This window comes from Pleurodeles waltl, chromosome 9 (assembly GCF_031143425.1).
Source record: "Pleurodeles waltl isolate 20211129_DDA chromosome 9, aPleWal1.hap1.20221129, whole genome shotgun sequence".
NCBI classification, from domain to species: domain Eukaryota; kingdom Metazoa; phylum Chordata; class Amphibia; order Caudata; family Salamandridae; genus Pleurodeles; species Pleurodeles waltl.
Window position 1 is genome coordinate 124,388,277 of NC_090448.1, and position 288,358 is coordinate 124,676,634.

Genomic DNA, 288,358 nt, shown 5'->3' on the forward strand with positions numbered 1-288,358 from the left:
CCTAAAACAAATTCCCCCCCCCCCCCAACCAGGGGAGCGACCCTTGACTAAGGGGTCGCTCCCCTCATGTGAAACTGACAAAATAAAAATCACTGGTGTCTAGTGGTTTCTGCCCCTAGATTGGCCTAATAAAAATAGGCCCAAGGGGGACAGAAATGGCCTAAAATTAATTCTGTCCCCAGGGGAGCAACCCTTGCCTAAGGGGTCGCTCCCCACATATAAAAAAAATAAAAGAAACAAAGAAAAATTATCCCTAGTGTCTAGCGGTTTCTGCTAGCAAATTATTCAAGCTAATCTCACCCCTTGTGTAGACCCTCTTGTGATAGGCAAGATGATGCCTTATGAGTTTATCCACTCTGATGTTGAGGAATGCTACCAGGGAGATCCCATAAAGTTCCAGTCACCGCTAATGCATCAGAGGTTCTAGAGTGCTCAATAATTTTAGGTCCAAAATTGGTCTCTGGTCCTAATCATTCTTAGGGACCAGTAAGGTCCCTGAATAGGAACCATGACTGCTTTCTGCCGAGGCTACAGTTTGATTACTCCCTAGAAACATCATCACTTATTTAGTAACTAGAATGTTGTGATCTGTGGAAGAAATGTGAGACTGATGCTATTAAAGTAAGGGTATAATCTTGTTGAACAATTTGAAAGACCTATTGGTTTGATGTAATAAAACACCAGTGGGGAGCACACCATGAAATGCAGAGCCTTAATTTTCCAAACTGTTGATGTAGGGAATATTAAGAAGACTTGGCAGCAGCTACCCTGGGTGTAGAGGTGGAGAAGAACTACTTTTGCTGCTGGTTTCCACTACCACTACCAATGCCGCTGGAGTGGAAAGAAGTTTCAACTGAATACTTGATGAACTGTAATGACCTTCTCTGGCAACAAGCAAAGACCGCAGATTATTCCAGACACTGACCATGTTATTGGCAATGAGGGGAAGCAGCCCTAAGGAACAAACTCTAGCTCTGCAACAGTTCTATGTCATCTTGCAAGGTTTAGACCAGTCAACCATAAGGGACACACCCAGGGCTTCATTAAATGGCAGTAAGGGCTTCAAAGTCAAAGACCTAAGCTGCAAGACTTCAATAAGGAGGTTGTGAATAGTCCCTGTTATAGGGAATGGCAAATTAAACAACTCCTTGAACCACCCCTACACTGGAAGTACTTTCTTCTGCTGGAGAAGGACTTAAGGGTGAATTCAGTTCAATCTAAAGTCACGAGTCGAAGCCACTGGCATTTTGGATATCAAGATACAAGCCAGTATCTGTACAAAGAGGACAGTGCAAGTGATCTGCATCCTTGTCTTTATCATGAAGAAGATGCTCAAGGTCTTGAAGAGCATCAGAATCACAGGCAAAATGGACACCCACCCTCCTGAAATAGTTCCTCCAATGCAAGGAAACAGAACAGCAGTCTTCCTTTTTTAAGTTTAAAGAGAATCTTTATTGATAATTAATACAATATTAAAAGGATATAAATACATTTGATGACATGAGTAAAATAATATAATAGCAGTTCAATTTCATGAAAATTGCTTAATTGAGTAAGCACAATAAATATATTAATACTTGGAAAAATATGTATATATATATATGCAAATATTAAATATACAAAAGAGAAGCAGGTATAAACAATATAATTAAGTACAGTAAAAATGCAAAGAAAAGCAAGGAAAGGTGGTTTAGAAACCTCCTCACTTCTAGGAAAATTATTACGTGAGGAATAAGCCAAAGAGTTTAGATAATTTGTAACAGGTAACCATAACATATCTCTTTTAATAGCAAGGGATACAGGGGAAACATGAGCCCTATCCAACCTATGATTATAACATATACCATACCACCAAGCTTGAAAGGATAATTTAGAGGAGTCCTTCCAATTTTTCGTAACTTGTTGAAAAGGAACAGCCAATAATAAATCCAAGATCAAGATATTACTTTTTGGATAACAGGACCAATCGTCTGCAAGACTGCCTAAAAAGATATTTGAAAAGGTTAAGGTAACCTTACTGTGAAAAATAGTGTTAATTTGATTCCATATTTTAACCCAAAATTGAAATGTATATGAACACTCAAAAAGCATATGTTTAAGGTCTGAGACCGGCCCATTACAAATCCAACAAGAAGACGGAAAGTTAGAGTTTATTATATGTAAAGATGAAGGTGTAATTAATAACCTATTATATATAAAAAATAAAGCTTGAATTGCATTAGCTGCTCTGGATGATTTTCATAATTTAATCCACACTTTATTCCATAAAGGAAGTGAAAGTGAAATATCTAAATCCTTCTCCCATTGTATTTCTATTGCCGATTTAGGACTATCATCAGGAAGAGCTGTACTTGTTTGATAAATGCAAGAGGCTGATGTCGACGGTAATAGCATATTCTTAATTGGAGAAGGACGGACCAGAGGTGTTTCCGGAACTGGAAAAAATTTATATGAACTATTAACAACATGCTTTAGAGCATCATATTTTTTATTAAAAGAGGTTGGAACCAAAAAAATAAGTTGTGCCTGTACAAAAGAAAGAGGGGAATCATTTTCAAACAATTGATGCACCCATCTCAAACCCTTCAAATGCCACGATTTCCAGTAGATGGTTCTATTATTTAACTTGTACCAAATTGACAAATTTTGAAATTGTAATCTATCTTTCTTGTATGAAGCAAAAATAGGCTGCAGAATTCTGCATGAATTGCTCAAAATCGGGACGGAGAAAGATGTTGGTTTATTTGACCGAGTTAATGTCTCCGGAAATGTAAAGGGAACAACAAATGACTTTTCAATAAAAGCAGAATCATCTTCCTTCAATAAACAAGAAGCTTGCTTAAGAGAAAAAGCCCTATGGTAAGAGCAGAGATTCGGAAAGTTAACCCCTCTGCAGCTTTTTGGCCTCATTAACTTTTGGAGGGACATTATGGGTCTCTTATTATTCCATAAGAATGTAGTTAAAATAGAGTTCAGCTTCTTGAAATAAAAACAGGGGGTATTAATTGTTATGTTTGATAAATAAAAGAGAATTACAGGAAGCAACATAATTTTAAGAGAATCTAATCTACCCCACCAGGATAAATAAAGGGTTCCATTTAGATATAAGAGAATCAAAAACAGAAAATAATTGCAAAAAATTACATGAAATTGTATCTTTAAAAGAAGGTTTAAACCAAAGACCTAGGTATTTAATTGTATCACTGTTCCAGTGAAAATCTGAAGATTTAAAATCTTTAGGAAAGCAGAATTTATTTAAAGGAAGTATTTTACACTTATCTTTATTTAACTTATACCCTGAAATAGAAGCAAAAATCTGTACTTCAAATAGAAAGGAAGGAAGTGAAGATTTCAGATTTGATGTAAAAGGTAAGATGTCATCAGCATAAGCCGAACATTTTCTCTGTCTTTCCCTATATTGGAACCAATATAAATTTGGATTAGCTCGAAGTTTCAATTAAAAGGGTTCCAAGGCAAGAACAAATAAAAGCGGTGACAACAGATATCCCTGATGGACTCCTCTATGGAGCAAGAACGAGGGAGAGATGAGACCATTTAGAAAAATAGCAGCCTTAGGAGAAGAGTATAATAATACAATTAGATTTATGAATTTGGTTCCAAAGCCAAACCATGAAAGTGTTGAAAAAATAAAGAGTCAATCAACACGATCAAAAGCTTTTTCAGTGTCTAGAGCAACTGCAGAAAGACAGTTCTTATAAGTCACAGATTTACTTAAAATATTGAAAAATAATCTTGTATTGTCAGATAATAGACGTCCTTTAATAAAACCAGACTGCTCATTACCAATTAATATAGGGAGAATCAGTTCCAAACACATAGCAATAATTTTAGCAAGGATTTTATAGTCTAAATTTACTAGAGGTATAGGTCTATAATTCTTACAAAGCTTTGGATCCTTGTTATCTTTTGGAATAAGAACTATCAATGCCTCTTGAAAAGAACCACCAGAGGTTTTTGTGTTGACAAAATAGGTAAAAAGTTGAAAGTCTTCCTTAAACTGAGGCTGAGTTTTGTTGATAATATAGTGTGACATATGATGGCCCCTTATCCAAAGCTGATTTCAAATTGTAGATTAGCGTCACAAGGAAACCCAGTACCAATACCTCTGGAGCCAGAGGCAGTGCCGATGAGGCAACAACCAAAGGAGCTTGTGGCAATAGAGCCATGCCTCAGCATTGCACTGGACTGATAGTGGGCTGTGTTAATCTGGGGTCAGTCAACCCAGGTGAAGAACCAGACAGAGCAAATCTGATTGGTGGAGTCAACATGTCCCTGGGCCCAAAGGCACACTAGAGGGATCTGAGAACATGTTAAAGATATGCAGCATGGACTCCTTGAAGGCTGCAGTTTGCTGCAGAATTGATAATGACCTGATGAAGGCGGGTTGAAACAACACCAAACCTGATCCCAGTCAGACAGTGAACAGAGAGCGCCTTTTGTACACAGACTGCAAGCTTTTTGCCCTGGAACCAGTGTGTGCATTTGCACTTCTTTTGTTCTCTCTTTGACTTGTTTCTTGGCTTCATTTTGGACTACTGTGAAAATGGCAACAATGACCACAAATTATTCTGGTAACTTGGAGCGAGACTGACTCAATTTCTTGTGTTGGACAACAGTTTATCTTTGTGCTTTTTGTTTGCCTTCTGGTGAATCAGGGAGCAAGTGCAGCAGGACTTGAAGTCATGCTTGGTGCCAAGGCACCAAAGACAGGCGCAGCATGCGTATAGGTAGCAGTCTGTAGCTTGGTTTGAACTCTAACAATTTGGAGGTAGGGTGATATCCTTCCACACTTTCATAAACATTTTTGGGAGAAAAAAGTTTGGAAAATAAACTGTAGTAGTGAAGGTCTGCATCAACGTCAAAGGGTATGAAATTAGGGAAACTGAAGTCAGCATGCAGGCTCTGTTTTGTCAGGTCCAGAGACAGGACAGAATTTAGACAGAGTGTGATGGGCCAGTGAGAGATTTGGTTTCCTGTCTGGCACCAGTGAAAATTCACAATGTGAAGAATGTGCCTTTAGAAGTATCCATCAACACTGATCTAAAGAAACAACTTCTTATGCAAGTTTGTAATTGCCCTGACAGGTGTAATTTGGAGAATTGGCGGATTTTTTTAATTGACTTTGGTAGTACTCACTAATAACAAGTTCCAACAGTTTAACGTGGCTCCAATAAAAGCTCTAATAATTTTAACTCTATCGTTCTTTTCAAACTGGTGACAAGTCCTCCTTAACAGTTTCAAATAATAGAGGTGGAAATTATGTTCTCATCATGGTTATACAGACAGGAATTGAAAATTATCACACTGGTTTTTTTCCACATCCTTTATTTCAATGTCTCTCTCACACATTTCCAATGAGTTATATGACATCCTTCCTTTTTTACCCTAGTAAATGTCCCAATAACAACAAACTCTTGTCTTTGCTTTAGTAACTTTGAGAAGTTTGGAGATGACCTCTTCTAGTCCATTTTGATACGTTGGTCAATTACAAAACCACACAGCTATTATTTACATTGTTTTGAAACTTAAAGTCAGCATCATTCAAAAGAAGGCCGATTGGTTGGGTGTAGAAGTTAAACAATAATGGAAAAAGACATGGCACCTGAGACCCCACACGTGATGGCCCTCTAGGGTGCCCTATCTTCACCAATAACCACATTTGTTTCCCTGCTGTATAAAAGGATTTTGCTAATATGCAGGTAATGCCAAGACACTCCTACAACTCCACATTCATTACTCAGCCAAGGAGCGTTGCGTGTTGAACGGTCTCAAATCCAGCAAAATAGGTCCCTGAATCAATGAAGTACAATAAGGAGGTCTGAATTTTGACATGCACAATCTCAGTTCAAATACTGAGAAGTAAGCTAGATTGTTTATTGGCCATAATTTCGTACTCCTGTGGCTGATCTGTAAATGTTCCTGCCTACTCCCACATTTTAAGGAGTAGGGGTATATTTAATATCAGGCAATAGTCCTTTTGACCAAGCAGATCCAACATTGTTTTAAAGTGTGATCCATGCTTGCCTTAGCTCAATATGCTTCTACTCTGTACTGAAACAGCAATTACTCATTCTCATAATAGAGGGAGTCTGTCAGGTTATTTTAAAAGTCCTAGGACCACTAGATGATATGTTGGAATAAAGCTTTTATTCTGAGATACCATTACTTCTAATACAATATCACAAAAAAGGGAAAATCTTACTGTTTAACTTCTCTCCATGCTCTAATGCCTCAACACTTGAATCATTGTCTCGAAGACAGCTTCTTTAATTTTCTCATCTTTATCTTTGAAATAATTCTGGATTGTCGTGCACCTGTAGATAACCTCACAATATTTCTCTTGTGATGTGTTTTCCAACTTCCATTAACCTATAAACAGACTTAACAGACCTTTGAGGTTTAATAGAGAAACAGTGTATTTGGATTGTAATATCACTTTCTTACCTTTAACCATTTACTCAACGTTGGATCTTTCCCATACATCATTCAGATTTGTTCACCTCACATCTCAGGAGCTTTAGCGCCTTTGAAAAGCATTCAATGGGCTCATTAAATTCTGTGACAGAGACTTATACGGCATGATATTAATATAGTCTCACAACCACGCATCTGTGAGCAACTAAAATATGCTCTGTACAGCAATTATTGCAGATTAATGTCCGAAAGGGTTGTTTGTGAGTGACGCAACACTTTTTCAGATAGTGACAGTGACAGTGATAATAAAACTGAGGCCCATAATTATACTTTTTAGCGCTGCATTTGCATCATTTTTTGACGCAAAAGTGGCGCAAACCTCCAAAATACAATTATATTTTGTAAGTTTGTGCCGCTTTTGCGTCAAAAAATGATGCAAATGCGGCGCTAAAAAAGTATAAATATGGCCCTGAGTGTTCTGTCTTCCAACATAATGAAGCAAGGTTGTTTATACCCAATTGGCTTATTTAACATACTAGCAAGGCCAAAGTAAGGTGCAGAGGAAAGTGCATCACTGGCTTAGATGCTAAAGATCACATGCGGCTGCAGTGCACATTTACACCACCTGTATGTAGGGCTGGAAAAGCATGACTTCAGACTCACCATTTTGGCCGGATGGCTGAAGCATGATACACTGTAGCGACATAAGTAGGAGGAACACGCTCTGTCTCGAAGCATATCTACTTTTATAAATTAGACAGCTCAATCCTGGGGGTTCTTCATGTATGAAGGGAAAACATACTAGAGATTTAAGAAAGGTGTGTCCCCCTACAGTGAAAGGCAACATAGTTCTGTTTTTCTGTGTAGGTGCCACGTTTTTACATTTAAACATTTACTCAACGTCAATCATTCAGATTTGTTTACCTCACAGCTCAGGAGCTCTAGAGCCTTTGAAAAGCATCTAATGGGCTCATATAATTCTGTGACAGACACTTATGCGACATGATATTAATATACTCTCCCTACCACGCATCTGTGAGCAACTGAGATTTGCTTTGTACAGCAATTATTGCCAGAAAGGGTTCTTTGTGGGTAAATAGGTACCTTTCTATTAAGGGGTCTGTCTGTGGTTAGAAGTCAACTTTTCAATGCGCCACTTAGAATTGGTGAAGAACAGGTGACCAGAGGACCCTGCCAAGGACTGAGCACTAAGGTGTGTTAAGTTGCCTTCTTGACTGCACAGGTAAAGGGTGACTCCTCCCAGTAGATATGGTGCCACCCTGCACAGAACAGTATTCATTAAAGGTGTAAAGTGTCTCCTCATAAGGATCACAGTTAGGAGGAAAACCCCACACAGGGGAAAAAAAGCCCTTGCAATCCTGTAGTCTTGATTCAAGATGACGTTTGAACTGAAGAGTAACAGCAAGGCACAAATTCCTTTTTGCATAAGGAAGGAGGAAGGGGTCAAGCAAAAAATCCAAACAAAGAATTCCAGAAGAATATCACAAAGCAAGAATCAGGAATTTAGAACAACAATAGAATCAGAGAGGCAAAGAACACTATGAAAAACAGACAATTAATTGTGATGCATCCAGCGCAAGCAAATGACTCCTTAGAGATGATACTGAAAGGAACTAGCATCACAGGAACGACTCAGCCTCATCTTAGATTGGTAATCTCTGTTAATAGGTCATGAACTAGCCACTATCTTGAAATGGCTGGTATGAGGAGCTTGTCCAGGTCTGCTTTCTGGAATCTAAGGCATTCACCAGACAAAGGCAATGCCCAAGTTTGACATCCTTCGACCTGCACAGCATTCTGTCGTCCTGGCCCAGTGCTCAAACTAGCTCACAGAACACTCCTCCAAGTATCCACAAGCATGGAGAGACCAGAGCAGGACATGTACTGTGATGATTCATCAATGCACTGGAGGCGACATCTGAAAACACAAAGTTCATCAAGACAAGCTATGCTTCCTCCTATTCAACCGCTGTGCATTCCTGTCTGGTGTCTTTTTAAGGTTACACGTCCCCTACTGTGGCCTGGCTTATAATATTTTGTCTTTTGCCATTTTAGTACATGGATTCTGCAGACAAGACAAACTGAAAGTGCTCCAAAAGTGGATGGCTTTTAGGCAAATTCTACAGGGACTGAGTCGGGAAAAATTCACCAATAGTTGATTGGTGAGTGCACTTGCTAAAAGTGACACCACAGCACCAGCACAATGTAACATTTTTGTACCAGGAAGACTCATCAAAAGTCAAGGGCGAATCCTGACTGAACTGTCTATGAGGAAGCATGAGATATTTTCTGCTATCCTTTTGAACCCAGTGACTACAACATACTGTGCATGGACTGGATGGTTGTCCTGCTGTGCTGCCTCTAGGACAAAAAAGTCTCCATCCTGCGTAGCCGAGTTGAGACTGAATTGCACTGGTCCCTAAGGAAGTCATGGCTGGAGAAAGACCTGGACACCAAAGCTGCCTGAGAAAGGCACAGTTTGACCAGTTAAGAATGTCAATATTTCCCACTCTGAACTTTTTCCTGTAAAGACTGAGGCAAACGTGGAACCGCTAAAAGGAGTATCCAACCTTGGTTCCACAGCACCAGTATAGGCTCCTACCCTGCTGGAAATTTCTGAGAACTGAAAAAAGAGACTAACCTGAAAGTACGATTTGGGACTGGGGTGAGGTGGCAATATCATTACAGTGGCAAAGAATGTTCATGGATACAAAATACACCTTTGTCCCTTTTTGAGTATTAGGTCCCAAAATAAAACGCTTCAGGAGGAGTCCAGACTCGGCTTACGTGACTTCAATGGCCTGTCATTGTCTTTGACATCTTGTCTTGCACTACTGGAGGAGTCTGACCTCCAAACAAAGACTATGCCCAAAGTAAAACTGACCAGTGTGATGTGAATGATTTCCTCCCTCCCCACTCGCAGTTGGCCTGAATGAAGGGCTAAATTCTTAGTCACCTGAGGCCATTAAATGTGATTGGCTCATTGATGTTTCTTGGTATTTTTTACCTTAAATCTTTAAAGTGCATATTTTCAGTTCCTTTAACTTTGGGAATTTTGCTGACTCTAATGTTATCATATAATGCTTGAGACAATTATCCATTTCTCTTTGGAAAAGCCTCCCTGATGCTTGTACTCTAGATATTAAGGGCTGTGTAGAGTTTTCTCAGTGAACTGTGTTGTAACCTAGCAAGACAGTGCCTTATGAGCTCCCTTCCTGCAGTTCATGGAAGTGATGATAAAATGACTTGCAGTGGAAATTGAAAGGTAATATTTGCCTTGATGAAACAACTTGCAAGATAGAAAGTAGTACTGTGTAGTTCAGAAATGGAGTTTGTTGGACCTGACCCTTTCTGCAGGGCTATACCCACAGTTTTTGCCATCCTCTTTACCTTTTTGCTAAATTTGTTTTTGTTGGCTTTAGGACTCTAGTCCCTTTATCACTGCTAACCTGTGCTACAGAGCATGAGCTCTCTGTTTACCACATGGTAATATTCGCTTATCCACATTTGGCCTATTTAATTTATTTATAAGTCCCTAGTAAAGTGCACTACATGTGTCCAGGGCCTGTAAATTAAATCCTACTGGTGGGCCTGCAGTACTGATTGTGCCACCCACTTCAGTAGCCCTTAAAACATGGCTCAGGTCTGCATTGCAGATCATATGGGTGCAGTTTTAAATTGCAATGTCGTCCTGGCAAGTTAGCCCTCTTGCCTGGCCCAAACATTCCTTTTTAATATATATGTCACCCTAAAGAGAGGCCACAGATAGCCCCAAGGGCAGGGTGCAGTGTATTTAAAAAGTTGGACATATGCTTTTAAGTTTCACATGTCCAGGCCAGGTAGTGAAAAGCTCTTAAGTTTGTTTTTCACTACTGCAAGGCATAGCTCTCCCATAGGTAAACATAAGCATTGCCTTATTACATATTTATGTGTAATTTCCAATTGGGACAAGGTAGATATTTCGAGTTTGGTGTCTCTGGACTCAAAATGTAAAATTACAACTCATGATGAAGTTAGATTTTAAGTTGCAAATCTGAAAATGCCACTTTGTTGGCATTTACTTACTTTAACCATTATGTGCCTCTGCATACACGTCTAGGTAGGTGACAGCTGGGCTCTTGTGCACTCCCTCTAGACAGCAACACACAAAGGGAGCTTAGGTGGGCCTGATGGGCCATCCACATCCTGATGGGCCAATAACATCTTGATGGGTCATCCTGGACAGGATGGAAGGGAGGAGCGGACACTTACATCTGAATAGGCTGGGTGCTGAACCCTCAGAAAAAGGGCTGCATAACCCCCTGTAGTGTGTCTGGAGCTAGGGAAGGAAGGATAAGGGTGTTGTGCACTTCAAATGCCTCTCTTTGAAGTCTCCCCCACTTCAAAGGCACAACTGAGTATAAGTATTGGACCCCAATCGCCATCAAATCAGTATACCTCTGGCTGTGAGGAAATTCTGCCAGGAACAAGGACTGCTGTGCTGCTGAAGGGACTGTCACTCTGCTGGCTTTGCTGGACTCCTGCTTTGTTGTGCCTGACACAGCAGGGGCTGCTGCCCTCCTTGCCAGGGCGTGAGAAGGACTGGACATGCAGTTCTACATCCCCAAAACCAAAGTGACTCCAAGGGCTTGCTAGCTTGCCTCTTGTTCTGAAGTCTTGAGGACTTCACTGTACTCAGCAACAGCTTCTGGACACTGCCAACTGTGAGTCCTGCCTTGTCAAATGATGCCAATTCAGTCCAGGGCCCTTGGAAGTGGGTTTTGCAGCTGTCTTCAACAGAAATTCATGCATCGTCGTCACTGCGCTGATTGGAACCACTGCATCTCTCCCGGCCACCTCGCCGCTGAGAATAAGGACATCGCAGCACCAACTGTGTGCCTTCGAATCAAGGCATTGGCCTGGGTCCCTATGCATCGCCTTCCTTGCAAAGGGTTCAACACTGCACCGATGACTGCACAGCACAACAATGACGCATCCCTGATTGCGAGGATCAGAACTGACACATCACCTTTGCATCAGCACCCGTACTCCTCGTATTGGATCTTCAACATCGTCGCAACCCTCCATACAAGGTACTCTTTCAGGGGGAAAAGGTTGGCCCATGCTCCATCAGGTTCAACCTGAAGTTTTGGATTTACCCTGGTCTAGTGCAACCAGATAGCCTGGCGCTTTAAGTTTCTAAGCACTATATTTTCAGATATGTCTTACTTATTGGATTTTTGTTGTTTAGATCTTGTTTTATTAATTAAATTAAGGTCTATTTTTCAAAGCTGGCGTGGACTATTTTTGAGTGGTATTTTCACTGTTGCACAAATACTTTACACATTCCTTCTGCTCTGTTCCAAGCTACCAGACGGAGAGCACAGGTTAATTTATGGTGTGTATCTGACTTACCCTAACTAGGATTGTGGTTCCTGCTTGGACAGGGTGCACACCTCTGCCAACCAGAAACCGAATTTCTAACAAAGTCTCTCAGATTTTTGGATCTGGTTTTACACGCACAGTAGATGGACCTCAAGGCTTTATCCTACGATCTGATGATTCTGAGACCGAGTTGCACTCTGTCTTGGGAGGGAATTCTGGTGACTGGATAGACTGCAGTGAGAAACGAGTTCACTGCTGTTGCAACTGCTGCATGCTATGATAAAGGACACTATTTCTGGAATCCATCTGAAGTTTTGCAACTAACATTTGCAGCTATTTAGAACTTGGTTCACACACAACAAGAGAAGAAATGCTGATAAATACATAAATTGCCAACATTGATAAAAGTATTCTTAGTATTGATAGGGTCACTTAAAACCAGGGTGTGTGAGACTGAGGAGGAAGAAGCTTATTCTCAAACCAGTTGATAATCCGCACTGAGCAATTCTTTCATAAATTGGGAGATTTAAGAATTTTGCAAGTCACAGATTTCTGTGTACCCTGGGTGTTACTGGGTGTTACAGAGAATGTGGAAGAGCCTGATGCCAAGCAATTCATGGTGGAACTCTTCCCACACATTCTTTGTCTTGCCCATCTCTCTCGGTGGGCCTTCTCTGTATTAGTGTTGAAACCATGCCAATATCCATTCCATCTTCCTTATGACAGTTTCAGCACAGTAAAACTGAGGAGTATTTTGGTCGCACTGATTTGCCAGGCTCCTATGCACGTGGAAGTTAACAGTAGTAGATCTTTGTTAATCTCTTTTCATGATGCATTCTATTTTTGAAATGATGTCACAATCAACAGCATTATTTCACATCCCTTTGAAGTTTATATCGACAGGAAAGAGCTAATAGATACTTCACTCAGACCTAAGATGTGATACCGCCGTGAGGATGTATTATTGGTCTCGCCCGGAGGTGCTCTGAGTACTTGCCCTTGGTTAGTAGAGATAGTGGCCATTAGCATGTTTTCCTTCTGACTGTATTTCGGTGGAGGAATTGTTGTGCTTCGGGTGTTCTTTCTGTTAGACTACATAGTTTTTGGTCCGGTGATTAATATTTTTTTTTTTTTAGCTGTATGTGTGCCCTTACCTAGTCTGTACTTCAGCTGAATGTGCTGGCTCGTGAATATCTTACATGGCTTGTGTAGTTTGGTCATAGTGTTTTTTTTTTACGTGTGGATGTCTATCACTTATTTTTCTTGTGTTTTAATTTGACTTTCTTCTTTATATTCCTGCTGCCAATAATATTAATAAAAAAATATATGTACTTTACTCTTCTGTTCCTCATTCGCAGAGCCCGGTGTTGTCGATCACCTATGTCCCCTGCGCTGCAATGAAACAATTAGTTATACTTAGATCTATACCACCTGCACTCTTTTCCAGCGCACACAATTCCTAAAATGTTTTACTCCCATCAACACCTCCACCTGTGCAGCCACCAGCAGGTATTTTGCCCACAATGGGCTGTTTGTCATATCGGAGAAAGCACACAAACCTCACCATCCTGTCTAAAACAATTTAACAGACAGTGTATTAACTGAAAGACAGGATGAAACTAGCAGAAGCTCGTACATCCACGCCCTCCGATGCTGAAAAGGTGCAAACTGGGGTGTACCAAGAAGCAGCGCAACTACATGGCACCTTCAAAGTACGGTTACGTGAGCTGTTAATTTCACATACACAGATAAAAATGACATTTTAACCTGATCTCCTAAATCGCAAAAGTTTATAAAAGCATCATGTAAAAGAGCAGATTTTAAGCATGCCAATAGCATTAAGATGCCCATTAAATTACACACTTCATTCTAACCACGCACCGGTATTTAAATGTTTTCTATCTACACAACAAGCAAAATAAAATCAGACGTGTTAAGGGCAAACATTCGAAGAAAGGCTTAAGAAGTGCAACAATGTGTCTCTGCTCACTAGCAAATGAGAGTCCTATTGACACAGTTGCCAATAATGAAAGAATAATACTCTTTATGTGCTTGTGCTAAAAGAGTTTCCTCTAAATGAGCAATGGGCAAATTGATGTGCGAAGAATGTTTCAGTTGAAAACAAATACCTATCCTTTGAAAAGTTCTGCAATCGCCTGATGCATGGGTTTTATTACACTTGAAACTGCATTAATCCAGGTGACGGCGCTGCTTGAAATGCAGAGTTTGTAGAACCCTGCATTAGAGAGAGAACTAAATGTGCGATCAACAAAAATGAGACAGCCGAAAGTTCATTGCTTGAATACAACTCATCTGTTTTTCAGAAGTGTCAAAATATGAAATTCAATAACCCTCTGGGAAAGTCGAGCAGGTGTGTGAGCCATTAACATTAAACATCAGTCGCTCCCCTGATGGGTGTGTAAATGGAGAAACTGAATTTATGACTGCAGATTGGACGCTTAAAGGGCACTGAACAAGGTGTGCAGGAAGCCTGAAATACATATGCAAGTCAGTAATGCATTAACAATAAAATGATGAGTTCGGTAAAGGCAATTGCTTATTTGTATATTTTGAGTTCACTAATTTATAAGATCCTCTTTAGTATTTTCTTTTGAAGGCTATTTTGGATTCTCTTTCTTCTGGAGGCTCCCAGTAACCTTCGATCCGCTCCAGACAGGAATCCTAAACTCTGATTCTTGTAGAGTAGGAAACAAAGCTGAAAATACGGGCGTTCGAAGGCGCATAGCTGTTTCGTTGAAACGAATGTGTCTTTCATCCCAAAATTAGGAAAACCCGTCTCGTTTAGCACATTCATTTAGTTACACTGTTGCTTTGTATATTCTTTACGATTATACATCCGACAAAGGTCATCTAAGAAATGTACTGCACGAGTTCTTTTAAGTCAGACTTTAAAATAAAATATTCCAATGTTGCTCTAAAGGTTTTATGTATCTAATTACAATTTTCATTACACCATGTAGTTATATACGTTTGAATAAACAAGATCAGATCTTCATTGTCATTCCTTGGTCTAGGAGAAACAGTTTTTCAGGAAACAATAATGAGTAGTTGCTTAAAGTGAACTGCAATGCCATCCACCTCTTCTTAAGTGAAAAAGAAGGAGAAGATCCACTGGCACATCAACACAACCAAGTCTGCTTTTCCTCTAAAATCCAGCCTTTTTCATGGAATCCATCAATGGTCATCCTTTCAAGCCCTGTCCTTCTCAGATCTCGCTGACACTCTTAAATCCGTCAAAGTCACTTGATGATGTCTTGTGTTTGTCCCTCATGAAAGCTCTCTCAGAGGGTGTTTCCCTCTCTCAAGACACCTTCCCAGAAAGTCTCAAGACAGGCTAAATCCTCTTACTTGTAAAGAAACCTACACTAGACCCAATGACTTTCTTAACTACAAGTCGGTCAGTCATCTACCAGTCATCTGTAAGCCCATTGAAAAAGCAGTCTATGTTTGACTCCATTATCACATTAATACAAACCATCGTCTGCACAACTAATAGTCTGGAAACAGATCATGCTGCAGCATACAGACCACTACCTCACATTACAAACAATACCCTCATGACCACGGATAAAGATAATACTTACCTTCTGGAACTGCTGGACCTCTTAGCTGCCTTTAACATATCCAGCCATCCCAACCTCATATGTACCCTGGATTCTTAAATGGGATTCACCAGCAATGTTCTTCATTTACTGGTTCTCCTTTTACCTTTCCAATTGACACCAGTTTGTTCACATAGATATCTCCAGGTCCCAAAAAATTCATATTAACTGCCAAGCCCCCAGGGTTATATTTTGTTGCCTGTCACCTTCAATCTCTACATAGAGCCCCTAGTGGCTCTACTCACAGATAACAGTATCAAAATTTACCCATATTCCAATGATGCGCAACTGTACTTGAAAGTCTCCTTCACTCCAGATATCCAGTGCCTCAAACACTGCCTGCACATTATCCAGACCTGGATGCCCTGCTACTACCTGGAGGTCAACCCCACAAAGAGAGAATTCCTGTTACTTGCCAAGAACAAGAAGGAATAAATAGTACAGGGCTTCGAGCCCCAACATTAACTGAATGTCAAGTCACTGCGATTCACCCTGAACACCAACCTCACCCTCAAGGACCGCAGTGCCAAAAAAACCTAAGACTACCTGGTTTAGAGTTTGGAACTACTGTTCAAGACTTTGCACTCTCGCATTGGCATGGTGTAACAACCTGCTTCATGGCCTGCTAGACTCCACACTGCCCCCATGCCTTCAAAGGTGTCGTAAACATGGCAGCATGTCTCATCTAGCGCCTAAAGAAATATGATCACCCTCATCCTGATGGAACCCCTTTGCCTCCTCTGTTCCACATCATCTTCAAACCAGCTGCATCATTTACAAAGCCATCACATTGAGTACCCCACTTATCTTGCAGAAAACCCAGAACACCATCAAACTACAACAAAGAATTGTAAAAAAAAATAGAAAACTAGGGAGCAGACCTTTTCTATCTATGCATCCAGAATCTAGAACAACATCCCAGTACCCATCAGGACCTTGCCAAAGGTGCTCCACTTTAGGAGAGAGTTGAAGCTGCATCTTTCAGAGAACATCACATCAGAGCACAGTAACAGTGACTTCTCCCAGAACCCAGCTAACTCTATCACCTGTTGAATTTATGCTTGATTTGACTTTGTACAGAGCACCGCAGTTGGCTAGGTTTGCCCATACAAATAGCACATACACACATAAATGTAATAATTTCTATCAACATTTCATTATATCGTACTAAAGTTGCTCATGTTTTAAACAAGCTCCTGGCAACATTTAAGATGTACTATGTTTAAGAAATGTACGGAGTTACAACACCAATTATTTCAAACAAATGTGCTATATTTCTGATATAAAATTGGAGAATTTAGATCAATGAAGAATGAAAGAGATTAGACCATCCATATTTTCTGACCAATGAAGTGTGGCAATGGACGTAGTGCTCAGAGTCAGATGGAATTACATCTTTGCCTAGACAGAGATTTAAGGGACTACGCCTAGAGCAGGAGAAATGTAGAATAGTGTAATTTTTAATCTAGAGTGTCATTACCGAAGTGTTAAGTACACCAGTTGTTTGTACTGCTTCAAAGCTGCATTCTTGGGAGTCAGTATTTCATGGTAAATCTTCAAAGGAAATCAACTTAAATGATTAATAGGTCACATAATGGTGAGATAGATTAAGAGATGCAAAGACAACTACCAAAATAAATTATACAATTTGAAGTGGCATGCAACTATTTTATGAGAAATAACAGGAGGCCCAGGCCTTCAGGTATCAGGAAGATCATAGGAAGTGGAAAGAAAAGGGGGAACACTACTTGCTCGGCAGGCCATATATGAGAAAATCCCATTATTAGATAAACTGCAAAGAAAACCTAAACTGCAAACATCAGGTTCAGGTAAATAAAAATAGCATCACTTTTTTCACCAGTTCTTGTCAGGTTAATACACCCAGAATCTTAACCCAACTCATGAACAAGTTCATCTTTTCTTCTAAAGATTGCCAATACCACATATTAACCCAGAACATTATCACCAATTAAAGGATCAAGATTGATCAAGCCATCAATGAGCTCCCTGTAGGTAAAGTATGAGGGCCAAATAGATTTGGCAATGAAGTCTATAAAACGTTCATCTGTGTCATAATACCTCATCTATATAGACTTTTTAATGACATCTGGAGGCATGATAAATGCAGCAAAACTTAAAAGGAAAAATGTCTACAGTTCGTCTTAAAACATCAACTGAATGTGATGTAGTGTGGCTCATACAGTCCCATCATATGTCTTAATGACAATTGTACATTTATAATGAAAATCTTCCTAAACAGTGTCAGTTTTGTGGTGGGCCTGGATCAAACTGGGTTTTTACCCAGGTGGAAACTTGCCACTCAGGCACATTTTTTGGCAGAGGCGGCATCCTGTCTTGTGGGTGATGAAAAGAAAAAACTCATCTTAATTTTTCAATGGTGAGAAAACTTTTGAGCCAGTGAACTGAGAATTCCTCTGGGCTAGTTCATGTAGAATGGGAATTCTGTCCCAATTCACCACGTCGTTCTCAAGATTATATATATTACGTGGACGTGACGAGACCCATTATTAGAGGCAATGTCGAAGATAAGACATTTAACTATTTAGTAGATGCCAAAAATGAAACTTTATGCTGATAACATAGGCTATCCATAGAAGCCAAGCAGATGAACCTAGTGAAAGCATTTAAGGTAATCAAGGACTTTTCCATGATTTGAAGGTATATCATAAGTCACCCCAAAGTAGAATGTAATCCCTCTAGGAATCCAGCGTTCAATTTGTTAAGTATTACTGTTTAGGAATATGCATGTGGACCAATATAACTAAACTATGGGAATTGCAGTATGACCCATTAAAGACACAAATCAAGAATCAATTTAAATCCTGGGGAGGCTTATTATTTGTGTTCGTAGGAAGAATCAAACTAATCAAAATGACCATTTAACTCAGTCTTTATTTGTGTTCCAATTCAATTTGTTACCTGGCTCAAAGATATGTTGGTGGTTTGATGGAATTTGCTGTAATTTATTGAGGGGGGTGGTGGTCATTAGTAGATTCTGAAAAATATTATGCTGCTGCAGATCTACAGTATTTGTGCTAGCTAATCAATCTACAATGGGCAGAGGTATGGGACAGATACTTATTGACTGCTGTGGTGGGGCACCATAGATTGGAGAGAGTTATGTTCAAATTTGGTCATCCAAAATATCTGAAGAAAATTTTGTTCAGAGTTTCAACTATCCTGATCAGAAGTTTTCACAATATTCTAAAACAGATGAAGATACCTAAACATCACAAACTCACACCGCTGTCTGATAATTCACAAATACTGATCAAAATAAGAGAACAGCAGAGTCTGGAAAGAAAGGGTGGTATCCACTTTAGAAGACCTTATAATTAAAGATTTTATTAAACCGTTCAATTAAACACAGGCAGCGTTTTCTATACCTTCAAAAGGTACCTTCTTTAGGTATTTAAAAATGTTGACCAATAAAGAAATGAATGGATTGACAATGAACTATTCTAGGTCCAGGGAACTCTGAAGCATGGAAAGTATATCTGCAATTTAACAAACCCTACTTCTTGATAACAATGGTAAAGGCTTGCCAGTGGCTTTATCAATGAAATGGGACATTCGGGTCTTGAAGTGATAAATGAGGAATTCTCACAAGCATTAGAAAAATACATCCTCTGTTTTGAACATACAACAAACATACAACATCCAGTGTTCACTTTTTTATACTATATACAACTCAAATTTCAGGAATAATTCCCAGGAGCCCATCCTATTTGTAACAAATTCAATATAAAAATTTGCACCTGGAAACATCCGTTTATATACTGTACAAAAGTGAAAACCCTGGAGCTAGATGCAATCCTGGCTGAGCCAATTTACCAGAAAAGAATTATACTAGCCAGCAACACTGTGCTTACTGTACTACCTGTGATAGATAATCATTCATTGTCCAGGGCAGATTATATAGTGTTTCTCAACATTTTAGCTGTTTGGAGAATCATCAATAAGAAATGGAAAGAAGAAAAGGCTTCCATCATTAAGGAGTGAATAAGGCAGATGAAGGGCACTGCCAGTTGAGAAATATGGTAGCTCATTAGGGCAGGTATATTGATTGAAATGAGTTCAATATGGGGCACATATCTTACTGAGATAGCATAATGGTGAAAGCTAGAATGATGTACCCCTTCATGGTGCCCACCACATAGCTCTGGATGGCCTGTGACAGTGCAAATCGAAGGATTGTTGATAGATGAGCATTCAAGGAATCCACATGATGTTCCGCACACCAGGCAACAAATCTTCTCCACCTTGCAGAGTAGACTGTCTTGGTGAAGGAATGAGGAGAGGATAAGAACCCACTAAACACCTCTGGAGGCAACTGTGCAGAGCTCAGGAGCACCTGCTCAATCCCCAGGCATGAAGTCAGAGTATCCGAAGATTGGGTTGCTGAACCTGTACCTGCAACTGAGAGAGGAGGCCCACCTTGCGAGGACGACTGAGAAAGAAACACGGGAAATCATACAGAAAGTCTGTGTACCATACCCTTCTCGTTCAATGAAAAGTACTTGGGCCCAGTCTTGGTGAATCTATTGCAAACGCTAGGAATCCAGAGTATGGGAGGAAACACGTAATAAAGAAGGAAGTTGCACCTCAGTCAAAACAGGTCACACAAGCCCATCTTCATCGGATACTGGAAGGCACAGAACAGTGGACAATTGGTGTTGCTGTAAGTTGGAAAGTGGTATAAACGTCTACCTGAGGAGAGCCCCAAAGGGAAATGTGTTTTGTACCACCTTCAGATGAAGCTGCCAAACACAGACCTTGCATGTTTCTGTTCCCAATCCCAGAGCCTCAAAACTTCAGCAGCCGCCTCAGCTTGTTTATGTACCATATTATGGTCCTACTGCCCCATCAAGATCTGGAGAAACTGACCACAAAGTGAAGGGAGGAAGGCCCAGAGTGCCACCTAAATTGCCTTAATTCAAGCAGCGTGATTAGATGAGCACCCAACCTGAGGGTGGATGCATCTGTCACCTCTGTGGCCACGGAATACAGAGAGTAGATGTCCCTTGCTGTAGGTGCTGCACCACAAACCACCAGGTCAAATCCACTGCAATGCACTCAGAGATCACAATAGTGCCTGCCAAATCTTCTGCATGGTAGAACCACTACATGTGTAGGTAGCAGTAGAGAGGTCATGTGCCAGTGTGGAGCACGAACAGGAGGATGCTGGAAGCCAGCAAACTAAGCAGGTGGAGAGCCATCCGGAGTGGAATCCAAGTTCCTCCCAAAGCATCAGGAACAGAACCCAAACCTCTTGGATCCTCTGGGGAGGCTGGAAAGCTTGAAGAGCAGTAACCAGTACTGCTCTAGAAGCTGAGAGGAGTCTAGGTGAAACTTGGGCACCTTGATGAAAAACCCAAATGAAAGAGTAGAGATGTTGTTACCTGCATGTGCTGCACACCTTCTTCTGTGAGCTGACTTTAAGCTACCAGTCATCCAGTGACAAAACCGACCTCCAAAGATTGGTCACAGCCACTGCCAATGGCAAATTTAAGTCCAAATAGAAGGATTGCAAACTGGCAGTGAGTGGACCCTAAGACAAAACTTATGTACCTCCTTTGTGACAGCATGATCAGGTATGTGTCTTCTTGTTACCGAAAAACCTGAGTGGGTACAGCATCTTGACATTTGCCCTGCAGAGGATAAAGTTCAAGAGCCTAAAATCTATAATAGGACGAAGCCCACTGTCTTTCTGGGTTCTAAGAAGTACAAGAAAAACACCTCTGCCCAATGTCGTACTCTGGAACCAACTCTGCTGCACCTTTCTGCAGCGCAGCTGGTATCTCCTGAAATAGCTTTCAAGGATGGTCTTCTAACTGATGGGACCGAGTGGTGGGGTGAGAGAATCTGGAGGGAGTCTGCTGGAAGTGTAGGCATAGCCCCTTCTACATTCTGAAGTACCCATTGTTCTGATGTTATGGTCTTTCAGACTAGGGAAGAAGAAGAGGAGGAGAACAGTTGGGTCTGAAAGCCTGTACTTTTGCCACTGCCCTATTTCTGCAAGAGGGGTGTTTTTTGTAGCTAGGGAGCCTGAGGTGGTTCGCACTGCTGAAATCCTTTAAAAAAACCTTTAAAATTTCAGGATTGCCCAGAGTCCCTTGTGGGTGACTGACTGCTCAAATATCACTCTGTAGCCATCCCAATCTTAACCTTTGGAGGGTGCTGTCTGCTTTATCATTTGAAGGGAGGCGATGAATGAGAGGGGGAACTCATTCTGGAGCAATATCGACCTCAAGTGAGACGGTCACTGCAGCTACAGGGTATAATAAACTTGTCCATGCATTTTTATAGTCTCCGATCATAGTGAGAAACTGCGTGCAAGACCTTGAGGCATGCCTACACCGGAGGCACGACAAGTAGACCTCATGGGGGAACAGTGCTAGACATGCCCATCACAATTGCGGCAGTGCTTAAACCCTTTCGAAGAGGTGAGATCTCCGAAGCAGTGCACAACAAAGACTTTGTGAGAAAAATCTCTGAAAAAAGCCCTAGCAAAATGACAAAAATGAATCAGTATAGCTTCACATCTGCATTGAAAGGTGCAGAAAAAAAGAGAACTGACATCAGTGCACCAAGTGGGCACTCTATTGCTCAAATGGCATCAATATGGTATTCTTTCTAGAGCCCAGATGGTGTAAACTCCCCCCAACGAAGCATGAGAGCTATGTCAAATGTTTCTAGATCATGTCTGGGGATAGTCAACAGGCAAGAATCTGCAGGAAGAAGTATCTATTGAAAAGATCTAGCAGAGGCATAGTCAGCTGTTCAAGGCTCTTAATGTGGCTGTACACACTACTATGGCTGAAGTGGTAGTAGGACCTTAAAGAACATTCCTGAGACCAGACCCTCACCCTCTCCTGGAAAGGAGGAAGTGTCTAGAGTAGTGTGGACCTTATCAAGCTGGGACTGGGACTTTATTGAGGGGTACCTACGGAAGGAAGCTTGCTTGATTCCCCCACTTACATCTCCATGTGAAAAAAGCATGACAGACCATGATCTATTGAAAAAGAGCGAGAGATGAGGAGTGCCTACATTGTTCGTGCAGTGCAATTGTGCTGTATCACTCAAGAAACACAGACGCAATCCCACAACAGCCAGAACTCTTGTGCTCAGACAGAAATCAATGTCTGAGGAGCTTTTGATGCATGAGTGTAAAAAGCATTGGCCTGTACATTGCCATTTGGGTTGACTAGCAATAATAATTACATATAGAGAAAAAGATGGCTGTGTGACACAATTGTTTCATCCTGCCATAGTTGTATATCTACTGTGTGGTAGTAAGAGTGGCCACCACATTGCAGGGTGGGGACCTTTGGATAAGGGCCTTACTTACTCTGGCTTCAGAGGTGATAGGCAACACATGCTTTTTAAAAGCCCCATTATTAACCTTTAGACTCTTGTTAATTCATAATCCAACTATTTTACCGACACATAATGGATTATTTTTTGAACTAGTGCTTCAACTATTGACTGCTTTTGCTACCAGAACACAACTTACAAAGAATGCCTTGAGAAAGCCCTGGCTTACGCGCCTATGGGGCGAAACACGAGTTGGCTGGCCTATCTTCTACACACATTTTTGGACCTATGACTGTCTACATCCTTACTGCAAGTTGTTTGCCCTTCTAAAAATTAAAATTCAATTTGGAGCAGCATTGACTTTGACTACAGCCTTGTTGATGAAAGCTACACTTTGAGACAATTTGATTTAGAAAAAAAACTGTATTTATTTAGTGGGACCTCACCTAATTTTGAGTAACGTATTTCGTATGGAGGACTAGGGTCCAAGGTGCTCTGGTGAAACTCCCACGCCCTGCTTTATCTAACAGGCATTTTCATACAGGAAGATTGTGGTTCTGGATTCCCCCCCCCCCCTTTTTTCTAGGAGTAACATATAGGGGGGTGAATTGCAAAGATAAGGAAGGTGCCTTAACACAGCCAAGAAGCTCATGGACAAGGTGGTGCCTTAAATGAAGGAGCATGTTGTGGGGCAATGTGCAATATGCAGAGATTGTGGGAGGGGGCTTCTGGCTTGGATTTCTGCATAGTCAAAGAAAGATGTCAATAACAAGAGCCACACAGGGACATTACCTGCACACACAGATAAAACGTGGCAAGAGTTTGAGAACACTCCAGGCACCTGAGAGCATCAAGTTCAGTCAGACTCTGGGACGGGAGAAATGAGGGACAGTGAACTTGGATGAACTGAGCGTAGAAAAGGGAAAAAAACTGTTGAAAAAGATTGTTCTTGTAAATGGAGAGAATAATGTCAGCCCATGGGGCGTGTGGAGAGGGTTCCTAGAACTATTCCAAGGATGCCCTGAAGAAAATTAAAAGTGAGAAGTCTGTTTCTCTGACCTTTAGGGAGGGAAAGTTATAGTGGTACCATTTCAGGAAACATTGGTCTTTCTTCAGACGCAGGTGTGTGGTAGGTCCTTTGGGGTTGGGTTTCTCCCAGGGGCTCCCAACAGAACTCTGAGCTGCATACATCTAGCCAGAGGCATGGGAGACATTTGCAGCTCCTTTCTACAGCGTTTTAGGGGCAAACAAAGATGAGGAACTGATGTAACAAGACTAACAAGCATGTCAGAAATAATCTATAATGTCTATTATTGAGAGGGGATGCATCGGTGAGTGTATCTGTGGAATGTGAGTGTTTAAGAGCGACTCTGTCTCTGATAGTAGCTTTCTGTGGTCTTGGACTGTATGTGTGTGATAGTTTGTGTGTACGTGTATCTGGAGGACTGCTAGTGTGTGTGTCAAAGAGATGAGGCATGGCATGTGTGTGTGTTTGAGAGACATATTTTGTTCCTCTAGGGATCTGTATTTGTTAGCACTTATTTATGAGGTGGATTGTGAGTGTCTGCGTCTGAGAAGATGGTGCCAATGAATGTGTAAGTATATGGGTCTCAAAGGGGGTGCTTCTATGTATGTTCGCATGTGTGTCGTAGAATGAGTACCTGTGAGTATTAGTGCATGTGTCTCAGACATATTACCACTGAATTTGTGCCTGTTATCGTGTCTGTGAAAGAAACTCTATAAGAATGTAATTTGCTAACAACAGGGACCATGCATGTGTTTCAGCACACAAACACATGTATCTATCCATGGGGATGATCTAAGGCAGAGATACTCACATCCAGGGAACAAGAAGTCCTAAGTGATCCACATAAAAAATCAATCCTCTAGTCCAAAAAGATCCACATACACAGATTAGCTAAGCCAAGAAATTATCACAAACACAGAATGGAAATGACTGGTAGTGCGGATCCTATTGATGTATGCAGCTTTTGTGCCCTGGGGTTCCTGCTGCGATGTGGCGAGGGGAAAGAAGGACAATCCTCATGCCAGCTCCCCCTGTGATAGGTCTCCTGTCCATTCTGCACACAGTCCGCTCACCGTTTATCACCCTTCCCCACCTGGCCTTTTGTTCCCTGTCTGCCTGATCTCTGCTCTCCTAACCTCTGCCTTGTCTTGCCATATTTCTTGACTTGTCTTATTTCTGCTTGTTCTGTTTTTGACTGCTATATGTGCCTCTGCTCTCCCCTGCCTTATCTCTGCTCTTTTAGCTTTTTCTGACCTGGGCAAAACCTTCTACCGTAATTCTGCTAATTTTGCCTTTTCTGACCGTTTCTTGCACTCTATGCCCTGTTTTGCCACATCTTGTCTTGTCCTATTTCTGCTCATTCTGCTTCTGATCTCTGAATGCTCCTGTGTTCTCCCATGCTGTATCTCTGCTCTTTCTGACATCTTTTTGCATTCCTATTCTCTCCTCTTCTGGCTTGGCTTGCAGAGCTCTCCCTGCCCACCCTTTTGCTGCCCACTTCCCACCTTTCCTCCCTCCTGCCTCCCAGCACCCCTCCCTCCCCACAGGATCTATTTAATGAGTGCCGCGGGGGGGAATGGAGCGGGCAAGCCCATCTGTACCTGTACTGCACCCAGCGCCAGGAAACCTGGCCCTCCGCCACCCACCGCTACACTGCCAGGGGGTTCCTGGCCCTGAACCCTAGATGCAGCAGCACCAACTGCTGCTCCTCCTCTCAAACAACCAAAGCACAGTTCACCTGCCTACACTGCTGCTTCTCCTGAAACACAACCTGCCCGCCCATACAGCAGACAGCACAACTTGCGACAGGAATACCTCTAACAACCCGGAACTACTTCAATGAATCCTGATCAATGCCCAATCCCTCTGCAAACACGCCATAGACATTTGAGACATTGCCAGACTCTTTCCTACAAAGTGGCATTCATCACCGAAATATGGCTCAACCCCTTTTCAAACCCTGATATCACCGTGGCAATGCCCACCGGTTACAGGATGCTACACCGTGACCACACCAATAAACACGGCGGAGGCATCGCCATTATCAATTAAACCATGCTATGCATCATATCCAATGTCGACCCCACACCACTCAGTGAACACCTCAACTTCAGACCAATGGGAAGACTACAGTAAGAGGCACACCCGTATACAGACCCCCAGGACAGTGCCCAGCCTTCTGCAATGCCATCTCCAACCTCATCGCCCCTCTAGCCATTGGCTCCAATCACTACATCCTAGTTGGCGACCACAATTTTCACCTTGACCTCAACGACGCAAACTCGACCCTGCTCCTGGAGAACATGAACATCGGCCTTACACAACTAGTCACCAAACCGACGCATAAAGCTGAACACATACTCAACCCCATCTTCACCTCCAGCAACAGAGTCAAATTTCACCACGTCCCAGAACTCACCTGATCAGACCACCCCATCGCCGCCTCACAACAGACCACCACCAAGCACCCCAGCTCCTCCCACTGCAGCTGAGGCAATGTAACAAAAACACAGTGGACTCAAGCCCTCAGCACCACCCAACCCAAAGAATCATCCAACCTCGAAGACGCCGTCCACAACTTCTCCACCTGGATCACCGAATGCGACGTACAGAGTCGCCCGGATGAAGCCAGCAAGAACCACCAATGCTGCAAGATGAGCCAACTGATAAACCCCTGCGCTCAGAACCACCAAGCACAATTGCTACCAACTCGAGAAATATTGGCATGCCATAAGGAATCCCTCTGAAAGAGGTGCTCACAGAGCAGCCCTCAGGAACTACCACCAGCTCATCAAGAAATCCAAGAGGGCAGCGTCACAGCCCCAATCGACACAGCAGCCAAGCACATGAAAGAGCTATTCAAGATAGTCGAAGAATATTCCAACCCGTCAGTCACGTTAAACATAGTCCACCCTTCCCAGGAACTCTGTGATACCCTCTCAGACTACTTTCACAGCAAGATCCCCACCATCTACAACAACCCCAATCCCCCACCCACAGTTCTCAACCTCAGCCAACCCATGCACACCACCCAATTGATCATAGAGTGGACCCTGCTCACCACACAGACCACCACGGCCATCGTGTCTTCTATCCACTCTGAGACACCTCCCCACCCATGCCCCAATTTCATCAATCTTGGAACCAATGAAATTGGCACAGAACTCACCAACATCCTCAAAACATCAATCACCACAGCATCCTTCCCGGACAGATGGAAACATACAGAGATCAGACCCCTCCTAAAGAAACCCTTGTTGGATCCCAGGGAACTTAAAGGTTATTGACTGATATCTCTGCTCCCTTTCCAAGCAAAAGTACTTTAGAAGGCCATCAACAAACAGCTCACCGAATATCTAGAACACCACAACCTGCTTGATGTCTCCCAATTAGGAATCCGAACCAACCACAGCATGGAGACTGCAATGATCGCAGCCACAGACTCCAGAACACTCCTAGATCACGGGGAGGCTGCAGCCCTGACCATCATCGATCTCTCAGCTGCATTCAGCACAGTATCCCACTACACCCTCATCAACAGACTCCACAGCATCGGCATAAAGGAGAACACCCTCCAGTAGATCGACTTCTTCCTCAGAGGGTGCGTGCAGAGCATCAGTCTGCCTTCTTTCACCTCCAAAACCAAGTACATCATCTGCGGTGTACCACAAGGATCGCCCATCAGCCCAACTTTGTTCAACACCTACATGTGCCCTCTCAGATCCCACATGCTCAATATCATATTGTACGCCTACAACAATCAACTCATCCTCTTGCTCACCGAAGATCCAGCATCACCAGAGTGAACTCCCGCCATGACTGATTTAACCAACTGGATGAGAGCCAGTTGCCTGAAACTCAACTCAGGCGAGACAGAAGTACTGATCAATGGAAGAAATACATCCATATGGAACTACAGTTAGCAGCCAACCGAAATCAGACCTACACCCTGACCGACAGACCATGCACGCAACCTCTGCATCATCCTAGACACTGAACTGAACATAAAACAACAGGTCAATGCAGTCGCCTCCTTCTGCTTCAATACCCTCTGCCTGCTCTGCAGGATTTTCAGATGGATAACCGTCAACACCAGGAAAAACGTTACCTAGGCCCTAGTTACCAGCTGCCTAGAATACGGCAACACACTCTACTCCGGCATTTCCACTTATCTCGTCAAAAGACTCCAGATCATACAGAACACCACAGTCAGACTCATCCTGGACCTCCCCAAACAAAGCCACATCAACCCCACTGCAGGAATCTCCTGTGGCTCCCGATCCACAAGAGATGCTAATTCAAGATCGCTATGCACACCTATCAGGCCTTACACAATGAGGGACCAGTCTATATCAATCACCAACTGAACTTCATCAACCAACAAGACACCTGCGCTCCTCATCACTAGTCTTCACAAACACCCTCGCATCTGCTGCAGCAGTGGCCACTCCTCCTACATCGCTGCCAACACCTGGAATGGTCTCCCCTTCTACCTCTGGACAACACCCTCCCTCTTGGGCTTCAAAAAAACTCAATACCTGGCTGTTGATTGAGACATCACACCCCAGCTCCCAGGCCAGAAACCCCCCCAAGGTGACAGTGCTGCGCTCTACAAATACGGATTGATTGATTGACTGGCAACATAGGTTAGAGGGGGGAGACAGGCCTGCAAGTGCAATCCTTTGCCTTTGTTGCTGCATTAACTTGTCATCTAGGGAGAGTGATATTTCTGATGGCAGCCTAATGGTTGAGGAGATATGTAAAGTAGTCCAAAACCATATTCCCCACATATATCACTCAGCATGGACTTCATACTCTATCCTGCATGCTGATTTTTATGTTTCATACTCTGTCCTGGTTACAGGATTTTAATGCAAATATTTTCCTACTGCAGTATTCACCAAACAGTGAAAGCACATCTCATGCTAAACATGGCGAGAATACGTACTGAAATTTGCACCCCATAAGGAATATGTGACTTTCCCCAGGCTTTTAGTGCCGCAATGGCTTTATTTCTGTATGTCAAAATAACTTACAGAACGATTTTTATGTGACCCTAACCAAGTTGTCACAAAACACCCACTGCATCTGAATTTGAACAATGTGTCTTCACATTGAAAGGGGCAAAAACATCTGAAGAATATGACCAATGATATTCAAACTCGACTAAATTCATTGGCTTTGCAGTCAATGCAAGAGATCTTTCAAATGATACCAGAATTCAACAAATGAAGAACTGAAAAGTTTATTTAAAAGGTCAGTGTGCAAACTTTCTACAAAAACAAAAAACATAGTGAGACGATTGCTCCAGGCACCTATTTTTATGTTTTGGTATGTAACATTTAGGAATTCTGTAGGGACCATGTACAAAAAGTTACATCCACCCACTGTCTCTTGTAGGTTTCAGTCTCTCGCGTTGCTTAGGAAGAATTCCGGCCAACTTCTTACAAAACTGCTTGATGTTTCAGGGCATTAATTGTTCCACAGCTCTCTCTAGGATCTACCAAGCCTTCCCAGTTTGTACGATAAGGCGGAAAGATTCTGAAATCCTGATATTTTTTCCAGCAATTCACACAAATACTTCTTGGTGTGTTTTGGATAACTGTCCTGTTGCATAATCCACTTTTAGCTTAAAGTTAGATGTTTGACAGATGGTCTCCAATTTTCACAATTGGTACAGAGAGAATTCTCGGTGTTCAATGTTTGTGAGGTACCCATGTCCTGAGGTTTTAAAGGAGGCCCAAAACATCATCCCCTGCAAAATCATCAGAGCTGAGCAAGATTCAGGTCACGAGCCAGGAGATCCACAAGAAAGCCGATTCATACTGCTTGAGGAAATGTGACAACAGCAAAAGGGCCTAAGCATTATACTAGATAAGAAAGAATAATTCCAAAAGAAGAATACAATTTGCTGAGAAAAATGTAAGCAGGGTGAAGAACAGCAAGGTGTGAAAAAGTCAGGCAACAAATGCATTACATGTCTTCTCCCTTTCAAAAGCTGTCTTTTACATGCCTAAACATGAACTCACCTCGCAGCAGGAGACATTGCCCCATCTTGGATTGGAAAGTTCCAATAACTCACAAAGTAGAGACCACCATCTTGAATTTGGAGCTTTATATAGTCAAACTCTGCCCTGGACTGGAAACTTCATGATGACATCTGTGATACCATGAAGAATAAATCCATGCAACATTCAGCACATCAAGTAGTTTTCTGAAGACCTGTCAACACCACCCCCAATACAAGCCACAGGAGATAACTCTCGGGCCCTGCAAAGGTATTGGATCAACTCAGATGATCAGACAGTTCTTCCGTTTACATGGCATGCCATGTGCAAATGGTATGAACATTAGTAGAACACAGAAAACTTATTTCCATTCCAAAACAAAATGAACATGGACTAGCTCCGATCTTTTGCTTACTTCTGGGCACGAACATGACACAAATGCAGCAATTTACTGATTCACACCTTGCTCATAATGTTGAGAAAGAACAGTGAGGACAAATGAATATATCAAATCATTGTTATTAACAGTGTTTTGGGGCCACTAGTTACCTTAAAGTTTCTCGTTCCCACTTGATTGCAACTGAAAAGGTTCAGGTACACTGTTGACAGCAGAAATGATTTTAGATGGACAACAGTGAAGTAAACACGAATGATGGTAGGAATGTAAGAAATGTTTGTAGACTCTCATCCCGGAATCATCTAATTACATTCTCAGTTAGAATGAAGAGAACTTGAACTGAGAGCTTAAAAAAAATATTGAATTATGAGGGTAACAAAGGGCTAGGGAAAAGGCATGTGAATAGTGTAACACCAGGTGAATGAGTGCATAGCCAATGAAAGATAAAGTGCATTAAGAAGCATACAGAGGAAAAGACATTTATTATAGAAAATATCAAGAAGAATTTTCCTCTCCTTTGCTTTTCTAACAGATTCCATCCAATTGACACTTAGGGCCTGATTTAGATCTTGGCGGAGGGAAATACTCTGTCACAAACGTGACGGATATTCAGTTAGCTGTATTACAATCCCATTATTTCCTATGGAGACCATAATACAGTGGACGAGATATTCATCACGTTTGTGACGGAGTAGTCCATCCACCAAAATCTAAATCAGGTCCTCAGTCTGTAGTATGACAGCTAGACAATGACAAATGGTTACAGCCTGTACAGAATGTCTATTTTTGTATGATCACTGCCACATTTGTTGCACTGATTCTGCTGGTTTCTGACCCCGAAGTGCACATGGCCCTGCTGATCAGGTGCTCTGGACCCTCAAACATACGCACAACTGGCTAATACCTGACTGGCATGTTCAACTTACATATCGGTCCATATAGTATCTGGTGCACCTAGGGCCTGCAAGTTAAATGTCACTAGTGGGCTGCAGTACTTATTGTGCCACCACTGCAGTGACAAAGGTTTGGCTGATAGAATGGTGATTTGAGGCTTGCATGTCGAACACAACAAAATTATGTACAGAAGTGAAGGACATTTAAGTGGAATTTTGTTGAACCAATAGAAACATTATAACCGATTCAAAAATAACCAAACTAGCTTTTTGGACAACATGTATAGAATATGACCTCTGAAAAAGCTTCTGGTGTATGGGAGAAATTAGTTGACTGTGTGGCTGTACTTTATGAAGAAAATTTGAAGAATAATAAAGGGGTACATTTTTATAACAAATTTCTTTCAAGACATCTGAATTATTAATTCTGGACTTCATGAATTAATTGTGGGACGTTGCCTTTCTATATTTAAATTGTGCACGTATTCAGGGTATTCGACCGCTGATCCACAGAGCTGGGTACCTTACCAGCTGAACAAGGGGGACTTACTAGACATGGTGGCTAAGTAGCCTTAGCTGTCACAGGGTCATTTCTGTTTAACTGCAGCAGTTGTTAACTGAGGCAGCTTGCTCTCTTCATGCCAGAAGGTGTAAATGGAGCAAGAAAAAGCCTGTTGGTGGGAGGAGGTCTGACCTCCTCCTGACAGGATGGGCAGAGGGCTGTGCCCGCAGATGGCTGTGCTACAAAGCATCAGCCACTTGTTGCAGGCAAATGTGAGTCATACTTTAGCCTGCCTTCTCCTTTGTTTAGGTAGACAGGCTGGCATCTCTTCCAGAGAGTGAAACACTGTTGCAGCACCAGTTTTCCAAGAGGAGTTACTCATTATACTGGACATTTCTCAGAGGTGTGTTCATAGCTCTGCCCCAGGGAAGAAAGGTTCTGACATTTTCTAAGTGAGTAGAGAGATGAACTGGGGCTGTTTAGAGGCAATCCCCCACAAAATGATGCAAAACTGGGTAGGGTTGCCCATGGTAATTTTATCTTTACTGGTGAGAGTCCCCCAAAACCACAAAGTCAAAACGGGCATAAAAGTGGCTCCCCTGACACTTACCTCAAAACACTATTGGACATGCAAAGAACAAAGTAGAATGCACCTTGTGAACCTGTGGACATCAGCAAGAAGGGCAGCAACAAGGAAGATGGCTCCTGCTGAACGAAAGACAGGACTTCAGAAAGAAGACTGCTCCTGCTGTTAAACCTGTGGAGAGACACTCCAAGGACTGGGCCTGCCCCCACTATTGCCAATCACCAGAGAATGGACTGTAAGGTCTAGTTCGCTAGCCCCTGTTAAGCTACAGGATCACAAAAGCTAAAGAAGTCCTGCACCTGCAAGTACCCACTAGACCAGTTACAACTGGATTTGCCTGCTGATGCGATGGAGTCCTAACCCTCCAAGAGGTGCCCACCACGTCCTGGATCCTTAGCTGATTCTGAAGCATACTCCTTCCCCGGAAGAAATACATCTTTTGAGCTTGGAGCTCACAGATAAAAAAAATTAAGAAACGAGAGGCTACCACAATACCGTTAATCAGCTCGTCGTTGATGCCTCTTTGGGCAGCCAACTTTAGATTTCACCTGCTGAGACATTTTGCAGGTTTGTGGTTAACCTCGAACTCCAGTCCAGAACCAAGGCTCCCACAGCACCTCTGGATGTAATCTGTCTGCTGACATCAACCCCAAAGCTGGATCCAAGCTGCAGGCGACCCCGCCACCAAGCCCTGTCTACCAAGACAAGTACCAGAAAAGTTTCTAAGTGGAAAGGCTTCACTAGGACCTACTATGCCCCTGTATCTGACAGATACTCCATCGTGGTTGATCAGAAACTTTGACTTTGGCGCAGACCCCAGACTTTGAGGCTCATAACCTACAGCTAGCAGTGAAAGACAATGATTTATGATCCTTTTTTGAGTGAATTGCAGTGATTTTTGAAAACCTTTGAAAAACCATAACTCGGGTTCCCTTCATCAGATTTTTGTTGTTTTGCCTCTATTTAAAGATAACAATATATACTATTTTTATAAATTGGAGTTGGATTTTTATTGTTTTGTGTATTCTACTTATTGACTGTTTTGGTAGTCATAAATGCTTTACACTTGTATTCTTTGAGTTAAGCCTGCCTGCTCTGTACCACTGCTAGGCAGACTGGGTTTAAGTTAATATAAATGGACCTGATACACAATAGTGACATTATAAATTGGTGAGGTCTCACAACCACCCCAATTCACAATCCACATTCTCACACAACCTAAAATACCTGTCTGTGTCTTCTAGTGATGCAATGAATACAAAATGTGAAATGCAGGTATTGTTACATGGTAAAAACCTGACTGAGCAGCGTTGGTTACCTGGGAAAAAGAGGGTTTTCTTTAAGAAAATTTGAGTTGTAAAATTCAAACTTCTGCTTAAACGCAATTGTGCAGTAATCAGAATTCTGAGACGTGAGGTCATTACCTCATCTCAGTACTTTTAACTTTGTGAATTTCAGCAAAGTTAAACCTAGCTAAATTTACTGGAGAAAAAGACATGGTAGCTTCTGGTACATACAGAATTTGGTGTAAAAACCCTAGCGTGGTTTCTTATTCCCAATAGTAAAACTCCGAATTAGAGATATTTACAGCACCTGATAAATACTGCGTCCTACAGTTTGAATTAGTAGGAAGGGGCGAGGTATGTTCCACAACTATTAAATACCTCACCCCATCCGGCCCACTGTTAATCAGGGCCTTTGTATAGTTCTCAATGCCCTAAGATTTGACAGACCTGCTTCCTCAGATAAACGTGTATGTCCTAGTTAGGTCCTTGCACTTTGTCTAATTGGTTCAGGCTCAGACTTAGACCTATACATTTAAAAAATAGAATGGGAGGCACAGAGTTTCACTTAGGCATCTAAGGCATGGAAGGGTCTCCTGCTTCATCTTCAGACAATTGTGCATTGCCTGGAAAGAAGATTATCTTAAAAACCTGATTATTTAGTCTTTAACAGTGTTAAGACTCTTATGAAGCACATTTTTCAGTTATGTGTATTATTGTGTGATTTGTCACTAAGAAGCTTTCTAGGGAGGATGCATGATTTAGGAAAAATCAACATAAAATAAGACCCCAGCAAAAAACTGGAAACAAACGGAAAACTGGATTTTCAGAACACAGAAACAATAACTCTAAAGAAAAATGCTGAAATATTTGAGTGGTATATTAACATCATGAAAGGCAAGTAATAGAAACCTTTACTTTGGTACACGTGGCACTGCCCTGGATTCCACTGGTCTCAGGGGCCATGTAGACAGAACCAGGAATAATAGATATAAACAGAGCTTAAGAAGCCATTTTTATTACTTTCTGTTGTTTCACTCGTTCCCCCTCATCTAACCACTAAGCAGCAAATATGAGGGTGTTGAGGGGCCAACTGATAGACAAGAAGACAACCATGATGTCATCAAGTGTCAAAAGGTGTGCAATGTTATTTTGTTACTCTTGAAATTTGGTCACATGATTAGTTTGATATTGTTTTAAATAATCTCTACGAAATTAAAGAAGCAGCACTATTGGGTAAAAATGCTGGTTTAAAACTCCTGAAAAGGGCTCGCGCTTCACAGATGCTGATGGAGAGCAGCTGCATAAAACAAAAAAAAACTCCACATTTTACAGTAAGTACAATGTTCTTGCTCCTGTGGCCACCTCCTTCAACTACTAGTCTCTGCTGGACATTCTCTTGATTTGCAGACCACTCTGGAACAATGAGGAATTAAACCGCTCTAGCTGTTGGTAGCAATCTTGGAACTGTCACAAACCTCTTCGTTTGCCAGGCAACTGCCACCTCGCACTGTCCGTTTGGCCACCATTTGTTCCCCTAGATCCCAAGTCTTCCTTGGTTCTCCTTCTTCACTCTCACATATGTTGTCTATTGCACATCTGATTTCCACAGTTTATGCCAAATGCAGGTAGTAACACCTTTGTTAAGTGTATTTCGGTACTATCTGTGTGTCTTTTGGCTTTAACTTACTTCAGTATTTCATACTTGTGTGCTCTTGTGGATAGTTTACTTTCCTTATCTTCTGGCTGCTTTGCTCCTATGCAGCCCGGGCGTGTGTTGCCTGACGTTGCCTTCACAGATGAAAAAGGCTTGTAACAAAGGATCAGGAACAGGCTGCTCTCATGCATGGTGTCTTGCAATGTGAGGTACAAAACAAGCAATTCATTTGTTTAGGTAACTTTCTGTTGAGAAAAGAGTTTAACTTTGAAATCCTGGTTTATAATGTTGGGATTATTAGGTAACCTGATGTCTATAGGTTCAACGTATGACGTTGATGAGGCAGTCTGTATGCTACTACAGCACTGTGTAATGACTGTTTACTGTACTGGACATTTTGTGCTAGTTCATTCTGTACTTTTCTTTCTGTATTGGAGTAAAAACTGAGTTCTTATAAAGTGAATCAGCTTAGTCTCCTTGAAGATAATTGCAATAAGACAAGCAGTGCAGCACAATGCTCCCACAGCAATGTGTATTAACCGTGGCAGCCAGCCTTTTTCACAGCAGAACAAAACCTAAAAGGCAAAAAAAAATAACATTAAAAAGTTAGAATTGAAATGTAGGCATGGAAAATTATTTAATTCTAATAGGACATATGCATACATTGCAATGGAACCACGTACGCTATGTGAAAACATTTCAAAGAGGCCTCTCTCACAGTAAGTAGAAACAGATTATACGGTATTGTAATCACATTCCCCAAACAATGCACCAAACCGCATTAGGAGTCAGGCAGCAAGTTACACACTAATGGTGCTTGGCAGAAAAAATGCTAAGTGGCATAGCTGCCTATCTGGGAATGTATTGGTTTTGTGCATGAAAATCTGAGTGGTGATCTGATCCTGACATTGCTCATTGCATTTAGACAAGTAATGGAGTGAAGAGGCAAGAAATGAATGAGCTTTAAATCAATTAGTTTTGTACATGTGTTTCGTTAGAGGAGTGTGGGGTATGGGCGCGGGAAGTACTTCTGGTGTGACATGGTAGCTCCAAGAGAGTACAGTCTTGAAGTGGAAAGAAGTAATAGACGTTACGAATCATAATGCTAGCACAGTAACACTTTGCTAGACACAATGGAGGCCAAGGGGAGTCTTCCCAATGAAATGCAAAGGTATGTACAGATGCTTTGTGACTAATGTAGCAGCTGCAATGCATGGAATGGTTAATGTCTGCCAAGAACAAGTGTTAACCATTTGCAAAGCATAAGCTGCAGATCTGAAAACGTACACTCTGACTGTGCAGGTTGCAGACAACTCAAGGTACAGAGTGTGTTCTCATGGACCGCTATGTGCACACTCCACAGTCAGAATCAATGTATATCTCTTGTGGCATTGTGAGACCTGCCCTTTTTTTTTAGGAGCAGGTATCAAAATGGTGGTATACTCTGATTTTGAATGCTGGTATAATAGTTTACTGTCCCATGTAGGTTTCCATCTCAGCAAATCAGAATGAGTCACAAGCTGAAGCCTGCCTCATTAAAATTACCATTATCAAAGTTGGCAGCTGGCAATTTTTTTGTTGACTATCCTTTTGTGTTGTGTTGGCTTTGAAATTCATTTGCACCTCAAAGGGAGAGGCAAACATTGTTCTGTGGCCGGTCTCTTTGAGACATCAGTCCAGGTGTGTTTAACTTAACAATATTCATCTGACCAGTACTTCAAACCACGGTTTCAGTCAAATGTATCACATACAAAACTATAAAGTACAGTATAAAGTACCCCCTGGGGAACAAGGAGGATTACATGTGCAAGCGGTCCTTCTAATTGGGCAATCCAATCATTTGAAACACCTGACTCACCTCTGAATAACTGGTGACAAGTCCACTGATAAAATATACCAGTAAGATGGTGGGGGATAATATCAAGCCCATCAAAGGCGTTTGTGTACTAACTCTGTAGTACTTGTAAATGTAGAGAACGCTGTGGGCTATTCGAAGTCCCATGTTGAAGCAGTTCGCCAGAATGAAACCCATACTTCCAAGCCACCAGGTCAAAAAGTAGGAGAAACATAAGAAGGTAAATGACAGCACCAACATGACAAAGTTATACCTAAAAGAAAATAAAGGACAACAGTAAGCAATGCATTTCCTTTAGTACTTATGCCAAGTGATCAAAGGTATTATGTTAACTTTGAAGGAACTGTCTGTTCATATGTTCCTCAATAACAAGTCCTCATTATGGTTTTGTGAACAACAAAAACAAAGAAAATCTTTATACAGCCAAGCATGCGATGCTCGAAGGTGATATCCAACAGGGAACAGAACATGTTTTGTAGTAAATACTAGTAGTTTTTCCTTTTAAACCTAGTTTTGCATGTTAAACCAAATGAGCTACAAAAATTGAACTTATAATTATTCACACGATGGAGCAACTATACTCATTCAGTAGTGACAGAAACCAAGGAAAATTCTGTAAACCATAAAGTAGCCAAAAAGTGAGCCTGACCTAGAGTAACCTTAGAAAAATGAGAAATGCGTCCATGTACCTGCTGTGTACATTCTTGAGATAAAAGTGAATGTTTACTGAGGCACAGGTTCAGTATCCTTGAACAAGTAGCATCTGACGAAGCAGGGGAGAATTCTTGAGAATAAGAGTCAAAAGGATTGACAGAAACTATATGTATTGTCCTGAAGATAAGAATGGTCTTTAAATATCTGGGCTCTGAAAAATACTTTATCCTTTCTATGGCTTTTAAGAAACAAAGAATGAATTTCCAAAGCTGTAAATTAAATTAATAAGCTTGATTTCGAAAACAAGCAGGCTGGTGTAATCCCTACTTTGCTCTTGATTCACAAACCAAGCCAGAAACAGATTACGATCCCACTGAGGAATGCAGACCCTTAGTAGCAAATGAAGATAGACTAAACAAATTTTATGGCAAGACCGGAGGCTCCTATTATACTTTAGTCTTTTCTTTATTTCTAAAAGCAGCTGCAGTCAAGAATAAAAACTACTGATCTCATAAGACAAACAAAAGTAGCCACTGGTGATCAAAAGGTAGTCCAAAGTAATGCACCAATCACTAACAATCTGCTCCAATACTACCTATCTTGACTGAGAACAGCCCTCTTTTCTTGCTGCTCGCAGTCAAGATAAGTATTATTTACCCTTCATATTCATTTTTTATTACTGGTTTTTATAACGTGTTTGGTGTTCGCACTGTTTTTTACTATTGGTATGCCATCATTGTTATGCCTGTACATATTTCTTATCTTGTTTAGTCGGCTTGTAGCCGCATTCTAACTTCGTGCCTCGCGTTGCGCACCCGTTTTCCCTAACTGCTGTTTGAAGCCGTTTCTTTTCTCAGCGCGCAGTAGCCATATTCTACCGCTCGCTGAGGGGGAATCCGCTCTTTTCAAGACGCTTACCGTTTCCCTCAGCTAACGCTTCTGGTGGCTATCTTTTTCCAACGCCGGACTCCTCGTTTCTAATTAGGGACTTCCTGGTATCATCTCTGCAAGTATTTTGTCCCACCCATAGGCGGAGCCTGTCTGTTTTTCTCACTTCTGTGGGAAATGTAACCCTTTCCTCCCTCTCATTTATTTTTTCCAACCATTTGCTGCCACCATGGACAGCTCTTCTGTTTCACACTTAACTCAGGAGGAGGAGGAAGACGTCCTTAAAGAAAATGTAAATGACTTTATCCAGTTGTCTGTTGATCAAGCTATTTCAGCTTCATGGCAACAATTGTCAAAAACGTTGGATAATTCAGTCGTCAATTTGGTGTCTAAAACCATGCTGGCCCAATCTGTGGGTGAAAGCAGAAAGCGTCCTATACCATCAAAAAATACGAAAACGACGCTATTGGTTAGTGACAATGTCTCACATAGGACAGAGGACATGGCTCCTCAAAGGCCTCCTTTTAAGGAGGGGTTAATATCTAAATCTTAAAAAGAAATCATGGTTAAATCGAAACATATATCCTCTCATATCACTATATCTAAGATATTAGACATGGACGACGAGATGCATGACCCTAATAGGGATTCGGACATTTCCGACAAGGACATTGGAGATATTTTCTCCCCTCCTCCTCACAAAAAACCCAAATCTGGGTCCCAAGATTTTTCAGGGCCTTGCACAATACTAGATGCACAAGGGGTTCCAATGTTCGACCCGAGCGACATCCAACATCCAAATTCTACAGAGTGGTTTCCCACTGATCATGTGGCAGATTACATAACAGCCAGATTACGCACCCCCTTGGACAAACAGGAACAGGCAAAACTCAAATCTGAATGCACCAGCCCTGCCCTTTCTTCCAAAATCACAGCAACTCCTACAATTGACTCATATCTAATCACTTTCTTCACTAAATACGGGAAAGACCCGCGTAAAGGAGTCGACAGAGCTTGGTCTACATGCCAAGATAAACTTTTAGATATCGTGGGACCTCTAGCCAGCATTTTCGATTTGGCCGAAACAGCCCGGCTAGAACATGCTTCCATTGATCCTGTGGAACTATCCTTGTGGGCCCAACGTGCTGTTTGTTTACTTGGAAATGCAAATTCTTCAATCACACATGATTGCAGGAAGGGTCTCCTGCTTAAACTTGATCCCAAATTGGTCAACTTAGCCGGATCAGATCCCGGTGTAAAGGCAGAAGGTTTGCTATTTGGAGACTCTTTTATTAAAGAGTTGAGCAAGTACGTTGCAACATTCTCCTCCCTCGACAAAGCACAACAATCCCTGAAAAAGATGTTTTCAGCACAGGTTTTTACCAGGGCCGGCAAGGGCAGGAACCGCTTTGCCAGCCGTTCCTATGCCAACCAAGGCTCCCACTGTTTCTACAATAATAACACATTCCAGGACTACAGACCGCAATTCTTCCCCCAAAGAAACAGGGGCTTGAGAAACAAAGGAAACCATAACTCCAGATTCTCTGCTCAATTTGGTAAGTCAAAATTTCCGTTCACCAATTGTAGGGGGTCGTATTTCTCTGTGCCTGTCAAAATGGAGGGAACTCACAGTAGATCCCTGGTTTCTAAATACAGTTCAGGGTTATGTCATAGAGCTCTTTTCAGAGCCTTTTCAATCAAGTTTTCCTTCCCCTTCTCAGTTTTCTCTTCAAATGACAGAATTAATTTCTTTAGAAATTCAATCTCTTCTAAAAAAAAAAAAAAACAGGCAATAGCTCCTTGTTCACTAGATCCTTCAGGTTTTCTCAGCTCAGTATTTCTAGTCCAGAAAAAGAACAAAAAGATGCATCCGGTTATCAATCTAAAACAGTTCAATCAATTTGTACTATATCGTCACTTCAAAATGGAAACTATTCTACATCTCAGAGATACATTGCCCCAGGGAGATTGGATGGTAAAGCTAGACCTACACGACGCATATCTTACAGTTCCTATCCCCCCGGACTCTCAGAAATGTCTTCAATTCCAATGGGCCGGTCAGACTTTCCATTTCACTTCCCTTCCTTTTGGCCTGTCTTCCGCTCCATGGTGCTTCACAAAACTAATGAAACCAGTAGCGGCCTTTCTCAGAGCTCGAGGCACCAGATTAATCATCTACTTGGACGATATTCTGATCATGAATCAGAATCGCACTTTCCTTCTGTCCCAGGTTCATCTTACTTGCACTCTTCTTAGAGATCTAGGCTTTATTATAAATTACGAAAAATCTTCCTTGGATTCGACCCAAATCATCGAGTTCCTAGGTCTCCAGGTAGACTCTGTTTCGGCTACTCTTCTTCTTCCGTCATCAAAGATCAAGTCCATAAAGTCAGAAATTCTACAGATTTTACGCAGTTCTCGGCTATCCCTCAGATCCCTGGAAAGGATCGTAGGCCTCCTCTCTTCTTCAATCCAAGCTATCTTTCCAGGTCTGTTACATTACAGTGCATTGCAGAGACTAAAACTTCATCACCTTCAAAAAGGTCTAGCTTATACAGATTCCATAGTTTTAGACCAAGATCCTCGTTCGGAACTTCAATGTTGAATAGACCATTTAGACGCCTGGAACGGCAGGACTAACTTCGCATCAGCCCCAGAACTTGTATTAGAATCAGATGCAAGTCTGTTGGGTTGGGGAGCCCAGTGTGGTCCAATCTCGACCGGAGGATCATGGTCTCTACAGGAGTCAAACTTGCACATAAACTGTTTAGAGATGTTTGCTGGCTCCTTTGCAATCAGGAGCCCCGCAAGAGACAGAGTTTCCTGTTCGGTTCTTCTCAGAATGGACAACATTTCCGCGGTTCATTACATCAGCCACTTGGGAGGCACAAAATCCAAACCTTTAGCGGAATTAGCAAAAGGGTTTTGGGAGTTCTGTCTTCAAAACAGAATCTCGGTCCAAGCAGAGTATCTACCTGGCAACCTCAATTTTGTAGTGGATTGGTATTCTCGCCGCTTCTGGGACTCCAGCGACTGGATGCTCATTGCGCAGGTTTTCAACAACATTCTCTGCAAATGGGGGTCCTTCCACATAGACCTTTTTGTATCCCGTCTCAATGCACAACTTCCACAATTCTTCAGTTGGCACCCGGATCCACTAGCCCTTGCCTTCGATGTGTTTTCTCAGGATGGGCATCCTCCCTAAATTATGCTTTTCCTCCCTTCATTTTGATTTCCAGAGTGCTGGCGCAGGGCAGACGTCAGCAAGCCTCTCTAGTTCTCATAGTCCCTTTCTGGCATTCCCAGGTGTGGTTCCCTACTCTACGTTCTCAGATCTCTTGACCAGCCATCACGGCCTCCGCCACAGTCTGATACTCCAGAATGTCCTTACCCTTTCGGCTTGGAAAATATCGGGGAATCCCAACCTAGCATACCTATTTCGGCAGAAGCTTCAAACTTCATTGACATAGCAAGAGCTCCAGGAACAAAGAAAACATATAGATCAGCTTGGTCTCTCTGGCATAGCTGGTGTGTGGGAAAACACGTTGATCCCTTTACAACAGATGTAACTCTGATTATCAACTTCCTGGCGGCGGAAGCCAGCAAAAGGTAAGTCCTTTTGCACTATCAACCTGTATAGATCTGCAATCGCTTCTTCACACTCTTACATCCAGGGAAAACTGGTTGGAGAGCATCCTTTGGTGTGCCGGCTTCTGAAGGGAGTAAAATTTTACAATCCTCCGAAACCTAAATACAGTTTGTTATGGGATGTTAATGCTGTTTTGAATCTGTTTGTTTCCTGGCCAGACAATTCATTGTTCTCGTTAAAACAGCTTTCTGCTAAGCTCACCATGCTTTTATGCCTCGTTTCTTTCAAACGTTTATCTGATGTTAGAGCTCTAGATGTTACAGCTCGTCATTTTACAACCTCAGGTGTTATGTTTAATATGTTTAGGCATACTAAGACTAATCTCTCTTCAGTTTTTTAACCATTTTTTCTTGATCACCCTAAGCTATGTGTAGGCCAATGCTTAAAAGTTTATGAACCACAGAGAGCCGGTTTGAGAAATTCCTCCTCTACCCAACTCCTTATTTCTTTCAGAAAGCCTTTTAATCCTGTGTCCTCTCCAACCTTGGCTTGCTGGGTTAGTTGGATTATGTCCCTTGCTGGCATTGATACCTCCTCCTTTGGTGCCCATTCGGCTAGAGAAGCCATGGCATCCAAAGCCTCTTGGTCGGTTCTCGCCTTGAGGATATTCTCAGATCGGCTGACTGGTCTAATGACAATGTTTTTAGAGTTTTCTACTGTAAACCAATTCAACATGCCTCTCTAAATGTGATCAATACGCTTTAAAATAGCATAATAGGAGCCTCAGGTCTTGCCATAAAATGTAGATTTTCCTAGTAATTTATGAAGGAAAGTCTTAATTTTATTAAAGATACGGAGGCGAGTACTATCCTGCCTCTACAAATGCTAACGCTCTTGTTTTTTACCCTCTCTTCCAGCATCTACATCGACACAACAGACCTCTTCTTAGAGATCCTTCCTCCATTTCTTCGTCTACAAGGTCTTCTACTCCACCTGCCTTCGGGAACATTCAGTTGCTAGATCAGCGCACGTTTCCGGATTTTGTTCAGAGACTTTTGTTCATTCTACAATAAATTCTATCGTTTAGCATGGCTACTTGTATTTGTTGTTCTATTATTCCGTTATTTGTTACTTATTAACCTCGCACAAGAAAAGAGGGCTGTTCTCAGTTAAGATAGGTATTATTAGAGCGGATTGTTAGTGATTGGTGCATTACTTTGGGCTACTTTTGTTCGCCTTATGGGATCGGTAGTTTTTATTCTTGACTGCAGCTGCTATTAGAAATAAAGAAAAGACTAAAGCACAATACTCACCTCTGTGTCTTTAATAAAATTAAGACTTTCCTTCATAAATTACTCGGAAAATCTACATTGTTTAATGTCAGGGTTCTCCAATGAAATGGCCGGGGAAAGAGAAACCCTGCAGACCCTGATTACGGAAAGGTAATCCTGGAAACAGTCCACATGAGTGTTTGAATAGACCAGTTATCCCTGGGAAAAGAATAGACCTCATTAACATCTTGGAGCACTAACCTAGTGAAATTGCAATCAACATGCGCTTCCCAACAGGTTATACGCTTTTGAGGTCTGACTGTGGTGTGAATTTGTTTAGCTGGAGCCATGTACTGTAAAGCTTTGAATCACAGAAAGATTGAAACTTCAGTTTTAATAAATATGACAGAACACCTTCTCTGAAAACATTGCACATCTAGATTTGTGCATTATTATAGCTATGTATTTATTGCTGTAATGAGTAACGATGGTACTTTGAATCAGCTAAAATTCAATTTTAAATCCTATCTATTCTTGATTCGCCCACTATATTGTTACTGTACATACTGGATGTTTCCAAATCAATGTATGCACAACTCATTGACAGTGATGGTATAAAATTGAAATCCGGTAAATAGGATTTCAGCCTATCAAGCTGTTTAGTCCAATGTGTGGTCCGATTATTGCTGGTCAGCGATAATGATTCCGAAGTCGTCACAGTACTAAAGGTGCCCTTCTCCTTTTAAGAGAATAAACTGATTATTTGATGTTTATCCTTGACACAGAAACAACACGTATCTTACTGTAAAACACCATGCAGAAATATCCATTACTGGCAGTTCTACATTTGAAACAAAGATCTGATTGATGCGGAATCATAATGAGCCCATTTTTGAAACCGTAATAGGTGTGTTCAAGGTTGATTGATCTACTGAGTAGCAGCAACTTTGGAGAGGCTAACTTACTATCCTTCCCAATAATAACATTACACAAACAACTGACAGAGAAACACTCTCATCAGAGATGGATAGGCTGTTGTGTTATACGTATGTATGTTTATTGTATTTCTATAATGCTATATTTCTTTAGCGCAAACCTCAACAAAAGACAACAAAGCGTTGTACATGGTCAAAGACAAGCATAAAGTCAGTGAGTAAGAGGAGAAGAAGCCCAGTTAAAAATGGTTAATACACTGTGAGGTAGTGTCTTTAAAGCTAGTCTTTAACTTGGTCCTGATACAGGGATGTTGTTCCAGTTCCTGTAACTGGGTGCATAAACAGAAAAGGCATGCTGTCTTGTTGTGTCCTTTTTACACTTAGTCTACAGTCTGATGTTCTCCTTGCTGCAGGTGTGTCAAAATCCACCAGAGTTGGCAAGCTTGTCGGCAAGACAAGCAGGAGTGCTGGATGTGATGACTTTGTAAAGGATACTGCTGGTTTTGAAGATGGTGCAGGCCAGCAAGAGGAACCAACTGAGTTCTATCAAGATGGGGCTGACGTTATCATATTAATTCAGGCTCTGGATGTGACCTGCTGCAGTGTGGGGAATGCACCAATGGGGTGCCAGTGTGGAGCCTTGGAGACCATGGAGTAGAGCATTACCACCATCCAGATGCAAGAGTACATGGGCTTGAGCAGCACTTTGGCAGTAGCTTTCTGAAAAAGTTGATTGACTTTCTGTCAAAGTCGAGCTGGTACCAGGGCAATTTTGCCTTTTTGGCAGTGTGTTCCTTGAGGGTGAAGTGAGGACCAGGGTGAATCCAAGTGACTTGGTAAATTCTCTCCTGGTTGGGTTTAGCTTCAGGTAAGAGCTAGCCATCAATTGGTCCTTTCATTTCAGGATGCAAAATGTCAAGTTGTCTTCAGTTGTGTGACCAGGTAGGGGAAAAGATGCAACATAGATTGGCTCCTATTTCAGAAGTGGTGTTTTGAGCAAACAGAAACTACAGACTTGATTTCATTTTAAGGTCTCTCTTGTGACAGTGCATGCATTTTTCCTTGCAAGAGAGGTTGTTTACTTTAAGGCGCTTGAAGCCCACCCATTGCTTACCATTCATTGTGACTCATTAAGTGCCGTCAAAATCTTTTGTCTGGAGCATGGTCCAAGGAATGATTGCTACATTTTAATTAGGGTTCTTCCACTGCTGGTGCTGTGATTAAGGCACTATTTTTCATATTATATTATCTTCCCCTACGTTTCTTGCTGCTTCTTCCCTCCCATCTCTCAACCCTCTTGTCCGTGCTGCCTCTTCCCTATCTCCACCCACCCTCCCTTCTGTTCTCTGTGTTGCCCCCACTTACCCGCCAGAGAAAACAAATAAGCGTTATGATGCAGTCATATCACTTTTTTAAATATTTCTATTTGTGCCTCGAAGCTCTTTCTTTGTTTTTTTCTTTTTTACTTTTAGCTATGCTCACAGCAGCCACACTGATCTACAACATGGCTAAAAGGCATAAGCAAAATCAATGGTTCTCCCATAGGCATATTGGCTTTGCCAATGCTTGTTTTATTTTAACATTTGGCCTTGTAAGAAGGAATTGGTGACTGTTTGTAGTATTTCAGGGCATTAGGAACAATGGACAAAGCAGAATTTAAACAAAAACACATAAGGGACATAGAGCAGGCATTTAACAAAACATTTGGGGCAAGGGTTCCAACTCTTTAAGGGCGAACGGGAATTGGGAACATCAAAATGGGGCACCAGGGCCATGTGGGAGCAGAGTGCCAGGTGCAAGTCTCGAGTAGGTCTGAGTGTGATCCAAAGTATTGCTGGAGGGGTTAAAGGTGAAAAGTTAAGAAATGTATTTGGAGAATCTGGCCCATTGTTAGCACCACAAAACTCTAAGTAATTCTCCTGCATTACTATATATGCTTCTTCTGCCCTTCGGTGCTTTGAAGCTAAATAGATGGCCTACTGTGCTCTTTAAACACCCTCTCTTGCTCAGTGCTAACACAACTCAATCCTGATTATTAGAAATTGGGTCTCTAGTTGGCAGAGGTATGCACCCTGTCCAAGTAGGGACCACAATCCTAGTCAGAATAAGTAACAACACAAATTAAATTATCCTGTGCTCATCCTCGGGCAGCTTGGCACTGAGCAGGCAGGCTTAACTAAGAAGGCAATGTGTAAACTATTTGTGCAATAAGTCATACAGTAACACAGTGAAAAAGTACTCCACACCAGTTTAGAACAATGGATAGTATTTATCTGAATAAAATAAGACCAAAATTACAAGAATCCAATATGCACAAGCTGAGATATTTTGTTTTTCAGAAGTTTAGGTAAATCTTAATCCATAGGAAACAATAGTTGTATCTTTTTAGCACAAAGTACCTGGGATGTGTCAAAACTAGTGACACAGAGGGCTGCAGAGGAGGTGATGCATCAGAAAGTAAAGCAATGCGTCAATTTTTCTGGTGTGGCAGAGGTGATGCATTGATTCTTTCCTCGCGGCAAGGTGATGCACCGATTGTGCAGTGCAGGAATATTTTGACGCCCAGGGATGATGCTTGGAAAATCCAAAACATGCTGCGATGATGAAAGAGACGATTTGAGAGGACCTGCAGTGATTTTCAGCTGCGAGACAAGCACTGTGTCGATTCTGCAGACGATGCATTGATTTTTGCAGGTATTGCGTCGATTTTCTGGCGCAGTGGATTTTCTCCCTTTGGTGAAGTCTTTCATGCCCCTGCGTCCTCTTAACAGGAGGAAAGCTCAGTCCAAGCCCTCGGAGATCACTCGTGGGGGAAGGCAAAGTCCTCCTAGCACAGTCAGGGAGCAGAAGGCATGAGGGCAACAAGCAGGAGAGCAGTCTTTCCAGAAAAGCAGCAAGGCAGTCCTTCTAACAGAGTCAAGTTGTTGGTTCAGAAGTGTCTGGTTTTAGGGGGTCACAGACCCAGTTTATATACCCAAATGTGCCCCTGAAGTGTGAGAGCCTCTCCACCCTTCCTGCCCAGGAAGACCCATCAGTATGTAGATGAATACAGATGCAGCTGAGTGTCCTATGTTTATGGCTATCTGGGTGGAATACACAAGGGGAGCTGTCAACTAGCACAGACCAGAAGTGGATTGGAGACAGGTTGTAAGGCAAAGAGAAAAGTAAGAACAGAGAAATGCCTACTTTTTAAAAGTGGCATTTCTAAAATAGTAATGTTAAAGCCAACTTCACCAGTAAGAAGAGTTTCCCGCTACCATTCCAACTATACCAAACATGACTATGCTACTCCCTTCAGATCCGAAATTACCACTCAGAAGTATACAAGGGAATGTCCATTGCTGGTCTATGAGAGAAGCAGGCTTCACAATAGTGAAAAGCGACTTTGGGAGTTTTTCAGTACCAGGACACGTAAAACGTACACGTGCATGTCCTGTCTTTTACTTAAATATCACCCTGCCTTATGGGCTACCTGGGGCTTACCTTAGGGGTGACTTATATGTATTAAATGAGTTTAAGGTTTGGCAAGTAGTTTTAAATGCCAAGTAGAAGTGGCAGTGAAACTGCACACATAGTCCTTGCAATGAGACATGGTTAAGGGGCTATATATGTGGGTGGCACAATCAATGCTGCAGGCCCACTAGTAGCATTAAATTTACAGGCCCTGGGTACAAATAGCGCACTTTACTAGGGACCTATAGGTAAATTAAATATGGGAATTGGGTAGGAGCAATAGTAACCATGTTTAGGGTAGAGGAGAACACAAGCACTTTAGCACTGGTCAGCAGTGGTAAAGTGCACAGAGTCCCAAAACCAGCAAAAATGAGACCAGAAAAATGGAGGAATGGAGGCAAAACGTTAGGGGAAGACCACCATAAGGGTGTCAGGTCTAACACTTGTCAAATGAGCTTAGCTAAGAAAAGTTGCTTAGGGCTAAAGCATATAGATAAGGCATCATGTTTTATGCTCATAAATTGCAGGAGCTGCGGAGTAAGTGCACAATGTGCCTCGTCAATAAGCTCCAATATAACCAATCCATCTTCAATTAACTAACAGAACTATATAACCAGTAACACAAGGGACAGGCTAAAGACATGGGACTTTGCCATAATTCTGAAATAATTTGAATAATGAATTATGAGGTTTATTCATTAACATGCACAAGACACAAAGTTAGCCAACAAATTCCTTCACAAACTGGTGATACTCAGCTGAAATAATTAGTTCTTTCTCTTTTCATTTAGGTGTGCAAAAAATACATATATTTAAGAAATGCAGTTATATGAACGAGTATTGTCAATGGAAATAAATCAGACAATGAAAAGCTACAATATACTCAATCACTAAAGGTGGTTTAAAACTAATGACTGAAGGAGGGGGCTCGAGGTTTTATTGAAGAAACCTTTTAACAATGCAACTTTATTAGAGAAATGAGTGGATGATGCAGTCCTTCATTAAGAGGAAAATTCATGAATGTAAGTGTATGTATTGACAAAAGAAACTCAAAATGCGTCAATTATGTTACAGGCTCAATATTTCTTGATCAATCGTTGACAATATAATCCAGTGAAAAGTTTTCTACACTTTATAAAAAAGAGCGCCCCAGATTTATTTATCAGGGCACATTGAGAATGGTGATAAATATGCATATTTATAAAGCGCAAACAAATACCCCTAAAGAGTGTCCTGGTGCTAAAAGGAGGAAGTAGCATCTTCCTGAACCGACCACGTTTGCAATGCTGTCGTTACTTGCCAAGTTTCACTGAATTATTGGGAGGTGGTGCTCCCTAGAATATTTGCAGTCAAACAAGTAAGCACTACACTGGCAATTATTTATGAATTTGGAGGAAGGGGAGTGCAAACCAAGGGACAAATGCTAAACGTATATGCTACCACTGTGCCTGCACATACAGCGTACATGGGGAGAATGGTAATGGGGTACTAGAGTCCCCCAGAAATGTGCACGTTTCCATAGGCAGTGTTTAAACACACAAGAAGAAGAAGAAATACAGGGTAAAATGGAGAACCTCTCAACGATAAGAAGATATTTTAGATGCATGCGTTACCAATATTTGTACTTGAAGGTATTAATTTTGATTTCCATACCAGATACTGATTTTATTATCTTTAATAGCGTGCAGTATGTATCTACTGTATTTTATGTTTCCAATAACAACAATCGTAATTAAAAGGCATAGGCAGCAAATTTGTACCATGACATTCTAGTTCAAGGGTGGTCCTGCTTGCTTTATTGCATATGATTATATCTGAGTACATCAGCCTCCTGGAAATGACATACACCTGTGACACATCTATCCTACAACCCATTTATCACCTTGACCACCAGCTATCATTAGGGTTTGGCACAATGTATAGAATATATAAAACAAACATTATAAGATGGTGCTTGTATTATGCAAAAAACTGTCTCGTCATCAATAGCAGCAAACTACAAGTTTAATTAAGTTTGGTGAGAAAACGAAAGGAAACATTACAATTTGTCAGAGGAAATTCAGCCAGTGGACTGTGTTCCGGATTAAAATTTTACTTCAGAAATTGGCAGATTTTCCATTACAGCTGACATCGTTTTTAGGTTTACATCTATTTCTGTCACTTTCTATACATTTTGCCTTTTGGGATAGCACAGTCTATCAGAAACATTACAGACGTATTGTTCAGCAGTATAATCTAAACATGAGTAAATATCAGAAAAATACTTTTCATTTTGTACTGTACATACCTGTCCACCTCCTCTTTGCTCATAGATGCAAATGTGAAGCATTCTGTCACTCCGTTGACTGCAAGGAGAAGGACATACAAGCAATATGTACGAAGAAGACTGGGGCCTAAAAATGCAAAATTTACAAAGCATTTTAAGGCATTAATCTTCAGAACTGGGCACCTCGACTGCAAGACATTTCCAGTGAAACAATGTTAAAATACATTTGTACCTATTATTAAAACCATCATGCACGTAAATACTGCGTGCCTATTTTAAGTTGATTTGTGTATAAACAAAACATCTTGACACTTCTCGTTCCAGAATATCAAATGATCAAGTTGCTGCTTGATTCATCTGCTGATTATTTTGATAACATTCACCCGAGGCTGAGATATTTAGGATCACATGCTTTAAAAAGACCAATGAAACACAACTTTACTTGAAAGTCATCTATGCTACAGCAATGCTTCAAACGCTGCATGCACCTCAATAAGATCTCTATATCCATCAAATGCCTGAAGCTCAACCCCACCTAGACAGAATTCCCATAATTTATCAAAAACAACAGGAAATAGTTCAAACCCAGTTGCACCCCTAACTTCCACCAAATGCCAAGTTACTTAGATTTACGATGGACATCAATCCTATCCTCATCATTGCAAATTATGAAAGACAGCCTGGCACCAGGTATTTCTTCTAAAGAAAGTAAAGTTATTTCTTCCAGGAAGCTGCACTAAAAATGTTGTTCAAATGATCAAACTCTTGCATCTGGCCCACAGCCTCCCAGACACCACACTTCCGCTCCCACCCCCCTTTAAGGGCCTTCTACATGCAGCAGCATGTCGAATCCAGGCACTGAAGAAATATTACCACATCACATCCAGCCTGATGGAAATACTGGCTTTCATTGCTGGCCTGTACCAGCTTCAAAATTAAAGCCATCATGACCAGCAACCCCACTTATCTTGCAGATAAACACATCATCTATGGTTGTTCTTGGCACACCCAGAGCCATCACACTGTTGAATGAAAAGTTTAAAAAGGAATAAAACAAGGCAGCAGACCTTTTCTAGGTATGAAGAGAGGATTTGGAACAACAGCCTTGCACCAACACTGCTCAAGCTTAGGAAAGAGTTGAAACCACATCTCTTTAAAGAACATGATACCACAAATATTTAACTGTACACTTCTGCTCCTAGAAACCAGCTACTTATCTAAACACTTGCTGTTTGTGTACTTCCAGTGCAGCACACTACAAATAACACATACACAAGTACAAATGAGTATTCCCTTGTGTGCCACCTTACCATAGAATATATTAAGCAAAATGTCATAACTAATGTTGCACATTGTATCACATGGATAAAAGCTACAGAAGTTGAAAAAGATCAGTGGTTGCCTTAAAAAGAAAAATGAAACTACTTCATTCCATGCACAATTCTGGAACAGATTTGTAGGAGCTCAGCTAAACTCAGTGTTTACTCATAAGTCCCTAGTAAAGTGGTAGTATAGGTGCCATGGCATGTAAATTAAATGCTACCAGTGGGTCTGATTGTACCACCCACTTAAGTAGCTCTTTCAGCATGTCTGAGACCTTCCATTGCAGCCTATGTTTTAAACTGCCATTTCGACCTGGCAAAATAAATCTTTTACCAGGCCCAAATGTTCCTTTTTAACACAAGTAAGCCACCCCTAGTGCAGGCCCTGCATAGCCCATTGGGCATGGTGCAATGTATTTAAAAAGTGGGACATGTACCTTTTAGTTTTTAGTTTTTTATGTCCTGGCAATGAAAATCTCTAAACTTTGTCTTTCACCCCTTTAAGGCCTACATCTTCCATGGAATAACAGGGGAGTTACCTTACTACATTTAATAAGCTCTAACTTCCAAATAGGAAAGGTGACCCGTTAATGTTTGGTGTCTTTGTAATTGTAATGAACAAACAGAGGTCTACAGGAGCCTCCATGCAAGGGCTCCCATTGACCATGGTTTGATCTGTTCCTGTCGCGGGCACTAGGCCCAGCCACACAAGTGGAAAGTGTTTTTATGGCAGATGTGGGGTAAAGCTGGATGGTAGGAATTCTGTGAATTCCTGTGGGTTCCGTAAGTTTACATCACAGAAATGTTCGGGAAATTTCAGGAAATGTTTGTGGGTTACAGGGCATTGGTGGTAACCAAAACATCATGGAATTCACGCAAGTGCCCCCATCCTGGATTCCCTCAGGTGTCTGGTTTTTAAACATTTCCAGCTTTGCTATGCTTCCCTAGGTGCCGGCTGAGCGAGGCTCCAAAATCTACAGCTACCCACTTTGCAAAACAAAGACAGGTCAGGCTTGAGTGGAAAAAAGTGTTGTATTCATGTTGCGTTTTGAACAGTTTTATGTCACGGGCACTAGACCTACCCATACTAGTGAGATAGATTCCAGAATTCTCCATCACAGAAATGTGAGGCAAATGTGTTTTTTTGTCAAAGTTTGAGGTTTGCAAGGGATTCTGAGTAAAACAACCTGCAGGGAGCCACACAAGTCCCCCCATCCAGGATTCCCGTAGGTGTCTAGTTTTAAAAAATGTACAGGTTTGGTAGGTTTCCCTAGGTGCTAGCTGAGCTACAGCCCAGAATCCACAGCTACCTTCTTTGCAAACAAAGACGTGTCAGTTTTGATTTACTATTTTTATCAGAAGACGTGGGAACATAGAATAGTCCAATATTTGTTATTAACAATTGGATTTTGTTGCATTTGTGCCTTCTAAATGTAAGCCAGCGTGTAAGAAAGAACACATTTTGAAAAATACCCTCTACATCATATGCTCTTACAGGTAGCCACAATTTCAGAGATGTACAAATAACCACTGCTCCTAAATTTCATACCTTGTGCTCATTTGAGAAATACATTGGTTATCTTGCTACCTATTTTTCATTTTAAATATTTCACCATATGAATTGGTCCATACTTAGTAGACAATGAAAAACCAGCTCCGTGGTTGGCTCTGGTTACCTCGGGTTCTTGGGGAACCTACAAACCCTCCAAAGCCCCACAACTAAATGTGTCTGACGAACATAATGGTGTATTGCTTTTGTAAACCGGTCATCGTGACAAAAAGTTACAGATGAAACGATTGTCAAAAATTGTTTTCAATATTTGTTTAATTCAAGTTAGTTTCTTAGGGGAAAATCATGAGTGCTCTACATATTAGACCCCATGTGAATTATTAATTCTGTCCACTTTTCAGACATACATATCTTTCCTGGGTCACCCATGGGTTTCACACTGGTTTCCAATACAACTGAAAACTGGGAGTAGATTGAAAGCACACACAATAGGAAAAATGGGCTACCTCTTTAAAAAATGCCAAAACTGTGATAAATAGTAGTTTTTTTCAGCTCTGCATGTTCCTGAAAGCCGGGAAGACATTTTGGGGGTTGGGGGAAGTTTAGCAGTAAAGGGTTTAGAGACAGCCCCAATCTGTATCACTGCAGTGGCGACGGAGACTGAGAATACGTGGACAAAAATGGGGTCTTCCATGACTACTAAAAGGACTTCTATACTAGCAGAGGACAAGGCTGTGGATTGAGACCTACCCCATACAGTCAGAACGGGACACTAAAACACTGACATAAGAGCAGAGGGCATCCCTAGAGACTGGTATCACAGTGGAGACTATCAAGGCAGCCATAAAAGAATTGAACATCTCTAAAGCCCTGGGACCCTATAGTCTCCCGGCAGAATGGTACCAAGCATATGGTGGGAAACTGGTGAACAGACTACTGCAAATATATCAAGAAGCATTAGAGAAAGGCGAGCTACCCACATCAATGCAAGAAGCCACAAATATACTGCTTCTGAAACCTGGCAAGTGTCCTATGGAGAGGCGTCTGTACAGACAGCTATCACTACCTAATTAAGACAACAAGCTTTTAGGAAAAATTCAAGCGATGAGACTGCTCAAATTAATGACAGATATAGTACATGTGGTTCAAAATGGTTTATACCATGCAGAAGAACCGCCCTAAAAATCAGACGTCTAGCCCACTTCATGAGAGAAGCAGACATCAGCGAGCAGAACTCGGAGCTCATATCATAGGACCCGGGGAAATCTTTGAATACTATTGAATGGTCATACCTGCTCGCAGCCATGAGGTCAATAAACTTTGGTCCTAAATATATGGAAATGGCATCAATATTATATACCAAGGCCCCGCAAGAGTTAGACCTTCTGAGATGATATCAGCCAAATGGGAAGTGCAACACAGTATGCAAGAGGAGAAACAGGGGTAGACCTATTATTTGCACTGACTGTGGAACCATTGGCTAACAGGCTCAGTCGGAGACCACAAGGCTGGGCAATACAGGGAGTGCAGAATTATTAGGCAAGTTGTATTTTTGAGGATTAATTTTATTATTGAACAACAACCATGTTCTCAATGAACCCAAAAAACTCATTAATATCAAAGCTGAATATTTTTGGAAGTAGTTTTTAGTTTGTTTTTAGTTTTAGCTATGTTAGGGGGATATCTGTGTGTGCAGGTGACTATTACTGTGCATAATTATTAGGCAACTTAACAAAAAAAAAATATATACCCATTTCAATTATTTATTATTACCAGTGAAACCAATATAACATCTCAACATTCACAAATATACATTTCTGACATTCAAAAACAAAACAAAAACAAATCAATGACCAATATAGCCACCTTTCTTTGCAAGGACACTCAAAAGCCTGCCATCCATGGATTCTGTCAGTGTTTTGATCTGTTCACCATCAACAATGCGTGCAGCAGCAACCACAGCCTCCCAGACACTGTTCAGAGAGGTGTACTGTTTTCCCTCCTTGTAAATCTCACATTTGATGATGGACCACAGGTTCTCAATGGGGTTCAGATCAGGTGAACAAGGAGGCCATGTCATTAGATTTCCTTCTTTTATACCCTTTCTTGCCAGCCACGCTGTGGAGTACTTGGACGCGTGTGATGGAGCATTGCCCTGCATGAAAATCATGTTTTTCTTGAAGGATGCAGACTTCTTCCTGTACCACTGCTTGAAGAAGGTGTCTTCCAGGAACTGGCAGTAGGACTGGGAGTTGAGCTTGACTCCATCCTCAACCCGAAAAGGCCCCACAAGCTCATCTTTGATGATACCAGCCCAAACCAGTACTCCACATCCACCTTGCTGGCGTCTGAGTCGGACTGGAGCTCTCTGCCCTTTACCAATCCAGCCACGGGCCCATCCATCTGGCCCATCAAGACTCACTCTCATTTCATCAGTCCATAAAACCTTAGAAAAATCAGTCTTGAGATATTTCTTGACCCAGTCTTGACGTTTCAGCTTGTGTGTCTTGTTCAGTGGTGGTCGTCTTTCAGCCTTTCTTACCTTGGCCATGTCTCTGAGTATTGCACACCTTGTGCTTTTGGGCACTCCAGTGATGTTGCAGCTCTGAAATATGGCCAAACTGGTGGCAAGTGGCATCGTGGCAGCTGCACGCTTGACTTTTCTCAGTTCATGGGCAGTTATTTTGCGCCTTGGTTTTTCCACACGCTTCTTGCGACCCTGTTGACTATTTTGAATGAAACGCTTGATTGTTCGATGATCACGCTTCAGAAGCTTTGCAATTTTAAGAGTGCTGCATCCCTCTGCAAGATATCTCACTATTTTTGACTTTTCTGAGCCTGTCAAGTCCTTCTTTTGACCCATTTTGCCAAAGGAAAGGAAGTTGCCTAATAATTATGCACACCTGATATAGGGTGTTGATGTCATTAGACCACACCCCTTCTCATTACAGAGATGCACATCACCTAATATGCTTAATTGGTGGTAGGCTTTCGAGCCTATACAGCTTGGAGTAAGACAACATGCATAAAGAGGATGATGTGGTCAAAATACTCATTTGCCTAATAATTCTGCACTCCCTGTACACACGGGTCCCCCTCAGGCATGTTGTGACGGCATTATGCAAACAATATGCTGGTGTATTTATCCAACCCTTCCCTTTCTCAATAAACCTTATGTCTGAAATAGCCAGGCTTGGCAAACAGTTTGGACTCCATGTGAATGGACAGAAGTCTATTCTGTTTCCGTTGGGGGCCCTGTGGGGCCTCCCTGAGGGACGACTGTTGGTCCTAGAGGTACCCTGGGCAATGGACTACTTCCACTATCTGGGCATAATAGTCTAGCACAGAGAGTAGATATAGCTGGGACTAAATCCACCCAGGTTGGTGTTCAATCTGCAAATAAATGTTGACTCCTCACTCACTCTACCCTTGTCAATTGGAGGCAGAGTAGGGCTAATTAAAATGCTGGTGCTGCACAGATGCTTAAATATTTTCCAGTACAGCATGCACACGCCACATGCTCAAGGAATTTAGATCCCGACTGGTCTGAGTGGATATAGTGCAGTGTCCCTATGAGCAGGGCAAACTATGCATACCTGACCTAGAGGGATACTATGAGGAAGTCCAGCTGCAATTTGTAGTGAAATGGTAAGGCCCCTAAGGTGGTAGAGATAGGCAGATGCTACAGGGTCACATGAAACCAGGAGAGCTTACCAGCTGCCTTTATGGCATCAGGGACAGACTGACTGGACTGACACATAATGTTCAAATGGAGCTACAAGTCTGGAAGAGGTATAGGTTTGTTAGGGCAAAAGCCATCCCTTCAAGCACACACTGCCATTATGAAAAATCTTGGCTTTTAAGACCACAGATTAGGAGATCAATATGACTTGCTGGAAGGAAGGCGGTGCCTGTGAGCTGGAGACCTATAAGGATCTGAAACACGTTTTTTGTGGCATGAAGATAAGGCAACATTTTAGCTGGATGCGGGACAGTTTCTACATTATTTCATGATGAGGCACCTTCTGAGGTCCAAGTTGGGGGACACTAGCACGCCCATCAGTTCCAAACACACAACACATAATCCTGCATGCTGACAGTGAAAGGGAGATGATTGCATATATACTTAGCGATCGCAAAGACAAACTGAAACCCATGAATAAAGCATGAGAAAAGTGAGAGATGGACTGTGACACCAACCTAACGGACACAGAATGAACGCAAGCACGGAGTCTAATTTGCATTGACCCAAGCAATGCCCCATTCAGGCTCATCCAGTTCAGCTTCATACACAGAATATATGTTACCCCTGCTATGCTTCACAAAATAGACCCTCAAAAGACTGAAGACTGCCCCAAGTGCGGGGTATGGATGCCACTTATTTACAACGGACATTGAACTGTCCTGACTAACAGAATACTGGAGGCAGGTAGTGCACTAATTCCAAACGGGACTGCGGTGCACCCTCAGTCTAAAGCCTCAGGCCTGACAACTGGGAATAGGAAAATCTCACATAAAAAATAAGATGAAAAATAAATTGATTAAACTTGCTTTGATGCTGGCAAAATGGGGGTTGGCTATCACATGGCCGACCCCCTGAGTTTATAAATTGGCTAAATGATGTAGAGGAATGTGGAACAGCAGAGGAAATCAAAATTAAAATGGTTCTACAGCAGAAGTTATATATTGCTAATACTCTATTTCAACCGACTATATAAGCTCAAATTCCTACCATAGTGGTCCTCAAAAAGTGTATTGCTGGTATGCCTCATCTAGACTCATGATTGCTGATGCCTTTTTGTCTAAACTGTATTCTGTTCTAATAGCTCAAAAATGATAAATACATTTGGAAATAAATGTCACCTAAGGTTTCTTCTTCAGATTCCATCACGTAGGAAGGGGGGATAAAGAGGACACATGTACAGATGGCACCTATATATTTGAAGCATAACACATCACACTCACGGCATCAATACAAAGGATCTGCAGTGGCATTTGCAGGATTCAGTGTTCTCTTAGCTTCTATACGTTTCAGTATTTTCTTTTTCTGTTTCGCAGATGATAAACAGTTTAGGAAAGCTACAACAAATCATATATAGAGTAACCTGAGGGCCTGATTTTGAGTTGGCTGGTATTTAAAAAAAAAACTGATTTGAGGAGGAAGTAGTAAATACTGCTAGAAGGTTTTCTGCCAGTGGAGAGTTCGACAGCAGGATTCGCTCTGCGGTATTATGTGTATGGCTGAGGTAATTCCTCAAGAACATTCTTCACTGGTGGAGATTCCGCCAGGGTGAATTACTACTTGTGCCACAAACTAAAAGATTTTCCATTACCAGTTACTCCAAAGTTGTGTTACATTTAATAACAATTACCTATAGTTTCTAGCATTTGGGTTTTCATAGTGATGGGACCTGCCACAATGTTTTTTCTTTTAATTTTCAGTAAAATCACTAAATGCATTTACCACATTTGAGAAAGTCCTGTGCATTTGTATACCAATTTTATCTCACAGTTCCCTTAAATTCTCTAATTTTAGTTTGTGTGCTAAATTGAGTTCCTAAACTATTTACATTAGAATAGGTATGAAGTTACTCAAATCATTATTCTGTTCAAGAGTACGTCACTGCTTATTCAGCAAGAATTGCAAGGCAGGTGTCTGTTTGCAATATGCATACTAATTACATATATTTGATTATACCTATTTTGGGTTTGATCAAAATATGTATTCTCTGCATGTGTATCAACTACAGCTAGGCATCCTGTGTAAATCTTCATACTCTATCCTCAAAGATTGCACTGACTTCTTATGCATTTTTTAATCAACTTAGATTGTTACTGAGTGAAACTCCTAAATTATGAACACCTGCCACAGAGGGTACTCTTTTTGGTCTTTGGTACAACAGTGTTGTTTTGGTATAGTAGATAGTCAAAACAAGACTCCCACATGGAGAAATCTTGAACAAATTGTTCATCATACCATTAGCATGACTGCGAAGACTCCAAGGAGGTGATCTACATAATGTAGCTGAAGCAAAGAATGGTGGTCATACTACATCCAACTCTGGGGCTAGACCACTATTTGTGCTCCTCAACCTCTATGCAAAATAGAATCACATGTATAAATAGTTAGTCTGAACAAATATAATGTAAATATGGTTCAAATATTAGTATGCTTCAATCAGCATTTCAGACTCAAATCCACATTTTACATACCTGATCCAGAGCTGAGCATAGAGCCTCCATAAATATCCAGAGCCAAATGGGAAAAAGCATAACCAAAAACTGTTATGGTAAGACCAATCAGAAGAACCAATTTCAATAGTGATTCCAGAACAGCTGCTGACATAGCAATATCTTCCTTCAAGAAAAAAAGACAATTGGAATTGTACAGACTTAATATTTTCATGTGGACACTCTATACACTACAATTACACTGGCAACAGTGATTTTAGGGAAATCAAAAATGTTTTATTCCATTGTCTTTGCCTGTATGTGCATATATATTGTTTTTTTTGTATCCTTAGGCAATGTTTTTTTATTATGTCAATTAGAAGAATTATCAAGCAAAGACAGCATACTAGATATTCTCATAGGCATGCTGTCCCCGTTCAGTTACACTGAGTGCAGAACTCAACAAACCTGCAAACAATATTTACTGTACCTGATTTGAAACAGTGCTAATTTGTTAAATTAAAACAATGGTACTACTGTTAACCTTACACTGTTGAAATAAAAACAGATTAAGTAGCTAAATGAGGTCTATCATAATTCACAGTTCTCAACCCTATAGTACAAAATTGCAGCAGAAAAATCATACTATAAGCATACAAGTAATTTTGAGATGATATGCACATTTTGGGTGATGAACAACAATAATGAATACAATTAAGGCAATTTCCTTGTCCTACAGTAGCCCGAAAGGCACCATATAATGGAGAAACATAGCTGCACTCCAGTTAGCAATGTCTTTCAATGTTATACTGTTTATATGTACTTCACGAGGTCATACTTACAAAACTAAGTGAACATGCAAGTACTCATACACACACACACAAACACCCATATCTAGACACCCCCACATCCCCACACACAAACTGTAAAAAACAAAGGTTTAAGGGACTTTATAGTTAGGCTCACATTTTAAAACGTACAAAACCATAGAGATTCAATAGTTATAGTTAGAGTTACCTCAAGTAACTATAACTTGTGCTCTAAGGTAACTATAACTTGTGCCCCTGCAATGCACAGTTTTTTCTTCAAAAATGTTACTGCAAATATTACACTGACATTATCGATGACATTATCAAAGAAGTCATGAGTGCCATAATTTGTGGGGTAACTAGCAGTGCATGATCCTGCGGTCAACACCCCCTAACCACCCATACCCATGTTGTGCACGGTGCTTTGGCTGTGCGTGGCAGGAGTTGGCTGCGGCTTCTCAGGGTGTGAGAATAGGTGTGAGAGGGAGTATCTGAGGGTAAGAGTGGCTGTCATATTGTTTGTCTAGGTGTGAGAGTGCCTACATCAGTGTTTTAGTGGGTGCGTCAGTGTGTTCGCTGGTCTGTGATTGGTGCATGAAGGTGTCAGTGGGTGCGTGAGTGTGCAAGTGAGTCTGTGAGTGGGAGAAATTGATTGAACGAAAGACAGAGAGAAAGGTATATCTCATATACTTAGAATGAGATATTTATGTTCTATTTAAATTAAAATAAATATTTGTTATTTTAAATAAAACATTTTTTTTTTTAGATAAAAAGATTTGAGGGAAATGAGTCCAGCTGGACTCGAACCCCCAAAGTTCAGTGTGCTATGTTTTTATTTATCCCTTTATGGGATATCTGGGACTGTGGTCCCTTTTTATTTATTTATTTTTGTTTTGTTAAATATTTTTTTTTTAAATAAAAACCCTTTCCAGCTAACTGCTTTGACCGCCGTTTCCTGCTTGCTAAAGCATTTAATCTCTGACACCTGCATGCGTGAAGGGGACACAGATAAAAACTAAGGATTTTGACAGCAGGACCTGCTTTACAGGTCCCACTGTCAAAACCCGAAGTGTTTGTTATGGCTTGGCTGCAGCTGCAGAGCTGTAGCTCAGCCACAGCAAACAGTTATGTTCCGGTGGTGGGCAAACCGGGACATAGCAGGAGCCGGCCCTGGGAAGTGGTGGCCTCCAGGGCCATCTGTGGCTCTAAGAGGGGGGCCGTTTTTTTTTTTTTTTTTTAAATATTTGACCCTTTGGGTAATGGCCCCAGAGGTGGTGGGGCATACACCCACGCTCAAAATACAGTGTAGCCCTGGGGCATGGTGGTACCTGGGGTGCGGGGGGCGCATGCCCCCCCACTTAAAATTCAGTGTAGCCTACCTTCCAGTCAAATTTGGTATATTGTTTTCCAGTAGTTTTTGCGCTAACAAGTAAAAAACGCTTTTTATATAGAAACTAGAAACAATAAATACCTATTGGCAACTGCCGTTAGTTAATATAGACTGATAGGCATATACATAGACAGACAGACAGACAGATAGATAGATAGATAGATAGATAGATAGATAGATAGATAGACAGATAAATAGATACTCACACACACGGCTGCCTTCTGAGTTATGTGTTTGTATATATAGATCCTAGGCCTGACAGACTTGGAGTGGTCTTCCCCCAAACATTTTGCCTGCCTCCCTCCACTTTCTGACCTCATTTGTGCTGGCATTAGGACTCTGTACTCTTTACCACTTCTGACCAGTGCTAAAGTCCATGTGTTTTCTCCCCTAAATCATAGTAACACTAGCTTAACTTCAATTGCCAAATTTAATTTATTTTTAAATCCCTAGTAAACTACATGTGCCCAGGGTAAATAAATTAAATGCTAATCTGAATATGCCACTTTTAGAAATATGGCTGGGTCCAAACTGGGGTCGCAAAGTGAGCAAAAGAACGATGGATTAAACCCAGATCTGTGACGGGGGGGGTGTCTGCATTGTTCAGCACTCCGTCCATCATCCTTTTGTGTTGCTAAAGTTGCCCTAAGTGGGAAGGGTATGCCCAGATATTGGTCACGTGCTCACTGTGCCACTGAATTCAAGCTAGCCTGGCTGATGAAGGGTCATACCCTGAAACTGGTCCCAGGATGCTTGTTTCCGGTCCATGGAGGACCTGGCCTGGCAGTTCAGGCTGGACTGTTCCTATGAGGAACAGGGTGAAGACTGATTTGCATATGGCTGTGTTGTGTAGCCATTTTAGCTATAGCTCCATGCACGTTAGTTTAATACATTAGGCCGCTGTGCACTTTGACCTAGATATATTTTATTCGGCTTTGCATTGTTATTTTTACAATAACCAGTTTTACAGTCTTGTTTGAATTTAATCTATCTAACTGTTTTGCTTAGCCCAGCACTGTGTTCTCAAACAAGACATTCTTGATCACTTTGTGCTTCAGTCAAGGCTATAGTTCGGTACATTGTCGGTGAACGTGGTAGAAGTTTAGTCTCCAACGTTGGTAGAAAATGCACATCCTTATGTAGGGACATTTTCTTAGAACATTAGCGGTGTTATTATAAAAATACTTTCTAGTCCCATTACACGTTAAGAAGGAGATTCCTGCCAGGGAACCACAACTGTATGCCAATTGCTGAGTGCTTCGCTGCAGATACTAACGCAGACTACAGGCCTTTGCTCATGTATGAGGGTCGATGTCCTCCCTGGGGAACCTGAAAGGCAGAACTAGAGCTTAACATGCGGTGCTCAAATTATGACTCAGATAGAAACTAGTCCATCGATTCTAGTGGCAATATGATAGCGTTATTCTTATGCTTCACTCTCATCGTCACCATTTTAATATTGGCAAGTTGTGTCACTCTTGTTATTGCAGCTCACGCTTTGCTATCTAAAATGCAGTTGTTTTATTAAACCAGTCTTTAAAACTCATACTGCTTTTATTGTCATTTATATACGATCTGAATTGCGAATGAGAGAACCGGATGCAACCTGAGTGAGCACGACTTCCCTGAGAAGTATATGTCATGCGCTCGGCTGCCCAATCATCTCTACCTTTTGGGAGAGACGAGGCACTGCTAGTTAACCGGAGCAAAACCCAGATTTGGAGCGACAGGTGTCACCCACTGTGGGTCAGACTCAGTCTCCCACACCGTGGACGATCTTGCTGCTCAAAATCCAGTAGTCTCATTAGAATAATGAGAGCCTACGCAACAGCTGGGTCCACACTAGGGTGGCATGGTGAGCAAAAGAACAATGGATTAAACACAGATCTGTGACTTGGGGTGAGTGTTTGCATTGCTCAGCACTCCGTCCATCCTCCTTTTATGGTACTTTTAGAAAGTTGGCATTTACTTACTTTAGCAATTTGGTGCCTGTCCCTGCCTCCAATACACATCTGGGGTGCTGAGATAGCGGGCTGCCTCTAGACAGCCAAAGTGAAAGGGAGTTTAGGTGTGACTTGATGGGCCATCCACAACCTGATGGGCTATCCTGGGCAGATTGGAAGGGAGTGGCTGACACACCTAAATAGGCAGTGTCCATCCCCACACAAAGGGCTACATACCCCCCGTATCAAGTCTGGAGCCAGGGCAGGATGGGAGGACCTATGTGCACTTCAACGGCACAACTGGGAATAAGTACTGGATCTCGGACACCACCAACCTGATACACCTCTGGATCTGTGGATACTCTGCCAGGAAGAAGGACTGCTGTGTTGCTACAAGGACTGCCAGTCTGCTGAGCTGCTGCTGCTCTGCTGGTCTCCTGCTTTGCTGAGCTGACATGCTGTCTGCTGCTCTCTTGTCTGGGAGTGAGAAAGACTGGGCTTGCATCTCTACATCCCAGAACCAAAGTGACTCCAAGGGCTTGCTGACTTGCCTCCTGTTCCTGCAGTCTTAGGGACACAAGACTTGCAACTCACCTGCTTTAGCTCTTGGACCTGTCTTCAGCCAGCTCCTTACCCGAGGAGGCACCTCTCCAGTCTTTGGCCCTTGGAGGCGTTTTTTTCCAAACTTCAAGTAAAAGCTTTTGGGCTCTTTGCAGCCTTGAACGGGTCTGTTCTCTCCAGAACCTTGTTGCTCATCTGGAAATCCAGTGCAAACAACCGCAAGTTAGTCTCTTCACACAGTAAGCATCATCGTTCGTGACTGCAAAAGCTCCAGCTTGCATGTCAGCGATGCCCAATGACTCTTTGCTCCCGCAGACCACCGTTAGCAACTCTCTCCTTGCCCCCAGCAAACTTCTTCCCCGTGAACGGGACTCGGTCTAAATCTTGAGAAGGTAAAACTTCAACGGGACTTACATGGGACTGTATCCGATCTGCACTCCATCGCAGTCGGCCTGAACTTTTGAATTTAACCCAGTCTAGTGCAACCAGATAGTCTGGTTGTCCCTTTATGCTTCTAAGCACTACATTTCAGTTTATTGTAAAAAAAAAAATCAAAAATCATACCTCAACTTCTACGTATTGGATATTTGCTGTTTAGGTCTTGCTTTGTTCATAAAATGAAGCTCTACGTTTCTAACCAGGTGTGGTGTTTTTTGTTTAGCGACTTCCCTGTTTGAAGTGCTGAACAAATACTTTACTAAGTTAAACAACATTGCTCTGTGCCAAGCAACCAGAGGGTGAGCACAGGTTAATTCATGGAGTGTATCTGTCTTACCCTGACTAGGATTTTGGTTCCTGCTTGGACAGAATGCATACCTCTGATAATTAGAAGCCCAATTTCTAAACATATTATATATACATACATTTCTAAATACTCATATTACCTAGTGGCAGACACCACTAGGTAGTTATAGTTAGGACCATGTTTCCATAGAAAAAGCATTTTTTGACCTTCCCATATCTTTGATGCCGTTTGATGAATCTTCACTAAATCTTACCCAAAAAGTGTTGCGGTCGTTCTTGTTGCGCATAGAAAGTTTTGGGGTGAGCCGTCAAGCAGCGGCCAAGAAAAAGGGGGGAGGGTTGTGTGGTAAAAAAATCGTTGCATTTCCCATGTTAATTCTCATAGGACCTTTAGACACGTCTACAGCGCGAACAACTGGACGGAAATAGACCAAATTTGCCAGAAAGCTAGCTGTCCGTACCCAGATTATGCTTTTGCTTATTTGGTGTAAATCCCTTCAGAAGTTTTAGAGACATTTAGGGAAATCCAAACTTGTATATCTCTGGCCACAAAGTAATTGCAAAAAAAGGCGAGCTTGTGCATGGAAATGCACAGCTCCGATTACCACCATCTCCCCGGGGCAAATTGCATTAACTGTTTGAGGAAGGCCCATCTGCCCCGGGGAACGCCACCTCTCTGGGCCTTCAATTATAATAAATGCAGGTGGGCTGCAGCCCCCCCGCAGCCCCGGGGACCACCACCTCTTCGGGGCAAAAAGTAGAATATCTAATGGAGTTACGTCAAGTAACTTTAACTCGTGCCCTAAGGTAACTACAACTCGCGCCCTCGCCATGCATTGCTTGTTACCCCACAAATTACGGCACTCATGATATCTTTGATAACATCATTGATAATCTCAAAGTAATACTTGCAGTATAGGAAGGACCACGCTTGAATAGATTGAAGCATTTTTTGGTTTGCCTAATTACTTTAGCACGGTTTGAGGAATCTTCATAAAACTTTCCAAAACAACATGTTCATCAACCTCAGCTCATCCCTGAAAAGTTTTGGGATGATCCATGATGCAAGGCCCAAGAAAAATGGGCGGGTACCAAAACACCTTTTTTCATACAATTTTCCACATGAGAATTGAACAGTGACTTTACACCAAATTTATCAGAAAGGTAGAAATAGGTCCAGAAAGAGTACTTTTTGCAATTTGGTTTCAATCCATTCTGTAGTTTTTGAAAAATAAAGTTACAAATGTATGTATGTATCATGTCGCGGAAGGTCCGCAGAGCCAAGTGATCTAAAGATGAGATTTGATTGGCTGCCACCACATCAACAAAGATGCAGCTGCAGCCATTTTAGGTCTCAGGGACTCTGTCCTGTAAACAAAAGAGTACAAAAAAAGCCTGGTGGGTGGGTCATGCCCGTAACTATATTCCGTGCCCTTGCCATGCACTGCTAATTACTTTCCATACTATACCACTCATGACATGTTCTATGACATCATTGACAACATCACAGCAACATCTGAAATTTAAAGTTAATTTAGGGCACAAGTTAGTGTTACTTGAGATAACTATAACTGGTGAACTTCATTGATTTTGTTAGTTTAATATGGTATGTGTGAACAGACGATCCTACCCAACCATAATGTTCCTTTAACCTTTGTTTTTATCAGTGAATATTAATATGTTGCGCAGTGGTGGTCTCGATGCATAGCTATGGTAAGGTCAGAGGTTCCTTAAGAAGTGCTTTTTTTTTGTTTCCTTTGCCACAGTTTGGCGAATCTTTATGAAATTTTCCAAAATGACAAGTTACATACCTTTGGTAATGCGTTGTCTGGTGGAGACTATTTAACCGCAGATTCCTCACCTTAGAATATTCCCTAGGCATCACACGGGACCTGGAAAATCGTGAGCAATACCATTGTGCAGACAGGTGTTGTCAAGCGGGTCCTTGTCGACACCGTCTGCATCAGAAGTGATGTCACATTGCCTACTTAAGCAACACCTTGGCATGCTGACGTCAGTTTCTCTCTGACTGTTTCCCTGCCAAAAACATGGAGCCACATTAAAAATAATGCACCAGTGTTCACCAGTGTTCAGAATCATAGCGGGATCTTTGGAGGAACAGCCCAGTTTGGAGACAAGGGAGGATGGGAGGGCCGGTTAGGAATTTGCGGTATGACAGAATCTCTCCCAGATAAGGCCTTACTGAAGCCAAGTAACTTGTTTATCTGATAGAGACTTCAAACCACAGACTCCTCACTTTAGAAGAGATTCTCTAGCAATATCTCCCCGGAGGTGGGACTGCTAACCAGCTAGACACCAAAAGTCCTGGAGGAATAAATGGGCTGGACGGGGGGGGGGGCGTGGTCTGGCCGCGATCTATGATGGCCGCCTAGGAGCCGAGCTCTGCACGGCGGTGGGCCACGCGGCGGGGACGGCGGCGCTGGAGGCGCACCAGAGGACCCCCGTAGCGGGGGCCGGCGCGGAGGTTGGTGAAGGCAAGCGGCCGACACCCGCAGCGCGGGAAAGCGCCCTCCCCGGAGAAGCTGAGCGGAGCGAGAGGGGCAAGTTTGAGGCCCGCGGCAGGCCTCCAAGCTGCGGCCTTGCGGGCGGAGTCACCCCGGCACGGAGTGACGCGTCCCCCGCTGGAGCCCGAGGGAGAGGGACGTGCCCTCCGCTCCTATCTGCACCTTGGCGGCGGCTCGTCTGCGGTCCTAGGAGCCGGCAACAGGCCGGGTGCCGCCTGCCCCTCCCTCCCTCCCGGTCGATCAGTGCCGGAGGGGGAGAACGGGGCTGACCGGTTCTGCGGCCTAGAACTGGAGGTGGCCCGGTGTTGGTAACACGCCTCCCAGTACCTCCTCAACCCCCCCCCCTCGCCGGGGGTGACGGGATCGGCGACAAGAGACCCCACCAACAGCGGAACACAGCGGACGGCTGCCCCCACCTCCCAGCCTTGCCTGGTTCAGAGGAGGCCCCCTCAGGAACGGCAGAAGCCCCATGGAAGTCAGAGGAGCGAGGGCCGAGTCGGCGAGCAAGTGAGGATGAGAGGCACAAGGAGGTGAGGGAGGTGGATGAGTGAGAGAAAGGCTGGGAGAGAGGAGAGAGAGAAATACAACGACGTGCAGAGAGGGGAGGAAAACGACGGGAAGAGGAAAAGGCAAAGAACAGAGGAGTAAACGGCACCTAATAAGAGGAGAGGCAAGTACAGGAGGGGGGAAGGAGAAGAGGAAAAAAAAAAAGAGAAAGAAAACTAACAATATAAATATAAAAACAAAAGGAGCAATATTACACTAACAGAAATAACGATAAGTCACTATTGACTCCAACAAAGCTAGAACTAACGAGGTATGGAGAGCACAGAGGGCCAAGAGTAACAGCGGGCCTCGGTTCCAAAGCAACCCCTCTCTCCACAGACCCACGGACCCCCAAGCTAATACGGGAGAGAGCAGCAAGAAACCTCACCCCCACGCGGTCCGGACACAGCCCAGTGGGACGCTGCCCGTCATAGAGCCAGCATTAGGATCCTTCCCCCCGTATGCACCAATAACAGCCTAATGCAGGAGGTCGCTTGGAGAGGTACTCGCTTGAACTCACCAATTACTCTGAGTCCTCCTCGCCCCCCCTCCGCCACCCTCTCTTCTCTGCTGCCCACGCTGATTGCCCTCACTGTGACACGGATGGGCACCCCCTCAGACCCCTATCTGTACGGAGAAACCCGCAATGCCCAGAGGCAATACGGCGGGTAAATCATCGGGGAAGCCTGCCCACCAACTACTCTTCTCCGAAGCCCTGCGCCAACAGAAACACCCTTCAACTGCGGACTCTTCACCCCCCCCACACGCCATCATGTCAGAAGACGCTCAAGGAGTGTCAATGGATCGCATACTGCAGGAGATATCGGCAGTAGGTCGCAAACTGGAAGGTATGGACAATGCCATGACGGCATTAACAGCGGAAACGAGATCCATGCGCCTGGAAATAGCGGGCTTCCAGTCACAAATCTCCGGACTGGACCATCGAGTAGCGGCTGTGGAAAGTCAAGTAGTCTTACAGACTGACAGAGATCAGGAACTCTTGCATCTCCGCAGCAAGTTAACCGACCTTGAGGACAGAAGCCGCAGAAACAACGTCCGTTTCCTTGGATTTCCGGAAGGCATTGAGGGTACAGACATCCTCTCTTACTTGCGAGACACGCTCCCCAAACTAGCCGACATAACATTTGACCCCCCTCTGGAATTTCAAAGAGTGCACAGACTTGGGGGGTTATTCTAACTTTGGAGGAGTGTTAATCCGTCCCAAAAGTGACGGTAAAGTGACGGATATACCACCAGCCGTATTACGAGTTCCATAGGATATAATGGACTCGTAATACGGCTGGTGGTAAATCCGTCACTTTTCCGTCACTTTTGGGACGGATTAACACCTCCTCCAAAGTTAGAATAACCCCCTTGGTCTCAAGAGACAAAACGGAAAAGACCGCCCTCGTCCAATCATAGCCTGCTTCCTACGGCACGGGCAGGTCCGCCAACTACTACAGATGTCCCGAAGGCAAGGTCCACTCCGGCTAGGTCCCCTCGAAATCCGCCTTTCAGCGGACTTCTCCAAAGAAACAGCAGACCGAAGAAGAGCCTTTCTCTCTCTTCGTCCTCGCCTTCGACACTTGGATGTTAAATTCGGCCTCTTCGAGCCAGCCAGGATGTTGATAACTAAGAACGGAGAGTCATGAACCTTATATGACCCAGAGGACCTGAAAACATTCCTAGAGGGGCTGCATGACCCGACACAACCCATGACATCAGCAACCCAACCCCCCCCCCCCAGACACACAGAACCAAACCAGGGGTATGGGCCAACTGGAAATCGCTCTGGACACCGACGGAAGACCCACCACAGACCCTCAAACCAGGGGCAGAGACCTGAAAAGATTAACAAAAAGCTTTGATGACAGGGGCCAAGTACTACAGGCGGTGGCGATGCACACACAGCTGTCAGACAGAGACAAGTCCCGATCCCCTCTGAAACCCTAGGTGACCGCCACCTGAAACCAACACGGATACGGTTCTCCTACAAGCCCTCAATATCAATAACCACAGACTGTCATAGAAACGTTGCAGGAAATACAGGAACTTTATGGCGAAGGAGTTCTGACACAGAGAAGTGATGAGTACTCTTTTTCATGTATGCTCTTCAGACATTGTACCGCTGAGAACCCCCCCCCCCCCAGTAGACTTTGATCGCTTCGGACTGCTTAGACTGCTCAGATTGTGTGATAGTTTTTGATGGCTTCCGATCGCTCTTGTTTCTCACTACCCCCCCCCCGTTTTTCTCCCCCTCATGTCTGGTAACACTTATCATACCCCATATCACTTCCTCCACCTGGAATCGGGGTCTAATATACTCTCCGGGAAGTGTGGGAATTGACACAACACTCTTGCAGATCACCGGCTTGCCGTAGCTGGGGTGGGACTAAATGGTTCTGAACTGGGTTTCGGCTCTAGGTCCCGGTCTGCTAATAAGCGCAGTAGGGATCTAACAATGGGAGCTGGTGCAAAGCAGAACAGACTACAGATGCTAAGTCCCAGGGTATATACATGCTGCACCCCTTCAGAACAACCAAGGGGAAGTGATCCTAGTAACAGCAGCACCTGTCCCTGTCCTTTCCCCACCCTTTCCCCACCCCTCCCCCTCCTCGGGATACAGCCAACACGCGGCCTCCCCCCGTCCTCTAGCCACAAACAAATCCCCCCCCTAACCCCCCCCCCCCGGACATGACTGGAGACACCTACACGAGGGTCTGGGGCGGGCGTCAATGCTTATTCGGCCTAGGTTTTAGACCCGCCGGTTAAAGTTCGTTTAATTCGGGACTCGTATCCCGTTCTTCCTTCTCTACCTTCTATTCTATTTCCTCTTTTCCCCATTGATTCACTGTCTCCTTTTTATTCTTTTTTCAATTCTTCCCCTCTCCTCTCCCCGGCGTCCTCGTCACTTTATAGAGTCTATTCCACCCTCCCCGAGCTCACACCCCCGGGTGGGCTGACACAGGAAGTAAGGATGACCAACCCGCTGGGAGCATCGGTAGTACCTCTCCGGGTTATCTCATGGAATGTAAACGGTCTCACCCACTTCATCAAACGGAAAAAAGTCCTATCCTACCTTAACTCTAAACAGACAGACATCGCCTTATTACAAGAGACACATCCAGACAGTCTTGAATCTGATAGATTGCGAAATGACTGGGTGGGTACCGTCCTGTTTAGCTGCAACCCACCCTCACCCGGTACAGAGAATGTCCCAAGAAAAAGCAGGGTGGCGATCCTGTTACATAAAACCCTCACTTTCACGGTCGTCAAATCGTGGACTGACCCCGAGCGCCGATACGTATTTACCAAACTAAAAATCGGGGACTCAACATTGTGTGTGGGATCAGTCTATGCACCAACATGTCCCAAACGCCTCTTCTTCCTTCAGCTCAACCGACTTCTGACCGAGATTGGGGCATCCCGTTACGCTATAGGAGGAGACTGGAACCTAGCTAGGGACGCAGCATTGGACAGGACGGGCCCCTGGACACGAGCAATAATGCAGACAGAGCCATACAGACTGACATACTCGCGGACAATGGTTTAGTCGATCACTGGAGGCTGACTCACCAAGCGGACAGAGAATTTACTTTTCTCTCGCGGGTGCATGGTACCCAATCACGGATCGATTATTTCCTCCTATCCCATAATCTTGTGGCCCACACCCTGGAGGACGATATATTGGAGGGAGGCCTTTCAGACCACTCCACAGTCTTTGTAGCCATCCGCTTAGGCCTGGTATCTCCGGGCCGAAAACCCTGGAGATTAGCGATCCACCGCTATCGATCCCCCCAAGGTAAGTTGCAGCTACAGGATCATGCAACCACTTTCGCCCAAGACAACCTAGGCACTGTTGATTCAAGCCGAACTATGTGGGCCGCAGCCAAAGCTTCGATACGGGGACAGCTCATGCGTGATGCAGCAATAGCGAATAAAGACAGAAAAGAGCAACAGGCGGCACTGGAACTCGACATACGCCGACTAACCATACAATATACAACACATCCCTCCCTCCCAGGCCGCCGAAGCCTAGAGCAAGCCCAAATGGCCCTTAATGAGCTGTACACCACTCAGGCCCAATTCGCGTTACAGAGACTCCAAGGGAGACACTATGAACAGGGTGAGAAGGCGGGACGACTGCTTGCAGTCCAACTCCGTCAAAGAACAGCCGCTTTAGCCATCCCAGCAATTCGTTCCCCCTCCGGGGGCATACTGACTCACCCACAGGTAATTGCAAACAAATTTGCCCTGTTCTATAGACATCTTTACACGCCGGAAACAACCAACCAACCTGGCGCAAGCTGCCACCTTCTTAGAGAAGCTTGACCTCCCCTCCCTAACAGACGAGGGCCGCAGCCTATTAGGAGGGGAAATAAGCAGGCAGGAGATAGATAAAGTCATCTCTGACCTCCCGTATCACAAATAACCTGGGGAGGACGGATACCCGGCAGAATTTTATAAATGGGTAGGGACAGAGGCGATCGATATTTTATGCGAACCCCTCAATGAAGCCCGCGAAACACAGGCACTAGGGGCCATATCCAATAATGCTGCAATAGCTGTCATACCGAAGCCTGGGAGAGACCCTTTATTATGTGGCAGCTACCGGCCCATCTCTCTACTAAACGGGGACATCAAAATTCTAGCAAGCGTCCTGGCAAACAGATTACGAAAAGTAATCCCGTCCTTAATATACTATACACAGGTGGGGTTTGTGCCGGGCCGCACATCTAGGAACCACCTGCGTACCCTATGCCACACCTTATGGGCGGCCAGGGACTCCCCAGAGTCGGCACTGGCCTTGTCCTTAGACGACGAAAAAGGCGTTCGATCGCATAGAATGGCCCTACCTATTCGCGGCCCTGGAGAGATTCGGTCTGGGCAGCAAATTTATCTCCATGGTACGACTGCTCTACGATCAGCCCGCGGCCAGAGTCAACTGCGGGGGCTTCCTCTTGGATCCTTTCCCTATCCGGAGGGGTACACGGCAGGGGTGCCCCCTCTCGCCCCTCCTGTTCCTTCTGCCAATGGAGCACTTGGCGGCACCATTCGGTCCTCCCCCTCCATAACCGGCCTACCATTACCCGAAGGCACCTCCAAGATATACCTCTACGCTGACGACATTCTCTTAACACTCACGGACATAGAAAGATCCATACCGGCCTTATTAGAGCTAAATCAAGGACTTTGCAGCCCTTTCGGGATACCGCATTAACTGGGGCAAAAGCGAGGCACTTCCGCTATCGCGAGTAACCACAAAAGCAGCACTCCTAGGCTACCCATTTAGGTGGACGCCAAAACGTCTTAAATACCTGGGAGTGCTGGTCAACCCAGGACTGGCACACATGGTGGCGGACAACATTGACCCTCTCATTACGCGGGCGAAACTGGACTTTGCGAAATGGACCCAGTTAGGCATCTCTATGTGGGGCCGAGTACAAGCGGTTAGAATGGTGACGGTACCCCGCTTCACCTATATCCTGGGTCTCCTCCCCTTACAAGTGCCCCTTTCCACACTACGAGGCATTGATGCACTAATTAGATCATTCGTATGGGGCACAATGCGACCACGGCTATCACCAGCTAAACTTTTGGCCCGTCGTATAAACAGGGGAATGGGACTCCCATCGGTGGAACACTACTCCCTAGCCCTCCAAATGTCCCAGATATCCAATACACTATCGAATATACCAGACCCTCCCTTGTGGATAGCAGTGGAAAGACAACTCCTGGCTGCGAATGAAGGACTCGGTGGACCCTACCGTGCAGACTTCCCAATCACTAACTCTGTGAACCCTATCCTGGCGGCGACCAGGGCATCCTGGCGAAGGGCCCACTGACTGTTTGGGGTCCACCCCCTCATACATGCCCAAGCGTCCCTGTGGCATAACAGTGGCCTACGCATAGGTGGCGAGGTACTTCACTGGCCGCAGTGGAAGCAGGCAGGCATCCTCACCCTCTCACAGGTCCTAGAAAATGATGTGCTCAAACCCTTCCCCAAGCTACGGGAGGAGTTCGACCTACACCCGAATCAGGAATGGAAATATATGCAACCTAAGCACTGCCTTTCCCAGGGGAATACATCTCTCCTACGGGGGTCTCTGCCTTCACCTATAGTGGCCTACCTGCAGCAGTGGGGGCAATGCAAGGGAGTAATGTTGGGTCTCTATGATCTAATTATTCGACGACTCTACTCCTAGCCGCTCTTGGACAAATTACGCCTACGGTGGCAAGCCCGGCTGCAACAGGAACTAGACCCAGACAATTGGGAAGCTATCCTAGAGGCACTAGATATAGGTACCTGGGAGGCACGCTTGAAATTCTGCCTCTTCAAAATTTTACATGACTGACACTGGTCTCCAGCGAAACTACATAGGACCGGACTCCTCCTGCACGCGAACTGCTGCCGATGTCCAGAGACATCTTGTGACCTGATGCATATCTTGGTAAACTGTACAACAGTATGACCACTCTAGGATGCTGTGAGTTCCACTCTGGCTGAAGTAATGTCACTTCAGTCACCACTCCCTCCTGCCCTTATACTTCTGCAAGATACGACCTCTCTACCAGATCTCTCTAGACCACACAAGAGACTGTTGCACACAGTGCTAGCTACTGCAAAAATTTGCATACTCAGACACTGGCGGTCAGAGACCCCTCCAACTCCGGAGGAATGGATCACAGCCATGACCCGCACGGCCACACACGAACGAATCATCTATAACCTACAAGATCAAGCTCAAATATTCATGCAGGTATGGGCTCCCTTCCTTACAAGGGGGCAATTGTGCCCTACCCGGAACCACCACTGTTCCCTCCTTCCTCCCCTCTTCTACCCTCCCTCATATCCGTTCTTTCCCCCTTCCCCCCTCGCTTCCCTACCCTCGCTCTCGTATTTCCCTCTCCCTCTGCATTCTTTCCCCCCTCACCCCTTCTTTCCCCTTCTCTTCCTTCTCTTTTCCTTTCCCCCCTTCTTTTCTTTCCTTTCCCTTCTTCTCCTTTTTCCTACGATGCCTCTTTTTTTTTTCTCTCTTTCTTTCTTTCTCTCTCTCTCCCCCCCTCGTCCCTTATTCCCACGTCTCCTTCTAAAAACCCACTACATGTCGCCCTCCAGCAACACTCCAAACAGACCTCCGTGGCAGACCCTTACTCCCATGTCGTGCGACAGACACCTGGTTCCAGCTGAAACTGGCCAAAGAGTTGACAAGAGCCGCAAAACCCACTATCCGCGCTGTAACACCCCCCCCCCTTTTGGTAATTGACACCCTGAGACACACTATTACTGTGATGCCACGTTCTTTCCAAGGCGAAACTCCCCTGTTCCCTCATTTGAGCAGGTATAACCTACCCTCTACCCTTATATCTTCATTTTCTTTAAACCCACCCATCGCCTAATATAGGTTGGAAGAGAACACTACCTCAGGTTTTCAAAGTACGAATGACACTTTGTTTTTCCAATTTCTTTAATTTTCTAATATCTCTGATGTGCAATTATTCCCAAATGATGGGACCTTGATCCCAGCTGACTTTGTACCACATTGTGTTATTATCAATAAAAAGAAAGTTAAAAAAATGGGCTGGACATGGCTGTCAAGGCAGTAGTGTTCATTTTGTGTGTACAAGGTCGAGCATGTGGCTGATATCCAGAACAGGGCCCTGCTACACAGTAGTGGTAACTTTTGCCCTGGTGGAATGGAATGGGCACACTGCCCTTCAGGTGGTTGTTTCTTCACCAGTGGGTAGCAGATTGTGATACAATGCACAATCCACCAGGAGATGGTGCACTTTTGAACATCCTGTCCCTTATTTGCCCCAGCAAACCCATGAAAGAGCTGGTTGTCCAACCTGTGGGGTTTGGTGTGATCAATGTAAAAGGAGAGAGCTCGTTTAGGGTGTAGACAATGGAGTCTCACCTCTTCCTTGGAAGGGTGAGGTGGGGCATAAGAAGTAGGAAGAGTGATACTGTGGCCACCATGGAATGGGTTGACAACTTTTGGAAGGAAAGAGGCACACGTTCTAAGTACAGTTTTTGTTTGGAAAAATATGGTGTATGGAGAGTTCATGGAAAGAGCCTAAAGCTTGCTCACCCGCCCGGCCGATGTAGTGACCACCAGAAAAGCAGTCTTGATTGTGCTGAGCCGTAAAGGACAAGAATGAAGGGGCTCAAAAGGAGTAAACATTAGGTATGTCAAAACAAGATTCAGATCCCTTGGGGCATGGCAAATGGGGCAGGAGGAAAAGGAAACTGTAAGCCTTTAAGGAAAAAAGTCACAACTGATGAATTAAAGAGGCACGGTTGGTTCAGCAATCACAGGAAAGCTCAGATGGCCGGCAAATAACCTTTTAAAGTGCTTAAGGCAATGCCTTAATGGGAAAGGGAAAGAAAAATAATAAAACCTCTGACAGACGTGAAGGAGGAGTATCCACCTGGTATGGAGAAAAACATGCCACAAACTTATCCCAATGGCAAGCGTTGATAGATTTGGTAGTGTTGTGTAGCCATTTTTATTATAGCTCCATGCATGTTATTTTAGCACACTAGGCCTGCAGCTGTGCACTTTCACCTAGATATATTTTATTCAGCTTTGTTTATTATTTTAGCAATAGCCACATGTGCGGTCTTGTTTTATTTTCTCTCTATCTAGCTATTCTTTAGGCTAGAACTGTGTTCTTAAACAAACACTCTGTGTTTCTCTCAAGGCTACCGTAAGATAGGTTGCCGGTGAACGTGGTAAACGTTTTGTCTCAGGGATTCATAGAAACACACACATCCTTGCGTAGGGACATTTTCTCAGAACATCAGTTATTTTATCATGAAAACACCTAATTGCCCCATACACGCTAAAGGGAGATTCCAGCCAGAGGACCACGACTGTATGCTTATTGCTGAACACTTCGCTACAGCTGCTTATGCAGACTTCAGGCCTTTGCTCAGGTATGGGGGATGTCGTCTTCCCAGGGGAACCTGAAGGGCAGAACTAGAGCTTAACATGCTGTGCTCAAATATAGCCTAGTTAAGAATTAGTCCATTTGACTCTAGTGACAATATGGTAGCATTATTTCTATGCATTACTCTCCTTGTCACAATTTTAATCTTGTTAAGCTTTATCGTCCTGGTTACTGCAGTACATGCTTTATTGTCTAAGATGCAGTTGCTTCATTAAAACCTTATTGAAACATATACTGCCTCTGCTTGTCATTGTATAGATGAGGCTAATGTAACTGAAACGGATGAGACCTGAGTAGCCACAATTTCCTTGATGAGTCAACTGTGTCATGCGCTCGGCTGCCCAATGATCCCTGCTCTTGGGTAGAGATGAGGCACTGCTAGTTAGCCGGAGCAAAACCCAGATTGGGACAACAGGTGTCACCTATAGCGTGTTATGACTCAGTCTCCCACATTGCAGGTGATTCTGCCGCTCAAATCCATTAGTCTCATTACAATAATGAGAGCCTACGCATCAGCAGAAGGGTGCCTGGCTGCTCAACTAACATCACAGACCTTAGGAGGAAGATCAAACATGCTCTGCTGCCACAGCTCAATCTCTAGGCATGAAGTTGAAGCCTGCACAGACAGGATTTACTCCTGAAGGAGAAGTCTGATCGAAGGAGCAATGCTCAAGCTCAGGAGATTTAGATACCACACCGTCCACGCCTAATTCGCGGCCACTAAGATGACCTGGGTCCAGTTGGTCTGAGTTTTTTTGAGAACTCAGGGCAGTAGTTGCAGTAGCGAAAAGGCGTCTGAGATCTACTTGAGACCAAATGCGTCTTCGAGTGAAGAATGAACAACTCACAGAAACAATGACATTGTGTGTTCTCGGTGGTGGCAAACAGATCGAGCCAAGTTTTGCCACACTCTAGAAAAAGTGTGTGCCATCCCTGGATACAGATAGCTTTCCTTGTCTGCCAGGCACCACAGACGGAGGTTGTTAGCCTTTGCGTTCAAAGAACCAGCCTGGTGCTGAACGACCAGGAAAATGTCCTGGACCTCTAGCCGGTCCATACATGCACAGCCTTGTGGCACAGCGATCCACAACCCCACCTGACCTGTTTGTTGCAATACATGATTGTGGTGCTGTTCATTAGCACCTGAACCAGCCTCTCTTTGTTGGATGTAGGAAAGCTTTCAGGGCTAGAAGGATCACTCTCATCTCCAACAAACTAATGTGAAGCTGTGATCTGACGGAGGTTCTTGTCCTCTGATCTCCATCTCCCCCAGATGGCCACCCGAACCCAGATGTGATTTATCGCTACTAAGAAATCTGGGTGAGGAAGGGAGAGGGATCTGCCACTGCCCGCCCAATCGTGGGTTGTTAGCCACCACAGCAGGTCTTTTGCAGTACTCTCTAATATATGGACCAAGTCTGAGAGATTAGCCTGATGCTGAGATCCACTGGCTCTTCAGATCACACTGCAGAGCCTGCATAAGTCAGCAGGCATATTGTACCAGCAGAATGCAGGATTTCAGGGAGTGTCTGAGAGGGAGTCAGGTGAGGCTTCGGCGCATTGATGGAAAATCCCAGAAAATGCAGGGGGTCCGCCGTAGTCTGGAGGAGGGACACGACTGCTCGTGTCGAGCCCGTCTTCAACAGCCAATCATCAAGGTAGGGGAAAACTGTAACCCTTGACCGCAGATGTGCTGCAACCACTGCCATCACCTTGGTGAACACTTGAGGGCCGTAAGTGAGAGCAAAAGGAAGCACAGCAAACAAACTGAAAGTGCTTGTGGCCCACTGTGAACCACAGGTAACCTCTGTGGACAGACAGGACCGGAATATGCAAATAGTGGTCCTGCAAATCCAACACTACCAAACAGTCTTCGGGATCTTGGGAAGACAGGTCCTGAGCCATTGAGAGCATTCTGAACTTCTCTTTTCATAGGAAGAAATTGAGAGGGTGCAGGTCTAATATGGGAGAGAGGCCTCTGTCCTTCTTTGGTACGAGAAAGCAGCAGAAATAGCAAGCACACCCTTCTCTCTAGTCCGGGCACCCTTCTGATGCCCCCCCTTAAAGCGTTTTCGAATCGGTGTTTCACATCTTTGTTGATATGAGTTACATTTGTTAACTCACTATAGCCTAAGTCACCTCATTACATGATGGCGACCGATTTTCAAGGTTCACAATCTCGCTCGTTTAGCTTTGAGCCCATCTTGCGTAATTGCTAAATGACCTCAGGTCACATGATCGGAAGGATAAAACGTCTCGTTCACAACCGGCGAGCTCACTAGGAAGTCATGTAATCTTGCATCCCTTCTTCAGGTAAGGAGTTTGACTGGGGCAATTAACCTTTTTGGCATAACATACTATGACAGAATAGCGGCAGTGAACGCATTTATATTTGAAGTAAACTGGGAAACTCCGTTTTATGTATCCTTCTTTCAAGATTTATATAGCAGATAAGCCTGCCATGTGAAGGTTATGAATGTTCAAATCTTAAAGTCAATCATGCAAAGAAGTTTCTTCATGAACTAGAAGTAAAATAAATGAAATGGTAGTTTTCGTCTTGAAAAAATGCTCACAAACTTTCCCATATCGGTCCCTTTAGCCACATTTTGGTTTTGCCTTATAGACAACATAATAATACAATCATTGATGTGAACTACACACCGTGGGGAAAGTGATGATCTCCCTTCCTCTGTGAAAGATGGTTCTTCATCTAAGAAAATATTTATCTCCACAACGCTGCAGGTACTTGTAATAGTATTCTAACATAATGAGATAAGCTGGACACATATCCCACAGCCTCATACCTTTTTGGAATGAGGCTGGGGAATCACTTTATGTGTTTCATAGCTCAAGATGGATCTGAAGATATCACAGGTGACTATTATGGTCCAAGTGCATGGAGTTGCTGAGAGGAATGGACATAAGATTAATGTCGTTTTTATTTCTATTTTCACTTACATTTTTGTTTGTAACTTCTATTTTCATTTTGGTAGCATGTGTCACCCATGGGTGCTCTATCAATATGTATATCTGGATACTTTATTAATCTTATTTTGGTTGCTCTATTATGTTTAGTTTCTGTATTTTCTGTGTTTTGTGTTATTATATATATCCTAGATCTTTGGATATATGGACTCCCTCATCTCAAGGTTGTCATTTATAGTTTTTTTGGCATTAGATATCATCTATCGATGTGGCGCGCATCCAGAATCTAGCTTATAGTGTTGTCTGCTTGCCCTTTCCATGGTGTCCACATCTACATTTGATTACACGGTTGGGAACTGCCCTGATGAAGGTGGCCTCCCTATGAGAAGATTACCGAAACACACGTAGGCTCTGGGTTCCTACTATGTCTTTGCATTATTGTTCTATAATTTTGTGATATCAGATACTGGATTTTATAACCTTTTTGTATGTATATAGATATGTATTAATATTATATCACCACAGGACATATTTTTCTAGATTGATATAGAAAAATACAATGCTACTACAAAATAATGTGTATATCATTTTTGTATGAATGTGGTGTGATTGATTCCCCTCCCCCACCCTTGGCCAAGAAGGCCAGAACTTTCTGGCAGAGTAAAGCAAGATGAACTTTGGTCACCCATTCTTAGGATGGTGGCAAAGGTTGAGGTGGGTCCATGAATGGTAGGACGTACCCCTTCTGCGTCTGTAGTACCCACCAGTCTGATGAAATGGTGGATCACTGAGACAGGTTATGCCTTATCCGGCCCCCAAAGGGTGCTTGTGCCGGTTGGAGGGCACATTTAAGAGGCTTGGGGGCTGCGGCAGCCGGGGGATTAAGTAGCTTGTTGGGCATGGTTTTGGCATCCTCTTTGGGCTCCATGGCCCCTTCCCTGAAAGGACTGGGCCAGTTGATGTACTGGGTAGGGCTGGTACTTCAGACTCCCAAAATTGCCACTCTGCAGCTGTGGTCGGGACGCAATGACTGTTGCTGCAGCCTGGTCGAAAGGGAGAGGCACAAAGATCGAGCAGTGATCCTACTCTCGCGAAATCACCCTAGCACCATGTGAGCCTTCTCGCTGATCAAACGGGATCCATCTAAGGGCATGCCAATAAAGGATGCCTGAACATCCCCCAAAAACCCAATGGACCGTAAAAAAGCATAGTGTTGAAGCATCACTGTAGAAGACATGTCTCAAGATACCCAGAACATAAATCTGCAATTAGGACATAAAAGATCAACGCCCCCCTAGTTGCTCATTGGTTAACTTTAAACCACAAGGAGGTAGATATCAGGTGGATTATTCTTGAGAAAGTACTGACAAGAAACGATGTGGACCCTGAAAAACAAAGGAAAAAGAAAGAAGTGTTTTGGATTTTTTCTTTAAACACATATGAGAATGGCCTGAACGAAGATCTCCCTTGGAGCAATGCCATCTGAGTACGTATGTACAGGATTGCCTGAGGGGTCAATATTTTTCCAGGTGCCTACCACAGGGTTGCTTCGTGCTCTCCTGTGGTGGCCCTTTATCTTACTTTGAAGTGAATCCTTCACTTTATACGATAAAACTGTTTTCGGTTTCTTCTTATAAAACCTTATGTTATCGATTTGTATTATATACACGATACGTATTGTATTTCACTAACCCATTTTGTGCCTACCCTTGGGACATTGAGTACCCTGTACTTTGATGTTGCAAGATGGCGCCCACTGTTTTGGGCGTGCTGGTAAGTGATATCTACTCTTTGGTTTGATTTAGAACTGGCCAATATATATTTTTCTTTATCTTTGGTCATTTCCTTTTGCCACTACTATATGGCTCTGACTGTACAGTTTGATTGTACCTCTTATTCTCTGTAGATTTGGGCATATTTCATGCTGTTTTGACGGCTCTAAGATGGCGCAGTTTTGACCATTTTCCTAGAAGGCCCCTACGGGCCTGTTTCTATGTTCATCACATCACCTGTAGTGATTTGGTTTAAATGGGAGGCAGCTGGGGAAGTACGGGTTATTGCTCCTCGAGAGATCATCGTGCTGGTCATATGTCCTGGATCCTGCTGATACTGGTAGGTTAGCTTTGCTGAACCTTTGTGGATTGAATTATTTTATACTGTCTGGATTGTGTCATTTCTATCTGGCTCATGACTCCCCCCTGTTTCCTTGCAGTTAGCAAGTTGTTCCCTACAAGTTTGGTATCCTTGTGGGTTTCCCCTGTTGATTACTTTTTTTAAACCATGTGAACTTGTAGGTAAGTCTGTAGTTAGCGATTGTACATATGAGCAGATTTTTTCTTTTCTATCCTGTGGACTTTCCTGCCCTGTGCAAGCTAATGATTTTCATTATGTTTGCTTTTAGAGTGAGAAAGCATAGCTTCATTTAGCTATATCCATGTGTTAGTCCTTGATTTTGGACTACAAATTTGAAGTTGGAGAGTGTTTAATCCAGCCTGTAAGGGATATCTAAGTTCTTTCATATCTAATCAATCAATCAATCATGGTATTTATAGAGCGCGCTATGTACCCGTCAGGGTTTCGAGGCGCTGAGGGGGGGGGGGGGGGGAGCGCTGCTGGATTAGCGGTCGAAGAGCCAGGTCTTGAGGAGCCTTCTGAATGTGAGGAGGTCCTGGGTCTGGCGAAGAGATGTGGGGAGAGAGTTCCAGGTCTTGGCGGCGAGGAAGGAGAAGGATCTGCCGCCGGATGTCTTGCGCTGGATTCGGGGTACGATGGCGAGGGCGAGGTTGGCGGATCGGAGTTGACGTGTTGGAGTGTAGAAGTTGAGTCTGGTGTTGGTGATCTAAGGTATTTTATCTTATTTTAATATAAACAAACTAGTCTTTTGCTATTCTTGACTAGATTTTCTCGGTGGTAATCCAACACTTTTATACTATAGGTGATTCTATTTCTGCACTTTATCTAGCATTTTGCTGGACACTAATGGTGCTTTCCTTGGATCTTTAGATTTATTTACCTTTATTAAGCATTGGTTTTATAGATTTTGATCTTGGGCACTTTATCGGTGTTTTTTCTTAATTAAGTCACTTGAGTTGGTCTGGTTGCAAATCTGACATGATTCGAGCCTTCCCCCTATGCAAAGAACTGTAATGAATAATTTTGATGTTTCTTTGATAGGCAGATTACAAGATGTACGTATGCCAATTATACTGAATCATAAAGTCCTGATGAAGGTGTATTTATATTTTGCTTCACTCACCGAAACGCGCGTCGGCTTGTAAATTGGCATGTCTTGAACATTGGCATAAAGTGTTTGAAATTGGCAAATTTGAAGCCCTGACCAGGATTGGCTACCATCAAATTATAACCTAGAATTGGCTGTTATTATGTTGAATTTTATACAATCCAAACTACAACGCATAATTGTAGCATCAAAGCAGTAACTTTATTGTGCTGTTTAAATATCCTCTCATGTATGAGGCGGTTGTAAATTTGTATGTATACTATTTCGCGATTTTGTTGGTTCTGTGTTTTTTGTTTATTTTTGCGTATCTAAAGGTATGTTATTTATGTTTTCATATATGTATGTTTCATTTAGGTTAGGGGGTTGTATTATATTTTTTTGGTTGATTCTATGTTGATTATATTATGTGCGAACTGAATGTTTAATTAGCTATAATAAATATCTAAATTGAAATATATTGTATGTTGTATATTTGAATTTAAGATTTCCATTCCTATATTTGCTATGTTAATGGAGAGTAAACTACGTTATACTCAAGATACCCAGTCCACACTAAATGGGGAACTTAGCCACATCTCTACTGTCCACTAAAGCCCGGCTGAGGATGGCGCGACCCTCCTCAGGCAGCACGAGAAGCAGCTGTATGATCAAATTCCACAAAGTATTGCAATAGCAGGCCATGAGTCATGTGGTGATCCCGGACCGCAATGCAAGGCTGGTGAAAGGAAAAGTGTGTTTCCTCAAGGTATCCTTCCTCTGGTATTCCCTATCAGGTGGTGCTATAGGTAATGCATTGGGGTTGATTTTGGCCATGGAGGCGTGGACCACCAGGCTTTCAGCGAGGGGTGCTGGGAAAGGAAGGCTAAGTTCACTGAGGCAGAACGATGCTGTCAGGCAATCATGCAGTGCACAGGAGCCCCTGTGCCAGAGTTTAGCTCAGACCCCCCCAGGAGAGTATTGGAGTGGCTTTATTAAAGGGCAGCAATGGTTCTGGGGCACATGCCCCTCCATGAACCACCTCTGTCAAAACCTCGAAGGCCCTAGCGGATGACTGTTGCGACTGACGCACATTCCTTCAAAGCCTGGCCTGGAGGGGACAGCATGCAAAGGTCTGAGGAAGTGTCTAGACCACTGGCATCTCCCAACTCCTAATGCCAGTTTCCCTCATCTGCAGGGTCCTCCTCCAAAGGACCATACACCCCCCCTCCTTAGGCGTCATATGGTGACTCTAGTGGAGGGAAGTCCAAGGTTTGGTATGGCCTAGATGGTGCCAGACTCGGCAGAGAGCAGCCCTTAGGTGGCACCTCTTTAACACCGGGAATGACAATGGCTCTGTCAAACGGTGCTGTGACAGGCCCAGGACGGGACAAAGCTGGGATAGGTGGTGGTACCGGAGGTGGCAATCTGGAAACAGGGATCAATCCTGAGGGCCCAGCTGGCATTTAGGGCCAACTCACTGGTGGTAATCCAGCCAAGGCACTTCTGGGCTCCGTGGGGCCCAAAGATGTGTCAGAAGAGTCGAGGCCCCACAGATGGCATGCATGGCATTGTGCAATTTTTGTAACTGGGTAGGCATTACCCAAGCGCCAGGAAACTCTGGGTTGTGCAGAAAAGGGCCTGATGGCAGCTCCACAGGTACAGTGCAGGAGCGGGGCACAGAAGCATGAGGTCAGATGGGGGGAAGCTTCAACTTTCTCTTGTGCTTTCCCTTACCTGACTTCAACGAGGAGGTCTTGGATCTCAGACAGAACAGTCTGCGAAAGCGCTCTTGGAATGAGATCAGGATGAGTCAGAGCTTTCTACTTCTGTGTCACCAGGAGGTCAATCGCCTGCTCTTGAATCAACTTCAGGTGCACAAATTTGCACTCTACAGAGGTCATGTCCCTATCAGACTGGGAGCAAGCTAAATAGATTCCTGTCAAAAAAAGTTGGCCAGAAAAGTAGCCAGGGTAGCTCTAACGATATGTGCTGTTGACGTGGAAAAAACGGAACTGATGACGGTGCACAAAGGTGCCACTTAAGTAGGCACTGTGACATCACTTTTGACATGGACAGCATTGACACAAAGGTGCGCTATGCCACTTTTTGGCACACAGTGGTATGGCTCAAAATTTTCCAGATTCTATTTGAGATCTGGGAAACATTCTAGGGTGAAGAGTCTGCGGTCAGAAGTCTCTATCAGATAAAATGTTCACACACCTTCCTGAAAAGTTTTGGGGTGATCTGTCAATGGGAAGCCAAGAAGAAATGGGGTGGTGGGTACCAACACATAATTTCCCCAGGCAATATCTATAAAGATTTTCAGACAGCGTTAAAGCCAAAATGACTGAACGGAATTTCAGCTAATTTGGTGGAAAGCTATATAGATCTTTAACCAGAAAGCACACTTTTTGTAATTTGGTGTAAATCCATTCAGTAGTTTTTGAGAAATGAAGGTTAAAAATGTATAGATATGTTGACAGTTTTAATAAAATTAAAAAAGTAAAGACCTCTGATAGGCTGAGGGGACCTTTTTGTTTTCTTTAAGAGCGGGTGCGCTGACTGGTTGGCTGCAACATGAACAGAAATGTTGCAGTAACCATAACAGGACTAGAGGACTTGGTCCCCTGTCCTAAAGATGTCTTACAAAAAAGGATATACAGGGGCAGGATAGTAATTACCTGACCCCTTAGCTCTTGTGATGTGGCCCCAGAGGGCCCTCTCCTGGGGCCAAACTTTAAAAACATTTTTTCGGCTTTGGGGTCATAAAAAATAAATTAATAAATAAAAAAGACAGGTCCAGGTATTTTACTGAATATCCCCTGGGGTGGGTCGTCACATATTCGCTTTTTTATTCAGGAAAGGGGTGGGCTGTATTGTAATTATTTTAAATGTTATTTTATATGTTTATGTAATTTATTTGATTCTGCACCATTTAGTACTTTTTAACATATTTCAAAGGCTGTACTGGTTTGTAGAGTGAATTGAAAAAAAGATCAGTGGTTAATATCATCAGTGATGTCATTAATGATGCAATTAGTGATGTCATTATTGATATCATTGAAAATGTCATGAGTGATAGAATGCAGACAGAAGCCAGACCTTATGTCATTTTCTTTAAAGGAACATGAAATTCATAAATATCTGACATCAGATTGTTAAATAGGCACGTTTTGCAAGCCAGAATGTCTGACAATAATGGCATTGTGTTATATTTGTGAAGAATATTTACTGATGCCAACCAAGTTGTATCACCAAATACAGATATAGAAACAAACATAACTACTTTACCTGTCGCTGATTTTTTGCATTCTTCCCCCTCTCAAGTACCTTTGCAAAGAAAACATAGAAGCTTTCTTCAATTGGCAAAAAGATGAACCTGGCTACCAGGGAACCAAGGTTGTTGACGATATCATACACACCTACAAAAATAAACACACCATTTAGGATGTAAATTCCTATAGCTGAAATATATTTTTGAGGCTTTTCCAACAATCTTGTATACACGACCCACAATCCTCATGATAATACATGGTACTCACAATGATCCCGCCGCGTTGTTCTGAATGTTTTTGCAAACCTTGAACTAGACACAAACCAGATACTTCTCTGTGTAACAAAAATACATAATTTGCAGCTCTAGTTTATTATCTTGAAAATGATTGGAGATTTGACAAGAATAGGGACAAAGCATATTTATAGGTGGGAACAGAGAGGTAACATCCCCAAAATGTATGGGGGTGTAGGGTGAGAGAAATTCCACAGGGGAAAAAAAAAAAAAAAAAAAGAGTTTCTAATGTCAGAATGTAAATGTGCTTAGGTATTTTAATTGGTATACAGAATCTACATCTGCACACTTCTATATATGTCAATGTTTGTGCATGTTTGTTGGCCATTCCCAGAAGTACTTATGGAATGTTTTGTTAATTCCATGAATGTCAAAAATGTACTGGCTCCAGGAACGTATGATTTTAGTGAGAGAGTTTTTTAAAATTAGATCTTAGTAATCGGTGGGCAGAGTACGCCGACTGTAAATCCTTCAGCACAGACTCATTTGGCCACTCTATATCAGGCACGGTGATCTGTGTGCTATTATAGAGGAAAGTGGTAACAGTAACAGGCTTATGAGTCATACCTTACCAATAGTGATCTGGTATTACAAAGATAAGGGTGTCAGATTCTAAAACTTTTTTCACATCCAAATGCAAGAGAATCATGATTGGTGGAACCTAACTATGAAAAAATGAATTTCAGAATGCAGAACATCTACCAGCATGGTGGAGTATCAGCAAATGCAATATTAGGAGATGGAGTGGCAAACCGTCTCTTTTGTGGATGGAGATGTGGGGGCGCTGGGGGCGCAAGTGAATGGCTCTGCAATATGCAGTGAATACCAAAAAACATTACGTTTTATATGAATTCACCAACATTTTGCAATTAGTATGTCACCCGAGGACTGCCGGCAAAAATATTCTTCAAAAAGGCAGGGCAGTATTAAGTTCCTTTCCATAGCAGGAAAATGGATGAAAAATCTCAGGGGTCCTGCAGACGGGGTTTGTCCACAATGAAAAAATATTCACTCAATTGCATATTTTAGCATCATTTATATATTATTGTTTACATGAAACAGGAGCTATTTATGATGATCAAGATACTAATTTTCATTCTTAATATAAATGAATTTTCTATTTATTTAGGAAAAGAATAGCTTAAATGAATTACATGAAAACAACCCATCTAAACTTTGGCTATGTTGAAAATGATGAGGGATTGTGTTTGTTGAAATCCAACAAAACCTTACATCACCAGCCAGCAGTTACGTGTGATATAATAAAAGACACACATGCCCATAACTTTCACTTGGACAGCTAATCACATCTTCGCAAAACTGAACAGCTATCAAGCTATGGAAAACTACTTCCATGGCAGGTATGGAAATATAAACTCCTTGTTTACCTATCTAAGGACGCAACACAATCTTCTCTCTTTTGGAAAACTGTTAGAGACTCATTTACTGACCTACATTTAACTCAATTATCAGCACTTGCTTCTTAAGAGGAATATAAATCAAACTGCCTTTTACTTGAATGTCTATACTACTTTGATAATTAGTGCAGTTTTTCTTGTGCTGTAAGAAGTCCTCCTAAGCAGCAGATGATAGGGTGGGGGCTTCATTTTGAACATTACCTTATTACAACATACAATAGAACTTCAGCAAAGGTCTGGCACCTACTTAAAAGTGTGTTTCTAAGGAATATTTTCACCTCACAATAAAAGTCACTGCAACAGATTACTTTCAAGAATACTGGTTACAAAAGAGTGAAATAAAAGTCAATTTATTTAAATATTCCAACTAAAATATAATGGCTACAATATTGTATTATCACATCACTGACACTGTATTCTGAAAGCTATCAAATGTGAACATTTTAAAACTAAATAAATACTTAAATCAAACAAGGCCTCAAATTTCTGTATATCTCTAATTGTATATGCATTTGCTTATAATAAGATTAACATAAAAAGTCTTATTCAATAGGGTGACATGTATTAATCTTAACTACTGTAGCAAAGTATTATAATATAAGTTATGTTAAGTACAGTTAATGTTACATCAGTATGTTGAACACAACCTGAATGTTTAAAACAATGCATTTACCTTGGTCTCCAAAATTCAGGACATTCAAAAATGTCATAACATAGCGCTCACCTATACATAAAAATAAAGAAGAAAAAAGGCATTCATATTTTATTTAAAAAAGAGCTTTAAAAGAACTTTAAAAGATGTATTATGAATACTCAGATCAGCCACCTGCTGCACCTCTTTATTGTTTTCTTTAGGCTATCTGGTATGCATGTGAGAAAGTCTCAATCAAAAGTATGTTTTATTAAGAGATTTGACTCATGTAATAAATTCTCAATCGAAATATGAAAGCTCTGTTAAAATGAAAATATGCTTGATTCACAATTACAGACACTGTAAGCGTACTCTTAGTTATTGATATATGACTCAGTTGTGCAGTAATTTCTCAATTCTTCCTTTTTGACCACAGGTGTATTGAGTGTTTATATCAAAAGAATATTTTTGAGAAATGTGTTAAACAGTTGGTAGGACACTTCCCATCTATGTGCATGGGAGCAGTAAACATTAATCATATAAATTCAGTAGAAAGACAGCTGCACCTGGGATCAATTGTACTAAATGTTAACAGCAGTGGTGTTAGGTGTCATTGGGTCAAATAGTTAGTGGGTGCAATTCTGCAAACATATCAAAGGGAGCAATGAAATAGAGAACCCATGAATCTTTAAGTACCACTGCAGGACTGCATGAACCTTAAGTGTGATAGAGACCATATAAATAAATATCATCACAGTAACTTTCTATAGCTAGGATAATGAGACATCTAATTAAAATAGGCTCAATGGACTGCTTGTAGTAAAAGTTGTAATGGGCAAGTCTTTAGTCCTGAAATGGGATCATCCACATAGAGGACACTGTGGTGGTTGTTGATCCATATTGTCATAGGGTATGGCCCAATGAAGGAGAGGTGAGAACTAGACGTGTTGTTTGATTTAACTATACAATATGCTTCAAATATGCACTTTGAACCATGCATTGGCCTATTTGAGCAATCCCATTATATGTATACTAATGCAAACAATACATAGAATTTAATTATGCAAATGGAAGTAGAAGGGATGCTTCTAAGACAGGATTAGCCTAGCAAGAGGCGTCCATCAGGCCAATAGTTTATTGGAATGATGAAGGGTGAATGAATTAATGTGGAACAGCCGAAAAGCAGTGTTGACAGATAACACAAATGGACTGGACCATAACTGGACCATAACAGAGACTCAAGAAATAATATTCTTAGGGTGGTGGGTTACAATGTAAAAATGGTTAAAAAGAACAAACAGGAAAATCTTAAAATTTAATAAACTGTGAATTAGTACATTGACATTGAGTGTGAATTATCATTCATTATTTTGTGTAACAAAGAATTAGTGATGTATTGGGCAGATATTTATTTTGTGTCATTGCAGATTAAGAAACTACATTTGCTTGTGAGAATGTAGGAGCGTATGTTTTTCACGTTTGCCTTATGTTTCAACCCTCTGGTTGGGTAGAGATACTCTGATGGATAGTGATAAATACATTATATATACTGCAGTATATATACTGCTTCCAGACCCCTTCATCCCACCACAGAGTTAATGTTCTTATCATTATATACCTAAGGAAGGAGAGCTAAAACAGAAGCTGAACATCACATGCTAAATATGTGGTGAAAAAAGTGAAGGATGGATTGCCTGAATTGAGTTCAGGACCTGATAATTACTCTGGACTCTAAGCCAGTTCATTGTTTTTGCACACTTTAAACAGGCAGTAGACATAGATACATCAGCCTTGGTTCTGCTCCAACATGAGCCCAAACTGCCATGCTAGATACACTTTATAGAGGAACACACGTAACCACAAACCAGTTTCAGCCCATTTTGGCCTCATCAGTTGGATGAAGCTTGACTGCAAAGGCATTCTTAGCATGGGACTCGCATTTAGGCATCCCTGTCACTCTTAAGGAGTCACACAGGGTTAAAAAAATGAACTAGATGGATTGCTTGAATTAATCTCAGCCACTGGTAGTAACTGTGGGCCATAAACCTGTCCAACATTTTTTCCCTTGCTTTTTGCATAATATACACATAAACATGCTCACCTTCTGTCAATATCTGTTTCAAGAAAGACTGTTTGAAAAAGCTCCAGGTGAGCTTTGCTTGTGTCCAGTTAACAAAAGCCTGAAAAGAGAACAATAATATTTTCATCAATAACATTTTACAACTACAACACCTATAAAACTGTGAAGCAACTTGTAATCATTTATAATAATGGGAGAAGCCCCAAGGTACACTTTGTTTTTGTACAAGTACCTAAGTCTTTTCATCACAAAGACTTATTGTCAATTTTTTCTCTGGTCCCTGGGATAGGATGGTCACTCTGCATATTTTGGTTGTTATGCCTTTTCAGAAAAATATAACATTTTAACAATGTTTCAAGTATGTGATATGAACATATGGTATCTTGACTTTACTAGGCAACATGCAATTTACTATTGTTACCATACAGTGACAAACAATAATTTAGTCCTGGAATAGAACACCCATGTTTTGGCAGCACAGATATAGTCAAGTTTGTCTAGCAAACACAAGTTCATAACACAGACATACATTCCTGTTGGTGTTGGAGAGAACATACCCAGAATATTAAAGCCCTTCAGTAAGACTAATCATACAAATGAGAAGCAAAGGGAACATTGATGACCAATATTAAACACTCAAAAATGTTCATGACTTGTAGTACAAGCCATTGTGTTCAGTATCAGAAATAACATAAAAACTCTCTGTTACTATGGTGACCAACGTGTTACATACTAAGAGCCAGATTCACAAATGAATTTACACTCACAAATTTGGCTAAATTTAAGACTGCAAGGAACGCACAATGGGTAAATTATTTCATTCCAGAGCAATACTGCCTCATGAATAACATTTATTATGTGGGAATAACTGCCACGCAAGGATTGGGGAGTATGTAGTCAAAGTCATGGTGTCTTACTGCAATTGCCTTTCAGATAAATTAAACTTTCACTGCACTCAGTCTCCAAATAAAGCAAATCCAGGTAAATCACCATTTATTAATTGTATTGATCCAAGGCATGGTCAGACTTGAAAGTTTACGAACAGAGGAGTTTGTCGGTACTCAAAAACTCCTTTCAGATCATTTATTACTTTTTAAATGTTTAGATATTAACTCCTGCCAAGAGCAGAGGAATCCCTTTAATGCCGAGAAGGGATTTTGAACGGAGAAAAAAATGTGTCCCCGAATAAGTCTGTCTTCATATGTGCCACTGCAAAAGGGCACTAGTTTTTCAGACGACATAACTGTACACACTGTACAGTTACATCAGAAGAAATACCAATGCACAGAAAATTCAAGAATTCACAAAACATGTGCAGAAGCAAGTCTGTAAAGCTGTATCTGGGCTAGCTTTTCAGGCATAACACTTAATTTGTAGCGAGTATCAGAAAATCAAATATCAGCACCCATGAGACACAGTAAACAACAACAACACTTTGTAATTAGGCCTAAAAGGTTATACAGTCGAATAAACATGATAAACTGGCAGTATGGATCAACATAAGCGTGATTCGGCACATTACTTTTACAGCTACAAGGCTAGTTACCTGGTTCTTTTTCGCAATGGGCAGTAGGTCAATCATTCTTGTCACTGGAAAGTGTTTATTTTTTGCTTCAGGGGATCCAATAAACTTCCCAAAATAAGTAACATAACAGACAACCAGTATGGTTGTATAAAGAAGCTGTAAAGAAAAATAAATAATTGAAATACTTGTTAAGTGGGAGTGTAAATGTTTAAAGAATGTGAAGGCAGTCTGTTTCCAGTATCTTTTTAATTATTTTCAATATATGCCTCTATCTATTTTGGGAATACAGATTTCCAGACATATACACATGCACATAAATATATTACCTACTAGCCGTTGCCAGGAGATAGTTATAGCTAGGACCATGTTTCCATAGAAAAAGCGTTTTTTGACCTGCCTTTATCTCTGGCACTGTTTGATGAATCTTCACAAACTTTTCCCAGATAAGTGGCCCAGTGATTCTGGTTGCGCACTGGAAGTTTCGGGGTGATCCGTCAAGCAGGGGCCACAAAATGGGGGCTCATAAAACGTTGTGTTTCCCATGTTAATTCCCATAGGACGTGTCAAAACGTGTACAGTCCGGACCACTGGGCGGAATTACATCATATTTGGCAGAAAGCTAGCAGCTGGTACGCAGACTGTGCTTTTTGCCATTTGGTGTAAATTCATTCAGTAGTTTAGGAGATATTTAATGCAAATAAATTTGTATATCCCTGGACGTGAATAATTAATGAAATTCGCGGATTTTCGCGAATACGCAGGAGAAAAAAAGCGCAAGGTAACTAGAAAGTTGCAACCGCCATTTTATTTCATGGGACACGGTCTCTGGGGGGTGAAAATTCAAATTGAAAAATGCATAAGGGGTCAGGGTGATGGTACCCTGACCCCAGGGGTGTGATATAGGTGCATATTAGGGGTAAATTATAGGTTTAATATAATTCTGCGTGATATTTGTGAACATTCACTAATTTTTGCAAGTTTCTGCAAATTATTTGCAAAATATTCACGCTTATGGAAAAATCTGAAAGAGCAATCACAAACAGTCGTACACTAATTAATTTACTCATCCATGCACTCAGAGGCTCAGGCGCCCACTCACCCACCCACTCAGACACTCACTCACACATCCACTGACAGAGCACAGGTCCTGTGGCCAACTTGCGCTGGGCATGACCAATGATCATGCATGGCGAGGGTCATGAGCAGTGGGGTTTGGAATAACGTATAGTAATCAAAATTACTTTACGTAAAAAAAAATTACAGGGACGTTATAGTTAGGTTCTGAATTTACTCATACAAAACCATATAAATTTTGCAGTTATAGTTCTTTCAAGTAACTGTAACTCGCGCCCTGAGGAAACTATAACTCGTTCTTTCGCCAGCCATGTACAGCTAGTTACTCTAAAAATGAAGCCCTGTGATTGATCGAGAGGCCAGTTTTTTCCCTAACCCTTCACATTCCTGCGGGAGCGAGAGACTTCTGCAAATCCTGCGAGAGTGAAATTTCTGATTGGCTCGGTGATGGAATTTTAGAAATGAAAAGGCCGCCATAATCCGTTTACTGTGAAATATTTGAGGGCTTGTGGAAATGAAGTAAAGAAAGCTATGCAAGGGAGCACAGGAAGGCATGCCGTCTCAGAAGATTTAGACGAGAGGTCTCTAAGGGATAACCACTGTGATGAAAATAAATGTATATTGTTTTTAACCCATTTTTATGATCTTGCAGGATCATTAATAGCAAAAGGAGTAAATCAATCAGGGTTCTTATAAAGCGTGACTACTCACCCGTAAGGGTCTCAAGGCACTGAGTGGGGGGAGTGGATCTGCTGATTAATTGAGGACCTTCCTGAGTAGATGAGTTTTCAGTGCACTCTACTAGTAGGAATTCATATTATGCCCCTTGTTCTTGAGAAGAATGTAAGAGATAAGAACTGTGATGAGTAGAAGGTCATTAAAAAATGTATGATCTTGCAAGCCTCTAGTGGGATTGTGAACAATAGGAAGGAGTAGGTGATCTCTAAATACACTCTAGTATGTACATTTGTTATTGTAGGAAGGAGTCTTACTGGAGATGGTGTTTGTCAGAGTCTACTATTTGCACCCGTTGCCTGGTATGAGTTGTGAGTAGTGTTCAGTGTCTTTCCACATCCTACCAGGCACATCCTTTTTCAGAGGCAGGGGTGTTAGCAGGAGGACAGTCCCTGGACAGAGCATACTATGCATACCCATCATCTGAGAGAGAGGTCTGAAAGGAGAGGCCAGTCCATGCACACACCCAACTATGCACATTCGTCATCTGAGAGGGAAGCCTGACAGGAGAGGGTAGTTCCTCCCCACACACTACAATGAACAGCGGTCATCTGAGAGAGGGATCTGACAGGAGAGGCCTACTACTCCACACAAACTACTACTCAGACCTGCCATCTGAGAGAGAGAGAGGTCTGAAAGGAAAGGCCAATCCATTGACACACTCTACTATGCACATTTGTCATCTGAGAGAAAGGTCTTAACAGGAGAGGGCAGTCCTTCCCCACACACTACCACGCATAACCATCTTCAGATAGAGAGGTCTAAAAAGAGAGGCCAGTTCATCCGCACACTGTAATACGCACAACCGTTGTCTGAGAGTGAGGTCTGAAAGGAAAGACAAGTCCCTCCACACTCAGTACTATGCACACCCGCCATCTGAGCGAGAGGTTGGAAATAGACTGTAAAATGTACTTATCTTATATCTTCAATAGATGAATACATAATAAATTTTCCTAACTTAATCAACATCCTAATACTGTACTAACTTCAAAATTGCAGAAAAACACTGTAATTAACTTAATTCAAAATACATGATCTAGCAAGTGGTTCACAGGAGCGAAACGGAAGTAAAGCCTCCTCAGAATCAATGCGTGGGATTTTGCATCTGACTCCTGCATGCTTCTTTCGAGAGATATCACTTTAAAAAAAAAAAAAAAAAAATACAGCCATCTTTTATTCTCTTTTCTACTAGAGATTAGCATTGAATGATAGCTGAAAATATGATAAACAAAAGTATATAATAGATTATAATGAAATCCAGGACGCTACGATCTTGCAAGCGTCCATGCGGCTGATCCTGAACCACTCGTGAGAGTGATCATACCTCAGAAATAGTATGGCTAACAGACAGGATGAAAGAAAACAGGAGTGCTGGCTGGACAGAACATAGTACCCGTTGCAGAGGCGTGAAGGGTGGTCCTATGACTACATTGAGGGATGGATTTAAGGATCAGGGTTCTGGCATAAGGCTCAGGGGTAGGGATGACATTAGAAACTTTGGTGAAATCTGAAGTGCAATGGCAAGGCATGCTCAAAATACCAAATGAATTGGGGCATAATATATAAAGAGACGCAGACGGTGGAGTGCATGTGATCAAACAATTTCAGGACTAAGGGACAGTGAGTGACTGGACAAGAGAAACTGGAACCACTGCTTGTGGCTCACAGATGCTGGGCAGAAGAGGAAAGAGACAGACTTTGATAACAAGCCAGATTGCTCGGTGGCTTAAGGTTTGTGTCCCACATCTGGTACAAACTGCAAGCCAGGAGAGGTAAACCTGGCGAAATATTTCATTATTATGTGTTAGTAAATAGAGTGCCATTACACTGAGTAACAGCAACGTGTTATTTATAGCACTTAAAACCAGCTGAAGTCGGTTAGAAAGTGCTACTTCAAAAACAAAGCAAGAAGATGGAAAACGCTGAAGAGAGAAGTTGTGCTACTTCTCAAGCTTAAGGAAAGCGGTGTGGATAAAGAAAGAGGCGACTTCGAGCCGAGGCCAAAGCTGAAAGGTTTAATGGAAGTATAGGCGAGAGCCAGATGTGAGAAAAGCACACTGACCCAAGGGAAGTGATTGATAGAGGTAGAGGAGACACTAATAATGAGCAGAGGTGCTGCGGCAAAGGTCAAAGAGACTAGGGAGATAACAGATGGCTTAGACGTGTTGGGGACAAGATGTACAGACTGGGGGGGGGGGGGGAGAGGAACTGCCGTGGGTGCAGCGGGCTCCATATCGCATCTGAACGGAGGTTACAGCAATAGCATAAGTTGCAGGAAAAGGGAAAGACTCACAGGGTGCACAGAGGCAGAGCTGAGAAGAAGCAGAATCCGCAAAACTGCAAGAAGGCCGCTGCTGGTGTCTACTGTAATCTTCAGGCCACAAAATGAAATCTCAGCAAGGCAAACTCGCTCTTTCAAGGACGGTAAATGGAGTGCTTTTACAGTGCGCAAACGTAACATTTTCTACTTATAGCACCTAGAAACAGCAAAGATGTGATAAAATGCTTTTAAATTAAAAGGTCCTGTTGAGGGAACAGGTAGTCGGTATTAGTTAAGGGCATATAGGTAAGCACTTAGTGGCAAAACTTGGTGAAATATTACGTGCCTTGTTCATGGCAGGGGCAGAAGTACCAGAGGACGCGGTGGGAAACAAAGATGGCAAGATAAATAAACGTGGATGTATTTCATGGAGTACAGACCCACAGAGAGGGTAGAAGGGAAGCAAACCGGCGAACTGGTTCAGTGGGTTACAGTTCATCACTCACATGTGTGATCTGCAGGTTACTAATTGAAATCTTGGCAAGGAAGACACCGCCTTTCATCCTTCCCAAGCTGATAAGTGGAATTTCATTTAATTTAGTATAAGCTATGTTATTTATAGCTGTTAAATAGAAAAGCAGTGTGATACAAAGTGCTGAATTGAAAACAAATTGCAGGCATTATCAGTCTCGAAAAAGGCAAAGAGGGCAACTAATGAGGAGAAAATTGTGCTGTGACTCATACCCAAAGAAATAATGCAGATCAAGGCAAAGACCATGGTTGGATGGGCACAAAGCAATATAGTCGAGAGAAGAGCATGATTTGAACAATCACTTAGAGAGACTAGCAGGTTCACCCAGGGCCAGATGGGGGAGGTGGGGCTGTTGGAGCAAGGCGGGGATGCGGGTAGAGGAAGCACATGTGCTGAGTAGAGGTGCTGAAGAGAAGGTCAACCGAAGTGAGCAGGATGAGCGTGCAAAGCACTGGTGACAGGGACAATTAGGGTGAAAATGTACAGATCTGAAGAATGGAGACAGATGGAGGATTGCAGAGGATGGATGTTTATGAGAGCTATCTGGAGGTTATAGCAATGATGTAGTGATTTGGGATCAAAAACGGGGTTGTACAGAGGGTACTGGGCACTAAGGAGTGGTCAAGAGTGCAGAATAAAGTTCAGGTACTATACAGAAAGTGAGCAGTTTAAGTAAAGAAAAGGTGAGCAGGTACTGGGCACAAGCAACGGAAGAATCTTGGGCAGATGGGAGCACGGAGCAGCGAAGCAGGTATCTAAGTGAATAATGTGGTACAAAGGGCTGTGGTATTTACAGATCAGAATTTGGACACAGAGGTCTGGGGTCGGAGAGGTGAGAGCAGAAGTCAAAGACATACCAGCGCCCTTGAGTTTCCGAGGTCCCTGAGTGAGTAGCTTATCCAGGCCTGGGTGTTTTCTTTGCATTGTGGGACATGTAGTCCTGATTTTCTAATGGGATAACTGTACTATTAATCCCAGGATAAAAACTAAAAACCTGGTCTAGATAACTTCCGAATGATCCAGGGAACGTCAGAGCGGTGCAGAGACTGCAGGAGACAGGAATCCAAGAAAACAATGGTAAAGGAGAAAGCAAAAAGTGCAAGTACTGATCGGATCAGAGACTGGTAGCCTAATCAAGTGGGTGCTAGCCGACAAGGAAGGACAAGCAAAATAGGAGCTTGGAACACGACACTGACCCCCTACAAAACAAAAAGAGTCTGACAAATCAAGCATACAGCTTGGTTCAAAGCTGTGAACAGCCCAAATAACATTAGAGAAACCTTCCATTTTACTCCCACTCAAGTGCTTGTTGCCTACCATCAGGTCACTTGCGAGGTTCTCGTTCAATCCCCTGGCTGTCTCCGTATCTAAGTGGAATCAAACCATGTAATCTGGGACCTGCTCTATGGTGGCCACTTGAGTTTCAAATGCAGGGCTGCAACTCACCCTCCACTTCTCTCTCAGCGGTGGGTTTAATCAATACTTTTACAGTGTGCCCTGTGTACTTCAGTCTCGGGCCCCGCTTTCAGTGATGAACAAGAGCTGTTCCAGCCAAGGGTGCATTTAATATCTTTCAGTTAGTGAACTGAAGTGACAAGCTCCCAACCAAATAAGAGACTGTACGTTTTGCACCACATATCGATTATAATTTCCCACTCTGACTTTAAGCGCTATGGCGCGCAGAGCTCTGTTGTGCTTAAATCATTACTATTTTTACACACAAAAAGGCACACTGGCGATAATTCAGACTGTAAAATGAAGCTGTTGGCTTTGTGGCATTATCAGGAGCAGGAAGACAAGAGAGAACATCTACTTGTCTGGTGGACTAAATGGATATTAAAACTTCTTTCCCCAACAGGAATTCTCATGTCCTTGGCGTTGAGCAATATACATTCTACTCTCCTAAAAGTTTAAAATAACATTACAGTTAGGTGAATTTGTCTGTGACAACATTAATGTTGTGAACTTAAAAAAAAACACAGAAGTTCACCAGTTATAGTTAGCAGTGCTAACTATAGAGTGCGCCCCTGCCATGCACTGCTTATGGCCTCACATATGACATCACTCATGACATGTTCTAAGACTTAATTTATGACATCACTAATGACATCTCAAATGATATCATTGATGTCATCACGGATGACATCAACCAATGACCCATGAATGGACGAACCTGACATTATGTTTCTTTCACGTTCTGTAATGGCTTAGAGCCAAATCCCCTCCTACAAAGCAACTTCATTAAGCATCTACCAGTAAGGATATCAGCATGTGCCTAGTCAATCACCCCTCATTCCCATTCCTATGATTACACTCACACGAGACCTAGACCACACAAACACTTTGAATCCCAAACTCATAAGCACCCCACTGACCACCAGACACTCTTAAACTACCAGAACAAACAGACCAACTCATACTCATTAATTCACACTCTGCAGATTTCATGATCTATCACACGTTTAGCACTCTCTTCAACACAGAAACATGGCTCACCCCAACATCATCAAACATCCTAGATTCACTTTGGTTGCACAAACTAAAACATTCAGCGTGCAGACCACAAACGTATCAATTGGCAAAGGTTTGCTGTCAACCAGACGTCCTCCTGGTCCTGCAACTTAACTCAATGGAGCTCTTGAAATGCCAATTACCTCTCTCTACAAATCAGCTCAGCACCTTCTGCCTCACCTGCAGAACCACTGGACAGAAAAAGGAGTTCATTGATAAAGACCCTCTATCTAAGGCTGAACAATGAAAAGACCAAAATCGTGATCTTCGGGAATAGCACATCATTGTGAGGCTCCACCAACAGAGCTTGGACTGACACACACCCCCACCATCTGCACCAAGAACCTGAGGATGATCATGGACAGCAAACTCAACATGACCGCCTCGTGCTTCCGTCCCTTGAAGACACTGAGGATTTTCAAATGGCTATCAATCAGCACCCGGAAAACTACCACACATGCCCTGGCCACAAGCAAGCTCGACTATGATAACACCATTTATGCGAAGATCAACAAGGCTGCAGACCATTCAGAACTCAGAGGTCAGAATCACCCTCAACGTCCTACACTACACACACATCACACTACGCCTGAAGGAGCTCCACTTGCTCCTCATTCACAAACCAGCACAATTCAAACTCCTAACCCACACTACATAGCACTGGCCCAGCATACCTCAATCGCATCTCTGTCAAAGCTGGGAGTTTTTTGCTTATTCAGAAAAGCAGGACATTCATCATCAACAAGAGGCACCAAGATAATTTGCTCTCCCCTGTATGGCAATAATGTATTAATAATCAACATGCTCCTGGATTGCACCACCAGGTATCATAATGGAGCCTCACAGATGCAACCATAACTCTTCAAAAAAATGAGAGTAAAACAAAAAGTAAGAAGCAGGAAGGATACATAATCTCTGGTTATCTGCATGGAGGGGTTAGACTTTGCATGCCTCAAGTAACTTGTTTAACTAAAACCAAGCGCAGTAAGCGGAGTTGAAGATGAAAGGGCAACTAAACTATACAACCTTCTCGACTTACACCAGGGGGAATTAAATTGCACTATGCACTGGGCCCCCTATTTGTCGACAATCCAGGACATTGAAGCAGAGTGGGGGTTTGCAGTAACAGAGGGCTAGCAGATAATGCTGGCTAGTCTTGCAACTGGATTATCAAAATGGGCTCACCCGACACATAAATAAACAATTGTACATTAAATCCATTTGAGGGAGTGACTATAATTATGTAACTTATGTGGGCCTGCATAGGACAAGGAAACCACTCCCTGGTACTAAACTGTTAAGAAATGCTGAAGGTATTAGGGTTTTGATGGTGCATTAGCATTTGACAGATGCTTGGTGGTCACTACATCCTGACACCAGGTAGCACATATTATATTCCAGCATGCATAAGACACACAACTGGACACTGACCTTTGTTTGAAACACAGAAAAGAAAGGCCTGAACATGCTGAACATCTGGGGCACACATTTTCTGACCAACATCCAGCCTTGAGTCATGAGGCTGGTGACTACCAATATACCAACACAGAGGTTGCAGCTGCCAGCCATTCAAGATATGTTAAATAGAGACTCCACCAGGTCAGACATAATTTAATGTTCAGAAAATATAGTGTTCACAGGTAGCCCCCTGGTTGAGTGGGAGTCCATGAAGGTATTCCTGAGGGGAATGTTCATGCAGTTGAGTAGTGGGATTAAAAGCACTCTAAATAGAGAGGGTGCAAGTCACAAGATGAGCTCCAGTGGCTGGAGAAAAGGCCAAGGAGTTGGGGCAGACTTGATGCAAAGAAATAAATCCATGAAGAGACAATAGATAGACTTGACTATTGCACCTGGATGGTCAAACTACCAAGTGCAGGAGATAAAGCTGGCTGCCTACTAATGTCAGTATGAGGAAAGGAAAACAATCACACCCTAATTTTAGCCCTGCTTTGTGGGGATGACTGGGACCCAAGCAGTAACTGATAAAAGTAATATTAGAATACAACTCCAAGCTTTACTCAGAATAAAGCACATGACAAGTGCTAAGGAGAACGGATTTATAGGCAGGGTGAACGTGAAGAAGTTCGCCGAAAAACAGAGGGCTGAACTGGACTCTCCACTGACCATCAAGGTGATTAAACTAACAATAAAATGCTTGGAATCAGGAAAGATCCCTGGCAGCGATGGCCTTTAATTATAATTGTATTCAACCTCTGGTGCAATACTAGCCCTGAGGGTAGAAGCAGTGTATATGGCGGCATAAGAGGTGGATGAGCTGCCAGACACAATGAAGGAGGCCCCGTATTTCATGCTGCCCCAAAACAACCAAGTCCCACTATAGGTAGCTTCATATAGACCTCTTTCACTTATCAATACTGACTGTAATATACTGGGCAAACTGTTGGCCAATAGGAGTGTCCCCTCCTATCCATGCTATTCCACCCAGACCAGCCTGGGTTTGTGCTGCAAAACAGCAATGCTGCAAATCTTAGGAAACTGTTCCATGTGATGTGGGGCAGCAGGCATGATGCTGGTAACACTGAGGTTTTCATAGATATGGGAAATGGGTTTGATTCATTGACTTGTGAATAACAGTTTCGTACACTGCAGGCAATGGGTTTGGTCACGAGGGCCTAATATGGATACTACTGCTGAACCCCTCTCCAAGGACTAGCATTAGAATCAATAAGGTAAGTTCACAGTCTTTCAGCACTGAGCATGGTATGCATCTAAAATGGCCTCGATTTTCACTCCTGGTAGTGTTGTTGATGGAGCCTTTGGCTATACAGTTCCATAACATGTCAAGTCTATACTATTGAGCAATATGATGCTTTATGTCAAAGATAAGGGCGCACCTTTAGACTACACTTAAGGTTTTGGAAGATTTCAGGGTAAGCTCTAGGTTAAGAATAGGACAACAAAAATCCTGTCTGTTCCTGATGGGAACTGAAGCAGATGAGGGGTTAGATTTGCCACAGTTAGCACACAGATGGAAAGTCAATACATGTAAGTACCTGTGTGTCAGAGTGTATCACACAATAAAAGAATGCCTGGAAGGTAACCAGATATGGGCCTTGTCAACAACATGGAGTCAGACAAGTATGGAATTGGTTGCACTTTATGGTTATTGGCAGGCTGGCTTTGGCCAAGATGATGCTCCACTCCAGGTTTTTTATCCTTTTGCAGTTATGCCAATCAACATGCCCACAAGTTCCTCTTTTGAGGTGGACATCTTCTCGGCTGATGGTGATGGAAAGGTCACAGGACGGCACTGTTACTACACTTCCCTTGAGATGACAGTGGCCTGGCGGCACCAGACTTCAAACACTATTACCTTCCTGCCCAATGCTGAGTGACATGGTGGATTGCAGACCCCTGCAGTCCTACATCTAAATTACATGCATGCAGAGCTGGCAGGGAGCTCTATTCTAAGTATCAGCAATCTATCCTCTGGCAGACTTCCAAGAGGTGATGGGCTAAAAGGCTGTGATGTATGTTAGAGGGTTGTCTACGTACTGGTCTTGCAAATGCCATCCATACCAAACTTTCTAAAAATGGAGGGAGGAAGGGGGTGGAGATCATAATTGTAGAGTGGTGATTAGAATTGTGAATCTTCTCGATGGCTATATACTGCACAGTTTTTTTAGTCATTACAGCTGACACATCCTGTGCAGCCAGGTAAATTCCTGACTCAAAATGCTTTAATCGGGGAACTACAGAACATTTGTTTAAAGGGAAGGGGCAGCCCACAGGTACCTGCAGTGCTGATGACAATACTGGGAATAAGGCAGGACAGGAAATCTGTGACAACATCAGAGGATGATGACAAAGCTGACATCACCAAGCCCTGTCGGAAGCATGGTCCAGAGACTTAAGGACTAATTTAGAGTTTTGTAAAAGGGGTTACTCCGTCGCAACAGTGACGGTTATCCTGTCTGCCAAAATATAAATCCCATTATATCCAATGGGATTTATATTTCGGCAGATGGGATATTCGTCACCATTGTGACAGAGTGACCCCTCCGGGTGACTGGTTTACCTTACTGGAGTAAAATATAATGTTATCTAATAAAGTCACATTTGTTGAAAGGTGGGTTCTGTTTAGTGACAAGGTAAGTAAAACTTGTTACATGCGTGCATGTGCTGCACAAGGTGAGAGCCACAAAGACTATTGTATGGTTTCTTCTTTTTTTTAAAAAAAAGTAAAAAACAATTAAAAAAAACTTTTAAAGGTATAAATGTCTAGGTATGATAGATTGTGTCAGGAACGATATTACTATCAAACTGGTAAAAGAATTGACACATCTCTAAAGAGAAGCAGCCAAAGACGTGAACAGACTCGACGGGTAAAAATGTAAGTAACTGGAATAGTTATAAGTGATAGACCGACTAAGTAAACATGATCAGAGACGACATGCAGCAACACACACAAAAAAGGGGACAAGGCAAGGACGACAATGGCTTAGCTGGTGAATTGGGAGAAAGCTAATAAGACAATATAAGCTCTTAAAATGACTGTAAATTACAAACAAGAAGGGCTAAATCATAGATTAAACTACGGCTATACTGGAATGTATCCGGAATCACCCACCTCAGATAAACGTCCAGCACTAAAAGAAGAGAAACTACCCGTATTACCATTTATATAGAGGGAAATGCTGTGGGTACAAATCACTACTGAGAACACTAGACAGACTATAACATATATAAGCTACATTGACTATACCAGGTATTAGCTCAAAGAAGACCACAAAGAGCAACAATTTGCTCAATGATTTTTACAAAACATGCAACTAACAAGTTAGAGCTCAGTTAACTGGCACTGAAACACCACAGAAACGAGTTGCAACCCACCCATGAGGGAAGCAACTGTGGGGTTCCAACTTAACTTGGGTAAAGACCACTTATATTGTGAATCTTATCACCCACTGTCATTGATGAATACCGACAATAAGATATTAGGAAAGAAATTAGCTGCCAGATCAGCACAAGTAATGCACCTAATAGTACACAACGATCAAACATAAAACAGAAACTAATATTAGGGGACTATTTTTGCTTCCCCAGAAAATAGAGTTTAGAAACCCCCACACTCAGTAGGCAGCTTAGAATCTCAAATAGCATTTGACAGAGTTGTTTGGAAATGTAAGCTTGAAACCCTATGCAGGGTACTGGGACAAGGACTCAATAATTGGGTTAGACTGATATACAGAAGCTTATCAGCAAGAGTTAAGACAAACACTTTCATATCAACCGGAATATATAGTGAGACACAAGACAAGGGTGCCCCCTGTCTCTGCTGATCTTCGCAATTAGTATGTGAACCCCTAGTGCAGCTGTTGAAGTGCTGACATACAGACAGTGGGGTTATGACTGGACACACAACCCATATTGCGTCGCTATACATCTTTGAACTATTACTTTATAGGAAAAACCCATGTGATACATTCCCATATATATATGCTAGAAACGTTATCAGGCTATGGAGTGCTGTTTGAAATTTTGGGTAAGCTGCGTTCAATATGTTCCCCACCCCACTTCGCTAATAGCCATGGTTGTTTTAAAACATTTGATACAAGGGTGAGCAGTGACTCTTTTAGATAACACGGTATACATGTCAGTACAGATTGTCAATAACTTGGAGACTCCAATAAGATTCTGGTTCTCTTTCTTAATGTCTCTCACAGGCAGATTAGTAAGTGCTATTTGCTTATGTTGATCCATGGTTCGATATAGGATAGCAAATTCGTGTGTTATTGAGATTGCTATGGAACGGTAAATCAGCAGGAACAGCGCTAACCACACTTAAGCTCCTATAGGACGAAGGAGGAATGCAGCTATCTAATTTAAAACACTACTATATTGCAAGTCAGCTCAATATTTTGTGCCATGGCTGAATGATACCTGTAATCTGGAGACTAGACTGATTAACCTGCTTGCCATCACATAATTCCGTTGAGTTTAATATTGGAAAGAAGAAACATTGCAATGACATTGTTAAGCTGAATAGGACCAAATGTGACACAATAGAAACAAGAGCTGCACAAACAGGTGGCAGCTGAAAACTGACATTAAAAAAGTATACTAACTGGCATGAATGTACTGGATATAGTGGTGACATCCATACTAGACCACTGCTAAACAGACTCCCACTGTAACATGAGGAGTCACATCACTGGAAGGGATCTTCTGTATTTGGATGTGATTAAGCTGCAAGAGTGGAGTGCGTAAGATTACACACCTAGTGCTTCACAGACGCGTACTTGTGAGAAGAGAATTGCTCTGTAAATTTATTTTAGCAAAAGTGTTATAATAATCATAACTGCTGTGTTCGTCGGACTGACATTGAGAAGGGTTTCTTTGCCGTTCATGTATTGTTGATTATATTAACAGTGTAAATGCAATACGATTTGGGAAAAAGTCTATTCCTGCCCCCCTCCTATGTGCCCATATCTTGGGGCCTACAATATACCTGACCTGGCTTGGCAGCTTCGGCTGGACTGTTTCTACTGGAACAGGGTCTAGACTGATTGCATATGGTTGGGTCTAATCTGAAGGGGCATAGTAGGCAAAAGAATGATGGGCTGGAAAGATGCCTATGATTCTAGCTTTCTTTCATCTCCATTTCCTGGTTCTGTTTGCATTTGCACCCTAGGTAGGTTCAACTTTTGTTCCCTTGTTGTGATAGCAAGAAGGGGCACTGTGGAGAGTTATGAAAGCCCACCTAAGAAGAAGAGATGTTTTCAACTCAATAAAATTAGCACACATTACACCTTAATGATTTAGGGCCTAATGTTTAAAACCTTTTTGATATCACAAACCCTGGGATTCGTAAAAACATAGGCTTTGCAAATGCAACCACAACGACAGACCAATGAATAAAAAGGGCTGTCTGAAAACCCCTATAAGAATATTATGTGCGTAATTTTAGTAAACCACAAGTCCCCCTACCTCGAAAGAACAAAATATGTTATTTACTACCATTACTTTGTAAAACTGAAATGTAGTCTTACCAAGATATCTATGAGAAAGGCCCTTGTAAATCAGTGATCCATGTCGGGCCCAAAGACTTTAGTCAGACGTTACCCAACCAACCTACCCACAAGCACACTTAGTTGTTACAGCCATGCAGATCCAAGTGTCAGATGCATGGTCCATTGTAAACAAGTCACTCAAACATCACACTCATTCCCAAGTGTCACAGATTCATGTTTCTCGCTCATACCACAGAACTACAGCTCTCAACTTAATTGTCACAAACCCTCGTGCAACATGTGGGGCCTTCATCAAACATATCCCACAAGACTTGTGCACCACATACAAACACAAAACCAGAACAGAGCCAGGCACGCACACCCATCTACGTTTCATATAAGCATTTCACCTCTTTTGACAGATGAGCACACAACAAATGCCACATCCACACATCTGTCCTTTTACACGAGCTTACTGCACATATGGACCCACATTTCTGACACTCAGACACAAACCCATGCAGTGATTTGAAGGGGCAGGTATAAAGTATCTACATATATTTAATTTGAAAAGTAATAGAAGCAGCACTTCTCAGAAGAGGTGCAATACTTTTAACAAGAGAGCACCCGTACGTTCCCGTAGCAAATAAGTACTCTGTGATAGAGAGTACTTGCACATTCATATTTCAGTGTCGAGCTATGGACCCACGTGTTCAAACAGGCCGATGTTATGTATACATTCCCACGTGTGGAAGGTCTGATTGGGATGTAATGCAAACAGGTAGAGCCCAAAAGGCTGGTCAGATAGGTCCTTGAGTACGTCAGTATTTTGGCTGTTTGTGGGCCTGTTTTTTGGTCTGCTGGGCCGGTATTACCATTGATTTCCCTGGTATTAAAACAAACATTGCCTGCAGGAAGGCCTACTGTCTTCCACGTCTCGCAAGACATGTATACAGAGTGTATTTACAAGTTCAAAGCTGCCCCACTTTGCAAACATGAACCACTTTTTTAGTTTTATGAATGACTTATGGGCGCCACTTTTATTTTTTGTTGCCCGGACCTATTATCTGTCCCAGTCTAACTGAATGTATCGCCCACAGCAATCTTTTCCTTTAGTATTCATCTCTTACGCAGTTCTATCACAAACATGGACATCACACAAACACAAAACCTGTGAATTTTACACGTCTCTCACAAGAACAAGCGCACGCCTAAAAGTACCTGCAAACAAAATAGAATCATGCAAAGGGCTATACTGACTTCCTTGATACGGAACGAGGAGCTGGAGCCCCTACGCACAGTCCAATATTACACACAAGGGTCCATGTCCGCGTAACTCGCACATTTCAAACACTTAAATCAACATTGCTTATAGCCCCTACTAAAATAAACAAATACACTCAAGACAGCCACAATTTCCCATACACAGGCCCACTCATGAAAAACAATCCCAAATCCATGCACAGTCGCCCACACAACAATAACGATGACCAACATCCATTTGATAGAGACCTCCATTTCACATAGTCAATTGTCAAAACTGTAAACTCTGTTTCCCCCCCCAAAAAATAGTCTAATACTGGATTCCCGGTTAGACGATTTGTGACCACGCTGTGCCTTACTGAGAAACACGAACCCTTAGAAACAGGACAAATGTGTCTAAAGAGTGCTCTATAACCGGACATTTGGAGTCACAGATCACACACAGTGATGGGTTGTGCACATACTCGTACGGCGGAACAGGCCCATGTAACACACCCAAGCAGGCTCACACTAGACATCCCCTGCGTGTCAGGAGCATGTAGCCTCTCAATGAAGATCATCCCAATCCTGGGCCTCCCCACCAGACTCTAATACTCACCGCTCTCCTCCAACAGCCCTCAACCATCTCGGTACCCTGCCACATCTCTTGCACACCTCCTTCTTGGTGCTCTCTTGAAAGCAGGCAGATTGGTAAATCTGGTAAAATGATGACAATGCAGGGGGGAGGAGAGCGCAGTCCAGTCGTCACTGGCAGATCAGAGGTCTCCAAATGTGCTCTGGCTTTCTGTCAGCTGACTGGCCCACAGCTTGCATATTATTTACATGATTTAATGTCTACTTGCCCGTCAGACAAAATTTACATTAAATCTTCTTGCCCATCATACAACTCAACGTGGTTCTGGCGTCGGGCAATATGATTCCCTCGCCTATGCAAAATGGCTTGTCTGACTCTCAAAAGGGCTATTTCCCTACCTAGGATTGGATACATTCTGTTAAGTGTAAAACATATCATTAATGTACAGTAATATGTTTCTTTTTTTTGTACTTATCCATGAGTTAAATTACAAATTAAGAATTGATGGCCATGTTAACTATATTACCAGCATTCACGTTGTATTAGACATCCAAGCAACCATAAACAATTAGAAATATTCAGGTAACCATGTTTTTCGTGGGGGAAACAATTTCAGCTGAAAAATCTGTGGATTAAGGCTATTTCAAAAGGCTTTCCAATCCTTGCAAATGTGTCTCAAATAAGTGACATGTATGGTTTACTGCAGAATGTATGGGTTTTGTTCCGATTGAAGGCTAAAGGGAACTTATCAAGCAGCTAATTTTTCAGTATTAAAGGACAAATTCTATATTGCATTTTTGTTGTCTTTTACTTTAGGTATTTGAATTTCAAGATACCTATATCCAAGGAGCAGTGGACAGCTTCAGACAGGACATTATCATTCCAGCAGAAACATTTAATACAGGAAGTGTTATACATACAACAATATGGCATGGGCTCCTTACTTAAACCAGATCTCAGACAACAAGATGCAAGGAAAAGAGAACAGGAGCAGGTAAGTGGCATAGAAACATAGAGCGATAAATTGATTTGTCATAAATGTATTTTGGGGCATAACCACATAAAACATGCGTAAATAACAAAATAATACAATATTTGCATTGAAACCTAAACGTAAATTAAAATCATGATCATAATATTGAACAATATATAAAGACCACTAGATAATGGGTATACCTGATAAAAACACAAAGTATAAAATACAGCAAAGATATAATTTTATATTTTGTGTTTTTGTCTAGTATACACATTGTGTATTGGTCTATATGTATTGTTTTATGTGGTTATACCCTGAAATAAACTTAGGATGATAAGAGATTTGTCAAAATGAAGATAGATGGCTTCCAGGTAAGAAACTAAGGGCCTAATTTAGACAGATATCCTGCCCGCCTTATTACAAGTGCATTATATTTTATGCCACTTTTAATAAGGCAGACAGGATATCGGTCACATTTGGGATGCCACACCCAATTGCCAAGCTCTAAATCGGGCTCCAAGTGTATTTTTTGAAGAGACAAAAGTACTACATGAAGTACCAAAATCAACAATCTTTAGTGAACACAACAATTTAATTCAGAGAATAATGAGACCTAAATGTACAAAACTGAAGCTTACCTGAGACAAAGAGAAAATGTAAAGTCCCCAGTGTGGATATAAAACAACCAAAAGAACGGTGAAAAGGCATTTCAAGATTATAGATAGGCTTTCTGCAACAACCTAGCAAACACAATTGTAAAGAAAATAGATTAATAGATGAATAATCTAAAAACTGGAATTAGGAACACAGGCACAAAATATCTTGTTAGTAACTACTTTTAAAGTCAGCCAAAAGCGTGTTTGAAATATTTATTACTTAAAATAACATAACCATCAGGGCTGTTTACTTTGGCACAATCACAGCACATCAACACCAGAGGGATTATTAGATGCTTAGAACTGTGTATTGACAATATTAATATGCTAATAATGTTTATGTTTGATGATCAGGGGGCACAAACCCCAAGTGAATCAGTCTATTTGAAGCCCTACTTCTTGAAGTAAGGTGCCCAGACATGGCATTCAGGATCATCATGTGGGAATTGCAGGTACCCTTACTGAACATCAGGTTTTAAGTAAAGATATCCATGTGAAAATTATCAATGGAAAAATGATGTAAAAAACATAACCAGATTATACAGGCTGGTTTGTGCATGGAAAGTAGTGGGAGCCCAGGTTTTCGACTCTCATGTTCCTCTCATTCCCAGATGTTTAGGACATACATCAATGTCTGTGCTCAGAAACAGCTGTGCCTGAGATCACTGTGGAGAAGAAGGTAAATACTTGTGAAAGAAGGGATATAAAGATGAAGGAAGGGCCAGGAGTTAAGAAAGAGAATACAAAAAGGAAATTAGAAAATACATTACAAAAGCATCAACCAACAAGGACCAGGCAGTGACTGCATATGAAGCCTGTAGCAAAATCTGACAGTTTTGCAGTGGGTGCTAAGTTACCGAGACGTTACAGAGAAGATCAGTATGTGTGTCATAGGTGGGCAGAAACAGGGTGAATAAAAGCATTAATTTAAAAAGTAAGGGGGGGGGTTCTAAACAAAAAAATGGAATTACATTTTTTTTTAAATAAAAATGTATATGGCCTATCAAAACTGAACTTTATAGTAAATTACTTTAGGATTTTGGGGTTTCTCATTCAGCTTCTGCACAGTAATTTTGTTCTCTGTTTATCAACAATACTGCATTGATGTGGCATGCCCCTTTACATAGAGGGCAGTCAGGGTTTAAGTAGATAGAGGAACAGAACTTACATTACCAAATATCATTAACAACTGGTCCTGGCAGCTGATAGGTGTGAGGGATGCAGTAGGGTGGGTTAAGGGGTGGGAGAGATCAAGAGCATCCATCCGGATGGTGGTCAGTGAGTTGTCTACCATGAAACCTGGGAATATGAAGCTTTTTACAGAGAGTCGAAGAAGTAACTGGGAATCTTAGATAGCAATTGAAAAGGTTCACTTGTTCATTAAAGGGTTGATACTGTCAAGTGAGAGAGACAGTTTACTTTGGTCACAATTACATTTTAGGCAGATCTTAAGCCCTTATGTGATCTCTAAATAACTAGTACAGATGGGGTTGAAGCACAAGTCATGAATTGTTTTACTTACATCAACTTGAAGGGTTTAAAAAGACATAGAGAATGGGATGAGAGTAAAGCGATTGAGATAAGGTTTAGGATTTTATGGGACGGTGTTAAGGATAGATTAAAGGGTGACTTGAGATTCAGATTAGAGTTAAAGTAATGGAATGTGTGAGTGATTTAATAAGAAGGTGGTACAAGAGAAAGATTACCCATGAGGTGGTACGAGCTATGAGGGTATACCACTAGTAAATAAATACAAACAAAAAAAAAATATAGTGTTATGAATAAGAAAGGGTGGAAGACAAAAACTAGGACAAAGTTTAATGAATGTCTATGGCTAGTATGGCTCAACCCTCTTGCATGAGGGTATTTATCACATCTTACTTTTTTCTCTATATTAAAGGATATTCATTCCCCCTTTGTGGATTTCACTCTCCATCACATATATACTTGATGCACAATGTTACACATAACGTGGTAGCACAAGCAGGCATAACATTTGCAGAGGTATCAAAATGTTTTCAGAACAGCCATCACAGACTAGTACTAACCTACCACAGAAAAACAGGACCCCAGAAGTTCCAAAGTAAATCTAAAGCCTACCTGTTCTATTCAACTCATCACTCAACTCATCACTTTTGCTACCTGTAACACTTGCTAAGCACATCACAGCTTCAATGTTTTAGCATTAAATACAACCTATAGAAATAAGGAACAGTGAAAGGAAGAAATCAATGTATGCAACACTGTCATATTCCTTACATAGCACTGATCATAAACAGCCACGTTGGACTATAATCCAAAAGTAGAAAAATAGACAATAGAAATGAAGATGTGTATTGTATACATAGAGAGGGATAAAAGACAACAATTCCTACTAGCTATAGTTCTTAAAAGCAGCAAAGTTATGAAACTCTTGTGCTGAGGGTATATTATAAAATATCTTACATTAACTAGCTAGGACATAGCTGCAAACAGATAATTTCCAGTACATCAGGACAATCTGGAAAAATATGACTAGGCCTGAAAGACGACTACCTAATCAGAAGAGTCAAATCTCTTACAATGTGAGATAAGAATGGTAAATGGTTATACTTTTTTATTTAAAACTTCCTACAATAAAAACTGTTGACTCGATAAAACCCAATTTAGATATACATTATAATAGTAAATGAGTGAATGAAAGCTCAACAATTACCCAGAAATTAGTAAGCAGTCACTAAAAATGAGATTGAGAACAAGTAAATGATAGAATCAGGCAACAAATCTTGCTTTCAACTTCTTTTGTAAATGCAGGTGGTTAAAGATTATCCTTATGCTGACAGGTAAGGAACTCCAGTGCTTACTTGTGAGGAAGGAAAAGGATCAGCCACCACAGTAACGGCAGTGAATGTAAGGAACCAACACCAAATGGGGAAAGGAAGATCTTGCTGAGCGAGTATTAATATTGCTAATGGTCTGATGTGCTAAGTGATTACTTGTGCCTATGGAATTTTGCCTAGGGTGTTGAATTTACTAATATGGGCTCTAATTACATAATACAGACTAAATACTTATGTTATTTGTAACAGCTTTCCACATAATGCTCTCAGGATGCAGGTACATAATACATTTATCTTTTACTTACCTTAAGCCTAACAAACAAATGTGTTTGTGCTAAAACCCAAAAAGGTTCTGCCAGAAGTTCTACCACTGCAGACAGGCCGAACATCAACACTCCAATCCCATAATGTGGGATTGTATCAGCATCTGGGACTTCAAGTACATCAAGCCAGATCCAACCAAGGAAGAATGACCAAAACACACCTAGAGGTACACTGCAACAAAAAGTGAAAAATTATGAATTTTCAGAAGATCATCTTTTCCAGCAGGCCTTTTCTTATACGTACTAATGTTAGACATGACATACAGAAGCGAGTCTTGTGCATGAACACACATCACTATTGGATACAATTTAAGTTTTTGAACAACATGGTTCATCATTAGCAAATATGACGTTTGAGAAGAAATACGTACGTCAACCACAGCAGATTCAAAGTCTGGGTCCAATTTTGTTTTTTATCATTACTGAGGCAAGCTCTGCGGAATGCTTCTCTTGCTAAGAAAACTATGGTTGAGTACAGCAATGTTAATCTGAAATACAAAACAAAGACAGGTGTTACTTGCATACACTACTGGTGTGTACTAAAAGCTTCCTTTCATGAAGCATATTGAAAAGCTTTAAAAGAAAGTATCAGATCTTGTATTACACATAATATTAACAACACCAATTACTACTGATCTAACTAGCCAAAGACAGCCACATCATATACTTTTCTAGATAATGTGACCTGCGAAGGTAAATTCACAACACTAGAAGAATAAGAATTGTAGGCAAAGAAGATCTGGCAGTTTCTTTTAGAAAACAGTTTTATTTATTTTACAAAATAAACAAACTATGCAGAAAAAATAAAGGTTGAATCATCAAAACTACAAAACACATTCATACTACGATAGGGCAATTCTGTGCAACTGACAAATACAGTTAAGAAATAAACGTAATCATTGCATACATCAAAATTTTCACAAACTCCAATCAATATGAGGGATTCTATTGCCAGCCATTACATATGGTGAAGGGGGCAGTGCACAGGGAGGTAGCACACAGAAATCGGGAGATAAAGTTTTCAAAAAACAACAAAGGCTAAGCATCTGTATTCATTAAAGATGAGCATCCTTTGTTTATGTATTTGTTGAGCATATGGGTACCCTGGGGCTTCCCAGCACTAGGTGAGAGAGCAAATTATACACCTTACAGATCCTACATTGTGAAATTCCCGAACATATAGATTTTTGTATTTACTTAAGAGCAGGTGTCTCCAACCAGTCATCACAAGCTATCAGTAGCTCCCTGACCCCCTTCAAAGTACCTCACAGCCTGGAGTTCATTTTTAAATAAACACAGGGTGATATTTTTCCTTTTAAGGTTAAGGGAAAGCTGTATTTATTTTACATTAATATCACCAGGCGGTAGATAGTAGGGTCTGATGAAGAGCAGTGCTGGAGTCAGATTTATGACCCAGGTCACAGAGGTGAAGAATTTAAGCACTAAGGTGTGTAACTCTTAAATAAAAGTCCTTGTCAATGTAGTACTGGAAGTGAGAACAAAATGATTTTTCTCAATGCTTTTAAATAGGAAAAAATGAAAACGAAAAGTTACCTTTATAATTCAGTTAACTTTTTATTTTAATTTACTCAAATTATTTTTCAAAGTGTTGCATTTACAAACAGCAGGCTTCTTGCTCCCAGTGGCCATAAGAACACTGTGGAATATTTATAACTGAAAAATACAATAATTTTTTAATTGGAGAAAAAGTTAAAGTGCAGAAAAATGTTCCACATTATGAACATTTTTGCACTTTAAATTTCTCCCAGTTAAAAACATGGTTGTTTGTATGTGTTATACTTGTAGCTTTGCCACTTATGGCGAAAGGTACGCCCTGTGCTACAAATACATACTACACAGGCTTCCCTTTACCCATTCACATATATCCCATTCATATGCACACATGTTCATACAGCCACAAAGGTCATGCTCTCACTGACACACGTTGAAGACCTGTCATAGTGCCCCTTGTCAAAGTTTTTTGTTCAAACCATAGCATCTGGTTCTAAAGTCAAGGAAATTTGCCGTGGGGGTGTCTGGAAATAATGCACAAGTTGTTTGGCCTTCGGTAGCTCACGATGATTTTCACCGATCAGAAGTAGCTCTTGCTACAGAAACCACATCTTTAGAGCTTCTCAAGTGATGTGTAAAAAGATTCATCATCCAAGCCGAGAATAAATATATCCTTGGAAATTCTCACAGCATTCTTAAAAATAACCAGTCTCTCAAAGGCTTCTCTCAAAGTGAACCAGCTTTTTGTCCTCAAAAAACGTATGCATTATACTACCACCATGGCAATTACATGCTCACATATGCCACTGGCCACAGACACAATTGGAAATCCAACTTTCTTAGAAGTAGTTTCTATTGTATATATAGGTTAGGCCCACAGTCAGCTACAGTACCAAAAAAACCTAAAAAGCATCTGTTATTCAGTATTCAAGGTCTGAATTTCAGGCTTTACAGATACTAAGGACATATCCTCAATAGAGTTTCTCAGAAGTTTGTAACCAGCAGTAGCATACAATTTCTCCACTATAAAAGTTCAGATACATAGTGTTAGCGGCTTAAAAGCTTTACAGTATTAAATGTGTTTTTTTCATGTGTGGCTCATCTTGCTGCATACTTTGGCGCTACTATGATGGGATTCAGGCTAGATTTAAGTAGGTCAGTGAGTAAGGAAGAACAATACACAGACCATTAAAGAGTGATCTAGCATTTATAGCTATTGTTCAAGAACAGGTATATAAGGTTGCAAATGCAGCACCAATTGCCACTGAGCACTTTGAGAAATGTTAACGATGTGTGCTTGTAGTGAGATTCGACTGTCTAGAATGAAACTCATGTATTACAGTATACTCCCTTACATACATTATGATGTCTTGTACATTGAATGTTGGTTTGTTAGATACGTCTGTTTTAGACAGACTTAATGTAGAACATGAACACTGTTTATAATTCAAAAATGTTTCACGCACGAACGACAAAGAAATCTGGGTTTGAAAGTAAAAGGCAGTCAACAGAGGCTGCAATTTTTATGTAAACTTGACCACAAAAAAAAAAAAAAAATAATAATAATCTACAAGGCGAATGTTTCTCTAATGATTTAGTGAGGGTTTCAAAACTAAATTAACAAGCACTGGCAAAAAAAACATGTCTGGGTTTGGCTACCAGCCTTTAAGCTATGCCAATTCTTGTTCCATTTCACCATGGCTTTTGTAGAATGATATTGTTGGAGGAGCCACGGAGAACACAGCAATGTAAAAAAGAACAAATGCCTAAATGCAAAGTAAGTTTTTGGCGTAAAAAAAAATCACTGTCTCCGATAGTAGTACCAAACGTTAAGGAAACTACGTTTAAGTGTTGGTGCGCTCCTTGTTAAAGAGCAGAATGTCCTAGTACAATACTTTAGTTCAGCCGCAGACCATAAAAGTTGTACAATAAAACAAACATTAAAACACATTTTAGGGAAACCTAAAGCTCCTATCAACTAATTCAATGTTGTTTTATTACTGAGGGCCTAAAATTTAGAGTTTGGCGGGTGGTGGAGGCCGCCCACCAAACTCTTTCGGATGGAAAACCGCCACTCCCGTTTTCCGCTCGCCAGCCCAATAATGAGATTTCCGCTGGGCCAGCGGGTGGAAACAGCATTTCCGCCGGCTGGCCCAGCGGAATACTCACCACAACATTGACGCCGGCTCATAATCTAGCCAGTGGCAAAATTGTGGTGCGTCAGGTGCAGCAGCACCCGTCACGCTTTTCACTGCCCGTAATTCAGGCAGTGAAAAGCACGACAGGGTTTTCCATGGTAGCCAGGCCCCTGCACTGCCCATACCAAGTGTGGGACCACCATGCAAAATCTGGAGGAGAGGGAACTCGTAATCCCAAGGGCAGAGCTGCTGTGGCGGATTAAGACTGCCGGCACTGCTAGGCTGTCGACTGGCAGCAACTTGGCGGTACTGGCGGTCGGACCGTAACGGCTCCTCCACGGTCGTACTGTGGAGGATGGACTGCTGCTTTGGCGGCAGGCTGACCTCCATCGCGAGTCTGCTGGTCCCAGGACCGTCAGAATCGTAATAAGGGCCTGAGTGTATTAAAAATTAGATTTAAAATACATACATCAACAGACATAATAAAAGCAAGTAAAATCCTAAAATGCATTTGCAACATGTCAAAAATATTTGAGCAGAGCAAAGTCAGAGTTAACAATGCTAATGCGGACCAGAGCACATTCAGCCTCAGAACAAGTTATCAGACTGTTTGACAAGCTTCACTGTTCCTATGCTCCAAGGACCCAGGAGATATCTAGATGTAGCAAAAACGAGTTGCTCTGGGATATCACACATCATAAGCCATGCAGCCTTCCAATAATGAACTATGCCAAACAGTCTACAAACAGGAGCTATCCATCTCTTTCTTGAGATCATATACTGTGGATAGAACAACAAAAAGTGGGCTCTGACTCAAGGATCAAAGGGTAGAAGAGGCATTCAGCAATCAAATTCAAAGTCCTCTCCCATTTAACTGTAAAAGATTTTAACAGGAAATTTCCAGATCTAAAACCAATATACAGGTTTCTGGCAAAGCTGGGGCAGATTCTGTCAAAGTAGAGCTCAAAGCTCGATAAGCACTTGTGCTGGATAAATTTTGCTTCCAGGCTCTCCTTTCTTTTATCAATCCAAAGCTTAGTTAGTGTACATTCCCCAAAACACTTTTTTTTAACCTGGATGCTGTATTTTTATGCAGTGCCATGGGGGTGTGGCAAACATCTTCCATTTTAATAAATGTGCAGAGTTTTGATCTTTCTGAGCCAAGGAATGCAAACCCTTCTCTCTATCTCGATGAGCTCAAGTAAGGCATTGCAATAAATGGCAAGTTTGGGTACTGACCAGATTCGTATCCAATACTTCAGCATCTTTATGGATTTGACAGCATTGACCTTTTGCATTGCTGTGTCAAAACGAATGGGAACCGTGGAGAGCTTGTTGGCAGATTAAAGATGGATCTAATAAATTTGTTTTCTGCACACACAAGACTGGAGGGGTCAGCGCTTCCCCATAGCTCTGCACCATAAGCAGCTCCATTTAGGGCCATGGCCCTATAGATTGCCTGTACTGGTAAGATTGAGCCACTAGAGGTGGCCTTGAATTTCCTCAAAATGGCCAACGGACTATGCTGAAGTGTGGATTTGCTTTTCTCAATCAGTGGACCCTATGAGATATTCTTAGCCAGTAGAACACCTAGATAATCAAACCTTTTCTCCTGTTCTATGGGAGCTCTCTTAATAGACATTGTGCACCTGAAGGGGCAATGAGGCCTGAGCACCATGTATTTAGATTTAAAGGTGTTCATCTCAAGCCCTCTGCCTGCACCGACAGAGACAAGTTTATCCAAGAGGACTTTGCAGCCTGGTAGGGGTATTAGAAAGTAAGAGCCTATTATCTCCGAACATGAGCACAGGACTGCTAATGCCCGTAGATTTTGGGGTGTCATAGTTACAATTAGTATGCCAATCCACTGTGCCATTGCTGTATAGATTAAACTGTGTCAGGGTAGTACACATCCGTGCCTTATGCTGCACATGGCCGTAATGCTGGGTGTAAGATCTCGGTTGTTATGCCATCTCACCTGATCATATGTTTCAGAATGTCATCATTCACAATTAAGTTAGCAAATGGATGAAGTGGGCTGACCAACTCTCCTGTAGTGAGTGGAAGAAAATGCGAATAAGACAACATTAGATCAATAGAGGAAGAAGGCTGGCAAAAAGCCCCTTTAGGAAAGCCTCTTTAAGCAAATAGATAGATAGACTTTTAGTGAAATCAAAAGGTTTAGTGAAATCAAAAGGTTTTTGTCCAACACTAGACATAAAAAGGATGGGAGAAATGGACAGTGTTAACAGATGGCTCTCTCCTGTTTAAGAAGAATAATGAAACTAAAAAAAGCTGAGGATGTGATTCCATTGGTAAATATTTTTTTGCATTTGGTGCATTATACAATCTAGTGACAAGTGATACGAATTCTTCAGTAAATGAAATAATTATGAGTGCATTACGCAAAAATGGCCATCTTACTCGGTCAACTGCCATTCCACCATCGAGACTGACTGCCCCAGTTTCTTAAATGCATAGTTTGAATCAACATTGTGTACATACACATTATAGTGCAAAGTCTAACGCTTGAAGAAGCAAAGCAACATTTAAGACCCGTACCCTGGGTGTTAGCAATATTTGTGTGCTGTCTCTTGGCGTATCATTTTGTTTTATAGAGATATACAGCTGAAACAACTGAATACCACTTTGAGTTGAAAGGAGAGTGTATATTCGGATGAAACCGTACCAGCAGTCAATACTACGAGAAGCAAAACTGTCTACCACTATTTACTTTAAATGTGCATACAGATGTGATTACAATATCAGACTGATTTGTTACTAATGGATTAGTAAGTAAAACATAAAGCGCTGTATAAATATCATGCTTCCAATTCTGGTTCTTCCACAAGCTTCCATGCAAGCCAGCTATAGGAACTCTAGTCTTTGGTAATGTATCAATGCCTTCGTTGACATTATTTCTTTATTCCGATTCCGCAACAAACTGCATTGCCCATTGCTGCACCGTGTGAAATGAAAACACCAAATTGCCTGAAATTGGGTTTGAGTGTTGTGCCGTAGACATGCAGGGTCTGAAATGGCTTTGAAAACATTTATCACTCTTTTGTTATGTCCTACGTTTTGGTCTTATATAAGACTCAAGTGAGGTGCATTACTGAATTTGAACTTAGAAATACTTGCAGTTCTCATTTAATCAATTTCACGCTAGATTAATATTACAAAAGTATTGTTCCATATATATAGGTCATACAAAAATTTACAAGCTTAAAAATCATTTGATGAACACACAACGAGATTCAAAGCTAGAATAAGCAACCAGGCAATAGCTGCTCGAGCAGGTTTGTGTTCTATTCAGGGGAAAAGCCTATGACAGCAACATTGTTTTTCGGAGGGCTGGTCTTTCAAACACAAATTGGCAGTAAGATTTTACTCCTGTACATTGCATCAACCTGCAGTTCCTCAGTTTTTTTTTTTTTATCTGGATCCTTCCTAGAAAAAGACTGTGAAGCGTGAACATCTGTGTAAACGTACCTCCAGAGGCTTTACCAAGAACAGCCCCACCACAACATTCTGCTCGTCAGTGCCTTTAAATAGCAAATTCCACTCTAACAAAACCAAAACTTACACCATCTGCAAATCAGAATACTCCAAACCGTATATTCGTCTTCTTTTTTTCTATCATTTGAGGCTGTGGGGATGAAGAATTGAGGGGGTTGAGAACATTAATTTAAAGACTATGTATCAGACCACTGCTTTATCAATCATTATGCTGATTACTGGGAACTATTGTCAAAGGAGTGTGACTATTCTAGCGGAAGAGCGTATGGAGTCCTGGATAGGAGGATGCTAATTCCCCTACAAAAAAGTTAATGCTAGTGACAAAATATGCCGTTTCTTGCAAAATTCAACCTACATCTCGTCATTGTGGAACACGTGATTACTTGTTTACAAAGTAATACATAAGGTTCTAAGCTAGAAAAACAATCTTGTATTCAGTGGTTGTGAAAAAGCAGACATTGATCGAAAGTCAGGGCATTAATCCATGTGACACTTGCCGTAACCGAGTTTTCAGTTATAAATCTACTTCCTTAGGAACTTCTCCAGGCCACACCACGATTATTTGAGGATACAACTCTTCATCATTCACATGAAAAAATATAGGTTTCATGAGGAACGAGAAGGACCAAGGCTGCAAAAGTTCTCTTGCGCCTACAAGGAATTGTGTCACAGAATAAAAAGAGAGAAAGAGAAAAGGTAAAATAATTGTACCATTTTTTTTCTTTGTGTTTGGGTACAATTTCTAAATTAAACGATGTTGCTTAGAATAAGGGCCTGATTACGAGTCTGGCGGTCTCTTGATGTGGCGGTGGCACCGCCCCAGCAGTGGCAGTCCAACCGCCATATTACGACCCTGGCAGTCAGACCGCCAGGGGCCCACCATCTCCACCAGGATCTCGGATTCCAACGAGCTGACAGCGGTCTTGGTTGTGATCAGCCAGGACGTTGCTGAAGTCAGCGCTGCCCTGCTGATTACAACCATGTTCTCTGCTAGCCTTTTCATGGTGGTTCAACCGCCATGAAAAGGCTGGCGGAGAACAAGTGCAGGGCACCTCTCCCAGCACCTTGGGAATGCACACTGTCTGCCTTAGCAGACAGTGCGCATCCCGTGTGCTGGCTGCTTCCCGTGAGACAGCATTGGACTCGGCTCCACGTGGAGCTGATTCCAATGCAGTCGCACTTTTTCCACTTTACGCCGGTCAGCCCAGGGAAAACTCATAATAGGGCAGGTAGGGAGATTGCCAGGTCCTCGACTGTCTCACCATGGGTCTGTGGGGTCGGGTTTTCCGACTGCAAAACTCGTAATCAGGCCATAAATCTAATCCCCTTCCATTAAGGTTTGAATACCGAGACAACTAATCTCTCAGTTTAAAATTAAGAGTACCCTCCTTAACACAAAGGGAGAGGAGGGGAGAAGGAGGATACAGACCCCATACTGTCTCCCTAAAAAAGGCCCATTTACAGTACCTCCTGCAGTCGCGATTTTGATTATCTTGATCTGCCTCTCAGTTTGTTGTTCACGACTTTCTCTGTCAACTCTTTTCCAAATACAGTATGTGACTACTTGGGGACACTCCCCCTCCCCTAGACAAGGGGCAAATCGCCCTGACTGACAGGGTAAGAGACAATTTTTTCTCTCCCTCCCGCAATTTAGGAATATTTGTCCCACATCCAGTGTGATAGCTTGTAAATATATTTGCATGATTACTAGTCTGTGCGAGCATGCTTTTCTCACCTTTTTGTGTGCTGTGATTTGCTGTGTGGCACATATTTTCGGAATGTCTTATTTGAACTTCAGTTCTTTTTCACCTGCAGGTCCTTGTGGTTAGTGCACCCACAGGTAGGCCCTTTGCATGTCCTTAATTTAGCCACCTCCTACTGGGATAGGCCTCTGTCCTTTCTGCACACAAATTCTTTGTGCAGGAACCTAGGGATCCTAGGCCCTGATGAAAGCCCCAAGACCTTCTTTGGCTCTAGTTAGCAGGCAGAAACATGTTGGCCAGTGAACAGTAGGTGACCCTTAGAGCCATTACCCACCATAGGCGTCCCACCATCTTTTAGTCTCACAAACAGTCTCAGCAAATAAAGGTGTAATACAATACAGGTGACTGGTTAGGTGATTTTATATTTTCCGTGGTACAACTGGATCCCACTATTTGTTCAGACAAGCTTAATCTCAGCACTCCCTCCAAGTTCTTTTAACGGCCAGGTTGAATCTGTCCAGATATTACTATCCTACCGGGATGGGACATGGGGGTCAAATGATGAAGCATGACACTATATAGTGTGTGAGACCACCTAGTACGTAAGGAGAAATTCCTCTCCGGAGAATAACTTCCAGCATACAAACAAGCCCCCAAATCCGGGTTACGCAGACGGTCTAGGTAAATTTCTTATCACCTGGTGCCCACTTACAACACCCCATACTCTTTGTGTATTTGAAATTAAAAGTACTTCAGGCCTCGAAAAATCACAAAAATTGTACTAGACCTGCAGGTCGAGTAGCTTGAGTAATCTACTCGACCTAATTGTAATCTACTTGACCCAGAAATGGGTCTCAAATTGTGTGATCCTAGGCAAATATTGTATTTTACAGTCACCTTTTTTTTCATTCTCACATATGAGTGCACCTTCACATATGTGAGTTCAGCATTTCTGCTGTAAAAAAATCCTCTGTTTGATTAAATACACTAAACGTTTGCTCCATGTATAATAAATCTAGCCCACACATAGGGTATACATGATCCATGCATGACTTACCTCATAGTTTACTAATAGCTTAGCCATCAGGGAAGGGGTATTTCTCAGTTTATGTTTGAACACTCACTTTTAATAAATATATTACTAAAGCAAGACGTGGTAGCGCACTGTCATTTACAGAGAGTAAATTTCCAAGAAATGTCCAAAAACCTTCCCACTAACTTGCAGCTTTACTGATAAAACTATATAGTGTATTAACAATATTCTGTGAAAATTGTTTTTTAGAAGACATTTATCTTTTGCACATCATAGTGGAATCTAAAAATAGCTCAACCTCATAAAATAAAACTTAGAGAGTGGTCCAGTAGATTTTTCGAGCCCTGTACTTGATAGAATGCTGCCAATAGCTTAAATATAGTCTGTGGAAATTCAGTTATTGTTCTTGTGCCTCCAAACGCAATAACACAAAAAACAGCAATCAGCACAAGCACCAGTTAACAAGGCCACATTTAGATATTTCATGTAACTATAATTCGCGCCCTTGCCATGCACAGTTTTCTGATCAATAATTTTATTGCAAATGTTGCAGTGATAATACCAAAGAAAGTGTCATCAGTGATATAAAATGTGGAGTAATTAGCTTCCCATGGGGAAGGCCCAAGGTATAGTTACATTCATCTAACCTTTGTTTTTTTCGGTGAATTTCTAAGTTTTTTTTAGCATTCACGGACGTGAATATAAGAAGCGGCAGGATGGCCAGGCCCTGCGACCAACCCTCCTGCATGCACCCAAACCCAAGCTGCATATGAGTTTGGATACAGTGGGTGGTTTTTTTTTTTTCCTCTGGATATGCGAATCCTCAAGTGGATTCACAAATTGGATGAAAAAAAAAAGGGCAATTTTTGCGCACGAGGGTTCCCTACCTTCTGTGTATCCTATGGGGTCAGGATACCTGTATTCTGACCCCTTATGTGTGTTTTCTCTCTTCTTTTCCCACCCCGAGCAAATGCGACAAACAAAATGGTAGCCGCAACTTTTCTGTCAGGTTGCGGCCAGTCAATCAGATTCTTCTTGTGGCACGTGGATCTCCGAATCGATCTGCGGTGGATATGCGGATGATCAGCGTCCCTATATATCTATATTTTTTGGCCTTAAATGACTCCGAAACGACTGAACAGATTTAAACCAAATCAGAAACAACGTGATCTGCGCAACAGATTCTACCTTTGTGCCAAATTTGGTGTGATTCTGTTCAGTGGTTTGGGCTTTGGGACGCCCCCTTTTTCTCAGCCCCCGCTTGACAGATCACCCTGAAACTTTCAAGACATAGTTGAACTTACCAAAGTATAAGTTTTGCAAAATTTGTGACGATTGATCAAACGGCGCCAAAGTTATCGGCAAAACAAAAACACTTTTTCTATAGAAACTAGGCCCTAACTATAACTAACTAGTGGCGACCGCCACTAGGTAATATATATATATATATATATATATATATATACACACACACACACATATATATATATATATATATATGTGTTTTTTTTCACACAATTCCCCCTAATGCTTCCGGCAGGAAAAGTGTGGACCTCTCCAAATTTCCAACTAAACCGCTGCCCTCCCCTGTATAGCTGACCCTCAAAAATTCGTACTCATTTTATTTACCAAATGCATTTACCACATGCAGAAAGAGCTCTTCTGACTAACTTCTTGGTGCTAAAACGCTGTATATCTGCAGCCTTACGGTGCCTGTTAAGAGACCCCCAGCTGAGGGTGAAAGGCAACCGCAGGTGTGAACCTTGTTCGTACATCATCACACTTTTCAAAGCAACTACAATCTATTATTCTAAAGCAAACAGGCTAAGAACTGTCATCATGTACATGATAACAAACACAACAATTACGGCTATGGAGATCATATACCCAGGAATACCAAGCAAGGTTCCAAACAGTATTATGTGCTACATTTGCCAGTGCAGGTTTAAAGTAGATCTGCCATGTACACTGTCATTTGTCTTACCTTACGTTAACAAGCCCGATAATTTCCTTCGAAACAAAACGAAGAGTAAATGCATTTAAGCCGAAAGTAAGCACTCGAAACAAAACCTGCAAAACAAAAAACGTAAGAAAGCTAACCAATAATGAATGGAATAAAACAGGACAATACTAAAGACAGGCACTAAATCAGTGAATATATTTCGTTACCAGATTTTTGTGAAAGGAGAAGTTATGGCTCGTTGTGGTCAAGGACGTTAGGCCTGCCCTAGATTAACCTTTGTGACACAGTACTGCCACTGAACATACCCAAAGTAGTGAAAGGGTCCATCGCTGTGTAACAGAATTTGATAAACAGGCTGCCATAAAATTTGCCCAACCGTGCCAGCGAACTGTAATGTAAAATAAATATGCAGGACAAAACACCAGCAATTGTTACACAGAACCCAAAGCTGCCAAAAACATTTCTGCTATTGAACTAGGGAATCTGTCGGACTATAAAATAATGTATCCAGAAAGTTCAGCTATAGCAGTGGAAAGACCACACTGGCAAACAGAACAGCAGACCCACCCACTTGTGAAAGACATTATTCCCAACTATAAACCAATGTTGACTTTTTTTGTGCCACATAATGTGTCAAACAAAGTGCGAACTGGCATTGAATATTTTTTTAAAGCAATACATTCCCAAATCTTCCCGGTACTATAGCAGGTAGAAAGAAATCTGGAATCGTAAAAATAAATCAGAAATACCTACTTTAAAAACATTTCTTGCAGTAAACAAATGGGGAACAGGTCGTGACAGAAAGAATGAATGGAGAGTAACTCTCTGAGGGCATGGAATCTGACTGTGCAATAATGGTCAAAAGGGTGGGGGGGCTACTAGACGGGGAAGCTAACAGATTACTGTGAGGTGACTGGAAGGCCCGAATGACGTTGTACAAAGACTCAGAGAGCAGAATGGCCACACAAAAAAACACACACACAAAACACTTTACAATAATAAAACAGGGCGCAGGATATTTTGTACCATGAAGAGGAAATAAAAATAAAAAAATCTTCCACCAGCTCCTGCATGGTGGAATTATAGTTTAGCCAATGCAAACATTTGCAAATGGTAGCTTTATGTGATTCAGATTCAAGATATGAGTTGTATATAAACTATTTGTTAAACAGGGGGTCTCTAGTTGGCTGTGGTTTGCACCCTGTCCAAGTCGGGAGCCTCACTCTAGTCAGGGTATGGGAGTCACACACCTAAGATAAAACCTGCTCACCCCCTTGGTAGCTTGACTCAAGCAGTCAGGCATATCTTAGAGGCAAAGTGTAAATGATTTGTGTACACACACACTCCACAAAAGGACTCCACACCAGTTTTAAAAAATAGCCAATATTTATCTGAATAAAACAAGATCAAAAGGACAAAATCCAACACACACAAATAAAGGTATCACTATTAAAAAGATGAAATGAGTCTTAATCCTGAGGAATCAATGGTTGTTACTTTTTAACACACAATACCTGGGATGCGTCAAAAACAAGGATAATGCGGGCCACGGAGGAAGTGAGGTGCCAGAAAAACAAGGCGATGTGTTGGTTCCTTACTGCGCAGGGGAGGTGATGCATCGGTTCTTTACTGGCAGGGGAGGTGATGCGTCGATTCCTTACTGGTAAGGGAGGTGATGCATCGTTTCTCTCCTCGCAGGAGAGGTGATGAAGTTGGTTCCCCGTCATACAGCCTCAGTTCCTTGCTGCGGTAGTCTATGAGAAAGTAACACCATGGGACGATGAATGGAAAATCCAGACAAGCTGTGATGATATAGCCATGGTGGAACAAGTCCTGTGTCGGACCTACAGGCGCTACGTCCATTCTTCTACTGCAAGACAGACGCTGCGTTGATTCTTTAGCTGCAAGACATGCGTTGCATCGATTTTTAGCTGTGGTGCTTCAGTGCCTGGGTTTTCTTCCTCAGGACACAAGTTTCCACTTCCAAGGGCCCCGGGACTGGATTTGGCACCACTTGGCAAGTTAGGACTCTCAGCAGAAGAGTCCAGGCACTGGCAGATAATGTCTTTGAGGTCCCTGAGACTTCTAACAGGAGGCAAGTTCAGTTCAAGTCTTGGAGAACCTTGGAAAGCAGGATGTGGAAACCAAAGTCCAGTCCTTTCATTGCCAGGACAGAAGCAGCAAGCAGCAGGCCAGCAAAGCAACAAGCAGAATAGCAGTTTCTCCTACGGCATCCAGCTCTTCTTCCTGGCAGAATGTTTTCAGTCCAGAAGTGTTCTAAAGTTGTGGTCTCAGAGGTCCAATACTTATTATACTCATTTCTGACTTTGAAGTAGGCAAACTTCAAAGGAAAGTCTTTGTAGTGCACAAGACCCTGCCGTTCCTGCCGTGGTCCCAGACACACTCAAGGGGGTTGGATATTGATTTGTGAAAGGACAAGCACAGCCCTATTCAGGTGCAAGTGTCAGCTCCTCCCTCCACTCTAGCGCAGGAAGACCCATCAGGATATGGCAGGCACACCTCAGCTCCCTTTGTGCGATTCTCTAAAGTGAATTCAGAAAACAGCCCAACTGTCATCCTGACCCAGATGTGTATTCCACAGACAGGCATAGGCACAGATTGGGTAAGCAAGAAGAAGGCCACTTCCTAAAAGTGGCATTTTCAAACTTACAATCTAAAAACCAACTTCACCAAAAGATGTATTTTAAAATTGTGAGTTCAGAGACCCCAATCTCCAAATCTCTATCTGATCCCAATGGGAAATTACACTTGAAAGATATTTCAAGGCATTCTTCATGTTACCTATGGGAGAGATATGCTTTGCAATAGTGAAAAGTCAATTTAGCAGTATTTCCCTATCAGGACTTGCAAAACACTGTAGTACATGTTCTACTTTTTACATACTGTGCACCCTGTGCATGGGATTGCCTTGGGCCTATCTTGGGGGTGGCTTATATGTAGTAAAAGTAATGTTTGGGCCTGGCAAATAGGGTGCACTTGCCAGGTCGAACTGGTAATTCAAAACCACACACACACACAGACACTGCAGGTCTGAGATGTTTAAAGGGGTGATCCTTTAGGTGGCACAATCAGTGCTGCAGGCCCACTAGTAGCACTTGATTTACAGGGCCTGGGCACACATGGTGCACTATACTAGGGACTTACTAGTAAATCAAATATGCGGATCATGGATGAACCAATCACCAATATTACTTAGACAGAGAGCACTTGCACTTTAACACTGGTCAGCAGTGGTAAAGTGTCCAGAGTCCGAAAGGCAGTAAAAACAAAATTCAGCACAGGATAAAAAACAGGAGGTCAGGGGCAAACAGCCTGGGGATAACCCTGAAAAAGGGCAATTTCCAAAACAACGCCCCCGTCTAAACCAGTTGGACTTCCCTGTTTAGGGCGATAGAACCTGGACAATGGCCTACTACTGCAGAGGCTCTTGCCAGTTCTATGCCTCTCTGCACCCGGTGGATCCCTATGTCTACACTCTCAGAGCCCATTGAACTAACCCAGGAGGAACCCTTCTCCTCATCTGTGGACTCCCTCCGTGCATCACTTTACCTTACCTTGCACACAGATGCATCCCAGTAGGCAGGCAACACCACCATGGCTAACATTGTGATGTGGCCCATTCCACCCCCTGGGCCTGACATCCGTCCCCAACCCAGGGACAACTCTGACCACAAAGACAACAACCAACAGGATGCCACTGATAGCTGTCAGGGTCAAGAGCCAGGCCCCAGGCCATCCCGGAATCTCTATGCTTTGTGGTTTCAAAAAGTGAGGGGCAGTAGCCACAGGTGCCTTGCACTCTTTTTCCACTTCACCTACCAGCAGTTCAGGGGTGGTATCCTGAGACTGGTCAATCTACTCAGGGTCTGTACCTTCAGGCTGAGCAGAGGTCAGGGGTGGGCTCTCCCTCCTCCTTTCACTCTTACTGGGGTCCTGTACTTTCCACTTTGGAGTGGTACCCCCAGAAAACTGAACTGTTAGAGCACCTTTGGAGGCCACCTCTACCAGTTCCCCTGACACTGGGGGCAACTCATTCCCCAAAAGGCTGTATACGGGCATCTGAGGATTAACCTCTCTGGGTCACCTCCCCACCTCACTTTTGGGAAAACAGGGTCATAGGACGGAGAAAGTCCTGCCCATGGACTGGAGTCACTCTACACACCAGGCCGGTGTACTGCTCTGTGGAAACTAGCATTTCCACAACCATAGTCTGGCTAGCCCCAGTATCCCTCAGAGGAGTGACTGGGACCCCCTCCACTTTTACCTGGTGGAAGTGACGACTCCCACCCTGAGGGATCACCAACTCACCCTCTGAGTTCACCTACCAACTAAGGGAGACCATAGCATGGTCGACGACCTGCCCCTGGGGGATAATCTCCTCCCAAGGCCACACTGGTCACCCCTGTAGAGGGTCCACCAGTGGGGAGTTTTCTTAGGACAGAGAGAGTCCCCTTTCTTGTGTCCTACCTGAGAACACTCAAAGCAATGGGGTTGAAAATGGGGTGCCCTGGGCCACTGTCCACCAGAACTTCCTTCCTTTCTGCCAGAAGGGTCAGGGGACCCTTTTTCTACTCCCTTATCCTGAGAACTGTCTCTGTCTCCCTTGACCTACCCCTTCTTCTTCTGTTGGGGACCCTGCCCACCCTTGGCTGAGTTGATATACAACTTTCTTTGGACCCTGGTGCTGAGCCAGCAGTCTGCCTCCTTGGTAAGCTTCATGAGGTCGGTAAGCTTGCTGCGAATCAAATGCTGGTGCAGTTTTGAAAAACAACTAGATAAGTGCTCCCATGAAATCAAGTTCTACAACCCCTGATAGTCTGTTACCTTGCTGCATTCACCCAACCATCCAGTGCTATGTAAAAAAGAATCAACATACTACACTCAAGTTTGAGAACCCAGTTTAGTACTCTCCCTAAACGTTACCTTGTAACTCTCTGACCAGGAGGCATGGTCTCACTCAGAAAGTCCTTCATGGCAGGGTACCTCATCTGATCATCTACGTGTAAGGTCAACAAGGTGTGCTTCCCCTCCAATGAGAAATACTTCCACAGGCTTGCCCCTCAATCTTTCTCAGGAACCCTGTGCATCATCAGTGCCTTCTCATAACCCCTGAACCACTGCTCTAAGTCATCCCTCATAACAAAATCTTTCATAACATCCTTGGGTATAGGTACCTTCCCCTCAGACTGCATTGGAGAACTGCTGCCACCATTGGTGCTGGACCTGCTTTTTAGATCCAGCTCCTTCAAGCTCAGCTCTTGAACTAAAAGCATTTTCTTCTCCTCAATGGTGATTTTCTCTTTCTCTAAAGCAGTTTTTTTCCTTCTCTGCCTCTCTTTTGAACCTGGCTAGTTCCAACTGAGGTGCCATCTCGTGCTTCAGCTTGAGCTTCCCCAGCTCCATTCGGAGTCTTCCACCTGTCCTCCAGCTCCTTTGGGGTCAGACCTCTTGAAGAAACACTGCTGCTTGCCCTGGAAGGTGCCCTTCTCCCAGGCTGATCCGGATTCTCCATCAAATCATCCTGCAGGTTTTGCTCCTTTCCCTCCAAAATGGCATTCTCCTTCCCTGTGTGCTCATCAGCCTCCTTTGCTGCCAACCAGACCCGCAGGGCTTTTTGAAGCTCCTCCTTTTTAGTGAGTCCTTTAATAGGACATCTGAGCTCCTTGCAGAACTTGTTGAGCTGAGGCACTGTACAGGTCTCCAGCCTCTTGCTCAAACACCAAATCTGCAGCTCCAAATGATGGCTCACCAGACTGAAACATGATTGTAAATCAAATTTAAAAGTTGCAAAAAGAGAAATCAAACCAGTATGTTAGGGTGTAATGGTGTGCAATATGGAACCAGTGTACTCCAATCACTGTATGTAAAGTACAAATTCAAGTCCTATCCCACCACTGTCACCAATGTTAGAAATGGGGTCTCTAGTTGGCAGTGGTATGCACCCCGTCCAAGTATGGACCATTACTCTAGTCATGGTAAGGGAATCACACACCTAAGATATCCTCTGCTCGCCCCCTTGGTAGCTAGGCTCAAGCAGCCAGGCTTATCTCAGAGGCAATCTGTCAAGTATTTGTATACACATACACAAACACACACAGTAATACAGTGAAAACACTGCAAAAGGACTCCACACCAGTTTAGAAAAATAGCCAATATTTATTTATATGAATGAACCAAGACCAAAATACAACATACACAAGTAAATATATCACTATTAAAAAGCTGAAATGAGTCTTAATCCAGAGAAATCAATGGTTGAATCTTTTTAACACACAGTACTTAGTATGCGTTAAAAATAAGGACAATGCAGGTCGTAGAGGAGGCGAGGCGCCGGAAAAACAAGGCAATGCGTCAGTTCCTTACTGTGCAGGGGAGGTGATGTGCCTGTTCCTTACTGGCAGGAGAGGTGATGCATTGAATCATTGCGTTGGTTCACGCTCACACAGCCTCAGTTCCTTGCTGCGGTGCAGGGTCAATGAGAAAGTGGTGCCAAGAGATGATGTGTGGAAAATCCAGACACCCTGTGATGATAAAGTAGTGGTTGGACAGGTGCTGCGTCGGTCCTACAGGCACTACGTTGATTCTTCAGCCGCAAGACAGGCGCTGTTTCGATTCTTCAGCTGCAAGCCAGGCATTGCATCGATTTTCAGCCGTGGCACATCAATCTGTAGATTTTCTTTCTCAGGACATCAGTTTCCACTTCCAAGGACCCAGGGACTAGATTTGGCACCACTGGGCAAGTCAGAACTCTTAGCAAAAGAGTCCAAGCACTGGCAGATGAAGTCTTTGATGTTCCTGAGACCTATTACAGGAGACAAGCTCAGTTCAAGCCCTGGAAGAACTTTAAAAAGTAGGATGTGGAAAGCAAAGTCCAGTCCTCTCACTGCCAAGAAGCAGTAGGCCAGCACAACCAAGCAACGAGCAGAGTCGCAATGCCTCATATTGCATCGAGCTCTTCTTTCTGGTAGAATATCCTCAGTCCAGAAGTGTTCTAAAGTTGTGGTCTCAGAGGTCCAATACTTATCCTCATTTCTGCCTTTAAAGTAGGAAACTTCAAAGGAAAGTTTTTGTATTGCACAAGACCCTGCCTTTCCTGCCCTGGCCCCAGACACACTCAAGGGAGTTGGAGACTGCTTTGTGCAAGGACAGGCACAGCCCTATTCAGGTGCAAGTGTCAGCTCCTCCCTCCACTCTAGCCCTGGAAGATCCATCAGGATATGCAGGGCACACCTCAGCTTCCTTTGTGTGACTGTCTAAAGTGAATTCACAAACAGACCAACTATCATCCTGACCCAGACGTGTATTCCACAGACAGGCAGAGGCACAGACATGTTAAGCAAGAAAATGCCTACTTTCTAAAAGTGGCATTTTCAAACTTACAATCTAAAGACCAACTTCACCAAAAGATTTATTTTTAAATTGTGAGTTCAGAGATCCCAAACTCCACATCTCTATCTGCTCCCAATAGGAAATTACACTTAAAGGGTATTTCAAGGCAACCCCCATGTTAGTCTATGGGAGAGATAGGCCTTACTATAGTGAAATATTGCTCAATTCATTTTTCACTATCAGGACGTGTAAAACACACCACTCCATGTCCTGCCTTTTAAATACAGTGCACCCTGCCCATGGGCCTACTTGGGCTTATCTTAGGGGTTGGCTTTCAAGTAGTAAAAGGGAAGGTTTGGGCCTGGCAAGTGAGTGCACTTGCTAGGTTGAACTCGCAGTTCAAAAATGCACACACAGACACTGCAGTGGCAAGTCTGAGATATGTTTACGGGGCTATTCCCATGGATGGCACAATCAGTGCTGCAGGCCCACTAGCAGCATTTGATTTACAGGCCCTGGGCACACATGGTGCACTATATTAGGGACTTACTAGTAAATCAAATAGTCCAATCATGGATGAACCAATCATTAATACCACTTAAACAGTCAGCACTTGCACTTTAGAACTGATCAGAAGTGGTAAAGTGCCCAGAGTCCTAAAGCCAGCAAAACTAAATTCAGCACAGAATCCAAAACAGGATGTCAGGGGCAAAAAGTCTGGGGATAACCCTGCAAAAAAGATCATTTCGAACACTATATAACTTCCATACTTTTAATACAGAGTTAAATTGCATACTGTCCAGTTTAAAGAAGCTGGCATAAGAAGAAGAAACATTACGAAACAAATGACCCAAACTGCTTCATACAAGCAAGTCTTCAAAAATGATGATCAGGCTCTAAATTTTGGGTTGGATTTAAATGTTACCACTGTCCAGAGTAGCAGACTGTTTATAATTGGCTTAACCTTTGTGAAGAAAATGTTATCTATACACTTTATGTGAACATTTTACATTGTGAGAATGGAATTTGCTTTCAGTTTCGATTATTTTAGTGTTTACAATTAATTTCTCAAGCTTCCAATCGTTTATCCATGACCCAATTTTGTAAACAAATGTAAAAAATGGTGAAACAGTTGCAGGTAAATTGTAGCAACATTGCCATTGGCGTGTTTACAAAGATCAGAGACTCTTAGATTTGAGCATGTGGATGCTCAAAAACATTACATCAAAGAAAGATACTGATGAACTGCAGTCACCAGATACATGACAACAATAAGTGGGCAGGGCCCCTCTGGGTCTCAGACCCAGCAGTAATTAAAAACAGACAGTGAAAAAGTCCATATCACCCCTATTTTCATGTCTTTAACTTTACTGCCAAAAACTTTGATCGATTTCAGAACAATGGATTTAAAACTACTTTAAAGTAATCCATTTCAGCAACGTAGCTCCTGTTTACATTTCACGCTTACTTAATCTTGCATTGCTGATATTGATACCTGTGGAAGGGGGAATATTCATCAGAGTTTCTCAATAGCTCCCCTTATGTTCACTCTATACATCCTTTTATCTCCACATCCCCTCTATATGCGTATCTTATCTGAATATCCTACTCTTCATCTCCTTCCTTTTCAACACTCTGTTTTCACTCTGTCCTGCATGGACTTCCACACATCTCTTTCACAACCTCGAAACGCAAAAAGCAACCACTCACCAGCAAGCACTGCATTTTCTTTTACTTGAGCCTTGTCTATATTTTGACAACTGTGTACCTTCTTAACACATACTGGCACAGAATCTCAGTTGAGGATAAAATTAGTGGCCATTGCTCTGTTCACACTGCAGAGAGTTCAAGGACTGGATGACCATAGATTCTAAATAGCTTTTTTCCTCCGACAGACATTGTGAGAACCTCGCACTGCATTCAGCCTCAACTCCAGAATGTTCAAACATTGCCGGTTATAAACACCTTGAGGTAACTCAGTTGAAAGTACGTACTGTGCAAAAGTGATATACTACAAGGGAAAAAATACACAAAAATCCTGAAAATATCTGACACTGTTAGAGAATGTTTAATTCACAGTCAGATTTGAAAAGTTGACAATATTAACAGCAGCGGCTCCTTCGCTAGGGGGGAGGATGGTTGCCCCCCCCCCCGCCAGCAGCAGCCACTGCAAATCTTTTAACACAATGATAATATTGTTTCGTTTGTTAAAGGGGCGGGGCATTGGGGATGACGAGGATGAGGGGAGTGCACTCCCCTCAGTGAACATGTATGTTCGGTCAGCTGTCTTGGGCCGGTCAAACACACATGTGCAGTAGGCTCTCTCCAGCCTGTCACTGTGTTGCCAGGCTGGAGAGAGTATGCAAAGGTTCCCAGTCTGCCTGGGAGCACCCGGGCTGGGTGCTCTCAGCCAATCCTAATGCTGCTCTGCGCAGCGTTAGAATTGGCTGCAGGGCAGGCTGGGAACCTGTGTCTGCAGCGACGGGAGAAAGAGGTGTGGCGCGGCGGTGGATCAGGTAAGTTTTTTTTTTGTTGAAATTTTTAATCAAATTTTACCCCACCCCAGGCCCCTGCGTGCCACCCTTGTGAGCGCATCGAGCCACTACTGAATGTTATTTACAACAAAATCATTGGTGTTGCGTTATATACTAGGATGCAATAACAGAAAGTTCAGAGGCACGAAAATGCCGGGTTGGGTAGCACTTTACGGGAATCACAGAAATTTAGTTTCAGCCAATTCCTTAAATACATATGCCACCCCCTTAAGAAACTCCGCTTTAGAATTAAAGCCGCTTTCATACTGTGTTCTTCTATGGTAGGTTGGCCCACCAGCACTGTTTTAAAGAAGTTCGTCCGAACTTTGCATGATTTCAACACGTCTCAAGAGGTATGTTCGGTAAGTCTAGCTTACTTGCATCCATAATAACCTGACTTACCTAAATTAAGACAATATAATGTATATTTTGCGGGAACTAATGTCCCAGCTATAGCACATTATGGAAGATTGTCTCCCTGCAAGCAGTATGTTCTAAGCAGCAGGTGTGCTTCAGCAGACCATTTAAGCTTGCCCACGTGCAGCAAAGAAGCTGAACTAGCTTACCTGCAGGAGTATGTTGTAAGAGGCTAATTTGGTGGTGTCAGTTAGCAGGTCCTGGGACTCCATGGTCATTCTTCATAAGAACATTACACAAACACAGAGTACTTGTAGCACTGAATATCCACAATAATTTGTTGGCCTTTTGTACGACACCCCTTCCGAATCCGAACAGATTTTGCCACAATTGTAAACAACACCATCTCCTGATCAATGACACACGAAAACCATCTCCCCGGCTTTTCTTCCTGCTTGAAGCGACTTGAAAAACAGAGGGCACAGTGAGCCAATCGCAAAGTGAGTTCATTATGACTGACAGGCTAGTGGGCGGTACAGCCAAACCTTTCTCTCGTGTCACTGGAGCCTGTACCACGATGCGTGGCCTCTGATTGGTTGTAGGTTTGTCAAACAAGCGCAGGGACCATCCTGAAGAAGGACGGCCCCGAAGAGGTGTCTAAGTATCCGGTGCAGTGTGGCATCCGGTAGGTCCGATTGAAGACTGAGTGAGCGTTCGTGAAGTTATCTAAGTAAAATGCACACCTTGCCAAGACAAAAGGGCAAAAAAGCAGGCGACATCAGAGCGAACAGACAGAAGCAACGGAGCCCAGACATGCAGCGTTGTTTTCTGAAACTAGCATAGTACCTTGTTTTTCTCATGTGGGTTGTCAACACTGCATTTTTCTCTCTCTAGGTTTACACACCATACTGCTATTTTGTTTTGTGCAGAGGAAAGGGCATGTAAGATTTTCAAAGCTTTCATGTTTCACAGAGCCATGCACCAGCAGTTTGCACAGACCATGCAGTTAAGACCTGTTTTCACCAAAATTCTCAAATATACCTCTCGCGCTCTCTCTCAGTATATATGTAGATCTTGATCAGGAAAGAGGTTGTCATCAAGGAAAATATAAATTGCAAGAGACCATTTGTGGTATACATCAGCGGAGGCTGCTGAATTTTAAAAGTGGTAATTCGTAATTTGAATTTCTGAATCTAATGTGCGTGTGAGTTGAGCAAGTGAACTTGCACTGAAAAAGGTGGGTGTGTTGTTGGGAGGTCTCACCTACAAGAAACTTTTAAGAAAATATGCGATTCCAATGGTAGCTTTTACAGCATAGGTTTGATATATATTTTTAAATGGGATCCAAATGGGTCATTTTACAGCATCCCCGATGACCTGACTTCGGGGAAAAATTTCCATTCCTTGTCAAGTCAGGAAGTGAGAGGGCACTAGGGAGTTGGCAAAACAAGCCTCAAATCAATGCAAGGCTGGAAAGTTGCATGGCCCTACGCTGGTTGACAAGTTAGACATAGTGCCTCAGGGTAGGAAACTCCACTCCTGATCCAGGCAGTCTACTGGAGGAAGTGGGTGGTGGGTCCGTGCTGACATGGTCCTGTAAGGCACCTCAGAGCCTTGGATATACTCAATCCCCATACCAAATATATATATGTATATTTATAAATTATTATATATATATATATCTGCCTTAAAATGTTTTCCATGCAAGAATAGCCTTAAAAGGCAGAGAAAAAATATTCAGAGTGTTTTCTGTTACACCAACCTGTAAATCAAACCCTACGTTTCTGTACAGCGCACATATTGAAGTGACTATTTTAAATTGCTTATCATATGTGATGAAAAACAAAAAGGCGGCTTGGTGGAATAACTATTTGCCTACGATCACACAATTTTGTGAAGCACGGGAGCTGAAATAAATCCCAGATTTTCCTGTTTCGCACTATGCAATTCAGCTACTAGTCAATTAATGCTTGCTCTTAATTATTGGAGGAAGAGGTTTCAGCATGGGTGACACATGGAATCCATTTTTTTGCAGTTATATAGAGCGCAGACGTTGCAGAACAACATAAACGTGCCGCTCAACACACAGACCAAAGGGAGACATGCCAGGAATAACACGAAGCCAAGTTGAGACCAGGATTCGAACCTTGTAATTCAATGTTACATGGTTGGGACAACAGCTGCAGTCACTAAGCAATATCACAGTGGCTTGCCCACCTCTACGCACCAGGCCTTTTTGATTTTAGCGTTTTAAGTTTCACTTTAAAAGCTCTGTGCATTTAATTTTAAGAACTGTGTCTATCGTAATCGAGCACGGACAGTTTTCCAAATAACATACACGTTCAAATTCTTCATTCAGTCAAGCTCTGCACACTCCTTTATTTCAGAAAAAATATATTGCACAATTAATGTAATAAAACCTACTTTAATTTGCAGGATGAGTCGGAGAGGTTGGTTAGATGTACGCTTTAGCTGCACTGGCTCCTCTTGTTTGAACTCAGATGGTCCGTTACTCTATAGTCTGTGGTGGCTGCAGTGTGGCTCAGGCTGGCACTGTAGTTGGACTCCGGCAGGACAGATGACATGTTAGGCCCGGGTAGCAATGCAAAATGCTCGATTCAAGGGAAGGCGACTTGCTTGGTGTTCTAGGCCTTTGGTAAAGTCCTGCTGCTGAGTTCTTTTCTTAGATTCCAAATGCAAAAGTAAAAACACACTTCATGCTCTGAGGTGGTTGCTCCTTCAGTGGTCCTCCAGCCCGCCAATCACAATGACCAACAGCAGTTGCAAAGATCAGTGACGTGCCCAATCTTTCATTATTTTCGGAGGCCTGCCACACCTCCGGTCATTTACTTTAATGGCACTGATCCAGACACGCCCTGGGCCATTGCAAAGAACACCCAAAAAGAAGTCTGCACCTAGAAATGCACAGTGACCACTCCCTCCACTATTGTCACATGTGAAGCTTATGGTTGCAGGGCAAGCAGGAGCTCACCTTCCCAACACACTGTGGAAGTGTCACCGGCCATTCGTTCAACCCTTCATCCCTTCCACCCCCCAGAATTGGAGTTATTAAAGAAAAAAATATTTATGTGTATCTGGAGGTGTGGATCTTGCATCAACATCAATACCGTGATTGGCTGGCCATAACCTGAGAGAAAAATTTTGGATGCCATTTTGCCAATCGGGACATGGTTTCTGGGAGGAAGTAATAATCATAAAATAGGATATAAGGGGTTAGGATAGAGGTATCCTGGCCCCATAGGACTGAAGGAACGGTCTCTGAGGGACCCCTTGTGGGCAAGAAATTGCCCTAATTTTCTTTTTTGGGTGCATGAAGATCCACAGATCCTCCGCAGCGCTCAGTGAGGACCCCATGTGAATCTGCAACAGATCTGCAGATCCAGACCCAAATTAGAAAAACATATACCCACTCACAGACGCACCCATATAGCTACTCACAGACCCACAAAATCACTCAATAGGCCACTCACACACCCACCCATACAGCCACTCACAGACCCACAAAACCACTTGCACACCCACATATATACCAATACAACCACTCACAGACCCACAAAACCACTCACAGACCCACTAAACCACTGGCACACCCACTCACAGACCCACTAAACCACTGGCACACCCACCCACACACACATACCCACACACCACTCACACACGGACATATACACCCATGCAACCACTCGTACAGCCACTCACAAACCCACTCAGCGACCTACAATATATGATATAATAATATATATATTCACACTCATACATAACATACATACGTAGATAGGCTTTCATTGAGCCTTCGTCGGGCATTGGTTTGTTGTGGCGTCATTCATATTTTGCATCTGCCCATTACAGTATACAGCACAAGCATAGGATCAGCTGACTTTTTCCACTGGCCCTCTGCCATCTGAGTGACTGCATTTTACCTGTTTATAACAGTCATGTATGGATTAACATCTTATAATGCCGCTTTATGTGAAGACAATGCAGTTTCCGAATAGGATGCCACCTCAGAGTATACTTCTTGATTCTCCTGAAACCATGATTTTTCATTTTGTCCTTGTACAGGGTTGGGCTCTGACAAAAATAGGCATAGGCACCAAAATGAAATTGCCCCCATTAGTGTACAAGATACCTAAAAAAGAAAGTGGCTCACCTTTACAAGTTGTGGTCTACTCCCAAACTTGTTCCCCCTTCCGTCCCTGAGTCAGAGAGGCACAGGCGCAGGATTCTCATTGCAGTAATTTATTTTTAGGCTCTGCACATTGTTGCTATTAGTTTACAGTTTCCTGTGTTTCCTCCTCCCTCAAAGTTAGATGCTTTAAATTATGTGTTTTTCCACTGTCAGGTTTCCCTTTCCGAGCCTTGACCGTCCTCTTTGGTCTCCTTTAGGTAACCAGGAGTCAGTAGGAAAGTGGCCCTCAAATAAACAATATAGAATGGGGACAGAGAGATGCAGGAAAAATGGCTGGTGTTATTTCCCTATTTGTGCCCGTTACATGCCTACACTGCCAGTGGAGTGGTGCTCACTAATAAACTGGTGCTTTTACATCCTCAAACTTCCCATGCTTTGTGGCCACATTCCAACCAACCACCTCCAAACTGCTTTCGTTACCCCTGGAACTTGCCTCAGGCCATGGCCCTCCAGGGGCATGACGACAGGAACCACAGCCTCCTCTTGTGAGCTGGGGTTCACAGCAGGATAGCAGTCGTCTGGTCCTTCGCTCCTCTTGTTCAGCTCTCCTGGGCTTGGTCCGGGTAGTTTCTCTCCTTTGCTCCCATCGCAGATGGACTCTACGTTTTTTTCATGGTACCAGGGTCTGTCGCGTGTTGGCCAGCTGGTCTCCTTCTCCCAACAAAACACTCCCAACATTGCCTCCTTTTCTAGTGTCGCAAGCACGGCATCACTATGAACGTCTGGTGAACTGCAACACTCTTCACCGAAGGGCGTGGCGGTGGCCATTATAGAATCCTTGGCAACGGCGGATGCATGATTACACAATTCATGCCATTTGTGAACTTGCACAGATGCACTGCTAGCGCGCATGGTCTTTAGTAAGTAAACTTACAAGGGGACGTGTATAGGCTGGTGAGCCTTTTGGATCGCATGGAGTATCCTAGCTATGTAGTAATCGATGAACATCAATTAACAAAAATGAATATATCGACATTAATAGCAGAGTTCAGCAATCATTTCCGCAATCATTTGTCACTGTCAACATCACCCAAAGAAACCTTACCTAACCCAGATTAGCATTAGCATGTGGGACTTCATGCGAAAACAATTTAGAATACGGATTTAGAAAACATCTAGCTAAAAAGAAAACTTATTCAAACAGCGCAGTTGGTACCTAGAAAGAAAGGCACAAAAAGTTAACAGTCATATTGTCATAGCTACCTATCCACAGAATGGATCAGCAACAAAGTCAGTCTTCGTCTTCAGGTCATCAATCGATCAGCTACGCATCAGGCTCTCAAGAGCATGAGCCCAATGACAGATTCTCGAATCGCGTCTTCTAGCATCAGCATTTCACCCCTCACCTCTGAAGTTTTTGCCCTTTGTCATGACTTTTTATTAAGGTTTTCCAGTCCATCCCCCTAATTCCTAATTGGTCAGTCAATCACCAGTTATTACCCTAACCAATAACTTTAAATCTATGAATTCTAATATTACGCCGTTCTCAGGGTGTCGATTGGTTCACTGTACTATATCCTCATCATCCGGTTCATCAGGTATCGAAAATGTTGCACCTTCTTCTCCAGTCAGTGCTTCTATTGTTCAAGTCCTGGGAAAGTACATGGAGTCTGTCTTACACCAAAATTGTTACATACTCTAGTCCCTCATCTCCTGTTTATCTGTACATTACAGAAATTTCTAACTAAGCAGATTTTATTAATATACGCAGTCATGGACAGTTCAACGCACCAGCTTCGCTGCAGTGCGCTAGAAATTTAGCTTCTGCATGAGGCCTGGTAACTAGGCCACAGCTTCGGCTAAGTTAGCTCTACAATATAATGCAAAACACACATTATACATCTCAATATGACATAACTACGTTATTATTACTCTTTTCCATTATTTCAGCACATTTCTAATCATTGCAGTCCAATTTCGTATACGTTGGCTGTCACTCTCGTGGGATTCAAACGTGCACGTTAATTTCTCTACGTTTAGTTTTCTTGTTAATCAAAAATGCATAAACATTCATTAATAATTTCTAATTAGCATATCTGTGTCAGCAACACTGTGTGAGTATTATGCAAGGTACAGGGGACTGCATGCATTTGTGTTTACTACAGGCAATGTTTGTGGTAATATCAAGAAAACTAACAGTAAAAAATGGCCCATCAGACCATAAAACAGGGCCACAAACTGATCTGTCAGACCAGCCCATCAGGCATAGCCTGATTTCCCTATAGGCCATTCCAACCATGTCCGTGTAAACACTAGCATACATTTCTAACATTTAGTCGTGTACCCCTTTTTTGCTAAGCCTTTCTTCCCTGCTAGGGAAAATTAGATGAATGCAAAGTGGTAGGAATTTTGTGTATCCCTGTGGTTTCCAGAAGTTTATGTTACAGAAATGTGAGTAAACTGCAATGATTTTAGTCAAACATTATGATTTGCACCCTATTGTGGGTCAGAAAATGTGGGATCCACGTGAGGCACAACACCCTGGACTTCCCCACATTTCTGGTTTTCGAAATTGTCTGTGTTTGGTAGGTTTCCCTGTGGGGCCGCTGAAGCTGGGCCCAAACACCAGAGCTACCCCTGTTGCTGATTTCTGCACATTGTGTGCTGGGGCCTTTTGTTTCACAAGTGCTAGGCCTAGTCACCCAGCCAGGGTAGCATTTCTAGGGAGACATGTGGGGAATACTGGGTGGTAGGAAGTTTGTGTATCCCTGTGGTTTCAGGAAGTTGACGTCGCAAAAATGCAAGGAAAATGTGAGATTTTAGCCAAAGTTTGAGATTTGCAGGACATTGTGGATAAGATCATTTCATGGGATCCATGTACAGGCACACCATTTGAACTGCCCAAGGTCAAGGTGTCTATTTTTTCAGAAGTGCCTGGGTTCGGTAGGTTTCTACAGTTGGCAGCTGAGCTGAGTCTGAAAAGTGCTGCCAGTCGGATGTTATTGGGACTTAGCCCCACTTTGCTACTCATATGTTAATCAAAATCTAAAAGAATAAAATGTCCCCTCTTGCCCAATGGCGGGGGATGCTTTAGTCCCCAGGGGGACAGCAAGACTTTCCTATTCTGGGGCAAGATTATTGTCTCGATGCCAGATTAAGTCACCTTAGCTTTTTGTTTGTTTTAGCGTCATGTTGAAATCACAGGTGTATAGTGGCCTTTCAGTCCCTAGGAGTAGATTTTGAGTGCACACCATCAATCCATTCCCAGTGGCAAAAAGACTGATGCACCTGTTTGGGGATTGGAGCACAACTTGATGCCCTAGTGAACTGTGCCAAACCCTTTTTAAAACCATTTTGGGGTTCTTTTTTCCCTAGTATCTAGTGGTCTCCTTGTCCCCAGGGGGCAAGTTTTGGGTAGACCCCTCAAACCACACCCAGTGGGACAGAAAGACTAATGCACCTACTCTGTAGTGGGACTATGGTATGATGCATGGGTGAGCTGCCACCTATAACCTTTTTTTTTTTTTTGCGGGGGAGGGGTCACTAGAGACAAGGGGAAAAATAGACCCAGAAATTAAAAAAGGGGGTGAGACAGCTCATCCAACCATTGCACCAGTAGCAGTACATTTACAACAACGTTTGGTTGTAGTAACTTTACATGAGCAATTTGTGAATAGCAATTGGTTTACTCTTTTGTGGGGGGGTTCATGTCCTTCATAAACCACTCCCTTAACTCCTCCTTATTTCTCCCTAAACCCCCACCTTCTTTAGATTCAGGGGCCAGTAAGTCCACAAACTAATGGCAGACAAAAAGACAAAGGGCCTCATTATGACTGCGATGGCGGTCGGGCCGCTGCACTCCAGGCCACATTATGACCTTTGGGGTCGGAACGCCATCCCGCCAGGAACATGTTTCCCAATGGGCTGATGGCAGTTGGAGTCGTGGTCAGCCACGGCGGCACTGAGTTCAGCAGCGGCACGCTGATCACAAGTCCAGTTTCCACCAGCCTTTTCATGGCCAGAGCCCTGCCATGGAAAGGCTGACAGAAACATAGTCCAGGGGACTTCAAAGGGGCCCCTGCACTGCCCACGACCATGTCCTGGGCAGTGCAGCCCCCCTTCCCAGCATCCTTGGAATGCACACTGTCTCCTTTGCAGACAGTGTGCATTCTGATGGTTCTGTAGTACTACGGTATTGGCCTCAGTTCCCTTAAGGGAGTCAAGACAAATGCTGTAGCACTGTTCCCAGCGAGAACGTTGGAATACGATGTTCCCACCGGTCAGCCCGGTGGAAACATCGTAATATGACGAGGGATGAGGCAGCTGGGTAGACGGCTGCCTCATCCCCATGAGTTTGGCGGTCAGCTCGTCCGACCACTGTTTTGCTTCACTAATGACCGAGCTGAAACACTCATGCACTGACGAAAATCTCTGGAATGCACTTCTTAGTCCCAAGACATTTATTATTTCACTACGCAAGGTTCACAAAAGGAGATTAGCATGTTGAAAGCACACGTTTAAAAATGGTCACAGCAATGAAATGAAAACATGCATGAATGATTCTCCATTGCAATATACACAGCAGATATTATGTATCTATATTATAATGCAAAGCAAATAATGAATTTAAAAGTATCATGAGGCAAGGGCAAAACTCCTTCATCTCTCTTCCATCAGCATCAAGTCACCAGATCCCAGAATCGATCAAGGAGAGAAAGATCAATTATCCTCATGGGAAGGATGACACACTCCAGTGTCCTGGATGCGCCTGAGATCTGCTCTGTCCCCGGTCCATCTTGTCTCGGCCTCTTATACTTTAAACAAACAAGAGAGGAAAATTCCAGACTTCCATTTCCCTGCAGAAGTTTAGTTATTCAAAAAATGCTGATTGCTTTCGGCTGTCTTTGAAAATAAAACATCAGGATGTGGCCACAATCCCAAGGTGATAATCCAAAACAAGTCCGTTCACTGCAAAATGCACATTGTACAACGTGGAAAATCACTTGTAGCTTTTAACGTGGCAGTGAAGCTAAGGCTAAGCTGAATACAAAATGGAGTATGTAACTGGTGACCACTAATGTGACGGTGGATAGCTAAGCCAGGTGTAAAGTGGTGCAACACGATGTCAGTGGTCCAAACACACATATCACTACAACCGCCAAACTCGTAATGATCCCAAAGTCTCAAGGAGAACATGATTTGCCCAAGGCAAACAATTTGGTCAAGTAGGAGAACTGGCATTGCAACAACGGACTGCTTCTTTGAAGACCTATAACTTATTCATTATACCACATGCTTTATCTCTTGGAGTGATTAGCAACCTGATTTAAAATTGGGTTTTATGTGATGAAAACCACAACCATATTAAGCGTCCTGTGACGTGATAATGGAAACTGATTGTTACAGGATAGTTTTGTTTGAAAGAAAGGTAGGACAGTAGTAATATAAGATTTTATGTTCAATCATAGGGATTTTGAAGGCAATTCTGTATCGAATGGTAGCCAGTGCAGTGTTCTTAGCAATGGAGATATCGTGCCATATCTTCAGATGCCGAATATGAGGCAGGGAACAGCATTTTGAATGCACTGAAGTTGATAGAGTTTTATAGGAAAAGCTAAATAAATGGCTTTAGTGTAATCCAGATTAGAATAAAATAAGACTGTGAAAACAATGACATACTACGTGCTGTCAGGTAAGTGTTTCTTCAAGATCTTGGGCTGACTAAAACACATACCAGGCACTTTTGTCAGTTGTGCTTTGAGTGATACATTGGTGGAGACGTATTACCTGGTTGCAAAATAGAGGATCTTGTGTTCAAAGATCTTCCTAAACCAATAGTATCACCAGTTCCATCCTATTGTCATGGCCAAAATCCAGCTTGGAAGGCATCCAAAAGACTATTTTCTTTGACAAATTGCGGAGCTGTTTAAAAACAGTTTTCCAAAGGTTTGGTAAAGAATGGTAGAAGAGAATTTGGCTGAATGTTGTTGAGATTTTGTAGGTCTAGGGTGTTTTTTTTATTTTTTTTAAAGGATTTCCTAATAGTTTTCCACACGATTAGGAACGTACCTTGTCGTAAGGAACAGGTAAAAAAAAGTCCAGCAGTTGAGTTTCATAGAAGTTTCATGAACTTAGCAGTGCATAAACCAGTCAGACAACAGCTTGTGACAGTGGCATTTAGTTTGGTCCCATACATTTATATGAAAATGGTTAAATATTCACAGTTTGGAAGTTGTGAGTTGTCAAAGGAAGATGATCAGGTGTAGGATTTTTTCATGCCTAGACGTTGCCAAGTGTTAGTTTAATTTTGTTGAAGAAGAATTTTGCAAGATTATCATGTACTTTGGAGTGTTGTAAGGTAGCTAAGGAAGGTGAAGGAAATTGTACTTTTTGATACCATATAAAATAATTATTTTGAAGGGTAGAATCTTAGGAGATACAAACAGATAAGTAGCATTAGATGGCTTCTTGGTTTTAATTTTATAGGTGAAAAGTATGTGTATATATTCTGTTATTTTATTTGTATCATAGTCTCTATGCCATTATCTTTATACACTTCCACTTTGAGAGGTGTTTTGCTCTGTATAGCTATATCTAAAAAAGTTGAAATTTGTGACTTTTTGTTCTTCTGACTAAAACAAAAGGTGAAAGGTAGAAAACTTAATTAACCTCAGACACAAGACATTACTTGGTGGAGATTTCAGTCCATGTTTATATTCACTGCCTTATTACTGACAATAATCTTATGCAAATATGTCTTGGTCTTGCTGAGGTAGGATCTTTCTCAACAGAAACACAAGCTGGCCTCAGCCTTGTTGAACCTCCTCAAGTAAGCATTCCAGGCCATTGTTTTGCACGGTGTGCTAGAGACCATGACCAGCCATAAGCAAATCAGCATTGGTCTCCCTGTAGAAAAATACTGGTTTCTGTTCCTGTATACACCTTTTCTTCTGGGTTGAACCACCTGAATGTATGCTTAAAATGAGTGTTGGAATTTTGAAACAATGCAGAGGGAGTTAACAGGGCCTTATAGTTATGGGCCTGGGCAACCCTTTTAAGCTACATATCCATGCATTCTGGCAGTTTCAAATTTAACAACGCAAGTTTAGGATGAAAAATATCAGAATCCTAAATAATACTGTTTTGTTTGTACACTGCTCAAACACCATTTATAATCTTTTAAATTAAAGATTAGCTGTAACAGAGCTCAGATGTATCTCACTAGATTCCAGTGCTTACTTTTCAGTGACTCAAACAGTTCCTTCAGTAGAAGTCAAGAAATAGTTTTTTTGGTTTAATATCTTTCTCAAATATCGTCTGTCCACACACCTTATCTTGTAATAGGTTTTTAGGAAACCATCTTAGAATCTAAATCCACCCTGCCTCTCCACCTTAAGTGCATCCTAAATGCTGCAGTACACCTCATTAGATATATGAGCACATCACCCCACCCTGATGGAACTCCAGGCACCCTTTGCCGACAGCAGCACCTTCAACTATAAATCCATCATGACAGACACCCCTGCTTTATGTACAAATCCATAATGCCTGACACCCCTACTTACTAGGATGTCAAAGCCAGAGCCTCTAGTGGCTCTCCAGACTCCAGAATACTTTCAGTAAAGAAACAAGTGCAAAAAAAAAAGGCAGTAATAATTTCCTATCTATTCACCAAGGATCTAGATGGATATCCCTGTACCCCTACAGACAGACCACTCGCATTGTGTGCAAATTAGAGGATCCTTGCATATTTGATTTGCAACCAGGGTCCCAAAAGTCCTAGAACCAGCCGTAGGCTGAGTGCTAAGTAAAGACCTTTCACCTGAGCAGTGTTTACTGGCGGATTGCTCACTGGCCCAAAAGATTAATACATTATGGGAATGGGAGTTACCCATAACACAGTCTCAGATGCAAGCCTTTCTAGACCTTTCTGGCTATTACAGGAACTTTGTGACAATCTGTGTATCTATACTTGCATCTTTAGTAGCCCTAAACTTCAAAAAGCAGGCCTGAACTGTAAAGCTTTAGAGGACCAGAAGGCTGCATTGATCCTTTTAAAGGAGGCCCCTGACTACAGCCAGTCCTTCATGGTGCAGACTGACAGTTCAGAAAGACAGCTGGAGTAGTCATTGGTCAACTAGATGACAAAGGAAGGAAGTGTCTAATCACCTTTGTTATAGACTGCTTCTTGGGGAAAATAACTGGACTGCCACTCACAATAATTTCTTCACCTTAGTACATTAGTACAAACACAATGTTTGTGGTCTAGATGTTTCACAAACCTCTCAAAAGGATAATGAAGGGTGAAGAAATTACGTTGCTCCTGTGGCTCATCCTACAGAGATAAGATAATCTGATGACCAGACTTTTCCAGTGGTTCAAAAAGGTTCTGGAAAGCCAAACATAGAAGAATATCTGGTGGGAGAGATCTGTCCCCCAGTATGACTTTTCAAGCATACACCTCTGCTACTGCGTAACCCATGAGCTATGTCTCTGGCATTTATATTTTACATGTTTTGACTCAAAGAGGGTGAGGGTCACTGAGTTATGGATTAAGTAAGACCCAGAGTGAGGCTCTGTGGTAAAAAGGCTCACACCAAGTATAGCCTTAGTAGTGATCATGATTGCTGTTAGCTCAAACTGATAAAGCTAGATGCCAATGGAGACAGCTTGTTCATTTATATTGGTATCTTAGGCCTTAATATCTGTTCTAGCATCACCTGTTAACATGGTCTTCATTCACCGCGCATGGTTAAGTGCAAATGTGATACACATATGAATAAAGATGAGCCAAGAGTGCATGTATACCATAGATGACTGTGGCCATAGTGGAGTTGGTGGTTGATCACCCTTTTAAGCAGGGTGTACAAATTAGAGCTTTAAGGTAGAGTGAGGAAAGATAACTAGGAGCAGTGGTCCCTTTAGAAGTACAGAGATAGCCTTTTAATCGGTTCTGCCTGATGCTCCCTTCAAGTGTCACTCCATTTGTTTGGTAAGCAGCAGGAGAGGACAGGAGACCAAAGCCTCTGCAGGAGTGCAGAATTGGTTATCCTTGACCCTGGATGGCATTTGTATACCTAGAGGTTCTGCTACCAAAAGACTGATGAGTGAAATATATTAAGATAGCTCTTCTTTTTGTATCTCTGTTTGGGTCTCGCTGAGTAAGAGATATTCCCTGTTTCAACCTTCCCTTCTGCTGACACTTGATAACAAAGACTGTGGCTAGTCTGTTGGGGGATGGATGCACAGTGTGGCAGAGCACTTTGAATCAGTCTTTTAGCTGCCCTGGCGGAATATTGGAATTCGGTCTGCCAGCATAGTGTGAGAAGTCTGAAACCCTAGGTTTTTGCTGAAATGTCAGACCCAATGTAGGTGACACCACGAAGGGTGCTGGTGAATCTTCTGAGATGCAGATGCTGATGTCCATGACAGCCAGTTTCCAGTTAGACAAGGGGGAATCACTTGAGAACCTGCAACAGTCTCAAGGACACTAATCATTTTGAAATGTGTCTTTTGTTTTCTTAAATTGCAATGAATGGATCAAGAAATATATTTATTCATCTTTATCCCAGAAACAGTGCCTCAGTGAGAAGGAGTATAGTGGGAAGATATGGTCCGTCAAATGGGGGCTGAGAAAAAGGGGGGTCCCAAAATGCATTTTCCACATTAATTTTTCCATAAGAACTTTTAAATACAGCTGCAGCCCAAAGTGCTGAACGGAGTTGCACCAAAACTGGCAGAAAAATAGACCTTGGTCCCGAAAGAATGCTTTTTGTGATTTGGTGTAAATCTGCTGTTCAATAGTGTATGAGCAATTAATGCCCAATACATTTTTATACCTCATGCCGCAGAGGGCCCACTGCACTGACAGATCTCCTGCTGATATCTAATTGACTGACACCACGTCAGTCAGGATCTGGTGGCAGCTGTTTTAGGACTCCGGACTCAGTCCTGAGTCCTAAAAAATGCAAAAAAAGACCTAGGGGGCTGGGTAGGGATACCCAGACCCCCTAGACCTGGTGGTTGTGTCCTAGTGTGATCACACTTATGGGCAAAAAGTTTTTTTATTCTTTATATTTTGCAGAGAATATGTGTATGATCTGCAAATCCATGGCAAAAAAAATATGAAAAACAAACAAGCGCAGGCCTTCATCTTGTTTACACCTCCACCTGCGGATGGTGGAGGTAGGGCCCGAGTGGCAATGCCTGTTATTATTTTCAGGAGTGTGCTCATGGCCCCCCTCAACAAGCCACTGAGAGGCCCCTCAGACCTCATCCTCCGGAGCCGAGGTAAAAATGAAGGCCCCCCTCCCAGAGCGGCCCACCTCCCAGAGCCTAATTAGTTCATGGGGCCAAAATGCATTAAAAAGGGGAGGGGACTGCACAGTCCCTCTCCCGAAGCCTAAAAGACCCCATACCCCAGGACAGAGTACATAAATGAGGGGGGGCATGCCCCCCTCCCGAAACTTAATTAGGCTTCAGGGACTCCATCCACCAGGGCTGAAAAATAAATAAAAGGGTAGGGGGACGCATGTCTCCCTCTTGGGTCTTTGGGACCCTATCCAGGGGGTTGTATTAACAATTAAAAGGGCTGGAGCCGTGTGCTCTCTCTCTCTGTGCCTTTCAAGGCCCGGGGACCTCATCCCCAAAGTTGGCTCAGTTACTGTGTTCCAGGGAGGCTACCCTGGAACACAGAAGTTTCCCTAACATATGTGTGCTTCTTTCTGGCAGGAGCATTTTTAAATCTCCTGCCAGACGGGGGCAAACATGCAAGACTGCTCCCATCTGGCGGAAGTTTTGAAAACAGAACACATACTGCTGCTGCCCGGAAGGAGCAAGTAGAAAAAGCTTCTCAATCCAGGCAGGAGCAATGGCGTCTCCAGCATCATGTGGGGAGCCATCTAGGAACGTTGGGCACTGGGACCCCCATGAAGCCCCACCGGGTTTCTTGGAGGTTGCATCGTGTGGCCACCTGAAGATAGAGTCCCCGTGGCCAGAGAAGGCGCGGGGGTGAGGGGCCTCCTCCCCTTTTTTGTCAAATTTGGCTCATGGCCCTCATCTCCTTTTGTTCTGAATTTGGGCCTGGGGGATAGGTTCTCATGGCCTAATGAGGTTTGGTGATGAAGGTCATGCACCACACTCCCCTTCATCTAAATGTTGCTTGGTAGGTCCCCTGGGCACCTATCTATAATTTACAGAGGCCCTGGGGATGGGACCGTCCCCGAGCCACAATAGGCTCATAGAAAGGGGCCACGCGGTCCCCTCCAATTTTAAATGGAATTCGATCCCAGGGATGGAGTCCCCGGAGACTATTAACGATTGGGGATGAGAGCTGCATACACCCCTCCCTCTTTGGTCTTAGGTATTGGGGTCCGAAGGCGAACCCTATGCAGCGTAACCCAAAGGCTGTGCACGACGTAGGATTGGCAGCCTGCAGGGGGGTTGTCCATATGGCCTCAAGAGGGGCCAGGCCCTATGGCCGGCCCCCAGCGGCGCAAAGCCACAGGCTAGCCCCGAGCTAACACCTGCCGGCGGGGGATTGACTTTACATATGTTAAGAAAATATTTTTGTAAAAAAAAAAAGAAAGCACAGCAATTCACTGAAAAATCAAAGGTTAAAGTAACGTTATAGTTAGGTGAAATGTTAAATAACAATGTTACATTTTAAACTAAAAAAAAAAACAGAAACTTGCCAGTTATATTTATCTCGAGTATACCTTGTGCCCTAAGGTAACTATTACTCATGCTCTCGCCATGCACTGCTAATTACCCCACTTATTACATCACTCATGACATCTTCTATGACATCATTGAGAATTGACTGCAACATTTGCAATTTAATTATTCATGAGAAAACTGTGCATGGTGGCGGCACGAGTTATAGTTACCTCAGGGAACAAGTTATAGTTATTTGAGACAACTATAACTATAAATAAGTGAATTTCTGTGTTTTTTTTTTTTTAGTTTAAACATTACGTTGCTACTGAACATTTCACCTAACTATAGCGTTATTTCAACCTTTATTTTTTCAGTGAAAAATATATATATTTATATGTTAAAACTAAGCTGCGGTCCCCAAAGAGTAGTTATAGTTAGGGCCACATTCCCATTCCATAACAAGAGCATTTTGTGGTTTGCTTATAACTTTCACACCATTTGACAAACCTTCACAAAACTTTCCAAAATAAAGTCTCATCCACCTCAGCTGATTCCAGGAAAGTTTAGCAGTGATCGGCAAGCGAGGCCAATAAAAGTGGAGGTTTACATAGGGAATTTAGACACACCTACAGCCCAAACAACCTGGCGGATTTGCACCCAATTTAGCAGAAGGCGAGTTCTTGGTCTAGGAAGCATGCTTTTTGTGGTTTGATGTTAATCCTTTCAAAAGTTGTTTGAGAAACTAAGCCTCAAAAACTTTGTATATATCACACTGTGGAAGATCCACACAGCTGACAGATCTAAAGGTTAGATCTGATAAGCAGCCATCACATCAACAACGATGTAGCAGCACACATCTTTGGACTCAGGACTCGCCTTGAAAAAAGTAAATCAAGATATAAGGTGACAGGGTAGGGATACCCTGCCCCTCTAGGATTGGTGGGTGCCAAAAACATATCTTTTTAAAAAATGTTGCTGCAAATTTAAATGAAAAGAAAAACACAGGCTCCTCTGCTTTAAGAAAATCAACCCTGTGTCGGCCAGGGAAAATGATTTAGAAAGGGAGGAGGACATGAGAACGCCCTCACCCTGAGCCACTTTGAAGCTCTGTGGACCCCATCCCTGAGGCCGAATGAAATAATAACAGGATGGGGGACAAGCGGCATACCTTCCTGAGCCTCTTTGGGGACCCCCCAATCTCCGGGGCTGATATTTCAATAACTGGAGGGGGAGAGTACCCATATCCTGGGACTGTCCTGATTCTCAAGGGGCACGCTCCTGAAAATAAACAAAGTGGCCAGCACCTGCACCAGTGGTGACTGGAAACCTTTCAGGGGCTTTTGGGCTCCCCCACCGGCCGCCAACAAAATCAAGCCTGTGGGTACCCCAGGGGGCACCAGGGCATCCCTCCCCAAGCCTTATTTGCCCCAAGGACACCATCCTCTGGGGCTTAATTCTGTTGTTAAGTGTTGGGAGACCACATGTCTCCCCTTCCCGTGCCTTAACAGACCCTGGGAATGCCATCCCTTTGGGTCTGAATGCATTAAAAAAGGGGAGGGAGGCGATGCAGCCTCCCCTCCCCAAGCCTTAATAGGCCTTGGGGATCCTATACCATGGGATCAGAGGTGGGTGCCCCAGTGCCCATCCGGGGCACCCATAGACCACAAGACCCATAGAGCTCCACGCATGGTCTAGGAACCAGCATTGCTCTTCCCTGTAGGGAGCAGCCATTTATGCTTACAACCTCTGGATGGGAGCAATATCTGTTTCCCTACCCACATAAGAGAACATTTTTGGCCACCAGTCTAATGGGTGCAGGGTATCCCTGCCTTTGCCCCTTATGTCTTTTTTAATGTTTTTCTTAGGACTCTGGGGTGTTCGGATAAAATATTTCTTTAAATATATTGAGTTGCAGAAATGTTGATTTTTAATTATTCTGATTCAAAAATATTGTGAGCAAAAACATCATTGACAAAAACATTGATGTTTTAAGGTAGGAGGAAATATTTTAGTTTATGTGTTTATATTATATTTCATATTGTTCGTATAGTTGTTGTTAATGTTTTTAAACATAGACTGTCATTTTAAGGTATTTATATTTTTCATTTAAAGGTAAAATAGTAGTTTCTAGTGTTGTAGCGGGTTGTGAGGTTTGTAGGGGTATAGGGTCGTAAGTTAATTAAGTATAATTAATTTATATATCATTTTAAATTTAATGCTATTTACTTATTTGATTATTAAGTATTTCAATTGTGCAAATAATATTTTTTCTAAGTCATATTTTGGGTGCAGGTTGTTGGGTATAGGGTGGAAGGTTAAATAATAAATAAAATAATTATTTATAACTTACAAATTAATTATTTGTTAATTATTATAAATTATGTCATTTGTTTTTTTAATTTAAATTTTAGGTGCGTGTTGCTGGGTTTTTAGAGGTATAGGGTGGGAAATTAATTAAATAGCAAGTGATTATAAATTATTTACTCATACTAATTAATTGCTAATTAATTATGTAAATTGTGTCATTGTTATTATTTCTAATAATAGATATATGTTTAATGTGCTACTATAGTGTGGGAATTTAATGAAATATTTATGAGATAAAAACATTTCTTACATTAATTATTACAAATATTGATAAATCTTTTAATTGTTTAATTGTTTTTAATGTATAGATTTAAATTTGTTAATAATTTGATAATGGTTTTATGAAAATAATACTTGTATTAAAGTAAGGTATGTGTTTGAAATGAAGTACTTTTCCTACTGTTGCACAGGTTGGAGTTGGAATAGTAAACTGTACCTCCTTCCCACCGAGACTAGCGCTTTCTCTATTGTTGCACTGACTAGAGTAGGAATAGTGATTGTTACCCCTCCTGAGTTCAACACTTCCTCTACCATTGCCCAGAGTGGAATGGGAATATTAAATTTTACTCCTCTTAATCTCAACACTTTCCCTACTTTTGCACCGACTGGTGTGGGAAGAGTAAATTTTATCCCTCCTGAGTCCACTGCTTTCCCTACTGTTGCACATTCGGGAGTGGGAATATTACATTTTAGGCCTCCTGAGTCCAACACTTCCCTTCTGTTGCACCAACCGGAATGACAATAGTAAATTTTACCTCTCCTGAGACCAACGCTTTCCCTACTGTTGCACAGATTGGAGTGGGACTATTATATGGATCACTCCTAGAAATCTATAGTTTTGTTTATATTGTTTAAAATTATAGCATTGGTATATCTCTGTGTATGTTATAATTGTTATTTAATATTTGTAATTTATAATATATTTTTAGTAAAATTTATTTTTTATATTGTTTACTTTTTATGTGAAATTAAATTGGTATGTGTTTATTTTTCCCCCAGTATATTTGTTACTGTTTTTAATTTATTTTATATATATATATATATATATATATATATATATATCACAGAGAGCTCGGTACTGTTTTTCCAGCTTGTGGCATTGCCTCTGAATCAACTTTGGTTTCTTCTGTGTGGCATCAGGCTTCCAAGAAGACAAAGCAGAGAGTGCACATTACGAGGGTGCTGGGCTGGGGGACCCCACAGGCATGGACAGTGCAGTGCCCCCCTGTACCTGTTCTCTGCCAGCCTTTTCATGGCGGTGATACTAGGTTGTAATCAGCAGGGCAATGCTGAGTTCGGCGCTGCCCTTGCTGATTCCAACCTGCACCACCGTCAGCCCATTGGGATCTCCGATCCCAGCTAAGAAGGCGGTAGGTTAGAGGTGGTGCCCGCCAATCTCGTAATGTGGCAGTCAGGCAGCCACAACCACAGCGGTCTGACCACCACAGCAAGTGTGACCCCAAATCATAAAAAACACTCCTTCGGGACTAAGATCTAGTTTTTGGCCAAATTTGGTGTAAATATGTACAGGAGTTTGGGCTGTAGCTATGTTTAGCATTCCTATGGGAAAATTAATACAGAAAACGCATTTTGGGGTACTCGCTCATTTTCTAGCCCACTGTTGGTGGAGCTTCCCAAAACTTTACAGGAAGGAGCTGAGGTGGAAGAACTTTTTTTTGTGGAATTTTCGTGAAGATTCATCAAACAGAGCTGAAATGTTTTTCCTAAGGAAACAGTGTTCTAACTATAAATACTCAGTGGCGACTGCCACAGGGTAATAGGACAAAATATATGTGTGTATGTAAGTATATATATATATATATATATCCTTAAAAAAAAAGGTTACAGGGAATTTATAGTTCTAGCCCCACATGCACAATTTTACTGCAAATGTTACAGTGATATTATCAATGATATCAAAGAAGACGTCATGAGTGATGTAATAACTGGGTTAATTAGCAGTGCATGGCGAGGGCCTCTAGTTATAGTTACCTTAGGGCACGAGTGATAGTTACTTGAAATAACTCTAACTATAATACCTGAATTTCTGTGGTTTTGTGCGTGTAAAATCTGCACCGAAGTATAACAACCCTGTAACCCTTGGTTTTTTAGTGAATTTCTAAGGTTGTTTTTAATTCTGTTTCCTAATTATTACATCCCTGTAACCTTAGGTTTTTTTCAGTGAATTTCTAGGTTTTTGTTTTAACATGAAGTAAGATGCCCATCGCAATGCATGGTATTGGGAGGTTGGATGCAGGACCTGGCCTGGCATTATGCTGTCCCAACCCAAGCTTGCAGCTCCTGCCTCCCTCCTTCTTGCCATCCATTGTGTAAGTCCATGTCCCTGCTCCCTCATTACAGCCGTGTGGCCGTTGTTGTGCCACTGCCCTTCCCGCCTACCCAGAACAGTTAGCTTCCTGCCCCTTCCACCTCCTGCCAACCCTCTATTGCCAAGGCCATGTACCAGCCTCTCATTCCTGCATGATCTGATGTGCTCCCTCCTGCTTTTTATGGTCTGTTATGTTTCAGCTGTCCCTTCAGTCTGTCTAGTGTGTTCAGCTTGCTGCCCTTGCATTTTCCCCTCTGCTCAATGTTGCCCTGTCTCCTACTTATTGCTTTCCATGTTCCATTGTGCTGCTCTGCCATTCCAGTTGCCCTTTGTGGTATATTGTGCTGCTGCAACCCCTGACGTTTGCCCTGTAAGGTCAGTTGGGTGCCCCTGCCCATCTCCCTCCTGCCCTATGTTATTTGACTCCATGTCCCTACCCCATATCTCCTGCTCTCCATGATCCAATATACCATACTTGCAAACATTTTGAACTTGGTAGGAGGGGGAATTTGAAAACAAAATCTGGGGAATTGATTTTCTTCATAGACGTACATTGAAAAAGAGGAGACTTTAGGCAGGAGGCAGATACAATAAAGTCCTTTTGGAGTTATAAACATCATGAGTCTCCTGCCTGAATTAGGTCTGTTGGCATGTATGGTTCTATTGCCACTGCCTCTTCCTTCTGCCCTCAATGGTCTGTTATATTGTCAGAGCCTCTCTCACCTGTACTGCATGGTTGGTTTGTTGCCCATGCCCCCATTTCCCCTGCCCTCCATGGTCCGTTGTACTGCCACTGCCCTCCTGCCTGCCCAGCATGGTCAGTTTGTTGCCTCTGCACCGTCCTTCCTGCCCTCAATTATCTGACTCCGTGTCCCTGACCTCTGCCTCCCCACAGTATTCTAATGGACAACTAAATTGCTAACATTCTATATTTATTACAAAAGTGTGGCATGCTTGACATCATCTTGATGTAATCATAACTGTTATACCTAAAGCATTTCCTTGCGAGATTATAAAAATGAGAGGGTCTTATTCCCATAGAAATTATTTTAGTGCTCTAAAAAACTAAAATTAGGAAAGATTTTCTGAGTTCTTTAATAGCGACAGAGCATGTTTAAGTTATATGCTATCTTTATGTTTTTTATTCAGTTGTTCACTTAATTATTTGTTATACTTAGGGGAGAGGATGTGGTGTTATACCCAAAGCTGCACACTTTGCAGCTGGAGAACAAGGTTTGAGTTTCGGCAGCAGCTCAACATCCTGGGAAAATCACTTAGGCCCAGATATACGACCACTATGGATTGCAACTCGTAATTTGGGCATTTTAGTGATTCCTAAATTGTGAGTCGCAATCCCTAGTGTACAACAGTGTCTTTAACACTGTTTGCAATCCGCAAATGGGTCACAAGGAGCCTGCCTCATCAATATTCATGAGGCAGGTTGCAATTTGTGACCCATTGTGAATGGCTTCAGTCACAGGGATGGTGGCCTGCTGGGGTCAACAGACCACCATATTTGTGATTGCTTTTTTAATAAAGCAGTTGTTTTTAATGTAGCCTGTTTTCCTTAAATGGGATGCATTACAAAAAGAAAAATGAATGTTTCCTTTTCACTTTTTACGAGTAGGCAGTGGCCTGTGGGACCACTGCCTGCTCTTAAATTTTTTTTGCAACCCCATACACAAAGGGATAGGGGTCCCTTTGTGAATGGGTTACCACCAATTTGAAATTGGTAGTAACAGCAAATGTTTGGCTTCTGCATTCCTGGTGGCAAGACATTCCTATATACTAGTGTGATTCGCTATTAGAAAGGGTGTCCTTTGCACGCCCCTTACAAATAGCGACTCACAAACCTTATTTTGCTATTTTTTTTCTGCAATAGGTTACCGACTAGCAAAATAGGGTTGGTACATGGTACAAGGCCATCTAACAGTCACAAACAGCAAAATGTAAGAGTTTGGTGGTCTGACCACCAGACCGACATGTTGGTGGTCCTGAAAAGACCATGCTATTACGAGTTATACAGGCAGGACTACCAACCAAAAAAGGCAGACCCTCAGTGGGGCGGCGTCCTGGAAATAAGTGGTCCGACCTCCAGAGCCGACAGCACCGCAACCAACAGCTGACCTGATTAGAAGCACACAGTCGCTGCAGCGGTCAGCCTGTGGCGGCCCGAATAACAGCAGTGTGTGGTCAGCAAAGTAATACACACCTGCACAGTGGATGAATTTGAAAACAACACAGCTGAATCACATTTCCAAACTGGCCACACCTGCAAAGGACACTATGAAACATACCCCTTTCCAGACCACAATCTTTGCATTATCAACGCCAAACATAGAAGCCAGAGCACCTTATTTCCAAAACACTACATAGATTAGTACCCCTTTTTTCACCATCCCGTGGAACACCCTGCACACACTTTTGTACACTCACATCCTCTTGCACTTCTGTTTAGTACTTCGCTGTCACCTGTAGTTTTTTTTTCCCGCCATGTCTCATTTAAAAAATCCTGTTTTCAGAAGATGAGTTAAGAGTCATGGTGAATGAAATCACAAGAGTAAAGCCACAATTGTTTGGAACATAAGTCCAGCATACTCCTCTCAGGAGGAAAATGGAAATGTGGGAAATGATAGTTGACAGAGTGCATGCTGTAGGCACCACCTTGCGCACAAGGGAGGACATCAAGAGGGGTGGAACGGCCTCAGGGGCAAGGTCCATTCCCTGGTCTCCAGGCACCAACTGCAGGCCAAATAATTAAGCACTGACAGTGGCTCTTCCAGTGCCTAATTACATCTCTTTCCCTGGTAGGAGAAGGTCTCGGCCATACTGCATCCTGAGGGCTTGACAGGAATACCCGAGGGAGTGGAATCTGGTAAGTCACAACACTGAAAATCTCACCAAATTGCAATGTTGTGTATGCACACAGCTCACCTTTTGCCTCATTTTCTGTTACTCCACCCACCAGCCCAGTGTACAGTGGACACCATCTGTATAGTGTGTGTAGTACGGGGAGTGACGACTACCAAGGCCAGGAGGCTCTGTCACTGTTTCTCTACTCACCAGTCCAGTGTCCTCTTCTCCAAAGACCCCTGTTTGGTAACTCACACACAAAGTGTACTCACCTTGAAGGATAATATTTCTGAAGGCTGTACTGTCACTCCAATTACCAATCCAGTGTTCTGTACTCCAAATACCCTTGTTTGGGAACTCACAAATGAAGTGTACTCACCTGGGGGGATAATAACATTTATCAAGTGTGTGAAGTAGAGGGATTGCTAAGGCCAGGAGCCTCTGTTTCTGTAAGTCCAAACATAAGCCCAGTGTTTATTTGTCCAAATACCCATGTTTGTTAACTGTCAATTGAATTTTACTCACTGGGGAGGATACCATTTGTATAGTTGCGGGAAGTAGAGGAAGTGACCTGAATGCAAAGCCCAATAGGCCCTGTTTCTCTAACTCCAACCACAAGCCCAATATTCACTTCCCCAAATCCATCTATTAGTGAACTCTCAAATTAAGTTTATTCACCTGGGAGGATACCATTTGTCTAGTGTGTGTAGTATAGAGAGTGTAATGGCTGCAACTCACAGGATGCACTGTTTCTCTAACTTTAAACACCAGACCAGTGGTCACTTGTCCAAAGACCCTTGCTTGCTAACTCTCAATTGATGTTTACTCACCTGGGAGTGACCAATATGCAGACCATGCCCAATTCGGAGATTTGCCTGTCTACCAAGGTCCATCTTGACTTGCTAACCCAAGATGAAACTATTGAGAATAGAAATGACAGCTTACCCAGTGTATATAACAAGTATTCATAAGGCCTCAAGATGTATCACCAGATTGGTAGCAGTAGTATACACAATAACACAGCTCTATGCGCATGATACCCCAGTCACATATACAACAAAGTTCTCGGTCTACCTGCAACACATTCAACTAGGCCTCAAAGTGGTCAAAGCCATATCTTGCCTAGCCACTGTTATGCTTCCACTGTTGGCATGATGTCATTCTCAGACCATCCTCCCAAGTGCTAATGATCTGCAAGTCAAGTCAAAAAGATCTTGGATGCTCCGCAAATGCCATGTCATTACAACCAATAAAATTCCAGGAAGCGCGGATGGCAAGACACTACCACTACTGACAAGTGACCTCTTCCTAATGGACCCCATTTGTGTGCCACACATTTACTCTGTTGACTAGTCCTCAACCACCTACCAGTTCCAATGGGAGGAGTACTCTGGACTTCTGACTCCCAGTGAAGTGGCACCTACTCCGATGATTTCCTTCACCATGACTGACCCCTTCTCTTTTCATTTTTGTTCCTTTCTGTCCATATTTTATTTTCTGCATTAGCATTGGTTGGAATAAATTTACCCACCACAAACTAATTGTCTGCTTGCTTAATTTCCACATTTTGCTATGTAAAGGTGTAAGATCATGTGAACCATAAGATGAAGAGACAAGCTACTTGTGCATGCTGGGATATGTAACAGGTACACAGTGTTCTGCTCAGGATCACAAATATTAGACACAAGCACATTAGTACAAGTGTCTGGTAAAAACAAAATATTAATTCCAGGGTACAGCACATAGGCTGTCTACATGTCTAGACTTAGAAACAAAAATGTGTGACCCATACTGAGTTAAAGTGCATATTCTACGGTACAGCCCCAGACAATTGAAGGGAGGGATTTGTCAGAAAGTGTCCTGTAGATATACAAACATTAAAGTGAATGATGTCACTAGCTTGAGCATTATCACATACCACACCAAAGTAATCCAACATCACATAATCCAAGATACATGCAGATGGCAGTACAACATTCCCTGATCACAGGCCCATCGTAATTGAATTCCCATGCAGCTGGTAGAATGACACAAATATATGTCAGTGTTGTGGCACAGGCATTGTGGCCTGCAATGATGTAACATATCTACACCTACATACCCGTCATACAAAAATAGTGTAGCCAATGTAAAAGTAAAATGACGTAGTCGCAATCTATGACTATACATTTCATACCCACATGACACAAAACAAGTCCATTGGGCATTCTGACCTTCCGCTCAAACACTGTGCAAGCTGTCTTGGCACAACCTGACATTCCACTCATACTCTGTGACCTACATTACCTGGAACCATGTTCACTTTCTATGTCAGAACAGCAACAAATACATGCAAATGTCACAACTCTGAAATTTTCACATGAAGATGTCATGGTTAAGGTACCTGTACAAAGACAAAACAAGGAGTATAGGCTTGAAAACATACCTATAACACAAATCACATAGCAAGCAACTAGAAATTTAATTATATTGCAATGAAACTGAAACAAACAGAGCAACATCAAGCTGGGGCTGTGTCAAAAGCTATCTCATCAAGCAGCCTTTGGCTGAATATTGCAGAGTATCAGCTCTCTAGCTTTTTCTAAAACAATAAACTCCACACATTCTCACAACTACAGTTCATTGTACAGTTAGTCATTTCATCACATGACATACATACACTCATGAAAAGTAGCTGTTAATTAGACTTTCCTTTAAGTCCGCTCATTCCTATTCACCACTGTCATCCTCACCTGGTAGCACTGCAGACTCCCCCTCCTCCGGGATGTATGGGATATTGCCCCACAGGGCCATGTCGTGAAGCATGCAGCATGTCACAGTGATCTGACACACTTTCCGGGGTGAGTAGAGGAGGGCTCAACCAGTCCGGTTCGGACACCTAAATCTGGCCTTTAGGAGTCCAAAAGCCAGTTCTGCAACCCACTGTGTTATTCCATGGGCCTCATTAAAGTGGACTTCTCCTAGTGTACTTGAATTCCTCAGTGACGTCAACAACCAAGGGTGGTTTGGATATGTGGAGTCTCTCCTGTTACGGAATGGGACATCTGTGCAACAAAGAGTCTCACACTTACTGATTGTAGCACCTGACATTGCACACACACACAATCAGGACAGATATGACTTAACAACCAGCCAGGCCCTCTCTGCGTACAGTTGGAACATCAGCTGGGGTATGGTACTGTTCTGCATTATGAAGGAATCATGGGCTGAATCAGGATAACGTGCACAGACATGAAATATAGAGATCCGCCAAATAGATGACTTGCTCATTGATGGAATGGAAGTTCTTTCTGTTACGCTAAACTTGCTCATTGGCCTGCAGTGGCACTAAGCCAACATGTGTGCTATTAATAGCCCCCACCACACTTGGGAGGTGAGCAAAACCATAAAAGTCAGCCTTCACATTGGTTAAATCCTGACGTCGGGGAAACCTGATGTAGCTGTCAAGGTGTTTCAGCACTGCTGAGAGGACATCCTTCAACACCAGACTGAACATAGCTTGGAACATACCAGCAGATAGGGCCACTGTATGTTGGAAGGACCTTGTGGCTAGGAAGTACAATCCTGACATGACTTGTACAAGGGGTGATATGGTGGTTGGATAACTAATAGCTGGCATCAAATCTTGCTCCAACTGACAACATAGGTCTACTATTGTTTGTCTATCCATGTAGTAATACATTATTATGTAGCATTGCTCCATGGTCTAACGGTCTGGCAGTGGATGGTAGACAGGAGGTTGTCGCTTCCTCCCTATTCCTGAGTACTTATGTGTGAAAAGACATGATTTATAACATTAGTCTGTGTCCACAACAACGTACATGATGCATGGCAATGATATCATGTGACAAACATTTCTGACTGTATAGAAATGGCACCCAGTTCACCTCACAGCTGGCAACTATACAGTGGTCACATGTGACCCCCAGGGATTCCAACATATGCCCACAACCTGGATTTGGACCAAACTCAAAGATGTGGAACACAGTTGTCCCTCGAAATATGATCACATATTCTGCTGCCAAAAGGACCATTGGCTAGGGTGGACTGTGCACCACTGTTAAATGCCATCTGTGCCCTGCAGTATACTACAATGGTGGTTGAGTAGCAGGACCTACATGACAAGACAGTCTAAGGATGTTTGTGAGGTAACAAAACATGTTTTGTAGGTCTGACGCAGTTTAGGAAGCCCAAGACAGCATTTCAGGTGCCAAAATGGCGGATGCCTGACTGACTGAACTGGACAGTAGGAACCACCTGCGACTGCCTGCAGAAGTTGTCATGGCGGTAGGCGGTTACAACTGCGGCGGACACAGCCATAGACTAACTTTGTTGCCAGTGGTGGTTGCGGTCCGTTGACTGTGTCCGCCGCCGGTAACGACCACACATGTGGCGGACATGACCGCCATGTTGTGCAGATTCACTCACTTGACTCCTGACACTGCTGCCTGCAACACCTCTAGGACCTGAGCTGCTGTGTGCCACCTCTGCGAGCAATCATGCCACTTCCAGCAGGTGATAGGGCCCCTGCTTTCTCTCCTTAGGAGTTGGAGAGACTTGTTAATAAGGTCCTACCCCCTGTATAGACAGCTCTATGGTTCACCAGAGGAGCAGGTAATGATCTTGTGCAAAATTGTCTCTGTACTTTCATCCCTTTCCTCCTCACAGGCTACAGTTTACCAGTTATACTTCTTGTGTGCCTTTGTTTTTGCAGTCTGTGAGGCATCAACGGCCTGTACAATGAGCAGGTATTGGTGGGCAGTACAATATGTTAAGTTCAATCACATTGTGTTTTGGGAAGTTTTTGGGGTCCTAGATCCTATTTGTGTTGATTGCACATAACTAGGTAAGGAGGCATTACTGCCATCCAAAGACATTTCTTTCTTCATGATTGATGTAAATTTTGGGCAACATGTATGTGCATGACATCATGAGCTGTTTATGCATTTTGTATGAGTCATTTGAGAATCATGCCTTGCAAAAATGTTGTGTGGAAGGCATATCATGACTCACTCTGCCCTTCAAGTTGACACACAAACCACATCCCAAACTTCTGATGGGCACATGATGTACTGTAATGCAGGGAAGTAATGGAAATGGAGTGTCATGTATGGGTTGTCTGCTCAGTCTGCAGAGACCAGGGCCTGTCAAATGTATCTCCCAGTATGGAATCTAGTCCAGGCTGTGGGAGAGTCACTATGGCTATGCATCTGTGGCACTGTGCCCACCCTCTGTACACCTGCAGATTCTAGCATGTTGCCAATATGATGCACTGGTGGCAAAACCTGTCCTGATTACCCCAGTCCTTTGACTATATTAGGAATAGGTACAGAGGTAAATTGCTAAACTAGTCTATATGTGCATTTTGCATCATTGTCAAAGTGTATCTTTGACCCATTACAGATCCCTTAACCCCACAGTCCTGGTGTCACCTTCACACAGGTCAGATTTGTCCTAAACAGGCTCATTGCACAAATAACCCTGGCCCTGAGCAGGATAGTGGGTTAGCTTGCAGATGGAAACACATATGTTTGTAGTCATGTTCCCGTACTTATTGGCGTGTGTGTTTCCCACTTGTGGAGTGTTAACAAACTGAAAAGTTCTAGCTTGGTGTTTCTGACATGTATGTGACTCAACCATTTCTGCCAAAACTTGTGATTGTAATCTCTTGATTTGTCTTTTGTATCCATGTAGGTCAACTCCCATCAGAAAAAAAGAGCTGTGGAGAGCAATTGTCCGGAAGGTACAGACCCTGGGGGTCCACAGCAGGTGGAGTACCCACTTTCAGAAGAGATGGGAGGACCTGGGATGCTGGGCCCGGAAGATTGCATAGGTCCAGCTGGGGATGTCCTCCCAAAGTGGATGGGGCGCACGTCAGACCATGCCCCCTGATGGCCCGCATTCTGGAGATGGGCTACCCATAACTTGATGTGCATTTGAGGACAGCATAACAGTCACAAGGGGGAGAGTACAGGGCATATTCCTGCCTGTCACATTGCCAAGTGAATGTGTTAGGTTCTGGCAGCTCCCCCTGGCACTTATGGACGAGCCATGTGTAACACAAAAGATGAGTGAGTGATTGTGTAGACATGTCATGTGTTGCAAACCCGGATGCTACTTGTCTTCAGTGCATGATGGGTGCTGGTGCCTCACAAATGTCTGTAATGTGAAGATGGCATCATACAGGTGACACTCCATACTATTTTTGGGTGTGCAGCTATAGATCAGTACTTTCCCTTGGTAAGTGGGGAATGTCCATTGGCATGATTTATGTGCCATTACTGTTGCCAACATTCCTTGTGCCTACATGTCAGCATGTGTCCCTTTCTCTTTTGAAAAACATTTGTAAGCTACGGTTTCATGCAAGATCTAACTGTGTTGATGGGATAATTTCTATATTCCCTCACATGTATGTGCATGCCAACCTGTGTGTGGAATAGAACATTTACACTGGGGGTACATTTTGGGTCTGATTACGAGTGTGGTGGTCTCTAGACCACAATACTCGCGATGGTGGTCTGGACCGCCACATTGATTACAACCCTGGTGGTTAGGCCCCCAGAAAACCGCCAGCTCCCCCAGGATCTCATCTCAGCGGTCTGGAAGCTGGTGGCAGTTCTAATTCGCCAGGTTAGCGCTGCCCTGGGGATTACGACCCCCTTCTCTGCCAGTAGTTTCATGGCGGTAGCATGGGCAGTGCAAGAGCCCCCCTCGCCAGCACCCTAGCAATGTTTACTGTCTGCTCACTCAGGTTTCCGCCCGCTGACCTAGCAGGAAACACCTAATAACACCAGTGGGGAGGTTGCTCTTAGGCGGCGACCACCCTGTCGGAAGTTTGGTGGACAGGCTTTCCTGTCCGTCATTCTCATAATAGGGCCCTTCATGTGGTGCGACATACAAGACTGTGTCACCATTGGTTATTGGCAGACACATACTCTCACCCATCATAGCATGTGTTTTGGCATGTACAACTGCAGTAGCAATGAGGGACATGACAGATAGGCCTAGAGTTTTTACCCATAATGTGCATGTCCATGCCTTTGATGCAGAAGCAAAGTGCTTTGAACATGTGAAATGTGGAAGGTTTGTAACCTGACTGTTGGCATGCATAATGGAGTAACTTGCAGTTGCGTTGGAATCACATGTTTGGGTATAAACATTCATCCACAGACATCTGGATTTGCATGACCAAATAGAGACAATGATGTAGCTTCTCATTGGGCAAAATATTGAGGGCCTTCTACAAGTACTTGCAAATCTCTGGGCCACTCCAACATCCAATGGACTAATGGCATCTGCTGATTTTCCTTGGGCTTCCTGATTCATTGTTGTGGATTTTAGAGGCCTATCTCTCTGACTTTTTGTAAAATTTGTCTACAGTGTACATTTCCATGCCAAATGTGTGGCATACCTGAGCAACATTAGTACTACTTCCATGACTCCATTGGGACACATTTCACTTGGTGAAGTGTGTATTTTGGAAATGTTCCAGTGTGACATGAGTATTTCCATATCACCTTATCCAGGCTATAATACTGTTGTCAGGAACATGTCTTGTTCTGGGAACATAATTTCTTATTGTTGTGTTATTGTGTATGTGACAAATAGATGTCTGCATGACCTTATGTGGGATTTGTGGGAATCCAGTTGACATTGGCTTACTATTTTGTGACAACCGGTAAGTGATGTACGTTTCACTAGGCAAAGCATTAAAAGTGATGCTATCCCCTACTTGTGCAATGGTTACTGTGATTGCACAACTTCAGCAATGCAATTGTAATTGTCTGAGATCCTGATTTTCCTGTGGGCAACAGTTGACAGTTCATATCTGCATACATGGATATAGTATGGGGCATGTAGGGGCCACGTAGGTGGAGTTTGTTTCTGGGGCCTACTTGACATCATGGTAATGATTGCTAATCACCACTGTTGTTCAAGTGTGATCATGGATATGTAATGACCCTATTTCTCTTTGTATTTGCAGCATCATCCCATGGAAGCAAAGGAGACAGCGCACAGAGGAGTGGGGAAGCATCTGGCCCCGGGACCACAGGTCAAGACACCATCAACAGAGAGGGATCCAGTGGCCCAATGCTTGAGGGGAGTGCCATGGGAGAGTCCGGATCTACATCACCGTCATCGTCGGAGTCTTCCTCCAGTGGCCACTCCTTAGCTGTGGCGGACCGATCGGGATATGCTCCTGTACCATTTTTGTCTGCCACCCCCCTTCTATCGCCAACCTCCCTGTTACTCCCCACCCAGTTGGCCATGCCTGCTTACCCAAAAGGGTGGGCATCTCCTTTGCCACAGGCACCTCCCCTTCAGCCCCTGTTACTGCTGCTGCTCTGAGTGAGAAGTATCTCTGTGAGGCAGACGGCCATTATAAATGCCAACCAGGGGTTGTCCACCCAACTGAAGCAGACCTATACATTCCTGGAAGGCATTCATAGAGCCATGTCTGGCCTATAGAGATCTTTTCAGGCTCTGGCCTCCTCACTGATGGCACCCAGTCATCCCCACCTTCCGTCCCTCCTCCACCTCCCTCTTCCCAATCCAAATCCCCGTTCCCCTACATATCCAAAGCACACAGACAGATCCACATGCCCCCACCTAAACACACAAGCGCAGTACACAGAAATACAAACGCCACAAGACACAGCGGCACACAAGCACTCAACAGATACCCACACACACAACATCAGCCACCCCTGGCAACCCCCCGTCCCAGAAGCCACATTAACCATACCCACAGACACCACCACAACAGACAGTGACACACCCACCACATCCACCATACCCACCAACACTACGCTGACAATCACTCACGACATTCACCACATCCACCAGACCCATAGACACCACCCCAGCGACACACAGGCATCCACCACACCCACCATACCTGCAAACACTACCCCAACAGACACACACATCCACCACTACAAGTATAACCGCAGACACCACTCCAATAGTGACACACACACACATCCACCACTCCATCACCCAGCACTGCCACCTCCCAGCCCTCAAGACACGCAAACGCCCACACTCACACATGCAAGAGACACTACCCGAATATAAGGACACCTCACACACGCACACACCCAAGACATCCACACCAACATAGCAGACAACCACTGCCTTGAACTCCAAATCCCCATCCCCTTCTGCTGCCCGTCTCCGTGTTCCTAAGGAAGATTTTTTGTTTGAGCTTGCCCTTTCCCCCTCGCCCCCGTTCCAAACCCAAGACTCCCCGACCCACATCCCAACCCATCCCTCCCCCTCCAAGTCCTTCTCTGTCACACATCTGCCCCCCTGCAAGAGCTAATACCTCTACCCCCAAGAAGAAGCCCACCCCTCCAAAGAAGCAGTCTATACCTCCCAAACCTACCCATCTCAAAGCCAACCCCCACCGCACCTCCCAAAGATGATCCCTGAGATGCCTGCCTGCCCACTTGATTCCCCTTCCTGTGGAGGCTCCTGGCACTATTAGGATTCAAGTGTTGACACATTACTGTGCTATAGAAGACTAATATGGACAGGCCAATAGCCTTGGACAATTTACATTTGATTTTTAATAAACCCAAACAGTTATCATTTGTTGGGTACACAATCGTCCTGCAATTCCTTTTCTAACTTTATGTTGTTCCTGATTAATTTATGTTGTCTACCCTCGGTTGTGTGTGTTTCAGCCTGCTTGCTGTTGTTTGCAATATCTGACTTTGTGGGTATTGTTGGTGTCACCCAAGACAAAGTTAGCTATTGTGGTATTTTATGTGGGTGTAAATGAAGTTACGGTGTCATAGTATTGTGTTCTGTTTGGTATGGTGAGTATTTCATCTTGTGTTGTCCAATGTGAGCATGTATGGTGTTAGACTTTTCCTCCTGATACGGATTGTAGATTCATGTCATGTGTGGCAGCTTGCGTTTTCCTAGTGCAGGCATGGAGGGTGTTAAATTGTGCTTCCTTTGTTTACATTTGACTGTGCATGTGTCCATTTAGCTGTCTGTACCTTGCAGCTACTTCATGTCAATGTATGTCCCATGCAGTTGGAGTTGTGTTTGCTTTGTTGACTTTCACTTCCACATTGTGCAGATTGGCATGTCACTTGACTCTACTATTACTTGTCTCTGAGATGCATGTAGGACCAGTTCCTGTGCAAATGTTGTTTTAGGGGCGTGTGCAAAGTGAAAGCATCCTAACCTGAGTGCTCCTGATGCCCCCATCCTTACTGTTCAGGTATTCTTTGCATAGTAAGCTTGGGATATTTGTGTCTTTGACTACTGTGCAGTCCATGCTTCCCCCTGATTAAATTAGGAGAGAGCTGGGAAGGGGTGTGTTAATGGAAACTTAGACAGTGGGTGGGCTTAGCCAGATTTAAACTCTGAGATTGAATTTTTCCAACTTGGATTTTGGAGGAATGTTGCTCTCTATGGTTGATTTTTGCCACACTTCCCAGGAAGTGGTCACTCAAGAGGGTGGTAGCCTGCACGTGATTGGACGGGAGAAGCCTTCTGCTCTCAGCCCAGGAGCAAGGATAAATATGGCAGCGCTACAACCCACTTCAGATCCCTACTGGAAAAAGACAAGAAGAAGAAGGACTGACCTGCTGGACCCATGGCCGGCACGTGGGAACTGCACTCAGAAGCATTGCACCAGCTGCACACTTTGGGCTTCATTAAGAAACGGACTTTGCCTTACTTCTACAACCTCAAGAAGGGACTCCCTGTAAGGTAGAGGTAGGAAGGAGCTGACCAAGCTCCCTGAATCATGTCCTTCAAAAATAGCCCAGCTGACCAGTGCCCAATGGTCATTTTAGGATTTGGAACAGGTGGATTCTGGGAGTTGGAGTCCTAACCCCCAAGGAGCAACTCAGAGCTTCTGGAACCTTGGGGTGGTTTTTGGACACCTGAAGGACCTTAAAAGTACTTCTTGAGGAAGATGCAGACATTTGGAGAAGTGTGGAGCAACTTTGAAAAAAAGCTCCTTAAGTGGACCAACCTGACGTCATGAGTCAAGCACGCCAACTTTGACCACGACCTGGCCTGACTTGCAGGTTCTTGCAGCTGAAAAGTTCCAGGGCCCCAGACTTCCAGGATTTGACCGGGGGCTCTTGGAAAGGCAATTTGATCACTGCATCAAAATTGGCCTGCTGAGAAGGGTTGTCTGAAATCGGGGAAGAAAAGCTCTAGAAAAGTTTCTAAGGCTGAAGGTAAAAGTTTGTCCGAGGTCTCTTGCACAGAGTATCTGAGGAGGGCTCCAGCAAGGTCGGCTTCAACTTTCGACATGGTCCCAGATGAAGATTTCCATCTCGAAAAAGTTTCTAAGTCCGAATGTAGAACACTTGACCGAGGGCTCCAGCGAGGTCAGCCTCAACTTGTGACTTTGTCCCAGTCGGTGAGAACTCTTCAAAATTGTTTTTGAAGGTAGAACTTTGACCGATGCCTCTCGCTCAGTATTGCCGAACAGGGCTCCATTGCGGTCCACCTCAGCTTTTGACTTTGTCCCTGTTGAATGCGACCAGATGTCCAGAGTGGCGCTTTTGATCTCTAGGCGCTAGAAAAAAAATTATCTTTAAAAATTCATATCTCCGGTTCCCTTTTTGGATTTTTGTCGTTTTGGTGTCATTGTAAAGATAAAAATGTAATCTATTCTTATAAATTGGTGTTTGATTTTTATTGTGTTTTGTATTTTACTTATTTACTGTTTTGTTTATATTACATGCTTTAGACACCTGTCTCCTAAATTAAGCCCAACTGCTTGGTGCCAAGCTTTCAGGGTTGAGCCAGGATTAATTTATTGAGACCTTGACTGGACCTTGTGGGTGTTTGTGGCCTGTTGATAAGTGTAGGTACTTACCTGCCTTTACCAATAATCCACTTTCCAACAGCCATGTTTCAGCAACTCCAAACTAAAGACCAGTGTTCACTTGTCAAAAGACCCCTGTTTAGTAACTCTCAATTGAAGTTTACACATCAGGAGGATAATATGTGTATAGTGTGTGTAGTAAAGAGAGTGCACAGACTTCAACTCCTAGGAGGCACTGTTTCACTAACTCCAAACACATGCCCAGTGGTCGCTTGCCCCAATACATCTGTTAGTGAACTCTAAAATTAAGTTTACTCACCTGGGGGGAGAACATTTGTATAGTGTGTGTACTAGAGAGAGTTACCTGACTGCAGCTCCCATGAGGCACTGTTTCAATAAATCCAAACAGCAGACCAGTGTTCCCTTGTGAAAAGACCCCTGTATGGCATATCACATATGAACTTTTCTCACCTGGGAGGATACCAATTGTCAATTGTGGGAAGTAGAGGGAGTGACCTAACTGCTAAGGCCAGTAAGGACCTATGTCTGTAAATCCAACCACCAGCCCAGTGTTCTATTCTCCAAATACCATTGTTTAGTAACCCACAAATGAATTGTACTCACCTGGGGAGGTCACATTTGTATAGTGTGTGTAGTACAGGGAGTGACATGACTGCTAAGGCGAGGAGGCTCGGTTTTTATTAGTCCACTCACTAGCCCAGTGTTCTCTTGTCCAAATACCATTGAATGGTAAACCACAGATGAAGAGTAGTCACCTTGGAGGATAATATATGTCAACTGTGTGAAGTAGAGGGAATAAGCTGACTGCAACCCCCAGACCAATGTTAACTTGTCCACACACCCGTTTGGCAAGTTTCAATTGGAGTCTACTCACCTGGGAGGATTTGCTAAGTGTTCTAACGTAGAGGGAGTGACATGACTGCAAAGCCCAATAGGCCCTGTAACTCTAACTCTAAACACCAGCACAGTGGCCACTTGTCCAAATACCCTTGTTTGTCAACCATCAAACAAAGTATACTTACCTGGGACTGATCAAGTACAGATCATGCCCAAATCACAGATGTATCGGTCAACTTAGCTCCACCTTGACTTGCTAACCCAAGATGAAGTATTGGAGGACAGGAATGACACATTAACCACTGTGTATAACAAATATTCATAAGACGTCAAGATGCATCACCAGGTTGTTATTGGCAGCAGACACATTCACACTGCACTGTGCACATGATTACTCCAGCCAAATACACAATCAAAGTCGTGAGTCTGCCTGCAACATACTCAACTAGGCCTCCTAATGGGAAAAGCCATGTCCTGTCTAGCCACTGTTTTGCCTGCACTGGTGGCAACATGGCATTTTCAGGCCATCCTCCCAAGTGCTAATGATCTGCACATGTCAGCAGCAGCTTCAGTCGAAATGAATTTGCATGCTTCACAAGTGGCCTGTCAATACACCCAGTACCATGGTTCTTGCCACAATAGGATTGCTTGCAATTTAACTTTGTACAAGGTCTCAGCTTACTGTAACACTAAACTATTGGAGACAGATGTCACAATACAACCAGTAACTGTACGTTTTACATCAACAGGTGGAGCTGCTGCTGGGCACACAGAGGCCACAGAACAAACTGCCACTACCCCTCCCTGTATGAAGCCCTCAGTGACTGGCTTGAGTTGCTGATCTGCATTTCTCAGGAATCCTGGGCTGAACCTGGATAAGGGGCACAGACTTGTGAGATGAATAGATCCGCCAAACAGGCAACTTGCACATTGATGGAATCGAAGTTCTTTCTGTTGCGATAGACTTGTTCAGTGGCCTGCGGTTGCACCAAGCCTCATATAGCTGTCAGTGTATTTCACCATTCAGATGGTATTGCTGGAGGTATCGCATTCTTCCATGGTCTGAGGGTCTCACAGTGGACGGTAGACGAGGGTTTCGCATCCCCCCTCTCCCAGGGTAACTTAGTGTGACAAGACATGATTTGTAAGATTAGTCAGATTGTTCCCAGCAACATACATGATGCATGCTGACAATATCATGTGACAAAGCATTTCTGACTGGATAAACATGACACACAGTACACATCCCAGCTGGCAACTACAAAAGGGTCACGTGTGACCCCCCATGGTTTTCAAGACAAGTGTCCCCTACATGGATTTGGACGGAACTCAAAGATGTGCTACACAATTGCCCCTCCAAATGTGACTGTATATTCTGCCCGCCAAAAAGACCATCAGTGGTGGTGGACCATGCACTATTGTTAAATGCCACCTGTGTACAATGGTGGTTCAGTAGAAGGACCTACATAACAAGACAGAATAAGGATGTTTGTGAGGTAACTAAACATATATTGTAGGTGTGATGCAGCTTATAAAGCCAAATACAGCATTTCAGGCTGCCAAAATGGCAGATGCCTGACATACACCACTGGACATTAGGAACCTCCAACGGCCGCTGGCAGAAGTCGTCAGGGTTATAGGGGGACGCAGTCATAGGCTAAGATTGTTGCATGTGGCAGTCTCACCCCTAAAGCTGTGTCTGACGGCGTTGACAACTGTGTACTTGGCAGAGGTGACCGCCATGTTGTGCAGATTCACTCACTTGATATCTGACACTGCTGCCAGCAACACCTCCATTCCCTGAGCTGCTGTGTGCTGCCTATGCGAGCAATCTGCCACGTCCAGCAGGTGATAGAGCTCCTGCCTCCTCTTCAGAGGAGCTGGAGAGGCTTATAAATGAGGTCCTACCCCTGTATGAACAGCTCTGTGGCTCACCAGAGGAGCAAGTAAGAATCTCATAGACACAATTGATACTGTTGAGCACCATCCTTTCCCTCCTCAAAGGCTACAATGTGGACCTGTGTGCCAGGTAGACTTCTTGTCTGCATGTTGTTGCAGTCTGTGTGGTATCAATGGGATGTACATGGTGCAGGTATTGGTGGCAAATAACATATGTTAAGTTCAGTCTCATTTTTTGTGTGAGTTTTTTGGAGTACTAGATCCTCCTTGTGTCGGATGTACATAACTAGGTAAGGACGCTTTACTGCAACTCATTGACATATTTTCCTTTAGGACGTTTGTAAGTGTTAGACAACATGTGCATAACAGCATGAGCTGTGTATTAATTTTTTATGAGTCATTTGAGGATCTTCTAAGCAATGTGTATAGTACCACATATCTTTCACCCCGCATCTGACCTTGCTAAATTGTAGTCTGGAAGGCATATCCTGACTCACTCTGACCTTCAGGTTGCCACACACACCACATGCAAATTGCTGATGGCCACATGAGGTATGCATGGAAGTGATGGAAATGAAGTGTCATGTAGGTTCTGTCTGCTCAGCCTGCAAATACCAGGGCCTGTCAAATGGATGGGACATAGTGTAGGCTGTGGGAGCGTCACTGTGGCTATGCAGCTGTTGCACTGTGCCCACTCCTTGTACACTAGCAGATTCTGTCATGAGGCCAATATGAGGCTCTAGTGGCTCAATCTGCCCTGAATGCCTCAGTCCATTAACTAGATTAGGAATGGGTACTGAGGTTAATGAATGAACATGTCAATATGTACATTCAGTATCATTCTCTATGTGTGTATTTGACTCATGACAGGTCCCTTACTCCCACAGCTCTGTTGTCACCTTCACAGAAGTCATATTTGTCCTGTACAGGCATATTGCACTGATGACAGTCCCGCAGTGCAGACAGTTTGTTGATTCCTGGGAGGCCATGAATTGTGACTCAGTAGCTTGGTCACATAGCAGAAATTGTACCATGCATACCTTTGTATGTTGGATGCCATCTCTGTGAGATAGACACATATGCCTAAAGGAGTGTTCTGTGGTACAGGTACATACCATAGAACCCACCCTCTGAAGTGGCATGAGTGTGCATTTGGTAGGCCACATGTCCAGACATGCCCAAGAAAGACACTTTGGCCCTCATTATGATATTGGTGGTAAGTGCTGCTTATTGCTATGCAGAATGCCACCACCCTACCGCGGCGGTATACCGCTATGGGTATTTGACCCACACATAGAAATTCACCACTATACAGACACACACACAAGTCTGCCAGCCCAAAGGTCAGTGATAAACTGGCAGTACCAAAACCCACACCTTTTACGCCAACAGAAATACGCCCACAGCATCATGACCCACGAATCACTGCGGTGGTCATTGAACCGCGGTAAACCATTGGTGGTACACACCGCCACACTCAAAATACACACTCACTAACAAAACAACACCACATTGGACAATTGTAATAACACACACCTGCCACACATACACACCACACCCACACACCCACAACACTTTTAAAAAAACACCCACACTACCCACAACCCTTTACAACCCAAAGAATTTGACAAATGAGAGAGAGACAAGCCAGAAGCACCCACTGAATCTGAGCCACAAAACGCCATCACTAATACACCATCCACACACCTCACAGCACACACCCCAACACATCACCCACACACCCTCACATACACCACTCACATTACACCCATGGCACTACAACGACACCCAAGATTCTCTGAGGAGGAGCTAAGGGTTATGGTGGAGGAATCATCTGGGTAGAGCCACAGATATTCGGATCACAGGTGCAGCAGACGTCCATTGCTAGGAAGATGGAGCTATGGCAGAGAGTCATGGACAGGGTCAACGCTGTGGGACAGCACCCCAGAACAAGGGATGACATCAGGAAGAAGTGGAACGACCTACAGGGGAAGGTGCGTTCCGTGGTTGCAAGACACCAGATAGCTGTACAGAGGACTGTCGATGGACCCCCACCTCCTCCCCCACAACTAACAACATGGGAGAAGCAAGTCTTGGCAATCATGCATCCTGAGGGCCTAGCAGGAGGACTGGACTCTGGTAAGTCAAATCTTTACTACTTTATCCCCCCCACTTGCATGCCAACACAAACTCCTACTCTAACCCCCGTCACTCCACTACCTCACATATACCCCACCATCACAACCCACTCATCTCAATACCAAGTCCTGCATGCAACACCAATGCATGGACCCCCATCACAGATCTGCATTGACATCAATCACCACAGCATGCATACTAGTGACAATCACTTAGCCAACCAAATCACAACTCACACAAGCCAAAGCTGCCTTGGTAATAACAACCATAGAGGGAAACATACCCATGCACAAGATGTCACACGCAGAAACAATAACACTGCATTTACGTCCCCACAGGACCCCCACACTGGAGAGGAGGTGCCAGCAACATCCAGCCCCCCCCCAGAAGAGGCCCGCAGTGATGACAGCAGCTCTGCACGCCTGGTCAGGATGACCAGCCTGGCCCATCAGGGACCTCTGGACAGTCGATGACCCAGCCACAGTACCAAACCACCTCAGAGCCTCCCCCCTCAGGAAACACCAGCACAGCACCCACTCAGCGGGCCCATCCCTCTGTCCCCAGGACACGTCAATCAGCAGTGTTTCCACCACTACAGGGACCCCAGGCAACCCCACAAACACAGGACGATCAGGGACCTGTGGTCGATGACAGTGGGCACACGGTTCAGGGGACAGAGGTACAGGACAACAGGGAAGCTGGGAGGACTTCAGTGCAACAGGGGGAGGACAGGCCCAGGGAACCGACTCTCCACGAGGCACTCACCAACATCCTGGGAGCATACCATCATTCCCAGGAGACCATGGGCCAGATACTGGCCAAGTTGCAGGAGACCCAGCGGCTGCAGGAGGGACAGTACCCGGGGATCAGGGGGGACCTGAGAGACATTCACACCACCCTGGTCACCACTGCAAGGGTGCTGGCAGACATGGCCAACAGCATGAGGGAGGCAGTGGCACACCAACGGGCCCCTGACACTAGCCACACCGACGAACAGCTCTCCACCTCCGCTGTCGCTAGTGGACAGGAGGCCCCGCCACTGGAACAACAGGCACCAGCACCCCACCCTCTGCAGAAGGAGAACCACCACGCAAAGGGTCCCTGCAATCCAGGCAGAAGTCAGAGAACATTGCCAAGACCCCCACCAGGAAATAGGACTCACCTGATTGTCACCCTTGTGTCCCCACTCTGTCACCCTGTCCACCTTGAACTGACATTGCTCCACTTCCTATGCCCCCTTGGACAATGCACCTGTGATACCAATAGACTGGACTCTATCTTGGACATTTCTCCACCATCAACCCAGCCCATTGCAATATCCCCCACACATACTATCACAGAAATAAACATAATTGGAACAAATACAAGAATGGAGTCTGTCAATTGATTGAAATATGTATTACTCAAACAAGCTGTTAACATTGCAATACAAATGTACAGTTATATTTACATAAGTATGACCTGTAGTGGGCAGCAGTAAACACCAGGAGCCAGAGTGGGGCACAGTTATCTGAAAATAGAGATGCCAAAGAGTACAGTAAGTGGCCATAGAAATAGGGAAATCAGGCTGCCATGTACAGGATGAAGCACACTGGGCACAAGGCCCCCTCCAGAACCAGTGGAAGAAGGCATCCACTCACCCCCTCCTTGGCAGGATGAAGCACACTTGGCACAAAGCCCCCTCCCAAACCATAGGAAAGCACCCATTCACCCCGTCCTTGGCAGGATGAAGCACACTGGGCAGAAAGCGCCCCCCAGAACCAGTGGAGAAGCCACCCACTTGAGAGACTGTGGCTTAGCACTCCCCAGGACCAAGCAGTGGGCAAACCACCCAATTGAGAGACTGTGGCTTTGCTCTCCCCAGGACCAGGTAGTGGGCAAACCACCCACTTGAGAGACTGTGGGTTTGCTCTCCACAGGACCAAGCAGTGGGAAAACCACCCACTTAAGAGACTGTGGCTTTGCACTCCCCAGGACCAAGCAGTGGGCAAACCACCCTCTATAGAGACTGTGGCTTTGCACTCCCCAGGACCAAGTAGTGGGCATGGAGCTCCCTCCAGGCCAGTGGTGTTGTACCATCTTCCAGCTGAGCTTCCCCCCCAATTTCCAGTTTCCCTGAGGTGCCTGTGTTTTTTCGACCTGATGCCCCTGCAGTGTTCTGTCCGTATTGAGGCAGCAGTCAAGTGTGGCCTTGACCTATGCGTTATGGCCCTGTGGGCCACGGACATTTTGGAGTGGGTATTGTCCCTCCTTTTGTAAATATTGTACATACTGTTTATTGTTTAAGGACATATTCATCTAAAACTGTACTATTACACTCATTTTAATCCATTCCTTTTGTCCTTGAGTTATTCCTGATGGTTACAGGGTGTGTATGTAATGTTGCATCTGTTTGTGTGTATGGTGTCGGGGGTGGGGGTGTTGCGTGTGTGTGTCACTCTCTTTTCCCCCCTCCCTTTTGTGCTAGGTGCAGTACTCACCGTGGTCTTCTTCGCCGGCATTCGTGTTCCTGGTGTATGAGAAGGTACACCAGCATTGGGAAAAAGTGAAGCTCGGGCCCCATGGCGTTGAGGTTCTTCCTTAAGTGTCGAGAGGTGAGTAGTTTCCCTTCAGTGTACTGTTTCCGCTGTGCTTTTGATGGCATTGGTACCGCCCCGGAAAAGGCGGCAGATAGGCCTGTTGTAATGCTGTGGGCGGTACATTGTCTTCTGCCCAGCTGTTGGCTTTTACCGCCGCAGTGTTGGTTGCTTCCGCAGTGGCAGTCGGTGTGTTAAAGTGGCAGTATGTGTTGGCGGTTTTTCGCCGTGGTCATGATTCCATTTGTTTACCGCCGGCCTGTTGGCGGTGTTACTGCCGCTTTAACACCGACTGCCAGAGTTGTAATGAGCACCTTTCTGTACCCACCATGCCAGCCCCTTCATTGTCACTCAAGTGTAATTGTGAAGTCTGTACTATGGCAGTTGCCTGAGAGGGACTGTATGCAGTGAGTCAGTCTCACAGAGTTTGAATGTGTTGGTCCAGTCAGGCCTCAGGAGTTTACCATTCAGAAGCTACATATGTGTGTAGCGTTTAATTGTGGCTCACATCAAAGTACATGTTGCTGGAGCATGGGCTACCTGATGTGAGTATCTTTGCTGAGTCATTGTAGGCAAAAGTGTGTAGTCATGACCCTGCACTTATTGGCTTAAGTGATTTACATCTGATGTGTCTTAACAAATTGAACACATCTAGCTTGGTTTTTATGATGTGTGTGACTAAACCATTAGTGTGAAAACTTGTGATTGTAATCTCTTGATTTGTCTCTTGCATTTATGTAGGTAAATACCCATCAGGAGAAAGAGATATGGAGAGCTGGAAGGTGTGGACCATGGGGGTCCACAGCTGGTGGAGGGCCCACTGTCACAAGAGGTGGGATGTCCTGAGATAGTGGGCCTGGAAGATCATGGAGGTCCAGCTGGGGCTGTACTTCCAGCGTGGGCAGGGCGCATTTCAGAGCATGACACCCCTAATGTCACGCATCCTGGTGGTGGCGTACCCAGACCTTGATAGGTGTTTGAGGGGAGATCAGCAGCCACAAGGGGTGAGTACAGGGCATAATCCTGCATGTCACATTGCCAAGTTAATGTGTTAGGTTCTGACATCTCCTCCTGGTGATTAGGGATGAGGCATGTGTGGCCCAGTAGTTGAAGGACTGATTGTGTAAACATGTAATGTGGTGATTACTGATGTGCTTTGCCTGTTAGCCCAGCGACCTAGGACACAACTGTGCACAATCCACAAACAATGTACTCTCCAGGGGCAACATATGGCTTTGTACATTGACCATTCAAGTGTTGTTTGTTGTTGTAGTGGTTGTATATTCTGTGCAACAGACCACTACTCCTCAGTGTTGCATGACAAAGGAAAGGAGGTAATGGATCACTGTCCTCAGCTATGTGTCTGGTTAAATGAGTATATTGGCACCTGCCGCCCAGAGGCTACTTGTCTTCAGCGTGTGACAGGCGATGGTACCTCAGTACTGTCTGTAATGTGAAGTTAGCTGTCACACATGTGACAGAGAATACATTTATCTTTGGGTGCAGCTACAGATTAATACTTTCCCTTGGTAAGAGGGGAATGTCCATAGACATGATTTGTGTGCTGTCACTGTGGCCAACATTCACTGTGCCTACGTGTTAGCATGTGTCCCTTTCTCTTTTGACAAAACATTTACTCTGATGTTTCATGCCTGGTCTACCTGTGTTCATGGGATGATTCCTGTATTCCTATATATATGTGCATGCCAACCTGTGTTTAGAATAGAACATTTGCAATGTGAGTACATTTCATGTGGTGCCACAGACAGGAGTGTGTTACCATTGATTGTTGGCTCACACATACCCTCAGCCGTCATTGCATGTCAATTGCCATGTACAACTGCAGTGGCAATGAGGAACAAGACGTGTATGAATAGATTTTTTGCACAATGTGCACTTCCAAGCCATTGATTTGGTATCATGAAGCAAAGTGCACTGCACATGTGTAATAGGTAAGGTTTTTTATCTGACTGTTGGCATGCATCATGAAATGTCTTGCAGTTATGTTGAAATCACATGTTTGGGTACAACCATTCATCCACAGACATCTGGGTTTGCAGGAACAAAATAAAGACAGTAATGTAGCCTCCCATTGGGTAACTTGTTGAGGGCCTACAGGTACTTGCAAATGTTTTTGTCTCTCCAACATACAAAGGACTAATGGCTTCTACTGATGCAATTAGAGTATATAATTGTAATTGGTGCTAGACATTAGTGGTGATTTCCCTGGGGCTTGCTGATTCAATGAGTTGTGGATTTTAGGGACATATCTCACAAACATTTTGTACATGATGTCTACAGTGTACATGTCCATGCCAAATGTATGGCCTATCAGAGCATCATTGGTACTACCCCCATGGCTCCACTGGGACAAATTTAATTTGGTGAATTGTGCATTGTGGATATATTTCCAGTGTGACATGAGTATTTCCATGTCACCTTCTCCAAGCTACTGGACTGTTGCGCATTACCTTGTGTGGGATCTGTGGGAATGCAGATGACATTGGCCTACTATTGTATGACAACAGGTAAGTGATGTTAGCTCCAGGAGGCAAAGCATTGAAGGTCATTTTCACTCCTTCTTGTTCAATGGCTCCTGTAATTGCACAACTTCAGCCATGCAATTGTAATTGTCTGAGATTCTGATTTTCCTTTGGGGAACTGTTTACAGCTCAGAAAGCATGCATGCATATAGTATTATACATATTGGGGACACTTTGGCGGAGTCTGTTGCTGGGGCCTACTTGACATCATGGTAATGTTTGCTAATTACAGCTGTTGTTCAAGTGCGATCTTGGACATGTGGTAACCCTTTTACTCTTTGTATTTGCAGCATCATCCCAGGCAAGCAAAGGAGACAGGACCACCGCAAAGTGGTGAAGCAGCTGGCCACGGGACCTCGGGTAAAGACACCACCAACCCAGAGGGACCCAGTAGCCCAGAGAGTGAGGGGAGTGCCACGGAATAGAATTCTTCCTCCAGTGGCCACTTCCTAGTGGTAGCAGACACATCGGGACATACTACAGTAACGTCTTTGTCTGCCACCCCCAGTTCTATCTCCACCCTCCCTATTGCTCCCCACCCAGTTGGCTGTGCCCGCTTACCCAATAGGGTGGGTGTCTCTTTTGCCGCAGGCACCTCCTCCCCAGCCTCTGCTACCCTGAGTGAGGAGGCTATTGACCTCCTGAGGAGTATCTCTGTGGGTAGAATGCTATTGTGAATGCCATCCAGGGGTTGGCCTGCCAAATTCAGCAGGCCAATGCTTTCCTGGAAGGCATTCATAGTGCCATGTCTGGCCTACAGAGATTTTTTTTCAGGCTCTGCCCTCCTCACTGACAGCAGCCAGCTCCCCCTCCCTGACAGCAGCCAGTCACCACTCCCCACACACATTTCACCCCCTCCACCTCCCTCTTCCCAATCCTAATCTCCCATTCCCCTACCTATCCCAAGCTCACAGACAGATCTGCATGCACCCACCTCAAGACACACAAGCAGCACACATAAACACAAACACCACAAAACACACCAGCATGCAAGCATTCAACATACACCCACAGACACAGCATCAGCCCGCACTTCCCCAGACACTCCCACCACCCCCACCGGCCCACACACCACATCAAGCATACCCACAGGCACCACAACAACAGGCAGTGACACACCCACCATACCCGCAGACACCATCCCAGCAGACATACAGACATTCACCAATTCCACCATACCTGCAGATACCACTCCAATAGACACACACATCCATCATTACAAGCATACCTGCGTATACCACCCCAACAGACATACATACATCCACCACTCCCACATCACCCAGCACCTCCACTTCCCAGCCCCCAAGATACACAATCACCCATATTCAGAAACGCAATAGACACCACCCAAACAGAAGCATACCTCACACACACACACACACCCGAGACATCAACATCGACACACAAGACAACCACTCCCTTAACCTCCAAATCCTCATGTTCCGAAGGAAATGTTCCCTCCACCCCATCCTAAACTCAAGAGGCCCAACCCACATCCCATCCCTTCCACTTCCAAGTCCTCCCAGTCACACCTGCCCCCTGCAAGCACCCATACTCCTTCCCCCAAGAGGAAACCCACCCCTCCTTATAAAGCTTACACACCTCCCAAAATCACCCATCCCAAATCTGACACAATGCCCGCACCCTCTCTATCCCCCTTGCCCCCCCAATGATCCCTGAGGTGCCCCTCTACCCACTTTATGCTCGTTCCTGTGGAGGTTTCCTGGCAGTAACTGTAGTCAAGGGTGGGCACAGTACTATGCACTGAAAGACTGCTGGACTAGCCAATTGCCCTGCACATTTTGCATTTGGTTAAAAATAAATCAAAACATCTTTTTTTGGGTACACATTTGTCCTGCAATTTCTTTTCTACATTTATGTTGTTCCTGAGTAACTTGTGTTGTCTGCCTGCTGATCCATCTGTTGTTGTTTGCAATATCTGACTTTGTGGGAAGTGCTGGTGTCACCCAAGACAAAGGTAGATGTTGACTGTATGGATATATGGATATTAATAAAATTGTGGTGTCCTTGCATTGTGTTCTTTTTTGGTTTGGTAAGTATTGCATCTTGTGTTGTCCAATGTCAGCATGTATTGTGTTGGAGTTGTCCCCCTTATATGGATTGTACATTCATCTCATGTGTGGGAGCTTGAGTTTTGTTTGTCCAGACATGGAGGGTGTTCCATTGTGCTAGCTTACTTTGCATTTGATTGGGAATGTGTCCATTTTGATCTGTGTACCTTGCAGCTACTTCATCTAGATATATGGCCTATGCTGTTGCTGTTTTATGTGCTTTCTTGACTTGCACTTCCACATTGTGCAAAGAGGCATGTCTCTTGGCTCCAGTATTGTTTGTCCCTGAGATACCAGGGCCAGTTCCTGTACAAATACTGTTTAAGGGTGTGTGTGCAAAGTGTAATGTGTCCCAGTGCAGCATCCTTCCCTGAGTGCTCATGATGCCCCATCCCTATTGTGCATGTATTGTTTGCATAGTGAACTTTGTATATATTCCTCTCTGTCTATTGGGCATCTCGTTGTTCTTCCTTTTGTGTTGCAATGTGGTTGATGTGTTGGTCCATAGCAGGGCTGGTTTATGGGAGTGGTGTTTGTGTTCCATAACACACCCATACATATGTGTGTTGAATCTGATGGCAGTCCATGGTATGTGTACAATGTGAGCGTGTCTGTTATTTTTATAGATGTGATGTTGCTGTGTTGTTGGTGTTGTGTGACACAATGTTGTGTATACTTCACTGTTCCTATGCCTAAAATAAGCAGACCTGTGTTTTTGTGTAGTGTTGGGGGTGCAGTGTGAGTGACCTGTCAAGAGGGAGCATTTGGTAGCTGTGAATGTATCCCCCATCACATGTGAATGATGATGGAGCGATGATCTGTTGTTGAGCGTAATGACACACGTCGGTATGTGTTCTTATGGTCTGATGTGTCCACTGTGGTGTGGATGTTTTGCTCCATGGATGAGCAGCAGCAGGACATGTGTGATAGGCCCCATGGCGACACAGAATATGTAATGCTGCCTGCAGGTAAGTTGCTCCCTTTATATTCTGTTTCTGTCTGCTGAGATGTGGTGGTTGGACCGCCATTGTCACATTGGCGATGTGCAACCTCATAATGTGTCCTGCTGCAACACTGTCTCTGCCGGACTGTTTATGCTGCCTCATGACCACTGCAGTCCTGCCGGCACTGAAAGGCAGCACGGACTGCCCATAGGCCCACATGACTGGTAATGCAGTGGTCTGACCGTCATGCTCAGATTGGTCAGACCACCACCGCCGCCATGGCGGTGCACAGACCACCAGACTTGTAATAAGGCCCTTAGTCACTTGCCCAAACAAAACATCAACTTAAGCATGTGAGGATCCTGACCACATATCTTCTTAGCAATGTATCCTCTTGTCATAGGAGGCTGTCCACATATTAGTATGTATAAATGTTAGTTTTCAGACTGGTGCTGTCCTCAGCTGGTCCGTTTAGCTTCTGATGTGGTTAGGTTGGCCCAATCAGATGGGTGCACTTCTCTTCTGAAGCTTGCCTCTCACAGCTCTAAGACACAGGTAAATCTGAGCACATTTAATATGCAGTGAGTACCTGTGGCCCCATTTCACCACAGGGCCCAGGAATCTTGATGAATGGGTATAAGTGACAGTGTTTGATCTCTCTCCATGAACAGCTCCTTTAAGATTATCCAACTCCTTCCTTCCGTGACCATTGCTTGGTGAGTCTAAGTGGACTCATAAGTTCTTAAGGGTGGGGGCTCAGGCTTCAGCAAGTAACACAGGAATCAAGCACAGGGGCAGAGCATGGTGAGGACATGTAGTGGTAACTGTGGTGAGCAAGTTTCTGCTTTTCTTCACCAGCAGGCCTCTCTGCAGTCAAGCAACTGCACACTTCCTGCATCGTTGCTGTTAAGTGGTCAGCTGCACAGGCGACCATGTGAGAGCTGTTGGAGAGTCCCAAGTAACTTGGACAAATTGTTGATGAGACTGCCCTGTCTCCTGGCTGCCACTTGAGTGGAGAGATTAGATAGTTGCTCACATGGTACCTTTTAATAGGTTGACTTATAATTGTTAGGAACCTGGTTTTCCTTTTCAGCTCCTGGCGTTTCCACCTATGTGTGTGCATCTCTGATGAGTAGCACTATAAGAGAAATAAAAATGAGGAGTTTTAAAATTATTTTCTGTAGCTACTCGAATTGACCGACACATCTGCCATTCTTAGAGTGTAAATTTATTGCTTATATAAAGAGACTGAGCAAAGTCAAATGTGTGCTTCTCTTCTTAGGTGTGAAGTGCCAACAAGCTGTGCGCCTTTGTCTCCACTCCACTGCATTTTGCATCTAGGTGTAAGGCTCCAAATGGCTTCTTGCCAAGGATAGTCCAACTAAAAGAGGCCTGATGGCCCCTTAAATTTTTTGTTATGGACCCTGCTGGAGTCTGAAACTGGAAAGAACTGTTAACGCGTCCGTCTATGTTAATTTATACACATCAGGACTCGTTTTAGGCCAATGAATCTTTGGGCCCAGTGGTGAGACACCGTAGGACGAGATAACTAATCAAAATATCAATCAATAGGTCAATAACATTGTCAATGTTTAACATCAAAATATCTCTCACTTTAGACATTAACGAACATTCGGCGCAACCATGACCCTTCAGTCATGAATAACCACACCTTAATGGAGTTAATAAGTTTATTCCCTATTGATTACAATCTAGTAGTAAAGACATTAATCTCAAAGTCAATAAACATGTAAGCACGATTACAAGATGACAACCACAATAAGCCTTTGATAATGCAAAGATCAGTAGCATAGACAATCAGATAGATATAAGTAGTTTATTACACATCGAACTTTCTAAGATACTAGTTCAGCATAGCACCACGCCAGTCACGTCAGTTGTCAGTCAGAGTGAATACCTCATCTAACCTCTAATTAGCATTAGCATGTTGGGCGTCATGCAAAACAATTTTGAACACCAATTTGGAAAACATCTAACTAAGGTCTCTATCAAAACATACAGCAGTTGGTACCTAGAAAGAAAGGCAAAATTAGTTCTCATTAGCAATTTTATATAATTACCCTCCTCTGATTAGGTCAGCATTCAGGATCAGTCTTCGTCTTCAGGACATCAGTCAGATCGCCGTCAGTCTATCTAAGTTAGAGGCAAGAGACACTCTCCTCTTAAGGAGAAAAGTGTAAGGGGCAGTAATATGGGCAGGATGGTTTGTCTAAGTCTCAAATCACAGAATAGTGTGACAGAGTTTCGGGATGTAATCAATATCATTCCCTACCTAATGTGTGTTTATTTCCTGTGTCATGGGTTTTTATCCCTTTCTAGTAATTCATTCCCCCAAAATTCTATTGGTTAGTCAGTACACCCCATCATTGTTAACCTATCAAATTATACATTAAGTCAGGCATTTGTCATCTCTCGATAATATATCGTCTTCTGATTGGTCTTCATAATCGGTCTTTCGTAGGTGGCATATCCAGGGTTACTTCATCAGCTTGGCACACGTCTCAGGTTAAAAGTTCTCGTTCCCTCGTCTCATTGTCCTTGGAAGTATCTACAAATGTTTCGAAGCACAATCATTTTATACTAAAAGATGTTAGCATGCAGATGGGAAATTATCCCTATGTTACGAACTAATACAGAGAGAACAATAGCTGGGTTATGGTCGTTTGCAAGTTCTGCACACTGAAGAAACAGGAAAAATACACCTTTAATATGAGAGCTACACAGCTTCCGCTCATGCTAACTTAAGATATACGAGTTTAATGAATGCAGTTTTATACGTTTTAATGTGCTCAGTTAGGTAAGCTATAAACGATTATTCCTTACAGTTGACATTAGTTTATACATGTGAACGATTCTCCATTTTTATGAATACGCTATTAATAAATGTTTTATTAATACGGCATTGTTAGACATAAGCATTTCACGTCTATAATATGTAATATCAAAATACGCTCTCTCAGTCCCTCCTCTGATGACGCTCGTCATCACAAATCTTCCAGGTTCTAACTTTTTGCCTTACACATAATGCGCATTTCAACATCTTTTCCTTTATGTGAGCTTTCCCATATTTCATTAAACATTTTCTCTCTTTCACTTTCTTCGTTTCTTTTGGTTCTGTTAGCCAAATTTCTTTTCACCTTTTCATTAATTTTGCATATTCCCCAAAATCCCAATAGACAAATCAGAACAATTAATAATCCCATCATGATTTTTGCAAGTACCCCATTCCAAATGTTGGTAAACCAGCTTCCCACTCAGGCAATTCCCTTTCCAAATTTCTCCCAAACACCAAGTTCTTTTAGATCCTTCAAATCTGCACTATCTCTAGTCAGGTTAGTAAGCATGCTTCTAATTTTCTTACTATTGTCAGGGATATAAGAGCAACAATGTCGCTCATTAAGCATTTTGCACACACCTCCACTCTTTGCTAAAAGAATGTCTAAAGCAAGCCGATTTTGAAGAGTCATAGCTCTTTCTGCAGCAAGTTCTGTATCCATCAGAAGTATAGCTCCTGTGAAATTTGTCAGCATGTTATCCACAATAGTAGACAACTTTTGAATTTTCATAGAATTTAGAATAACCCCTACTGAAGGGATTATAGCTCCAAATATATCACCGATGACAGCCGCCACTGATTCTCGTTTTTGTCTGGTATGTTGTAATTCAGACGTTTTAGGTAGTTGTTTTAAGTCATCAATCTGGTAAATCTTTGGGAATATTATTCCCAAATATCATGTCCCATACCATCCCTTAGGGAGACGGTAATACGCATTTAACCCACAGATGTAATAGATTCCAGGAATCGCTGGGTCTTGTCCATTTAACATAAAGGTCCATTTGCTCTGAAACAAAAATACATGCCTACATTCACTCGTTCCCACAAACAAATTGTCTTGATCAGATTTTGGTCTATATATACAGAGTTTACCTACGTGTAATGCATCTATAGCTAACTTGCCTTGTGTTTTAATTTCAGTATAAGCATAGTCATTGGCATAAGTGCGTTTTTCTAAACCTTTTTCTAATCTTTCCTTTAGTGCTTTGCGTCTATCATCTGTGTGATCTAAAAAGCTTTTCTCTACAGGAGACAGTAAGCATGTCAAGTTATTGCGGTGTGCATAAGCAGTTCCAAATGTTAGTGTTGGCTCAAAGAATCCTCTAACTATTTTTATATCATGCTCTTTAGCTAACTTATTTAAGAATTCAATAACAGGCACAAAAGAAAACACAACATCTAAATTTGAATAAAAATATTGCACATGCTCTTGATTATAAAATCTTGTTAGTAGCAAGCTGCAACTAATCCCATGCGTAAGAGGGAGGCTATGATAAGTAACTCCCTCCTGCACAGATGAAGGAATTTTAGTACACACATAACAGTCTTTCGCATTCATAGTTTCCACATACTCATTTAGTAGGCGATAGAAAACATTAGTAGAAAGCTCTCTGTTTCGATTAGTTCCCTCATGCAGATGTTTTGTGTCTTGCTCGAATTTCTCCCATGGTGATAGTTTATTAGTTGTAGTAGTAGTCTCAGGTTTTGAAGTTGCATTAGTAGTTTCACTCTCTCTCCATGGCATTCCTACAATCACTCCCACAATCATTATTGTACATACAGCACCTATCATAAGTCCTAACCAGCCACATACTTTACTTCCCTTGTTACTATAAGCCATGTTTGTATAGAATCAAACAGTAGATCAACAATCAACTCTAAGTAGCAAACTCTTTCTGCGTAATTTACAGCGTCTTCACTCAAACCAGGACCCTTTTCGTCAATTCAGGTTAGCAGCTTGTCGTAATCAGGTTTTTATAAGTCAAATCCAGGTTTAATGTCACTTTCCGGTAGTTTTTTTTTTCAAGACTCTTGTTTTTAAGCTTTCACAATTTTCAATGTCTCTTTTTTTTTCAATCTTTTTCCTTTTTTCTTGTTGTATTTTCTTCAGGTACCGTAGTACTGGCCTGGTATTTCTCGATCAAAACAGAACGCTAAGAATTCTTGTTGCCATTCAGCGGTTGTAGCGTATGCCCATTCAGGACCGGTATATCTTCTGTTTGCTATTCTTTTTCTTTTTATTCTTCGTTCACCTTGCTGTTCTCCTTCACTCAGATCGTCTGCTCGTGAGGTATCGCTTTCCTCTATTATTGTTTCATTTGCTATTTCTCTTATTCTAAAGTGTGAATTTTCTGGCCGATTGTCTCCTCTGTTCGTCTTACTTCGGCGTTTTCCTTCAGTACCTTGAACAGCACCCTTCTCTGTTAATATGGTGTTTTCTCCTGATAGGCTTGGAACTCGTTCGGCAGATCTTGATTCGTTCTGATTTAAATTTGACACTTCTTCGTCTCTCTCTCCTTGTTCGACACTGTATTCAGTTTCTGAATTGTATTCGTCTTCTGGGAGAACCTCTCCTTGACTTTGTTCTCCTGCTGCCTCTACTGAGATTGGCACTTCGTCACCTCTCTCGAACTCTCTGATAGTTTGAGGGACACGGCTGTTCTCAGCGGGCTCTCCTGTAGTCTCAGATCCTTCTTGACTGATCTCTGACTCTGAGACTTCTCCTCTTGAGGTTGCTGCACCAGAATTTTCAAGTTCCTCTTCAACAGGACACGCTACCCTTTTTGTATGACTGGCATGTATCCAGTTGGGAACCCCGGCACACTTCACAGCAGTAGTGGTCGTCAATATCACTTGATATGGCCCTTTCCAACGCGGCTCAAGACACGATTTTCTTACGTGCTTCTTAACAACCACCCAATCTCCAGCTTGCAGAGAGTGTCCTGGTTCGCCGATTGGTGGTAACGTGTTAGCTTCCACCTGGTGAGAGAAAGAGCGAATCACGTCAGCCAAACTTTTGCAGTAATCCAACACCATATCATCTGTAATATTCACTAGTGCATTTGCAGGTACCGCCGGTAACCTCATTGCTCTGCCCATGAGGATTTCATGTGGGGACAATCCTGTTTTCTTATCTGGCGTGTTTCTCATAGACATCAGCACTAGAGGTAACGCATCTGGCCACTTCATGTTTGTTGCTGCACACATTTTTGCTATTCTTGATTTCAAAGTACCATTCATCTGTTCGACTAGTCCTGAAGCTTCAGGGCGATAGCTACAATGCAGCTTTTGTTCAATGTTGAGTGCGGCACACAGGAGTTTAATCACCTCATTGTCGAAGTATCTTCCCCTATCTGATTCTATAGAAACCGGAAACCCGAACCTGGGTATTAATTCTCTGAGTAGTAGTTTTGCAACTGTGAGACTGTCATTCCTACGTGTGGGATATGCCTCAATCCAATGGCTAAAAACACACACAATCACCAGCACGTATCTCAGACCTCCATAAACAGGCATTTCAATGAAATCCATTTGAATCTTATTAAATGGACCACCAGCTCTCCCAATGTGACTCAAGGTTACCACAGTTCCTTTTCCAGCGTTCATTTGTTGACAAATGACGCACCTGTGACAAGTGATTTCTGCGGCATGTCTGAATCTTGGATTGAACCAATCAATCTTAAATGATCTGATCATGGCATCTCTTCCCAAATGAGCCTGCCCATGATACAATCGGGCAAATTGTGACAGAAGACTGTTTGGCAACACTAGTTTTCCCTCTCTTGATACCCAAATATCGTCTTCTCTCTGTACACACTGCATTTTCTGCCAAGAACGTTTTTCTTCCTTACCAACGTGGCTTTGTAGTGTCTTTAATTCGTCTAAGGTATCAACCACTCGTAATGCTAGACTTAAGGTTGTGTCATTCTCAGGTTGTGGTAACAGTTCCCATTGTTCTTTAAAGGATATACAGTTTAATGCACAAAATCTGGCAACCTGGTCTGCATAACCATTCCCCATTGACACAAAATCTTGTGATCTGGTGTGAGCACTGCATTTCACCACAGCAATTTCAAGAGGCAACTGAATCGCATGTAACAAATCTCTTATCTGTTCTCCATTTTTCACTGGTGAACCAGAGGATGTCATAAACCCTCTTTGTGACCAGAGTTGACCAAAATCATGCACAATTCCAAATCCGTATCTGCTGTCTGTATAGATTGTGACCTTTAGATTTACAGCAGCATGGCAGGCTTTAGTGAGAGCTATCAATTCTGCCACTTGTGCAGAAAACGCTTTCTCGAGCCAGGAGGCTTCGACTATACCGGATATGGTACATACTGCATAACTAGCTCTCAAGGTTCCTGATGAATCTCTTAGACAGGACCCATCAACGAACATAATGTAATCGTTTTCCTTTAACTGGGTATCTTTTATATCTGAGCGAGGTTTGGTACTGAGCTCAGTTACCTCCAGACAATCATGCTCAAATTCTTCCCCATCTTTTATTTCTGTATTCTCAATGGGAAGTAGAGTTGCCGGGTTCAGTACAGTGCACCTTTTCAATGTGACATTTGGTGACCCCAGAATAATTGTCTCATAATTGGTAAGTCAGGCATTTGTCATGTGTTGTGTCTTAGTTCGTGTCAGCAAAATTTCGACAGAATGTGGAACCAATACTGTTAGGGGATATCCCATAACTATGCCCTCGCATTGTGAAAGACTTTGACCAACTGCTGCGACTGCTCGCAAACAACCCGGTAAGGCTGCTGCGACAGGGTCCAAAGTAGCCGAAAAATATGCTACAGGGCGATTTGCATCTCCATGGACCTGTGTTAAAACAGACAAAGAACAAGCATCACGTTCATGACAGAACAACAAAAATGGCTTCTCATAATCAGGCATTCCTAATGCTGGAGCTCTGCACATGCATTCTTTCAGCTCTAGAAATGACTCAAGCTCTTCTTTTGTCAATGTGTATGTGTATGGTTCATCCTTAACTTCCTTTCCTGTCAGTTTTGTTAATGGTTTTGAAATGATCGAGAAGTTGGGTATCCACTGGCGACAGTAGCCCACCATTCCCAAGAACATTCTGACATCTCTCTTTGTTGTTGGGGGATTCATTTGTAAAACAACTGTTATTCTCTCTTTGGATATTCTTCGAGACCCTTTCTCAATCAGATGCCCCAAATATTTCACTTCTTTTTGACAGTACTGCAGCTTTTTAGGTGACACCTTATGTCCGTTTTTCCCTAAATGATTCAATAAGGCAATGGTATCATATTTACAGTTGTCTTTGGTTTTGGATGCAATCAACAAATCATCAATGTACTGCACAAGAGTCGAATTATAAGGTAACACAAGAGGTTCCAAGTCCTTCTTCAATATCTGATTGAAGATGGATGGTGACTCAGAAAATCCCTGAGGAATTCTGCACCAATTGTATACCTTATCCAGGAAATTGAAGCTGAACAAAAACTGGCTGTCCTCGTGAAGTGGAATCGAGAAAAACGCTTGTGATAGGTCTACTACGGTAAACCACTCAGCATCACAAGGAACTTGGTACATTATTACTGCTGGGTTGGGAACCACAGGGCAGCATTTTACCACGATTTCGTTTATTTTTCTCAAATCCTGCACAATTCGAACTTTCCCACAGGGCTTTCTCAAACCCATAATCGGAGAGTTACACGGACTACTCAGGACTTCTTTCAAAACTCCCTGTCTGAGAAAATCTGCAATTATCTGTGTCACTTCAATAAGGACATCCTGAGTCATGTGATATTGTGACAGTTGGGGGAATACTGCATTCGGCTTTATCTGCACCTTGATTGGTTTTATTCCCTTTATTAATCCAACCTCCTTTCCAGTCAAATCCCACACTTTCTCTATCACCTATCCTTGCAGATCAGCAGGTAGATCGATCAAGGTGAACACTGGAAAAAGGGTAATTAGAGGGTAATCCTCATTCATCTCTCCTCCTTCTTCCATAAGCTGACCCTCATCTGCCTCGTCATCACTGTTTGTCTGAACCTCTATTCCACCATCGGAACAGGTAATTGAACATTTGGTTTTGCACAATAAGTCTCTTCCTAACAAGGATACTGGACTTGAATCGCACACGACAAATCTATGCAGGCCCTGGAAATTTCCAATTTCAACCTGCACTGGGTCAGTGATTGGATTAGTCAGGTACTGATTAGCCACACCAACCACTCGTATGGTGCGCCCAGAGAGAGGTAATCTTGGTACCTCTGCACTGCGAACAGTAGAGCGTGTAGCTCCTGTATCAACTAAAAATGAGACTTTGTAGCCCATTACTTTTCCCTCCACATATGGGCCTCTCTGGTCTACCTCTAAGGATGCAGCGAGTCTGCACTCTTCACTGTCTGAGCTATCATCTGACCAGTCCCCATTCATCTCATTTTCACCTCTTAGTGGGAATTGTTGTACAGTGTTGTTTTGACTTGTTACTTGACCTGTGACCTGTGACCTGTTGACGAAGCATCACCTGCTGCTGTCCCATCGGAGCTAGGGGTAACTGCATTTGCTGTCTAGGCACCATAGGGATCTGCTGTTGCATCGGTTGTACTGACACTGTTTGGAAACGCGGCATTTGCATTTGCTGCATAGGTTGCGCCCCTGTCATTTGTACCAAATAATTTTGATAGTTCTGATTCGGATGTCTCATTCTTGGACCTCGTGAATTTTGCAATGTACCGGCATTGATACTCTGCTGAACCGCACCATCCTGCATTATATTTGGACAATCCCGTTTCCAATGTCCCACGCCCCCGCACGCATGGCATGGTGACATCTTTTTCACTCCTTGACCATCACCTTGAACAACAACATTATTCATGTCCGCACCACGGTTCACAAACCCTCAACCTCTACCTCTTGGCTGTGCCTGAAACACACCATTCAATTGCGGTTGTTGCTGTATCATTTGCTGAACACCGTTTCCCTGTATTCCAGCCTGTGCAGCTCTTATCTGCATCACCATCACCTTCTCCTTCAACTTTTTCTGTTTTAACTCAATTTCGTCACTACAGTATTTCGCGTACTGCAATACCTCATCAATCGGTTTAGCTTGCCAACAAATCAAATGATTTTTAATCATTTGGCTGACCTCCGGTCTCAGCCCTTCGACAAATCTGAACACAAGATGATTCATGTCCTTCGGCTCAATTGTTTCAGTACCACTGTAATGCTTGAATGCCTTTAACAATCTTTCGTAATATGCATGTATTGACTCTTTAGCCTCTTGAGAGGTCCGATCAATTTTCTGCCAATCAGTCACCTTCGGCGACACCTTTTGTTTCAAAAACTCAATTACTTTATGATAATATTTCATCACCTCTTCAGAAGGCGCTCCAGTCACTCTATCCCTTGCTGGTTCCTTTGTGGGCCAATCTACCCCTCTCTTGCATTCAAGCCATAAATCTGGCGGAACAATAATCTCGAACAAGGTATTTAAGTCTTCCCAGAGACACTTCGCAAGCTTCACGAATCTATCTGTCTGTTGATACCACTCGATCGGTTTTTCTCTTAACCTGGGATAATCATTCGTAAAGGACAAAATGTCTCCCCTGGACCAAGGCACATGCACCAAAACACCACCAGCTGTTTCTCTCATAGGTAGGATTTTTACTGTCTCTAAGTTCGGTGTGACGGTTGTTTCATTAGATACTGGACTATCTCTTTTTCCCTTATCCTTTTTCTTCATCCATCTGCCTTCCCATTTCTCTAGTGCTCCCCAAATTTGTGCGCTTTGCAGCAGCTCTTTCAAATGTGTCTTCATGCCTGCAGATCTCATGTGCTCAAAATCTTTTGAGTCAAAATCTAATCTGTAACTCCGTTTCAAATGTTTTGTGTTCCCAATGTCGATATTGTATTTGTCTGCCAAATTCGTTAATTTCTGATGTACTTTGCCTACTTCTTTGGTGATTTTTGGACATAGGTACCTTAATTCTGCCTCAGTGTAAGACTCCAATCTATTTACACCCATTGTTCCCTCCACCAATTCAGCAGCTTCTGCTCCTAGTCGTACTAGATTTAGGTATTCATTGTGTTTCTCTTTCTCAGGTTCGATTGCAGCTGCTGTAGCCCTTTGTGATGTGCATGTTTTCTCTAACCACTCATTTAGCTGTTGTACTGTAAAACCCTGCAGTGAAATGTTCCCTGCATGTATCATTGGAGTGTATGAGGTATTTGTACTCATAGTTTGGGGAGTCAATACTCCCAATCCTGCTTGTCGCATTGCCTCAAGAGGTGCCCCTATTGGACTAAGGTCCATTAAGGGTCTTGATTGTTCACAAGCCTGTCCTCCTTGTGCCATTATTTGTGGAGTTATAATAGGCCCTCCTCTTATCATTTCATGAGTTAGGACTTCCTGTTCACACATCCTTGTTTTCTCCTGTGCATACAACGGCACCGGGGGACCAACTGTAATGGGTAGTGATATAGCGGCAGGTGTCTGGCCTGCTCCCAAGCTTTTTGGAGCTTCAACACCATAGGTCTGATTTAATAATCCTGGTGCAGGTTCTTTTAAAGGACCCGCTACTGGGTTATACCCAGGTATCAGTTTCGGCGGTTGTGACACTAACTGCGGAGTTGATTCAATCTGCACTAACCGTGGCTTTGTATATATTGGGTCTGGCTGCACCACCAAGTTCGTAGTAGTCTCGAGTACTGGAACATCGGGATAAATTCTTTTTATCTGTGGTGGAGGCTGTAACTGTATCGGCGGGTCTGGAGCAGTGGGTACACTGACACCATTCTGTATCAAAGCGGAATCGCTAGACTGCACTGTATCAGTAACACCCTTTTCTTTCGTCTGGTTCCCAGGATTCAAGCTAGTACTTGGAGCACGGTCGTTCACCGCGTATGGTGGCGGACGATCATGTAACAGCCTATCCATAAATGCCTCATCATCTGAATCGTCCTCTTCTTCCCAAGATCTTTTATTCTCTTTGTGTTTGACTGGCTCTTTATCAGTTTTGCAAGAAGCTTTCTTTCCCTGTGTTTCCTCTCCCTGGGTTATTGTCGGAAACAGCTTCAACCCATCCATTATTCCTCGTCTCCACATTTTGTTCTCATTATCCCACCTAGCCTCTGCATAGGATTTTTCAGCTCTTGTCAGTCTCCTGTGAAATCTTTCTTGTCTGTGTTTAAGAGCCATCAGGTCCCAAATTGCCAAAGCCTCGTACTGTGCTGGTCGAGGAGGTGGTTGCTGCGTACTTAACATCCACCTCAGATTTTCTAAAACCTTTTGATTAAACGTTCCATGTTCAGGAAACGCTAGACACCCTTCTTTCTCTGTCAGTTTACGCCATTGTTTTATCCATAAACATGGTGCAACACCCTTTTCTTCCATAACTGTGTAAGCTGGCGTACCCTCAGGTGGTGTAGGTTCCCCATCAGTCGCAACGATATACACATCTCCTTTCAATGCGCTTTTAAATGCCTTAACAAAATTCATTTTATTTTATTTTTACTCAGAAACGGCTTTGTTCCCACGACACTCTTCACCTACCCTTTGCTCAACCTATTGCCTTTCACGGACGGCAGCCAATCCGTGCGCGACCCCTCTCGACATCTGACCAATCCCAGCGCGGCACCACTGACGTCACACTCACACACACTGCAGCTGACAAAGTCTTGCGGCTTGTCCACACTTCACTAACTCCTTACAACTCATACAACTAATGCAAATTATTGCTAGCACTTGAATGACAACACAAATCTGCCGGTTTACTACAGGAAAGGGTAACACATTCGCTTCAGAACTTTACAGAGATTTCACTTGAAGCCTCGGCCGCTACTCTCTCCTTCTCAGTTCCCTCGTACGCAAGCAGAATTCGTCCTGCAAATCCCACTCTCGACTTGTCAATGACTCCTTCTAGTGCACTTTAGAACTTGTCAAATCTCCATCGAAGGTTACACGCATGCATCATAACTCGAAACTCGATCTGTCAACCACGCCCGATTGACCTACTAAACCGCACAGATCACAACATAAACCATTTTTAACATCGTACTCCGGAGTCTTAGACCTCAATAGGCCCGTATACAACAACCAACCACGTGGATAATTTTGAGCAACAAGCGCTACATTCACATGAAGTACGCCGACTTCCCTACTCTCATGCTGTGGAGTACGCCCACTCCTTCTAAACAACTTTTATTTGGCCTAAACACACTCAAGTATTCACAATCACCTGCAAAGTGCATAAGATTTAATAAGCGCAAAACCCTAACCACACATACTATGGCGCCGAGAACATTCCCAACTCATTTAGGCAGGCTCCGAGATCCCGGGAAAGCCCATGGCAGATCTAGCAACTCATCATCTTTCCAATTTGCATTATCACAAGAAAACAATTGAACAGTGAAAACTCCGTCCTAGGGCCCCCAAGGGCCAAACCGTACTCTGCTACCAGAACTGTTAACGCGTCCGTCTATGTTAATTTATACACATCAGGACTCGTTTTAGGCCAATGAATCTTTGGGCCCAGTGGTGAGACACCGTAGGACGAGATAACTAATCAAAATATCAATCAATAGGTCAATAACATTGTCAATGTTTAACATCAAAATATCTCTCACTTTAGACATTAACGAACATTCGGCCCAACCATGACCCTTCAGTCATGAATAACCACACCTTAATGGAGTTAATAAGTTTATTCCCTATTGATTACAATCTAGTAGTAAAGACATTAATCTCAAAGTCAATAAACATGTAAGCACGATTACAAGATGACAACCACAATAAGCCTTTGATAATGCAAAGATCAGTAGCATAGACAATCAGATAGATATAAGTAGTTTATTACACATCGAACTTTCTAAGATACTAGTTCAGCATAGCACCACGCCAGTCACGTCAGTTGTTAGTCAGAGTGAATACCTCATCTAACCTCTAATTAGCATTAGCATGTTGGGCGTCATGCAAAACAATTTTGAACACCAATTTGGAAAACATCTAACTAAGGTCTCTATCAAAACATACAGCAGTTGGTACCTAGAAAGAAAGGCAAAATGAGCTCTCATTAGCAATTTTATATAATTACCCTCCTCTGATTAGGTCAGCATTCAGGATCAGTCTTCGTCTTCAGGACATCAGTCAGATCGCCGTCAGTCTATCTAAGTTAGAGGCAAGAGACACTCTCCTCTTAAGGAGAAAAGTGTAAGGGGCAGTAATATGGGCAGGATGGTTTGTCTAAGTCTCAAATCACAGAATAGTGTGACAGAGTTTCGGGATGTAATCAATATCATTCCCTACCTAATGTGTGTTTATTTCCTGTGTCATGGGTTTTTATCCCTTTCTAGTAATTCATTCCCCCAAAATTCTATTGGTTAGTCAGTACACCCCATCATTGTTAACCTATCAAATTATACATTAAGTCATGCATTTGTCATCTCTCAATAATATATCGTCTTCTGATTGGTCTTCATAATCGGTCTTTCGTAGGTGGCATATCCGGGATTACTTCATCAGCTTGGCACACGTCTCAGGTTAAAAGTTCTCGTTCCCTCGTCTCATTGTCCTTGGAAGTAACTACAAATGTTTCGAAGCACAATCATTTTATACTAAAAGATGTTAGCATGCGGATGGGAAATTATCCCTATGTTACGAACTAATACAGAGAGAACAATAGCTGGGTTATGGTCGTTTGCAAGTTCTGCACACTGAAGAAACAGGAAAAATACGCCTTTAATATGAGAGCTACACAGCTTCCGCTCATGCTAACTTAAGATATACGAGTTTAATGAATGCAGTTTTATACGTTTTAATGTGCTCAGTTAGGTAAACTATAAACGATTATTCCTTACAGTTGACATTAGTTTATACATGTGAACGATTCTCCATTTTTATGAATACGCTATTAATAAATGTTTTATTAATACGGCATTGTTAGACATAAGCATTTCACGTCTATAATATGTAATATCAAAATACGCTCTCTCAGAAACGACCTGCAGCATGGATGGAAAGCAGACAACGTAGAGGCGCTGCTGAATGTGTCCCAGTGACTGAAAATTACACTGGGATAAATTCAGCATTATACAGTGGGGCCCATCTTCATGGAAGGGTGGATGCCATCCAGCCGTGTACTCCTAGCTTGTGCGCTGAGTTCCACTGAGAAGCAAAAGCCTTTTTCTGTGAATCATTCCCTACATGAACTCTCTGTAGTTCCCAGAAACGCTATCGCAGCCTTTCATTCTCCAGTTAAAATAATTACGAAAATGATGTTCAACGGAGTGTAAATCTGCGTCATATCCACAAGATGGCAGTGTATTTTAAGCTATACACACGTTATTTAAAAAGACGCAATTTCTTTGAGAGAAGACATTTGAGACAAATGTTAATCCCTCTTTGGAAATGGCTCTTAATCCTTTCGGCAGACGCCCCAACCGTACAAAGCACCCATTTCTTTCTGCCGAATGTATACGTGCACATGCAAATAAAAGTTTTGCATGTTTATTTCCACTATTGGATTTCTGCATCTTTTACATCATATGTTGCTATTCTTCAATCACATTATAAACAAATAAGAGTTGCTTTCCTGCTTTCTTTTCACTTGTCTTTTCCTTAATTGTGTGTCCCTTCTTCCCAGAGATGATTCCATTCTAGCAGTGCTTTTTGGATGGCGTGCCTCACACGTTACATACACTGTGTTGAATTCATAGAGATGTGGATGGTAGAGAATTCTGTTTTTGCCAGAGGCAATTCAAATTTACAGGAACCGCCTATTTACCTTTAATACTGTCTAAAATTCAACCTATGTAAGGTAAACATGCAATTGAATGACGTTTTCAAGCACTTGAGAATTTAGACCTGAGATCCACCCAGGTGCTCCGAGTCCTGGCCAAGGAAGTAGCACACGCCCAAAGAAAGTAATAGGTGACTTTTTTTTCCTAATATAGGAAAAGTTCCAGCAGTTCAAGTGCAGTGAAAGTTATACTTGTTTTACTTCGCCTAGTGAAAAAAGTCAGTTAAAAAATGGGGACTTTTTATACGAGGCTCTTTAAAGCTCTATGTTTAGGAAAAAATGAATAAAGGAACACCCACACCTGTTCCTTAATTTGCCTGAAAAAGATTCCAGGTTTACTAAAAGTTCACATCGATTTCCATTCGTAAGTGTCCAAGTAAGAGCCGCCCAGCATTGAGGGATGTTGTTAACTGGGCCACTTTTGACAAACACAGCCAGTATTTCCACCCCAGAATTCGAGCATTACAAGTTAAATTCCTCTGTAATAGGAAATTTCATGCAGAGTTCAAAGCACTAGGGGCCAGATTTATTAAGCTTTTTTGCATTCGCAATCCAGTTTACATTAGCAAAAAAAAAAAAAATGTTGGTATGTATGAAGGTCTAACTGTGATTCGGTAACACCTTTACCGAATCACAAATAGGGTTTGCATTCATATACCAATTCGAAGGGGCATCCCTTCCAAGAAGGGTATACATTAATGTCTTGCAATCGAAATCTAGTCACAATCATGTAGCGGTAACCCATCTGCAATTGAGTCGGACACCTTCCCCTTAGCGAATGTAAAGAAAAAAAAAAAAGTTGGTTGGATCCACAGATCCTGGATTTGCGAATCCACTTAAGGATTCGCAAATCCAGAGAAAAAAAACAAAACAAAAAACAGCCACTGTATCCAAACTCGGCTGTGCGCAGCGTAGTTTGGGTGCATGCAGGAGGGTTGGCCTGGCCATAGGTCACGCAACACTGCTTATATTCACGTCTGTGTGTGCTAAAAAAAAATTGAAATTCACTGAAAATAACAAAGGTTACAAGGACGTTATAGTTAGGTTCTGAATTTACCTGCCCAAAACCTTAGAAATTCTTTGAAGTAACTATAACTCTTGCTGTAAGGTAACACTTGCACCCCCATCCTGCACAGTTTTTTCTTCAATAATTTAACTTCTAATGTTTAATTGATATTTTTATTGATGTTCTAAAATGTTGTCATGAATGCTGTAGTATCTGGGGAATTTAGAAGTGCATGGCGAGGGCAAGAGTTATAGTTACCTTATGCTGACAGTTCTAGTTACTTGCAATAAATGTATCTATAACTGCTGAATTTCTCTGGTTTTGTGTGAGTAAACTCCGAACCTCACTACAACATCCCCGTAACCTTTGGTTTTTTAAGTGAATTTCTAAGGTTTTTTAAAGTCTGTTTCCTAACTATAACATCCCTGTACCCTTTGTTTTTTTCGGTGAATTTCTATGTTTTTTTAAACGCAAAGTAATTTTCATTACTATACATTAATCTAACCAAAGGCCGTGTGCGGTGGTGGTTGGCCACAGGGAATGTCTTTCTGGGTGTGAGAGGGTGTCTCTTAGTGTGAGAGTGTCTATGAGAGTGTCTGTCTGGGTGTGAGAGTGGGTATGAGAGGGTTTATTTGGGTGTGAGAGTGGGAGTGAAAGTGTCTGATTGAGCTTCAAAAGATAAAAGATGCATTCACCTCCACAAAGGATTTCATATATTTTTTCAATATAAAATTTGCAGAGTAAAAACACTTGGTTTGCCTCTGCCAAACCCAGGAGTTAAGATCAATTGTCCTTTCCAGAAGTGGAGTTTCAACTGGGGCACCTCCTATGGTCATATTTGTAAGCTCTTCTTGTTGAGGTTTAATTTCTGGGAAATGAGCATCATGGGCAGAACAGAAGCTCACCTGCTTGTTTATCCAACAAGAGTCCACAGTTTGCACAAAAAGTCTATCCAACTGGTTAGTTAGTAAGTGCTACCTTGTTGGGTAAATGTCCGGTGTGGGGGAGAGGGGCCGACTCCCCTGGATGATGTGGGCCCTGGGGACCCACCCACTGTGTGGCCCACAAAAAATCCAAGGGGGAGCACAAGCCCCCCTTCCTGGGCTGATCTCAGCACCCGGGACTCGATCCCCCAGGCCCCAGCCTTCAATAAACTGAGTTAGGGGGCTGGGTGGCTGCCCTTCCCTGACTGATTGCAGCCCCGGGGACCCCATCTTCCAGGGCCTGGCCTTAATATATATTGTTTTTGGGAGGGGAGCCATTCGCCCCCTCTACAGGCCGATCCCGGCCCTGGGGACCCCATCCTCCATGACCTAGCCATCTGTCCTGGGTGCCCCAAAGGGGCAGGGGCTCTGCTTCCAGCAAGCAATAGCTGTTTGATAGCTCTCACTTGCTGGAACCTGAGTGTTTGCTCTGACTTGGTGAGAGCTGTCAAAGCTCCTGCCAATTCACAGCAAACAGCTATGTGGGCACCCCAGGATATAGCAGGAGCCGGCCCTGGGGGCTGGCAGGGGCTGGCAGTCACCAGGGCCATTATTGGCTCCTCGAGGGCCCCCTCTAACATTTGAAATTTTCAACCGGGTGGTGATAGTCTCCAGGGCTGGGGGTTCGCAATGGAACCCCTTTCTTATCTTTGTCAGCCCTGTCATGGTGGCATTCCCAGGGTTTGCTGGAGGGCGGGCTGGCCCAGCCTTACTTTGAAATGAATTGCCCCGGGGAGGTGGTGGTCCCTTGGTTTCCAGGTGGGGAGCACACAGGCCCCATGTTAATTTAATCTTTAGCTCTGGGGAGTTGGTGGGCCCCATATAAAATTATTGTTCTGCCCCAGGAACATGAGGGTCCCCGGGGCTAATACAAGCCCTTTGAGGGTACCGTGTGAGCACCCCTTCTTTTTAGAGCCCCTAATGCCCCCGGGACCTGGCCCACCCATAGCCTAAATAAACAAAAGGAGCAGGAGACTACCGTTTGAAAAAAAAAAAAATCTCAGAAAAATCAGCATATCAATTTCTCTGTGAAGTTAAAAAAAAAATGCTTTTTAGCTCTTGCTGGGTCTGTGGGGGACTGACCAAGGTAAGGGCTCAGGGTGACCTTTTGGGGCCCCTTCTCTTTTTTTGTAATCTTTTTTTTGTGGGACTCGGCAGAAGCAGAGTCCGAAGATGGCTACCAACACTTCCTTGTTGAAGTGTTGGCAGCCAATCAGATATCAGCAGGGGGACAGTTGGATCCACGGATTAGCCTTGTGCCTAGATATCTATATGTGTTAAACTCTAATTACTCCAAAACTACTGAGCAGATTTACACAAAAAGCACACTTTCTGGACTAAGAGCTAGTTTTCTGCCAAATTTGTGGTAATTCCGTTCAGCGGTTCGGGCTGTAGTCGTATTCAAATATTTGAAAAATCCCATTGACATAGAATGGGGAAAAAGTGTTTTGGATGCCCCCTTTTTCTTGGTTCCCGCTTGACAGATCACCTCAAAACGTCCAACACAACAGCTGAACTGACTGAAGCATAAGTTTTGAAAATTTCGAGAAGATTGTCATACAGCGCCAAAGTTATTGGCAAAACAAAAAACTCTCTGTCTATGGAAAAAAATGGTCCTAACTATAACTACCTCATGGTGACCACCATTGCGTATATATATATATATTATCTCTGTGATTGCAGCGATTTCTAGTTGGTCGCAAATTGCGACCTACCTCATTCATGTTCATGAGCTCGATCGATTTCTGACCCACTACAACTTGCTAATTTTAAAAGAAAACTTTCATACACTTAGAATAGCAATCACCAAACATAACAAACCGTGATTCCGAAAAAATCACTATTATAGAGGTACGTAAATCTGGCCACAGTTCCCTTACCATATGCAGCTTTCTGATTCCAGAGCCTTTACCATGGACTTAGCTGGTGGAAAGTGTCCTCGGTTCGGCATGTGGTTTTACTTGGTGCTGAAATGCCCCTGGTGCCCTTGCAGCTTGTAATTTTCTGTGTGGAAGTACTGGGCCACTCAGATTCAGCCAGGGAGGTATGTTCCCGTGGATGCTTGCCAGCATTCTCAGAATGAGCTCCTCGAAGTTGTAATAGAAGGAAATTAAGCGCTTGTGTTGTGGCAGTCTGCAGACCTGCTTTGTGATGCATCTTTGGTGGTTGTAGAGTATCATTTGCCCTCACCTTGGCTACACCTTTCACAGTTTCAGGGTATTGGTAAAGAAGTTAGTTCTCCTCGTTTAAGTGTCATTTGGTTAAGCATGAGGAGCCAATGTAGGCTCAAATTATTTGTACTGTTGTTTTCTTTTGTGAATTAGTCACGTTTTTCTCTTGTAGAATACTCATCAATTGTAGGTGTTAGTACCTTTGTGAGTAAGTCTTGTTCATTTTTATTTGATTTATACATATACATGTGGACCCTGCAGAATTGTATTGTGTCTGGGTGTTAGCAAGTGTGGGAGAGGTGAATCAGACTAAACGTGGTCAAAGATTAGAAGAAAAAAGTTTTGAACTGTTTTCTCAATTCAAAGAAAGTGTCGAAATTATACCACTACTTAGGCAGGTTGTTCCACAGGAGAGGTCCAGCCACTGAGAAGTTCCTATTTTCACAGGACTTGCTGTTGTTTTTAGGGACCACAAGGAGACTGAGGTTGATATGGTTGAGTTTCTTGGAACTTTCCCTTTTGTGAATTGTTCCTTCAGTATATATCTCAAAGATGCCCCCCAGAATCTCCTAATTTGCATCCGAGCAAATTTAACTGAAAATGACATAAACTGTCTCACTGAAATCGGGACGCTACCGATATCTCATAAGTTTCTTCATAACAAAGGATATGGAAAATCCCATTGTGCCACATGTGCATTAAAATGACTGACAGGAATGATGGTATATATGTTTTTCTGGTTATAAAAACCTAAAGAGTATAGGTCAATATGAGTGTGAATAGCTTTAAAGAGTGAGATTAAAACGTATGAACGGAGAGTTGTGGTGCAAGGCTCACAACCTTCGGCTGCATTACAGTTATTCAACCAGCGCAGAAGCAATTTTGGAGCAACATTTCTGAATTACAAAGATTTACTACCCATTTGCAAATGCAATATTTGCACAGACTGAGCAGTCACTGCAAAAGAGTGTGTGATTGCTGGTCTAAAAATGTGTCTGAAGTTGTGTAATACAGGGGTTAGAAACAGTCATAGCAATCTTTGTAATCCATCTGCTGGTCACTGATAGCTACCAGTGATCCAGTGGGTGCAGTGACATTGAGGCCTAGAGGCCTGAAGGATTCACTGAACCCTGATTATTGTTGCATTTTAACACTCAAACGTGAGTAAATGAGGCATTTTCCTGGCTGATAAGTCTATGATATTCACATAGCTCAAACTAGCCAAAAGGCAGTGGCGCGTTGTAGATGGTCAAAGACAAACACATTGTCAACGAGTAATAGGAGAGGAAGCTAGATTGTGGATGGATAATGCATTATGATATAGTGTTCTGTATTGGAGGAACATTGAGGAGGTCCTGATGGATGTGAAGCTGTTGTTCCAATTGCTGGAAAAGACAGATTCAAAAGGCCTGCTGTCTTATTTACTTCTTTTTTACCCCAGTTAGCCAGCAGTTTTATGGTGTCCTGGCTGTGGGTGTTCCAAGAACCACCAAAGAAGGTGAACTTGTCTGAACGATTAGCAGGGGTGCTGTTCATGATGGCTTTTTTGATGATGCTGCTGTGTGATGTGCACTTATTTGATTGATGCAGAGGAGACTTTCAAGTAGAGTTGTGTAGCATCTGCTTATTGGTGATTCCTAATGCTGTTACCTGTGAGTAGAGCGCCAACAGGATCCATTTAAAGGATGAATATGACAGGAGACATTGTGGAATCGAGGGGGACACCACAGGTGATAGGGATATTTTGTGTACTAGAGGTACCCATCTGAACAAATTGATGTTAGTTCAAAAGGTAGGAGGAGAACCAGTGAAGGACATGTCTGATGAATCTCTGCCTAGACTTCTGGATGTATATAAGAGATCCAGCAATATCAAGAGGGAGGGGTTATCTTCATCGGTGGTCAAGAGGGTATCATCTACAGTGTGTGAGGGAGTGGTCTCTGTGATGCAGTGTGGTATGACCACACTAGTGTGGTAGACTAGTAGGAAATGTTTAGCGCTGATGTGACCTTGGAACTGAACATACTCAGCTTTTTCAATTATCTTGCCGATGGATGGTAGGTGAGTGATGGTAGGGTAGTTGGTGAAGTAAATCAGGGTCTGGTGTAGCTTTTCTTTGAGAGTGGGAGGAACTGGCTTGTCGTGAGTGCTTCTGGGAAGATGCCTTGAGTGAGGGTGGTATTGACAGTGGTAATTAGTGGTAAGAGAGAATGTCCCCAGAGAAAGATTTGATCAAGGATGATGGTAAGACATCATCATCTTCATAAGAATTGGCTATCAGGGAGTTGAGTATGTCAATGAGATTTAGGTAGGATACAGCTATGAAGGCTCACCGTTGCCATATTGTATGAAAAAGGCCTCTACCCAGGTAACCTACAAAACTCAAACAGTCTGAAAACTAGACAAGCAGGGGAGATCAGAATGGTGTGACATGCATGGATCCCATGATGTTTTACCTTAAGAGGTTTCAAACCTCACACTTGTGCTAAAACAACAATTATCCTCACATTTTTGTGGGTGTCTGCAAATGTCCTACAACCGAGTGTTCCCACACATCTCTTGATACAAAAGTGTGTGTGGTTGGGCCCAGTGCCCCCAACAGGAAAGGCCCCAAACAAGCCACATTGATAGATGAAATGTTTCTACTCAAAATTGATGCTGTTTAAAAAAATATAGGTAGCTGTAGTACACTGCCCTGGACGCTGCTGGGTGTCTAGTTTTCAAAAATGTCTGATAGGTTTCCCTAGGTGATGGCCAAGCCCTGGACAAAATACTACAGCTGTTCTTTTTGCTGATTTCTTTGTATTGACTTTTGGGGACTTTTGTTATGCGGTCACTGGCCCCATCCACTCAAGCTTTTTTGTTACAACAAGTGTGGGAATGTTAGGTGAAAGTAAATTTGTCGATCCCTGAAGATTTTGGAACTTTCCCAAAATAGTTAGGTTTGAAGGGCATTGTGGGCATGAAATGTTGGTGTCATGAATTTAAGAGATAAGATGGGGTTATGTTGCAGCTAGTAAAGTTTACATTCTTTAAAAGCCATGTAGAAAGGGGCCAGCGTCTAGGGCAAGGCGGAATTGAGATGCTACAGGAATACCTGTGACTTTCCATGATAAATCATATCTTGTGAAAAATCAATGGCACTGTTTGGCCTCACAAAAGACCGGAATTGCAGGAATTGTGATATTAGACGAGAGCTGATTCATTTTTAGGCCTGGCTAGGCAATAGAGCTGTAGGTTAACCTATCAGTGCTTAAACATATTTATAGAGTAGGCTTTAAATGTTCCTATAAAAAACAATCGCTCTCAGACCTCGTGCTAGTTGCTCTTTGGTGTATCATTCCATATCCAGCATCCAGTGGAGTTTTTTTTGCATTACAATACATAAGGAACAACTTTACATCTAAAAAGTACGACCATTACACATCACATTTTTATCAAATTCCTTCATTTATACAGAAGACATTCCTTTTGCTATTATTCTTTTCACTCTCGTGTTCTTCTTTTTAATGTTTTAGTCAGGACTTGTGTGCCTTTTAGAAAACTATTTCACTCAGAAATTTATGCATGACCCCACGATGGCCATCCCCAAAGTCTCAAAGGTCAATAGCAAATATTGCAGTCACGTGTCTGTTTGAGGGAGCCATCTTTTGGCCAGACTGGCTCGATCTTGCCGCTTTTTAAACAAAATTTTGTGGAGTTTAGGAATCAGTCAGTGGGCCAAGGATGTCAGACTTGGTCTTCTTCACATATTTAGTCAATGCTATAATCCAGATGGAAGTAGCATGGTCAATCCTATGAACTACCCTTCCCAAGGTAGTGGATTGTCTACAGAACTATGACCCGGATTATGAGGTTTGCACTTAGACTACTCAGTCGCAATGATGACAGAGTTCCCTCTCAGCCAGGTCGGGCTTCTCACCTCACCTAGAAGTAGGCGGGTGCATTACCAACATACTTCCGTGCTGGCCCAATAGAGTACATGTAGTTTGAGGTTAGGCATCTGATTTCCCACCAGTCAGATAGTTTTTTTTTTTTAGGCCTTCACCAGCAAGTAAAACCTGGTGTGGGGAACATGAATTAAAAAAATTTCAATAACCAACCTCCTCTTTGGGATTGTTTTTGAAAGATGTAAAAGTTTGACAGAGGGCCATCCAATTTTTCCAACATTGACAGGATCCACTGTGATGATGGTTCCTTCCATTGTTGCGAGATGTCTCTAAATTTGGTGAATGGCATGTCCATCAGGGCTACAGAGCATTTTACTCTGTCGCCTGGATAACCATACAGTTGTCAAAGTATAAATATATATTTGCAGAAGCATGAGTCGTTTCCTGTTTGATTCATATAGAGAGGAGGCAATAAGAAGAGGACGATACATCGCAGCATGTTCATTCTCTTTCTTCGTCACATAATCTGTCCACATTCTCTTTATTTTTATACCTGATTTTGGCTTTTGGAGCTGGGTTCCATATGGACTTTTCTTATGTATTAATTTCCTGGTGCTTCTCTCTTCCTGATGCCAGGGGGACTTTGGTGCCTGATTTATCTACTGTAGTATACAAAAAAAAGTGATGGATGGCATGCTTGAATTAATCTTAGCCGCTGGTAATTAGTTGGGGGCCACATCCCAATCTTGTTATTTTGCACACCATGTCACCTCAGTTTGGACCCAGCCATATGCAAATTATTCGTGACCTTGCTCCAATTGGAAAAGTCCAACCCAAACTGCCAAGCCATGTCCTCCCTGAACCGGAAGACAAGCAACCTTGCCCTAATTATTGGCTCATCAGCCGGGTGCAGATTGGTTCCAGTGACACAGTGTGCACAGGACCCAGGTCTCAGCATACCCATCCCCCTACAAGCAACAAAATAAATTATACACTGGAACCAAGCTATACCTGTGTTGAAGACCCCAAACTAGGTCTTCAGCACAGATATAGCTTGGTTCCAGTGTATACTTTATTTTGTCACACTAACTAGGGTGAAACAGGTCCTATGTTGCTTGTGTTCCAGTTCAGGAAAAGCCTGCCCTGCAAGGAGCAGAGTCAAGACTGATTTGCGAATGGCTAGGTCCAAACTGAGGTAGCAAGGAGGGTGAAAAATGGTGGATTGAGATGGGGCCAAAGCGATTGCCAGTGGCTGACATTGAGTCAAGCATTCCACTCATGACCTTGTTTTTGTTTCATGTGATGCTCTATGTGCACAGGGTATGTCCAGGCCTGGGTCCCAGCCTTACTGTGCCACTGGAAGGACCTGGTCTGGCAGTTCGGGATGGACTGTTCCCATGAGGAGCAGGGTCAGGACTGATATGCATATGGCCAAACGGGAGTTGCATGGTGGGCGAAAAACAAAGGATTGTGATGCAGCTTAAGCATCTACCAGTGGCTGAGATTAATTCAAGCATTCCATCCATCACCTCATTGCCTTTGATTTATTTACTGTAACATATTTCGCCAGGTGTAATCACTAATTTTATGATTGCCAAGGAGTTGTTTTGCAGTACTGTTGTAACCTTCTATAAGGGGCCTACTCCAGGAGATACCTGATACCTTTCACATGTGTTATGCTGTGCAAGGTGATTCCATGGCTACTGGGGGAAGTCACTTTTTCACAGGGGAAATCGAGATTGAAACTGAACAGACCTTAACCAAAGTCAGTCCATGGTAGGCACACATGCCAACTTTGCAATCTATTGTTTCACATGGAGTGGGGGAGGCACATGCAGTCTTTTTATAGGCCATATTTCTGTGATCAGTAGCCATTCAATGTTACTTCTGTAAAGCTATGGCTTTATTCTGACACATGCACCAGTGAAATAAAGACACGTTCATTGTGTGCCTCTTTTGCTGCTATGAACTTGGTGTATATTCAGCATCCTCTTGTAAGCATCTCATAGATACGCCCCTAGTTCTGCTCCATATCCTCTGATGCACATCTTAACATCCACACTGCTTACCTGCAGTCACCACATCTTCACACGTCTGTCCTAAACCATTATTTGTGTTTGCTTTGCTAAACCATTCACTGGCAGGTGTTCGCCGTGACACTGACACCTTTCTTCATGGATCTCACAGACCAGCTGTCTTCGTACCCCTTCCTGCCTGCCTCCCTCCTATGTACCTAGCACACTCCAGGAGTCTGCCTCTCCCTAACTCTCTGTACATTGTAGGTGGTGGCATACTGTTCTGTCTAACAACAAAGTGTGCCCCATGAGATACCTGCACTCCAAGGGGCATATTTATGAGCCCCTTGCGCTGCCAGAGCATCACTTTTTGAGACGGTCCAGTGGTGCAGATTACAAAATCATATCTATGAGGTCACGCAAACCCACTTTGCCTGGCTTTGAATGGCCTCATAGATATGGAGTGAGGCAAGGCAGCACAAATTGTTGCTTTACTCTGCACTCATGAGGTGTTCTGTGGGCATTGTGGTGCGTGTTCCCATGCAACACCCATGGATTTTGACACTTCCCCAGATTTGCAAAACCATGTAAACCTGGGGATGTCCCAACAACTTACATCTCCAGAGGTGAGGCTTAACGAGGAGAAATAACTTTATTTCTCCTTGTTTTTTCCTCTTTCCATGTGTGGCTATTTTGCAACACACATAGAAAGGCGACAATGCCTCTCTGGGTTGTTTTTGTGCAGGAAGGTGACCCTTCCTGCACAAAAGCAATCCTGCCGACAACACAAGCACCCCTGCACCATAGTGCAAGTGTGCCAGCGTTGGCGCTAGGCTGCCAAAATGGCACCAGCGTGGGGGAAAATAACAGGAATGCACCGCATTGCATAAGTGCGGTGCATTCCTGCCCTTTCACTTTGGCATAGGGCAGCACAGGAGGATGACCTGCTGCTCTGCCCTACGTCAAATCCCCATAAATGATGGCCCAAGTGAGTGCAGGAGAAAGTATCCTGAGGTAGCAGTGGTTGTATGTAGGGATATTTTGTGCATTACCACGAGATAAGCATTTTACCTTTACAGTTACAAACAGACCGTTAACATCAGAACACAGAATTTTTCTTGCGACAACATGGTTCTGGAGAGATACAAACTTGAAAACTTTAGTACCAAATTAACCCACCTAGGAAGGATGGGATACTGAATCGTTCTTTCTAGTACTGTTGCTCATGATATTTGTATATTTTTGATTTGTAAACAATAGATTAATGTTTCGGTGGCCTCTAAAAATCGAAGGGGCATATTTAAGAACCCCTAACACCTCCGGAGCGTCCCTTTTTGTGACGCTCTAGTGGTGCAACATATTTACAAGGTGGCGTTACGCCACTGTTTGTGGCTTAACGCCACCTAGTCAATATGGCCCCTTCACACGCAGGCTTTTGCGTGGAAGGGTCGTACAATGTGTTTTTGCTTTTTTTATGTGTGCTGCATTCTGCAGGACGCATAGAAGTGCCAAATCACCATTAGTGATTGTTTATGTGCAGGAAGGGACACCTTCTGCACATAAAAAAATCAAACCCCTCAACGCAGACATGCGTTGGCACTAGGCAGCTCAATTTAGTGCCAGTGCACGGGACAACACGGGTGTGCCGTATGCAATTAAATACGGTGCTACTGTGCGTTGTGAAAACAAAGAAGCGTGGCGCTGTCAATTTTGGCACAGCATCGCGATCCGTCATTTTCCTTTAGATATGGGCCTAAATGACCATCTGAACTATTATCGCCAACCTGACAAACCCTTTTGTGATCCTTAAAAGTTAGCACAAGCCTTGCTCAGTTTAAAAATAAAGAATAACGGGACAAGTACCGTGACAAAAATCATTATAACCATGCGTGCCACTGAACGGCCTTCACTTTCATATTTTTAAACATAATATTCAGTATACAAGAACAAGTCATACTATTATTCATTTTCTGGGCCTCGTCTGGTTCCATAAGAAGATTCCGAGCTTGACTGCTAAAAAAGCACCAGGCCTGACCCTGCAAGTAGAGAGAAAGAGAGGCCTCTGTGCCTCAAAACCAGCTGGGGAGAGAGTGCACAGTTCTGCTATTCAGAAACCCTGGATCCATGAAATGAAATTACCTGCAGTCCGTATGAACTATTAATTACACGATTTCCTTCTCGTTTAAAAATACTTGCTTTATACATACTGTCTACACTATGACTAAATAGACAGTGTTTAATAGAAGCGTATGATGTATAAAAATAGAATTTGTGTTTGGGTCCACAAATAAATATGGGTTTGTTACGAGTCTCATGATGTTTACTTTATTTAACTAGTAGATGGCTTCGTTTGTGGCACAGAGAGGTAAGATTCCTTCTATTTTTAGCACTAAGGCCCAGATTTATACTCTGTTTGCGCCTAATTTGCTTCATTTTTTTTTAACGCAAATTCGGCGCAAACCTAACTCCATATTAATACTTTGCCGCTAGACCCGTCTAGCGCCAACATTGTGGAGTTAACGTAATTTTTTACGTGCGGGAAACTACCTTGCATCAATGAGATGCAAGTTAGGCGTTCCCGTGCAAAAAATTATGATATGGCCATATCGCCATATTTATACCCCCGTGCTAAAATCACGCACGGGCGAGGGGGCCTTAAATAATGGCCCTAAGCTTGCTTAAGGCCATTATTTAACGCCTGGGTCAGGGTAGGCATTAGGGGACCTATGGGCTTATTTTCATGGCCAGAAACCATGAAATTGGCCCACAGGTGCCCTTCCCTAGTCCCAGGAACACCCCCACCCACACCAGAGGGACACCAGAGGTTGGGGGGGACCCCATCCCAGGTACGTAGGGTAAGTATTTTCTGTTTATTTTTAATAGTGCCATAGGGGGGGTCTAACTTGGACCCCCCTACATGGCACTGGGCCAATGGCCATGCCCAGGGGACATGGGTGGTGGGCATGACTCCTGTCTGTACTAAGACAGGAGTCATGTCCATGGGAGTTTTACATAATAAAATGACGCTAGTTTGGTTAGAGGCATTTTTATACCTCTGACCAGACTAGTGTCATCCTTTGACGTACAACCGACTGTTCCCCCTACACCTCCCCAACCCGGTTAGCGTCCTTTTTCATGGTGCTAGCTGGGCCTTAATGCAAGCTACCATAATTCTTTAAATATGACACCCAGCCAGCGTCTTGGAATGGCGCTAGCCAGCGGTTAACTTTTTCACGCAAAACTGCAATAACACAGTTTTGCGTGAAAAAGTATATATCTGGGCCTACATGTGTTGGGTGGACAGTGGTGGCTTGTTGGTCTCACACATAATGCTGTGTCACATCGGAGCCATTATATGAGGTCATAACAAATTTAGATTTTACAGAGGAGGACACCAATGTTGTATACAAGCGATTTGTTTTGTAGTTGCAGGCAGATCACAGCCACTGCTATTTCAAAAACAGAAGCATTCAATGCACCATGAATTATGCAGTGTAAACAGCAATATTATTCTATTGTAATCAATGGTGGCTACAAGGATGCTCAGCAAATAGAACAACAAGAAGTAAATGATGGTCATACAACAATACAGTAATGGTGGTGGGCCTCAGTGCCAGCGATTCCCACCCCTGAGTCTTGGCAGAGTTACAAGCCGATGCAAAGACTTTGGTGCAGAAAGCAACCACAAAAAGACCCCAAAAAGGGCTTTATGACAACACCACCGGATTCCATATTTCAGGACCCTGGAATGAAAGGAATGGTGCCCTTTTATTCCAATGGGCAGTTTTAAGCCTGAACAACTGGGGGATTTGCCTGGTAACTCTCCGACTCTGTGCATGAGTTCATTTTCCTGGACTAGGTCTCCAGATGTGGTGTGAACCTCAAAGGTTTAGCGTGGGATATCGTATATTCCTCATGCTCGTTGGCTAATAAGGTGAGCAGTCAGCTTAGGTCAGATCGTTGCTGGCTGCCCTAGGATCTGGCATAAAGTTACCCCATTGCATTACTAAATAAACATCCAACATAATTCTCTACAAACAAAGCCAGTGTGGTCTCAGTCATTTGCCTGTTCACTTTTCTTTTGCATGCATTTATTCAGTCTATTAGGTGTGGGAGCCTGAAATGTGTTATCCAGACATCCTTATTTATAATATCAGTTGTCAATTGCTATCACTTGACATGTGAGCCTCCTTGTATAAAAGTACAAACAATCATTAGAATCTTTATGCATGCTGAATTGGTATAAGTTTGCACCCAGTTAAACTATAAACTATTGGGTGCTCCTCTCACCAAAGAAGAAGTATATATGACCCCTCTTTAAAGTCATATTTAATTAAACCAGCTCCAGCTGGTGCACTTCTTGCCCTCTACATGGCTACAAAGAACAGCAAAATCTGTGTCATACTGTGGCAGCGGTTCCACACAAAGTATCTAAGGGGGAATAGTCGGCTGCACCCTGGAAGGTATTACAATCTTCTGTACATGATAGCCCTCAATTTGTCAAATGGTAGACAACACTGGTAACATTTGAAATATTGAAGGTTATTGTGAGGTCCAGGCCTGGCAAGTAACTCACATTGTTGTAAACCAAAGAATTAAACATTATAAAGCAGTCACGTGTGACGTGTCAATGTGTGATAGGGGTTTGACATGCTTACTATAATTTCAACCTAATGTGGACCTCAAGGAGTGAAAAGTTTTTATTTCACTATTCTTATTCTCTTCGTTATTATTAATATTGTTTTTTAAAGGTTTGACTAGGCAGTGACCTGTCTGCAATACCTATTATAAAATTGTGAACCATTAAAAAAATATATAATATATATAAAATTGCATACGATTATTATAAATTATTTTAGAAATGTCTCATTTCTCACTCCCCTAAAAAGAGGATGTGTGTGTATATATTTTCAAAGGTTACAAGGATGTTACAGTTAGGTCGACTTTTTACCCACACAAAACCATAGAAATTCAAGTTATTGTTATTCTTATAGTTATACTTATGTGAATAAACTATAACTCGTGGCCCAAAGTTACTTAACGGCACAAGTTCTTCACATAAGTATAACTATAGGTGTAATTCGAACTGCTGAATATCTATGGTTTTGAGTGGGTAAAACATGAACATAACTATAACATCCCAGTAACCTTCTTTTTTTCATTGAACTTCTATGTTTTTTTAATGTAAGGTAATATATAATTTCTGTACGTTATTAAAATCCCTGCCACACATGGACTTTGGCTGTGCACAGTGGCGGTTGGCCGGATGCACCCAACCCCACAATGCAACCAGCCAAAAGCCGTGCGCAGCGGTGTATGCTGTGTAAGGTTTTTTTCTTCATTGGGCTTTAGATCCACTAATTCATTGCAGATTCACATTGGGGGTCACACTGTGCACCGCGGATTGGTAAAAAAAAAAGGGCAATTTTTTGCCCCACCAGGTGTCCTATTGGGTCAGGATACATCTATCCTGATCCCTTATCTGTGTTTTTATTTATGTTTTCCCCCCAGAGGCCCAGCCAAGAAACAAAATGACAACCGCAACTTTCCTTTCAGGTTGCGGACAGCCAATCAAGGCCTTGCTTTTTTTCCTGGATCCACGAGTACCCGAGGATCAGAAAAGATTTACACCAAAATATAAAAAACCTTTCTGCAAAATTTGGTGTAATTCCATTCAGCAGTTTGGTCTGTAGTTGTGTCTAAAAACTGTGAAATCCCGACAGATATTGCACGGGAAATAAGCATTTTGCACCCAGCCCCCCTTTTCTGTAAACTCATGCGTACTAATATGCTTGAGTTGTTTGGGACCCATGAAGGAACTCCTCTTGCTTCCCTGTGGCTTTTCAATAAAAAGAAAAGTGGCCATGAAACTAACATGACTTCTTCAATTTTGGCTTTATACCCCCAGCAAAAGGTCAGAGTCAATTAATATAAGTAAACCTTTAGTTGGTTTCTATGATGAAGAAACCTTAAAGTCGGGTAGTATGCTTATTAGCTGATTCCCCTAGGGTAAATCTGTGTTAGCAAAGACAATGTTCTGAGAAGGCAAGGATGTCACAAAATGTGATGCGCCCCATGAGTAGTGGATGAGTAGTGGATAGTAGAATTGCCTTAAGCCTGCATGGCAAAGACTGTTGTCATACAGATGGAGGACACCATCAAGGTATTTTATCAGGAGCAATGTCAGAAGAAAGATGTCCTTAAATTGTGCTTGTCTGCTAGGAACATATATACACTTAAACAAAGGTTACAGGGACGTTATAGTTAGACTCACATTTTAAACGTATAAAACCATAGTAATTCACCAGTTACAGTTATCTCAAGTAACTATAACTCAAGCCGCAAGGTAACTATAAATCGGGCCCCCGCCATGCACATTTTTTTAAATCCAAAATGTTACTGTAAATATTACAATGATATTATCAATTATGTTATAAAAGATGTCATGAGTGTTGTAATTTGTGGGGTAATTAGCACCGCAAGGCGAGGGCACTAGTAATAGTTATCTTACAGCACGAGTATATGCAAATCAAAAAATCAGACTGAACAGGGCAAGCTGATTACATTATTTACAGGCGTCATGTAGGACTACATAAAATGAGTGATTGTATAGCCATGTGTGCTTGTGATAGGCGAAGGCTTATTGAATCAACTGAATCAGAGTAAGATCTTTGGGACATTAGGCTCATATGCCTTTCAATGCCTCAATCTGAGACAATCAAGTGTTCTAGGGCTGTTCTTAAACAGAGGTACACTGTAGATATGGGATTTAGAGATTGAAACCTAACTTCAGATTTTGAGACCAATCTGAGAGGAAAGAGGTCGTGATAGTAATGAAAATGTATTTGTATTGGCACCATGGCTGCTAACACCAAGATCTTTCAATGGCTTAACTACTTCCTTTTGATTTTCCCAATTTCATGAGCAAACTGTGAGATGAATTATTATTTATGATCCTCGACAATGTGTAAGCATTAAGTTACTATGCTGATGGACACTGAAATAGGTCAGAGGTGAAAATAAAGCTTTATTTGAACATTTACAACAATGCTGCCTCTTGTCCCTCATAGACGAACACTACATTCTGATCCCTAATAGAAGCGCACTATGCTCTGGTCCCTAATAGAAGTGCACTACACACTGGTCCATGACATAGGCGCACTACACTCTGATACCTAACAGAAGCGCACTACACTCTGATCCCTAATAGAAGCACACTACACACTGGTCCCTAATAGAAGCACACTACACACTGATCCCTAATAGAAGCACACTACACTCTGGTTCCTACTAGAAACACACTACACACTGGTCCATAGTAGAAGCACACTACAATCTGATCCCTAATAGAAGCGCACTACATTCTGATCCCTAATCGAAGCCCACTGCACTCTGATCCCTAATCGAAGCACACTGCACTCTGATCCCTAATCGAAGCGCACTGCACTCTGATCCCTGCAGGAGCGCGCTACAAGTGAACGAACCAATTCTGACACGAAATGGAAAAGAAAGCAAGTTTTAAAATAAGGTCAATGCAGTGCAACAAATGAACCCTTTGCCTTATCCCAGATTCTACTGCGGAGGCAGCAGTGTTGTAAAGTTTAAATGAAACTTTATATTCACAACTCACACCATTAAACTTATTTCAGTGTTCACCAGCATTGTGAGTTTATGCTTACACATTGTCAAAGATCATAAATGATAACTGATTACAGCTGGCTGATTATTAACAGGACATTTACCTGATGTGGCCATTTCCCCGTATATTCTTGGATTAATGAACTGACTCAGGGGGTTATTACAACTTTGGAGGAGGTGTTAATCCGTCCCAAAAGTGACGGTAAAGTGACGGATATACCACCAGCCGTATTACGAGTCCATTATATCCTATGGAACTCGTAATACGGCTGGTGGTATATCCGTCACTTTACTGTCACTTTTGGGACAGATTAACACCTCCTCCAAAGTTGTAATAACCCCCACAGTGTTTTATCCAGAATACAGCATAAACATACACACTACCAGCATAGCTTTATGATAATTCTGACCTGCAGCGAGCGATTACTGTCTTTGTCAAAAACATTTTCTTCTTTCCAAATAGAATCTCCGGCTACATTCTGAGAAACATTTACATCGAATAAGTAGCTACATTTAAAACAATGGACTCGGATATGATTTTTAGTGCTATTGTTGAAATTATAGTATTTTTAAAAGTATTATGTTTTTTAAATGTACAATTGTTTGATTCAAAGTTGTTTCTTCCTTACCGAATCTGTTGTTGACTTCAAGTCAAAACGAGCGGACCAATTTACTGTAGTTCATCAGAGACACCATGGCCCATATTTATACTTTTTTAGCGCCGCATCTGCGTCATTTTTTGATGCAAAATCGTCGCAAACTTACAAAATACAATTGTATTGTATGTATACAATTAGCTCAATTGAGGAGTGTCAGGCTTACAACTCACAGAATGCATCGAACTGTTAAATAATTTTCCAGGACTGAAACATGGGCCAACATTTATACTCAATTTAAATTTATAATTATCTCTATAGATGATACCATATAGGTATATGGGTAAACTCATCAGTTTAAGATGGCGGCCATCGAATTATTATCGAATCATGACCGAGTGTAGAATGAACCTTTCAGGTGTAATCAATTAACTAAAGGTATAAAAAAGAGACAGCAGCACATGTTCAGTCTTTGTCCTAACGTAGACAAGGTGGCGTTTTCCCGTGGAGCGCCCCGACTACACACTTTGTGAGGTATGATTGCTAAAAAAAGAATACATGATTTCTGTAACTAAGGGTTAACTTTAGATATGAGGATTTACTTACATAACTTGCGTATTATTGAGAATGACAGAACGAAACCAAGCACATTGAAATTAAATATAACGGTATTGTAAACAAAATCATTTGATGTCATATTGTATATACACATAATTATCACTATGCACTGAATGATAAGGCTATATAAAGAACTACATCATTTAAAGATGGCGGTCATTTTTTCCACTTTTAAAATCATAAAGTTATATAGAAAAGGACACCATCTTAAGATGGCCATGTTTTCATGAGTCGCGTAATAGAGCCTCTAATTCAAATTAACTGTTGGTAATTAACAACGAGGGCACCAATATGATATTCAGAGACTATACGACGTACATGTGATGGTTGCTTAATTTAAATTTATAATTATCTCTATAAACGATACCATGTAGGTATATGGATAAATTCATCAGTTTAAGATGGCAGCCATTGAAATATTATCGAATCATGACCGAGTGTAGAATGAACCTTTCAGGTGTAATCAATTAACTAAAGGTATAAAAAAGAGACAGCAGCACATGTTCAGTCTTTGTCCTAACGTAGATAAGGTGGCGTTTGGCCGTGGAGCGCCCCGACTACACACTTTGTGAGGTATGATAGCTACAAAAAGAATACACGATTTCTGTAACTAAGGGTTAACTTTAGATATGACGATTCACTTACATAACTTACGTATTACTGAGAATGATAGAATGAAACTAAGCACATTGAAACATTTTAATGGGTTTTATATTGCCTTGCTATGAGGAATATTAATATGATAAAAACAAAGAGAAAAAAATGATTTTCGAGAGACACTGTGGATGCTTTGTTAAAAATATGTAGCAACTTATATTTTATATTTTGGAATTGTTATTTATATAAAACTATAAGGATATGTAGAGGAGGAAAAAAACACTTTAAGATGGCCGCCATAGATATATGGCTGAGAGTAAGCTGTCTATGTAATTTTCTAAATGCAATTAATAATTGTAATGTATAAAACAAAATGGCGGTTCGGTTGTTAAATGCCTAGATGAAACAATCTCTGCAAGTTTCTGTAACAAATTTATAGTTTGGGTACGATGATCTGTGTACACGGTTTACTCATAATATTGACAGCTGTACATACATTAAGGTGATTTTGATATAAATATATGAATATAAAGAAATATATGATGTTGCAAAACTATAATATATATATATATATTCAATTTGGTTAATACCAATTTTGATTAGGATATTATGTATTTTTGTAAGTCACACGACATTTTAATTGTATAGCACTCTAGGATTTTGGCATATATATATATTTTTTTATACTGTTTTTTTTCTTCTTTTTTCTTTGAATTTTATACTTTATATTTATATTTTATAGCCCTGAATAAGTCTGTTTGGACGAAACGCGTTGGCTATGGAATTTGTATTTCTCAAATGGATTAATAAAATATAGTGAATTAATCTAGTAGACTTTGAACCATTTATTTTGATGAACTCTGAAGACATGAATCAAAGAGTCTCTGCACATTAACAAACATATGGTTGTGCCGGGTCTTCCTTTTTTCAATGTTTAAAAACCTATGTTTTTTTTCGAGGCCTATGGGGTTGGCCCTCGGGACCTGAGCACCCACAATTACAGATGAAAGTGCGGCAATTATCACCTCAACCCTGATTGGACATATTTTAAACATGCTCATCTTTTTATTATGTGGTGGACACCATTGTGCCTACCAGGTTTAACAATGTGTTAACAAAATTGATATGATGTCAAGGTATATTTTAAACATTAGAGTAACTGCTAGTAGTCAAACTACTTTGATTTCATAATGTTTAATGTGTGCTTTATGAGTTTAAGCAGACATGCACATAGAAATAAATGCACTTCTCTGTCATATTTAAAGTGATGCCTTAACAAGTTTGCAATTCATAATTAAACGTTTTATTCTTTCTGATGATATTCATTATTGCCAGATTTACAATTTTGCATATTATGGCCCTCATTATGACATTGGCGGTAACACCCACTTACCGGCATGCTGACTGCCGCCAACATACCACCGCTGCGGCGGATATCCGTTCACCATATTATGACACACACACACCAATCCGTCAATATTCAGTCACAGACACAAGTCCGCCACACCAAAGGTCAGTAATAAACTGGCAGTATCAAAACCCACACCGGTACACCAACAGAACAACGCCCATCACATTATGACCCACGAATCACCACGGCGGACATTCAACCGTGGTAAACCATTGGCGGTGCATACCGCCACGCTCAAAATACACACACACAAACAAAACAACATCACATTGGACAATTCAAGCAACACACACCTGACACCCATACACACACCACACCCACACCACTATAAAACACACACCCACATTAGCCACAACCCTTTACCATCACAAACCATTGGCATGAGACAGACACCACAACTACAACAAAACCAGAGCCACACACCACCTACACCTATACACCAACCACACACCCCACATCACACACCCCAACACATCACCCTACACACCCTCACCTACACAACTCACACCACACCCATGGCACCACAAAGACACCCCAGATTCTCATAGGAGGAGCTAAGGGGCTTGGTGGAGGAAATCATCCGGGTAGAGCCTCAGCTATTTGGAGCACAAGTGCAGCAGATACCCATTGCTGGGAAGATGGAGCTATGGCGTAGGATCATGGACAGGGTCAATGACGTGGGACAGCACCCCAGAACAAGGGACAACATCAGGAAGAGGTGGAATGACCTACGTGGAGGGTGCATTCCATTGCAGCAAATCACACCAACTCGCTGTATAGAGGACTGGTGGTGGACCCTCACCTTCTCCCCCACAACTAACAACATGGGAGGTGCAAGTCTTGGCAAACATGCATCCTGAGGGCCTGGGACGGAGTAGCAGGAGGACTGGACTCTGGTAAGTCAACTCTATACTACTATCACCCCCCTACCTGCATGCCATCACATACCCCCACCCTCACTCCCATCACTCCACCACCTCCAACACACCCCACCATCACATCTCACTCATCCCAATGCCAAGTCCTGCATGCCATACCAATGCATGGACACCACTCACACACCTGCATGGACACCTATCACTAAAGCATGCACACTAGAGAGAACTAATCATCCCACCATACACCAATGTACACAAGTGAAAGCTGCCAGGGCAAATACAAATAAAGAGGGCAACCCACCGATGCACAATATGTCACACACAGAAACAATAACACTGCATTTACATCCCCACAGGGATCCTAGCCAATGTCAGTGGCGAAGAGGTGCCAGCACTATCCAGTCCTCCCACAGAAGAGGCCCACAGTGATGACAGCAACTCTGGTCGCCTGGATCTGGATGACCAACCTGGCCCCTCAGGGACCTCTAGACAGCCGGTTACTCAGTCACACACCACCACAGAGCCTCCCCCATCTGGAAACATCACCACAGCACCCACCCAGCGTACCTTTACCTCTGTCCCCAGGACAAGTCAATCAGCAGTGTGTCCATCACTATCGGGACCCCAGAGCACACCTCATACCCAAGACAATCAGGGACCTGAGTTCAGTGGCAGTGGGCACACGGTTCAGGGCACAGAGGCACAGGACAACAGGGAAACTGGGTGGAGTGCTGTGCGCCAGGGGGAGGACAGGCCCAGAGAACCGACTCCCCAGGAGGCACTCTCTGAGATCCTGGGAGCATACCAACATTCCCAGGATACGCTGGACCAGATCCTAGACAACTTGCAGGAGAACAGGCGGGACAGTAGCAGGGAATCAGGGAGGACTTGCAGGCCATCAACACCACCCTGGCCTCCATAGAAGGGGTGCTGGCAGACATGGCCAACATTATGAGGGAGGCAGTCTCACAACAGCGGGCCCCTGCCACTAGCCAGACATCTGAACGGCCTTCCACCTCCGCTGCCGCTAATTGACAGGAGGCCCCACCACAGGACTCACAGGCTACCAGCACCCCTACCCCTGCAGAAGGAGAACCACCCCGCAAACGTTCCCTGTGATCCAGGCCGAAGCCAGAGACTATTGCAAGACCCCGCCAGGAAATGAGACTCTCCTGATTGTCACCCTTGTGTCCCACTCTGTCACCCTGTCCACCTTGAACTGCCATTGCTCCCCTTCCTATGTCCCCTTGGACAATGCACCTGTGCTACCAATAGACTGGAACAATACCCTGGACTTTCCTCCATCATCACCCCTTCCCATTGCACTTGCCCCTTTTCTTCTTAGTACTTCAATAAATACACTTTGAAAAAATACAAGTATGGAGTATGTCAAATGTTTTAATTATGTATTTGTTTAATGAGGTTCAAACATTGCAATTCAACTGTACAGTAATGTTGACATAGTAAAGACCTGTAGTTGGCTGCAGTGATTACACCAGGAGCGATAGTGGGGCACCAACATCTGCAAAATGAGTTGCCAAAGGGTACAGTGAGTGGGCATAGAAGTGGGAATTAACAGCATGCCAGTGCCATAGATGATTAAAAAAATGACAATGAAATGTTAAGTACCACTGTCTTACCTGTGTGTCATTGGAAATATTGTCGAATCACTGCAGTTCTGTTGTCCTCATCGTCTGCCTCCTCATCCTCACTGTCCACAGGGTCCACTGCTGCCACACTGCCATCTCCAGCCTCCTTCTCCTGCAGAAAAGGCACATGGCGTCTCAAGGCAAGGTTGTGCATTATGCAGCATGCCACGATTATCTGGCAGACCTTCTTGGGTGAGTAGCACAGGGATCCACCTGTTAGATGGAGGCACCGGAACCTGGCCTTCAGGGGGCCAAAGGTATGTTAGATAATCTTTCTTGTTCGCCCATGTGCCTCATTATAATGCTCTTCTGCCCTTGTCCTGGCATTCTTCACAGGGGTCAGTAGCCATGATAGGTTGGGGTAACTAGAGTCACCTGAAAATTTCGAGGGACAACATTTAGGCACACACTATCCTAAATTGCCCACACCACACCGATACACCAACATCTACTGGGTGGGAACAAGGGCTCACCTATTAGCCACACCCGGTGCCTCTGTAGTTGGGCCATCACATTTGGTAGGCTGCTATTCCTCAGGATAAACACATAATGCCAAGACCCTGGATACTTAGCATTGACATGGGAGATGTACTGGTCCGCCAAGCACACCATCTGCACATTCATGGAGTGAAAACTCTTTCGATTTCTGAACACCTGTTCATTTTGCCGGGGGTGGGACAAATGTAATATGTGTTCCATCAATTGCCCCAATCATGCTGGGGATATGTCCCACTGCATAGAAGTCAGCCTTCACTATGGCCAAATCCTCCACCTGGGGGAAAACAATGTAGCTGCGCATATGTTTCATCAGGGCCGACAGCACTTGTTAGCACTATTGAGAACATTGGCTGTGACATTCCTGCTGCCAAGCCCACTGTCACTTGGAAAGAACCAGTTGCCAAGAAATGGAGCACAGATAGGACTTGCACAAGATGGGGGATCCCAGTGGGGTGCCAGATAGCAGATATCAGGTCAGGCTCCAGTTGGGCACACAGCTTCGTGATTGTGGCCCTGTCAAGTCTATAGGTGAGTATTATGTGCCTGTCCTCCATTGTTGCCAAGTCCACCAGGGGTCTGTACATGGGGGTATGTTTCCATCTCCTATTCATCGGCAGCCATAGCAATCTATGGGGCAAAAGAGTGAGGAGCCGGTCACAAACTGAACATTGTGGCCAAAACAGTACAATGCATGATGTTAATTTGTAATGGGTAAGTGGTATTTGTCCTGTATGTCCTATTTTGAACAGTGACACAGTTATTATCCAGGGCCTGCCCACCCCCTGAAATTTCATTTGTCTGTCCTGTGTGGAGGGACAGGTGGAAGTGAGGTAATTCCACTGACGTTCTGTGCCGTTGTGGGAGGCGGTCGGGAACCGCCGTGCAACTCCTCTTTGGATAACATTGGGACCTATAGGGTGACGGTATGCAACGCCGCGGACGTGACTGCCATTTTCTATCTGATCACTTGCTACCTGACCTTCACTGCATGTGCTGCTGTAACCTGTGCCTGGAACCTATGATGGCTCGTGTGACTGGGGAAAGGGCCCCTGCCTTCACCTCAGCGGATTTGGAGCGACTTGTGGATGGGGTCCTATCCCCGTACGGACTGCTGTATGGGCCTTCAGACCAACAGGTGAGTACACTGTGAGAATGATGCATGTGGCATGAATGCACAGAATGGTGTATGTGAAGGCCTTGTGTATGGGGGGGTGGATGTCCCCTGGGTGGGGTGTAGCTTGTGTGCTGGGCCCCGTGTGTGCAAATGTCGATGTGAAGGGGTATGGTGGGACATAAGTGTAACAGACAGGACGGTCTGACTGATACCATTTCATGTGTGTAATTCTCTGCAGGTCAGCGCCCATCAAAAGAAGGGTATATGGCGTGCCATCGCCAAGGACGTGCGGACCCTGGAGGTTTAAGGCAGGTTGAGCACCCACTGTCTGAAACGGTGGGAGGACCTGAGACGCTGGGCACAGGAGATGGCAGAGGCCCAGCCGGGGATGACATCCCAACGAGGAAGGGGTGCTGTCGAACCCTGACCACCCTGATGGCCCGCATATTGGCAGTGGTCTATCCGGAGATGGATGGGCGCTTGAGGGCATCACAGTAGCCACAAGGGGGTGAGCACAGTGCCCATCATCACTACTTACGGTAGGGGTGTACCCAGGTGTGGGATGTGTGTCAGTGGGTGCCCCTAGGCCAGACCTGACTTTGCAGAGTAGGTCCCATGGTGGCCAGGGTCCTGAAGTGATAATCATTCTACCCAGCTTGTAGGCATCCACAACTGGTCAGGGCTGTGTGGTCCAAGGTGTGCTGCATTTGGCAGTATGTGCCCCTCCCCATGCCTTGGTGGCTAGCATTATCACAGGTAGTGCATTGCATAGTGCGTAGGGCTGTTCCCTGTGTGTGACAGTGGTGTGTACGCCAACGGTGGTGTTGGTGCAGCCATTGACCAAGTATCCTTTGTCTCTTCCTCCCCTTTTTGTTTTGTCACCCTGTCCTTATGTGCATTAGCATCATCTGACGGAGGAGCAGAGGCACCGTCGACGGAGGGAGCTGCATCCCTCAGGACACAGGAGGCAGAGTCTACCAACGGTGAGGGCACCAGTGGGACGGACGGCGAGGGGAGCACCACGGCAGAGACAGTTCGGGGACAGTTTGGACACAGATACCTCCTCCGCTGGAAGCTTCCTGGTGGTAGCGGACACTTCTGTGCCCACCCAAGCTACAGGTACATCCGCCATCCTCCGTACCAACACCGCCCTCCAGCAGCCCCTTATTGAGTTGCCCATGCCCGCTCACCCAGAAAGGTGGGCATCTCCTTCGCCTCAGGCACCTCAGGCCCTGCCCCAGTTAGCCCTGCTGCCCTGAGTGAGGAGGCTATAGACCTCCTGAGATCCATCTCTGTTGGGCAGTCAACCATTGTGAATGCCATCCAGGGGCTGGCACCCCAAATGCAACAGACAAATGGAATTCTGGAGGACATTCACACTGTCTTGGAGGCCCAACAGACATCAATCCAGGCTCTGGCCTCCTCTATGATGGCAACCATTGTCCCTGTGTCTTCCCTCCCCCCACCAACGTCCTCTTCCTAATCCCATTCCCCTCAACCTCAACCTATCCCAAGTACACAGACAGACGAGCATGCACACAGGACAAAACACAAGAGTGACACAGGCAAACACAAGCACCACATTTCATCCCACAGGCACTCACACAAACACCATCCAGATGCAGACATACAATCATCCACTGCCTCCACTGTGTCCCCCTCCTCCTCCTCCACCTCACTCCCAGTTGCGTCTACACTCACAGCTGCATGCACTACATACTCATCCACTACCAGCATCACCACCACACCTAGCAGAACACACACCTCACTTGCAGACACCTCTACAACAGCCATGCACACATCCCCTTTGTCCTCTCCCACTGTGTCTGTCACCCCCCCTCCCAAGGTACACAAAGGCTAGCACTCAGACACCCAAAGCCATCTACCTCACAACCACATCCAGCCCATGCACTTGCACCCAAGCACAGCAGACAGACACCTCCTACAACCACTCCCTCTTCCCCCACTCCCAAACCTTCTCCATCTTCCCGCCCCAAAGTCCCTAAGAAGCTTTTCCTCTCCTCCATTGACCTCTTCCCTCCCCCTCCCCCGATCCTGCACATCTGGCCAGGGTAGCAAAAACCCAGGCAAGCACCTTAGCCACCCAGTCCACGGAATCAGTAGTCTCCACACCCACTCATGGTGAGAAAGGATCCAGGGCACCAGCCAGCATCAAAGAAACTGTGCCTGCCCAAGCTGCTGCCCGGAAGGGCAAGGAGCCTGCCCCAGCTGCTGCCCGGAAGGGCAAGCCAGCCTCAGCTGCTGCCCGGAAGGGCAAGGAGCCTGCCCCAGCTGCTGCCCAGAAGGGCAAAGAGCCTGCACCAGCAGGCAGGAAGGACAAGGGGCCTGGTGCAGGGACTCAGACGGAGCCCCAACCACCAACCATGGTTGTGCAGCCATCTGAGGCTGCAGGGGATGGGCTGGAGCCTCCCCCCACCACCAACAGCAGCAGCACCACCACCACTGAGCAGCTGTCACCACCGGCGGGACGGTATGTAGACCTGCCTACATGGACTGCCCCCTGCAAATCCTGTGGGTATGACACCCAGCTGAGAGACTGTGACCTTGCACTCCCCAGGATCAAGAGCACAGGGCACAATGCCCCCTCCAGAACCAGTGGGGAAGACACCCACCAACCCCAGCTTCCCTAGGATCAAGAGCACAGTGCACAATGCCCCCTCCAGAACCAGTGGGGAAGTCTCTTTTCTGTATATCACAACGCTTCACACTCATCCTTTTGCTATAGTGTAGAACATTTTTCTTTTGCATCTTTTTAATATTTGCTTTCATCAACTCCCTGTCAACTATCACATTACCTTTGGTCTTTAACCACACCGGGTACTCCTTCACTCCCGGTTCCCTTGCTTTCAATGACACAAATGGCGACACTCCCGTTATCAAATGAGGAGTTGTGCGATATGTCCACATCATCTTGTTCCTCCTCCAAGGAAGCTGGTTAGCCAAAGATAATTGAATATTCTCCATTATCAAACGAGTTATCCTCTCCACCAAACCATTGGCTTGTGGATGGAAAAGAGCTACTCTCTCATGTACAATTACCATTTTTCGTAAGTACTCAGTCATTTCTAATGATACAAATTGTACACCATTATCTGACACTATGGATTTAGGAATTCCCTCCTCCATAAATACTTCTTCAAAAAATTCAATAACTTCTGAGGTTTTTATATGATTAGCCATCTTCATAACAAACCACTTGGTATGATAATCTACCATCATAATCTACCATCATAATAATGTATCTACATTTCGCACCCAACTTTGATACTGGTCCTATAAAGTCCACTGCCAATTTCTCCCAGGGTCTACTTGGAAATTCCATAGGTGCCAAGGGGACCTGCCTTAATACTTTGGTCTTATCACTGTTAGCACATGCAAAACAATTTTTTACAACTCCTTCTACTTGCTTATCCATCTCAGACCACCAAAATGATTGCCTCGCCTTCCTCTTCATCATTCCCCTACCTAGATGTCCTTGATGGGTAATATTGATGATGTGTTTCCTTATACTAACAGGAGGAACAAGTTGATCTCTCCTCAATAACTTCCCATTCTGAATGCTCAACTGATCTCTGACCCTGAAATATCCAGCCAGATCACTGTTATGTTCATCCTTATTCCTCCAACCATTGACCACCTTATCCTTCACATCCTGCATGACAGGATCACTCGCTTCCGCATCCTCCCATTCCTGAGCCGTTATAGCCAACTCACCCAGGACTGTTCCAACAATGTTCTTTATTCCATCCTCCTTAATCTCCCCTACACTTATGGGCATCCTAGAAAGGTAATCTGCCATGATATTCTTGTTTCCTTTAACAAATTCTACGTCAAAATTGTAACTCATCAGACAGTAACCATCTAGAAAAGCGTGGCGTAATGCTACCTTCAAATCCACGCCCACCAATATATGTCAATGGTTTGTGGTCTGTTCTTAATTTGAAGGGTAGGCCTCATAAGTAGAATTTAAAATGGTTGATTCCCCAACAACAAGCTAGGGCTTCCCTCTCAATTACCAAATATGAAGTCTCCGCACCTGGCAACCTCCTCGAAGCAAAACCAATTATGTGTTCCTCACCTTCTCTAACCTGCGTCAATATTGCTCCCACACCTACATTACTGGCATCAGTGGTCAAATAAGTCTTAGCACTTGCATCAAATATTCCTAAGGTAGGGACTTTCAAGATACAGTCCTTTAGTTCTTGAAAAGAGCACTTACAACTTTTATCCCACTTACATGCTACACCTTTTTTCATGAGTTTCCTCAATGGTTCAACTACTTCTGTAAAGTTCCTTACAAACCTTGAACAATATTCTGCAAGTCCCAGAAATGACCTTAACTCTGTCTTCGAATTAGGTTCAGGCGCACTTTCAATTGCAGACACTATGCTCTTTTTGGGCTCGATACCATGTCTACTTATAGTATGTCGTAAATACGTCACTTCCTGCTTACGAATTTGACATTTTCCCTTCTTAATTGTTATTCCATTCATCTTCAACCTACACATTGTAACATGAAGTGAAACAGGAGGTCATGATCAGATTCATTCTTTCCCATAATCAATATATCGTCTTGAAAACACAATACCTTATTCATGTCCCCAAAGAATCGCTCCATTATCCTTTGGAAAACCGCAGAAGCGGTGGCGAGCCCAAAAGGCATCCTCTTGTAGCAGAACGCCCCCAACGGAGTCACAAAGGATGTTAAATGTCTCGAATCTACATGCAAATTTATTTGGTGGTAAGCAGAGGGCACATCTAAGACACTGAACACATTCCCTTTACCTTTTACTGACAACATCCCTGTAATGTTTGGTAAAGGTTGACTGTCGACCCATATGCACCTATTGAGATCCCTTAGATCAGTGAATAAACAAATCTTCCCACCCTCCTTCGGTGCTACTACAACCGGAGCTAGCCACTCCGAAGATTCAATTGGCTCAATAATGTCATCCCTCAACAGTTTTTCCAACTCTTGTCTCAAAGGTTCTCTCATTAAATTTGGGACATTCCTTACTTTATGAACTATGGGTGTTGCGTTCTTCTTTAACACAATTTTATGAGAAAACCTCTTTAAAAGACCCAATTCTATCGAAAAGACCTCAGGGTGTTTTGTAATCAAATCATGTTGGGGTGACTCGGTCACCTCTCCAATGTCTTTTTCATCAGTAAGCATCACCGGCTCTCTTGCATTAGGATCTAAAATTATGCTCAGATCTTTTTGATGACGCCAACCCAAGAGATTTGTTCCATAATCAGTGATGGAGACCTTCCCTTGAATAGCCCTTCCTTTAAAAAAAAATTGACATCCAACGCATCCCAAGTATTTCGATTCTCTTTCCAGCGTAACCTACAGCTTTTATGTCAGGAACTGACAAGTTTCTATCTGCTGAGTTTGTCCCCTCTGACTCATACATCTCCTTCGAGACGAGAGTGAACAAACTTCCCGAATCCACCAAAAGCTTGACTGGTACATTATCTAACATTACTTGAGCATGCGGTTTTTCTAGTACGTTAGTACTCTCCTTCTTGATTTTTTTAATTGATCTATCCACATTGTTGAGATGATTAAGGTCCTCATTCACAGTCAAAATTGTGTCCTCCATAGTTTCACAAACATCTTGAATTTCCTGGATCGACTTGTTCTCCACATTGGACTTGAATCTACAAACTTTGGCAAAATGTCCTCTTTTACCACAATTAAGGCAAATTGCACTCCTAGCAGCACACGCCCTACTGGATGCTATGTGCCCTGGAGCATCACAACGGTTGCACTTTATTTCTCCCCATTCTTGTGTTCTCCGCTTTTCTTCGTTATTTACTTTCGTTCCTTCAGAATTCCTTGTAAGTTTATTCCACTCTGCTTTATCTCGCGATTCCTCCTTCTTCTTAATTTCAGCTACAATCCCTTGTTTTATTTCCTTGGTGACTTCATCCATTTCTTGTAACCATATAACAGTGTGTTCCATTCTTTTGGCTATCTGTATCGCTTCTTCCAGATCTGGATCCTTCATTACTCATTTTTCTCTTATCTTTTTGTCATATGTGCATCTCTCAAGTTGATCTCTTATCAAGGAATCTGATAGCTGATTAAAATCGCAAGACAATGCAAGCCCTCTCAAACTTGCAACATAAGATGCAATGTTTTCATCTGCCCTTTGCACCCTTGAAAAGAATTTGTGGCGTTGCAAGACAAGATTGTTTTTTGGCTTAAATTGTATATCTAACATTTGTATAGACATGTTTAAGACATTAGCAGGTTGGCCGTCACCCATTCCTAGAGACACCTCGGGTAAGTTCTCATAAATTCTTCTACCTTCAATGCCAGGTGATGTAGAAGAATAGCTTGTCGTCTGGGAGGGGCATAACAATCACTACCTATTGCCAGCATATCAGTATTAGATATTTTCTTCCACTGTTTCCATGGAATAGGTGGTTCACCAGATTTGCCAAAAATGGTGGAGGTGCAGACATACTTTGGTCCCCCATTTTGTTAAATCCTCCTTTATATATATATTTTTTCTTATTTATATTTATATATCTGTAATGAGTTTGTAATTATTTATACAGTTTGTTCATTTATATACAGCTTGATGTAGTCTGCTTCTTGTTGTCAAAGCTTTAAACATGTTCACCAAGATACGTAGTCTTTTTTTTTTTAGCAGAATGCATAGTATTTCCTCACTTTCTTTTTTTTTTTCAACGAGGAAGCAAGAATGAAGCTTTCAGTCAGGGAATTTAGAATGAAGTCCGATGTAAGGTAAGAGAGGATTTCTTTATTCATGTAATTAGCAATTGTCTTTGAATCCAATTAACAGCCCGCACACATGCGCTCGTGTTAGTGCGCGTAGGCTCGTAGTTAGGGATCAGCGCATGTAGAGTCACGTAGACTCACAGTTATATATGCTTTATCACTCACGCTCGGTGCGCGCGATGAAGCTCTTGTGCCAGCGCGAGTGTTTATATTTGAAATGAAGAGAACTACTCGTGCATGACGCGCGCGCCATAATGCGTTTGCTGCAGAGCGCGAGAGGAGCCGTTAATGAAACCTCCGATACCGTTAAAGACTGGCAAATACATAAGAAAGTCAAGATTATGCAGAACAGTTCTATTGATATGCCTGCACAGTTAAGTGACGTGAAGATTATAGATTAAATATATTTGGCGCAGTTAAACACGTGCCATGGACAAGGTCCAAGAGTTAATGATGGTTGAGGTTACTTAAAAGACAAAAGTTGTTTCTTTACTTATAAGTTCCTCCATTTACCTCGAGTAGTTTTGATCAGTGAAGATTTGAAAGCTTCCAAGTTTGGAGAAGCTGTTGGTAAGTCCAGGAGTGAAAGTGTCCAATGTCCGTCTCTTGCATGGTGTCCTCGTCGCCAATGTAAGGATCACTCCTTCAGAATTCCTTTTTCTTTTTCATATATCTTCCTTTATTAAGATTCAGAGAGTCATGACACCTAAAGCGCAGCTCCTCATCCAATCCTCAACCTCTTTCCAGAATCTCCTTCTCCTCCAGCCTCCCCCATTCTATTTCTGATCTCACCATCTACATCATGACATTCTACATTCTAGCAAGCAGTACATCATGGGAAATAATGGAAAACAACATCTCCACAGGAAGACACCCACCAACCCCAGCTTCCCTAGGATCAAGAGCACAATGCATGATCCCCTCTCCAGAACCAATGGGGAAGACACCCACCTGAGAGACTGTGGCCTTGCACTCCCCAGGACCAAGCACAGGGCATGTTGCCCCCTCCAGAGCATGTGGGCAAATCACCCACTTGAGAGTCTGTGGCTTTGAGGAGTGCATGTTAGCAGCATCCTCAGAGTTAGATTAACGCGGTCCCGATGTAAATGCCAACATGATGGGGCACAATGTTTCGTTCCTGGATGACACTGGATCTACACGTCCCACTGTCAGAAATGCAGAAGTATCAAATGTACAGTTGTCAGGAAAAATAATTCAGTGATAGGTGTAGCAAATCAGCAGTTAACTAACCCAATTACAGAATATATTCCCATCAAAATAGGGTGAGTTGAGGACCGGCACCAATTTGTGATCTGTTGTGAAAGCTAAATTGTTTCATTAGCTGCACCCACAAGTAAAAAGCAATCCAGACAAATAGTGATGATGAAATGCCCTTTAAAATTGAAGAAATGTAGCCTCTCATTTCCTTGTTCCCAATTAATGATTTGACTGAGGAGTTTCAAGAAACAGTTAAGGCAAGAATTAGGGATTTTTCAGGAAAAGTTATTGGACTCATAAGAGGAGTTGAGCTAGTTAAAATCACAGTAAAGCCAAATGCAGTGTATCAAAGGATACTGCCTTATACCATGCCCCCAGAAGCAATTGCTAGAATAAATCCTGTAATTGAAAATTTAATTGAGCAAAGTGTTCTAAAGGAGATCCTGGGAAGTCCATGTAATTCGCCTATTTTGGCAATGTGGAAGCCCTATCCTACTGCATAGTTCTGGATTCCAGAAAAGTTAATTCAATTGTCATTCCATTTGTCCTGTGTTACCGAATCCTGCTGTGATTTTGTTCCAAATTCCTTATGAGGTGGAGTGGTTTCTGTCATTGATTTGTGCCCAGCATTTTTCTCCATTCCACTCCATGAAGAAAGTCAATTTTTATTCATATTTAAATCGGAAGCCATATTTTTTCACAGTGTCGTATGCCTCAAGTGTATATGGAGTCACCATCCATTTTTAATCAAATTTTGAAAAGGAATTTGGAGTCCCTTAAAATGCCCTTTTCATTCAGTTTTGGTGCAATACATTGATGATTTGATGGTTGCATCAATCACCCATGAGGCCTGTAGAAGTGATACAATTGCCCTGTTAAACCACCTAGGCGAGAACGGTCATAAAATGTCCCCTGCAAAACTGCAGTACTGTCAAAAAGAGGTGAAATATTTAGGTCACCACATAGAGAAAGGTGCAAAGAAGGTGTCCCAAGAGAGAATTTCAGTAATCATGCAAATTAAGCCACCAGTAACACAGAGAGATGTCAGGATGTTTCTGATATGGTTGGCTACTGCCGCAGGCGGATTCAGAATTTTACCTTTTGTCCAAGCCTTTTTTGAAATTGACACATAAGCAGGCGTCTATCCGGTACCATTTGATGACACATGCATGAAACCCTTCTCTGAGCTGAAAGTAAGAATATGCCGAGCCCCAGCTCTGGGAATGCCAAATAACAGCAAATGTTTTTCTTTGTTTTGTTGTGAAAGAGATGGTTGTGCACTCTCCGTTTTGATGCAGAACCACAGAGGTGTCAACAGACCAGTGCCACACTTGATCCTGTAGCTGCTGCTTTAAATCTGTTGAGACAGTATCAGTATTGGCCAGTGCGAAAGCTTTATCATGGGTAACCCTCTGAATGTTTTTATGCCCCATTCTGTTGAAGCCCTTTTGACCGAAACCAAGACCCAGTACTTAACTCATGCTTGTTTTACCCATGGTAAACAAGCTATTTTGGATTCACCAAATGTAAAGATAAAGGGGTGTCAAACACGGAGCCCCCACAACACTTTTACCAATTACAGATGAAAATGTAAATGATCGTAAAGATGAGGTGGAGCATGACTCTCTCGATGTGAATGAACTGTGCACCAAACCAAGCCATGATATTTAAGATACCCTATTAGACGAAAATTACTATGTCATGTTTGTTGATGGTTCCTGTTTAAGTGATGTTGATGGAACTATGAAAGCTGGTTATGCAGTTTGCACAGTCTCAGGAGTGATAGAAGCTTAATGGCTTCAAGGAGTAGCTGAATTGGTTGCTCTTACTAGAGCATGCTGTGCTTCTGATCAACTTAAAGTGAACATTTTCACTGATAGCCAATATGGTTTTGGTGTCACTTCAGATGGTTATGGTCCCAGAAAGGCTTCATGACCTCTTCTGGATCACCTATCCGAAACGGTGACAGAGTTTACCAGTTGTTAAAAGCATTACAGTTACCTGTGAAAATTGCAGTTGTTAAGTGTGCAGCACATCAAAAGTCAAATGATTACATTTCACAAGCAATGCCTATGCTGACCAGGTGGCACGATACTGTGATCTCCCTGGTGCATCCTTTAATGAGGAATAGAGCAATGGAAGCAGCACCAGTGAGACAAACCAAAGTTTCTTTATGGCAGCAATTGATACTTGGGAAGAAGTTAAGAGATTGCAGGAAGGAGTGACAGAAGAGTAAAGTAGACGTTGGAGTAGAGCAGGTTGTGTTCCAAAAGATGAGGACGGTGTTTGGATTTCCTGTGAGGGAAAAGCAGTGTTGCCCAATAGTTTGATGTCCCCGATGGCAAGGTATTACCTTGCACAGGCTAATATTGGCATAGACAACATGATGATAGCTTTCAGACAAACATGGTGTAACCCTAGATTCAGATTGGTTGCAGAAGCTGTGTGTCACAGATCTGTAACTTGCCATCAAATTAATGTTGGAAAGTGCACTGAGGTTAATCTGTGCCACATAGGTAGATCAGGAGGTCCTTTCAACAGAATGCAACTTGTTTTCATTGAAATGCCTGCTTGTAGTGGATTAAGGTATGTTTTGGTGGTGGTGTGTGTTCTCACATTGAGTCGAAGCGTACCCAACCCATAGAAATGATAGCCTTACAATTGAAAAGTTGCTTTTGAGGGAATTGATACCTCAATTCAACTTTCCAACTTCTCTGGAATCAGACCCAGGAACTCATTTCAATAATCAGATCATAAAATTATTCTGTGGAGCTTTACAAACTGAGTAAATGCTGTACCACAGTTATAGACCAGAAGCCTCTGGATTAATCGAGCAAATGAATGGAACTTTAAAGCCTCGACTGGCTAAAGTGTGTGCATCTACAACATTGAAATGGCCGGATGCATTACCTCTTTTCTTGATGAGCATGCGCTGCACACCCTACAGAAAAAAACAGGATTGGCCCCTCATGAAATCATTATGGGTGAGCTATGAGGTTGCCAGCTGTGCCTGCAAATGCACTTGTGAACATTACAGATGACTTGGTGCTGGATTATTTCAAAGAACTAGCTGATGTGGTTTCCTCTTTGTCTCACCAGGTTGGAGAAACAACTGCTCAACCACTACAAGAACAGTGCCACAACCTGAGTCCAGGAAACTGGGTTCTGGTAAAGAAGCATGTCAGAAAGTCATGCTTGGAGCTGCTCTGGAAAGGGCCTCTCCAGGTTTTCTTGGCGATGTTTAGACCTGGCAGCTCTTGGCATGGTTTCCCTGTACTTTTTGCTTTTGACCTCCTGTTTTTGAACCCTGTGCTGCAATTTGTTTTGGCTGGTTTTGATATAGTGGACACTTTACCACTGCTAACCAGTGCTAAAGTGCAAGTGTTCTCTGTCTAAATTGTATTGGTGATTGGTTATCCATAATTGGCATATTTGATTTACTAGTAAGTCCCTAGTAAAGTGCACTAGAGGTGCCCAGGGCTTGCTAATCAAATGCTACTAGTGGGCCTTCTGCACTGATTCTGCCACCCACATGCCCTGTAAACATGTCGCAGACCTGCCACTGCAGTGTCTGTGTGTGCAGTTTTAAACTGCCAATTCGACCTGGCAAGTGCACTCAGTTTCCAGTCCCAAACCGTTCCCTTTTACTACATGTAAGTCACCCATAAGGCATGCCCTAGGAAGCCCCTTGGCCAGGGTGCAGTGTATTTAAAAGGTAGGACATAAACTGATGTGTTTACATGTCCTGATAGTGAAATACTGCCAAATTCAGTTTTCACTATTGCAAGACCCATCTCTCTCATAGGTTAACATGGGGACTGGCTTTAAATATCTTTTAAGTATAGTTTCCTATTGGGAACAGATAGAGATATGGATTTTAGGATCTCTGAACTCACAATCTAAAAATACATCTTTTGGTAGAGTTGTTTTTTAGATGTCTGTTTGAAAATGCCACTTTTAGAAAGTGAGCATTTTCTTGCTGAACCTTTCTGTGCCATTGCCTGATTGTGTGTTCCACGTCTGGGTCAGACTGACAGTTGGCCTGTTGTGAATTCTCTCTAACCAGTGGCACAAAGGAAGTTGGTGTGTGCCCTGCATATCCTGATGAGTCTTCTGGGCTAGAGTGGGGAGGGAAGAGCAGACACTAACACCTGAAAGGGCTGTGCCTGTCCTCATACAATGCAGTCTCCAACTCCCTTGTGTGTGTCTGGGTCCAGGCCTGGGCAAGACTGGATCTTGTGAACAGGAGAGACTTTCATTTGAGGTTTGCCTACTTCCAAAGGCAGAACTCGGTATAAGTAATGGACCCAAATCCCCAGATTTTCAGATTACTTCTGGATCAACAGGAACCTCTGGCAAGGAGGAGAGCTTGATGCTTGAGGAGGACCTGCCACTGCCTGTTGCTTTGCTGTGCTGGCCTGCTGCTGCTGCTTCTGCCTTAAGATTGAAAGGACTGGACTTTGCTTTCCGAAATCCTACTTGTGGAGTTTCTTCAAGGGCTTGGACTTAGCATGCCCCGTGTTCTGGAGTCTCAGGGATAGCAAAGACTTCATCTGCCAGTGCCTGGGCTCTTCTGCTGGGAGTCCTGATTTGCTAAGAGGCACCAAATCCATTCCCTGGGCCCTTAGAAGGGTAAGCTGGTAACCTGCAGGGGAACATCCACGCAAAGCTGTGTGCGCATCAGAAAAGTCAATGCACGGCCCGTCCCATGGCTGAAAATTCGACACAGCGCCTGCTTCACAGCTAGAGAAATGACACAGGGCCTGTTCTCACCATGGACTCTTTGCACAGCGCATCAGAAATTTCCACAAAAGGACCGTGGGGGTCAAAGTCTTCCACATCCCTGAAGCTGTGCAACTGGAATCGACATAGGAATGGAGACACTATCTATCAGGAACAAAACACACAATCACAGTTTACTCCGATCACAGAAACCTACAGTTCATGAGCTCAGCTAGAGTTTTGACCCACAGACAATTGCGGTTGATGTTGTTCTTCGCCGAATTCGACTTTGTGGTAACGTTCAGACCAGGTACAGAGAATAGAAAGGTGGATGCTTTAACAAGACAAGACTCCTCCCTCTCACATGAAGAATCAAAACCATTGCCAATCATAGAACCTTCAAAGGTTTTGTGTTTCATAGCTGCTGATAAGTTCCTTGACCTTATCCGCACCCACTTCCATATCATTGAGTGGCAGAACTGGTTGCAACGGGGCATCAAACATTCTATCCAGCAGGGTCTGCCTTTATACGACTCTCGAGTGTTCTTACCAACCACCGATTTAAGACAAACAGCGTTTCACTGGCTACACACTCATCCCTTAGCAGGACATCCAGGCCCCAAAAAAACTATAGAACTCATGAAGAGATATTTCTGGTGGCCCACTTTCTCCATGGACCTTAAACAAAGGCTACAGTCGTGTGAAGTATGCGCACGTTGCAAAAGCGCACATAGACCAAAAGGTCTATTGATGCCCTTACCAACCCCAAGTCATCCATGGGAACATATCTCTATGGACTTCATTTCTGGACTTCCTGAGATAAGCCATTTGAATACAATTTTGGTAGTCATAGACAGCCTCACCAAATACGCGCACTTTATTGCTTGCAAAGGGCTCCCAACGCCCAGCTCACTAGCTAATATTATTTTTCAAAATATTGTCGGTATTCATGGACTTCCGACCATCATTCTTTCTGACAGAGGTTCACAATTTTCTGCCCGCTTTTGGCAGAAGTGGTGTCAAGCCTTACATGTTGATTCCACGCTATCCACAAGCTATCATCCCCAGACTGATGGTCAGACCGAGAGGCTAAATCAAACACTGAAACAATAGCTATGGTGTTACGCTGCTGATGCCCCTACGACTTGGCCAGACCTCCTTTGGCTTGCTGAATTAGCATACAATAACTCCTGCCACTCATCGACTGAAAACACTCCATTCTACAGACTTTACGGTCGACATCCACACGTTTTGCCAGTCAAATTACCAACCTCAACACAAACTATGCCTGCTGTCCACGATATGTTGTCCCATATGCAAAAAATAAATTTGCAGCTCCAAACGAATTTACGCCAGGCAAAGACGAAGTACAAGTTACAGTATGACAAAATACATCAACCCGGCCCTATATTTAGAGAAAAGGACATGGTCTGGTTGCCTCAGAATTTTTTTGCCTTTAAAGACAAGAAAATGTTTCATCCTAAGTTTGTGGGACCTTACGAAGTCCTCCGCCAGTTTAACCCAGTGACTCATAAGTTAAAACTGCCCTCTTCGTTGAAGATACACCCTGTTTTCCACACGCCGTTGCTTAAACCTGCGGCTCCCTCCCATGTAACACGACCGACTCTGCTTCTGGTCCAAGGATAATGGGAATATGAGGTGCACGCCATTTTGGACTCCCACCTCTGTGGTTCCTCTCTATGGTACTTGGTGGCATGGAAAGGGTATGGACCTGAAGATAACTCATGGGAACCCGCATCGCACATCCACGCTCCTCAACTGGTACGACGTTTCCACCTTCTTCACCCGACCAAGCCTGGTCCTTGACAACGCTCGGGGAGGGGGTGTACTGTCAGGATTTCGGGGTCGTGCGGCCACAAACGTGTCTCCCACAGTGAACTTCCTGATGCTATGTGCATCTGTTACGCAGTAAGTATGCCCACACTGGCAGTTCTTTCCTCCAGCAGGCCACGCTCCTCTCGCTATCCCTGTGGCAACAAAACGCATCTACCTGGGGGGAGCGCTCGATGGTGGTTACAATGCCCTCACTATGGACCCTCATTTCCAACTGGGACTACAACTCCCAGCATCCTTGGGCGGCGGCCAATTTAGGGTGTGGCCGGTCTATAAATGCCAGCCACACCCCAGTCCCGGCGCTTACTATTCTGGACCTTCCCTGGAGTAGAGTTCTCCGCTTGGCTCTGCGTGCTGCTCCTGGAACCCTGAACAGGAGGTTTTCCTCTAGCGAGTGGTCGGACTCGCTTGCAGTGAGTTCGTTCCGAAGGGGCTCCCGCGGCGGCTTTTGGATTCCTTGTTCTGAGTTGATACATTGTTTCTGCTCTTCCCCAGGTTCCTGGGGGAGCTGAGCGGCCCTTGCCTACAGTTACAAGTTATTAGAGACGCTGGCTTTCTCCAGTGCGACTATCTTTGATATATTGTTTTTCTGAATGTCATTCGAGGAAGAACAAGAGCTGTGCAATGTTGATGTTTTACTAATTGTCGAGCTTGGCATTTGTTATGCCTTAAGGGGATACTGTGTTACAATTTATTCCCGTATATTGTGAAGGCCGTGAATTATCTAAGGAAAGACTTTCTCATGTTATTGACGTTTTGTGTCACCGGTCTGCAACATACTCAGCAGGAAGGTTTGTGTTGGTAATCTTTGTTCTCCTAGCGTGGCGCACACGTGTAGAATTCAGTGCTGGCGAAGCGCAGTGCCTTCGGTGTAAATTCTCTCTCAGCTGAGGTTAAGCTGTTTTGGAGACAGTTTTTTGTACTGTTGTGAGTTCATGAATCACACGTTAAGAGCTTCCTTTGAATAACATGACCTGGACGTGATTACAGTTGATATATGTTTTGCATTTAACCGCTTCCTTTCCAGCTCTCCTTCCTGGCTGTTCCCTCCCTGCTTTCCCTTCCCCCGGCCTGGTCCTTCAATCCTCAGCACCACAAACGTATCTGAGCTGGTGTTGCCTGGATGTGGGCCCCTTGATTAGCGACATGCAGATCCCGAAGAATTGGGCGCCTGACAAGACCAAGAAGTAAATGTGCCTTTAACTATATCTGAAGTGACTGAAGAATCTGATCAAAGTGACAGTGAAGATCGTGCAGCAAGGCGGTCAAAAAGACAAAGAGTGCCAAGTTGAAAATATTCATCTCCTGAATGGATTTACTATGTAGCTAATGAAAGGAAGAAGGAGTTTGAAGCCTTTTTTGCTGGCAATTCAGATTCAACTGAAAATTGGAACTTAGAGTTGCTTTAGAATTGAACTTTGAAACCTCATTGCCACTTGATGAATAGAGACATTATTTGCTGGAAGTGCTAATAAGTGATTACCAGATGGTTTATTACTAGAGACATTGATGAACTTTCTAAAAGATCAAGAACATTGTAAATAAGTGCAAAAAGAATTTGAGAATATATTTTTGATTTAGTTTTGATTTGCTCATCTAAGGTAAAGAAAAAGACGCTGTAAATAATTGAAAGCCAGTTTAGCATTTTGATTTTTGATTTTGAGTTTGATTTTTGAATTTGATATCCTGGTCTGGCTTTAGACAGGCTTTGAGTTAAGATGAAGGTAAATGGAGTAAATATATGTGTGTGTTTGTATGTGTGTGTGTGTGTGTAGGGTTAGCAACAGTGTACATGATTGTGAGTATTGTGTTGATAGTTGGATTGAGTCTGCCTGTGAAAGTCAAGCTTGAGAGCTCAATTACATCAGTGTTGGAAGATTTGCATACAGAACAAGACCCCATGTATGAGGATGAGAGATTACTTCACCTTGATGACTCAAGGGGAAATTTGTCTTCAAATGTATACTACAGGTTAATGTATGAATACATTGAGACTATAGAGGTGCGTGAGTGTTATGTTTGCACACAGATCCCTTCATCAGTACAGGAAGGAATCACATATCACAGCTTGCCACTAACATATGGAATTGCTTGCAGTCTGTTATTAACTCAATTGTTTAACCAAGAGTATATACAATTTTTTTATCTGAATTTTAATCTAGTGTTTTCTTTTGTGCATACAAATCAGCAACTGAGTAGTATTGCTAATGCGAAAAACATTGACATTAAGCTGACCCTGACTTTTGGAACTGCATTTGCTGACAAAAGTAATTTAACTTGTATTCTCACACCAGTAGAGAAGGTGTTCATTGGCCAACTAGATGACAGGAGAAAAGCAATGAAAACCAAACTAGAAAAAGTAATTTTACAGAATTGATAGAAATATGCTGCACACATTTCAGCCAGTGATACACAAGGACCCTTAGCATTAGATTGGTAACATGATGGAAAGCTATGTGTATATAGACCTCAGTCAAAGACGGACCCATGTTTTGTAGGTGCTACTGAATGTGGACATATTTGTATTTAAAAGCGTTTGGACTTATTTGTTAAATGAACAGGATCACGCCATGCCAGGTGTTTATTTCATTTGTGGAAAGAATGCCTATTGCAAGTTGCCAAAAGGCTGGTATGGTACATGTTATCTAGGGGTAGTTTTTCCAAAAATGTATCATGTGGACAATTTCGACAATCCAGTTCCAGAAAGAGAAACTGAATTCTAGAGTTAAGAGAGGAGAGATTACTGGTGATATATGTGGTGCCATCATTCCATCAGTTAGTGGATTTTGAATGATATAAAGATTAAGAAGTTGTCAACTATATTGGACAAAATGTCTACTGATTATGCTGGAGCAATGCTGCTAATGGATACAGAGATAGTTGCTGTGAGATCAATGTTTTTTGCAAAAACTGTCTTGTGTTAGACATATTATTGGTGAAGGAGGGTGAAGTCTGTAAAGTTTTGCATGAGGAGCATTGCTGCACATACATACCTGACAATAGTAAGGAGATAAGGAAGTTTATCTCTATCATCACAAATCTGAAAAATTACCGGAAAGCCTTAGAAGCGACAGTTGCATGGGAAGCTATAGGTAAAGAATGTTCGACCATTGGATCATGGTTTGGAAACTTGGGAAAGGGAATAGTAAGGATGATCTTGAAACCTTTGCTGATTGTGTCCTTGTGTGCCCTGGTTGCACTTGGAATTTTACAAGCTATACAAATTGCGGAAAGAGCTAAGAGTAAACAGAGAAGGAAAGAAGATGAGGAGCGGTTATTACAAAAACTTGAAGAGAATTGAGAGTAACAGCAGGCTAAGTCCAACAAGTTATCAAACCACAAGGCTTTGAGTTGTCTCATTGAAATGAGAGTATCCTTTTTGTGATGGCATAGATTGCCGTCAGAGGTGGAACTGTTGAAACATAAACTTTTAGTAATGCTTTTTGTGACCCAAAGCAGAAGGTTTCATCCTAAAAAGCTTAATATGGCGAAAAGCTACACTGACACATATTTTAGAAGTGCTCATGTTTTAATTTTGTGGTGGACACCATTGTGCTTACCATGCTTAACAATGTGGTAACAACATTTAAATGTTGAAGTATATTTTAAACATTAGAGTAAATGCTAGTAGTCAAACAAATTTGATTTTATAACGTTTAATGTGTGATTTATGAGTTTAAGTAGACCTGCGCATAGAATTTTTTTTATTTAACATGATGCCTTATCAAAGTTTGCAATTCATAATGAAATCTTTTATTCTTTCAGATGATATATTATTAATGCAGAATTTACAGTTTTGCATATTTTGTTTTTTCTTAATAGATATATTAATACATTACATTTCTTGTGTTAGCAAAACTAGGCCTGCAGACCCCTTATTTGAAGACTTGTAAAAGTGATGAATCATTTTTCTTTTCCAACATGAGTTATTCCATTAGGTTGTTCTCATAAATAGTAAAAGTTTCCTTTGTTTAACTTTACAAGGCTTGTTTCTAAATGACCTTAGCTCCAGAACATTTAGGACTGTGAACTAAATGTGAAATAAATTGTTTCCATCAACATGTGCTGTCACATGGGAGGAAGACGACTCCATTGTGTACCCTGGGAAGAATTCATCTTGTTGCAAAGCTATAGAAAATTATAATTGACTGTTGGATTCTCACGGAAGAAGGAGATGACTTCAGACCAAACTTGAAAAAACGTTGCAATATTTCAACTCCGACTTGTGTTTACACTCTGATTGGATATTGCCCCTTTTGCAGGAAGTGGGACCACTGAACTGTTGAATCGGAAACACTTGGGAACTTTACCATAGGGATGGACTTCATGAGTTTTAGTTAGTTGTCCTCTGATTGCCCTCGAGAACTGTTCTCTGTGCAGCTCATGTTCTGCACTTACCCTGACAGTGCTTCTAATGGACTTTTCTGATGATCTATATGCTTTGCTGACAAAGAAATCCCTTGAATGCTTACTCTAGGAGAGGTATACCTCCCTTTTAATGCTATTTCCCTTGAAATGTCCCTAGAATCTAGCATGCTGACACCTACCTATTTTATTTTTCTATTAAGTTTATCTAGGCCTGAAAAAGATTGTTTTCCAAATTATTTTTGTCTCCTTTTGTCCACATGTGTTAGTCCATTTCCACACATGCATGTCTTAATTTGCTTAGTTGTAGGGACAACTCATGTCCAACCCTGATTCTTGATCTCTGTTTAATTTGATTTGTCAAATGTCAACACAGTCTGACGTGAGAGATGTTTTTATTGTTTAGATAATAACTTAAATGATATGTATTCTTCTTCTTGAATGTTTATGGTGTTGATGCTAAGTAGATTAAACTTGTTTTGCGGTTTTGGGCAACCAGTTGTGTTGATTTATCTTAACAATTTGATTTTGTGTACAGTTTACGTGACTTTAGCTTCGTAGATGTAAAATAAAGCCTCAAACTTTTTACTCATTGGGGTTTTTCTTCTGTGGCCAAATTTTTCATGGTGTTTAAATGTGTTGGGTTATGTTTGAAATGATTGTGTATAGTTAACCACACTCTTTACTGGGTCAAAAGGTCCGTCAACCTTGTTGAAGCGTTTCGATTCCTGTGAAGGATGAGAAAACCCGTTAACATTCTGTAAGCTAGTGCTTGCACAGAACCTATTCCCAGCCTCTGTTTCTTTTTCTTTACTGGGTGCTAACTGAAAACAGAAGTCCTTGAGTCCATCTTTGCAGTGGGGGCCAGGCAAATTTCCACCTCCAACTGGACATTCCTCTAGCATCACTCGCTAGGTCAAAACTGATATCAAAAGTATCTACCTTGTGCAGGATTTTAAAAACTTAGTGGAAGGTTCTAGGAGGTATGCACCTCTGCACAATCCTATAGTGACACATTATCACCCCGCCCCACCCCTGCCCCAATCCTCTTGCACAGCATTTTGGGAATTTCCAAGATGGTGCAGTCAAGTGGTCTGTTGAAAGTTGTTCTCTGACAGAGAAAGTTGTTCTCTGACCCCTGCCTCTGACTGCTATGGCTGCCTCTGCTCTTACCTCCAAATCTTCAGTGGGCAGCCCCTCCTTTGACTGAGTCTTTAGGTTTGGCTATCCTCCTTTGTTTCTGTTACGATGAGCTTTCGAGGCCAGGTGTACTGTGAAAAGTAATTACCACATGGAGGTTCATTCCCCACACTCTCCACTTCCATGGGTAGGCATAATTACTGGCTAATGGCCATATTGTGTGGAATGCTTTGGTCCTAGATCTGGCCAGTGGACTAATTAACTTGGCCCAGCAGAGCAAGTCAAAAGCCAGAATCTAGTTAGGCATTGAGTCAGTACATAAATGATGAACCTTGACACACTACAAGGAGTGCAGATATGTGGATGTGAGAAAAATGCCCCTTTTTGCATGGTCATTCATGTTTTGCAGAATTATTTTGCTGCTTTTAGACTCTGCACACTCAGGTGATTCTGTTCAGTGTCTGGTGGTATAAATTGGCTAATCCCTGTTTGACATATTTAACTCTTCTGTAAGGCCAAAGTACATGGTGTAGAAATGATACCTATTGCAGGACCGTTAAACATCACTTGTCGACTGCAGCACTTATGGTGCTTTCCAATAGTGTGACTTAAGGCTTACTAATGTTGGCCAAAACTCTGCCACGTCCTAAGCCCAGCTGCGAACAGAGGGTTTATGTGTGAAGCTAGTTACAACACCATGTAAAAAAAATGATAGCTACAGAAACGTCAACCAAAATACATCCCAGCCTTAGAGAGAGGAGTCTCCTTCACAGAGAGTTATTGTACTTTGTGGTGAAAGCCAGAGATCCCTTAAAGCCACAAAATCGATCCAACTGCTTTTGACTAAAACTAGCAAGATAGCCCAAGTGGCAGCAGAGATGAAAAAAATACAACCTTACTCTGCTTGGCATCAGCAAGACCAGATGGACACAGTCCGGACAGAAAAGACTGTCTCTAGGAGGAATGCTACTGTACTGTGGCTATGAGGAAGCAAACGTCCCATACACTCCATGAGGAACAATGATGCTAACACCAGCAGCCAACAGAGCTTTGATTGGACGGGAAGTCCATGGTCCCTGAATCATCACAGCAACCTTCCACACAAAGAAAAAGAGGATCAACATGAATGTTATCCAGTGTTATGCATGCACAAATGAAATCAAAGAAGAGGTAAAAGAACAGGTTTACAACAGACTCCAGTCCATCCTGGAGAAATACCTTGAGGGAGACACCACCATACTGAAGTGGGACAACAATGCCAAGATTGGAAGCAACAAAACTGGGTATGAAGAAGTCCTTGACAGCCATGGTTTTAGTGAGATGAATGGGAATGGTAAAAGGCATGCATATCTCTGTGCCCTGAACAGTCTGGTGATGGCAGGAGTGTTTGCCACACAAAATAATGCACAAGGCAATGTGGGTGTCACCAGACCATTCAACAGAGAATGAGATTGATCATGTCTGCATTGCAGAGAAGTTCGTGAGGTCCCTGCAGCATGTGAGAATGATGAGAGGAATGTGCATGGCGTCAGACCATCTCCTTGTCATGGCCAGGCTAAAGCTAAAGCTGAAGAAATCATGGATGGAACCAACAAACCAACACCAGTGATATAATACCACCCTCCACAACGATGTACAGACACAGAGTGAATACTCAGTCACCCTCAGTAACATGTTTCAAGTCCTGCAAGAACTACAAGATGCCAAAGACTGAGTGAAAAGTCAGTAAGAGATCAAAGAAACAGTGACATCAACCTGCCAGGAGGTACTGGGTCCCAAGAAACACCAGCATAAAGAATGAATCTCCACTGAGGCTTTGTGCAAACTCCAGCAGAGAAAGTAAATGGAAGCTGCTGCCAACATCAGTCGAGAAAGAGCAAAAAAAGTGAAAGCTCAAAGCGAATACACCAAAACCAACCAGCAAGCAAAGAGAAGCTCAAGGGCAGACAAGTGAAGATTCATCAGTGGTCTTACCACAGAAGCCCAGGAAGCAGCAAATCATGGAAACCTGAAAGAATTCTACGACATAACAAGGCAGCTCTCCGGAAGTTACAGCAAGCCAGAAAGACCTGTTAAAGAACACACTGGAAAGACAATGATGGGTGACAAGGACCAACAACGAAGATGGGTAGAGCATGTTGAAGAACTGCTGAACCAGCCTGTGCCACATTCTTCACTAAACAAACAGCAAGTTGACAAGGACTTACCAATTGACTGCAGCAGACCAACAAAGGAAGAAATACAGCAAGCCATCAAACATCTGAGAAATGGGAAGGTAGCAGGACAGACAACATTCCTGCAGGGGCAATGAAGGCAGACATTGAAACTTCAGTAGACATGCTCAACTCCATGTTTAAAAGGTTCTGGGAAGGAGGGATATCTCATCAATATTTCCAAGAAATGTGCCCTGAGTAACTGTGCAAACTACAGAAGGATAACTCTTCTATACCCGCAGGCAAAGTGTTCAACAGAGTCATCCTGAACAGAGTGAAAAAACAGGTCCACACTTAGTTGTGAGACCAACAAGCCAGCTTATGCAAAGATAGATTCTGCGCACATCAGATGGCAACACTGCTCATCATCACTGAGCAGTCAATTTATTGGAACTCCCCCTCTATGTTATTTTCATCAACTATCAGAAGGCATTCAACAACAGGGACAGGGAGACACTTTGGAAACTACTCAACCACCACAGTGTGCCAGATAAACTAATAAGAGTCATCAGGAACTTTTAGGAGAGAATGACATACAAGATAGTCCTTGGAAGACAACACATGGAAGCCTTCGAAGTGAGGACAGAGGTCTGCCAGGGATGTTTGCTTTCACCTTTTCTCCTCCTGTTGGCCATTGACTGAACCATGAAGACATCCACAACAAGGAGAAGAAGTGGGATCCAATAGACACCTTGTACACAGCTGCTTGATGATCTAGACTATGCAGAGGACCTGTCCCTACTCTTCCATATCCATCTGCAAATGCAAGAAAACACTGTCAATGTGGCAGCCACATAAGCACAGTTTGATCTCAACATCCACAGCGGAAAAAATAAGATTCCAAAGGCTAATATGGCCAGCTTAAATGCAGTAACTCTTGCAGGATATGCACTGAGACCTTCACATACCTGGGAAATGTCATAGGCAAGTAGGGCGGCACAATGGCAAACTCAAGGCAAAAATCAGCAAAGCAATGGCTGTCTTCATTCAGCTAAAGAAGATCTGGGGCTCCAATGACCAAACACTGCACACCATCGTAAACCCAGTCCTTCTGTATGGAGAAGAAACCTGGAGGACAACAGTGACCACTATCAATAAAGTCCAGATCTTCATCATCACCTGTTTGAGGAAATTCCTCCAAATCTGTGGACCAAACACCATCAGCAACAACAACCTAAGCATCAGAATTTAAAATTACCTGCTCAAGAAGAAATCCTGAAAAGGTGGTGGGGCTGGGTAGGTTACACCCTCCGAAAGCCCATATCAGACTCCACCAGGCAAGCCCTAACCTGGAAACTTCAAGGAAAAAGGAAAAGAGGAAGGCCGAGAAACACCTGCCGCTCAGGCCTCAAGGTTGACTGTAATGAGATGGGTTACACCTGGAGCCATATTGAAAGAAAAAGTAAAGCCCAGGGCAGAGATGGCTGGAGAGTTCCAGTTGATTTCCTATTTCCCAAGAGAGGTAGTAGGCATGCATAAGTAAGTAAGTCATTAATGTTGCCTGACTGCTACAGTTTAAACCTGTCACCTGACCAGTCAAAATAACTCTTTTGACATGGGAGAAACCTTTCTTCTAAATCTTAATGAGTCCCCCCTATTTATGCTTTGTAGTCCAGAAGGCAGGGCATAAAGTATTTAAAAGTGACTGGTCTCTGTGGGGATCCATTTGAATGTTTTTTTCAGTATACAGAGTGTGTTGAAGTATGAGGAGGTGAGAGCGTTGATTTGTTGGGTCATCGAGAGGGAGGAGTCTAGGATGATGCTGAGGTTGCGTGCGTGGTTGGCGGGGGTGGGTGCAGGGCCTAGCGTGGTTGGCCACCATGAGGGGTACCAGGTGTTTTTGTGTGGGCCAAAGAGGATTATTTTGGTTTTGCTTGAGTTGAGTTTCACGTGGTTGGCTGTCATATATATATCACTTTTGTCAATATGTGTGTGGTTTCCCTGGGGGGAAAAGGGTCAGACTTGTCTAGTGGCAGTTTTAGTGCCATAAAGAAGTGCAGAAGGTTTATATGCCTACTGCAAAGAGCAAATCTGTATTTTATGTAAATAGCTGAGTACATTAGTAAAGTCAGCCATTACCTGCGCTATAATACCAATGAAATGTATGTGCAGGGTGGAGGGCGGCTATGGAGAGATGAAGGGCACTTTTGCTGGGTGGTAATAAGGGAATCCTAGGAGGAGGGAGTGGGAGCACCAATAATGATTGTTGGACTAAGCGCAGGAGGTGCTAAAGACTGTGACGAATGGTATGTGACAAGGTGTTTTTTGAGTGTCTTGAAAGAACGTGCTGATTGAGGGAAGAAGCGCAGGTAAGGTGGCCTCTACTGTTGCACGTATCTCACACACACCACCGATTTTGTGACTGTCTACGTAGGCTAGTGTTTTAGAGCAACAGTTTAGCCAATAGCAGAGATGGCATCTTGATGGATGACTGCTGCCTGCACTCGGGTTATAGAGGACCGCTCTGACATAGGATCAGAGACTGAGATATCAGATGCTGAGACAGCATCTGAGGGATAGGACAATGGCGCAGACTCTGGGATTGATTTTTCAGTCGGAGGAGTCCCATTCGATAACTCCTCTTCCAGTACATTATGAGGAAGGTGATGAGGACAGTCCTGCTGTCCCTTCGCAAGCTGTTTGTGCAACTGGGTAATAGTGGGTTAGCCCAACCCAGAGAGCAGGTGAATGCGGCGGCAAGCAGAGAGAGAGAGTGCTCTCTTGGGAGCTCCCCAATTTAGTTCAGCCCCAAATTCCACCGCCCAAATCGTATTGTGGAGACATCAAAATTATCTATCGCAAAACAAACTGGTTTTGTAAGGCAGGCACCTGTGTTTTTGGTCCTGGATTCGGCGGCCATATAGAGAAACACACTAAACCCAAACATTTCTGAAAACTAGACATCCGGGGGAGTCCACAGAGGTGTGACTTGTGTGGATTCCCCAAAGTTTTCTTACCCAGAATACCCTGCAAAGCTGAAATGTTGAAAAAAAACTCAATTTTTCTCGCATTTCTGTCACACAAACTACAGGAATATGCTGGAATCCACAACATTCCTACCACCCAGTGACTCCTCACCTGTCCTGATAAAAATACTACCCCACTTGAGTGCCTACACCTAGTGCCTGTGTCAGGAATGGATCACCCCAGGGTCAACAGCTGCCTCACGTAAGGACCAACAGTGACCGTTGTGTGATCTATTCCTGTCGCGGGCACCAGGCCTACCTACACAAGTGACTTATCATTTTTATCGGGAGACTTGGGGAACGCTGGGTGGAAGGAAATTTGTGGCTCCTCTCAGATTCCAGAACTTTCTGTCACCGAAATGTGAGGAAAATGTGTTATTTTAGCCACATTTTGAGGTTTGCAAAGGATTCTGGGTAACAGAACCTGGTCAGAGCCCCACAAGTCACCCCATCTTGGATTCCCCTAGGTCTCTAGTTTTAAAAAATGCACAGGTTTTGTAGGTTTCCCTATGTGCCGGCTGAGCTAGAGGCCAAAATCTACAGGTAGGCACTTTGCAAAAAACAGCTCTGTATTTTGTCACAAAATGGGATGTGTCCACGTTGTGTTTTGGGGCATTTCCTGTCGCGGGCGCTAGGCCTACCCACACAAGTGAGGTATCATTTTTATCGGGAGACTTGGGGGAACATAGAATAGCAAAACAAGTGTTATTGCCCCTTATCTTTCTCTAAATTTTTTCCTTCCAAATATAAGAGAGTGTGTAAACAAGACGTCTATTTGAGAAATGCCCTGCAATTCACATGCTAGTATGGGCAAATAACCACTGCTCCTCAAAACCTCATCTTGATCCTTTGGAAATGCAAAGGTTTTCTTGATACCTCTTTTTCACTCTTCATATTTCAGCAAATGAATTGCTGTATACCCAGTATAGAATGAAAACCAACTGCAGGGTGCAGCTCATTTATTGGCTCTGGGTACCTAGGGTTCTTGATGAACCTACAAGCCCTTTATATCCCCGCAACCAGAAGAGTCCAGCAGACAAAACGGTATATTGCTTTCAGAAATCTGACATCGCAGGAAAAAGTTACAGAATAAACCATAAAGAAAAATGGCTGTTGTTTTCAGCTCAATTTCAATATTTTTTTATTTCAGCTGTTATTTTCTGTAGGAAAACCTTGTAGGATCTACACAAATGACCCCTTGCTGAATTCAGAATTTTGTCTAGTTTTCAGAAATGTTTAGCTTTCCGGGATCCAGCATTGGTTTCACACCCATTCCTGTCACTAACTGGAAGGAGGTTGAAAGCACCAAAAATAGTAAAAATGGGGTATGTCCCAGTAAAATGCCAAATTTGTGTTGGAAAATGTGGTTTTCTGATTCAAGTCTGCCCGTTCCTGAAAGGTGGGAAGATAGTGATTTCAGCACCAGAAACCCTTTGTTGGTGGCATTTTCAGGGAAAAAACCACAAGCCTTCTTCGGCACCCCTTTTTTTGGGAAAAAATGAAATTTTCACTGTATTTTGGCTATTTTCTTGGTCTCCTCCAGGGGAAACCACAAACTCTGGGTACCATTAGAATCCCTAGGATGTTGGAAAAAAAGGACGCAAATTTGACGTGGATAGCTTATGTGGACAAAAAGTTATGAAGGCCTAAGCGCGAACTACCCCAAATAGCCAAAAAAGGGCTCAGCACTGGGGGGGAAACGACCCAGCAGCTAAGGGGTTAATCCAACCAAGACACAACTTCTGCAGCTGAAGGTTTCAGGTTGGTCCTGCTAGGAGCTTTTTGCCGCTCAAACAACATGTTTAGCAGACCCTAACGGCAATCTTATTTGACTTTGCTGCAATGTCCTGGATACAACCTGCAGCCTTGGAAGAATATGAGCTCCAAAAAAAGGACCAAGGGACTGATTGATGAATACAGCATTTCCCAAAAGAAATATAGTTCACCAGAGACTTCACTTGATAACTACATAGCTTACATTCTAACTTTGTTATAGAGTTCACTTTTTAAACATTTCATTGTAAGTACCAGGATGATTCCTTTACAAATTAGGCATAATCAGGGGCAGCTCCTTCGCAATGGTGAAGGAGCATCTTCTCCCTGGCTAAGAGCGAGGAGTTGTACAGTAAAACAATATTGTGAGAAAACAGGGCTGATTGCAGAGGCCCCATAACTTTTTGCCCCCATTTTCCACTTTTTGCTGGTGTTTTCCTGACTTTAAAGGTGCCCTGGGTACTGCTAACCAGTCCCAGGGCCTGTGCTCTGTGTAAAATTGGATATGCAAATTAGGCTAATTATAAGTGGCTAAGTTAACCTACCTATAAGTCCCTAGTATATGGTAGGGCATGTAGGTTTAGGGACCACAGCATAGGTGGTGCACACCTAGGTGCATTGCTGAGGTGCCCAGTGTCATTTTAAAAGCAAGCCTGCCTTGCTGGCTGCTTTTAAATTAAAGTTATATGCAAATTCGACTTTGGAATTAAAGGTACTTCCAAAGTCTTAAACTACCTTATTTTTACATATAAGTCACCCCTAAGGTGTGCCCTATGTGCCCCTAGGGCTGGGTGCCATGTAACTATAAGCAGGGACTTTATAAAAATAGATTTATAAGCCCTGGTGAGGTAAAAACAGCCAAATTCGTTTTTCCCTCATTGAAGTAAATGGCCTTCATAGGCTAGAATGGGCAGACTTTATTTTAAATTTTAAAGTCTCCTTAAATGTTACATACCAAGAATTTGGTATCAAATTGATTGTTGTAATAAATCCCACAACTTCCAGTTGTTGGATTTAATATAACTTGTCCAGGTAAAAAGTTTAGACTTTACCGAAAAAGTTGCCAATTTCAGCTCTGCATTGTTTTTGCTGCTGTGCTCTGATTGGCCAGCCTGCAGCAGCTTCTGCCAGGCTGCCTTGATGAGGTGTGAAGTGGCCAGGCTTCACACAAAGGAATGTGCTTGGGGGAGAGAATCTCCCCTCAGCAGATGGTGAGGCAGGAAGGGGGAGGGCTGCCAAACTGGTCTTCAAAGGCAGAGAAGGACATTTGGAGCACCCAACAACACCCCCACATCCTGCAACCCCAGACAATTAGGTGCCCCCTTGATTAGATTAGGAGAGGGCAGGAGAGGGGTGTGTTTATGATTTTTAGCCACACCAGTGGGTGGGCTCAGCCAGATGTAACCTCCAAAAATCAGATTCATCCATGTTGGATTTTTAGAGACTGCTGCCTTCTGGGATGGATTTTTGCCACACTTCCCAGGAAGTGGTCATCACAGGGGGACGACCCTGTCCCTGATTGGAGAACCAGGGCCCCCCTGCTTTTCACCCAGGAGCAAGGATAAACTGGCAGACCTGCACCCACACCTCAGATCCCCTCCAGAATTCAACAAGAAAGGAACTAAAGAAGAAGAAGGACTGCCCTGCTGGACCCCTGGCCTGCACCTGGACCCTGCACTCAGAAGGACTGCACCAGCTGCACACTTGGGCTTCACCACAAGAAGGACTTTGCCTGGCTTCAACTGGTTCAAGGAGGGACTCCCTGTTTGCTACAGGTGAAAAATTGCTAAACCAGAGTCCCCTGCACCAACTCCTGAAGAAAGCGACCAGCTGACCACTGTCCAGTGGCCAAAAAGGAGTTTGCGCCAGGTGCATTCTGGGAGTTGAAGTCCGCACCCCCCAAGGACCATCACAGAACTTCTGGACCCTTGGGGTGAGCTGTGGACCCCAAAAGAACCTTAAAAGAACATCTGGGTGAAGCCCCAGAAGTTTGGAAAAGATTTGAGAATTTTTGGAAAAAAGCTCCAGAGAGGGACCGACCCGCCGCGGAAATTCTAGCCGGCTTGCCTCAACCGCGACCCGGCCTGACTTCGTGGTTCGTCCCGGTAAAGAAAAACATCCAAAAAAGAGACTAAGTCCGAACGTAAAAAGTTGACCGGGACCTCCCAGCCATCGTATCCGAGAAGGGCTCCATGGACGTCGGATCAAGATCCAGATTTACCCCGGTCGAAGGATTTTCATCTCGAAAAAACGACTAAGTCCGAAGGTAAAAGTCTCCACCGAGGAAACCCACATCGCGTATCCGGACAAGGGCTCCAGGAGGTCGGATTCAACTGGCAGGTTCGTCCCGGTGAAGAAAAACTTCAAAATAAAGACTAAGTCAAAAGGTAACTTTTTAACCGAGTCCTCCCGCGACCTGTAGCCGAGCAGGGCTCCATCGCGGTCGGCCTGAAAGTTTGACTTTGCCCCGGTCGAGGTGCAACCAGATGACCCGATTGGCGCTTTTTGTTTCTAAGCGCTAGAAAAGTAATAATTCTTTAAAAATTCATATCTCCGGTTCTCCTGAACCGATTTTAATCGTTTTTGTGTCATTTTAAAGATAAAAATATAAACTATTTTTATAAATTGGTTTTGGATTTTTAAACTGTTTCCTGTGTTTTATTTAATGACTGTTTTGTGATATTTGAATGCTTTACACTTTGTCTCCTAAGTTAAGCCTTGACGCTCGTTGCCAAGCTACCAAGGGTTGAGCTGGGATTAATTTACTGAGACCTAACTGTACCTATGTGGAGGTTAGTGGCTTGTTGCTAGGTGTAGGTACCTACCTGCCCTACCAATAACCCATTTTCCAACATAATTGGAAGCAGCGACGGGATCCTGTACTTGTGTTCAATATCACGTTACAGTTTTAGGTAAAACAAATTAAAAATCCTTTAAATTGTCCTAGTGCAAAAAACTTTTTAATTTTTAATTTGGATTAATTTCAATTATTGAATTTTTGTAATTTTTCTAAATTCTTGTTTCCAATTTTTGCAAAAAGTTTTTGTTGACACAAAACTAGGGAACCATGGAGCTTGATCTGGCTAGCCTACCCACACTGACAGTAGTCCAGCTTAGGGGGTTGTGTATTGAAAGAGGGTTGCCTGCAACCACTGATCTCAGGAAGCAAATCCTGATCACATCCCTGACAGCATGGGCTGAGGCCCAAGAGGTAGAGTCAGAAGAAGCTCCAGAGGAGGGAGAAAGAAGGGAGGGTGCAAGCTCTAACCACTCAGGGGAGGGAAGGCATCTGAGCCCAAGTGAGGATGAGGAAGAACGGTCCTCAGTAAACACAGTCACTAGGGGCAGATCCAAAGCTAGTGGTGGGAAGGGGGTCCTTTCAGGAGGAGAGAACCCATCCATCAGAGAAAGAGAGCTGGAGGCCCAGCTAGCATACATAGCTTTGGAAGCAGAGAAGCTGGCCCTAGAAAAGAAAAAGTGGGCATACAAAGAGAAAAGAGATGGAAGCAGCGATAAAGAAGCTGAGGTGTCCATGGGTGGGGGAGTTTGCCCCAGATTACCCAAGGGGGTAGTTCCTGCTTATGTAGAGGGGGATGACATAGATAAGTGGCTGGGGGCCTTTGAGAGGGCACTCCAAATGAGAAGGGTTAGGCCTCAATACTGGGGTTCCCTTTTGTGGGAGTTGGTCCCCAACTCAGGAAGGGATAGGCTTCTGACCTTAAGGGGGGAGGTGGCAGATTCATACCCTAGTATGAAGAGGTGCTTAGCCAAGAAGTTTGGTCTGACCCCAGAGCAATATAGAATGAAGTTCAGGGACACCCAGAAGGTCAGTACCCAGTCTTGGGTTGACTTTGTGGACATTTCACTAAAGGCACTAGAGGGCTGGATTATTGGTAACAAAGTAGATACTTATGAGGGGTTATACAATCTGATCATGAGAGAGCACATCTTGACCAATTGTACCCAAGAAAGGTTACGCCAGCATCTAGTGGACTCTAAGCAGACCAACCCTAGAGAGCTAGGGGAGGCAGCTGATGAGTGGTTGAGAACCAGGGTGGTTGTCAAGTCCCAGGGGGGAGACTCCAAGAAGGGGGGGACAGGTCCCCAAAAACCTAAGGAGGGAGGTGGTAAGCCCACCACAGAGACTCCCTCTGTACCCCAGAACCCTAAGAAGGAGGAGAGTAAATCCCACTCCCACTCTGACAAGCAGAGACAGGGAGACCCAGGGTTAAAAAAACTCTTGGACAGTAGGGCTTGCTTTGACTGTCAGCAGACAGGTCACTTCAGAGGAGATGCAGCCTGTCCAAGGAAGGTGGTTAGCACTGGGCTGTCCAGTGTAGCCATAGAGGAGGATTCCTCAGATGATGAAGTCCTCCTAGCATTGTGCTGGGAGACAGCACCAGATGGTAAGCTGGTGATCCCTGAGGGTGGGAGTAGGCACTTCCACCACATTCAAGTGAATGGGATCCCTACCACTGGCCTGAGGGACACCTGTGCCAGTCACACTATAGTGAGTGACCGGTTAGTGACGCCAGACATGTATGTCCCAGGAAAGACAAAGAAAGTCAGGATAGCCACAGGGGAGGTCACCTCCAAACCTGTAGCCATAGTGCCCCTAGAGAGGGAGGGTATCCTTGACTGGATTAGGGTGGTAGTCAGTGCTGACCTCCCCCTAGATTGTATCCTGGGCAATGACCTCCCAGAGGTGAGTCTGGTCACAGATGGGGTGGTCGCCCAGGGCACCCCCCCAACCCAAAGTCCTGGGGAGTCAGTCCCTACAGTTAGGAGACAGGGGTCCCCAAGAAAAGGAAAGAAGAAAAGGAAGGGTAGGCCACTCTTAAAGAGAGTTCCAGGGAGCCAAGGGCCCTCTGCCCCAGTAAGGGGGGAGCCCAGAGTTGGCACTGGTGAGGCCTCACCTGACCCCAAGGAAGTCCTGAGTAGTCAGGCAGCTGTCCAGATGCAAGGTGTTGCCCCTGCACTGACAGAAGGGAGAGTGGAAGGAGGGTGTCTGCCACAGGAGGTGGTAGCCCCCCACTCTAGACAGCAAGAGGGGTGCCAGGACCCCAAAGATGCCCCTAAAGCAGCTCAGCCACCTGTCAGTGGAGAGCTTAGGGTGTGGTTCTGGGTACTGACAGCTGTCAGTAGCCTCTGCTGGGTGCTAGCCTTCCTGGCAGCACTGTACTTGGCCTGGGAGGCGGACCCCAGGGCCAATAGCAAAGTAGGCCCCCTGACCCTATTGGTCATGGTGGGGTTGCTCAAGTGTTGGGTGACCTCTTTGGGTAAGCTAGGTGTTGCCCTAGCAAAGTTTGGAGTAGGGGAGGTGGGCACCTCACTACCCAAGTTGGCAGAGAGAAAGGAGGAAGACCCCCCTAGAGGAAAGTTTCAGTTTGTGTTGGGTCCTTTTACTGTTGGGATGGCTTCACTACCCATAGGGAGTGACCCTGACAGGAGGATATAAGGCAGAGTAGGCCCTGCAAAGGGACAGCCAGTTTTCTTCACTGTCTTCCTCGCCTAACAAGCCAGGAAGACTCTCCCAGGGTTGGGCTGAGTCTCCTGGGCGTGTGGGCTGGGGGGGGGTTGTGTGAGAAAACAGGGCTGATTGCAGAGGCCCCATAACTTTTTGCCCCCATTTTCCACTTTTTGCTGGTGTTTTCCTGACTTTAAAGGTGCCCTGGGTACTGCTAACCAGTCCCAGGGCCTGTGCTCTGTGTAAAATTAGATATGCAAATTAGGCTAATTATAAGTGGCTAAGTTAACCTACCTATAAGTCCCTAGTATATGGTAGGGCATGTAGGTTTAGGGACCACAGCATAGGTGGTGCACACCTAGGTGCATTGCTGAGGTGCCCAGTGTCATTTTAAAAGCAAGCCTGCCTTGCTGGCTGCTTTTAAATTAAAGTTATATGCAAATTCGACTTTGGAATTAAAGGTACTTCCAAAGTCTTAAACTACCTTATTTTTACATATAAGTCACCCCTAAGGTGTGCCCTATGTGCCCCTAGGGCTGGGTGCCATGTAACTATAAGCAGGGACTTTATAAAAATAGATTTATAAGCCCTGGTGAGGTAAAAACAGCCAAATTCGTTTTTCCCTCATTGAAGTAAATGGCCTTCATAGGCTAGAATGGGCAGACTTTATTTTAAATTTTAAAGTCTCCTTAAATGTTACATACCAAGAATTTGGTATCAAATTGATTGTTGTAATAAATCCCACAACTTCCAGTTGTTGGATTTAATATAACTTGTCCAGGTAAAAAGTTTAGACTTTACCGAAAAAGTTGCCAATTTCAGCTCTGCATTGTTTTTGCTGCTGTGCTCTGATTGGCCAGCCTGCAGCAGCTTCTGCCAGGCTGCCTTGATGAGGTGTGAAGTGGCCAGGCTTCACACAAAGGAATGTGCTTGGGGGAGAGAATCTCCCCTCAGCAGATGGTGAGGCAGGAAGGGGGAGGGCTGCCAAACTGGTCTTCAAAGGCAGAGAAGGACATTTCGAGCACCCAGCAACACCCCCACATCCTGCAACCCCAGACAATTAGGTGCCCCCTTGATTAGATTAGGAGAGGGCAGGAGAGGGGTGTGTTTATGATTTTTAGCCACACCAGTGGGTGGGCTCAGCCAGATGTAACCTCCAAAAATCAGATTCATCCATGTTGGATTTTTAGAGACTGCTGCCTTCTGGGATGGATTTTTGCCACACTTCCCAGGAAGTGGTCATCACAGGGGGACGACCCTGTCCCTGATTGGAGAACCAGGGCCCCCCTGCTTTTCACCCAGGAGCAAGGATAAACTGGCAGACCTGCACCCACACCTCAGATCCCCTCCAGAATTCAACAAGAAAGGAACTAAAGAAGAAGAAGGACTGCCCTGCTGGACCCCTGGCCTGCACCTGGACCCTGCACTCAGAAGGACTGCACCAGCTGCACACTTGGGCTTCACCACAAGAAGGACTTTGCCTGGCTTCAACTGGTTCAAGGAGGGACTCCCTGTTTGCTACAGGTGAAAAATTGCTAAACCAGAGTCCCCTGCACCAACTCCTGAAGAAAGCGACCAGCTGACCACTGTCCAGTGGCCAAAAAGGAGTTTGCGCCAGGTGCATTCTGGGAGTTGAAGTCCGCACCCCCCAAGGACCATCACAGAACTTCTGGACCCTTGGGGTGAGCTGTGGACCCCAAAAGAACCTTAAAAGAACATCTGGGTGAAGCCCCAGAAGTTTGGAAAAGATTTGAGAATTTTTGGAAAAAAGCTCCAGAGAGGGACCGACCCGCCGCGGAAATTCTAGCCGGCTTGCCTCAACCGCGACCCGGCCTGACTTCGTGGTTCGTCCCGGTAAAGAAAAACATCCAAAAAAGAGACTAAGTCCGAACGTAAAAAGTTGACCGGGACCTCCCAGCCATCGTATCCGAGAAGGGCTCCATGGACGTCGGATCAAGATCCAGATTTACCCCGGTCGAAGGATTTTCATCTCGAAAAATCGACTAAGTCCGAAGGTAAAAGTCTCCACCGAGGAAACCCACATCGCGTATCCGGACAAGGGCTCCAGGAGGTCGGATTCAACTGGCAGGTTCGTCCCGGTGAAGAAAAACTTCAAAATAAAGACTAAGTCAGAAGGTAACTTTTTAACCGAGTCCTCCCGCGACCTGTAGCCGAGCAGGGCTCCATCGCGGTCGGCCTGAAAGTTTGACTTTGCCCCGGTCGAGGTGCAACCAGATGACCCGATTGGCGCTTTTTGTTTCTAAGTGCTAGAAAAGTAATAATTCTTTAAAAATTCATATCTCCGGTTCCCCTGAACCGATTTTAATCGTTTTTGTGTCATTTTAAAGATAATAATATAAACTATTTTTATAAATTGGTTTTGGATTTTTAAACTGTTTCCTGTGTTTTATTTAATTACTGTTTTGTGATATTTGAATGCTTTACACTTTGTCTCCTAAGTTAAGCCTTGACGCTCGTTGCCAAGCTACCAAGGGTTGAGCTGGGATTAATTTACTGAGACCTAACTGTACCTATGTGGAGGTTAGTGGCTTGTTGCTAGGTGTAGGTACCTACCTGCCCTACCAATAACCCATTTTCCAACAAATATTTAATTAGCATGTTATCTTGCAGCTCCTGGCTCAGCCAGCAGCAAGTGCAGGAAGGGGCAGGGTTGGGCTTCAGGAAAGGGGAGAGTGGAGTCTGTGCACTTTAAGTGCGCATGTGTGTTTGGCCAGCTGTCTTAGGCCGGTCAAACAGACATGCGCATTTAGGTTTCTCCAACTCAGCTGTACAAACAGCTGGGTTGGACAAACTGCACAGACTCCCATGCAATGTCTGAGGGGCAGGCAAAGGCACTCAGACCAATCCTGGTGTTGCTCTGAAGCTAGGTTTAGCATGAGAGCAGCACCAGGATTGCTGGGGGAGCCTGTGCTATCGTCCTAGTGAATGCTGGGACACCAGAAGAGAAGAGGAGTGCAAGGCAGTCGGTGGCGTCTGTGAAGGTAAGCTTTTTCTTTTTAATATTATTTTTTTTATTTCCCCCATCCCTATATTGTAATGCAGAAAACCATCAGATACTTTCGTATTTATTTTCCTGTGATGTATACCACTCACAGACAGCCTCTATTGTTTATTTCCCTTTCTGAAAGTCATAACTCCTTGCTATGACATCACAACTGTTGATAGCAAAACTGATTAACAACAGTTGTGATGTCATAAAGGCTTTCTTGGCCAGGCTAACAGGCATCCCTGTGAGCCTGTCATTGCAGCTCTGCTTATCTGCTTTGACTGAAAGCAGAAAGCACAGCTGTAGGAGGGGGAGGATGACAGGGACAGTGGTGGGCTTTGGTTAAGGATGACAGGCAAGATATTTATTTTTCACATTTGCGGCAGGGAGGAGACGTCTTGTTATGTATAGCTCTCCCATTATCCTCTGCCCCTGCAGAGCAGTTGAAGGCAGGGGCAAATGGTTTTGGGGGCCATATATAACATACAACTATAGATGGGTAAAAAGTGAATTTTGGTGAGGTTTTTCACCTTTAGGTTCTGAGTGACATCATAAGCAACTCAAGCTTTGCTCTTGTTATCTATTTGATATCACTCAGAACCCCTTGGTGGAAAACATCCCCATAGTTCACTGTTATCTGTCTATAACTCTCTATATTTAGAATCTTCATAAATCACAGTATGCAGAGTACCCCCTGCTTCAAATAACTCAAAGTACTCCAAAGTGAGCCTCTGCAGGGTTCATTACAGATTGCCCAGATCACTGATGATATAAGGTTCTAAACTAGATAGGCTGGTGAACATTAGTAAGCAAATGATTGTTTAAATGAAGATTTTTCATTTATTTCTGAAATGACAATCTGTTAGGACCTCAGAGATAAGGTCAGGTTTTTCAATGTTTTCTACCCCTAAGCTTGAACATTGCTTTTGACTTGATTCTTTCTCTAAATTCATATGGGCAACCTTCGCAGAATTAGCAAAAATGCAGGTTTCCGCTCACTCATGAGAATAGCATTATTTGCTGTCTGCTAGACTCTTTTGCTCAGAGTGATTTTGAGGTTGTTCATAAGTGTGGGGGCGCTTCAGTGGAGATGTGTTAGCCACTGGTTAGATTTTGTGTCATCATTGCTTATGGAACTTCTCCCCCCCAGTCCCTGAGGGCAAAGAAGGGGCCAAACAGACATTGGTATATCAGAAGCAGAGTGGATAGCTTCTCAATTACCAGCGGCCAAAGCAAGATAGGCTGGACTCTATCTCTCCATTGGGCACCAGTGCCACTGTGCCAATACACCACACCACTTTCCTGCATGCACAGTGAATTTGTGAGTTTCATTCAAGGGCAGGACTTCAACAGAAGAATCACCTTCTGTGGCATCTTCTTTTAGTGCCTCACCTCCAGACAACAGAGCTAAACAAACAAATAATTGTCAAAATGCCTGATTAATTCTCAACAGCATTAATCATACATCATTCCAGTGCAATTTATTTTGCTTAACATGCCGCTACAAACAGGGACCTGTTATATGCAAATAAACTGGGGTCTACCCAGAATATCAAGGCTATGCTACCTATTAATGAGAACACATGTAACCTCAGCAGGTGTAACCATGTTGGCACTCATTAGTAAAGTGCAGCCTACGGTCTACAGCTCAGCACGCAACGCACATACGTCCGGCATAATCTTATCCCACTGAGAAACCCAAACATTTAGTCATTTATTATAATGTATAATAGTGAGGACTCATGGGCCAAATATAGATGTGCAATTCTTATTTCCATGTTTATTCATAGGGAAATGGAAGAAACAAAATGAACACAGATAAAGACAATTTTGTTCAAGCAAGACATGTCCCCACCCTTTTCAGCAGCCTGACTACAAATACAGCTACATCTAATCACATATGACACAGACAATCTATTGTGGATTGACGCCTCCTCACTTTCTAGAGGGTGTTTGCATAGTTCACAGCTGTTCCATTGATGGCGTAAACTGGCCCAGGCCCTTAGCTTGATTCTTGCTGCTACATGCCAATATCTTATAGTCTGTTGCTGAGTCCCCTCTCGGATTGGCCTACATAATGGTTTATTGGCATCAGTTAAATTATCAGTGCTATTAATAATAGTAGACAATCTTTTATCCATGTTTCTGCCAATCATATTTACAACATCCAATTGCCTATTTTGGACAGCCAATATAGATTTGTCTATGTGCACAAATTGCTGTCTTGAGGGTGTAGCACTTGGGACATCATGTGTTGCAGTAGGCTGTGCTCTTCATGGTATTAATCTCTGGCTTCTAAGTCTTTGGATGTAGAGATTTGTTTGACGTAGTATAGGCAGATGTACAGGTAAAGAAGGCCTTGTTAATTGTCTTCTGTGAGGCACTCTTCTTTCACAAATTGTAGCAGGACGTGTAACGTCCGTAGGTGGAGGAATATCAACGATAGCACTATGTTAATCTACCTCAACCTGAATATCCTCTTCATGGCCCTCTGATATTTTTGCCTCAACAGCTATAGCCCAAGGGTGCACACATAATATACATAATCCTCTAGGATGTTTTTGTGAATATACCAAATATGTTATTTGAAATACATAATTTATAAATGAAGGCTAATTGTATTTTTTTCGACCAATCTCATTGCATCTCATCACATGAATGCTGTATCCCATGTTGCATTTCCATACGTGTTATCATTTATAAATTACTCTATATGAGCTATATGGGCATAAGAAGATGTATTTGCATGTGTAATGCATATTTGTACTTTGAAAGTTAACACATTTGTCACCTTAGTGATTGTTTGACCAGGATATTTTTCAAGTATGCATTCTATATAGTTTCTGCCTTTTATATAGCAATAAAACAATATGTTTTTACTTAACAACCCTGCATTAATTCTAATTGACTGCAAATCCCATAATGCATCTACCATGCAAAATTGTCTTGTACATTTGTAATTTGATTTTAGAACTGATAATTGATATTTAAATGTAATTTTATAGTTCTAATTAAAGAAAATATTATTTAATATACAACATAGCACTTGTTTTTTCTTTTGTAGAAACTAACCTGAAGGCGGGTGAATAGGTTCAGATATGTCAATTGAAGTTACAGCCTCTGATGTCAAAGTTCGCTCAATAGCCTAATTCAAAAGTGTGGATGGTGGCTGTGAAGATCGGCCTACAATAACAACAAAAGAGAGGACAGGAGATTATGGCGTTTTCCATCACATACACCCCCCCATAGTAATCAAAATAATCAAAGACCGTGACGTCCCGATGTGACCCACTGGCCAATAGATTTTGGGCAGGGGAGTCTCTGTGCACAATGTCTTTATTGGTATCACACGTCCTAATCAGAGCACCTCTTATTCACGAATATGAACCCTCACCCCTCAGGTGTCATTGGGTTCAGCCAAACACTAAGCTGGGGGTGGAATGCCTGGCAGGCCCCTCACCCCAAGAGAGGAGCACTTTTATTGGGCGATCTTTTAACCGTTCGTACTTGTTTTTCGTGCGTCAGTGATTCTGGTTTGTGTTCAAGTGTGATGAGTAAAGAAATCATGAATGTTATAATTGACTAATAATTTCTGCATGCTACTATTTTATTCCATGGCGATTTATGCCAAAATTAAACATATCAAGAGGAGCAATTGAACATTAGTTGTTTGAGGGTCTCTCTACTGTGGCCTACATGTTTCGTGCCAACTGATGCCCTACTGCGTCAATGACGTTTTGCCAGGACCTCGTTTGAATTCACCCTATCCTAAAGGGAACAGCATCTATATGAGTGTCCTTATCTTATGTGTGCTATCCACTGGTGCCACACTTGGAAGTGCCCAAACAAAATTTAGATTGACACACCATGGGCCCGAAGCACCCTTCTATACAAAACCTAGGGCCCCCATAGGAACCGTGTGGAGTATGGTAACACTCCTTTTTAGCCCAAGAGTTTGTAACTGGGGCAACAAAATGTACATTCTGTGCCTTCCTCTCTTGTTGCTCTCTTGAACTCGTTTTCCTCTCTTTCTTTCTCAGGTGGCAGCAGCTCTCTGGATTACTCACGAATCATCCCTCAACAGGACCCTGAAAAGGAAACAGCAGAGTGTAGGTAAGTGCAATATTATTCCCTTCTTGTACAATCCTTTCTATCCACCTTTTTTACTCCCTTCTCCTTTCTACTCAAATCTCTTCGAAAATAAGGTGCAAATCCTCTGTTCGGGCTTGCTTATCCTGTGTTTTCTTCTCTAATCGTATGTCTTTCCTTAATATTTACTGCCAAAATGGTCTTTCTTTACTAAAGCAAATAGTAATTTCCCCAAAATTTTAGAAAAAGTCACAAACCAGAGAAATAAACTCACTTTTTAATTCAATATTCAGGCAAATGGGGAAACAAAACATAAGTTCAAAAGCATCTATTTTTGCTATTATGCCTCTCTCTAACGTCCCCTTCACTTTTAAGTACCTAAGCATCCTTTCCCTAAATATCGCCTCCCACCCACCATAAGTCTCCACCACCCTCTCCCCAAACCCACCTGCCTCTATCATGCTGGGTCGCAGTGAGGGACAGACAGCCTGTTTGCAATTTCCCCTTTGCTCCATCCTGGAGTGTCTTTCTTGTTCTTTTGTTCACTTGACGGGCATTACTCCTGAATCCCGGCATGACCGCTTTTATTGTAGTGGTCGGGTCAAGGTTCTGTGTCTTCTGCTTCTCATGGGTGGCTCTGCATTGGGCTGGTTCCTCTCTGGGAATTGTGGGGGTGCAGTGATGCAGCACAGTGCAGAACACGAGCAGGGAGAGGGAGGAGCTGAAAGGAGGAGCAGCGCCTGTGGCACCTGGGCGTTTCGGACCTGCTGGCGATACCGCAGAACTGAACTTGCCCCCCCCCCCCCCCCCACACCACACTGCATAACTGGCACCCAGCATCCCAGCCCCGGAGCACCTTCAGCACCTCTCGTTCCTCTCCCCACTGCCCCAGCCGTTCCGCTGTCGGGGGCAGATTGCGGGAGGGAGCAGTCCATGCAGTCTGAGAGCAGCCCAACTGCAGCTCAGAAGGAGAAAGGAACAGGAGGAGGCCTAAAATTACATCCAAATTTAACTTCTTGAAGGGAACACAATTTTCTCTAGCAACACCAACATCAAGGGGTTTCCTGCCCCTTAAGCCCCACTGTGATCGTTGATACTTTGTCCCCCTGATCAGGAAATGAGCCTAAAAAGCTGCAAGACATTTAAAAACCCTGAATTCACCTTGGCCCTTTCCTGCGAAGACTGTGCTCTAGCCTCCTAGGGCAGGGATGAAGGGCCAGAAACCAGTCCTGACTCGAGTACCCCCTTTCTGCCATAAATGACACGCAAAAACAGACACGTCAGTGATAATGGTGATGGAAACACGCCTCCACTGTGCGGTCGTGGGAAACTCAATGCAGGCTGTGTCTGATTCGACGCTTGGTGGGGAGGAACTATTGCATCTAATCACTCAAATAGAGGAAGAAGAAAGAAAGTACAACCTTCCCATGACTGTGTCTCCCTGTGGAGTTGGAACCAGTGGCCTTAAGTCCCAAGAGGGAGTATCTCAAACACATGGGGTCCTGCATCAGAGGGAAGGGAAACCCGTTTATGATAATGACATAAACAAATCTGCCTATATCGAGGACGATATAGGAGCGTTGTCGAAAGACCTATCATATCGCTACACCAAGGATGGGAGAACATGCTAGCTTCATAGGGCAAGGGTGTACCAGATAAGTCCAGTCCCACTACATCAGCCACCAGGGAACTCCAAGGGGCCCAAGGGCAGCTCTAGGCATCAATGGTCAGCACGGTGCAGAGTTCTGTAAAGGCTATTAACTTCAGATCCGCCTTCTGAACACCTTGGCCATGTATGTGGCTGGAATTGACAAAAAATATCTCAAACATGAATACCTGGTAAATGGGCACAGGTCCAGGCGGATGCTCAAGAATCATATCACAGGTGTAACTGCTCTCTGGTTCTTGATAATTTAGCCACAATCCCAGGGTTGATGGCAAACATACTGGTGGACCTAAAGGAAGCAGCCAATGGTAGATCACAAAAGGGCAAGGGCACAAAGCAAGCTGATGGGGCTACTACAGCTCAGAGCGCTCAAGGTGGCCATTGAGATGGTGCAACTGAGCCTACCATTGACACGGCCGAGGAACAGCAGCATGGAAACTCTAGAGCGAGCCCCAACGAGGGCAACCATCATTTCGCAGCGCCCCACTGGTGAGGTTTCCAGGGAGACATTAACTCCTCAACTGGCACACAAGAATCTGGGCAGGAACAAGTCACAGGCACGGAAGATCCAAAACGTAAAAGGTCCAGAAGAAGTAAAGGCTGAAACAAAACACTAAGACAACCTCGTAACATGGTTACCTACCCACTCTTCAGCACAAGAAAAGGCCCAGTTTCTAACACTCCAGTTCACAATCAAAGTCTGCCCAGAGACCAGGCAGAAGTGCTTCTAGATGTGGGCTTGAATTCAGCAAACGGTCTTCGGTCCCCAACGTCTAATATCTTGGAAACCCCCCAAATCATAGTCCTGGGGGATCCTATGGACTCAGATGCGTCAGGCAAGCCAGAACCCCTTCCCACCTACTTTCAGACAACTAACCTGGAGGAGCTGATCCTCCTTCTTCAGAAGCCTAACTTGGAGGGGTTGACCCAAGACATAGGGCCTCATTACGAGGCTGGCGGTCTTCAGATCACCAGCCTCCCAATGGCAGTCGGACCGCCAAAGACAGGGCGGTCCGACCACCCTATTATGACCCTGGCTAAGCCGCCACGGTCATGCCGCCGACACGCCAGGCTGTAGCCAGCCTGCAGTCTGGCGGTCCAGGCGGTTGTAATCCGCCTGGGAGGCGCTGCCATGGGGATTACAAATCCCCATCCGCCAGCCTTTTGCCATGGAAAGGCTGGCGGAATGAGGGTGTCGGGCCCCCTGGGGGCCCCTGCACAGCCCCATCGTGGCATTTCACTGCCCAAATTATGGGCAGTGAAATGCGTGACAGGTGCTTCTGCACCTGACGCACCTCAACATTGCCGCCGGCTCAATTACAAGCCAGCTTCAGTGTTGTGGTGAGTTTTCCACTGGGCTAGCGAGCAGGAACGCTGTTTACATCTGCTGGCCCTGCGGAGAACTCCTAATGGGGTGGCAATCATACCGCCAGCACTGGCGGTATGATGCCACCCGTGGCTTCCGCGGTCTTTGAAAAAGACCAACAAAGTCGTAATGAGAGCCTTAGTTCCCAGTGCAAAAGGGCTCCTGGCTACCCCTAAAATGTGCACTGTCTAAAGAACAAAGCTGCAGTCAAGTGCCCTAGACCAGAGGGGGCACCCACTGACAGGCAGGCCTCACTACCTTATCCCTGCCTTCCACTCATAACACCAAGTGTAATAACAATCTGGGCTCCCTTGGTGAAGTCTAATTGCAAGACATCATCGCCATTGGATTTATCGATCCAGGTCCCGGTAAGAGCAACGAGACAACCAAGGTAACTTGGAGATCAGTAGATCTGGCCCAGAAGGACCTGGGGAATGCTAAGATCTTTAGGAAGTGGGGGATCACAATCACCGCCGCCCAAGAGAATCTGGGTACCCACAGGTTCTTCCCAATAGTGCTTCTCCAAGAGTCCTGGTCACAGAAGCCCCATCAGCTGGAGGGTTTCACAAACCACTTTATAACTGCATCTAAACAACACAAGCACAGGTGTTGTAAAGGCAGTCTCGCTAGTTACGTGTCCGTCTCATGCACAATGGAGTCCAGGGCTAGAGACATTGAAGATGGTGGATTGCAGGTAGTTGACCTGTCACTCAAAACATTGGACGGCAAAACCAAAAGAATTATCTTGGTGAAGGCATACGTCCATCCAAATGCTTAAGCAAGGTTTGTGGCTTCTGATAAGCTGATGGACATCATAACAGGCCTGAGTTCGGAGAGTCCGTGCAGCGATCTAATTGTATCAGGTGACTTTAACATGTGGCTAATGAGTTTACTACCTGCCAGCAAGATCACAGAGGCACAAGACAGCTACTGGCTGACCCTTCCTCAGCATATTCCAGGGTGGCATAAAAAAGACAAGAGAGGACCACTCCTGCAAGTGAACCTGGAACACCTTGGTCTTAGAGCTCTAAAAGGACGTGTACCTCAAGATAAACCCCCGGCCTCTCACATTTAAGTTCCTTTGGGCCATCCCTAATCAACTACCCCTTTGTAAGTCCCCCCTTAATGAATATCACCTCCTTTTTTGGCTTTGTGGAGAAAACGGTTAGCGACCACGTCCACAGGAGATAACCTTCGACATCACCCTTGGTGCTCATGCACGTCCTGCCGACTTTGGGCACAAGGGGTTTTCATCCAACCTCAAATGTATAAGTTACAACCTGGTCTCTCTGCCAGGGCTTGCCTCAGACGCCAAACAGCTAATGGGATCCTTCAGCATATGAACTGAAAATCTACTGTCAACCTGGGAAAGTTTACAGCGGAATTTTCAAGCAAGCATGCTAGGCCAGTTTCAACCAACAAGAGGGGGAAAGCACAAATGACAACCTATTTTATAAGGATGGTGAAAAGAAGGATGAACTTGCTGTGGAGAGTCACCAAAAAATCCCCAATGGATGCTGCAATACTACACAATTTCAGTTAGGCAAGGAGGCACTTAAAAAGGTAGCAAAAGAAACTCATAAAAGGGAGAGAAAGAACAGCTTCTGGTTGAAAATACTTCATGACATCAGGTCAATCAACTCTGAATATTTGGCGGACCATAAATGGGGTTGGGAGATTGCTCCCTAACATGGCTTCTTCCTATCTCTCTGTGTCAAACTGGCATTATTTTTTGCCTACCAATTTCAGCACACCGGCTCATTTGACTGGGTCCCTCCCTCAGGGTGACGGGCCGGAATAAGTTTCCTCGCCAGCCCAGCAAGGGCAATTGCGATTCATCATGGGGCCCAGTTTCAATAAATTTGGTCCGGAAAGAAATTACCAAAGGCTCCAGAGATATGGTGCCTGGACCTGACGGAATCCCCTCCACAATATTTAAGGAAGATCTATAATTCTGGACCACACACTTTACATAGGTACCAGGTCCTACCTTCATGCTGAGAGAATTTTAAAATCTGACTCATCTGTCCAGGTAGTTTTTCCAGTGGCAAAATTTCTCGAATCAATCTGGCGTTTTAGATTAGTAATTTTAAAAAATAAGACTGGGTAGATAACTTTTAGATTTATTTATGTATATTTATTGACTTTTGATGTTTGATTTTAGCACTTAATTTTTAGCATAAGGACATTGTTTCATTATATTATTGAGTATTTATGGACCCAGGGAACTGGTCCCCTGTTAAGTGGAACTTTTTATTATTAGGAGACACATATTTTGATTACTTTGTTTGGATCTTAACTTTTCCCTTTTTTTAAATTTTCCATTGTGCTTAGTTTTTAAGTGTTTTTTCAATCTTAAAATTCGATGCCTGTATTGTACTTTTATGGTATGTTTTTACTTACCAAAATAAAGTTAATGAATGAATACTCCACTCTTTTCTAATATCTTGCAGCAAAACTGTATTCTCTTCATGGTGTAGCTCGATCCTCGCTCCAATAGTCAGGGGTGGAGATCAAAGGTTCACAATGAGGCCAAATACTTTGCCAGGGTCATATTGGATAAGTTACAACATTGGGCGTAAACCAATCACATTATTTTGCTGAATCAAACTGAGTTCACTAAGTATGTAGGGTACCTCTCCTAACATTGCCGCACTTTACTTTCTTACTAATCAAGCCAGGCTCAACATCATCCGGTATACCTGGACAAACTAGCTGCTTACAATATCCAGGTGATCTACTATGAGCCCTGGAACTACTGCACAAAGACACATGGGTTAGACTTAAAATAGGGGGCGGCTCTCTCCTGTCTAGGCCCATTAACACCCTCCAAGGTCTCATGCAGGGCAACCTGGTCCTGTCTGGTCTTACTCCAGCTTTAAGCGCAGTGATTTCTCACCCGCCTAAGTTGGGGGGCTTCCATCTGTCAAACCTGCTGTACGCAGATGACTTGGTCTTGATTAATAGAGCTAAGTTTGGCTTACAGTGCCTTGCTGATGTAATCTCAGCCTATTCAGCCAGGAACGTGCTAATGACAAGAAGAAGACCAAGATCTTCGTGACTAATTGCCCTAAACTACATTAGCCTATGTGGGTTTTAGATCATGAAAAGATAGGGGTATTCAAAACTTCAAGTACCTTGTTGTCCTCTTTAATGAGAATGGGAAATTCGGGGACCAAATAGAGGAAACCAGGAAAAGGTCTCACCTTGGCATATGGGCTGGGTCCCTTCACACAAAACTGAAAGGCCCTACTCTCACGCCGATCGTGCAAGTAGCCCAAGCAACGGTCCTTCCAAACCTAGCCTATGGAAGGGCGGCCTGATGGGGCCAAGATAGTAATATCCTGAACAAAATCTAAAGGCACATCTTCCATTTACCTTTTTACTCATCCCCGCTTCAAAACAGGCTGTTAAGCAGTCAATCACTCGAATGGCTGCCTTTGCGACATGCTTCCGTAAATTAAAACTGGCAAAGGAAGGCTCACTTGGTTACTTTCTTTGGTCTGAACAGGTAACAAGCATCCGTTCACTGGCCAGGGCCTATTTGCTGCAGGCCCTGCACAATCTCGGCCTAGCAAATGTCTGGGATCTACCTGTAAGCCATCAAATATTCAAAAATCTGACAAAAGCAAGGTCACATCTGTTTTTGCTGCTTGCTGACAAGGACTCCTTTTCCTGACGACATCAAGGCCGGATGACGCTCCTAAATTACATGAGGCTGAAACCACAGACGTACCTAAGTAAAACCTCCAACAACTGGACCAAGGCCCAGTCTATGAAATACAGGTTGAGACTACTGCCGATCCTAAACCACCTGTCTGCATGGAAAAGACTGGGGGTGCACGAGCCTTGTCGGTTATGGGCCCAGAGCCAAGAAGACATTGTTCACATACCTGCCTGTGTCGGACCCTCATGGAGGACTGAGGTGAGCTTCTCCAGCAACCATGGAAAGCACGTGGCATCAGGTCTTGGAGGAAGGCAGTGATGGCCTGTTTTGAGCCTTCTGACATGAGGCTGAACTGCGCTCTTGTGCAATTTTTCCAGAGATTCAAGAAAAAATTAGGCTTACGTTCACTAGGCTGAAAGGGCTTGGGGTGATTATATGACATACTGTATTTCTCCTAGGTTTATTGTCTTCCCTGACATCACAAAGGTGCTGAGCTCTTGGGCGCTTTACTTCAACACCCACTGCTTTCCTGCTTGCTTCTTGTAACTTTATTTGTATCCAGTCATTTTTAGGGATACATTGGCTTATTGCCAGGAAGAGTGGTCTTGCTCTTTTAGGGCCATATTTACAAGAAAGTGGCTCATTACTAGAGATGCACCACTTTTCTTGCAGCCCCCTTGCGTCCCCTAATACGACCATGGTAGTGCTGTATTTACAATACAGCGCACCATGGCGCATGTTAGGGACAATAGCGTAGTTTGTTTTTTACTCTATTGTAACGCTATACTGGATTATCATGAAAACAAATGACGCTGACCCAGTATAGTGTTATGAGGCCCATTGAAATCAATTAGAGCCTCATTTTAATGCCTTCTTCAAGTAGGCGTTAAAAAAGAAGCTAGAAATGGGGCAATGGGATCTTGTAGATTCCATTGCGCCATTTATAGCGACCCTCTAATGAGGGAATGCCCCCTTTGCATACATCATGCACATATTATGCATTATGTGGCGCGAAAGGTTTACAAGGTGGCGGAAGCCTAGTTTGTGCCACCTTGTAAATATAACACTATGGTAGTGGCCCGTTAGCGTCACATTTGTGGCAAAAAATGTCTGCAAATGTGGTGCTAAGGGGGGCATGGGCCTTGTAAATCTGGCCCTAAGTTTTGCCACCCCTCGCTCATTGTTATTTTACTGGCGTTTCCCGTTCACTTGGTAACAGTTGCCCTAGTGGTGATAAGGCCTTTAGATGCCACGAGTGATGCCCCAGCCGACCAAATTTACTTTGCATGCCCCAGTAATTTTTATCCTTGCAGCATCGAGGCTGTTTATGCCTAATGCCACATTCTAGCAATCATGTCTGCTTTGTGTACTTGTCTCATTTTTAGTGTATTTCACTGTGTACTGTTTTGCTTTGGAACAGTTTTCTTTTTTATAAATCACACAAGAAAGATTAATATTATCCTCTCTGAGCCATGCTCCTCCTCCTGTATATAATCACATCTTCCTTGGTACTCCTCTGCCACAATGGTATTATGGGATTCCTGGTGGGGCCAAGCAAAAGCTACATGCCCTTTTAATGTGTTTCCTCTTTCCCTTTCAAGAATATCATCCCTGCAAAGAGACAGAGTAGTATTCCAGAAGACCCATAAACAGGTAAGGAGCTCCGTGCCTTGTCACAAATCTGCTCTCCTGGTTACTTCTGTTTGGGAAGTGTGATACGGTTGCCACAGAGGACACTGGGCTCTAGGTTTCTATTAGATACTCAGTCCAGTCAAGGAGGTGGTACAAAGTGGGTAACCTATTTATTCTGTTTCTTTCACTGTGTTTTTAAACATAAATGTCTGTGATCTGTCCAATTTGTAGTCCTTTCCTTGTTTTGCGCTTTTCTAATTTGGTGTTTTTTCTTCTCTAGGGTCTTCTTGTGTTCTCAGCAACCATCAACATGCGGGCTCAGGGTAAGAAGTAAGTAAGAAGACAAAGAGGACGTGGTCAGGAAAGTGTCCCTTCTTTTTATATAATTCTCATTTTGCATGCAAAGGGGGAGGGGGTTTTGTAAGGGAGGGGGTCCTTTGTGTGCCGCCAAAAAATATTAAATTGTCACCATGTTTGTGTCCTGGCTCTCAAGCCCCTTCGTCTTCACCCAAAGGAGACCTTTGTGAACATGGTGGTTCCCAGTGGGTTAGTGTGCACTAATAGGTTAGAGTGGATCTCCTTGCCTAGTCTGGCGTGCCCCTGATAATCCACACCTTCCCTCCTCCAATCCCTACCCTCCTTACCACTGGAGTTATTTGACGGCGCAAGCGGTCACGTACCTGGACAAGCCACGTCCCTCCTGCGACGCGGCGGGCCCCTTCACTTCTTCCGCCTTTCTCCGCTTCGGTGCGTTCTTTTCCTTCTACTCCATTGTTTCTTGGCCTCGTCTCCTCCGTCTCGCCTATCGGTGGAGTCTTTTCCTCCTCGTCCCAATGCTGGTTTTCTCCTTCACTGTGCCAGCTCCCTTCCAGTCTGTCTCTCCGATGCTCCTGGTCCATGTACTTTTCACCTCCTCCTATGTCGGTATGCTCCCTGATGCATACCGATGTGATTCCCTCGCTTGCTCCCCTGGGGGACTGGAGAGACTGATCGGTGCTCTTCAGCCCATTCAATTCCCCAACCCGAGGTGACTCCCTGTCACAGGAAGATGGTTTATAGGGAATCATAAGAGAAACACTGTGTGACCTTTTCTCACTTTTTTTGCCATGCTCGACCATGTACCTATATTGTTCCAGTGAAAAATAACACCTCAGTATCCTTGGGATAGCCCCTATGTTTTGAGAGAACCACGTTAAATTGCAATTGTTGGTGTGCAGTGACAACTGTCTTCTGGCCAGGTAATAGTTGGGATTCTCAAAGGCCCATTTCATGACTAAGCATTCGTTTTCAATTACACATATCTTTATTCCCAAAGAAGCAACCTTCTACTAATAAATACAGCTGGCCTCTTTTCCTGATTCTCATTTAGTTGAGACAACACCTCCCTAATTGCTTTGTTAGAGGGATCAATTTGTAAAATGGTTAGACCTTTAAATATTGAAGACTGCAGAACTGGTTAGGAAGTGATTATTCTTTTAGAGTTGTGACGGCTTCTAATGCTTGCACACTAAGGGGCAGATTTATGGAACGTGGCACTGCACCGAGTGCAGCGCCACTTTTCCTGCGTCCCATAGCACCTCCCTACCACTACCATGTGTGCGCCATATTTAAAATACGGCTCACCATGGCGCAGGGTAGAGGGTAATAGCCTAATTCTATGTGACTCATTTACTCTGCAGGAGTAGCTCCAAAATGTTGGCGCTACTCCTGAGGTTTACATAGGGGCCCATTCAAAATAATGGAAGCTCCCTTTTAACACCTGCTCTGAGCAGGCGTTAAAAGTGGCAAAAAAATGGTGCAAGGCAATCTCATAGATTTCCTTGCGCCATTTTTTCAGCCCCCCTAATTGAGGAATGCCCTCTTTGCATACATTATGCCTGGCGAAGGTATAATGTGGCGCAAGTGTTTACAAAGTGGCACAATGCAAGCATTGCACCATTTTGTAAATATAGCGCATGGGAAATGCCATCTTAACGCCACATTTGCGTTGTAATAAATGCCGCATATGTGGCGCAAGGTGGAGCTAATAAATATGCCCCTAAGAGTAAAAAACGTCTTATTTGGAGAAGACTTTGTGAGCGTCTTCATCAAAGGAAAGGGGACGGATGAGTGCTCAGGAATAAACCACTTATGATATCCTAGCGATTCCAGGAAGGATCCAAGATCTCTTTTAGTACTTGGAAAAAGAACCACCAGAATGGCCTCAACTTTGTCTTCCTGTGACTGGCCCCTAAAAGTTACTGTAAGTATTTTACCTGCCTGGAAATTTTTGTTTTCCTTGAGTTAATGCTTTTTCTACGGTGGTCAACATATAGGGGGTTATTCTAACTTTGGAGGAGTGTTAATCCGTCCCAAAAGTGACGGTAAAGTGACGGATATACCACCAGCCGTATTACGAGTTCCATAGGATATAATGGACTCGTAATACGGCTGGTGGTAAATCCGTCACTTTTCCGTCACTTTTGGGACGGATTAACACCTCCTCCAAAGTTAGAATAACCCCCATAGTGCTCTATATGTTCTTTCTAAGACTTACTAAAGATAACAATGCCATCCAGGTATGCTTCTGAAATGGATGTGTTGACATAACAGGTGATTCATGAGTCTCTGGAAGGTGGCCAGAACTCTGTGTAACCTAAAAGGCAATATGATGACATGGAACATTGCCCAAGGCGTTGAAAGAGCTGCCTTATCCTTATCATTTGAATGGAGTGGAATTTTTGAAAAGTCGATTGGGCTAATATATCCTGTTGATCTTTATATCAGCCCGGAAAGGTCTATTTATAATTGGTCGGTAGTTGTTGGGGTCATGCGGGTTCAGGTTTGTTTTCTTTAATAACAGACATATGTATGACTTTTTCAGGTCTTCAGGAAATGTTCCTGTAGTTAAAGAGTTATTGATGATTTTTCTTACATGTGTGGCAGCAGATGTAGATAAAAGAATGTTCTTGAAGATGTGTGATCAACAAGGGTCAGAAGGGCAGCAGGAAGGCCTGCTTGTTTTGACCAGTCCATAAATTCACCTTGTGATACTTGTTTGAATGAGTGCAGAGGCTGGGTTGGTTTACTCTTGCAGGGGATTTTAGGAAATGGGTTGGTGCTGATGGTTTTTTTTAGTTTTAAATAGTAGTCCAATGTGTCCGCCTTGGTTGTGTAATGCATTGCCAGTTTGTGAAATCTTGAGTAGTGGGATGACTTCCTTCCAAGCATTTATGATTTTGAAATTCAATGAGAATTTTATAAAATTCTTTAGTTGCAGATTTAGTATTTTGAATTCTGTCTGAGTAGTACCTTTTTAGCTGTTTTGATTGATGATTTGTATATTCTGTTAGGTTTGTGTAGCTGAAGTTTGTTTGGATGTTGTTTGTTTTGTGCCAGGTCTGATGCAGCCTTCTGATTTGTTGATTTTATCTTTTCAAGTTCTGTGTTTCTCCAAGGTGTTGGTTATCTTTTGTCCTGTTTAGTTTTTCTGGGTGGTATTAGGATATTCTGTAGGCACTCATAACGTTTTGGAACAGAATGTATTGTGTCTACATCTGTGTTATATGTTAGTTATGTTTCTAAGTCTTCAAAGTTGAGTGTGCTCCATAGTCAATATATGTATGTATTTAAGGTGCTATGGGGTGTGTTGATTTATGGTGTTTTATGTCGGAAAGTTACCAAATGGCGGTCTGACCATGTGATTGGTGTGATGCTTTGCACAGAAACTAGTTCAGGGTTGGCAAAAATGACAACAATGACAAAGGATGTGTCCAGTGATGTGTGTGGGATTGTGTACAATCTGATGTAGGTTCAATGTGACTAGGACAGTAGAGATAGCTTTTGGATGGGCATATTGGGGTTGTCTAACCAAATGTTTAGGTCCCCAAGAATGCATAGGTTTGGGTACAATGTTATAAGGTTTGAGGCTGTGTCTAGAAAGGTGTCTGGGAATATTGAATTGTTAAGTGGAGGTCTGTAAAGGAGGAGAAAGTTACAGGAGCAAGTTGCTGTAGGGTGGCCTCTTGTGAGGAGGGCCTCACAGCCTTGTATGGAAATGTTGTCTGTTTTACTGAGATTTATTGCTTGTTTGAATATAATAGCTAGCCCACCTCCTCTTTTGCCTATACGGTTTTGTGTGATGGTTTGATAGCCTGGAGGAACGGCTTCATGCAACCCTGGGGCCACATGATCCCCCAACTATGATTCTGTTACGAATAGTAAGTCAGGTTGTGTGTCAGTGAGCAGGTCGTAGATTTGGTGCTTGTTTTTTTTAGAGTGATAGAGCATTTATGAGTAGGCAGTTTTGAAAATGTGTGTTTGTGGCGGTGTCATTTTGTTTAGGAGAAAGGTGAGCAGTATATTTTGAGCTTGTAGCAGGTGTATTGTTAGTTGTGATAAGTGTATGAGAGTTTTCAATAGTCCTGTTTTTCTATATAGTGTTCCTCGTCCAGCAGACTTAGTAGGAAATTTGTTGGGTCTGTGTGTGTTGGTGGTGGACTTGGTGGCTGAGAGTGACATGATGAGTGTAGTTTTGTTTTGTAGAGTAGCCTTATTGTGTAATAGACAAGGGGATGCAAAGTTGTTAAGAGTGGCATGTTGTTTATTTTGTTTGCATCTGTTTAGTGTGGAAGGAGTATGGGTTGGGGTGGTGGAGGAGCATGTGGATCCTAATGTAAGGCTGTAAATTGTGCAATGGATGAGAGGTGGGTGAATTAATGTTGCTGTGTTGGGGTGCTTGTGGTAGATGTTTGTGAAGAGTGAGAATGTAGGTGTAAAGATTTGTCAGGATTTGTATTATTGGTGTAGTCATGAGGGTGAAAGTGGGTGTGGAGAAGAGTGTATGAGGTGTGTAAGAGGGGATGGACGAGATTCAGGGGAGCTTGTGTTAGTTTTGATCACTGGAAGAGGTAGTATGTGTGGTGCAGTGGAGTGTAAGGATTGCACGGTTGTGTATAATTGGTGAAGAGAGGGGGGTGTTTGTGGATGGTGTGATGGAAGGCTGGGTTTAGGTATTGTCATGTTAAAAGGGGGTCTGGTAGGAGCAAATAGAGGATAGTGCTGTTGGTTTGTATGAACATGCAGTGTATGTCTGGATGGCTGAAAGTAATGTATAAAGTGGTTTTGTGTTGTGTGGGTGATGGCAGGATGTGTGGGTGGAAATGGACAGAGTTGTGTTTGGTGTGAGAATGAAGGTGTCTTAATGTTGTAGTTGTGGTGGATATGTGTATAGGTGTGGTATGCGAGGTTTTGTGCTGGTTGATGAAACATTGCAACCTGTATGAGGTCTGTATGTGGTGAATGAGTTGGATGCCTTTGCTGATATTGTGTTTGGATGTTGGAGGACGTGTAGGGCATAAGGTTCTTTGTAGTAAATGGAATTTTGTGCAGCATCTGTGGCCCTAGGCCCAGCCAGACCCGAACAGACATCTGCCCTTGTCTTCTCCACCCTTAGCCTCGACACCCTGGCTGAGACGCCCTGAGCTCTAGGCTTAAATAGCCCTATTGGCCAAAAGAAACCTAGTCCTAACCTTAACCAATCAGATTTGTAACCCTAAATCCTAGAGCCAATGGGAGACCTAGTCCTGTTAACCAATCACACCCCTAATCCTGACAACCCTCACAAAATTTACCCTAAAACTTCAATACAATAGGAATCCCAGCCTCGTACCATTCACATCAGTAACCCTAAAACCACGGACCAATAGCAATCCCAACCCTAGTACCAGTCACAACACTAACTCTAAAACCACAGTCCAATAGGAATCCCAACACTAGTACCAACCAAAATAGACAGACCAATAGGAATCCCAACCCTAGTTCTAATCAAAATATAAACGCTAAAACCACGGACCAATAGGAATCCCCACCCTTGTACCAATCAAAATAGAAGCCCTAAAACCATGGACCAATAGGAATCCCAACCCTAGTACCGATCAGAACGCAAACCATAATCCTTAAACCAATAGAAATACTAGTGGCAGCAACCAATCACAACCACATATTCAACAACCAATAGAAACCTATATAAGGGCCAAGTTAACTTAAGCGCAAGCCCCTGTGGAAGGGAGGAGAGAGATGCAGCCCTAATCAGAATCTCCTTGGATACAGACAGGCAGAATCCACACTTCCAGGCTAGCAGAGTGTCCTTTCCAGGTGAGGGACAGATTGAAAGGCACTGAAATACTATTTGTTGCGCACTCAGATATTTGGCTTTTTCAAGGCAAAAACAAGTGGCGCCGACACTTTCTAAACACTGTTTAAATCACAGAAGCAGATTAAGCAGTCTCCTAAGCACACTCTGGTCAGCCACTGAGGTGTATGTAGCCTTTTTTTTAAAGTAGGAGGGGTGGTTGGCTTTCGGCTTTCTTTTGCCATAAACTAGGAGGGAAATTTCAAACAGTCATGGGTAAAAAACAGCAGGTTAAAAAAAGACCAAGCTGGCTGAAAATACAGTGAAAAGGAACGGGTAGCAGTACAAATACTTTTTAACAAATAGGAAGAATTCCCAGAAAATCTGGGGCTCTTACTGGTTCTCCTAGGATTTCTTGATCACTGGGCTGTATAAAGGCGCTGAGAAAGCTAGGCTCACAAAATGGAGGTGGCTGTCTTGGGGTTTCCTCCACAAAGTTAAAGGCCCAGTGCAGGTGTTAGAGGGGGGCTCAGGTTGCCTGTGAGCTAGAGAGTCAATCACCAAGCCCAAGCCCCTGTGGAAGGGAAGAGATGCCATATACCAAAGGAAGACTGTGATATGTAACCCTCTCACTAACTGATGCAGGCAAATGTGTTCAAACGTAGCAGATTTTTGCGCCCATTGTGTCAAAGTACTCATATAGCAATTTGTAATATGCATCTGAAGAGAGATCTTCTCTGGAACTATCTACATGTAATTCTTTCTCATCTACTGTATGCATTCTATTATCAATGGGAACTGTGGAACTAGGTGCACTTGTGGATCCAATACTCCCTACTATAGAAGGTGTAGGTAAGCTTAATCCAATAAGCAATGCAATCATTAAAATAACTGTCACAACTAATACTCCTATACATGTGTACCTAGATATACTACTCTTGTTGCTATTGGAATTCATGGGTTCTCTAAGTTCAGATGGTACCAGAAGGCAGCGGCAATAATAGCAATTGTCTCTTTCAGCCTTTCAATTTGAACAAGGCAAATTGCAAGCAATTGTCTTTTCAATAAAGTTCAAATGTTAGTTACAATATCTGTGTTAGTCATCCTTAACTCTACTCTGTATTCTTCTAAATGACAACCCTACGATGAATGTCACATACTCAGAGCTAGGTTATCTTTATTTCTTATCCAATGTATGAAATGTCTCTAATAAACGATCAAGGGGGTCATTACAACCTCGGCGGTCTTGGAAAAAGACCGCCGAGGCTGCGGGAGACAGAATACCGCCATTGCCGGCGGTATTCCTGGCTCCCTATTATGAGATTTCCGCTGGGCCAGCGGACGGTAACGTGTTACCGTCCGCTGGCCCAGCGGAAATGTCACATCAACATTGCTGCCGGCTCGTAATAGAGCTGGTGGCAATCACTGCCCGAAATTTGGGCAGTGAAATGCACGACGGGGCTATGCCTGGGGGCCCCTACACAGCCCATGCCAAGTGCATGGGCAGTGCAGGGGCCCCCAGGGGCACCCCAAGTCCCCTTACCGCCAGCCGTTCCACAGCGGTGTTTACCGCCACGGACAGGCTGGCGGTCGGGGACTCATAATCCCCAGGGCAGCGGTGCTTGCACCGCTGCCCTGGGAATTATGACCGCCAGGCAGAAGCCTGGCGGTATGTTGGAGGGGCCGGCGGTATGGCCGTGGCTATAGCGCCACGGTCATAATTGCTGGCGGAACACCACCAGCCTGTTGGCGGTGTTACCGCCACCTTACCGCCGGCCGCCAGGGTCGTAATGACCCCCCAAGTGTCTCTAATAAATCCACAGCACAAGGCCACTAATAATCATATCCAGGATATAATGACTCAGTCCATCAAGTGGCAATGCAATTTGAAAGTTCAGCTCAGTCACAAGAATCAGTTCAAAAAGGTTCAGCTTGATATGATTTGTTAAGACAAAAGGTTCCAAATTTTCTATCCCAGTCATTTGCTGCAAAATATGTTCATTCAGGTGAGGCATACCTCTTGCAGGGTACTCTCCTTCTCTTTGATCTCCTGATACTGACCCTTCAGCATCACTGTCACTCTGCCCAGCCTCTTCAGTTTCCTCCGTAATAGTTTGTGGCACTTGCACAACAGGCTCAATTTGTTTTTTTTGCCATTGGCACACCTCTTTTTGCTAGAGCACTAGGTCCTTTGTCAGCATCTGAGTTTTGCACAGTCAACCTTTCTTGTCTTGACTCTTCTTTACCAACTGCAATTTTTGACTTACTCAAACCCCCCTAAGACTGTATATGTGTTGTTTCAGTTGACTGATCATCCCCAACAGCTTGAGTTACGTACTCCCTTCATCTCACTGTAATCGCCCTTCAGGGACTGGTGCTGCTTCATCAAGGGGACCTAGACCTCTGCAAGTGTGTGCCATCTGCACCCAGCTAGGATGACCACACTTCACAGCTGTCGTTGTTACTAGAATGACCTGGTATGGTCCCTTCCACTGAGGATCCAATCGCAGCTTTCGAAACATGATTTTTCACCATTACCCAGTCACCTGGACACAGATCATGGCACTGTTCCTGTTGTAATTATGTTGTGGCTTTTTCAACCTGATGAGAGACAGAACGAACCACTCCAGCCGGTCCTTTACAATAACCAAGTACTATGTCATCTCTAATGTTCACAAGAGCATTTGCAGACACCGCTGATAATCTCATGGCATGACACATAATTATCTTTTGGGGAGACAATCCTGTCTTCCTGTTGTGGGTACTGTGGAGACTCATGAACATAAGAGGTAAAGAATCAGGCCATTTCATTGATGTGGAAACATAAACTTTAGCCAGTCTGGATTTCAGTGTGCCATCAACTTGTTCCACCAGGCCAGAAGCCTCTGGTCTGTAACTGCAATGTAGTCTTTGCTCAACTTGTAATGCTGCACACAGTAACTCCAGGACCTCACTATTGAAGCATGTCCCTCGGTCTGACTTCAGAGAAGCCAGGAATCCAAAACATGGAATCAACTCACAAAGCAACAGCTTTGCTACTGTGAGACTGGCATTTATCCTTGTTGGGTATGCTTCAACCCAACAAGAGAAAATGCATAAAACAACAAAGACGTGTCTCAGTCCCTTGCATACAGGTAGTTCTATAAAGTCCAACTGCACTCTGTTGAAAGGTCCTCCTGATCTTCCTTTGTGATTCAGTGCTACTGCACTGTTTGCCTACATTCATCTGCTGGCAGGTGACCCATCTGTGACAAAGAGCTACTGCCATCAATCTAAACTTGGAGTTAAACCATGTCTTCTGAAACACTCCTACCATAGCATCACGTCCTACATGAGCTGGACCGTGGTAATGCCTCACCACAGGTGGTAACAAACCGTTAGGCATGACAACTCTTCCATCACTTTCCAAACATTATCCTCAACTCTTTTGACACATCCTGCTCTAATCCAACTCTGCTGTTCTTCCTCTGATACTTCTTCCTGCAATCCTTTGACTTCTTTCCATGTATCTGAAGCAGTAAAAAAGAGATTGCGATTTGTCTCATCGGTACCCTCATTGACATATTCACCATTAAATGTACAATATTGGGCTATCTCGATGGCATATTCATTACCAACGGTGACAAAATCATTACCTTTGCAGTATGCTGAACACTTGACAACCACAATCTGGGCAGGCAATTGTAATGCTTTCAACACATTGTAGACTCTTTACCCATCTCTAATGGGAGATCCATAAGAGGTCATAAAACCTATCTGGGACGATAACTGTTCAAAATCATAAATATCACCAACAACATACTAACTATTGGTAAAAATGGTTACCTTCAGCTGTTCAGAAACACAGCATGCTCTTATAATGGCAATCAATTCAGCCATGTGGTTAGAAAAGACTCCTTGAAACCAGGAGGCTTCAACCACAACTGAGACTGTACAGACTGCATAGGCAGCCCTCAGGTTTCCTTCATTGTCTCTCAAACAGGAGCCATCAACAAACATTACATGGTCTGATTCAGGAAGGGCGTATCTTGAATGTCAGGTCTCAGCTTGATGCATAGCTCAGTGACAGACAGGCAATCATGCTCAATCTCATCAACATTTTTCTCATCAACCGGTAAGGGCAATAAAGTTGCAGGATTCGATGTCAAACAATGTTTTAATGTGATATTAGGTGCGTCCGGGATCGTCTGCTCATAGCGCGTCAACATGATTTTTGTTAAATGCTGAGCCTTGGTGCATGTTAACAAAACTTCCACTGAATGGGGGAAAAAAACATTCAATGGATGACCCAAATCAATGCTTTTGAACTGTACCTCTACTGACACCAACTGATGATAGAGCTTTAAGACAACTGGGCAATGCTGCAGTTACTGGATCAAGTGTGGCTGAAAAATATGCCACATGTCTGTGCGTGTTTCTCTGTAACTGGGACAGCACTGAGAGACTGCATCCCTCCTTCTCACTGGAGTACAAATTAAAACATTTGTTGTAATTAGGCATTCCCAGAGCAGGGGGACAACATAGATTTTCTCTATGCTCTGTGAATGCATGTATGCAGTTGTCATCCAATTGTACTGGATCAGACACATCCTTGTGTGTCAGACTCTGTAAAGGTTTGGACATAAGGGAAAGGTTTTGAATCCACTCACATGTGTGCTATGTGTGTATACATGTGTACATAAGCTAATTTTGGTGTGGACTACATTGTTATGTCAGAGATACAGATCTTCACATGCCTATGACACCTTACATGTTCTGTGGGTAATGTTCAACACATGGTAATGTATGTGACAACCATGTAAACTTCTACAAACAGTACTCAGTGGACTTGGAATGCATTAAGATCACAACAACCCAGCCAATTTGCCTGTGTGTGTGTGTTTACTCTGTGCTGTGTAGTTGGATTTCTATTCATGTTGCTCTGCTACATGTGTGCCATTTGTGTCCCCAAGCACGGTAGGTGCAGGAGATGTCATGTACACAGGTGAACATGGACATATTTTTTGTGATTGCTGTCCCATGAGACGACAGTGATATGTTCATGGGATGTGAAATCTCACATTACATTCATCCTGCATGGACACATGTTGCCATTTGACAAATGCATGTGTTGTCACATCAGTGCACTCATGCTTCCATTTGTTGGAACACATGTGTAGCTCATTTCTGTCAGTCATTGATCTTATGACACCTATGCCCTACGTTTGTACTAGGTTGCCTTTTGGTCTCAATCCATACACCTGTCAATGGCTGAGCCAATACAGTGGTCCATGTGTGCTGACATATGTGGCATATGTGTACATGCCATCAACTAGGCACCCATATTTGTCCCCATCAGGTTAGTAATGACTGTCACAAACAATGTCACAGTGTTGCAGTCTGGCGTAGCTGCCAGCCTACTCATCATCACAACAGTGTGAATTCCTTGAGCAACACAAAAGCATGGTTGCATATGAGGAGGTAAGTCAATGGAATACCGGTCTGATCACACACCTGTGCACATGCATCAGGCCCCTGACAATGTGATATGTACATGTAGCTAGAGCAGTGGTGTGTGCACCCCTCCCCCAGCAGACACGTGCACATTTGTGGTCATAAAGTCCTGGATCTCCCATTTACAACTGCCCTCCTTCATGTCAGCTTTCCTCTCTCACGTGCATCACTCTGATCTTAGACATTTAGTACATGTGATATGTTTTGATGCCCTAGGCATATCCATTGGCCATCTTTTTGGCCTAATATCTGTGTTGTGACTTCAACATTTGAAACAGGCCAGACTACAGATGGTGGCATCTATCGCAGCCTCCTGTCATGGTGACATGTGAGGGGCAAATACTATGGTATGCAAGTGGACAACATGACTGAGTGATGTACTGACCCAGCCACCCTCTCTGTATAAATGTGTAATATTAACATGTAGACATTGATGTGTTATACAGTCAGTGTTGGTCTACGTGTGTCCGTTCTCCATGCATTCCAGCACTACTGGTGAAGCATGTTTTGTCACCTACATTGCTCCCATTATTTAGTCTCTTAGCACTGTGTGCACATCTCATACTGCAACATTGTCAATTAATACATGGACATGATGCTACATGTGACTTGTGTTCATGGAAGATGTTCACATCTCCTTCTCCTGCCAACTTGATAGGTACAGTTACATTATCTGTATTTGTGAGTTGTCATGTGTTCCACACACACATGACATCACTCCTGCCACACCACTTCTGTTGTCTCCATTTGACATCCCAGGTTGTATGTATAAGTATGTGTGGGTGTCTGGAAGCAGTCCATCCAGTATGTCCATTGTGCATGTATTAGCATTTCTTCCGGCATGGCATAACCTAGGTAACTCTTACCATGACTGACTGATATTGAGGTGTCACTTCATCTCAGTGCTGGAGAGTGTATTAGCCAATTGCAACATGTATGGGTGGGGCTACTCCCACTCTGTTTGGCATTGTGTCGCAGACATATTTCAGCAATGCTGGACAGAGTATTACATCTCACACCTGATTGTGATGTTGGAGGCCGCAACATGTATGGGAATAATTGACCATATTGCCATCTTGCACTTGTTCTGTCATGTGAGTGACAATGGATGGTGTGTATTGCTTTGTGCTGTTTGATGTAGTTGTACACAACATACTAGTTATACATGCTATCACATCAAGCATTGTTGATCCTGGCAAAAACATTGCTACCTAGAACATACACCCTTACATCAGTATGCACATATTTGCCTAGATTTGGGCTAGCCATGTGTCAGGACAGGAGATTTCTGAGAAAGGTTAGCACCTTACGTACATTGTGATAATTTGCTACTCTGACTACATTCAACCCGGTTGAATATGTAGTAGTGCATTGTCCCAAAATATCCATGGATGGTCACACTGGATCATGTGTCTGGATAGTGATTCAGCACGCATAGCTGCTTACATAGTCAAGGCTAGCCAATGCACACTCCACAGCCAACGTGTGTGTGCCATACGCAAGGTACAGCCCACCTTGTGCCCCGGACGTGCACATTGGCAGTGCTGGGACACATATACATGGTTACACTATGCAGGCTCATCGTGGAACATTGGTTACAATCCATGGCCTTCAACTGAGGGACCACAGTTCACAATGATGTACCACCCATGTCACACATGTACCATGCAGGCAATGCTACTGTCACCTTGAGTTGTGACACTGTACTTTTCCTACACAACTTGTTATCCATTTGGTGACAGCCCCTACCTTGTGCCCCCCTTGCATTAATCCTGTTATGCATGGTGTCTTTGTGGTGGATGGTCTAGGTATTGTACCTTCCCCACTTGACAGGGCAGTGGTGCATGGATGTAGACCTTCAGGATTACACTGCCCGCAATTTGCGTGTCACTGACATTGGATATGATGGCAGTAGACCCACTCATGTCACAAATGTTGATGCAACCATACTGGACACCTTTGTGTTACCTACCTGCTCACTGTGTTTAGAGTCACATTCCAATGGAGTATGTAGTCAAAAATTAGTAGACCAAGGAGATTCATGTGCTAAGTGATTTATTTATGATTTATAAAAGGCTTCCTCCTGTCAGGGACAGACACCTGAACCTGGATTTCAGCAGGCCAAATGTCCTCTCCACCACATTGCAGGTCTTCCTGTGTCCCTCGTTGTAGGCCCGCTGTTCCACCTTTGTGGGATTAGCAAAATGGCTCATCACCCACGTCTGGATACCATACCCTTGGTCAGCTGCAAAGGATCGAGAGGAGATGTGTTGTTAGGTGTATATAGTGGTTTTGTTCCCTCCCATGGCAGTTGTACATTTTCATTGGAGTAGTGACACAAACGTGCTTGTGGTGTACTGTATGTTCCTGTTCTTGTGAAAAGGTTTCTTTGAACTGTGTTGATGGACATGACAAACTTGGGTAGTGGCTCTATGGCTTTGGAAGTTATCATGTTGTTCCCAGTAGTGATGGTCATGATTTAGGCCCTTGTATTGTGTAGTTCATATTTGGAGCATACCACTTCCTAGCAGCAAAATGGTGTCAGATGTTGATACAACATTGTTGCCCTAAAAAGCAAGATTGTGCCGTTCTATTTGATATGTTGCGCTATGCATGCAGTGTGACACTTAGGGCCATAATTTTGAGCACCTAGCGCCCCTGAGGGTCACTTTTATAGAAGCTTTAGTGGCACTATGCCCTGCCCTGTATTTCAAGGTGGTGTTATACCATTTTTTGTTGCTTGATGCCACCTTGTGACTACGGCCCCTTTACACACAACCCTTTGTGTAGGAGGGGCATGCAGTGGGTGTTGCTGTGGGTGTGCATCAGCAACACCCATAGCATTTTCTAGCTGACTCTGATTTGGGAATTTTTGTTAACCTGAGGCAGCATCAATACTTCACCCCACCCGAGGGATGGCGTTAGCAAGGCACAAGGAGGAATACTTTGGTTCCGCCTTGTGTTTTAGCAAATTTGATATGTGCTGCATATTGCAGCATGCTTAGTAGTATCAAAATGCCAGACATGGTAGTTTATCTGCTGGAAGGTGTCCCTTCCCACACATGTACGATCACAGTCCTCAACGCAGACATCATTGCACAATGGTGCAAGGATGCCAGGGTTGGTGCACAAGCACTGGCGACAACACAGGGGTGTGCTGTACACTATTGATTTATGTGCATCCCTGCCTTGTGTACATGAGGGTCAGCTGCACGGCCTACTTTTGCACAGTGTTGCTCTCTGTCATTTCCCTTAAATTATTGTGCCCTAGAGGCCCTTTGTGGCAGATGATGGTTGTGCCAGCCATGAAGTGTACGTCAGTGTGTGTCCCACATTGTTAGGATGAAGTAATTTGTTGCAAACACTTTGCATGCCTTGTATTACATGATTTCTGACAGACACTTTCAACACATGCACAGTGCTAGCTTTGGGAGGCTGCACATCTATTTTTCACATGTCCCTTAGTACAGTGCATGTAAGGTCAGGTATCTCCACTATACACCTAACACATCTAACTATGTCATCCATGAACGTTAGTGATTTTTTAACAGACACAAAACCATGATGGAGCCTTTCTGGTAGTTGGAACAGACATGGCATTCTTATTGGGTACTAGGGGCGCATGTGAGGTGACACTGTAGTAGCTGCTGCCCCATTTCTCATGATTCAACCCCATGGTCTTATATGACAAATATTTTTATAGAGATATGTGTGGGACCCAATGCAGCAGACAGGTGTATGTGTACACTACAGGTATGTCAGATATGTGTAGCTGATATATACTTGGTTATGGTGCCACTTGGGTGGCATTGGATTTAGGTTCTGCACCAAGCTTACAAACCTTGAGTTACGTGGGACTGTACCTATGTGTGACTTCTTCAACATGACTATAGCTTATGCCATTGACATAACTGTGCACTTCTTTGTTTGGTGTGATGTATGTGTGTGATCTGTATTTATTTGCCGACCTGTGGACACTTGTAGTGATTTGTGAGCAGCTTCTGCATGCAAAGGAAACTTGGCTCTGCCTGTCCACACATGTGGCTTCTGTGTTTTGTGCCTGTACATCTCTGTGGCCCTGCCCATGTGTATTTCTTTTTGAGTTTGTCTTGTTCGTCCTTGATGGTTGGTATGTTATGTGGTATGATTGTTAAGGTCACTTACCTATGAGTAAGCCATTACCATATATGCCATCCTGGAACTGCTGGTTGATGGTACAGTGGCGAAAGATGTATGCATCATGTACGCTGCCAGGATGTTTGTGACGAACCCACGGTGGTCCACGATAGCCTGCACATTGATGGAATGTGTGTGCTGGCAGTTCCTAGAGAGGTGTTCCGTAGCTATAGGTGGCACAAGCTGGACATAGGTACAGTTCATTGCACACAGCACATGTGGAAACACAGCTATTTGATAGAAACCTTGCTTGGTCTCATGCTGCAGCTGCTGGGTGTTTGGGAAGCAGATGTGTTGTGGCATGAGGCGTAGGATTGCATCCAGGACCTTTGGTAGGCAGACGGAGAAGGATGACTGGGAAATACCAGCCTCTAAAGCACCCGTTGTCTGGAATGATCCAGATGGCAACATGTGGAGGACAGCAATGAGTTTTGTAATTGGTGGAATGTTATGGGGAGTTCGCAGCCTTGCCGTGATGTGTAGCGCTATCAAGTGCAGCCGGTGTACGATGGACTTCTGGTTGAGTCTGTACATCTGGACCACATCCTGTTCTCTCATTCCTAGGATGGTGATTCACTGTCAGAAAATTTGCTTCCTCCTTCTGCGCTTCCTCTGTGGCTGTTGTGGTGGCGTTTGTGGTTGCTGCAGTGGTGGTGGTTGGATCTGCTGTCTTTGCAGACGTCTCCAGCGTGTGCCAAGCTGGAGCAATAGCACTTCCATGTTTTCCTGGCAGTCTCCAAAGCTCCTTCTTGTTTTTTTTTTATGATTGGTAGTGTGTGAGCCTCTTTTTAATGCCTGGGTCTGACCAGGTGTTAATTGTTGGTGTTAATTGGAATTTGCGCCATTTTTTTAGTTTGCTTCCTTCGTTAGTGACGTTTTTGCTTTGGGAAATAAATATTGCACTAGGGGGTTAACGTGTTTAGGACGGGAAAGCCTACCTTGTATCGCATTAACGCAAGGTGGTTTCGCGCATCCTAAACATGGCGCTAACTGCAATATTTTGACGCTAGACGGGTCTAGCATCAAAATATAAATCTGGAGTTGTCAATGCACCATTTTAGCATCA

General features: G+C 43.3%; 1 protein-coding gene across 1 annotated transcript; it reads right to left on the reverse strand.

Annotated features, from left to right (window-relative positions):
- Nucleotides 1-34,490: 34,490 nt before the first annotated feature.
- Nucleotides 34,491-135,166, reverse strand: RFT1 (RFT1 homolog). The gene is made up of 13 exons (XM_069206387.1): nucleotides 134,904-135,166; nucleotides 124,475-124,560; nucleotides 112,957-113,073; nucleotides 112,568-112,757; nucleotides 109,426-109,527; nucleotides 91,910-92,044; nucleotides 90,385-90,463; nucleotides 88,326-88,376; nucleotides 85,958-86,088; nucleotides 59,091-59,235; nucleotides 50,067-50,172; nucleotides 36,993-37,242; nucleotides 34,491-35,709 (listed from the first exon to the last, which is right to left on the reverse strand). Exons 1-13 carry the CDS (start codon nucleotides 134,970-134,972, stop codon nucleotides 35,542-35,544), a joined length of 1,629 nt encoding a protein of 542 aa, XP_069062488.1. The 5' UTR covers nucleotides 134,973-135,166; the 3' UTR covers nucleotides 34,491-35,541.
- Between the last annotated feature and the right edge of the window lie 153,192 nt (nucleotides 135,167-288,358).

Excerpts from the sequence above, each read along its gene's own strand:
- RFT1 (XM_069206387.1), bottom strand. The coding sequence starts at position 134,972 with ATGACCATGGAGTCCCAGGACCTGCTAACTGACACCACCAAATTAGCC. Across the intron at positions 113,074-124,474 it reads ATCGGGCTTGTTAACGTAAG|ATTAACATTGCTGTACTCAA; the intron begins GTAAGACAAATG and ends TTTGTATTTCAG. Across the intron at positions 90,464-91,909 it reads CCATTGCGAAAAAGAACCAG|GCTTTTGTTAACTGGACACA; the intron begins GTAACTAGCCTT and ends TTCTCTTTTCAG.